General features: G+C 36.3%; 1 protein-coding gene across 12 annotated transcripts; it reads right to left on the bottom strand.

The window, feature by feature from the left end:
- Window positions 1-29,094: 29,094 nt before the first annotated feature.
- On the bottom strand, window positions 29,095-171,022 carry SCEL (sciellin). Of its 12 annotated transcripts, none has more exons than XM_007501474.3 (37): window positions 170,813-171,017; window positions 141,468-141,526; window positions 139,142-139,259; window positions 134,483-134,542; window positions 125,865-125,933; window positions 121,082-121,150; window positions 120,393-120,431; window positions 119,003-119,089; window positions 117,921-117,986; window positions 98,975-99,058; window positions 94,571-94,636; window positions 92,687-92,740; window positions 88,818-88,865; window positions 87,373-87,432; window positions 86,383-86,442; window positions 85,450-85,509; window positions 84,864-84,923; window positions 84,081-84,140; window positions 82,148-82,207; window positions 78,427-78,486; window positions 75,878-75,937; window positions 71,657-71,716; window positions 70,369-70,428; window positions 69,892-69,951; window positions 67,367-67,426; window positions 65,913-65,972; window positions 61,822-61,881; window positions 61,575-61,637; window positions 61,165-61,224; window positions 53,988-54,047; window positions 51,338-51,391; window positions 46,556-46,648; window positions 44,479-44,550; window positions 41,305-41,379; window positions 38,116-38,224; window positions 33,534-33,636; window positions 29,095-30,343 (listed from the first exon to the last, which is right to left on the bottom strand). In XM_007501474.3, the coding sequence occupies exons 2-37, from the start codon at window positions 141,505-141,507 to the stop codon at window positions 30,327-30,329; spliced, it is 2,346 nt and encodes a 781-aa protein (XP_007501536.2). In that variant the 5' UTR covers window positions 141,508-141,526; window positions 170,813-171,017; the 3' UTR covers window positions 29,095-30,326. The 12 variants fall into 12 exon arrangements, with proteins under 12 accessions (XP_007501536.2, XP_056663954.1, XP_056663957.1 ...); XM_056807976.1 differs by having other exon boundaries at window positions 88,818-88,862; window positions 170,813-171,009; XM_056807979.1 differs by lacking the exon at window positions 71,657-71,716 and having other exon boundaries at window positions 170,813-171,022.
- Between the last annotated feature and the right edge of the window lie 42,022 nt (window positions 171,023-213,044).

Here is a 213,044-nt window from a genome sequence, read left to right as displayed (position 1 = left end):
ATCCCAGCTGTTTGTACTCTCCTACCCAAACTATCTTCTATTTAATTACTTTGTGAGTAGTTAAACAGGGTGTCTAAATCATTTATGCTAAACTTAAAGCTTAAATAGCTTTACACTTAAGTAGTTTAAGACTTGATTAGGACTTTTTGGAGGAGGCAGTTGGGTGGCTCAGTGTATAGAGAGCCAGGCCTAGAGATCCTAGGTTCAAATCTGATCTCAGACACTTCTTAGCTGTGTGGCCCTGGGCTGAAGTCACTTAACCCACCTTGCCTGGCCCTTACCACTCTTCTGCCTTGGAATTAAGACATAGTATTGATTCTAACACAAAAGGTATGGGTTTAAAAAAATACTTTTTGGATGCCCTGTGTGTGTGAGGATACACTTTATATTTATGCTGGAATGTATACATATTGTTACTTTGTCACTACCATTAGGATATAATCTTATGAATAGGGATTGTTTCATTCCTATCTCCAGTTAGCACAATGTTCAGTCATCATAGTGGTTGTTCAGTTGTGTCCAACTCTTCATGACCCAATTTGTGGTTTTCTTAGCAAGAAATTAGAGTGATTTGCCATTTCCTCTAGCTCTACTGAGTCAAACAGGGTTAAGTGATTTTGCCACAGCTAGTAAGATCCTGAGACTAGATTTGAACTCGGCCTTCCTGACTCCAAGCCTAATACTCAATCCACTGGACTACTGCCCAAATTGGGTAGCTTGGTAGTTAGTGCTAAATAAATTCTTATTGATTGATTTATAAACTGTAAAAAAAGTGAAAAGGCAGATACATGCAACTGGAAACATTAGTCCTTCAATTAATGAGTCAGAAATCCTTCTATGGGAAAGCATACATTTATTTTGATGTTGTGACTTAGCACTCTGGACCAGTTTATTTTCATATATTTATTATTTGTTTCCACACATGTATGTGGTTGATCAATATCCCAATCCCCATTGCAATGAGTATTGGAAGTGTATTCATAAACACTTCTCAATATGATATAAACAAATGTATGTCCCTGATTTCACATCTGCCCTTGACTGTCCCCATCTCTCTATCTTCACCTTTCTTAGAAACTGAGACTTAACCCTCCACTCCCTTTTGTGAGTTTCAATCTAGCTCCAGTCTCCTCTGGATGTCACTAAAACCCGGAGAAGTGGAATCCTTCAAATGAAAGTCCTAAGTAAAGGGTGTAAGGAAGGATTTTTCGCATGCTCAGTAGCAGATGCGGGTAAGCAGTATTCCTGTTACACAAAGAAGGAAGGAGACAGGCACAATGGGAACAAAGAGCTACCAGGCTCCACATTAGCAAAAGAAATACAGAAAAGGCACATCCTAATGCAAAGAATAAGAGTGATGTGATGAAGAAATGCAGCCATCTTACACCAGAATTAACACTCCAAGGGATAAAATAAAGATGAGTAGGTCCCTCCCCCATTTTTCTGTTTATGGCATATAGGACTCTTCTAAGCAACCAGTAGTCAATATTTTCTATTGTGTCTTCTAAGTACTGGCTTATAGTAATGTACTTGAAAAGGAATAGTTCTGAAATCCTGTGTTATTTTCAAAATATCAATAAAAATAAGGCACTAATCTAAGGCTGAATTCTAAAGTTCTTTCCAGCTCTGAAAAACGTATAGCTTGCAATTAAAACAGGGAAAGTATAGGAAGCAAGTCTGTTCTTAAAATTGGTAGAATTCTGCCTCCATCATCCAACAAAACAATCCCTTGTAGAATTTCTAAAGTGGAAAATGGCAAATTCCTGGAGAATAATTTGATCCTTTTCACTCCTTTGTATTAAAAATATGCACACACACTCACACACTCACACACACACACACACACACACACACACACACACACACACACACACACACACACACACCTCCATACAGAGGCACTCAAAAAATCAGACTAATTTTGAGTTGGTTTTCCCCCCAGGATGTCAGTCTCTTTAACACATATAATTAAAGAGGTTGCTTGTGTCAGGGTTGTAATTAAGCAGTCTTAATTTTGATGCAAATTTGTAAGCTTTTTATTTTGAACAAAATTAACTGTATAGTGGCCTAGTTCTTTACTATATATGATGTTAGTATATTATAATATATATTATATGTAACATATTTTAAAGAGTATGTGTGAGCTAATTTTAATCCATGCAATTTAAGCACATAAAAATGAAAGTTTGATGTATTATATAACCTAGATTCAGAGCTGAAAGGGAACTTAGAAGTCATTTAATTCAACCCCTTTTTTTCAGAAGTGAAGAAGCCAAGGTCCAATAAGCATGAATGACTGGCCTGAAACCATACAGGTAGGAAGTGACAAAGCCAGGATTACATCTAGAGGCCATTTGACTGTTAAATCTAGCACTCTTTATAACGATATAAATTGTGATTTGAATCATCCATTCTTAATGCCCTTTTGTTAATTTGTTCCTTGTGTTTTAGGTCAGTCCTGTTGATTAGGGAAATCTGGTTGTGGAACATACTACATCTATAATTTATAGTCTTACAGAGTTGTCTTGCGGAAAGGAGAGGCAACTAAGAAGTTATATGACTTGCCATTGTCAGACTTTATGTGTCAGAGGCTGGACTTCAAGTCAGACCTTCCTGAATCTAGGGTCAGGCCACTATGCCAGACAACCTGTCATTTAATTCATAAATTCTTTTTTTTAAATGAAAAATTCACCTTTAATTCCCTTTTTGATTTCCAAATATTATAGTTTACCTGTTTAACCTTTGAGTTAAAAGATAAATTATTATTTTAATAATATAGCCTGTATGTTCATGTGACTTTTTAAAGAGAAGTTTAGATGGATCAAATTCATTTAATTACAAATTCAGGACAATCATCCCTTGTAGTTACAAGTATCTTTCCCCAGGGAGATCTTACTGATTGTCTACTATCATCAACCTAGTATTACAGATAAGCTAAATCAAGTTAATCCAATTGCCTAACTCTTGGAAATTTCCATTTGGTCTGACCAGTAGTTTACTTTCAGTCTTGCATTAAGCTCCCTTAAAGTATCAGCAGCACCAGAGTTCAAACTTTTAAATTTATCCTTCCAAGAGAGGCACCAGGATGTGATGGAAGAGCTGAGATCAAGACCTGCCTCTGAAATATGCAAGCTGTGTGAGCCTGGGAAAGTCACAATATAACCTCTCAGTGTTTTAGGCAACCCTAGATGTTTCAGAGAAGGTGTCCTCCTGCACTGGTAAAGGTCACTATGTCACTGACATCTGAGGGACAATCCTGTCTCTGTTTTCTAAAGTTATGCATGTGGCAAACACACCTACAGTTGTCACCATATACATTCAGGTCAGTAGATCTGACCTGGTAATCTCTGCTGGTAAAAAAAATCCCGAAAGTCCCTGGGTTACTGGCTGATTCAGAAGCCTCTATAAATTCAGTTCTTACTCTGATCAGCAGAAATCTTTTTTGTCTCTCAAAACTCATCAATAAATTTGACCAACTTCTTTTAGCAGTCCTTATGTTGCTGGGTTTTAAAAACTATTTCCTATCACATAGCAGAAAAATGATGACAGGCAGGCTTTCTGCAGACAAGATAATGATCATTTGCTTACCTCTAACCACAACCCAGTTGAAAGCTGGTAAAATTCCTTTGGCATTTGATATGATCATGTTAAAAGTAGAGTATAGAAGGCCGTTGGGGGTTTTTGAGAAGTAGCAAAAAGATAAGATGCCAAAGTTGATCTAAATGACCCATGAATCTCTCTGAGTCTAACCCCACCCAAACCTAGTAATCCCAGTCATTCCAACATGCTCTGTAACTATGCTTTCATATAGCTATAATTAGTTATTATAATAACATCTTGCACTTCAATAACATTATACTTTTCAAATTGCTTACACAATCCTTTATTTGGTTTTCACAACAACTCTATGAAGTAAGTAGGGCACGAATCATTCCCCAAAATATTAAAGAGGAAACAGATTTAGAGAGATTAAGTCCTCTACTCAAACTCATAACATAGTTCCAAAGAGATCCCCAATATCTTGACTTTTAATATAGTGCTCTTCCTATTTGATAAGATATGTTTTTATGTCTGTTTTCATATGGGTTCATGAAGGAATGAATGAGCAATTATTAAGTGCTTAATATGTACCAGAAACTGGCTAAAAACCAGTGATACAAATATAAAAAAAATTCTTCATCTCAAGGAGTTTATATTTATAGCAATCTCTGTCCCTTACATGTAGCTTCTATATACCAATACTATATCCATATTAGACAACACATGGAGAGATGTGGTGACCAGGGAAGGGAATATTGGTCTGGGGAGTCATAGAGATTATGATTGTTGAGATGTTGATTGTGACTTCCTTTCCAGAAGCAGTGGTACAATTGATTTGATTACTGGTTACTTGGAAATCAAGGGGAGGGAAAAGGGCCCCGAAGAGCACATTGAAAGATGCCCCAATAGATACTGGTTTCCTGGCTAGCAAGATGCCCCAATAGCTGCTGGTTTCCTGGCCCAGGAGACTAGTTAAGAAAGGTTTGTGAGTATATGTTTTCTCTCTCCCACTAAATTATAAATTCTTCTAGAAGGAATAAATAACTACCCACAATTTACTTTGTACCTCTGAATGTCACAAACTAGACAACCTTCCAAAAAAGGGAATAGCATTGCCAAGCAATGATCAGATTCTCCACCTTAATGAACAAATTCACCATACACCACTAATTAGGTGTCTGGATCTCAGACCTCAAAACAATGTAGCAATGAATGTAGTGGTAGATTCAGGAGAATTCCTGAGGTGCCATATCCTGTTGTCCCTTCTAAATGGCTGAAGTTTCAGGAGAGCACAAGAACATGTGTGCATACACAGCCAGGGGGAAATGCCCCCCTGGGGCCCACAAATCATTATGGCACCTAGGCTGTCTCCAGGGCTTCCTGTACATCTTGATATCTCTTCTTCCACTGGAGTTTGTATTGCCCTGAATATGCAAACTGTAAAGACCCATTTCACCTAGAGTGATTGTGTTACCTCTCTCTTTTGTAACTTTACACCAGTTGCATACAGCCCCAGAGCATTCAGCAATACACAATGCAACACCTTTTCCACTGGTTCCCCACTCCCACAGTTCAAGAAGCCTTATCATTTGTGCTACCACAAAAAAGGGCTTAATACAGTGCTACATTCTCCACACAAAGACAAGCTGGTACATTTTGCTGGCTGATGGATTATACCTTTGTGTATTCCCCACTGTTGGTATCTAGGGACACTGAATTCAGAGTACAATTCATTACTGAATAGACTGCCTGGAACATTTAAGTCACGAGCATGGAGTGTAAAACAATGTTTGCGAAATTATCAAAGTTGCCAGTGCTGGCACAACACTTCCAGAAGCACAATGGCCATTCATTGCCTGCTTATTTATGCACAGAGGACAAAATCAACATAAATGGTCACTGTGTACTTCATGATATGGCTGTTTTTCACTTTCAGTGGCCCGACTCCTTGCAGGGACACCGCCCTGGGAAAAACTAAACAAGATTGTTTTTTAAATATATGGCTGACCCAAACAGACATGAAACTTGAAATCATGTTGTGTCAACTATAAGGCAGAACTTTCTCAAAGTAATTTGACATTTCAAAATTTGGTTTGCTTTTTTTTCTTCAAAAGAAGCTTTCCTGATGCTTCATTAAATTATATATCATGACACCAGGCTCCTTTCTCCTCACCCTTCTGTACTCCCTGATTGAATGACTGTCCTTTGTATTAAATCCCTTTCTTTTAGCAATTGTATACAAAGTTCACAAATGTATGACCAAAAATATTACATTTCGTTTTAAAGAAATGCCACTTGAAAGATGGAGATTTCTACCTTAGGAAAGAAAATGTTCTTCAACATGTGCTTAGCTGAGAAGATAAAAATAGACCTGGAACCACACTACTCTCTCTCATTGGCAATTATTTATTGTTTTGCCACTTCTTCAGAATTTCCAAAGATGTCTGATTTTACGGGATGAGCCTCGCCATACTTACTTTGCTAGTCTTTGGAGAACAGATGTCCACTCTTTCACTGTAGCTATAATCAAAGCCTTTCCAGCATGGCTAATAGCACTGACAATCTTCCTGTTCCTCACACATGACACTTCCTTATGCTTGAAATATTCTGGCTTCTCATTCAGGCTTCCCTGGTTTCAGAATCTGCTCAAATCACATCATCTCCAGGAGGCCTTTCCAGCCCATCTGACTGACTACTGATAGCGTCTACCTGAGATTGCCTCCCATTTACACTATCTGCATCTTGAAAGTACATAGTTGTCTCTCCTATTAAAATGTGACTTTCTTGGGGTTTGGGATCATGGGTTTTTTTTTTTAACTTTTCTTATATTCCGAGCACTTTATCACTTATTGGCAAGTAGTAAGTGCTTAATAAATGTTTGCTGAGGGGCAGCATCAGGCCTGGAGACAAGAGGTCCTGGATTCAAATTTGAATTCAGATACTTCCTACCTATGTGACCCTGGGCAAGTCAACCTCAGTTGCCTAGCCCTCATTGCTCCTCTGCTTTGGAACCCATACTTACTTTGAATTCTAAGACAGAAGCTAAGAGTTTACAATAATAATTAATAAATTCTTGTTGACTGACAAAAATGACTGCTAGAAGGTTCTATAATCCAGGTTCTACTGACATAACCCGCAAGATTCCAATTTTATCTCCACTCAAGAATTAACAACAGAGGTTAACTTTTAGCAAATACATTTTGTACCATTGTCAACACACTTTATTCATTAAATGTCCATTCCATTGACTCTCAACTAGTATGGAGTTGCAATACTTTATTAATCTTTTTTTTAACTTCTTCCTCATTTTTTCCTATGTATTATAAGACATACTAATTTTCTTAATTAAAGAGAGTAGTTGATGTTGTCTTAAAAGCTTTCAAAAGATTTTCATTACAAAGAGCTAAATCAATTGAACAAGAAATCAAGCCATTCTCCAGTTGATAAATAGGGACATGAATAGACAATTTTCAGTTAAAGAAATCAAAACTATTAATAAGCATATAAAAAAGTGCTCCAAATCTCTGATAATCAGAGAGATGCAAATCAAAACAACTCTGAGGTATCACCTCACACCTAGCAGATTGGCTAATATGACAGCTATGCAAAGTAATGAATGCTGGAGGGGATGTGGCAAAGTGGGGACATTAATTCATTGTTGGTGGAGTTGTGAATTGATCCTACCATTCTGGAGGGCAATCTGGAACTATGCCCAAAGGGCGTTAAAAGACTGTCTTCCCTTTGATCCAGCCATAGCACTACTGGGTTTGTACCCCCAAAGAGATAATAAGGAAAATGACCTCTACAAGAATATTCATAGCTGTGTTCTTTGTGGTGGCAAAAAATTGGAAAAGGAGGGGACGCCCTTCAGATTGGGGAATGGCTGAACAAATTGTGGTATATGTTGGTGATGGAATACTATTGTGCTCAAAGGAATAATAAAGTGGAGGAATTCCATGGGGACTGGAACAACCTCCAGTAATTGATGCAGAGCGAAAGGAGCAGAACCAGGAAAACATTGTACACAGAGACTGATACACTGTGGTACAATCGAAGGTGATGGACTTCTCCATTAGTGGCAATGCAGTGATCCAGAACAACTTGGAAGGATCTATGAGAAAAACCGCTATCCACATTCAGAGGAAACACTATGAGAGTAAAAACACCAAAGAAAAACAACTGCTTGATTACATGGGTTGGAGAGATATTGTTGGGGATGTAGACTCTAAATGAACATCCTAGTGTAAACAATATGGAAATAGGTTCTGATCAAGGACACAAGTAATACTCAATGAAATTCTACATCAGCTGTGGGAAGGTAGGTGGAAGGGAGAGAGGGATGTGAGTATTGTAACCAAAAAAATAAAATAAAATAAAAATTAAAAAAAAAGATTTTCATAGCATCTATGGAGATGAATGAAATCAATTAACATGCCACAAACCCAGAGCTTGGAATCATTGGTCTAAATGTTTTTGATCCAAAACAAATTATCCAATAATAAGCAAGCTACAACACTTTGTTCTCCTTCAGGAGACTTAGCTGTAAGAAAAAAAATATTTGGAATGCTAGTAATTGGTAGTGAGAGTTAACTTATCTATAATAGTACAAAGAACATGGCAAAACACAGGATCTGGTGGAATATCAAAGACTGATGTTTAGAAAGCTATTCTAAGTAAATCTTTCCACAAGTTCCCAAAAGTTCAGTTTCAAGAAGAAAAAGAGCAATCTATCTTTTAGTCATATTGGGTGGTTCCACATAATTTGTGGAAATCTTGTCTGAAAGTACAAATTCCTTCTATGGTTTTTTTGTTTTTAAATGACTGAATTTTTGAAAGGTGATATGCATATACTCTTTACTTAAAAAAAAAACTTTATTTAATTAGTCAATTTAGGACATTTTTCCTGGGTTACAAGAATCACATTCTTTCCCTCCCCTCCCCCTACCCTCTCCCATAGCCAAAGCACAATTCCAGTGGGTTTTACATGTGTCCTTGATCAAAACCTATTTCCATGTTGTTGCTATTTGCACTAGGATGATCATTTAGAGTCTATATCCCCAGTCATATCCTCCTGGACCCATGTAATCAAGCAGTTGTTTTTCTTCTGTGTTTCTACTCCCACAGTTTTTCCTCTGGATGTGGATAATATTCTTTCTCATAAATCCCTCCAAGTTGTTCAGAATCACTGCACTGTCACTAATGGAGAAGTCCATTACATTAGATTATACCACAGTGTATCAGTCTCTGTGTACAATGTTTTCCTGGTTCTGCTCCTTTCACTCTGCATCAATTCCTGGAGGTTGTTCCAGTCTCCATGGAATTCCTCCACTTTATTATTCCTTTTAGCACAATAGTATTCCATCACCAACATATACCACAATTTGTTCAGCCATTCCCCAATTGAAGGGCATCCCCTCATTTTCCAATTTTTGGCCACCACAAAGAGCATAGCTATAAATATTCTTGTACATGTCTTTTTCCTTATTATTTCTTTGGGGTACAAACCCAGCATTGCTATGGCTGGATCAAAGGGCAGACAATCTTTTAATGCCCTTTGGGCATAGTTCCAGATTGCCCTCCAGAATGGCAGGATCAATTCACAACTCCACCAACAGTGCATTAATGTCCCAACTTTGCCACATCCCCTCCAGCATTCATTACTTTCCTTTGCTGTCATGTTAGCCAATCTGCTAGGTATGAGGTGATACCTCAGGGTTGTTTTGATTTGCATCTCTCTGATTATATGAGATTTAAAACACTTTTTCATGTGCTTATTAATAGTTTTGATTTCTTTATCTGAAAACTGCCTATTCATCTCTCTTGCCCATTTATCAATTGGGGAATGGCTTGATTTTTTATACAATTGATTTAGCTCTTTATAAAATTAAGTAATTAGACCTTTGTAAGAGGTTTTTTTGTTATGAAGATTTCCCCCCCACCCCCAATATGTTGCTTCCCTTCTGATTTTGGTTGCATTGGTTTTAATTGTACAAAAACTTTTTAATTTAATGTAATCAAAATTATTTATTTTACACTTTGTAATTTTTTGTAACTCTTGCTTGGTCTTAAAATCTTTCTTCTCCCAAAGATCTGACATGTATACTATTCTGTGTGCACTGATACTTATAGTATACTATTTACTTGTAAAGAATTCCTTGAAGAGTTGACTGACTTTAACAAAAAGTTAAAGTTAAGAATTTTTTAGTATTTTCTGAGAGAATCTGCTATGTTAAGGTAATTGATAACTAAAGAATCAGTCATCAGATACAGCCCAGTAGGTGGGCTAGGAGAATGGGTAATGACTAGTAGAAATGTTTTTCACTTGATATCCAGCATAAAGACTCTGTTTTCAGACTTAGTTGATTATACTGCTCATAAGTAATTTTAATTAGTAAATTGAAAGCAGTATCCGAAAGCTTCCAGATGCTACTAAAAAACTGGAGGCACAAACAGCAAATGACAATGAAGCATGATTTTAGAGATTTGGGCTCATTAGGTGATTAGGCCAACAGATGGCAAATATAGTTCAATAGAGAAAAAATGTAAAAATAATTCAGCTGGTAGGAAGTAACTAGTCTGATGGGTACTTACAAATGGGAATGCCATCCAATAAATAGATATCAGAAAGGAAGTCATGGCAGAAGTACACTTTCTCTGAAAAGCACCTCATTTCATGAAAAGATGGATACATAGATCCGGCCAACAGGTATGGAGAGTCAGGAGATTTGTGTGCCCCAGTCAACATTGATAAATTGTAGGGAAAGGTAAGAAAAAGGATAAAATGAGCATCAATGGACTTCTGGCTGCTTGAGTTCTTTGTACCTATTATTTATTATAACCACTGGGTTATTAGCAAAGCAACAATCATCTTCTACTGACAGTCAGTCAATGGGAGTTGTCATCTTAATGGTTCAGGGTGTGGCATATGGTACTTCATAGAAGGTAAATATGGAATCATGGAAAAGCCTAGCAAAAGAAAGTTCTTAGCCAAGCAGAGATGGCCACACTAATGAGATGCACTGCCACCCTGCAATTCCTTATGGAACCCTGTAATTCCAATGAATGAGTATTTGGGGAGGTAAAAACCTCAAAATCTGGGTCAGCTTTTGTTTGTGTCTGCCTCAGACTTACTGAGCTTTGTTTAGAATGAAATTATTTCTCAAAATAGAAGGTCAGTAAAGAATGATGCTAGATTCATAGGGAAATTGCCAATTCCTCTCCTCCCAGTTCTCCATCTGAAGATCATAATATGTGCTTGTTCCTTTAAAAGTCAAATAAACCATATTTTTGATGTGGCACTCATTTTATACTTTGACTTATAAGAGAGGTCAGAAACCAACAACTCCTAAATTAAAGCGATTCTTAGTCAAAATAAATAAAGGAGTGTGGATGCGTGTCAGTATTTTCTATTGTAAAATCTTAATTTGTATAAATATAAAATACATAAACATCTAAACCAATCTAAATTAGGTTGTGTCATGTATCACACACACACAGGACTCTTCAGAAAGTTATATTCTAATAATATAACATAGAAGAGCTCCTCTCCCTTAAGAGATTACTAGTCCCCAACTTAAATGGATCACATGGGTTTTTATGAAAGATGGGAAGAGGAGAGCAGTATTTAGGAATATGGGGTCAGTATTTTCCATGTAATAGAAACATTCTTAATAAACATTTATTGAATGAATGAAAGACTGAGAGCACGGAACTACTAGCCTCACTATTTCCAAAAGTTTCCTATTTTTTACCCTTTCCATTTTTCCATGATTATCGAAGTTTTCTCAGCATTCATATTCTTTAGAATTTGTAAACAAAAAGTTTATAGCATTTTACCAATTTTTCCTTTATCTATTGATAGAATCATGTTCTTGTCATTAATATGCTCTATTCTATTTATAGTTTTCCTAATCTTAACCTAAACCTGCATTTGTGGCATAGTAACTCCAACCTGGACTTAATATATATATATATATAATCTTTTTAAATGTTAATATATTCATTTTGCTATCATTCAATATTTTTGTTTTGTAGGATTTTCTAGCTGAAAAATCACCCATCTAAATTGCTTCTTTCTTACAGCAAAGCCCAAATACCTTTTTTTTTTTTGTGCATAATCATCCAGTCAGTCAGTCAACAAACATTTACTATGTGCCAGGCATAGTACAAAATTTACGCAGTGTATCCTATATGGATATAAGTGGAGGCTAGAGAAGATTTGAGCTTCCTTGGTTGAAAATAAGAAAATATTTGCCAGAGAGCATTTTGGTTCTCAGAGAATAGAAAATTAATAAAAATGAGGCAAGTCTATTTTCAAATATGTTCAAATGGAATGAAAAAATGTTTCCGTTGCAGTTGGAGGTATTGTTTCTAGTATGATACTGACTTATTGAAATATTAATATATTTTAGTAAAAAATATTTTCTACCAAATCTATAAATTTTAGCAATGTGATTTTTAGATATTTCTGTGTGTCTAATATATTTTTGCATCTCTGAAATTATTGCATAAGTCTTTGGGAAAATATAGTTTTATTTTCAAAATGTCACTTACATAAGCTTCTACATGAATATTTCTGTTACTGGATCAAGATATTACTGCATAGTAACATGTTACTATTTTAAACATATCTGTATACAGGATAGTAATTGATGAAAAATTTGAATTGTAAAATGTTTTAAAATAAATGGTTTTACGTTTTTCAAGTGTATATAATAGCAAGGGCAGAGCTATCAACATAGTTCTGAAGTCATTGGGTTATTTGCTAATGGAAGTATTAAGGGAAAGTATTAAATTATAAGGAAAATATAATTAGCTCATCAATAGCTTACATGTACATTCGTTTGTTTCTAAAATATTTTAGGGCATTAAACAGGCTATTCTCATGAGGTGTTTTGTTTTTCAGTATTTTTCTTTAGTCTTACAATCAGGTTGTCATAAGCTTAAGTTATTGTTTAGATTACAAATATGTTGTAAGTGATAGAGATTATTACATTTTAGTTTATCCATCTCCCAGTTTTCTGTCCATGCAACTTCTCCCCCTCCTCAAAAAGTTTTAGTGCCTTCCTATAACACCTCTGCCTGGCATTTAAAACCCTTCAGAAGACTTCAAACTATCTTTCCAGACCACTTCCATATTACTGTGGTTCATACAAGGTTCCAGTCACCTTAGGTTGTTTAATTTTTGTGCCTCAAGACAAGTCTAGAATACTTTTCTTCCTTACCCGGATTGTGCTGATAAATGTTTGGGAGGAGAAGAAGGAAAGGTAGGGTAGAATACACCTTCAAGTTTAATCTGCAATGAATATTTTCTCCATCACTTTCTTAAGTCTAGACAGTCAACAAAACATGGTTATCTTATTGTAACTTATGTTACTTTCCACATAGTATTAATATTCATACTGAGAATTTCACATCTGGATCTTGTGACCAGGTTAGAGCTGGCTCCAGGACACTCTTGCTCCTTACCTCTTACCTAAAATTCCCAGCTAATTTTGAGGCTCAACTCAAACACCATCCCCTACATGATGGCCTTCTGAATTTCCCAGGGTTGATATGGCTCCTATCCTCCCTGAAATTACTTGTATATTTAGAATTTGCTTATCAGTATACATGTTACTTCTGCAGAGAAGAAGGTAATTTAGTTTTGTCTGTATGTGTAATAAACAGTAGAGTTTATACTAAGTACTTAAGTTTATATTAAATACTAAGTACTTAAGAAAATATTCTGTGAATTAAATTAAAATTTAATGTATTGATAAAGTCCAAATATGGAAGTATATTTGTCCAATTTGTGCCATAGGATGTTAAATCAATGAATATAATTTCTTGCTTGCTCATGAACAACCTGGGAAGCTTATTAAAAATGAAACATTGGCTTGACAAAAAACAACATAAAAAATAATGCCACCAACCATAATCCTTGAGTTTCATATGAATTATATGAATTTGAAATCCTGGAGAAATTATAGTCTTTAAAGAAAGAATTCAATATAATATTAATCATGCTTTGCTCTTTTTTGGCAGGTAATAAAAGGGGGAAGAATAAGCTTGAGGTTTACATTTGGGCATATTATTTCTAAAATCAAAAAATCTGTTCTTTTAAAAGTGCTAGCTGCTACTTTATTGTTTGAAAATGGCTATACTAACCATACTCAGATATCACCCAGTACCATAGCATAATCTGGAATTGTTGAAGCTCTCTTGATGACTTTTTTTTTTTTATGGAACTAGACCAAGTCATTGTGAATCATGTCACATTGCACATTGTATGACAGCTTCTTCACAAATGCTTTAGCCTCCTTGTTAATGCACAGCAGAGGTAATAATTACTTACAGATATTCCTGCAAGTCATTTGAATTATAGGGTTGTGAATCTGAGAAGAAAATTCTACCATCTCTTCTGGGCCCCACAATCAGTGATAAATTTCTGATGGGTTATCACACACATTGTAGTCTTTCAGCATTATTTGTTCAAATCTCAGATTTCTGCAAGAACTCCATGAGTTCCCCCTTCATCTGATTTTCCAGTCTTCCATGTTGACTACCTGAGGGAAGATGATCAGGTTCCAGTTTTCACTTTTCAAAGAGGCAGTTTTAGATGGATTACAGAGGGGGTGATGGGACTCAGTTGAGAAAAGGAGAGTCAGTATTTTAATGACAAATCTGCCATACAAATGGTCTAACTTGTATGGAAAGGTACCCTGCTCAGCAAAACAGTCAGTATATTTCTTCTCTCTTTGTGAAGTGGAAAAGGGAATGCCTCATTTCTTTTTTTGGAAACAATCAAATTTAGTAACTATATTTTTATATCTGTTATGAAAAATTAATAAAGTTCTGTACTTATGGGACAACAGTTATTAGATATTCAATCCAATGACCATTTATTATTATTGTATTTTTTATGAGCAGGACACTATGCTGGACACTGAGGTTACAAAGATAAAAATTAAATAGTTCCTGACCCATGGTGTATGTAATAAATGTTTAACAAGGAGTGGGGCATAGGAGGGGCTATATCTGACACACTTTTAAGTTTAATCTTCATTACTAACATACTGATTTCTTAAGACTAGATAATTAACCAGATGATAAGTCAAGTCCTAATCAATAGTTTTTGCCAATTTCCAAGGTGTAAATGTTCAAATACTGGCATGTGGTAGATACTTTATTGACTAACCCTGAAAATGTAACAATCAGTTTTCTATAGCTAGTAGGAATAGATTACAATGCTTCTCCCTTGACCTCAGGAAGGTTACATTCTACTGGAGGAAACAACATATATAAAGATAACAAAATAAATACAAAATAATTTTAGGAGAAGAACTAACAACATGGGAAAACCAAGAAAGGCCTTTTTTTAGGTCACATTTGAGCTAAACCTTAAAGGGAGCTAGGGATTTCAAGATGAAAGAGAAGAGAGGGAATTTTAGTTATGGTCCACAGTTGAAAACAAATTTGATGAAGGAATCATTGTGAAGACATGTAGGGAAATAAAAATACAGCTCTAGCATTCTTATCCTCTTCATCCTTGTCAATCTCAAGGAAGTCTTCCATGTCATAAGTGATCCAGAAGTTGAACCTAACCTGTCAATTCTTCCTTTCTAAGAGCTCTTCCACTTTTCTCTCATTCTTGAGCTATTGCAACAGCCTGCCACTTAGTCTCCTTGACTCAAGCTTTTCCCCATTTCAGTCTTATCTTCCCCTAACTATTAAATTGATCTTTTAAAAGGTTATGTCACCCACTGCTATCTCCCCTTCACCTTATTCAATAGAATCCAGAAATTTCCTATTACCTCCAAGCTTCTTATACTTTATTCTTTTCCTGCCATCCAGTGACATGTTCCTCCTTGCTCTTCCCCAAACAATATACTCCATCTCCTGACTCCCAGCATTTTAACTGGCTGTCCCCCATACCTGGAATGCTTTCCCTTTTCATTTCCATCTCCTGGCTTTTCTTGTTTATTTCAAGTCTCAGCTAAAACTATACTTTCTATAGGAAGACTTTCCTAATTTCCTTTAATTTGGTGTTTTCCCTCACATTATTATTTCCAATTTATCTTGTATATATCTTATTTTTTCACATAATTATTTGCTTATTGTCTCCCCTAGTAGGCTGTGAGCTCCTGGAAAGGAGGGGACAGTCTTTTGTCTTGTGTCCTCAATATTTAGCTCAGTGCTTCGCACATAATAAGTCCATAATAAATTTTTATTAACTTGACTAGATACTACCTGACTCCAAGAATAGCTCTCTAATGCACTACATGACACTTCTTCTCAGGTAGCTATTGTGACAGAAATGACAACATCCAGTATTTCCTCAGTACTTCAAGGATTTATGACCCAATCCATAGTGGCACCCCTTTCACCATTCAGATTCCTTCCATTCTTGTCTTCATTAGTCTTCATGAGCTATTGAAGTTGAAAAAATTTATCACCAGACCAATCAGGTGACAAGATTCTCCAAATTTAGCTAGGTAGGTCCTTGGAAGAACTTGGTAGTCCAGATTTTATCTGAAGACTTGGAAGCACCTGCCAAAGTTTACACAGTTAGTTTAGTTTGTGAGAATCCAAGGTCATCACTAGAAGAGTAGTACTTTAGTGAATTCCAAGCCTTATGCTAGATTGTGGTGACACAAAGGTAAAAATGAAACAGCCCTTGCTATCAAGATGATTACATGGAGGGAGGGGAAGCAATAGTGCCTACAAGATAAGAAATTGATAGATAAGTTGAAGAGAAAATGAGCATTAGCAACTGGAGGATGGGGGGGGGGGGAAGACTTTACAGTAGAAGTGACACATTAGTAGAAAAGAAGCCAAAAAGAAAATCCAATGTATTAACAAAAGATTAAGGAGGCTTTAGGAGTGTGTGTGTGTGTGTGTGTGTGTGTGTGTGTGTGTGTGTGTGTGAGTGCATATAGAGCGAGAGCTATAGATATATTGATATGTATATATAAATGTTTTAATGTTTCTGTTTTGATTTTGTTTTCTCTGTATATATCTTCTTAAATTGTGTCAAGGTCAACTAGAATTTTAAAATAAAAATGTTATCCAAGAGGTCAAAATAGATTTCATTAATGGCTTAAAAATTACCCAGATTATGAAATCTTTGAAAGATAGAAATACTAGATGTTATTTAATTTTTAATAAATATGAATTTGAGCACTTCCTAAAACATAGGTATATTCATGGAGTCTATCTGCTAAGATGCAGTAATGTTTCAATTGCATTAGGCAAGGAAGGTCCCATGCTGATTAAATATGGATCCTTAAAGTATTGAAAAAATATTGTATGTGGTCATTTTTCTCACAAGTCCAGATGACTAATATGAGGTTAACCAGAAAAACTTCGAAGCTTCAGCTCAAAGAATCAAAGCTTAATACTCACAACTAACATGCTAATATGAACATGTATTTGCTAGTTCCTAGATTCTCAATTCTTCTGTCTCAAAATAGTATCTTGTCAGACTCAAATATCAGAACTATGACTAGTTCAGAAAGGCTTCATTCTACTATTGTTCTGAAAGGAATAATGAACTGGAAGGATTCCATGGAGACTGGAACAACCTCCAGGAATTGAAGCAGAATGAAAGGAGCAGAACCAGGAGAACATAATACACAGGGACTGATACACTGTGGTACAATCAAATTAATGGACTTCTGTACTAGCAGTAATGCAATGATCCAGGACAATTCTGAGGGACTAATGAGAAAGAACGCTAACCACATTCAGAGGAAGAACTGTGGGAGCAGAAATGCAGAAGAAAACATATGATTAATCACATGGTTCAATGGGTATATGATTGGGAATGTTGGCTTTAAATGATCACTCTATTGCAAATATTAATAATATGGAAATAGGTTTTGAACAATGATACATGTAAAACCCAGCTCATTGGCTCTAGGAGAAGGGAGGAAGGAGGTGAGGGGGAAAAATGAATCATGTAACCATGGGAAAATATTCTAATTTAAATAAATAAATAAAAATTTGAAAATAGAAAATAAAATAATAGGAAGAAAAGCTTCATTCTCTTAAATACAAGAAGATTGAATCCAACTGATTGGATGGCACCAAATATGGCCACTGCACATGAAACCCAAGGGGTGTATGCTTGAGAAAACATTGAAACCACATGACCACTAGGACAACCTAATAAGGAGTTAATTTCACTAGGGAAAAGACACAATAATTCACCCATAAGGAAAGTTTCCTGGGAAGCCCATAAAATAACTATGCTTTTCCCCAAAACTCTGCAGAATCTAATCTATTTTTTTAAACCCTTACCTTCTGTCTTGGAGTCAATACTATGTATTGTCTCCAAGGCAGAAAAGCAGTAAGGGCTAGGGCTAGGTAATGGGGGTTAAACCCAGGGTCACACAGCTGGAAAGTGTCTATTAGGGCCAGATTTGAACCTAGGACCTCCCATCTCTAGGCCTGATTCTCAATCCACTGAGCCACCCAGCTGCTCCCTCTAACCTACTTTCTGAAGGCCATTGAAAAGATAGAGATACTCCTCAGTAGTGACCAGTTACACACTAATAGGAGGGAAACTGATCCCCTTCTGAATTCCCCTCCCCCTAACAATAATCCCTAATTATTTTCTAGCCTCTAATTAATTTTCAGCTTAGGCTGTAGCAGATTTACAGCTTTTCTTCATAACAAACCCTTTCAAAAACTAAATCTTTCAAAGTCCATTTAAAAAAAATTAATTTATTTAGTCAATTTAGAACATTATTCCTTGGTTACAAGAATCATATTCTTTCCCTCCCTCCCCCCCCCCCTTCTCATAGCTGATGCACAATTTCACTGGGCATTACATGTGTCCTTGATCAGAACCTATTTCCATGTTGTTGGTGTTTGCATTAGGATGTTCATTTAGAGTCTACATCCCCAACCATATCCCCTCCACCCATGTGATCAAGTAGTTGTTTTTCTTCTGTGTTTCTACTCCCACAGTTTTTCCTCTGAATGCAGATAGTGTTCTTTCTCCTAGATCCCTCTGGGTTGTTCAGGATCACTGCATTGCCACTAATGGAGAAGTCCATTACATTCGATTGTACCACAGTGTATCAGTCTCTGTGTACAATGTTTTCCTGGTTTTGCTCCTTTTGCTCTGCATCATTTCCTGGAGGTTGTTCCAGTCTTCATGGAATTCCTCCACTTTATCATTCCTTTGAGCACAATAGTATTCCATCACCAACATATACCACAATTTGTTCAGCCATTCCCCAGTTGAAGGGCATCCCCTCATTTTCCAATTTTTGGCCACCACAAAGAGCGCAGCTATGAATATTCTTGTACAAGTCTTTTTTCCTTATTATCTCTTTGGGGTACAAACCCAGCAGTGCTATGGCTGGATCAAAGGGTAGATATTCTTTTGTCGCCCTTTGGGCATAGTTCCAAATTGCCCTCTAGAATGGTTGGATCAGTTCACAACTCCACCAGCAATGAATTAATGTCCCCACTTTGCCACGTCCCCTCCAGCATTCATTACTTTCCATAGCTGTCATGTTAGCCAGTCTGCTAGGTGTGAGGTGATACCTCAGAGTTGTTTTGATTTGCATCTCCCTGATTATCAGAGATTTAGAACACTTTTTCATGTGCTTATTAATGGTTTTGATTTCTTTGGCTGAAAACTGCCTGTTCATGTCAAAGTCCATTTCAAAAGATCCATGGATCCATAATTCCTTCAGTGTTCTACTTCTGAAGGCTACAGCCCATCTCCCTCCTACTCTCCATGAATTAATGTGGATGGAAAATTTAATTATCTGCTAATAAACCTTCTGGGCAATGAGTCACTTCATACCTTGGGTCTTCAGATGACAGACATAACTCAATTGGTCAGTAGGGCTGAAAAAACTAAAAATTAACTCATATTTTGAAAGAGTTACTTTAGCAAATACAAAGTGAAATTGACAATATAGATTGTATATGGCTCCAAATATGATAAAGTTTAATAAGGATATACAGGATCTTAAATAAGTCATATAAGGGAAAGAAACTACACAAATTCAAGACAAGGCAAAATGATTTTGTGAAAGAACTTCAGAAAATGATATGAGTTCATGAACTTCTTGTAAGCTAAGAATGAGCTAGCCATGTGCCATTGTAATTTTCAAAGTTAACATGACATTAATGCATTAAAATAGAGTCGCATATGCTAACCGTTTGCCTCATGTGTTCAGCCTTGGTTTGGCTTTTACAAGATTTCTATGCTCAGTCTGGAGTTCCACATGTGGAGGGCTGAACTACGAGTCAGGAAGTCAGGAGTCTCATCCCAAAACTTCAACTATTTCACTGTATAACTTGGGTCCAGCCCTTTACCCATTTTGCATCTGGGTTTTCCCATGTTTCAAATAAGGGAGTTAGTCTAGAATGATTTCCTGCATACCTTGTGGCTATGAAATTGTATAATTCTAGGGGACCATATGAAAAGGAACTATATGGGCAGTTTGAAGTGGGGAGGAATAGAATAACAATTTTTTTTCCTCCTTAAGCTAGAAATGATGTTTTACATGCAGCAATAAACAGCAGCATGATAATAGATCAGGATGAACCTGGTTGCATAACATGGACATAAATTAGTAAGAGAGTCTGTAGAATTATTCTCTGTGGATATTTTTTTAAAGGGTAGATGATGATCTTTCCTAAATGTTACCTTGCCTGGAGCTAATATAATGGCCTAGATGACCTTCCATTATTCTAACCAGTGCTCTGACTATTGCAGTCTGTCTCTTGATAAGCAATCTTTACACCCACGAATTCCTTTTGACATAAAAGTCATGTATTAATTTTATTTGGCTCCAGTACAGTCTGTTTCTTTAATGGGGTATCATTAACCTATGTTAATAGGGTGCCTTGCACACAGTAGGGGCTTAAAAGGTGTTTGTTGGATTGAATCACGGGATGAATGTTAACCATTGTGAATCATAAAACGTTGGAGTGAGTTGGAAGAGCTAAGATCCTGTCCAGAAAAATGAAGGTTTGGCTGTCTGTATTGGATGAGCTATCTAAGTCACTAAAAAGTAGAATCATTGAAATGCTTTGAGAACTGAATTAATTATGTATATAAATATATACAGGATTATGTATATATGTATCTACCAATGTAGAGGCAACTGTAGATTGGTGGTTAAGATGACTAGACTGGAGTTGGGAATACTTGAGTTCAAATCCAGCCTCAGACACTTCCTAGTTGTGTAACCCTGGGCAAGTCACTTATCCTCCTATTGCTTAACCAAAAGGATCCACTGAATCCAATGGAGAAGGAAATAGCAAACCACTCCAGTATCTTTTCCAAGAAAACTCCATGCATAGCTGTGGTCCATGGGGTCATGAAGAGTTGGATACAACTGAACAACAGCAATATATTCAAAGCATATGTCTATATATAAAGTCAAAATGATTTAAAGAAACAGCAGGAGTCCATAGCCTGTTTCACTATATACCCAACACATGAATTTTATTTTATTTTTTTGTCTTCTGAATTGAATTATTTTTTTTCCAGGTTACATGCCAATTAATTACATTAATATTTTTTCTGACATTTTGCAATCCATGTTTTCTCCCTCCCTCCAACATTCCCTCAACAAGAAGGCAGGAAATATGATATAGGTTGTACACATATTATCATATATATGTCCCTGTTCAACATGTTGTACAACAAACATGGATTTTATTTTTTAAATATTATTAATGGCTTTTGTTTTCATACCAAAGTCATTTCCCTTTAACACCAGCTCCAGAACTTAATCTCTATTTTTTTTTTGCAATAAAGAAAAGCATTACAGCAAGATCATCAAACACAAGACTATTTTTGACATAATCATGTTCAAAATTCCTAGTCTTCTGGCTCTCTACTGAAAGGATGGTGGTATGTTTCATAGTACATTCTACAGGACCTAATAAGTTCCACAAGACCAAGACTGGTCATTAAAGTTCATCAAAGTTTGCATTTTAGTGTTCTTTTCATTCATATTGTTGTAAACATTCTATCTATTGTACCCTGAGTTTTGCTTAATTTGTTTGGCATCAGTTCATACATACAGTTCAACTTCCCAAATTTCTCTGAATTTTTCACATTCATTCTTTCTTAAGTCACAATAATATTCCATTATATTCACATATCACAATTGGTTCGGTCACATCTCAGTTGATGAGCACCCACTTCGTTGGCAATGTTTCACTACCATGAATAAAAGTTGCTATGAATATCTTGGTATTCATGGGTCTTTTCTTCCTTTCATTGACTTTCTTGGGATATAGTTCCTTTAATGGAATTCCTGGAAATAGTTTATAAATAGTAGTAGTAATTCTTCTCATATAATTCCAGGATAGTTGGACCAATTCACAGATCCACTGACAACATCTAACTACTCATAACCTCTCTAACATTGACTATTTCTGTCTTTTATATATTATTTATATATTATATATATTGCTATTTTATATATATTTTTATATTTTAAAATATATTTTTATTTGATTAAAATAAAAAAATTAAAATAAATATATTTTATATATTATTATATATTATATATATTGCTAATTTGAGGGGCAACACTTATTTTAGCTTGGAAATTTTCTCATGCATATTATATATATATATATGTATGTTAGCCCTCTTTAGAATAAATGTCATATAAAAATAACTTATTCTTATATTTGTTTCTCTATCTATCTCTGCCATATAATTATCATTTTTACTGTTAACATTATCAGCTTGACTATTACTATGATGATCCTCTTAGATAATCCATGCAGAAACTTGGGTTCTTAGGCTCTGGCATTTTCTGGTCCTGAGGCTGCCAAGAAACACTGAGAGCCCAGTCATTGGGTTCCTTCCTTCTGGGGGAAAAGAGTAAAAGACTAGAGACTCATCTTTGACCTTGTACTTGAGTTTTATCTTTATTTTGTTGCTGGCCCTGGTACTCTAGCCTTCTGGGTCTTTGGCAGAAGGAGGTTGGAGATTCATTCTTTTTTCAGAGGCTGAGGATTTGCCTATGCCCCATTGAAGGAAGAATTCTCCAGGCAATTTTGCTGTGTCCTGGATTCCTGACTTTCTATCACTTGAGCTATGTAAGGAGATAGAATCTTTTACTTAAGCCCCTCTTGGGGCCTGTGTTTTTCCTGCCTTCCTTCTTTCCTTTTTTCTTTCCTCCCTCCCTCCCTCCCTTCCTTCCTTCCTTCCCTCCTTCCTTCTTTCCTTCCTTCCTTCCTTCCTTCCTTCCTTCCCTCCTTCCTTCCTTCCTTCCTTCCTTCCTTCCTTCCTTCCTTCCTTCCTTCCTTCCTTCCTTCCTTCCTTCCTTCCTTCCCTCCTTCCTTCCTTCCTTCCTTCCTTCCTTCCTTCCTTCCTTCCTTCCTTCCTTCCTTCCCTCCTTCCTTCCTTCCCTCCTTCCTTCCTTTTTTTTCTAAACTCTTACCCTTTGCCTTGGAATAAATATTATGCATTGGTTCAAAGGCAGAAGAGCAGTAAGGGCCAGACAATGGAAGTTAACTGACTTGCCCAGATTCACACAGATAGGAAATATCAATGGCTAGTTTTGAACCCAGGACCTCCCATCTCTAGACCTAGCTCTCTTTCCACTGAGCCACCTACTTATTGCCTCTTGGGTCTTTAAAATTGAACCTGGGAACAAGAGAGCAAGAAGGAAGGTTCTACCTGCCTGATCCTTTCTTGGCCCTCTGCTCTGTGGAGTTATGTAGGAGAGGCAGAGAACCTGACCTCTAGTCTTTCTTGGGGCCTCTAGGACTATTCCTTGTTGGGGAACGAACTAGATTCTGGGGAGATAGATGTTTCCTGGGACTGAGATTTAGTTCTTGGGCCTGCATATGGAAGCAAGAGATTAGCCTTGGCATCAGTCCCTCCTAGGGCTTTAGACCTGACCCCTATATTCCAAGGGAGTCAGAACCTTTAATTTGATCTTGTTCTTGACCTCCTGGCCTCTAGGTCTTGAGAAATGTATAGATAGGCAAAATCTAGGGACCTAGGTTAATGAACTCTAGGGCTAGTAGAGGTCATGGCCAACACTGGATAAGAAGAATAGGGGAAATAATATGATGGATTCAAACAGGAGAGAATAAGTGACAAGGATTGGGGAACCATTCTCTCTCATCCATGATGATCTCTAAATTAGATCTATCTGTAATGATGAAAATCCTAGAAGATTCCAATTCCTCAATCTTGCCCCAGGTTCTAGGACCATCAGCCCTTTTGCCATTTTTCTATCCATCTACCTCTTGTTCCTTAGGACCTTTATGTGAAAAGTTCAGGGAAGAAATCATAGCATATTTCCTAAAAGGTCTGGGCTTGCTCTTGGGTTCAAAAGGTATAGCCATTGTACCAGCTCTGCTCCTCTCTCCCTATATTTCTCCAGTTTTCCAGTTTTAAAATAAACTAAAGAAGATAACCACCTTCCTTGACCTTACAGCTTGCAAAGACAAAGCCAAACATTTTGTTTTAAAAGAATGCTGCCACAAATTTTACTTATACCCTGGAAGGTACTAGGGGACTGAAGATGAAAAGTGAAATGATCTTGCCCCTCAAGAAACTTCAGTGTGGTAGAGAGCTGTGGAGTGTCCAAGGTACACAAGTGACTATAATACAGGTTAGAAAATAATTAAATGAATAGGAGGGATATGATCTATAAGGAGGTAGGAGAGATCAGAAAGTAACATCTAAGACAGGACTTGAAAGAATTATGAAGTTGGAGGGAATCTATTCCTGTATTAGTAGACATCAGGTGAGTAAATGTGAGAATAAGTTAAGATTTTTTAAAAATTGTATGCAATTAATTTAGCTGGAGAATATTTATCAGGAAGTACCATAAAATAAAGCCTAGAAAACTGGGTTAAAGTCAGATTATGTAATACTGTACTTGGAATGCTATGCTTAGGAGATTTTATTTTATTCAATAGTTAGTGGTGATTCACAGAATTTTTTTAGTAGGACAGCAAATGGCAAACAGAATTAGAAAAAAATCACTTTGAGAGTTTAGGGCAGGAAGATGTAAGAGACTATTACATGATGTTGAGACAAAAGTAATGAGAGTTTGAACTAAGGCGGTAGGGGTGCAAACAGAAGGGTGAGGACCAGAGACATTGCAATGAGACATGGTAACTGATAGAATATGGAGGTTCCAGAAAATGATGGTGATAAGGAAAACTTTGAGTTTTCAAATCTAAGAAACTAGGAGGAGAGGAATTAAAAGAGGAAGAAAGATAATGAATTATGTTTTAGACAGATTGAGATTCAGATGCCAAGGAAGAATCCAAGAGAAGATTTCCAGTAGGAAATTGGAAAAAGAAATTCAGGGTAAAAGTCAATGATAAAGATACAGTCTTGAAAACAATCTGTATAGAGTAGATAATTGAAGCAATGAAGTGGATAAAGTTAAGGGAGAAGGTGTAGTCAAAGAAGAGAAGTACAAAGACAGAATTTGGTCAGGGTGGAAGGGTGAGTAGAGCTTAATGATGGTACTTGAAGGAAGATGAACCAGTGAATAAGATTGGATTGCTCAAAAAGGAAAGAAGATGAAAATAGGGCAGAAAAGTGTCAGAGAGGCCAAAGGGCAGAGCAGTATTAAGTAAAAAGAAATGATTGATGGTAGCAAATGATGCAGTAATTCAAGGAATTTCACAGCTTTGTTTTGCCAACTGGAAGGTGAACTTCCTCTGAGGAAAAAAAAAATGGTGTATAACATTATGACATCCAGAATACAAATATGAACAAATCTTGTAAATATTATGGATACTCTTTCAAAATCAGAAAACAAGAAATAAGCTATTAGAACTGAAAAAGCAACACTCATGGATTCTTTTCTTTTCCCAAGAAAAGAGTTACAGGTAGCATTTAAGGTCCTGTTGATATTTGGTACATAATTCATTTTGTTTCTTGAAAATGACTTAAGGAAATACACATTGAAGCAAAACCAACCCAATCCACGTTTTTAAAATGTTTTCAGACTGTTAAATGCAAAAGAATGCCATTGAATTTTACCTTTAGCTATATGTGTAACAAATAAGACAATGAGAGATTCAGAGTTTTTAAGATCAAAATGGATTGTCTATTCCAACCCTCTATTTTTAAGAAGGAAATTGAGGTGTATGGAAGTTAAGTGATTTCCCTAATGCCAATTGCAGTTACTAATTGCCAGAGTATAAATATTAATATTGGGTCTCTTGAAAACCAAACTTTACTTATTCAAATTCGTTTATCCACATAGCAAAGCAGCTATTTAATTAATGAAAATCAGACTATGTAGACATAATAACCAACAAGATAATTTTTTCGCTGTTAAATCAGTGGTTTTAACAGCATCTTAGATATATCCTGTTATAAGGCAAAGTTAAAGTTAGGGAGGAAAGTGTGTGTCTGCAGAGGGCAGAGGCATGGGATAGCAAAGTAAGAATTCTGGAATTCTGCAAGCAGAGTTAGGCTGTTGCTAAGGAACAGTTGGGGCTTGTGCTAGCTCTGTTCTCTCTAGTTTACCTGCAGGGGACTAGCTGCCTTTATTTTTTGGCTATTTCCTATCTGGGTTTCTCCATCTTCCCTGCTTCCCTGCTGACTGGATTGATATCTACAAAGCTTCCTGGTGTGATCCTGAACTATCTGGGCCATCTGTCCGTGAGACTGAGTCTGGGATCCATTTGGATCCAGGACCTCCTTCTGGGCCCTTTCCTGCCTAACGGCCAAATCCACTACCTCTAAAATCACCAAAAGGGGGGTTGGTTTGGTTAGTAAAGGTCTGCTTGCATTAGGGTCTGGGTCTTTAGACAGTCAGGCAGTTCAGAGTAGTTTGAATCCAAGAAGACTCCTGGTTACGGGACATTAACATATGTAGTTGTCCATAGTTTAGATTTATCCAAATCCCTTTTCCACCTTCCCTTGTTTAATCAATCCAACAATTTGTCCCTGTTATATAGTGGCCTGTGTTTGTTACCGCAGGACAGGCTTTGCCTGGACTGGGTCTGGAAGTCTACAGATAGCCTTCCCAAAGTTTATTCTTCTGATATTGGCCCTACATTTTAACATCTAATCTCATCCCAAACAACTCTATATTACAGCTACCCAAAAGCCATCGGTTTTCTATCATATTAAACACAAGCTAGAATTTTTCCAGAGATGCTAATCAGTAATAGTTGGAAATACTTATTATTAATTTTTACTAATTACTGTTACTAATCCAATTTAATGATATAAATTACTGTGGTCAAATGATTAAGGATGTACATGTTTGATTATTTATTGAGATAATTTCATATATTATTCAACTTAATTAAAGAGGGATAACTTAATAAATTATGTTTTTGAAGTGAATTGCTTTCCTTTGACTTCCTCTTGTTTTTGCGATTATTGTTCAGTTGTTTTGGGTTAGGTCCAACACTTTGTGACCACATTTGGGGTTTTCTTCACAAAGATACTGGAGTAGTTTTTTATTTCCTTCTCCAGCTCTTTTTACAGATGAGGGAACTGAGGCAGAGTTAAATGACTTGCTCAGGGTCACATAGCTAGTAAGTGTCTGAGGCCAGATGTAAACTCAGGAAGATGAGTCTTCCTGACTCCAGGCCAAGCACTCTTTCTTCTGCACCACCTACCTGTCCTCTCCTCTTGCTAGTAAAGGTCAAAGCACCCTGAACTTGGACTCAGAAAACTTGAGGTTGAGTTCTGACTGTGCCACTTACTAGCTCTGTTACTACTAAGGACCAAAATTTGTATATGAAGGAACTAAGATTCAAGATCAGATTTTCTGACTTGGACTCTTCTCACTCTTCTTACTCCTAAATACTTTTACCCCTCTTATCTTCAGTTTTCCCATCTGAAAAATGAGATGTTTGTATTGTATTAGATGGCCTCTGAAATGCCAGCCATCTCTAGAAAACTATAATTCTATGATATAATCCAGTTTAAAGCACTTCCTTTTTTTGGATCCATTGCATATGTTTTATAAATGTGCTGTTAGTTGGAGAAATCAAAATCAGCGGTGTTTAGACTGATTCTGAACAAAGAAGTCGAGCATAGTTATGATATTGTTATTTATTCACAGAAACAGAAGAGTGGTTTTGACAAATTTTTAAAAAATGTTTTGATACAAATAGTCTATTAATGGTATTTGTAGGCTAAGTTGTAATGAAGTGGATTTAGTGAATTCAAATCCTTCTCTCCCTTCCTTTACCCTCAATTTACTCCATTTTCAAAGCATTGTTTTAGTTGTTTTTAATATATTAGTGAAGGAGGATAAGAGGTTCATTTAGCAGCTATGAAAAATATATTTCTGTTTCTCCATACACTAAAGGGAAATAAAATACTTTCTATCAATGATGTAGAAAAAGAATATCAAAAAGATTCGTTTTTGCTTCAAAATTATTTACATGTTAATATGATTTTTTTTTCAAAGCAGGGAAACTGCTACATCCAGACTTTTCTTACATTGAATCTCAAGTCTGACAAAATTATTTCTTTTGATCCATTTGGATACCATATAATAAAAGAACAATAAAACACATGGCTCAATTATTATGGCTTCTTGTGGAGGGTGAATTAATGAACAGAATTATTATGTCTTCTCAAGCTCCTCCAAAGGAAAACTATTAAAGCATTATTATCTTTTGTTAGTCACTTTGGACTTAACTCTTACGGGACCAGTTTCCTGTGTAAAGCAGATGGTAACGATACCTTCCTGTATTCCAGAAGGATTTTTTGAATTAGTCAATCATGGCAATTTTCTAAGTTGCTTTTGAGTTTTTCTAGCTCAGTTCTCCTCAATTAGCTTGCCTTAAAAAAAGAAAAAAACACACGCAAAAAAAACCCTCACCTTCTGTCAGAATCAATATCAATTCCAAGGCAGAAGAGAAGTAAAGGCTAGGCAATTGGGATTAAGTGACTTACCCAGGGTCACACAGCTAGGAAGTGTCTGAGGGAAGATTTGAACCCAGGACCTCTTGTCTCCAGACCTGGCTTTCTCTCCACTGAGTCACCTAGCTGCCCCTATCCTGCTTCTTTCTTTGGAATTAGTTAAAAGTTCAAGTCTTCTCATTTTGAAGAACACTCGTAAGTGTAAAAACAAAACATTAAATCATGTTCCTTTTTTTGGACTTCAATCTGAGAACTTCCAAATTCTCATGGGGAAGCTACATCACAAACTAAAACTAGAATCTTCATACTAGCAGAAACACCAGTAAGTAAAACACTGGTCACATCACATAAGACAAAAATCCTGTTCATCTTAATTCTCTCCTTCTTCACCTCTACTTTCTAGTTTCCCTGGAAGTCACAGCTAAAATCCATCTTCTATAAGAAACCTTTCTTGATCCCCTTTCATGCTCATGCCTCTCCTCTGCTGTTTTTCTCCAATTTATCCTGCATAGACTATGTTGTTTGTGTATTGTTTCCCTTACTAGATGGCGAGCTACTTTGAGAGCAGGAACTATCTTTTGTATTTCTTTGTAACTTCGGAGCTTAACACAGTGCCTGACAGGTTGTAGAAGCCTAATAAATGTTTACTGACTGATTCATTCACAAATCAGTTAATGACTCCACTGGCAAATGAAGCTGATTATCACACTCAACAAAAAGGTTTGTTAACAAGCATTTAAATTTATTTTTATAAGCAGATACAAAGTGCTTTGCAATATGAATATGTGAGGCATACCAAAGAAAGTGCTTCTGTAGACCATAACCATTGTTTGTCATTGAATGCCTTTAACTAGATTCTGAAAAGCATGCAAAGAAAAATTTAACAAAGGTACTACCTACAAAGTATACATTTAATATGATTTTGTCATTCACCCACAAATCTATTCCCTTTGGTTCTTAAAACAGTCTATAAAAATAATATCTTTGATAAAATAAGCTACCAAGATAATGTTTCTTTGGACATTTGAGAAATACAAAATCATAGGTCCTCCTTATCTTTAAAGTAGAAATTTGCCCTTCTGTAGTAAACCTTTTGTTCAGTTGTTTCCAATTCTTTGTGACCCCATTTGGTATTTTCTTAGCAAAGACACTGGAGTGGTTTACTTATTCCTTCTCCAGTTTATTTTTACAGATGAGGAACTGAGGCAAATAAGTTTAAATGACTTGCCCAGGGTCACAGAGCTATTTAGTGTGTCAGGCCAGATTTGAACTCAGGAAAATAAATCTTCTTTACTTTAGGTCCACTACTCTATCCATTGTGCCTTCTAGCTGTTCCATATTAAACCTTGCTACCATGTTCTCAGAAATTAGCTATCAAAATTTTTTTGTAGATGTCATCTGGACATGTGCTAGGCAGATTTGTCTTCATTTCATGAGTGATTTGTTAAAATGTATTTTAATTCACATCAATAATACAAATTAAAAGGATGACACATTCATTGAAGGGCCAAGAAACTAAAGATGGGCAAAAAAAACCCAAAAACCCAAGCAATAAATTAAAATAAAAATGATGACTCACAGGCTGAAATTGAAGTGCCCTCCTTAACTCTGTCAGTGCTCATTGCCATCAGAATCATTGCTGCATTGGCACTGCTTATGATGGGCAAGACTGGAGAAAATGCTTACAGCCAGTTTAAGTTTTGATCTCTAAATCTGCTTTAAATGGAATATTCCCTTCCTGTGGCTAACATTAGCATATGCAATGACTATTTGATTCATAGCAGGATTAGCAATTTTACTTATGATTCTTTCAATCTTCAGTGAGAAAGCTTAAAAATAAATGTTGTTAACTAAAAAGCTTTCTTTAAAAAAAAAACAACCAAACTAAATGTTCCCAATAAATGGCATTCATCTTGGTTTCCATGTGTCAGAATCACAGAATCCACTTGGCTAAAAGTAAAAAGAAAATAACAATTAGATACATTGAATTCATTATAATTTTCTATGTGCCTATAATTAAAAAGGCAAACACATTAATGCATTGTGGGAACAGATCGAGACTAGAAACACATCCCCTACCATATGGTTTTTAATCCTGCCTACAGTCAACCCTCTGAACATATAATTCTGAGGTTGGAAAGGCAAGAAAAGAAAAAAGTGAGCACTTTTGCTCCCACTTTTGCACTTTGAACCCAAGTTCAAGTTTGGCTTCAAATACTTATAGCTTATGCCCATGGCAAGTTACTTAACCTCTGCCTTAGTTTCCCTAACTGAAAAATGGTGATAGTAATAACACATACCTATTATGATTGTTTTGAGGAACAAATGATATGATATTTATAAAACATACAGCACAATTTATGGCACTTAGTACAGATTTAATAAATGCATGTTTTCTTCCTTTGAGGAACTATGGGTTTGGGATCAATAGACATATCAGAGATTTATTAGGTACTTGATATATTTTAGAAGGCAACAAAGGCAGCAGATATTAGGAAGAAAATTAAATATAAGTAGTGGCTGTCTAGGGAAAGCATGTGAAGGAGGACAAAGTATGAGCAAGATGTGCTTGCTTCGTTTTTGAGATTCATATTTGGCCACTTGCTGAATGGTGTTTAACATTTTTTTTTAATTCAAAATCCTGGCCTCATAAGGCCATTGTTGTTCAGTTGTTTTTCAGTTGTGTTTGACTCTTCCTGTTCCTATTTGGGTTTGTTTGTTTTTTTTTTTTTAACAAAGACTCTGAAGTGATTTGCCATTCCTTTCTCTAGTACATTTTACAGGGAAGGAAACTGAGGCAAACAGGGGTAAGTGATTTGCCCAGAATCAGATGGCTAATAAATGTCTAAGGCTAGATTTGAACTTGGAGAGATGAGTCTTCCTGGCTTCAGAACCAGTACTCTATCCACTGGGCCACTTAGCTGCCCCATCATCCTAGGTGTGCATTAGTCTAGATATTAATGTCCTAACTGTTCTGTGACCTATGGTCCTTTTGATAAAGTGAGGTTTCCTGATTTGGATTTTTTGTAGGAATCAAATAAATAACTAATTGGCATGCCATCAGCAAAGAAAGAGAGAAACTCCCCAGGAGAAAATGTCTTTTACACTGCATTGTTAACTGGTTTCCAACTCCACTGTATCTCTCTTTCATTAACTGAATATAAAAATAGAAAGCTGATACTGAATTTTAAAGATGTAGGCTCATCTCATAGAATTTTATTACAATAGTATTTCTGCATAGCAAATGTATTTTTTCCCTTTAAATTCTTGTCTTCCATCCTTAGAAACAATATTAAGCATCAGTTCCAAGAGCAATAAGGGCTAGATAATTGGGGTTAAGTGACTTGCCCATGGTCACACAGCTAATAAATTTCTATCACCATATTTGAATCAGAACCTCTCATCTCCAGGTGGCTCTCTACCTACTGAGTCACCTACCTGTCCCTATAACAAATATTTTTAAAACTAGCTTCCCAACTCTTCATGAATTATTTGGAGAAAAAAAAATAGGGCACTCCTCACATAATTTATGTCAATAAGGATACAGATAGGAATTAGACCTCTGATTACATGAGTACAGGAAACTCACTTGACCAATGTTTCTCAGAACCTTCTTAATAACTTAAAATCTTTCAGAGTTGCCAGGCAGCTAGGTAGCACAGTAGATAGGGTGCCAGGGCTAGATTTAGGAGTACCTGGGTTCCAATCTGGTCTAAGATACTTCTTAGCCATGTGACCCTGGAAAAGTCACTTAACTTTGTTTACCTCAGTCTTCCTATCTAGAAAATGAGCTGGAAAAAGAAATGACAAACCACTACAGTATCATTGTTCTTTCACCCACCTGTTTTGAAGAATTAGATTATTTTGTTTCCAATTAATTTTTAATTTACCTTTCCATGAATCCTTATTGGTTATAATTTTATTGCATTATGATATGAAAAAGTTGCACTTATTATTTCTGCTTTTCTGCATTTGGTTGAGAAGTTTTTATGCCCTAGTACATGACCAATTTTTGTATATGAACCATGTGCTGCTGAAAAGAAGGTATATTCCTTTTTATCTCTCTTCAATTTTCTACAGGTGTCTATTAAATCTAACTTTTCTAAAATTTCATTCAATCCCTTTTTTTAATTTATTTTTTGGTTAAATTTATTTATTTCTGATAAGGGAAAATTCAGGTCACCTGTAGGATCTTTGCCAAGAAAACCCATAGACAGGGTCTCAAAGAGTCTGACATGATTAAAAATGACTGAAAAACAACAATCACAAAGCAATCCACCGGTCCTTTATCTAATGCCTGGGACCAAGTAGAACAAGTATAATTCTTCTTCCAAATGGTAAAGCTTCAAATAACTGAGTATTGAGATAATTTATGAAAAGACAAATATAATAATAATTTAATATTGCATTAACTTCATGATTCTTTTCATAATGTCAAAATCACTTTCTTAATAATTGAACTATGCCTGGAATAATGGTGAATATCTATAATTCTTGTTGATGAGGCTGGCAGATTATTTGAACTCAGGAGTTCTGAGCTAGAGTCCACTAGGACAGTCAGTTCTGGCAGGGATGAATCGGCTCAGGCTGAAACAAGCAAGCCAGATTTCCTGTGTGGATCGCTAGTAAGGTCAGACTCACAAGTGGCCACTGCAGGTCCAGTTTGGGTGAGATAAGGAGAAGTTTTAAACAATCAGCCAATAAATTAACACTGAATCTTTATCAGAATTTCTAGAAATACAAATATCAGAGGCCATTTCCTGCTACTGGTAATGACTATAAGGTCAATGAATGATGCAAAGAGTAGTTGGGGAGCATTTCTATATCTTTCTGTGATAATTAGCTAGTGAAAGAAGTAACTATTTAGGCAATAAATTGCAGACAAAGCTTGATATTGAATTCTATAAGCATTTTAACTTTTCTTTTTTTGCAATACAAGCCAGAGTACTAAAGCAATCTACTTAAGATATGAGATGATCCCTAAAATAATTTTGCCCAAATAGCTTCACTAATAATATTTATCAGAAATTAAAGTGGAATATTATTAAAAATAACTTCATTTACATAATTATATACACCCCCCCCAAGGAGCTATCAATGTTAGCAAAAATGTCAGTATATTACAAAACTTGGCACATACCTACAACTTTGGAGTAGCAAGGTTCACAATGTACAGTATGTTTATAGATCCAAATACTATCACCAGCTTCCAGGTTTTCCAAAGGCTTTTTGCAAATTTCACACTAGAAAAAAAGAAAGAAAATAAAAATGCAAAGGCTCTCACTGAATAAGAAAACCAATTTCTATCTCCCACAAAGTGGGATATCAGAACCTATCTAGCCATTTGGAGTTCTCACTTAGTTCACAGACAGGCAGGTATAAAAGCAGAACTGGGTCACGACTTTATTAGCCATGAAAAATGAAAAAAGTCACTTAAAATTAATGAACTGAATGACAATATATAGTTAATTTACCAAAGCAGTACATTTATTAAGCACCTCCTGTGTGCAAGCCACTGTGCTAGGTCATGAGTATACAGAAACAACAGAAGGCAAACAGTTTTTGTCTTCAAAGATTCTATAATCTAATGAGTGGAATATGAAATGTATGTATACAAGTAGGTATGAGGCAAAAAAAAACTGATGAGATCAAAGGAGAAGTATAAACACTATCTTCTAGGAATATACATGGAGAGAATAATCATTTTTAGCTAGAGGAGAATCAGGGAAAGCTTCATGGGGAAAGTGACACCTAAGTAGGGGCTTAGATCTGCTGAAAGGAATATTTCAACATGGGGAGATGTGGAGAAAATACATTCCAGATCTTCTCCTACTTACATGGGGGAGATGGGAAAATGAGATCGTGAAACAACTAGTAGTATTACTTGGCTGCAATATAGAGTACACAAAGGAAAGGAGTATGAACTAAAGCGAGAAAGATAGGTTGGAACTAGATTGTGGTAAGCCTTAAATGCCAGACTCAAGAGTTGCCACTTGTCTTATAGGCAATTGGAAACCAGGGCAGTGATATGGTGAGACTTAAGGTTTAGGAAGATTATTTGGACAGTTGAGGGAGAATGGAATAGAAAATGGGGGAAGGAAGAATAGTTAAGAAGCTGTTTCAGTTGTCCAAGCAAGTTGATGAAGGCTTGAATTGAGGTGGTAGAGTGAATGGAGATATGAAGACAGATGAAAAAGACAATTATGATCCTGACAGCACAATAGTTGACAACTGATTAGATATAAATGTCAAAAATAACTTCAAGATTTTGAGCCTTGGTGACTGGTAGAATGGTAGTGCTGTCAACAAAAATAAGAAACATGGAAGACAAGTTTGAAGGAGAAAAAATGATGAGTTCATTTAGAATATGTTGAACTTGAAGTACTAACAGAATATCTAGACAAAAAAGGTCCTAATAAGTAGTTGGATAGTTCAGAGGAGATATGGGACTGGATATCTATCCAGCTATATCAATTTATGTATATCATGCCAGATAGGTAGATAGACAGACAGATGGATAGATAGATAGATAGATAGATAGATAGATAGATAGATAGATAAATGAAACCATTGAGGAAGGTGAAATCACTAACACAGAAAGCATAGAGAGAGAAAAGAGTAAAGACCATGTCATAGAAAATATTCACACTTAGTAGACAGGAGAAGGAATACCAACCAGCAAAGAATAAGCAAGAATAGATAGAATATGGAGAAATCAGGAGAAATCAGTGTCCTGGAAGAAAAGGGAGGGAAAAGTATGGAAAAAAAAGGTGGTTACCAACAGTATCAAATGCTATAGAACTGTGTTGGCAAACCTATGGTACACATGCTAGAGGAGGCTGTTCCCCTCCCCTTCTCCACCACATCTGCGGAGGCTGTTCCCCTCCCCATCGCCATTGTGCCTGAGGACATTTTTCATTTTACTCACCCCTCTGCCCAGCAACCCAATGGGAGTGCTTCCTCTCTCCCATATCTGGGGTAAGGGTATGGTTCATATGTGGTGTGAGGGTTGCAGTTTGGGCACTCTGTTTCTAAACGGTCCACCATCACTGCTATAGAAGGTTCAAGGATTGGAACTGAGGAAAGGCTTTGGCAAGTAAGAAGTAATTGGAGATTTGGGAGATTGTTGACTTTTTAAGTTAGAGTGGTAGGGATCAAAGTCAGATTTCTGGAAATTGAGGAGAGAGTGGATATTAAGAAAATGAAGGCAGAAAATGTAGACTCTCATTTTTAGAAATTTAATAGTGAGGTTAAATTTTAAAAGGGGCAGGAGCTTGGGAACTGTCAAGAGAAAGTGTCTGCTTTTTGTAGTAGGGAAAATCCAAGAATATTGGGGAGGAAGAAAAGTGATCAAAGATAAAAAATTGAAAAAGATGAAAAGAGAGAAGAGGAAGAAAGGGAATAAAAAGAGAGACAGAGAAGAGTAGAAATGAGGGAGAGGGGAAAAAAGAAAGGAAAAGAGAAGTAGAGAAAGAAGGGAGGAGGGAGAGAGAAAAGGGGAAGGAGGGAGAAAGAAAGCAAAAGAAGGAGAAAGAAGAAGAGAGGGAAAGAAAATGGAGAAAGAGAAAAGGAAGATGGAAGGAGAGAAGAAAGAATGGGAAAGGAAGAGAGAGAAAAGACAGGGAAGGAAAGAGTGAAAAAAGAGGGAGGAGAGAGGAAGAAAGAAGAGAGAAGTGGGGAAAAAGAGAGAGAAATGAAGCAATATCCTCAAGGAGGCAGAAAGGAATGAGATTATGATGCTAAAAGCAGAGGTTAACCTTGCAACGAGGAAGGTCACTTTGCTTTCTGAGACCGAGAGAAGGTGATATACTCAAGGACATAGAGAGATTCTGAGCTGTTGAAGAGACATAAGAAAGCTCACTAGAGATGGCCTCAGTCCCAATAAAGTAGTAAGTGCGAGGCGAGGCTGGAGTTTGAGGTTGGGGCTGAGGGAAAGAAGGAAAGGTTTGAAACAGCTGCTGTGGGGGCTATGACAGTAGGAATGAGATAATTTGCACATGATCCTTCTGTATGGACAGTTCTAGAGTAAATACTGTACCGCAGGGAGCATTATTCTTTTCAATAAAATGTAGTAATTTTGTGGGGGATTTCACTAATTATACCAACCATATAGTCTTCGCATTCCACTGTAAAACTACCAGAGGGAAGCTCTTCTCTAATGTTAACATAATGTCATGTACATAGAGTATATCAATGTCTTTTCATGTTTGGAAGTGAGGCTAAATACAATACTATCCATTTATATGCATAGATCTCAAAAGACTAATGGAAGACCAGCAGGCCTTTCCCTACTATAAACATGTCAAGATCACCCTTTGATTTGTAGCCCTAGCTACTAAGCTGTTGCTATCCATGGCTGTGTTTCTAAGCCACATGGTCTTCCCAGTGACTTGGCTCCAAGTCAGCATCTCTGTTTCTGCTTATTGCAGGAGAAGAAAGTTATCTCCTAGCCTTTGATTATGGGACATATCCAATCCCAGTACATTAGAAGCTAATTAGGCGCTAGGTCATTGAGGGCCACCCCTGCATGGATGCCTTGAATTGGGCAACTAATTATAACTAATTATGCTGTTAGAATTGGGCTGCTATGAGGATGATCTGTAAAAATCTCAGAAGTTAGGGATTCACTGTCTATCTTTTCAAGTGCTCCAATGACATTTTATGGTCACACTGCAGAATATGAACATGGGAATTTGTATAGATCCTTTTCTTCCTGTGGTTTTGTAATTTTTTAAAAGAACACAATCACTATGATCCCTAAATCATTGAAGTCATTTTTTAAAATTCAACAGATGTACACTGATCCATTTCCACAGATCTGAAAAGAGCCAGGAATCGTCAAATGTCAAATATACATTATTAATTGTTTCTAAGGATATTGCTAAGCCAAATACCTACAAATCATTGAGAGCACTGAAGAGCATATTTAAGCAATGTATTATTAATGAACACAATAGAAGGGGTTTATAAAGCATTACTTTCCTTACATTTGTTCTAAAAAGCAATTATTTTTATGTTATATATTCTACTAGACCAAGCTTTATATTCCATCTAGGCATCTATGTGGGCCATTTTTTTTTTTGTGCCCTGCCACTGCTATGCTTTTTGTCACTTATAATTGTATCCTCTGGACCTGAGTTGGAGAAATTATGTCCCAAGCCCTGGGGCAGTTAATCCTTTCAGCTTTGAAATTCCTGCCCAGGGATAGGATGAGGAATTTCTCCTTAGTGAAATGTTGGTGGGTAAATGTATGCTAGCTAACTCACCAGCTCAACTACATCCAGCTAGCCCTAGCCCACTCTCTTCTTTATATCCCATCCAGGCAACCACCTGGGACATCTTGCCATCTGCCCTACCACTGAAGACCATCCATCTCCTTTCTCCATTTTCAGCCTTTTGTTTGAGGAGCAGCTGTCAAATCAATACCTAACATTGCTTTCTGGAAAAGGCATGTCAACCAGCTGCCCATTGGATCAACGGCTATCCTCGAGACTCCTCAAAGCAAACTCTCTTTCCCTCAGTACCAATTATGTGTTTGTTGTCGCTCTTCACCCACTGACCAGCCATAGAATAGAAGCTCTGTGAAGGCAGGGGTTGTTGGCATTCCCAGTATTCACTTAATATAGTAATCACTTAGTCATTTGCTTTTCCATTCATTTCTTGACTATTCATTGCTATGTAAGCTCATACATAGTCAGCAAAAGAAATTAAGCTCTTCTTACCTTGAAGCAAGTTGAATGACAGCAAATCTGTAGCTCATCCAAGATCATTTTGGTATTTGAGCCCAGGGGCTTTCGACAATAGGTACACATATCCTTTTCAATGACAGACCTGTGCAAACATGAACAATTACAGAAATGTGAGCATCTCCAGCTCATAGATGACAGGCTCATACACTGCTCTGACAATCACCTTTTAAAAAAACATGGTCAGGATATGATGAAATGATAATAGCAGCATTTTGAGAAACTTTGCAGTCCAGAATTGATCAATATGAATACTCCACACCAACTGCCACCATTATATTATCCATTGGCTTGCTAATTACCTAAAGAAGATGGCAATGGAGTAACAGAAGGGATAACCACAATGTAAGGATTCAGGAGTTGTGAGGAGAGCACAGGACAAGAGAGGTTCCCTTTGCATAGTAACACTGGGAGAAATGACTTAAAAGGGGCTAGTTTGGAGCAAACCAAATGACTTTGTGCTGCAGGTAACAACACTGGGGGTCTTGGAACTCTCAAAACGGAGCAAACCAAAAAGAAAAACACATTCAAAAGCATTGAGATTTTTTAAAAGGTTTTAAAAAGGTTGAAAATAGGCTATTAAGAGGAAATCAGGGATATGTGGGAAATTGTTCATTTTGAAGAATATAGCAGGAAGGGAAATAAGCACCTTTCAACATGCTTTCTTTAATGCTACAGATGGAATATTGGAATGGATAACTGTTTTTTCTGAATGAGCATGGAAGGTATTAAGTTTTTATATAGCCAGAGAGGATACAATTCAATTCTGCATTCAGGCCCACAGCCAGAAACTATATTCATTCTGTATGTCTTCTTATGCATTTTTCTGGGCTGATGGATGCAGTCATTCCTTCCTCTGATAAATTACAAGCACTTAAAGGTTATGGAATGTTTGTTATTCTAGGGTAGGTATTTTATATATATGTGTGTGTGTGTGTGTGTGTGTGTGTGTATTTGTATATACACATATATATTTATATGTAAATATTATACATGACATATAGGTATTACATATATAGGTGTAGGTATTATAGGGCAGGCAGGTTTCTCTCTATATAATTATATTATATATATATTACACATGTATATATCATATAGAAATATTTGTGTTTATATATAGGATGGAGATTATATAAATATTATACATAATATACACATATTCTAGGTGTTATAGACATAGGTATAGGTATTACGGGGAGATACTTTTATTTTTCTATATATAATTATATTACATATAATAAATGTATTTATCATATATAAATAGTTATGCTTATGTATTAAATATATAATACATCAATATTATATATAATGTATATACCTATATTATAAATATTACATACATCAGTATAAGTATTCTAGAGGTGACACAGTTATTGTTTTTCTTTATTTAATTACATTATACATGTTACAAATGCATATATCATATAGAAATATGCATTTTTATGCATAGAATATATAATAAATATTACATATATTATAAATATCACATATATAGGTATAGTATTATGAGGAAGACAGGCTTATCATTTCTCTCTATAGAATTATACTATACATACACATTACAAAGGTATATATCCTATAGATAATATGTAAATATATAATGTATATACATATATAGTATAGCTTTTACATATATGGGAATAGGTAGTATAGAGGAGGCAGGTTTATTATTTCTCTCTATATAATGATATATATATACATATTACATATATTATATAGAGATATGTATGTTTATGTATAAAATAACGGCAAAATGTAAATAGTATATATGCCATATGTACATATAAGTAATGGGTATTACATCTATAGGGGTAGGTATTATGGGGTAGGCAGGTTTATTCTTTTTTTTATAATTCTCCACAGGACCTATCACATGTAGTGAAAGAGCACTAATGTTGCCCCACACGGGGCATAGTAAATGAGGGGAATCTTCAAGCACTCTGTAGGATCAAGAGAAAACTACTTAGTCTATTAATAGAAATGCTCTTATGGAAAGAGGTTATGTCTAGCCATGTCCATCATAGACATACCCCTATGGAAAAGACATTAATCTGACAATTTCTCCAATATCAATATCACTCTATAAACCAGGAGTCTTTAACAGTATTTGGAGCATAGTCATTACTTAATAAATGTTTGTTGATTGACTAAATGGTTGCTTCTTCTGTCATGCCAGCAAGGGAGAGGATAAACCTAAGGATAGAACCTGGACCTGGGATTTAATCAGTGTGTTTGTGTGTAGATCCTGGATGAAGGAACTCCCTAAATTAATGCAGATTGGCACCTGATCTACAGTTTGCATTCTTAGATATTTTGCTAGAGCAATGAGAAGTTAAAGGACTTGCCCAGAGTCACATGGTCAGTATGTGCTAAAGGCAGAATTTGAACCCAGGTACTCCTAGAATACAAGCCAGTTTTTTATCTCACATTCCTTCTCCTGAAGAGAGGAGAATGATGTTAATTTGTTCCAAGGGTTCTGCTGCCATAGAAGCAGACTTTTAGCAATAGGGCACTATTAGACTTGCAAAAATAGCAAAGAAGGGGAAATGCAGTTTATAATTTGGGTATTGATTAATTGATAGTCCCAGGGCCATCCTTACCAAAAGTCTCTGACTCCTATATAGACCAAGAATCTCCAGTGAAAAAATTATAATTTGACATTAAAGGCCTTGTACAACCTGCTCCCAGTTTTTTCCCCTAGACTTATTATCTACCCTTCTTCACATATTCTGTGTTCTCTCCAAACTGGACTACTGGCTGTCCATTAGGCGGCCGAATTCCTTGAACAAGGAAGTCTTTTTGTTTGTTTTTCTTTTCTTGGCATTCTCACTGCTTAGCACAGTGCCTGGCACAGAATAGGTTTTGGTTTGTTTGTTTGTTTTTTTTAAAGAAAAAACCTTACTTTTTGTTTTAGTGAAAACTCTTAGATGGAAGAGGAGGGACTAGGCAAACATGGATAAGTGACTTGCCCAGGGTCACACAGCTAGGAAGTGTCTGAGGCCAGATTTGATCCCGGGTCCTCCCAATTCCACGCTTGGCCCCTCTATCCATGGTGCCACATAGCTGCCCTGATAGTAGGCACTTAATAAATGCTAGTTGACTAATTGACTGCTTTTGACTCACCAGGACACCCATGTATACAATGTAGTATAAATACACACTTACCTATCAGAGGTCGAATAAACTGTTTGTATATATTTTCCGGTGATACCTTCTTCATAGCCATCCTTTGGGTATTTGCTATAAACAAACATAACATAGATCTATGACACTGTCCACACTTTAAGGTCTCCTGCAATACTAAAAGGGCATGAAACTCTAGTACTGGTCTGTGCATCTACCCATACTCATGCTAATAGAGGCAGAGTTTGGAGGGAGAGACCCAGAGGCAGGAGAAACAGAGAAATAGAGACACACAGAGACAGAGAGAAAGAGAGAGAAGCACATAGAAGTAAGAATCAATTTGGAGTTCAAAAGCCAAGTCCCCAAATAAACAGTGATGTTTGGAATTTTTTTCCAAGCGCCTGAGAAAAAAATTAAAACAGATACATAACGAAATAATAAACCATGTTTGAAGGCTCTTAATACTTTCAAAAATGTACTGCAGTATCAAGATGATCTTTAGTTATTTGTTTTTCTTTATATCCCCAGTGCTTAGCACAGTGACCATTAATATAAATGTTGTTTGGTGTCCTTTGAACATGCATCTGCATTGCAATTCTGCAAATATTCTGCCCAGTCATATTGTAGTAAGATCACGGGAGCTCTGAGTCAGGATACCTGGGTTCCAATCCCAGCTTTGATATCTGCTAGCTGTGTAACCACGGGCAAATCGCTTAACTTCTGTGTACTTCATTTTTCTCATCCATAAAGTGGGCACATGAATACTGAGGCTACTTACTTTACAGGGTTGTAAAGATTTTTTTTTTTTGTAAACCTTAAACACTATATAAATGTGAATTGTGGTTATAATTACTTTTCAAATATCCAATTTACTCAGGGAGATCAGATTCTGGAAATCTAATGGGTTCATTTTTTTATTCAGCGACACTTTTGTAGTACTTTTTAAAAAAATCAGTGTGGCCCAAAAGTCTTAGTAATATTTGATAATTTCCCCTTTTTTGCTACCACTCAAATCATCAATAGCAAAACTGCTATTAGAAATAGAACTAAACTCATGAGAATTTATCATTACCCTCATCATAGATAACACGGGCCAAAACAAGGAATTCAATATAGTTTTGTTTTGTTTTTTAAACCCTTACCTTTAATCTTAGAATCAATACTGTGTATTGGTTCCAAGGCAGAAGAGTGTAGGTAAGGTAAGAAGGTAAGAAGGTAAGGGCTAGGCAATGAAGGTTAAGTGACTTGCCCAGGGTCACTCAACGAAGAAGTGTCTGAGGCCAGAGTTGAACCTAGGACCTCCTGTCTCTAGACCTGGCTCTCAGTCCACTGAGCCACTAGCTTCCCCCTCAAGATAGTTTTTGATAAATACAAGAGTGACAAATTTATTACACAATACTTAGATCATAGTCCTTTAAAACTAGTTCATTCTCCCTCTTCACTCATCATGTATCTAGTTAGAGGCAAAATTGTTGCTAAAGTGAAATTCTTTATTCCCAGTCTGGTGCTTCTCCCACTGTGCTACATTCTAAAATTGGAAGATTTATGGATTTATGGGACTTTTTTGTTTTTTCATTCTATTTTCTAAATGATTCTTTTTCAGATAGTGATAATTATATTTATAAGATATATAATTCACTATCTTCAATAGGGTCCCCAGGTGCTCTGGCATATTTTTAAAAAAAATCTGTCGTGATCAGTATTTATTGGTCTACTTCTGAATCCTAAATAAAACTTTTCTTTTTAACTCAAACTCAAAATTCTTTGACCTGGAATTTCATAAAAAATGCTTCTAAATCAATATCTCTTCTAGTGTTAAGATTATTGGGATGTAGCTATATGTCCGATTATTATGTGATTAACCAGAAAATGTGTATTTTCATTCTATTTGCTGCTATTTGGCCTTCCGCTTCCTTTTCATGGTTATTTTAGACCTGATTAATTTTTTATTTTGCTCTCTAATTTCTTGCATAGTTAGCCACTTGCTATTTTAAAATTTGCCGGGGAATGTTTTATCCTTTCAGCTAAAGGTAGCTGCAATCATTCAGTTGACCATTCAAACAGTGAACTTGCTTTATATGTATGTGAGATCACATATAATGCCATGTGAAAAAGTATGTTCACTAGAAAAGCTTTCTGTGGCATACTTTGTTGACCTTTAGCCCTCCCAGAGTCACCCTTGATGATCATGTTTCTTGGCGTCCAGAGGCAAGAGCCCAAAAGATGGGATTTCCTCTTTAAATTGGTTCTAAACACCAGGCTGTAATCAATATGTATACTGCATATGTCTCTTCAATGTGTCATCTCGTTACATCACTGTAATCTCTAGAGCTCTAATGGAGAGTGTTAGAAGCAGTTCCTGTGGCACCCAGCACAGTATGCAATTAATAGCATCTGGAAACTCCTAATCTAAGTGTAATTATTCTTAGAAGGCTATTTAGGGACTTCAGAATTTCTGAAGTGTATATACTACAAATAAGCACATGAAAATTATATGAGAACTTTCAAATGTCATCCTTACCCACACATGTATGTATGTGTGTATATATCATGTGTTCAGAAGTGTGCACATACAAGCTATATACACTAACTACTTATTCAAACACATATGTATATGTGGTAGATTTTTGTATTGTTTTCTATTCTGGTTCTATTGTTTCATTGATGTAGAAAGCTTCTTGTGTGGAAAATCCCTCCACCAAAGCAGATCAATAGATCTCTGTAATTTACATAATTTATATATTTAGATTTCTTTTATATATAATTGCACAATTTTAGATAATTGCCAATTTTTGTGATTTACATTTTTATTTTTATTTTATATGATCTATATAATTTTAGACAATTGCCAATTTTTGCAATTGACATAGTTTTAGAGAATTTTAGGTAAACTATCTGTGGTTACACAGTTAATATGTGTCAGAGGTCAACACTGAATCCAGGTCTTCCTGACTCTAAGGTTGGACATTATGTCATGTTGCCTTTATTGTGTGTGTATATATGTGCTGATATTAAAAATTCAACTAGATTAACCTTTCCAAGGATAATTCAATATTGGGAACATCAAATGTAATTATGTACCCAGCATTCAAAACATCAGTACATATTTTTCATGCTAGGAGCATCATACCTGAAGATTACAGCTTCTACTCTTAAACATAGATCATTTCAAAATTATTTTAAAATAGGGAAATATTTGAGATAACTTTCCAATACCTATTCTCCACATATGTCCTTGTGTACACAACAAGGTCCTTTGGACTTGAGTACCTGGTTCGAGCATTATAGCTGAAATACAAACATTTTGAACTTCATTTTTAAATGTCAATTTACAAGAAGAGTTAATAATAGCAAGCTATTGAATAACTAGACTTATACTTAGTAAAATTTAATCCAAAAATGTCATTTATTCTTAGGTACTGCTTCTTCTAAACTACTTTAAATTGAAATTAAAGGTTATATTAATTGACCACTTCTAAAATTCATGAATAGTATTTTCATTCCTTCCACCAGTATGTTCTGTTTCTAAAATATCATTTTTAAAACTGGACATTATTTTCAAGACTCTTTTGTCTACATTTTGAGTATAAACATTAAGAATATGATAAATACATTGACTTTTAAGATCCCTTGTTATTTGTTGTCCTATTCAGATTTCCCAATAAGAGTTCCCACAAATATTTTAAATCTAAAGAAAAATGCTAATTAAACTCTCATGAAAATATGCTATTTAATGGGATTTAATGAATAAATAAAATACTCTTTTTGTCATTTATTAGACTATAAGCTCTCTGAGGACAAGAACCATCATATATTTCTTTGTATCTCTTGTTCACCTATCGCAGTGCCTTGCGTATTGCAAATCAAATGTGAGAATATATGTAAAACACTTTACAAACCTAAAAGAGCCATGTAAGAGCAAGTTACTGTTATTATTGTTATTATGATTATTTTAAGTATTCCATTAAATCTGTTGATTAAATGAATAGATGAAAGTCAAAATCATACTTTATTCAAAATATTAAAATCAGGTCACTAATTATTTTTAAGCACTCTAAGTGACAGGCTTTTCTACCTCAAGAGTTGTTGTGAGAAAAGCACTTTATCAACAGGAACGTTTTACATGGATTTGAGCTATTATTAATTTAGTTTTTTTATAATGAAAGTATTAAGAATGATTACTTTTGTCTTTCTAATTATATCAGAAGATCACACACTGAAGTGCTTAGCTTTTCTCTCTCAGTTTTCCCCCCTCTCTTTTGTGTTTTGTTTTAGTTGGTTTTGGTCTAGACCTATGATTTCAAAAACGTAGAGCGTTCCCTATAAAGAAATTCCTTCCACTAATACAAATGAATCACTATTTGCAACTAATATTCTTAAAGGGTTGTTTGGGGATACATAAAGTTAAGTGAGTTGAATGCTGAGCCTGGAGTCAGGAAGACTCATTTTCATGAGTTCAGATTTAGCTTCAGACATTTACTAGCTGTGTGACCCTGGGCAAGTCACTTAATCCTGCTTGCCTCAGTTTCCTCATCAATAAAAATGAGCTGGAGAAGAAAATGGCAAACCACTTCAGTATTTTTGCCAAGAAACCCCCAAAATGGGGTCACAACATAGACAAGCCTGAAACGTCTGAATTACAATACAGAACCTATATATATCAGAGTCAGGACTTGTAATAGGATTCTCCTGACTCTAAGGCCAGCTCTTTATCTACCATGCTTATATCTTTGTCTTTATACACCATGTTGCTTTTCTTCTTCTGCTTTTTATTATTTCATATTTGACAGAATAATATAAATAAGATATTTATTTTTTTCATTTTTCTATCAACTAATTATGGCTCTTTTATAGCAACACAGAAACTTCCTATTACAAAGCAGACAGTTTTTACCAATTTACTCAGTTTTTGGCTTGAACTCAGAATTTCTTCAGGACAGGGAAATCCCAGTGTGAAATCTCTCTCTATCACTGCAGATCAGAATGACTTGTAACTTGTAATCTTAGCACTGACTAGAACATCAAGAAGTTAAAGTGATTTATTCATGGTCACACAGCTATTCTATGTCAAGAGGTCAATTGCTGTATCATAGAGATAATCAAATTATTCATTCTATAACTTTCCGAAGATTACATATATAAAAACTCCCCACATCTTCCCTTTAGAATTACCAGATAACACAGGGAAGTAATAATGCAAGGGGAAATCTATGTGTAGGGTGGTTTCAAAAATGAGAGGGAAAAAATGTTGCTACTTGCTATTTAATTTACTGACGTAAAATACCTAGTATACCTGGGAGATGTCCTGGTTTCATGAGAATAGGTTGTGCTTATGCTGGATTGGTTATTCCAGGCATTGGTAGATGCATTGGTATGTTCCTCTAGTCTAAAAAAAAAAAAAGCAAATACAAAGACCCATTTAAAAACAAAACATACACGAAGGGCTTTTTTCATCATGCAAAAATAAATATTGTTACTTATATAATGACATTTTGCCTCTGTTAAACACCTTAAAGAAACACCCCCTCTCTCTCTCTCTCTCTCTCTCTCTGTCTCTCTCTCTGTCTCTCTCTCTCTCTGTGTTGTCTGCCTCTGTCTTTGTTTCTCCCCCCCCCTCTCTCTCACTGTCTCTCCCTCTCTCTGTCTCTCTCTCACTGTCTCTCCCTCTCTCTGTCTCTGTCTCTCTTTTTCTGTTGTCTGCCTCTGTCTTTGTTTCTCTCTCCCTCTATCTCTCTCTGTCTCTCTCTCTGTCTCTGTCTCTGTCTCTCTCTCTCTTGTCTGCCTCTGTCTCTGTTTCTCTCCCCCCCCCCATTTTATTAATAAATGATTGTAACTCTAGCCAGAACACCTTTTATTTGTTACAGCTGCTTAATCACAGATAGACACTCCTGGAAACCAAGTACTCCCTCTTTTTGTTCCAGATTACTACACTTGCACATGGCATCTCTTTCTGGGTAAGCTATTCTGAAAGTGTTAACTACATTCCCTAACTCAGTCTTTTATCTAGGAAAGAAAAAGTCTGAAGTTGGTTTTTGTGATCGCTTCACCCCTCACCCAGTCCTGACACTTCAGAAAGCTGCCAGTGAACAGTTCATCAGTTTAGTGAAAACGATCCAAAGATTCCTTTGAGAATCTTCATCTTGCATCTTGTCAGAAATTAAGGTCAACATTTTAGTGCTTGCAGAACTCAGACCTACTTTTTTGCCTCTAAAAATACTAGAAGGCTTAGTGAGGTTTGGGAACGTTTGGTTTGATTCCTGGCTAGCCATGAAAGACTATGAAAAACTATATAACCCGCCTTGCCTAGCCCTTACTGCTCCTCTGATTTGGAATCAATACTGAATATCAATTCTAAGACAGAAGGTAAGGGTTAAAAAAAATTCTATGCTCTAAGAAATGATAAGCAAGATGATTTCAGAAAAAGCTGGAAAGATTTGCAGGAACCAATGCAGAGTGAAATAAGCAGACCTGGGAGAACATTGTATACAATAACAATACTGGACGATCGTTATCTGTGAAAACTTGGTTAATCTGAGCAATGCACTGATCTGGGACAATCCAGAAACACTTATGATAGGGAATACCTCCAGTGAAAAAACTAATGGAGTCATCTTTCATATCGGTGCATCTTTGGGTTTATTTGGGGGTTTTGGTTATGTATGAGTGTGCCCTTGCAACACTGACCAGTAGAAGTATGTTTTGAATGACAAAAACAATAAAAACAATTTTTAAGTCTATGCTAGTCAAAGTGTATATGTGTGTGTGTGTGTGTGTGTGTGTGTTTACATCTACAAGAGGATAACACTTTTTTTTGGCTTCTCTATTCAAACACCCAACATTTTGATTGCATTGGGTACCACAAGTATAATTGAATTATTTCAATTCAATTCAATTTGACAAACATTTATTAAGCCTCTACTATTGGGTATGAAGACAAAAAAAATCAGCACATCCCCTCTCCTCAAGGAGTTTACTTTCTACTTAATGGATACAATATGTATACAAGTGAGTAGATACAATAGAATACAAATCATTTCAAGAGGGAGAGGGTGCTAAGAACTGGGTGGGGGGAAATAGGAATCATGTAACTGATCTGTAAGAATTCTATAAAGCAGAAGGAACATATTTCAGATACTGAAAACTTATTTGTTTTGGTGCTGAGAAGTTGCTTGGAAAACAACCTGCCAATCTGAATGGAGCAGAGAATGTGTGAAGGAATAACAATACAAACTAAGAAGCCTGTAAAAGTAGCTGGGAAATAGATGGCAAAGGGCTTTACATTCCAGGCTGAGGATTTTACATTTTATATTGTAGGAGCCCTGGGGAGACATTGAATATTTTTTTTGGTGTGTATTGTAGTTGGAGAAGAGGTGGTGGTCAAGTCATTGTTTTAGGAATACGGATCTGGCAGTTGTATGGAGAATGGAGAGTGAAGCAGGCAATCTACAAATCATTTATTAATCACCTACTCTGCACTTAGGCACTGTGCTAAACATTGGAGATGTGAAGAAAGGCAAAAGACAGTCCCTGCTCGCAAGGAGCTCACATTCTAAAGGCAGAGACAATATATAAACTATTAATACCAACAAGCCATAAAGAGAATGTATACTGAAGATAAACAAGAGAGGGGAGACACTAACATTAAGAGGGATCAGAAAAGGGCATCAGTTTCTCATTCAGTCCAATTTGTAAATGTTAATAAGAATCTCTACCACTGTAAACTACTGAGGTGATCCAATATCTACTTGAATCCCTCTAGGGAGAACTAGCTCATTCCATTATTGGAAAGTTCTGTTTATTGGAGGTTCAGAGGATCCCAGAGTTTTAGATTTAGATTTAGATTTAGATTTAGAGTTAGAAAGTCTTGGAGGTCATCTAGTTAAACCTACTCTTTTTGCAGATGAGAAAACTGAGGCCCATAGAAGTTAGGTGACTTGCTGAGGTGACCCAGGTAGTAAGTAGCAAAGACAAGATCTGAACTCAAGTTGTAGAATTATAGGATGCTATATCTAAAATTGGGGGGAAAAATTTAGAGGCTCTCTATTCTAATCCCTTAATTTACTGAGGAAGAGCTGAGGTTCAAAGAGGTTAAGAGACTTGGCCAAGGTCAGTCAGGTAATGAGACAGAGTTAGATTAGATCCCACATATCTGACTTCAGAGCAATTCTCCTTTCCCATGCTGTCTTCCTTCTTTGCTTTGCGGAGCTAAAACCTGCTTCTTTATAAATTCCAAATGGTGCTATTTTGATTTCATAAATAGCAATCCTATCTAAATATGGTACCTTAAATCTCCCGAATGCTATTGAATATTAAGCCTTTGAATGCATGTTGTGTGGACAAATCCTGCAGACCTTAGAAAAAGTAAACTCTCTGAAAATTGTAGGGTCAGGCTCTGAAAGAGTTGTCAAAATGATTCCCTTGTCTCCCACTAGCTATATCTGTATCTGTATCTATGTATATAGCTTTACAAAAAGTCAGGGGTTTCCATCATAGTTATACTGCAGTGAAATCCTTATGTGGCTGAATTGGCTTTCCTTAACCTTTAAAACTGATAAAGTCTCCATTGCATATGTCCTTTCTAATCATTCAAAATAGGTCAGCAATCATATAAGTTTAGAACTTTCTTTATTTGTGTACGTGGATTTAAAGCTATTCCTAATGCATTAAATTTGGAAACTGTATATTTTCCAAGCTCTGCCTATCCAGGTCACCTCTTTACTTTTCCAGTCTTCTCCCACATAACTTCCCTTACTCTGATGCAGTAACACTTGTCTCCTTACTGCTCTTCAAAAATAGTGCTCCATCTTCCAATTCGGAAAGGTTTCATTGGCTGCCCCCCACGCCTGAAAAGCTCTCTCACCTCATTTCTGTCTCTGAGTGTCTCTGGCTTCCTACGTGCCTCAGCTAAAGTCTCACCTTTTTCAGGAAGCCTTCCCCAGTTCTCTTCATCTTAATACCCTCTCTGTAAGTACTCACCCCCCCATTTAACCTGTTTATATCCTGTTAGTACATAGTTGCATGATGTTTCCTCTATTAGATGCCCTTTTCTTTTCTCTCCAGCCTTAGAATAGTGCCTTGCACATAGAAGGCACTTAATATATGCTAGTTGACTTACTGAACAGATTCCATAATTATTTGTGATCTAAGAACACTTCATGTGTTTATAGCACTTCTCCAGGTTACAAAACCTTCCCCCATAACAATCGCACATACACATGCATGCAAAATATAGCATGTAGAGCACATGTCACTGTCTCTGTTTTAGAGAGGGGGAAAATTAGACTCAAGGAGGTTGAATGATTCACTCACAGTCCCACAATGAGTAAGAAGCAGGGATTGAGTTGAATTTGGAATCCACTTTCCAATACAACCCCTCGTCTCTTGTAGTATGGCAGAGATTAATTTTCCAGCTTAATAGCCTAGTCAAAGGCAGTTGCTTGATTTATTTTGGTATAGTAGAACCAGAAGACTTGGACTTTAGATCAACCTCTGCTATTATTTAGTCAGTTAAGCCTCAGTTTCCTCATCCTTAAAATGACAATAATTAGCAACCTTACAGGGTTGTTCTGAAGAAAGCACTTTGTAGTCTTGGAGTAAAATAAATGAGAGTTATTATTATTTCATCTAATCAAGGTCTACACTCTGATGACTCACAATGGCATGGCAATAAACATGGAGTATCAAAGAGTGCCAACAGAGCACACACTCTGGTAGATCCTACAAGCTGGAGGAGTTTCAGATATTGGATGGCAATGGACTCTATGAATATGGTTCAAGAAGTAGTCTAGTTGCTTGGTGGCTGGCCATGAAGCAATGGGTTTTTTTTCAAACAGTGACTCATGAAAACCATCTATGAAGGCATGGCGAGATTGGGATCTGCATTGACAGAGATAGTACACATCTATACTAAAATACAAGCAACTTTTCTGAAGAACTGAAGACTTATTCTCTCAGATTATTTCCTGATCAGCCATTTACTAAAAGGAAACCTTCAGCACAAGGTTAGTAGGTTAGCATTCATATCTTTAAAATGCCCCCTTTTGCAGAAAGAATCAAAGACTGTCTTAAAACTTACCGCTTTGCATTGTTGTATATGTTGGGGTTTACATCTATGAGATTGTCAAGGTCTCTGTAAGAATGAGAAATTACTAAATGAGGAACTTTCATGCAAAAGTATTACATTTTTCCCAACCATTTTCTACCTTTCATTTCTTTGACTGTAAAGCTTTGGATGGTGTAGTAGTTAGAACCTCTGGACTTGGAGTCAAAAGCAGCTTCAAGTTCTAGCCCGTCTCTTCTTAAGATTTTCTCTTTGACTTTGGACAAACTTTAGCCTTTTCTCATTTATGAAATATAAATACTAATGCTTCTACTATCTCCCTCAGACATTTATTTAGATCAAATGAATTTGTATATGTAAAATAATTTACAAATTCTAAAGCGTGCTGTATATGTAGGCTATGATTCTTTTTCTTTTTCACAAGGATAGAAATTAACACGGGGGGAAAAGGAGAATGGAAAAAGAGTAAATCTCTGACTTAAGGCTAATTAAGGCTCTACCCCACCATGTTTTAAAATTAATATGTCTTAGACCAAAGTATCTTATTGTCTAGCTTTGATTAGAAATTGAAATCCACAGATTGGCTGTTAATAGCTGAAAAGGGTTCTTGTGTTACCCTCTAGGTATCTGCACTTTAACATGTGAATTTTCAGACTCCAAAGCTTCCTCTAAAGGAAGTAATCACCAATGATGGAATTTCATGCACAAGCAAATAGGAAGCTACAATGGTCTTCCCAGCAACCATTAAAAATGAATAAGATAAGAAGTCACCCTTCTACTATGTATAAAGTTGCCTCCACTCCTGCTCCCTCTACTGAATGCCCAAGACAGAACTTCCTGAAGAAGCACCCATAAAAATATATATTTTTTTCTCTCAAAGCCATAAAAAAGTTCCCATTAGATGAATGTTTTTCCTGAGGGTCTGGGAGAAAAGGAGGAAGGGAATTTTGAAATTAAAAAAAGGAGAGAACATAGAATCATAAATATGGAGCTGGAAGATACCTACAGATGATCAACTACAATTCATTCATTTTACAAATGAGGAAACTTGAGGTCCAGAGTGGTTATGTGACTTGTCCAAGGTCATATAGGGAGTAACTGGAAGAGTCAAGAGATAGATTCAGGTCCTATGACTTCAAGTTCAGTGTTTTTTCTTTTTCTTTTTTTTTTAAACTCCCTGTATTAGGATCACTACTGTGTATTGGTTCCAAGGGAAAGGAACCTTAAGAACTAGGAAATGGAGGTTAAGTGGCTTGCCCAGGGTCTCACACAGCTAGGAAGTGTCTGTGGTCAGAGTTGAACCCAGGACCTTCCCATCTCTAGGCCTGGTTCTCAGACCCCTTAGCCACCCAGCTACCTCCAAGTTCAGTGTTTTTTTCTACTGTACTGTGCCAGTGGTAAGGGCTATTGGGCTCAGGATGATTTTGTAAACTTTATGATAAAAAGGGTTTTGCTCTTTCTTCCATTTTTTGGTTATGTGTACATGTTTCCTAATCTATAAATCCTTTGCCTAAACAAAATTTCACAGACTAGGAAGGGGATGGGGAGGGGAAGGAGATGGAGAAGGCTGTTGGGTTTTTTGTATTTGGGGAGGTTTTTTTGGTACCAGGTGGCACTCACAGTTGCTATGGCACTGACAAGTAATTAATTCCTCCCTAATTTAAACTGTCTGTTAACCTACCAACTGTATAATCTACACTAATCCTTCATGCAGAAGCAAACAAGGTGCAAGAATTTTAAAACAATATTATCCCAGAGGCATAAAGAATGTCTGAAGCTGAGTCTTGTTTTGTGGCCGTTAGGGATTTATGCCATCTACTAGGGTGAGGAATCCAAGAGGTGGATGCTGGAGTGCTTTCTGACACTGCTACAAACCCATCAAGCTGCAGTATGTAAAAATAAACCTTCACAGCCTAAGAGCTTTGTATCCCAAATACACTCGATTTGCATGATGCCTTTTACAGTAAGCAGAAGGGTCCTGAGTCATAAATTCAGCCAAAATTAGTTTTAAGCTATTTCTATAGGCTTTATATATTAACCAGTAAGGCTCCCCCTTCCCCCAAATCTTAGATAAATGATTTATGTTCTGTCTTCTCCAATTAAAGTATGATCTTAATTCTGGCCTCAGACATCTCCTAGCTGTGTGACCCTGGGCAAGTCACTTAACCCCCATTGCCTAGCCCTTACTGCTCTTCTGCCTTGGAAGGAATACACAGTATTGATTCAAAGATAGAAGATAAGGGCTTAAAAAAAAACTTTTTTTAAAGTGTGGTCTCTTTGACAGCAGGAATTACTGGGCTTTTTTTACTTGTATCCCTAGTACTCAGCACATAATAATTTTTTTTTCCATTCCTTCAAGTCCTAATTTGATTGGTCCCTACATAAACACCTGTAGCCCCGTAAAGTTGAAAGATAACTGAATTTGAATTTGGAAGAACCAGGACTCAAATTCCAGCTCTGACACTTATATGTCAAAACTGTGGGACCTTAGGCAAATCACTGTACCTCTCTGAGACCGTTTCAACCTACAAACAAAGTCCCTTCTAACAATAAATCTATGAACCCAGATCAATGGTCTTGAAATGCTTACAAAAAGGTAAGCAATTGATTTAATGTGCTCATCCATGGAATTCAGAAAGATTGGGGGAGATTATACTTGGCCTACCTTTGACTCTCTTTAGATCTATTAGAATGAACTTCAATGTGATTGTCAAGGTCTTGGTCCCTATGGAAATAAAAATAGTTCTATCAGATTGACCTCAGAATTACAAGAAAATGAGCTTTTCAACCAAGGGTCACAGAGGATGTAATTGGCACTTTCTGTTGCTCTAATAATAATAGTAATAAAAACTTCATAAACAGTATTTAGTCTTGGAGTTAGCCTTAAAAGATATTTCACATGAGCACAAACCTCCTCTCAATCTCTCTAATTCTTTCCTCCCCATCCCTTCCTTGGCCCCAGTGCAAAAGTAATTAGACCAACTCTTTTTTTTAAACCCTTACCTTACATCTTGGAATCAGTACTGTGTATTGCTTCCAAGGCAGAAGGGTAAGGGCTAGGCAATGGGGATTGAGTGACTTGCCCAGGGTCACACAGCTAGGAGGCGTCTGAAGCCATATTGGAACCCAGGACCTCCTGTCTCTGGGCCTGACTCTCAAACAATTGAGCCACCCAGCTGCCTCCTAGACCAACTTTTGATGAATGCAGGTATTGGGAATAGCACCCAGACTCTTGTTTTCATTAGTACAAGAATTCCTGGGTGAGAAAACTCCTCTGAGTACTGTTCAGCATCGTCTCTGCAACTTATAGCTTTAGAGAGTTGTCTAGAGTATTGAGAGAATAATTTATTTGCCCAGAGTTTCATCGCCAATATCTGTCAGATGTGGGACATGTAGCCAGCTGTCTATTCACAACACAGCAGTGATCTTTCCACATATGGGTTTAATGGGATGTTGTTGCCTCATAACAAATTATGCATATGAGAAATTCAGAGGAATACGTGAAGACTTGCATGAACCCACTCAGAGTGAACTAAGCAGGTAGGAAAAAATAATGTATGTGATTATTAAAATAATGTAAATAAGATGAATATTAAAAGGAAGTCAAATCCTGAGAAATTATAATGACTAAAGAATCAATAATGCAGCATATCTCCCTCTTCTCTACAGGAAGAAGGAGAACATGGGGACAATATTAGGTATAATGCTACAAATAGTCATGAAATTGGTTGGTTTTGCTTAACTGTTTTCCTTTGTTACAAGGGAAGACTCAATGCAAGGACGGGGTAGATGTGGATTATAATACAAAAGGCAAGAATTACCAATAAAATAAATATCATATATGTTGCCTTTATCTAAACATGAAGCACATCAAACAAAGTAGAATGAACTTCATGATCTTAATCTAAAGAAAAGAAAACAGAACAAAACTACGTCACTATTTAATCTAAGAGCAAGGAAGAAAAGAGAGAAGAAAATAAATCAAGGACATTATTGTTTTTCAGCCTGATTGATGTTATCAACTAGCTTTGACAATCCAATCCAAACAGCACAGACTGCTCATAAACTTCCCAAGTTACTTGGGATGCAAAAATAAATTTTCATTGTCTAATTAAGTCTACATAACTTACATCATACCATTTGCACCAAGGTGTAAGATGAGAAGAGCTGTGATTTAAAGCAGCCAAAATAGAGTTTTAGAAAAGCCCATCCAAATGTTGCCTAGCAAACAAGAGCCTGTGGGTAAAAAGCTGCAAAACAGAAGAAGGATTATAGTGGATCTGATTGTTTCTTATTCTTATAAACATTTGGAATTTATTTCAGTGGTATGGCCACATCTTTGGCCTCCGTAGATCACAAGAAAAACTGGAGAAAATGAGCCCTACATATTTCAGCTAGAAAAGGGAATTTTAAAATCAATTTTCAAAAATAGAGAAAAGAGCTGGGTGGAGTGGTACAAATTTATAATCCCTATTACTAGCGTGCTTCAGCTGTGGAGTTCTGAACAACAGCAGGCAAAGCCAATCAGGGAGCTGCATTAAGTCCAGCACTGGACTAGATTGGAAAAGCAAAACTAGTTAAAACTGTAGTCAATCAGTAATGGGATCAGGTGCCATGACAGGCTGCTGTCACCTGGGTAAAAGAGAGAGGGTGGAAGAAAGAGAGAGACAGGATAGAATAAAGTACTGAGACCTACCTAGCCTTGCGTCCCAGAGAAAGTAAATGACTTTTCCAGGGTCACACAGATAGAAAGAGGAGAGACTAGATTCATACTCAAATAACTGTGTCTACAGCTGATGATTCCATTGTACCAAGTGGCATCTCATATATTTCATCTTTGTTTTCATATATTTGTTTCAACATAACTTACTCTAACTGCTCATTGTTCAACATGGAATACATTTACTAAATTACAGTACGACCATACAAAAGATTTACTGTGCAACCTCATTTATGCCAAAATTAAACTTTGGGCATGAAGCTTTTGATTGAATAAGAGTCTTATTCACCCTGAAAGGAGTTTAGAAACTCTACTGAGGTCATCTGTATAATTCTTTCAACTATGTAGTGAGAAAGGGGCAACATTTATATTTCTTTTTCCAGAGTGCTTTTTTAAAACACGAGAGAATTAAAGCTTTGACATTAAGGAAATTAGTGTTCCATACTGTTTATGGGACCATGAACAGAAGGCATAAAGTTCATCCTGCTTGAGTCCTCATGTTTTATGAATCCTGACTAAGGGGCAAAGAGGATGAAGGTTTTCATCTTTGCTGCTGTTTGCAGGGCCATGAAGAATTGTCCCAGAAATCTAAACTCAAAGCTTCTTTTAGTCACATTTAATTTTGTTTATCCACAGTGCCAGCACTGGATATCAGAGGACCTGGGTTCCAACTCCCACTTCCACCTAATATCTATATAATCTTAAGCAATTTATTTTGGTTCATTGGGTCTCAGTTTCCTCATTTGTAAAATGTGAGGATAGGATTTGATACCCTTTGTGGGGGGGCAGTGTGGTACAGCAGAAAAAGAGCTAAATTTATAGTCATAAGATCTGGATTGGAATCCCAGTTCTTCTACATGTCCTCTGTGTAATCCTGGGCAAGCTTTCTTGAATTCTTAGAGCCTTAGTTTTCTTTTTGGTAAAATGATGGGGTAGGACTAAATGGGTTCTAAGGGCCATTCTACATCTACTTCTAGGAACCCAGACATTCATATTAAGCCTTGCTTTTGCTTTCACAGAATTCTATTTATCAGTATGGCGTAGTAGATAGAGAGTTAGCCTTCCAGCAAAAAGACCTGAGTTCACAATCTCACCTCTGACACATTTTGGCTATTTGACTCTGGGCAAGTGACTAAATTTTTAAGTGCTTTAGGAAACTGTAAATTTCAGAAAAGGTGTTAGTCTACACTAGTAAAGGCTATTTCCTCCTTTGGGAATTCCTTCTATCAATGCAATCAAAGGTCTAGTCCCTATCCCTATATTTTGGTGTCAGTGGATTCAGAGTGAATACATTTCTCTTAGGTGTCTGTATGTTGTGTGTGTTGTCGGGGGAGGGGTTGGGGTAGAGTCAGAAAGGATAGGAGAATATTTCATCAAGGGAAAAGGCAATGAGGACTTTGATGAGAGTGGTGGTTCTGCTAATAAGCCAGAGATCATTTAATGTGGTACAATGGAAAGTTTACTGGATTCCTAAATTGAGGACTCAGTTTCAAATCCTGACTCAGCCACATATTATCATTAGATTAGTCTATACTTCTGTGTTAAAGCAGATATGTAATATTGATTCTAAGACAGAAGTTAAGGCTTTAAAAAAAGAGGGCAGCTAGATGGCTCAATGGATAGAGAGCCAGATCTGGAGAAGGAGGTCCTGGGGTTCAAATTTGGTCTCAGCTACTTCCTAACTGTGTGACTTAGGGCCAGTCACTTAATACCAATTGTCTAGCCCTTATTGCTCTTCTGCCTTGGAAAAAACATTTAGTTTAGATTCTAAGACAGAAGGTAAGGGTTAAAAAAAAGATAAGCCTTATAACCTCCTTGTGCCTCAAGTTCCTTGTTTATAACGTGAAGGGGGTTTAACTGGATCATTTCCATTGTTCCTTTCAGCTCTAAATCAACACTTTTGTGACTCCATTTAACATTTTTTAAAAGACTGAAGTAGTGGGGGATGGGATGGGGTACAGTCTTTAATGACATGCATGATGCTACAACAGGATAAGGACATCATTTTCTATCTTTGATATCTTTTATAATTCTAAGGGTAAAAATGTCAACAGATGAATTTAAGTCTTCATTCAGAATTAACTTCTACAGTCAGGCTAACAATAGCTTATGAGCTACCAGTAATTGACTTTCTCCTTTTAGTATTGGTTCACGGAAATTTGAAAATATGCCTGTTAAGAGTGAAGCATTTTCTCACTGAATAAGTGCAATTTCCCCATAAATATGCATTTGTTCAGGTTGATGAGTTCCTAGAAGGAGAACAAGAATGTCTGCATATAGGCAGAGTGACAACTGGAATTTCATTCAGTCCCTAAGTGAACTACAGCTGAAAATGTCACCAGTTTCCTAACGAGAATTCAGCTTTCCTGCATTTCTTCTTTGAATTTATCAGTCTATGCATCACATTAAGTGAATTGCAAAGGGATGGCACTATTGTCATTATGCTGACTATGACCCTTCCACATGGTCCTCTTCTGAACTTCCACTGAATTCAAGTGGGAAGGAATAATGAGCTAAATAATAATAATAATAATAATAACAATAAAATGGAGAGCCCTCTCTTCCAAATAGAATCACTCTATAATTCATGTTTTTCCCATTTATTCTATGATTACTTATTTAAGAAAGCCATTGGTTTCCATATCAATGTGGCACACTATTGACGGTATTTAGATACGTCAGGTTTAATTTGGGTCATTTTGAAATATAGTGGTAGCTGATCAACTTTTGAATAAACATAACTTAGTTGTGGCATTGAGTGATGTCTGCCAATTATAGTACTGTATTTCATACCCAAAAAGTTTCTTCTTATAAAAATTTTATAAAGCATTACTGAAATCTGCACTATACTAAAAAAGTAATGCATTATGCTTTGCCAAAGAAATTCACCAGGAGAGCTGGGCTTATATCAAGCCGAAGGAAGTTTATCCAAGGAATAGAGTTCTAAAGCACTTCACTAACACAACATTCTAACTGAATACTTTGATCTGGTTAATTTTACAAGCTTCTCCAATAAATAACTCCACCTACGTAGGACTTAACACCTTTGGAAAATTTATCCCAATCCCTCTTTCTGTTATCCAAAATTACCAAACCACAGGAAAATGTTTTCCTTCTTTTATCTTTCGTAGATAACTAGGTAGTGTGGTATATGGGATAGAGTGCTGTATCTGGGTTCAAGAAGACCTGGCTTAAAATTCAGCCTCAAATACCAGCTGTGTGACTCTGGGCAAGTCACTTATTCTGTCTGACTCAATTTCCTCATCTGTAAATGATGATAATGATAGCACCTACCTCCCAGAGTTGTTATGAAGATAAAATGAGATATTTGTAAAGTGCTTTGCTAATCTTAAAATGCTATACGTGAATGTTAGTTATTAATTGTTACTCTCATTGACATCCAATTCAGTTCAACTTCTCCAATTAATATCAATAGTATATAGGTATCTATAGTATATTGTATGCCTTTGGAACCTACGTCCTTTAGTAACCAAATCCCCTAATCCACTTCCATTCCCAAGCTTCAGTTTCTATCTCTTGTACATCTTCTTCCTTCCATACTAACTGAACAGCCTTCCCTGTTCTCTACTATGCTGGCCATTCCTCTAATACACGGAGCAAAGAAGAACTGGCATCCTCCTTTTAACGATCACTTCTATAAGTTTGTTCTGTTCTATCACTCAGTTAGTTATCTTCTCTCCCTTGTTCTTTATGTCACTTGATTACACCACAGTCTCCTGGTTAACTACTGCCATTACATCCAGACCTTGAGGACATTTGCTCACCTTCCTTGATAACTTTTTCACTTTTCAGTCTTCCATTCTATTTCATATCCTGTCTTCGTCCTGGGAGACTCCAAAATTTAAGTTTCATTTCTTTATTTGTAACCCTAGTTTCTAGCACTGCACCTGGCACATAATGGGTATATGTTGACTGATTGATTGATTGATCAATGATCACTCTAATACTCCCTAGTCTCACAATAAAAAAAAGAGTACCAAACTTGAAGAGCAAATCCACAAATTATACTAAAGTTTGGTCTTGCTGCATATTAACTGAGTGACTACAAAGTCCTCATTTCTAATTAAGCAGGTTAGAGTGGTGGTTTCTGAGATTTCTTCCAGCTCTGACATTCCATGACTAGGCAGCATATCTCCGACTCTCCATTTCACCCCTTATTGGGCTCAAAGCCTGGCTTTAGAGATAGATGCTCTGTATTTAAATCCTAGTTCTGCTCCTCCCTACCTCCATCACCTTGGGAAAGTCACCTAACTTCCTTAAATCTCAGCTTCCTTCTCTATAAAAAGAGGGAGTTGTACTGGAAAACCTATAGGGTCTCTTCTTGCCCTAGTTTTATGAACATATGATTCCTCAGTGCTAATTCACTACTCATGAACCAGTTTTGTGTCATGCCTTCATCCTGGGAATGCAATTTCCAGCAAGAGATTTGTAATAACAGCATTTTCCACTAATTCAAAGCAATTTTGAAGTGCTATGGAGTTCATATTAATGTATTCTACTTGTGTTAATAAAGCACTGTGGGGTGAAAGATGCCTCAGAAAAGCCACAAAGGGCAGGCAACTGCATGAAATATGATTTTTGCTTAGATCATTTATTTTAGTAGTACCCTTGGGCGCTGAGTTATCTCATGATTAGATGCAATGTCTTCCCAAAATCTTTTCTTCAGATGTGGTTTAATTAATTTTTCTTTTCAGCCTTGATAACTGCCTCTTATATAGTCCAAGTTTGAAAATGGCTCCCTAGCGGGAAGAACAACAGCTTAGCTGAGCCCATAATGGGACAGCATGTTGTCTTGTTGACAAGGGCAGGAACCTTATATGGTATTAATGAGAAAATGATGCGTGACCATAAAACAACAGCAGCAGCAAACCCTTAATTTTAAAAGGAGAGCTCCATTACAATCCTTAAACATCAAATGCATGCCCTCGTAATTTTTTGTGTTATGACCATATACTGGTTTGAACCTCAAGTAAAACAAAAAAAGACAAAACTCAATGAAGAAGAAAGATAAGAGTGCAATACGAAACTGATAAATATATTAGTAGCTTACTCAGTTCTTTGGAAACAGTTCAGAGAGGATAACAAGATTAAATGTACTTACCTTTTGCTATTTCTGAAAGTTGTTGGATTCACTTTAATGAATCTATCCAGGTCTTGGCTCCTTTAGTAGTAGAATATAAAAAGAATTTGGATCAATGATAAGACTTAAAAAATGTATTAATATTATAAATCTTTTTTTATTCAAGTGTCTGACATTGAGACAAAGAAAAATTATAGTACCATAGATACAAAACAGGAAGAAACTTGAAAGCCCACTTAGTGCAACAAAATATTTTATCACAAGGATAAGGAAATAGAGGCCAAGGGAATTGAAAAGACTTGCCCAAGGCCACATAAGTAGTAAACATTTGATGTGGAACTTGAATCTAGTTCTGTTTCAGAGACAATGCTCTTTTCACTTTATAATACTGCCTTCCACATTGTTGAAATACTGTATTTTTATTCTTTTACCTCTGATTGTTTCTGAGAACTTCAGGAGTCACTTTGATAAATTTATCAAGATCTTCTTGGTTTCTTTAAGTAGAAAAAATAAAAACCAGCATTAATGATATGATTGGCAAGTACACTAATGTTATCTATGGCTCAAATAATTTTTTTTTAAATTTAATTTAAATTTAATTTTAAAATATAATTTAATTTAAAAATCTGTCATATGTCCTCAAAAGAGATGAAAATGAAGAATATTTTTTCCACTTACCTCTGATTGTTTTTGAGAGTTTCAGGATTAACTTTAATGAAGTTGTCAAGATCTTCATTTCTTTAAGTAGGAAAAATTAAGTTTGGATTAGTGAAAGGCGAGGAATTAATGAAAAGAATAGAGTAATATAGAGAATGGGATAGGATCTGGCTATCACTGCCTTATTTTCTTAAGACTTATTTTCTTAATAATTAATTGATAGAAGCCATAGAAACTATTGCTTATCCATGAAGAGTGAGGATTAAATTGTTTTGTTTGAGTATTCTAATTCTAATTCTAATTTTATATATTTTATTTCTGGTATTCCTCTGCTGAGTTTAATGTTTGTCAAATATCTGTGTGTGTGTGTGTGTGTGTGTGTGTGTGTGTGTGTGTTTTAAACTCACCATCTTGGAAGAAATATTGTGTATTAGTTACAAAACAGCAGATTGGTATGAGCTAGGCAAATGGGGCTAAGTTTCTTGTCCAGGGTCACACAGCTAGGAAGTATCTGAGGCCAGATTTGTCTTTCTCAATCCATTGAGTCACCTCTAACTTCCTCCATGTGTATGTGTTTTAAACCACACGGTTGGCTAAATGTGAAGTGGATAGCCAATTATCAATCAATAGACATTTAGTAACTACTTATCATGTACCAAGCACTGTTTTGGCAATGAGAATACAAAGGGAAAAGAAAATGTCTTGCCCTCAAGAACCTCATATTCTAAAGGAGGATGAATTTTCCTCATTATCCACATGTTTTGGCATTCTATAGACATGACATGGCTCTATTATCCCTATCCCAATTTACCATGCCCAGTAAATAAAAGTATCAACTGTAAAAATTGGATCTAGGACTGGGATTATTCTCAATAAGAGCCTTGGTAAACAGATTTAACAGTCCAACCAATTTATGTTAAATAAGAAGTTGCCATTGTTTAGAATACCATTGTGGTTCTGATGTTGCTTCTTTTAAAATTGAATATATGATAACTTGACAAAAAAGTGTATGTTAAACACAGCCATAGAATAATTGGTTATATGTGATCACTGATGGAAGAATTTTATGATAATAGAAAGTTATCAGAGTTTTAATTTATCTTTTTCTTTCAATGAAATTATCATATTCTTTAATTCCTCACTTAGTAGTAGCTTTATTATTAAAAACTTCTGGGTGTAGAGTCAGGAAGATCTGCTTGAATTTGATGGGTAGATACTAGTTGTAGTAACCCTGGGCAAATCACTTAACTTCCATTTACTTCAATTTCCTAAACTATAAAATGGAGATAATCCAGTACAGTGTTTTGTTTTTGTTTTTTGTTTTTTGCCATAAAAAAGTCTTTCTGGGAAAACCTTGATATTTTTCTTACTAATTCAGGCAACATATTGCTTCCTATGAAAATCTGTTGAATTAATGTTACCAAATCACAATTGGAATATTTAGGGAGCCTTACCTCTCTATGGTTTCAGAACTTTAAAATGCTTTGCATAGGTATAGACAGATACTCTATAGATGTTAGTTAAACTTCAAAGCAGCCCCATAAGATATTAGGTCCATTAAGAGGGCCTAGATCTCCTCCTTCCATCCCATGCTACTTCTACCAAGGATAAGGCTTAAAAGACAGATTCGGAATTTACAGTATGTTTTGTAGCTTGTTACATTTATTTGTTATATTGAGCTCTTGATTGATTTAGTTAATACTTTTTCTTCAGTGTGTGTTTTTTTTTTTAATATAAGTAAGGATGCATTCTAAACTCAATGAGCTAAACCAGAATATGCTTCAAGAAATAAGTATTTTAAGTATTTTCTTAAGTGTAAGTTGCTAAATTGATGTGGACTGCCTATTTTCTCAGAATACTAACTTTGTACTTTCAACACTTAATTAGCTTTAATGTATGATAATTGCCAGCTGTTACTAAGAATGAATATGTCTACTGGCTTCTCAGTTTGATGCTCAGAGATTATAATGACACATAAAAAGCAGAATATGTGACGAATGATGTGTTCCTAGCACAGAGTCAGGAGCCTACGAGCTGTGTCACAATTATTCACTGGCTAACTGATACACAAATAAAACTGTAAGATAGAGATCATGGATAAAAGTTTTAGAATTGCATGATTCCAAGATGGATACAGTAAGGATCACAGATCTGCTCCAAATAAACATATCTTCTCACTTTCTAATTCAACTGCACTGTCTAAAGCTGAGAAAACTCAAGATCAACAGACTTCAATCCAACAAACATTTATTAAACAGCTACTGAGGGGCAGCAGTGGACAGAGAAAGCACCAGGACTTGGGTCCAATTCTGGTCTTAAACACTTTCTAGGTGTGTGACTGTTGGCAAATCACTTAACCCCTTTTCCTAGCCCTTGACCTTCTATCTTAGAGAATCACTAGGATGGAAAGTAAAGGTGGAAAAAACAAAAACAAAATACAGAGTGCTAAAGTTTAGATTACTCAGCCTCTACCCAGGTAGAATTTTTAGCCCAGTGGGGAAAAAAAAGACACAAATACATAACTATATGAGTAAATGATAAGTATTTTTTTATTAGATCTAGGAGTTCATCCATATAAGGAATTCATGGTGAGAAAACTCCTACCAGTGCAAATTGGCACCTTGAGGAAACATAGGCTTAGAAGACTGCCCAGGCCACTGAGAGTTTAAGTGACTTGCCTCAAATGGGACATGAATTCAGATCTTCCTGTCTCTGTAGCTGGTTCTTACTATACTATGCTCTGCTGCCTCTAACTATGCTAAAATAGTGTGAATAAAGTATAAAAAAAGAGCCTAAGGCTGATGAAGTACCATAGAAGACTTCATGAAAGATGTGGTCCTTGAAATGAACTTTAAAGGATGGGCATAGATTCAGCAAGTAAAGAAGAGATGAGGATATAATATAAGCATCGATATATACACCTGAAGCTCAATAATATAGGAGAAGTTGTTATTCAATCACTTCAGTTGTATCTGACTCTTTATGACCCCATTTGGGGTTTTCTTGGCAAAGATATTAGAGTGATTTGCCATTTCCTTCTCTGGCCCATTTTACAGATGAAGAAATGGAGGCAAAAAAGGATTAAGAAACTTCCCCAGAATCACTGAGCAAGTGAGCATCTGCGACCAGATTTGAACACAAATGATGAATCTTCCTTAACTCTAAGCCCAACACTCTCTCCATTGTGCCACCCACCTCTCCAATATAGGAGAATGCCCACGATGGAACAATGTCATGAAAACTCAGGGAATAACTACTGATTCTAGCCACAAACATCTCTCATATCCATCTTCTCTCCACTCATGAAATTGCACCCCCCTAGTCCAGACCTTCATTATCTCAAATAGTTTCCTAATTGGCTTCCCATTTAGGGAAGACAAGGAAAGGCTATCCTGCCTCAAGTCTCTTCTATATTCAATCTGTCCTCCATATAGCTTCTAAAGTAATATTCCAAAAGAGCAAGATTGACAATCACTCCCATGATTAATAAGATGTAGGATAAAATATAATCTCCTCCGCTTGGCTTTTAAAGTCCCGTAACCTGGCTCTAGACACATTAATTACACATTATTCTACTTCACAGATATTATATTCCAGCCAAACTGGACTCCTTGATTTTTCCTTCTACTCCACATTCCATTTCCAGGCTCCATGCCTTTATCTCATGCCTTGGATGTCACCTAAACCTAACCACTTAGAAATCCTACAATGCTCAGTTCAAATTTGGCCTCCTTCATAAAGCTTATGCTAATCCCCACATGGCTAGTACCCCCCCCCCAACCTGGATATTAATTCATATTTATTTTGTATTTGCTTAGCTCTATCCCTGTTGTTTACTGCTGAATAGAATATAAACTCCGTTAGGGCAAGTTTTTATCTTTGTATCCCCAGCTCTTAGAATGGTGTCTGACACATATTTGTGTTTGAATTAATGCTTGGTTAATAAATGAATATGATATAAAATAAATGGATGGGATATAAAGATATTTTGCTGAGCAAATGTCCAGTCCATTCAGGCAATTATTGGTTTCTTTTCCCAATTAAGTCAGGCTTATTTGTTATCTAGATATGAGACAATAGAGGGAGGAAAAAGAAATATAACTATCTTTTACCCTGTGGTACTTTTGACAGCTTTGGGGTTCACACTGATAAACTTATCAAGACCTTCTCCCCTAAAAGTACAAAAGAAAATGATCAGTTTAAAGAATCAATCATTCATTCGGTAATATAGAATTCAGTAAATATCCAAATACATTTAGACATGTCTCAGATCTCAAGGCTCACAATCTTAGAAGGGAATTAAAAATAACAATAACATCAACAATATTTTCCACTTTAAAAAATATTTTCATTTCTATTAATTTTATGTTCATGAGAATCCTTTCAGGCAAGAAGAGAGATAAACTATAGTAGTTTCTCTACCATGTTTTTTTTTTTTTTGGTGAAGATTGGATTTAGCTCTCCCCTGATTATTACAATGAAGGTATTTAGCTCTTCCTTGATTGTGAAGATTGAATTGTAATCCCCTGTCTATTTGTTGATTTAATCCCCAGAAATGTAAGCACAGTACTTGAAGTTGAGTGGAAGATCAGCCCATGGTAGATCTGATCACCAAGGGTGTAAATCTCCCACTTAATCATGAGAGGGGAGGTCTGTGACCCACCTGTGGGATAGCGGGTAATGAATTAGAATCGACTAACTGCCTTCTGGGCAGTCCTAGAGCAGAGCATCTGCTGTGATTGGTAGATGTGGAATTAGGGGAAGTAACAAAAGAAAAAAGGTCTTTAAAAGAGAGAGACAAGGGCCTGAAAGGGGTTGGTTTTCCAGGAGTTGTTTGTTGTTGTTGGTTGGTCCTCTGGGAGTCTGAAAGAGACACACTTGGAGTGGATCCTGCTGGAGTTGGGGTTGATACAGAATCTGCTGGTTGAACTGACACGTGGTGAGTGTAAAGACTGACTTCCTTCCTTAGCCTTTCTTAGCCTCTGGGAAGGCCCATCCTCTTGAGACTCCTTTCTCCTGGCTGGGGCCTTAGAATTGCTACCTGGTTCAGAGGAAGCCAGAGCTCTCTCTCTCTCTCCTCCCTTTTCTTCTCTTTCTCTTCCCTCTATTGTAAAATAAACTACCATAAATTCCATTTGACTTTAGTAATTCATTTTTGGGATTTAGAAATTAAATCCCTGGTGACTAATTAATATACTTAGTCCATCCATAAAATTAACATTCTCAAGATAATAATTAATATATCCATTCCCATTCTTCTATTCCCTTTAACATTTCAGGAAGGAGAAAATTACCATAATCTCATGTTCAAATATACTAAGCAGGAACGAGAATGTCATTGGCTTAAAACTTCCATATCAGCTTTCATAAATTGTTTGATGACCAAAGTTCCTTTGGCTTTATTTGGACTCACTGAATGAGTACATTTTTGCTCATTTTACTGTTAGGGCCTGGCTACAATCTGACTATCTAAGTGGATTTGTCATGGAGAAATGACTGTACCCAACTCAGATGATTTTGAACATGTGTTATAAAAAGCTCAATCAGGAAACTGTGCTGATCTTACCCTGGAGCAGGTTTGTTTGCTGTTCGATCCACTTTGATGAGATTATCCAAGTCTTGGTTTCTTAAAATATAAAAACAAAACAAAACAAAAAACAACCACAGATCAATTACACAGGGCATAAATAAACTTCAACTATTGGACACAGAACCTCTACATCATTTGGTTTGATTAAATGCTTGCTGCTAAATATTTTAGTTTTTAATGACACTCTTTAGTCCTGCATATAAGCAGAAGGTTATTAAGATTTTGTTGGCTATTAATAAAATAACAATTGCATTTTAGTCATTGTTGGTTCAGTGAGTCTGACTCTTACCTGCAGAGCAAAAAGTCTCTTCCCATTCTCTATTACCAAATTTACACAAATACTAAGGGAGAAAAAATGCAGCTGGTGTATATTAGGAATTACAGCATGTATCAGTAAAGGTAAAAAAAAATCATTGTGATGTTTAACTTTTTTTTCTCTATTTGAGATTTGCTGTAGAAAGAAAATGATTATGTACTAATCCTTTGTTTTATATGTGCACATATGAATCTATACATACATGTGTTTATGTATATTGTGAAGATGGGATTAACTCTCCAGAATCACCAGAAGCATACTTACCCCCTTATCCTTAAGTGGGGGAGGTCTGTGACCCATGTGTGTGAAAGTGAGTGACAAATCAGAATCCACTGACTGCCCCCTGGGCAGTCCTAAGGAAATCTAGAGACTATAATTGGTCCATGTAAAAGCAGAGGAGGGCACAGGAAGGACTAATTAGCACTGCCTGGGTTGAGCCAGGGGCCAGAGCAAAATACTTAGTATGTTAGGTTAGATATCTTACCCTATCCTCTCTCTGATTTTCTTACTTTCACTCTTTCTCCTTTTATAAATTAATTACCATAAAAAATAATTTGGAATTGAGTAAGTAATTCCTGGCAACCATACTTTGATAAATTTAGATCAACCCTTACAATTTTAACCCCTTACATTCTGGCCCTTACAACATACAAGTGTGTATGTAAATATTCATATGTGATATCTCTATAGAAATGCAAGTAGTGACATCCATATTGTGATAGATGTATATAATATATGCATATGTGTATATGTAAATATTATAAAGTAATGAGACTGAACACAAGCCAAATTAACTTCATTCATTTCTTTACACTCCTATATTATCTATCATAATCCCCTCCTTTCACTTAAAAAGAGAATTTTTATTTTTTTACTGCTTTCTCATTCTTACAAGCAACTTAATATTGGGCAGCCAAAACAAAACAAAATGGCACTTGGTTCTTTCTTTTAATTGACAGACGGTTCTTAATACATGTATCTTGGATACGGATAAGGACTGCAGATAGATGCATGGTATAAGAGTAAGTAGGCTGCAGCACAGTATCAATGGAAAATGGGTAGATGGAATGCATTAAACCATGCAATAAGATAGATATATAATTAGAAACGGAGGTAGGCATAGGAATGACCTATATTGGCCTAAAACTTCCGTATCAGTTTTCATAAATTGTTTGATGACCAAAGTTCCTTTGGTTTTATTTGGACTCACTGAATGACTACATTTTTGCTCATTTTACTATTAGGACCTGGCTACAATCTGACTATCTAAGTGGATTTGTCATGGAGAAATGACTGTACCCAACTCAGATGATTTTGAACATGTATTAAAAAGCTCAATCAGGAAATCAGGAAATAGGAATGACCAATAAAGAACTCATATGCTCCATTGGTATCCACATAATGTCAGAAGGGTTTGAAGAAGGGCCTCAGGAGACTACTGTGGAGGATATAGAAAAAATGCACGGGGTGAGCAAATATGTTATGAGCTGTACCACTAGAGGCAGTAGCCACATTGATGAGGTCACAAGTGCATTACCCTGTGATCCTTGCAATACTAAAGTAATGATGGTTATAGAAGAAGAACTAGATTGAGGAAAAATAATGTATTAAATCTTTTGAACTTTCCCATCAGCTTATGTTATCCTTGTGCCATCTTACTTTGCCATTTTAAATACTTATGACTTTGTTGGAATAGATTTTTCATCCACAAGTATGGATTGAAATCTCTTTATAATTTACTATTCGTGGAATTTTTAAAAAATCCTTACTTCCCACCTTAGAATCAATACTGTGTATACTGTGAATTGAGTCTAAGGCAGAAGAGTAGCGAGGGGTAGGTAATGAGGATTAAGTAACTTGTCCAGGGGTACACAGCTAGGAAGTGTCTGAGGCTATATTTGAATCCAAGATGTCTTGCCTCTAGTTCTAGCTGTTAATCCACTTGGCTATCTGTTCAAGAATTTTTGAAGAAAGAAAGAAAGGAGGGAAAGAGGAAGGAAGTAGGAAAAAATTTAATGTAAGTCTTGAAAAACCAATCATTTACCTATATAATCAAAGGCTAATACCAATGTATTTGTAATAAATTGACTAGAAACTTTCCATTTTCTTTGGATTATAAAATCATTGAATTTTTATACATTTTCACAAAATTTTATAAAATTTAGAAAAGCTCATTAAATCTTACCCCTGATCACTTTTTCCTGTTCTTGGGCTTACTTTGATGAGATGATCAAGGTCTTGGGTCCTTTAAACATTTAGAAAACAAGTTCATGGTAAGTAAAATTATGATGAATGCTTAACATTCATATAATTAATAATTTACATGAAAGTTAAGCTTAGAGGAAATTTATTACTAATATATTATTTTATTATATTCTGTAGTCTAGATCTAATTAGAGAAAACTGTCTAACATAAATTTGAAATACCTATTTGAATTCCTATTTATCCTCAGAAGATAATTTTGTAAAATTCAAGTTTAAATTAAACAAATTCATCGAATGATTTAATATAGTTATAGCCAAACAAAAAGTCTCACTTGACGCCTTCAAATATTCCTTTTTGAGTCAAATTTGAACTTGACACACATTTGGTTATAATGTTATTTTTCATTAGCAGATGGCAATTTTCCATTAGAAAAGAAAGGATTTTCATAAAACTTACCCATGGCTATTTCTGTGGATTGCAGGATTCACTTCAATTAGATTGTCTAGGTTTGAGCCCCTTTAAATATTGAAGAAAATCAGGTCAACTTATCTCAAAAAAATAAAAAGATTTTCTAAAACTGAGAAACAGAATACATACATGTTCATAGGAATAACTCCCAGAGGGCCCAACACTGTCAATGAGTATATATTCACATGCATGTAAGAGTTCTCAATTTACTTGACAGTCAGCTAGAAAGAGGCATCCAATTTCAGAGCCCCAAGCCCAACCATAGACACCACATGAACCTCTTCTTTCCTCATGAGATCTATTTTGTAATACCATAATGCATTGCCACCTATCTTATGCCAACAGGAGGACATTATTGCTACCAAATTGTTGGAAGACAGCAAATGCCTTTAAAGTCAACTTCAAAGAAACTTAAAACATGCAATGAGCCAAGGAGAGCATGTTAATCAATCAAAGATCTCACAGCATAAATATATCACCAATTTCTCTTTAATCTATTCTGCCTCTCATTGTTTTATAATGCTGAACTAAGGCTACAAATTATTGCTCATGTTAGCAAAAACCCAAAAGAATCAACAGTGCTAATGGCTTTAGAAATACGACAAAGGATACCTTTAAAGATTGTATAAATTCTATATCACACACAGCACTGAACACACAACCTTATTTCACTATTTGGCCTTCAGTATACTCCTACTTGCCATCTTGGAGAAAGGCTGTGTTTCTTATTACAACTACATATGTTTGCCACATACTGTAGCATCAGCAACTCCTCCTCTGATGTACTAAGCCACCCAGATGCGGGACATGAGTCCACATGTGAGCCTGCCTTTTATACCCTCTCCTCCGCACACTATGATCCTAGAAAAGAATGAAGTGAAGGTTCTCTGAGGCTATGCTTCCTAAACATCAAACACCCAGATATCTGGAAACCTTCAGGTGTCTGAATGACATTCTATTTTCATATGTGTGCCTAGAATCATGTAACTATATCTTGAAAGTAGAATCGAAACTTTTGGATCTGACATAGAGATAAATGGAACTCTTCTCTCTCAAAGAAACAAAGGAATGACCTAGCAGGTAGGAATGACCACCACATCCATCTATTGAGTTGCTTTGCCAGGTGTATCTCCTGAGCTGGAGTGCTCCATGGAATAAGATTTGTTTTATTTCGAATCCATAGGACTTGAGAGTCCCTTTTCTACTTTCACAGAATTCACTTTCTATTTTTGAGTGTGAATTTTAAAAGGACAGAGCAGGAAACTATAAATCTTACCCTGGGATATTTCTGTTTGCTGAGGGATGCTCTTTGATGTAACTGTCAAGCTCCTGATCCCTTCAAGTGAAAAATGAAGTTCTAATCAGAGCAAGTTTATGTCAAACACAAACCTCATGGCATCGATAAATGAATGAACAATGCAAACTTGAAGAGAATTCCAGGCTGTCCATGCTACGTTTGAAGTTTAGTTCTTAGGGTGCACATTGAAACATATTTTGGACATAGCCAATGTAGGAATCTATTTTGCTTGACAATTTTGGGTTTTGTTTTCTTTTCCCCCAAGGAGATGAGAGAAGTTAGGAGTGCATAAAAGTAGATTTTTTTTGTTCACTGAAAAAAATCTTTAAGAAATTCTTAACCAGACAAGTTGGTCTTTAGAGCAAAACTTCATATGGACAAAATAAACTGCCTTTATCGTTTGTTCTTTTTAAAAAGCCTCCAATGAAATGCCCTCAAATTAACATGAGTAACAGTTCACACTTTGGGGGAAAATGGAAAAAAAAAGATATATGGGGTTCATTTATAGAGCCAAAACAAACAATAGGATAAGTGATATTTGAGTCATTCAAGAAACAGATTCCACCTAAATCACTTGAAAAACAAACGTGTTTCCTTTGGTTACCAGAGTAATTGTGGGACAAGGGCTTTGTGACTCCAGACATAAAAGCCCTTGAAAGTATTTCAATTCGCCAGTGAAATGCGACAGTGGTTACACTACTATTGGTAGGAATAGAGGTTGAAGCTATAACTTCATTGACTTAGGAATCTCCCAGAGGAGGAAATTTCCTCTTCCAATACAGGACAGCACCTAGTCTGCAATGTAGGGCCTTAAAGGGCTGTCTAGAGTATGAGAGAGATTAAGAGATTTGTCTAGAATCAATCAGACAACAAGTGTCAGAAAATAAAACTTGAACACAGGTCTTCTGGCCTCTGAGGACCACTCTCTAAACATATACAACACTGCCTTTCATTGCAAGTAATAGTTAAATAAATTCCTACATTGCCTGGTGGGCTAATGGACTAATGCCAATATTAGCAGCAAGATGACAAATTTAAAAGGGATTATGTTTCTGAGTGTTTTATGCAACTTTATGTGGCGGAAATAAGTTCCAACTGCTTTTAAAAAAAGCAATCTTGAAATGGTAACAATAACTGATGAATACATACATTATACTCAAAGATATGAACAGTTGTAACTGTAGTTCAGTCACTTCAAATTCTTTGTGTCCTCATTTGGAGTTTTCTTGAAAAAGATATTAAAGTAGTTTCCCATTCCTTCTCCAGGTCATTTTACAGATGAGAAAACTGAGGCAACCAGGGTAAAGTGACTTGTCCAGAATTGCACAGTTGGTAAGTGTCTGAAGCCAGATTTGAACCCTGGAAAATGAGTCTTCCTAACTCCAAGTTCAGCATTTTATATACTGAGCCACTTAGCTGCTACATATACATGCATATATATATATATGCATGTATATGTTTGTGTGGATACACAAACATGCATATAGATACATAGCTATGAATTTCCTTTGATCTTTAGACAAAGCCAAGAATTTTGCAAACATCTCAAAGTCCAAATGAGGTAGTCTACATAGCATATTTTGTAAATTTTGGTGCAATACTCTTACTATTATTTTCATTATGCTTATAATACAGAAAAGGTTGCTAAACCTCTGAGGGCTTAAGCAATTGCCTAGCATCAGGCAGTAATAAAATTTCAGAGCTGAGACTCAAACCACAGCTCCAAATCTAATAGTCTCCAGAGAGAAGACTGACAATAAGTCTGATTCCCTTATCCAGCATGGAAAAAAAATCCTCGGGTTAAATTGAGATTTAAAAGGTTGAAACCTTTGAATAACAAACACAGAATTCAGTTTGATTGAAAAAAGCTAAGGTCAAATAAAAACAAGAAAAATAAAATCTCACCTTTATACAGCACTTTTTCTGTATTGTTCCCTGCGGAACCACCTCACAACTACCAGATTGGTCAATATGACAGAAAAGGAAGGTGATAAATGTTGGGGGGAAAGTGGCAAAATTAGGACATTGATGCATTGTTGGGGGAGTTGTGAACTGATCAACCATTCTGTAGGGCAATTTGGAACTATGCCCAAAGGGCTATAAAACTGTTGCACACCCTTTGATACTGATTGAGTCTATATGCCAAAGAGATTTCAGAAAAAAAGGGAAAAGGTCTTATTTGCACAAAAATGTTTATAAGGAGCTCTTTTGGTGGTGGCAAAGAATTAGAAACTGAGGGGATGTCCATCAATTTGGAATGGCTAAACAAAATGTAGTATAGGATGACGATGGAATATTATTGTGCGGTTAACAATGATGAACAGGATGGGATTTCAGAAAAAGCTGGAAAGATGTACATGAACTGATGTAGAATGAAATAAACAGAACCAGATTATATAAAGTAACAGCAATAATGTGGATTGATCAGCTGTGATAAACTTAGTTACTCTCAGCACTATAATGATCCAGTACAATTCTGAAGGACTCATGACAAAAAAAAAATGCTATCTCCCTCCAGAGAAAGAATTATTGGATTTGGAATGCAGATCAAAGCAGATCATTTTCCACTTTAGTTTATTCATGGTTTTATTTGGGGGGTTTGATTTTGTTATTATTCTCTTACAAAAATGAATAATATGGAAATGTTTTGGATGATAATATATGTATAATCAAGTTGCTTACTATTCCCAGGAATGAGGAGGGGAGGAAGGGAGGGAGACAACTTGGATTTTATAACTTCAGGAAATTTATATGGAAAATTATTATATGTAAATGGGAAAATAAAATATCTTTAATAAAATAAAATGCTGATGTGTTGTGTTGTATTGTGTTATATTTCCCCCTCAGTATAATGCAGTGGGATGGGTGGTACAAGTAATGTATAGATCAGAGAACTGAACCTAAACTTAGAGAGTTAGGAAATTGATCAAGATCACTTAGCTTTTTAGTTTTAGAATAAGGACTTGGCTCAGCAGAATATAAACCCCCTGAGAGGAAGGGCTATCTAATTTTAGTGTTTTTTTTTGGGGGGGGGTGTATGTGTGTGTGTATGTGTGTGTGTGTGTGTGTGTGTGTTTTAATTTCCAGTGCTGAGTACAATACCTTGCATAGAGTAAACACTTAATAAAAGTGTTTTAAATATAATCAAACCTTAGGTCTTAAAATCGCAAGGGAAAAATTGGAAAATGAGGGGATGCCCTTCAATTGGGGAATGGCTGAACAAATTGTAGTATATGTTGGTGATAGAATACTATTGTGCTCAAAGGAATAATGAACTGGAGGAATTCCATGGAGACTGGAACAACCTCCAGGAAGTGATGCAGAGCGAAAGGAGCAGAACCAGGAAAACATTGTACACAGAGACTGACACACTGTGGTACAATCGAGCATTAGTGTCAATGCAATGTCCTTGAACAATCTTCAGGGATCTATGAGAAAGAACACTATCCACATTCAGAGGAAACATTGTGAGAGTAGAAACACAGAAGAAAAACAATTGCTTGACTACATGGGTCGAAGGGGATACGATTGGGGATGTAGACTCTGAAGGAACATCCTAGTACAAATACCAACGATATGGAAATGGATTCTGATCAAAGACACATGTAATACCCAGTGGAATTGTGTACCAGCTACGGGAGGAGATAGGAGGGGCCAGGGGAGGGAGGAATAGAAAATCATTTTTGTAACCAGGAAATAATGTTCGAAATTGACCAAATAAAAATATATATATTTTTTAAATCATTGGCAAGGACATACACAAATTGTTGATTATGAAATGACCCCCACATCAGTATCTAGTTATTTCCTGATTGTTACACTCAATTTAATTTTTCTGTTTTTTATTCTGTTATTTACTCCTTATCATTTCCAATATCTCCTGATTTACTTTTTAAATAAAATATTCATGTAGCATAGATATTTAAAAAAAATCACAAGGGCAGGCATCTTACCACTCTACAACTTGTATCTCTCAAATACCATACCAGACAGCCATAAGCTACACCAAAGCACAAAATGCTATTTCAATTTATCAATCACATTCAGCTTTTCAATATGTTTTCATTTTGAAAAGCAAGTACTCAATTTGAACGTGAGCTTCCAGACTTCTATTTCAATCTTCTCAGAGTAAACAGCTAAATTCTAATGCACTTATATATCCCAGGCATAAGAAAGAATAAAAAGTTCCACATATCTTACCTCTGAGTATTTTTACTTCTTTCAGTGTTCACTTTGATGACACTATCAAGGTCTTGTTTTCTGTAAACAAGAAAAGTAGTTCTAGTTACTGATGGTGAGCTGGAATACTAATAAAAAGTAGGAACAATAGTGATAGTTGGGTGGCTCAGTGGATAGAAAGCCAGACCTGGAGACTGGAGTTCCTGGGTTCAAATATGACACTATATAGCTGTGTGACACTGGGCAAGTCACTTAACCTCAATTTTCTAGCCCTCACCTTTCTTCTGTCCTGGAACCTAAATGTGGTATTTCTTATGACAGAAAGTAAAGTTTAAAAAAATATGAACACTGCCTTGATATAAGAAATAATAGATACATTCTCTAAAACAATATACAAATTTAGAAATATTGAGTGCCAGGGAATATCATACTAGAACATCTGAAACTGGATTCTAGTTAAAATAAACTGTCTCAGGGCAGCTAGGTGGTTTAGTGGAGCCAGTTCTGAAGATGGGAAGTCCTGCATTCAAATGTAGTCTCAGACACTTCCTAGTTCAATGACCGTGGGCAAGTCACTTAATGCCAATTGCCTAACCCTTATCACTCCTCTTGGAACTGATACTTAGTATCTATTCTAAGACACAAGGTAAAGATTAAAAATAATAATAATAAAATGGGGGTAGCTGGATAGCTCAGTGGATTGAGAACCAGGCCTAGAGGTGGGAGGTCCTAGGTTCAAATCTGACCTCAGACACTTCCCAGCTGTGTGACTCTGGGCAAGTTACTTAACCCCCATTGCCTAGCCCTTACCACTCTTCTGCCTTGGAACCAATACACAGTATTGACTCCAATGTGGAAGGTAGGGGTTTAATTAAAAAAATTTTTTTTAATAAAATAAAAAATAAAATGAAACAAAATAAACTGTCTCATAAGAAAAATGAATAATATGATTTCCCCCTTTAACCTCAGAACAAATAATTACAATTATTATTTATTAATTTATTGTATAACAATGTATTTAAGCAATTAAAAAAATTCTTACTCAACAAAAATCTTATCCAAAGATAAATGTCTTCTGTTGAGCTCAAAATGGGCATTGTGAAAATAACCATTATTTGCTCTATGGAGTTAGAGAAAATTACTATTCAACAAAGTAGATACAATTAATTATTCCATTTTAAAAATAATGAGGATGTTATTTTAAGATGATTAGCTTTATTATACTCCTCACTCTCACTCAATTCCATTCACCACAGGATAAGCCAAGTCTTTATTATAATAATAAAGGAGGGAAAAGGAGAATTTACATTGCACTCTTTTACCCTCCCATCATCTGCCCCGCCTGCCTCTCAGGATCATAAGACCATGCTCTAGATTAAGTCTGTTGGAAGACTTAACCCTGTTATCTCTGGAATTTCTGGTCTGCTCTGTCTTCCCCATATTATCTTGATTGAAAAGTGGTGCATGGTTCATTATATCTAGCCAGTCCCAGCCATGAACAATGCTCCCCAACAAGATATCTTCTTGCTACCTGCCTTTTCTAGTTCCAGGACCTTAATCAAATTACCATTGCCATTACTACTGGAAAAGGTGTGTCAATAAATCCTGGGATTCTACTCAGCATTCCACCATCATCATGGTTTCTAAATCAAAACATACCTCCCTTGATATCACACACACACACACACACACATATATTATCCTCCTTCATTAAAAGGTACCTCTTTCAACTTTTGTGTTTCTTTTTCCAGAATTTAGCATAGTATCTGGCCCAAAGTAAACCAATATGGTAAATTATTTCATTTGTCACTGAAGGTAGAAGAATTAATTTGCCTCATGTATTAGGAAGTCATGGAATTTCATGCATAGCAGTATTATTTAATTCCATAAGGAATGTGATTGAGGAATAAATAGAGGAAGCAGCAGAGGTTATATAGGTTGAGTGATTATCCAATATAATTGCCTCATTCTTGCTCCCTAGGGGGAAAAAAAAAGCTTTTCCTTAACTAAAAAGGTCATTGTCATCCCTAAAAGAACATCAAATATCTAACCTCTAGTCTTCTAGAGAAGACCAAATCAGCCCCCAATCTGAGCTATGCCATTTATTTATTACATGTCACTATATTATTATATGACATATAATAATAAACATTTATATACTTTAATATTCATGAAATACTTTGCAAATATTACCTTACCTGATTCTATGACTCCTAGAGTTACTCCATCTTAGACAAATCAGTTTTTTTGTTTTAGTTTTAGTTTTTTTTTTTTCAGTTTTTTTTTTTCAGTTTTACCCAACCACTTATCATCTGATTTAGGATTTTCTTAGCAAAGATACTGGAGTGTTTGGCCATTTCCTTCTCCAGTTCATTTTATAGATGAGTAATTGAGGCTAACAAAGTTAAGTGACTCCAGGCTTGGCACTCTATCCACTGCACTACCTAGCTGCCCCCAGGTATAGATATTCAGCTAATATTATTTATGAGTACAAACAAGGCTTTTAAGTTTAGAAATAGCCTTTAAAAGGCCAATTTGGTTTTTTCTTTGATCATGTCAGCTGGTCTTACCTAGGCATATTTTCATTCTGATTGGGTTTTACTTTGATGAGATTATCAAGGTCTTGATCCCTTAAAGAAAAAAAGAGCATAGTTTAGTTAAGTAACTCAGGACTCAAAGGGTAGTTTGTTTGTTTGTTTAAGAGATCCCTTTTATAAAAGGTGCCATCCTGGGATTCAGAATCACAGAATCTCCAAGTTGGAATGTATTTCAGAAGTCATCCATGTCTTGTGAAGTCTATAGTAAAGCTATTACCTCTTGGAGCAGTCTTCTACACTGTAGATGGTCCCAATTGTTAGGGAATTGTTCATTACCAAGAGTCTACATTTTCCTCTTTGTAACACCCTCCACCCCACCCTTGTTTCAAGTTTTGTCTTCTGGAACCAAGCAGTAGATATTAAAATTCATCATTGCTCTCACCAAAAAATGGTACCTGGGCCTGAACAGGATCATTTAGAGATGGTCTAACTAGAGCTAAGTAGAATGGGAGTATTACCTCTCCAGTCATTGATAGTACCCCTCTCTTAATGAATCCTAAGGTTGAATTAGTTTTCTTGTCAAATTTATCACATCATTGACATAGAGAGAGCTTATATTACACTAAAATCTTTACATTTTTAAAAATCAACTAACTACCCATGCTTTTCTTATATTTGTGAAGCTATTTTTTAAAAATTCACATTTAAGGCTATATATTTATCCCTAATATATTTTAATCATATTTGACTCAGTCTAATGTTCTATAGCCTGTTAAGATCTTTCTGGGAGAAGGGAAGAAAATAAGCATACATATAGCACCTCCTATGTGCCAGGCACTGTGCTAAGTGCTTTATAAATATTATCTCATTGTATCCTGACAACAGCCTGGTAGGTAGGTGCTTTTATTATCTTTATTTTATAATTGAGGAAATTGAAGAAAGAAGAGCCTAAGTGATTTGCCCATGGTCATGCACATAAGTATCTGAGGTCAGATGGAACTCAATTCTTCCTGACTCCATTCAAATTGTTCTATCCACTACCACACCAACTACCCTTCTGGAGCTTGACTTTGTAATCCAATTTATTAGCTATCCCACTTAGCTTTGTGTCCTGTGAAGGCACAGAGGCTAAAGATTTTGCTAGCCACTGAGGCTTTGCCACTCACCTGCAAGTTCTCTTGTTACTTCGAGTCAGGTGACTTGACTTCATAAAGGGAAATTAGGGGCTATCTGCATATCTTTTTATTAATCTTGGAAATTAACTTCTTCATTTCTGTTCTATTTTTTACAGTCCAATCATCATTCATTTTTGGTAGATAAAACAGGAGAAAAAGTAAGAGCTGAGTCATATTCTCCATTTGCCTTCTCTCCATTATCAACTGTAATCAAACTCAAATATTGGCCTTAACCCTTCTTCAATCCTCTTTTCCTTAGCATACAGGTTCTCATTTTACATGAACACAACACACACCAATGTGCTTGGCAAAATTAAGTAAAATTGAGATTAAGAAAATTTGAAAAAAATAAATAAAATAAACAATTTCAATTATGCACTTAATCTATGCTGTTTTCTCAAGCATTATAGTCTCACAACAGTTTGCCCAATTACGCTCATTCTTGTTCTGAGAAGCATTAGTACAAGTCTTCATGTTGCTTTTTGCCAAACATTGCTCTTGGTCTTTGTCTGGAGTTCTCACATGTAAAAAGTCATATCCAGGTCAGAGTAGGACTTCCCTTCATTTCATTAACACTATTTAGTTATTAATAATGGCCCCAAATTATGAGGAGCAATGCTAGTAGCTCTGATGAGTCTAAAAGAAATCATAAAGTGTCTAGATATGTTCATATAATAAGTGCTGATTAAATAATGAGATTCACTATCGTGCTTGATTTTTAATTTACACCAGGGGTCTTGGAATGCATTGGTCATGTAAAATGAGGACCTACTATAGCCTGAAGCATTTTCTTTTGTTATTCCTAGCTTTTTCTTGGCTATTCTCATATCATTCTATGGTTTCTTTTTTGTTCACTAACCCCCCACCCCCACCAGACCAACCCACCAGACATTTTTCAAATGCAAACTCAAAAATCTGGATTCGAATTCTAGATCCTTTCTGAACTAGCAGTATGACATTGACAAATCACAACTTCTATGGGCTTTAGTTTCATAATGGGCAAAACAAGGGGATTGGAATTGATGGTTTGAGGAATCTTTTTTAGTCAGTCAATAGGCATTTATTAAGTAGTTACTATGTGCCAAGGATGGGGCTAACTAAGCAATAAAGATACAAAGGAAATGATCTCTCTACTCAAAGAGCTCACATTCAAATGGGACAAAACACATGAAAATAACTGTATGGATAAGATACATGCAGTGCAAATGGAAAGTAAACTCAAGAACGAGCAATGTTGTGGGGTAGAGATGGGACAGGGAAAGACCTCCTGCAAAAGGCAAAACGTTAGTTCTGAAGGAACCTGGAGAAAGCAGAAGGCAAAATTGAGGAGGGGAAGCAATTCAGGCATGAAAGAGAGAAAGAAAGAGTCGGTAAAGAAACAAAGGAAGGAGACAGAGTTTTGTACAGCAAGAAGACCAGTGCCCCCTGGATCACAGAACTCTCATGGAGGGGAGTAAAGTAGAAGAAGACTGAAAAGAGAGGGAGGACCAAGGTTTGAAAGACTTTAAAAGTAAACAGTACATTGTATATTTTGAACAATAGAATATTATTTTTTAAACTGGAATTTGTTGAACGTATGGAGGGTGTGTGTGTGTGCATAGGCGTGACATGGTCAGGCTCAGGCTTTGGAGAAGTCACTTTGGCAGTTGAATGAAGGCTAAATTGGGGAGGAGAGAAGCTTGAGCAAGGAGGCTGAGGACACTATTATAACAGACCAGGTGAGAGGTGATAAAGGTCTGTACTGGGAGAGTGGCTATATTAGTGGAGAGAAAGGGGCATATTTAAGAAATGGTGTGGAAGTAGAAAATTTTGGCACCAGATTGTATGTGTACAGTAAGTGCAAATGAGATGTCTAAGATAAAGATAATAATTATAGCAATAATAATTCTCACTTTAATAAGAGTTAGCATTTATACAACTTTTACTATATGCCAGGTCTTTTGCCAAGAATTTTAGAAATATGACCTCCCAGAAGACCTGGGTGATTGGGAGAATGGTGGTATCCTCTGAGATTGACAGGGAATTTTGAGAAAAGGGAAGATTTGGGGGAGAAAGCTTTGTGTTGATTATATTTTGCCATAAATCCCATGGTATGAGAAATTTTAGAGAGAAAAAGAATGCAAATTTTACAAGGTTGGTCATGGAGCTGAATAGTCAGTTGTTAAATATGTTGTGCTTATGTCTATCACAATTTATATCTTCCACCATTTTAACTCACTACAGTTTATGGGCTTCACTATTTTAAATCCCACAGCTTTATATTGAACATTTTGAATTGGAGCTACCTTTAGAACATCAAGTTGGAGATGCCCAAAGGCATTTGTAATGAAATACTAGAGTTCAGGAGAGAGGTTAGAACTGGATATTAGAGATGATAAGTGAGCCTATGAGAATTGATGCTTGTCTAGCAAAGAGCTTGGTGTGCATAAACTGACCATAGAATACTATAGAAATTAAAGTGAGGATAAAAGGAATATGATATGGAAATCCAAAGTCCTTTAAAAGATCAATTCTGGCAGTATCACATATAAATATTGGGGAAATTACCCTGGGTTGAGGTATATCTCAATAGATCTTACCCTTTGCCATTTTTATCTGTCCTAGCATTCACTTTGATGATGCTGTCCAAGTCTTGGCTTCTTGAATATATTTAAAAAAAAAAAAGGTGGTAATGTGACATACAGTTATCTTTTAGATCAATATTAATTTTAATATTCATCTAGGTGATCCTAGATGCTTCTAAGACTAAAATCATCAGCAAAGGCTTTTGGTTTGAGGATGTTAATCTATTTTTGTTGATAAAGATGTCAAGTTAAAGTCTTTATTTGACATAGGTCTCAGTCTGAAATTAATACTCATCAATATTCATTTTAAAAATAAAAATTTCCAGACTCATGTTTCATCATTATTACTATTTCGAGAATTCATCCTAATGAAACTACTAAGGTCTTAGATCTTTATAGAGCTTAAAATAGTTTTAAAAATTTCAAGAATCATATCTTCTTTACTATCTTTAAATCACAGCAATAATAATAATAATTTGTTGGTGTTTAGTGGTTTCAGCTTCATTTGAGTCTTTGTGATTTTATTTGTGGTTTTCTGGGCAAAGACACTGGAGTGATTTGCCATGATCTTCTCCAGCTCATTTACCAATGAGGAACTGAGGCAAATGGGTTAAGGGACTTGCCCAAGGTCACATAGCTATAAGTGTCAGAGGCTAGACTTGAACTCAGGTTTTCTTGACTCCAGGCCTGGCACTCTATCTACCTCACTACCAAGCTGACCAATAATAATACTTGCATTTATATAGCACTTATAACACAGTGCCAGGCCTGTGTTAAGTGCTTAACAAATATTATCTCATTTGATCTTCACAACAACCCTGGGGTAGCTTTATTGTCATCTCTATTTTACAGATGAGGAAATGGAGGCAAACAGACTAAGTGACTTGCTCAAGATCACACAACTATTAAGTGACAGGCCAGTTTTAAAGTCTCATCTTCCTAACTCCAAGGCAAGCACTCTATCTGCTGCACCTCCAATCTGCATAGATTGTTGTTATGTGACTTTATTTAATAATGTACATTAGGTGTACAATACCTGTCATGACTATCTAGTTATATGTAACAGAAGAAAGCATAATCACAGCTAAGAAAAACAGTAACATTGAGAATTCCTTGTTTAGTAAAGCCTCTCTACCAGTGTAAGTTAGTACTTTATCTGCAACATTTTATCTGCAACTCTTTTGAGTCTTAAAATTTGCCTGAGATCCTTTAGGGTCAAATAATTAACCTAGAGTCCCACAATTAATTTGTGGTAGGACTTGAAACCAAATCTTCCTGTCTCTGAAGCTGCTTCTCCCTCCCCCTCCCACTATAGTTCTTCTTTATATTAGTAAAAGTGGTAACTCACATAAACTTCTTTTCCCCCTCCTAGTTTTCTAATCTTACATCTTATTCCTTACCAGACACTCTCTGATCTAGTGACACCAGCTTCCTTGCTGTTCTATGAATAAGATGCTCCATCTCTCAGCTCTGGGCTTTTTTTTTTTCAACTGTCCCTCCTACCTAAAGTGTTATCCCTCCTCATTTATGCCCATTGGCTTCCCTGACTTCTTTGAAGCTCCAACTAAAATCCTATCTTCCACAGGAACCTTTCCCCAACCTCTCTTAATTCTAGTGCCATTTCTCTCTTAATTGTTTCCTAATTATCCCCAAACAACTTATCCATAAATATTTGTTTGCTTCTTGTCTCTCTGGTTAGATTTTGAGCTCCTTGATGTATGATCTTCCTTCCTTTTGTAACCCCAGTCCTTAGCACAATGCCCAGCACACAGTAGGCACTCAATAAAATGTTTATTGATATAGTGCTTTTAGGCATAAGCATTTTCCTCATTACAACTCTGTGAGTTAGTTTTTCAGTTGAGGAAACCGAGACCCAAAAAGATGATATGAAATGAAGAAAGTATAGAAGTTGACATTGGAAATAATCCCAACAAATTAGGAGTCTTACTTTTTTCCATTTTGGTCTGTTGTGTGATTCACTTTAATTAGATTTTCAAGCCCTTGTTTTCTTTAAAGAGATAAAGGGAAAAAAAAGACAGTATTCTTATTACATCAATTTTCTTTTGTCAGTAGTAGCTCAGGATAGCCTCTTGACCCATTAAGTGATCAGATATTTTCAGTCATGATTAGGCTGAAGTCATTGGGAGTGTTGAGATTTAGAGGATGCTGGAAGCAACTTGTACCCCTTTAGCTGATAGAAACTACTGAATTGAGCATCAGATTAGGAAGGTTAATTTGTACAAGCAGGAAGCTACCAGATGACATGCTTACTCATCATTACTATAGGTAATGAGATCTGTATCCTATGTGATCCCTGACTTAATCTTGCCCTAAAGGGACCTCCGTAGCACAGGACTTCCATGTTCGCCAGAGACACTGATCCCCGAGACAGTGTCCTGTCCAGAAGTTTCTGTCTTCCTCCAGCTTTAATTTTCTCACTACTCTTCCCATCCCCAATTGAACTCCCTTAAGATATTTTGCAGTGTAGTTCTGGTTATCAGAAAAGTATCAGGTAACACCTTTGAGTGCTCCCCAAACCAAAAAAAAAAAAATAATTATCATCCTTTGAAAGACAAATCATTGAATTGTCTTTGCTGTTCAGTGTGTAGAACTAGCAACAGGCAAAGGCTTCAATCTAAGTGTGCTGTGCTGAAAACCTCCTTGAGCAACTAATATCCAGCAATTCAAATGGATCAATTTAGAAAGGAATTTCCCAGCAAGCTTTACTTACCCTTTGTCATCTTTGTCCTTAGGAACGGTCACTCTGATGAGTTTGTCAAGGTTTTGGTTTCTTTAAGTATGAAAATAAGTCAAATCAGTGATGCCATATGAAAAGATTTATGATTTTATAACAATGTTTTCAATAATTCAGATAAAGGTATTTTTTGCTAATAGTTCAAGTATAGCTATATTAAGTGGCTAAGTAGAAACTAAAATTTTTATGTTCATTATAAGGGATAAAACTTCATATTTCTCCATTACACAAGCAAGTGAATTTTTATGCCAAATGACAGAATCTTCATATGCTTAATGTTTAAAGACATATCCAATATGAAAGATAATCTCACCAGGGGGCAGCTAGGTGGCTCAGTGGATAGACAGCCAGGCCTAGCAATAGGAGGTCTTGGGTTCAAATGTGGCCTCAAATACTTCCAAGATGTGTGCCCCTGGGCAAATCACTTAACCCCCATTGCTTAGCCCTTACCACTCTTCTGCTTTCAAACTAATACACAGTATCAACTCTAAGACAGGATAAGGGTCTAAAAAATAAAAATAAAAAATAATTCCATTAAATCCCATTATTGACTCATTCTTACCCTTTGCCATTTTCATCAGTCCTGGGCTTCACTTTAATTATATTGTCAAGATTTTCATTTCTTTAAATATAAAAAACAAAAGTGATTTCATTCATTCAACAAACATTTATTAAGCATTAACTACACAATGAGAATTTAACTAGTGAATAGATAATGCATTCAATTTTCTATTAGTTCTCTCTTGTCACTTTGTCCATTTCATATTTTATTCTTCTGAGTTTATAGTATCTTTCATTACCAAGGTGAAGCTTATCTTAAGTAACTAATTCCTAATTTAAATTCTACTAAATATAATGTCATTCCAGCCTGCCTCACTTTCCTCATCTCTCCCTATTACCAAGTCTATTAAGCCAAAATTTATATATATATATATATATTTTTCCCACATGCCTGTTCTATTCTTACCATATCCCTGCAATTTCCATCCTCTTGAAACTCACCAAATACTTTCCCTTACCTCATTCAAACTTAAAACCTGGCCCCTCCTTAAACTTTGCTGAACTATTACTAGAAGAGAGGATGATTTTCAACTGACCATGTCCCATCTGAAAATCTACTAGACAAAATTTATCTTTAACCTCGTTTTTACTTTCATTTAACATAATCATGATAAATATATTTAACACTTGCTCAAGTGTTCTTATTCATGTTTGTGTGGGTTTTGTGTTGTTGCTTTGTCATTATCTCCATCCTCATTAAGGACTTGAATTCCTAGAGATGGAGATAAGCTATGTCTGTTGTGGTCAATTTGAACACAAACAGCATTTTAATGGGCACAGGTCAGCACTTAAGAGGAAATTTTTAAAAGATAGTTTAACAGCAACAATGATGATGGTAAAATTACCCTGTGTTTAGTGACTAATAAAAGTGCAAGTAAATAGTCAATATGAAAGATGTTATGAACTAATTCATAGAAAACACATCCATTCTTACCCTTTGCCATTTTTGTCAGTCCTGTGGTTCACTTTAATGAGATTATCAAGCTCTTGATTTCTTTAAACATGAAAAAGTTAATAAAAATTATTCTATTGGTCACTTTCCATCACGTCAGTTAACAGTCTAAGAATATTAATTATTTCAGATTATGTGATAACCTTTTACTCCCTATTTTATTCAAAGATCTTGTGGGGCTAGCAGGGGATAAGAAATAATAAGGGTTACTTGAGTAATAAATAAACAAAAGATCTGGGATATGAACCCAGGACTTCAGGCTCCAAATGTAGTGCTCTTCCCATTGCCTCTCTTTCTTTACCCTTAAGGAGCTTAGAGACATAGCTGAGAAATTAAAAGATACCCATGTGAATGACAAGACTAATTACAAAGTCAATCAATCACTCAACATTTGTTAAGCACCTACTATGTGCTAGGCACTGTGCTAAATGCTGGAGATAAAAAAGAGAGAAAAGACAGTTGTAATATAATGACCAAAAGATGATACACAAAGATCCAGATACGAGAATAAATAATTCATTGAATAGGATATAGAATAAAGGAATGATCAATAGTAGAGTTGCTCCAAATAGATCTCCCAACAATTGGGTGCTCCCAACAAAACTGCTCAACAGTCTCCTAATTGCATTTGTTTATAAATTGATCCATTGGTTTTCATTAAATGTAACAAATACCTAATTTGCTTGGAGTTTTCAGTCTAGGGGGATCAGATGTTGGCTTAGGTAGCTATAATATACGCTATGACATGAGAGGGTCAAAGAAGAAAGTACAATATGAAATCTGAGGGAAATATCTCTAAAGAAACATGATTTCCTATGTAAGTCACACTCAAATAAATCATTCTTTTGGATCTATGCTATTTTAGAATTTCCATGCTAGAAAACACAATTCCCCTTTAATTAGAAACTAAAAGACTAAACTAAGCTGTCTGGACAATAGTATATCCAAATTAAGAGACAAATCAAGTCTTACTTTTTATCAGTTTGTTCTGTCTTTGCATTTGTTCTGAAAATGCCATCCAAGCCTTGGTTCCTTTAAACATAAACACACACATGCGCACAGAATGGTAAATGAATGGTAGTATAATCCCTTACTTAAGGCCAATAGCATTAAATTCAAATGACTGGAGAGTAAAACCAGTTTTCAATAAAGGGCAAGCCTGGCAATTCCCAAAGACTAGGGTACTCCAGTCCTTGAATGTACTGAGTTTCAGACTGAAGCCCAGGGAGATTGTTACTTGCTCCAGATCCCACAGTTAATTAGTAGCAGAATTGGGACTTGAATCCAAATCTACTAATTAATTGCTAATCCCTGGCCCAAAGCTTTAATTATTTGTTTGTTTGTGTTACTTTTACGTTTTAAAAATTTTTACTCTGTTTTGGTTAACGTATTTTAAGTTTACTTTGCATTTTTTATTCATCCATACTAATTCTGAAGGCTCAAAGTTAACATTGAAAGTAACTTCAATTATTCACTATCGCCTCTTATCAGATATTAGCATTTAGTGGAAGAGATGCAGAACCTGAAAACAATGCCCAAAATGGTTTCAATAATACAACTAAAAACACTAAAAGGCAACTGAACTCAGATTAATTGCAGTAACCACTCAATACTGGAGGGCAGGTGAGCAGACACATTTCCCTCCTCTCAGAAGGGAAATTAATTGGTCTCTGATTATAAATTTAGAGCTGGAAGGTCTTTTACATCCTCTGACTCAATTTCTCATCTAAGAGATGAAGAAAAAGTGAAATGGCTTGCCTGGAATCATGTAAGGAATAAATGTCAGAATTGGGTGCAAGTCTATTGGTATGGAACATTACATATGCTATCCCAGCTGGAGTTTTTAGTCCATTTTTCTTAATTATTTTTGTTTCAAGTGATGATTCCACAGGTGTAACACATAATAAGCAATTGCGTGGCATAAGAAGCAAAAGGCCTCAACTGAATTTTAATTAAAATTAAAAAACAAAAAAGAAGATGCTCAGTGAAATAAATGATATTTTGTCAGAGTCTGATGTATGGTAGCAATAATGCCCAGTCACCACATCAAGACAGACATATATGTTAATGAGAAGAGATTTTTCAGTCATTAACTTCAACTTTTCATAGTTTGGCTAGAACAAAGTCATGTGTCTCTTCCTACAAACATTTTGTTATCTAACAATAATGAACTAAAACAATAATGGAACAAAAAAATCTATTTTTATTTAGTAATCTCTGATTTTATAAAAGTCAAATATGCTTTGGATATTCACAATGAAAAGCACTTTCGGATTTCCACATATATGGCTTCCATTCAAAGATTTGTGGGTTGCTTTTCTCAGAGCCTGTGTATTTCCCATTATACTGACACATGAATCTCACACAGAAAGCTACAAAGATTTGCATTTTACAGAACAAGCTCTTTAAAATCTTACCTATTAATGTTTTTGTTCATTTTGATGAGATTATCCAAGTCTTGACTTCTTGGAAAAAAAGAGATCTGCCATCAGTGAAAGTCCACCCAACAACAAACTAATTTACTAGTGAATTCACTTTGTAGGAACTATTTGATCAATTTGTAATCCATAAAGGGAAAATTCCAACAAAGGACATAATGCTTTGGATTTCCCAGATGACCCTTTGAAAATATAATTACAACAGCAATTCACTCTCTTGTCTAAATTCTCTTTCAATGGATATGAGAAGTTTTCATAATAAGATAATAGCAGTGAATAATTATTTTATATTCACTCATTCCCCACTCAGGATTTTCCATGAAGGTAGACAAGCAGAAAGAAAGTTGACATTTTAGCTTCTTTAGTTGGGAGAGAATCTTATTACTTAGCCCTTTACAAAAATAACTACAAAAGTCTCTAAAAGTAGTTGGAAAATTCTGCCCTGAGGAGACTAAATAACTGTCCCCAATTTTAGAATTGACTTTGGCTTCTGAAGATTCAATTGAAATTCACAGATTCAATTTCAGGTGACAAAGTCTAATCAGAAACAAGCAAACTCCTGGCAGGAAACACTAAGTTGATCTTAAAGGCACCTGGTCCAAGGACATAAGTTCTTTTTGGAAAAAATATTTTTATGGTTTGACAACTTGACAAATAGTAAACAAAATGGTCACTTTCATAGACATAGCAGAAAAGGAGACTTATTCATGGAACCGTAGGCCTCATAGGCAAATTTGGGTTTCTATTTAAGAGTATAAATTCAACCCGTACTTTTCAAAGCTGTCTTACTTGCCTGGACTTCTTTCTAGCTTTCCTTCTTTTTTTTCCTCTGCATTAAAAAGGAAATTATTTCAATGACTCTTTACTTTCCCTTTCATATTTTACTAGTCTATCCTCCCTAAATCCTCCTTCCAATGAGGGAGGGAGGGAGGGAGGGAGGGAGGGAGGAAGGAAGGAAGGAAGGAAGGAAGGAAGGAAGGAAGGAAGGAAGGAAGGAAGGAAGGAAGGAAGGAAGGAAGGAAGGAAGGAAGGAAGGAAGGAAGGAAGGAAGGAAGGAAGGAAGGAAGGAAGGAAGGAAGGAGCAGTTGTGTGTTGGATTCAGTTTTAACTAGCTTGCAAGAACCAATTGTCAAATCATCAATGCAAGTATTAATACCTCAGAAATTGACAAATAATATAAATCATGTCTTGATTTGTTGTTCTATTGATCATCTAGACTTTAGAAAGTGATGAAAATGTTAATAATGCATACTTAAAGTGTTATGTGAACATTTTAGGGGGAAGGAAAGAATTAGTTGTTAAATTGCCAACAATCTCAGGCTTCCCTCCTGGCCTACTTCAGGTACCTTAAATTCTGCTTCTGAGCAATCCGTTCTCATAGAAAATAACATGCTTTCTGATTGTTTTTCTAAAGATAAATCTTGAATAAAGGCTGAAGCTGCTTTCTCCTTGACCTGGAATGAATAGCTCTATTCTTTGCAGGATCCCAAATTCAGAATCTTTTGAACTAGTCTCCTTTCACTAGATACCCAGAGTAGGTTAAAAATCTATAAACCCTTGTTCTTTTCCTATTCCAACATTTTATTAACATCTCATCCTCTCTAGCTCTTTGTACCTCTTTCCCTCACCCATCTCATTTATTATCCTCTCACCTTGATTCATAGTTGATTCCCCAGAGTTTTATCAAACCATGTTTTCTCTCATATTTTTTATCTTATTTTTTTATCCATCCTAATCCCAAGTGATCATTTACTTAACAAAAAAATCTATTTATTAAATAATTTTCATCCATCATAAGTCTTTCTTTCAGAGCAAGGGACTGCCACTTTGGCACATGCAAATGTAATGGAGGAACTAGATTTCATCATAGCTGCTTCCTTGAGTTGACCTTGGTTAGGGGATATCCAGGGGTCCCTTGAGCCCCTTCACCTCTATGTTTGCTCAATTGTTCTTGCATTCCGAAGGTGCCTGGCACAGTAGTATAAGCAGTCTAAGCAAGATCCTTTCATGCCTTTGACAATATGGTAATTTAGGAGCTGCCACAGAATTGAAGCTTTTAAAGTGTATTATTTGTTCAATGGTGGGATTGATGACAGAGAATAAACAAAAGAAGAGCCAAAGTTGCTGTCCCTGTCATCAATTTGATTGCCATTGCAGGCTTGTTCAGGACAAATGATATCCATTCCCTCAACACACTACTCCATTGTTATTTTTCCTTACTTTAAATTCTACTAGCTAACCTCTAAATTGTTGAATCTTTCTGTGTCAGCTGGGTAAAGATGAAACATAGAGGCTCTATAAATCTTATTCTGTGTCCTTTAGGACTATGCTATGATACATTCTGACAAGATTGCCAAGGATCTTTTTTTCTTCCCTCCCTCCCTCCCTTCCTTTCTTTCTTTCTTCCTTCCTTCCTTCCTTTTCATATATATATATATATGTATATATATATATGTATATATATACATATATTCTACATACATATATTATAGAATCATGTTGAAAGATTAATTAAGCATAATGATAATTATACTCTGAATAAAGAAATAGAAAATAATAAAGAGCATGTAGCAGAGTAACCAGACCTAAGGCCTAAATGGCCAATTGGGGCCAGAAAACAGAATCATAGATTTAGAGACCAGAAAGACCAGTCCTCTCATTTTACAAATGAGGAAACTGAAACATAGAGAAGTTGGGTAATTTGCCCCAGTTCACATAGCTAATAAGTGTCTGAGACAGGATTTGCAAAGAAACCTTCCTTATTCCAAGTCCAGTGCCCTGTCTGATGGGAGGTTTTTGAAAACTTGGCCAAGAAATCTAAACTTTTATTCCCATAGTCAATGGGGGCCTTAGGACGATTCTAAGAAGATTAATGATATGATTGGGACAGCTAGGTGACACAGTGGACAGAGCACTGGTGTTGGAATCAGAAAGATTCCCAGCTATATGACCCTGGGCAAGTCACATCACCCTGTTATGAGCTGAAGAAGGAAATGGCAAACCACTCCAGTATCTTTGCCAACAAAACCCCTAAATGGGTCATGAAGAGTCAAACATGACTAAAACAACTGAACAATGACATGATTAAAGTTTTGTGTTAGGGAAAGTAATCTGGTATATAGAATGGAGGCTAGACAAGAGACAATGAGAGGTTTGAACAGTGGACTGAAGGGGAGTAAACATAGAAAAAAATTCTTACTCTAGCTTTTCTTTTTACTAGTTTCCTTGCAGATCACCCACCACCCTTCTATTAAGACAAAATTATCAGGGGGGTGGGGGGGATGTGATAAAATTTAACAGTTTGCACCTTTCAAAATTATTTACACTTCAGTTTACATTCATAAAGTGGGTTTTGGGAGTCACCCAAGTCTCATGAATAAGCCATTCATATATTGTGTCTCAGCTGGCCATTTCATTTATTTTATTTCAGTTCTATTTTAGTGGCCAATCTTGTTTCCAGATCCTGTACTCTTTGGAATTTGATTCAGAGACAGCATGCTGAAGTCAGGTCTAGAGACGTAGGTTTCTGCTAAGATATAAAGCTGTAGGGTTGTCATTCAAAAACAAAATGAAAGGAAAATTGTTGAAGCCATGGAAATGTTTCAAGTCACAAATGGGGAATGTTTAAAGACAGTAACACAAGCATAATTAACATCTCTTTAAGGTCAAATGCTTATTTCATCAGATATGGAATCCATATTGAGAGACGAAAGCTTTCCTTCAGAATAATTTTGCACTGAGCAGCATTGAGATTTTGATAATAATAGAAACTCTTAAAGTAACAGGTTAAATATGCTTTCACTAAATATCAAGGTAAGGGGAAAAACTAGTGAGGTATAAGATCTTACCCTTTGTCATTTTTATCAGCATCCACTCTGATGATGTCATCTAGATCTTGACTTCTTTAAAAATGTAAAATCAGAATAGATCAGTGATAGGTAAGTCACCATATGATTAAGCTAAAATTATTAATTTGTTTTAAAAAATTAAAATGGCTTTATTCAGGAATGATTCTGCTGAGTAGGAAAAAAACAAGTGCTTATATTGCAAGTAATTTCAATTCTCAGGGTCCTAGATCTCTAATCTGTATGACAAGGGGGTTGGGTTGTCTCTAAAGTTCCTTTTAAGCTTAACATTCTATGACCACATCAATTCTATACTTCCAAAGAAGGTCTGGTGCTTTTAGGTGGTCCAACAAGGACCATTAGCTTCTAAAAAACACCACCAACAAAGTTAAATTCTGATAAGTGATATCATGGAGGAAAGACTTCATCTGAAGTAGAGAGAAGCCATAATGGACATTTAGAGTTCCTACTAAAAGACTTGAATTTTGTTAACCTCATATACATATTTTCAGTCAATTGGGGTGTTTTGGGCCACAGCAATTCATAAAATCATCTATTTTTGCACCACAGCAATGGATTCCTAAATAGATGAGATCCATTTGAATATGTATATGTAGAGGCATGAAGAGTTGCAATTTGTGCCATTTGAAGGAATGTCACTGATAAAGTCATAGCTCTTTTGAAATATTTAAAATATCGAATTATGAATTTTATATCACACCATAGTAGCAGTTATACCTAGATTTTAGAACTGCCATCTAGTGCTCACTGAAATAACACCACTATTCCCAAAACATACATGAAAAAACATGGTATCAAAACAGATTTCATGTCCATGTAAATATAGAGTTGTAGACCCGGGATTTTATAGGGTAGCTAAGGAACATTTAATTTCATAGGTAAACACTTGTCCTGTTTGCTTTTTTGGATCTCCAAATGGGAAAAGAGGAACCTAAATTCAATCTTCAATCAGTAAATACTATAGAACCCAATTAAATAAAACATTGACACTGAAGCATACTAATGTAGGGGAAAGAGTGCTAGATTTAGAATCAGGAAGACTTGGGTGTAACTCTGCCTCTGAAACATACTAATCATGTGCCCCTCAGCACAAGACTTGAAGCCTCTAAGAAACTCAGTTCCCTCTTCTGTAAAATATAGATCATAGTATCTGCAATATAAGTATCTGTATCTCTATAAATCTCTGTAAGACTCTTACAAGGTTAAGCGAGGCTCAAATGATAAAATGTATATAAAACACATTGGAAGTATCAAATCACTACATTAATGTAAGCTATTGTTAATCTACTAAATAGGATTACCATACTGCATTTGGAAAATGTACAAGCAGAATGTGATTCTCTACTAGATGCAGAACTGTTTGTGACCTTTATCATGATCATGAAGAAGGAAATGGACAGAGTGTGATATCCTCAATCAGGGCAAGCCCTGGGCAAACTTTTTGAAATAACTCATTTGTCTTTAGAAGACAAGATAAATTGAAGCAACGTTTTCATCCAGGCTTTCATGGCTATTGTTTTCTTTTCATGAATATATTTTGTTTGTATTTTTAATTTAATTCAAATGACAGAATAATAAAAAGAAATATTCTATAATTACATTTAAAAGATTTATAACTTACTTCTTCCAGGGATAGGGAAAAAATTTATAGAAGCAATGATAAAGAAAAACGATGATGTGACTATCTCTTGGTAGGGAATGATGGTAAGGAAAAATGATGCCATAACAATTGATAGGGGGCGATGGTAATGAAAAATAATTCCATAATTATTTATCTATTGGTAGGGGATAATAATAATTGTTATTAAAGAGAATAGATATTTTAAAAACTTGTTCTTTCAAATTGTTTCTTTATGCAGGACCTACCTTGTTTTTTTCTCAGCAGGTCTGTTGTCTTCTAAACGTATACCTGGTTTAGGAGGACATATCTGCCTATTTTTGAAAAGTTAGAAATAATGATTTTAAAATAACCATCACTAAATGTAGGGAACACACAATTATTTAATGAATTTAAACTTATAGAATAATATATATCAACAATAAGAAAGTAGAATTATATTTCAGTTAATACCATAACTCAGAGGTAGAGTGTATCCCTTCCACTCTTTGTGATATTAAATGCTTAATATACCATTATGGAATTTAGAAGATTGCTTCCAATATCTTCAATATTTGTTACTGAGCAAATAGTTGAATTCATGTCAATTTTGCCCTTAACAGACATAAACTATATTTTCATTCTCCATACAAAAGTATAATCACATGCTCTTTTCAGCAGATGAAATCTTGTTTGTGAATGATAATTTTTAAAATAACATTTTTCCTGTTTGAAGAGAAATTCTTCATCCAACCATTCCGGAGGGCAATTTTGAACAATGCCCACAGGGCTATAAAACTGTGCAAACGCTTTGATCTTATTTTTTTTATGAACCCTTACCTTTCTTCTTGGAATCAGTACTGTGTATTGGTTCCAAGACAGAAGAGTGGTAAGGGCTAAGCAATGGGGGTCAAGTGACTTGCCCAGGGTCACACAGCCAGGAAGTGTCTGAGGCCAGATTTGAACCCAGGACTTCCCATCTCTAGGCCTGACTCTCAATCCACTGAGCTAACCAGCTGCTCCCCCTCCCCTTGATTTTATAATAGGTAATATCACTACTGGGTCTGTATCCCAAAGAGATAATAACAAAGTGAAAAGTATTACTGGTAAAAAAATATTTCTAGAAGCTCTTTTTGTAGTAGCAAAGAATTGGAAATTGAGGGGATGTTCATCAATTAGGGAATGACTGAACAAATTGTGGTACACATTGGTGATGGAATACTATTGTGCTATAAGAAGTAATAAGCAAGATGATTTCAGAAAAAAGCTGGAAAGATCTGCATGAACTGATGCTGAACAAAATAAACAGAACTGGGGGAACATTGTACACAGTAACAGCAATATTGTATGATGATCATCTGTGAAAACTTGGCTATTCTCAGCAATGCAATGATCTGGAACAGTCCTAAACGACTTATGATAGGGAATGCTATCTACCTCCAGAGAAAGAACTGTTGGAGTCGTCTTTCACATCAGTGTATTTATGATTTTATTTTAGGATTTTGGTTATGTATGACTTTGCTCGTACAACAATGTCCAATATGGAAGTATGTTTTGTATGACAACAACAAGAAAATTAAAAAATAAAGAAAAAGAAGAGAAGTTCTGAGCTTCTGCACTGATTTCAGAAAATCACTAAGAAAAGCTTTGCTTTAGTCAAAATGGGTTTGTATTTCAAGTACAGTCACTAAATTAATCATGGAATGGGAATCGGCAAAGTTAAAACATAGATTTCTGGATTATTGTAACACTTCGTGATCAAAGATTATCTTTGGTCTTTTTTAATGTGTCTCCCTGAAGAAACCATCTTCAACTATTATTTTTACCCCAGAGAGTATCTCTGAATTACAAAGGAAACATGCTCTTTCATTTAAATTATCTAGCTGTGATTAAAGCAGTTTCAAATGTGCAAGTTGCTCTAATTTCATTTTAAGGTCACTGGTGAAGGAATGGGTATCTTAAAATAGTCAGTGAACTTAGAATGAGTCATATGAAATATAGTTCCTTCCATTCGAAAACAAATTCACTGATTCATGGATATGGTAGATTACCCCCTACAAAACAGACTGGGCAAATTCCCAGGATGCCTGACCACTAAGCAGGGTTTCTAGGGCAGCAGAGCAGCTAACAGAATATGCTCTTGTGGTAAATGAGTGGATACTTTCACTAGACACCACAGTCTAGTTTGAATGTAGCTCTGTAGTATTTAGTAGTTAGCATGGTATCCCTATCGGGCTCAAAACAAGAGTGCTGAATTTGAATCCTACGTCCACTACTCACAGGGACCTTAAATGAGCATTTAGAAACCCCACTAAGAGATTTTCATGTTCTAACCCAGTATGGTTATTTTAGCCTACTAAGAAATATAGTTTCCAAAACAATCAGCCAAAAAAACATGATTTAATTAACTCTATTTTTACCTTTAAAAATTGTATTTGATGCTATGATATTTTAAACTCAAACCCTGATTTTATCTGGTATCGAAAGTTAATTTTTTTCTTATAAAAATTCAGCAAAGAGGAAACCTCAAATTTCTGCATAGTCATTATACATTGATTATAAACTCTATAATCATGTATAAAGCTATAAAATATAAAAATTTGGTTTTAAAGTTGATATACTGTGAATGAGAACTCAAAACATCCTAAATCATCCTAACCGTCCTGCTCTATCAGCATTTTCTAGCAGAAGTTTCCCTCCTTCTTTAGGAGACTAAGCTCTATAATTGTGCTTCCTATACTGTCAAAGCAAATCAACCTCAAAAAATTAAGTACAAAGGAATCATAAGCAGACAATGGAGCACATCCAATGTTCTCAGTTTGGCAAAACACTTAAGTTCTTCAATGTCACACTAATTACAGAAGTAATTGGGGTGTGAAAATACCCAATGCACATACCCAAAACACTAACAACAAAATAAGTTAACCAAATCCATCAAACTAACAATTCAAAGATATTAAGATTTTCACCAAACATGCAATGGCCTTCAATCATTTGAGATTTTTTTTTGTTCCTTCCCTTTTCTTTTTTCTTTTAACATCCAGGAAAGAATGATAATGGTCTAATAATATCAGTGATGTACACTGAAGCAGGTAGGAGGAGGACAGAGGAATAAGTGGTAAGTCTTGGGTCAGGAAGACTTCAATTCAAATCCAGCCTCAAACACTTAACTAGCTGTGTGACCTTGAACAAGTCACTTGACTTCTATTTTACTCAGTTTCCTCATGAGTAAAATGGGAATAACAATAGCACCTCTCTCTCAGGGTTGTGAAAATCAAAGAAAATAATTTTAAAGTACTTGGCATAGTGCCTGGTAAGTAGGAGGTGTTATATAAATGTTAGCTACTACTATTAATATTAAACAGGGAAGTCCCAAATAAGAAAACTCCCTCCACTGATGGAATTGCCATCTTCTCTGCAATTTAGTCTAAGAGACTTACCTAAGGTCACACAACTTGTCAGACTTGAACCCTTAGTGCCTTACTCATGCCGAAGACACCCTCTATCTTTATTACTCATGAAGCTTCTATATTTACATTTATTTGCCTAGTTAAAATAATCATTTATCCATCAAGAGAAGCTATGTGGCACAGTAAATAGAGTACTGGCCCTAGAGTCACTCATCTTCATGAATTCTAATCCAGCTTCAGATTTACTAGTTGGATGACTCTAGACAAGTTATTTAACCCTTTTTGCTTCACTTTGCTCATCTGTAAAATGAGCTGGAGAAGGAAATGACAAGCCATTCTAATATCTTTGCCAAGAAAACTCCAAATGGGGTCAGGAAGAGTAGGACACAACTGAAATAACTGAATGGAATCAACCAATAAATATTAGAAAGTGCCTACTATATTCTAGGTCCTGTGCTAAGTGCTGGGAATACAAAAAGAGGCAAAAGATATCCTCCACTCAAGGAGCTCTCAATCTAGTAGACTGGAGGGTTTCTCAAGAATTTAGCCATAGAGATGTATAAAATTAATGAGGATAGGAGTTATGATATAAAATCCAAGAAATACTTCTTTGAGGAAAATACAATTAATTTAAAATTAAAATTTTGAGTTTTAAATTTAAAGTTAATTTAAAATAAAAATGTAAAATCAAGCAGGATTAAATATAAACTCAAATGTTCACAAGAAAGAAACTTTACTAAAACTTTTTTCTGATTATTTTTGGAGGGATACAAATCTGAATCTATGATTTCATTATTAAAGACAATTCCTAATGAGGTCATTTCTTTACCAATATAGATCAGAACTATTTTTGCAACTTATAGTCTTAAAGAGTTTTCTGGAATATAGAGAGGTTAAGAACCTTGGTTAAGGTCATATAGCCAGCATATGGCCAGAAGCAGGACTTGAATCTAGGACTTCATGACTCTGAGGACAGCTCTTCATTTTAATGTCTCAGTATAGGCATTAGCCATCAGTATCAGAAGGCAAGAATAGATGCGTAAACACAGAAGAATTTCAGAAAAGCAACCTGAGTGCTAAAGTTATAAATATTTGCCAAAAGAAAATATATTTGCCTATAGAAAATAAATATTTCTCTATAGAAGTTTCTGTGAAGCCAAAAATCTTTTAAGCACTTTCATGTATTCTATAGTTAACTCAGTAGCATTTGCTTTACTTATCCTATTCTCTTCATCCAAAGAATTTTGCAATATCATGACTTACCTAATATTATCCTTTTGTGACTGCGGAGGTGATGGAACTGGAGAATAGGGCCTTGGAAGTATTGAGGGCAGAGAATTTGGTTCCCTTTAAAACAAAAAAAAAATTCATTATGCAAAAATGATAATTTTCTAAGGCCATGAACTGCACAATTTAGCCACAATCCAATGATGCTCACCAGCACATGTAAATACCACACCATTACATTGTGTAAGAGGAAACAGGTGAGACTCCATAATGGACAGAACTTGGAAGAAATGAGGTTTTAAAATTATGGGAGTTAAAATAAATTCAGTTTGATGAAGTGATGAAGCCACTTCAACTCCATACTGAGGTATGACACATCCTTTAAATAGATGAACACTTTACAAGGACACTTTGCTAAAGCCTTGACATGCCAACCTGCTAGCCCATGAGCATAATAAGCACTTCTGGAGTCAATAATATATAAACTTCATTGGGCAATGGGTCAGTTTTCCCAGGCTGCTAGGAAAATAGCACCAAATGTTTTCAGTTCATTGGCTCTCAAGGTAAAGATGAGCCAATTTTTGCCTAAACACTAGATACAGATAAATATTGTGGAACTTTTCCACAAAGGTTTCACAAGTGGAACCTTTCCACAAAGAATTAGAATATTATTGAGATTTATGGTGCTACACCTAGCAGAATGGTCAATATGACAAGAAAGGGAAATAATAAGTGTTGGCAGGGATGTGGCAAAGTTGGGACACTAATGCATGGCTGGTGGAGTTGTGAATTAATCTGACCATTCTGGAGGGCAATTTGGAATCATGTCCAAGGGGCTTTAACAGAATGCATTCCTTTGATCCAGCAATGCCACTTCTAGGTTTATATACCAAATAGATGTAAAAAACTGGGAAAGGGCCTGTTTGTACAAAAATATTTATAGCTGTGCTCTTTGTGGTATCAAAAAATTGGAAAATGAGGGGATATCCCTCAACTGGAGAATGACTGAACAAATTGTGGTATATGACGGTGATGGAATACTATTGTGCTATAAGGAATGATGAATTGATGTATTTCAATAAGTACTGGAAAGACCTCCATGAACTGATGCACAGTGAAATAAGCAGAACCAGGAGAACATTGTACACAGAGACTGTAATCTTGTGGGACGATTAAATACGATTGACTTTTCTACGAAAAGCAACACAATGATCCAGGACAATTCTGAGGGACTTATGATAAAAAACCCTATCCACATCCAGAGAAAGAACTGTGGGAGTAGCAGTCCAGAAGAAAATTTATCCCTTGTTTATATGGGTATGTGATTTACGGTTTGGGTTTTAAAGGATTACCCTTTTACAAAAATGAATAATATGAAAATGGGTTCAAGTGATAATATATATGTATAACCCACCCCCACCAAAATAATAAATAATATCTTTCAATGACAACAAAAAAGATTTTCATGGTGCAGGGGCTAAAAATGCTAGACTTAGAATCAGGAAAAATAATTGAATTTGAAGCCTCCCTTGGATACATATTAACTCTGTGACCTTGGACAAGTCATCTAATTTCTGTGTTATCAGTTTCTTCCTCCGTAATAAACTCTCTGTCATAACATCTCTTTCATGGGGCTTTTGTGAGGATGAAATGAGATAAAGTGTAAAGCTTTATATGTTAGCTATTGTTATTATTATCTGAAGCTGCACCATATAATTACATGACTACAGAATATAGTCATGGACATATTTTATATCTGATTGGAGCCAGGGTTATATTCAGGGGATTTGAATATATATGATAGGCAAGGGCACAGAAATTAGTCTAAAGACTAGAAGCTTTTGAAACATTTACAGATAAGTTTGGTTTTACCCATTGGTCAATTATATAGTATTTAAATATTTAGAGAATGATTTGAGGAGCACCAAGGTCTTCTTGCCCCTACGTATTGCCATTCCCAACAGGCATGGTAAGAATATTTGAACTTCTACCATTAAACATTTATTTCTTTGGGTTAGGACTTTGTTTTCTTTTAAAAATGGAAGTACTTGCTGGGTTTATACCCCAAAGAGATCATAAGGAAAAAGACTTGTACAAGAATATTCATAGCTGCTCTCTTTGTGGTGGCCAAAAACTGGAAAATGAGGGGATGCCCGTCAATTGGGGAATGGCTGAACACATTGTGGTATGTTGGTGATGGAATACTATTGTGCTAAAAGGAATAATAAAGTGGAGGAATTCCATGTGAACTGGAACAACCTACAGTAATTGATGCAAAGTGAATGTAATGGACTTCTCTACTAGTGGCAATGCAGTGATCCAGGACAATTCAGAGGGACTTATAATGCTATACACATCCAGAGAAAAGGACGGTGGGAGTAGAAATACAGAAGTAAAATAGCTGCTTGATCGTATGGGTCGATGGGGATAGGATTGGGGATGTAAACTCTAAACGATCACCCTAGCGCAAATATCAGAAATATGGAAATAGGTCTTGACCAATGATACATGTAAAACCCAGTGGAATTGCATGTTGGCTATGGGAGGGGAGGGGGAAAGAGGGGAAAGAAAGAATATGAATCATTTAACAATGGAAAATATTCTAAATTAATTAATTAAATAAAAATGTTCAATTAAAAAATTAAAAATAAATAAAAATAAAAATGCAAGTGCTCCTGAGAGTGATGTTTACTTAAAAAGCCATTCTTTTGATGTGAATTCAACAGTTTCCTATATGCCTGGCCCATGGAACCATATTGATTGATTGAATTAATTTTATCAATAAATCTTAAGAGTTATAAGAGGTGTAGAGGGTGGGTAGCAAATGGGAGGTAATCTGGGAAGCAGCTTGGGTCACATATATCTAAACAGAGATGAGCAAAGACCTAACTAAGATGGTAAGAAGATTTCAGAAAGGCAAAATAGTAAGTAACCTACTTTGCCTATTTCACACTTTAAGGATTGATTCCAAGTTTTCATGTACTAAATTTTCAGGATTTTAAATAGGTTACAGTCTCTGCAAGATGCTCTAAACACTGATGGTAGGTGTAGGAAGAGAGAAAACTCCAAGGAAAGGATAATATGGAGTGGCACTTAGGAAAATGGTCCTGGGATGGGTCCAAGAATGCCCAGGATATAAACAATGAGTGTATAGAGTTGAGAAGGGGAAAAAGGAAGGTTGATGGAGAAGGGAAATTTTATGTAGCACCAGGATGCATTTTCACTCCTACTGGGACAGAGGCCAGTCAATGCCAGGTTTATTTCAACCCACCTCAAAGGGGCCTTCATTTCCATCTATGTGCTGACAACCACAGATGACAAAACTGAGGAAGTCCAGAGCCAACTGCGAGGGCTCATTTATGCCCTGCCAAGAGCACCACATGCTGCCAAGCATGGGTGATTTAAATGCAAAAACAAAGGAGGAGGCTGCTGCTTTGAATGTTTTCAAGAAACAGGAAGAGAGAGGTACTCATGTAGAATGTTCTTTGCTGATGAATACTTTGAGAATCCTCCTTTCTTTGTGAATATCAACTTCCCCAACAAGATAACCCCAAGGAGTTCTCTAGAATTTGAATTTTCTGATTAGAATTATACTGCAAACCAGGTAAAGAGAACTGGTCTAACTGAGCTTTTTACATCCAGAAATAGAGATGTGCTTGATTCTCAAATAAGACAGATGTGAACTCCAAAGTCATGACTTCAAAAATTATTATTTTGATGAAAACTTTTCCTGTTCATTTATCTTAAGCTGTTGAAAGCTCTTGACTTGCCTGGATGATTTCTTTGACCATGGCACCAAGAGGAGTTTAGCTATAAAATTCCTGATTTGACAAAGGAAATTCTTTTGTTTATTTACAACAGCAGGGGGCAGGGTTAAGCAAGACACAACTGGTTTTCTATTAATGATTTTCTCCTTCCGTTGTTAAGTTTGGATCATATTTATCTCTTATATTCCACAAGAAGAAGGCATTTTGTTTCCATCAGATTAATATGCTTTCAAAGATTTGCCTATCTATCCATAAGGTACCCAGCACTTTTTATTTGAGCAGTGAGCCTTTTCAAGCTAAATTTTTAAAAATCTGTTTCATTGATAACAATAAAGTCTATATTCAACATAGCATCTACTATTGAAGCATTATCTCAAGCACTATGGTATATGTGGAAGAAATAAAAAGCATAGTCTTGGCTTTTAAGAAGTTTATAAAATGAGGTTGAAGAGACAAAAACATTATCATGTACAAGAAATAATTACAAACTATAATAAGCCCCAGTTAGCTAAGCACCAATGCCATATAAATGCCACAGAAGTCAAAGGAATGACTGATGTGTGTTGACCATTCTCTCCTGGACACCCCCCCTTTCTCTGAGTTTTTGTGACAGTGTCCTCTCTTGATTTTCATCCTACCTGTTTATGTTCCTTGGTCCCTTTTGTTAGAGCATCATCTATGTCAGGGTAACAAGGTGGCACAGTAGATAGAGCATTCAGCCTGGAGTCAAGAAGATTTGAATTCATGTCCAGTCTCTGACACTCGTGAGTGACTTAACCCTGCCTCAGTTTCCTCATTGGGAAAATTAGCTAAAGAAGGAAATGGAGGGGGCAACTAGGTGGTTCTGTGGATTGAGTGTCAGGCCTAGAGATGGGAGGTCCCCAGTTTAAATATGGCCTCAGACACTTCCTAATGTGTGACCCTGGGCAAGTCACTTGACCCCCATTGCCTAGCCCTTACCACTCTTCTGCCTTGGAACCAATACACAGTACTGATTCTAAGACAGAAGATTAGGTTTTGGTTTTTTTTTTTAAAAAAGGAAAATCACTACATTATCTTTGCCATGAAGATGGAGGCAGCACCAAGTGGTATCTGCTTATACCTACATGGTCCCCCTACCCTTCCTCAATCACCCAAATCTGCCCCATTAATGGAAGGGAATGTTAAGGCACTAGAAAAAAGCAACAATTCTCCTATAGTTGAAGAGAAGAGCCAATGATTATCCATTCAAACTCTTAGTAGCTTCATGACAGGAGGCAAGTTACAACATCATTAGCACTGACATAGACAGGACCTTAGAGGTCTGGTTCAATCCACTCCTGTAACAGGGAAGATAGCTGAGACCCAAAGAAGTTGCCCAAGGTCATGAAGGTGGTAAATGGTAGGACTGAGATTCAAATCTGAACCAAACCTCAAACTCCAAATCCTTTCTACCACCCCAATCCATTCTCTGAAATTGTTTCCTCATCTGTAAAATGGAGGTGATAAATACTTTTCGAGAAAAGTACTTTGTGAATTTTAAAGCATCTTCTAAATATAATCCATGGCTTTTATGGAAGATTTTTTTTTTTTTGCCAACCAGCATTATCATCTCACAATATGATTTGATTCTCATAGAAATAGTGTTCTCTATAATATTGTTTCACCTGGCATCATGGTTTTGAGGAATCACTTAATGACATTAATAGGAAATGCCTTTATAGTAAATATTAAGAACCTCCAACTTCCATGATGGATTATTTGGGGCTTTTCAGATTAGAAAAATTATAATTGGCTGCTAAATTATTTTAAGCCTTTCTGACAAGTTGGCTAAAAATGTCATGTTATTCAACAATCTCACACTTGTAAGCCCTTTTGGAAACCTAACAGGCAGGATCACTTGTCATAACAGGCAGAGTTTCTTTTTTTAATAATAAAATTATTTTAAGAATTTTCTCAATATTCAGATCAACTGTTATTTTTGCCTTGTTCATGTAGAAGGAAGAGAAATTCAGCTCTTTCCATCTGTCTGAGTTCTTCTCAGAAAGGCCAATAAACTTAAGTTCAAAAATATCAGAGGCAGAAGTTGTTCATTAATGTTAAAGAGATGAGGACAAAAGCCCATGCCCTCAGTTGAACACGTAAGCTCCATATATCTCTAGGCTGATGTAGATAGCTTTTGTACAAAAGTGAAGGAAGGAGCAGTTGAGTCATAGCATCAGTTGCAATAAAAGAAAACAAAGATATATACCAGATTTTTTTTTTAAAGAATCGGAGCATGGTATAGTTAAATAAAAATAGTGCTGATAGTCAATTTAAACTTAGCTATTTAACTAATTTGCTTTCTGATTTCTCTTATTTTCTCAGTTTCCTCACCTAAAAATGGAGTGGTTGATCCCTAAATTACTTTCCAACTGTTAAATTCAGTGATTTGTTTGTAAGCTGGAAACTGCATTTATTATGCATATAAAGAACAAAAGAGAGATGTTCTTAATGCCATTATGTGTTAGCATATAAATATAGTGATTCTGGATCATATTCCATGAATAAAATTCTTTCCAAAATGTAAATCCAAAACACTCATATATTTGTAAACACTAAAATAATTATTGCAAAAGTTAATGAATAATTGATGAATATGGTAAAAACCTGAATATAAGATTCACTATTACAATCTCCAATTTTATTAAGAGGTTTTATCTCAGAACCTTTTTATCTGTAAAACATTTAAAATTAATGCAAAACAGATTTCAGTTGAACTCCAAATGAAATATGTGTTTTTACTTATTATATTATTAAACTTGTAAATGGACTGGCACTAAAATGGTTAACACTGTCCAAGTAATATGGAAATGGTAGTTGGTTCTTGGTGGGGTGTTTTAAAGCATCATTTATGGTTTACAGTCAAAAAATAGCTGCAGAGCAAGCAAGGTTGTCATGGCAACCCATAAATCGATCAAGCATTTTTCTCTTAATTGTCCACCAATCAGCTAACTGGAAAGGAAAGGAGGAGGAGAAGAATAGATATGAAACAAGTGAGGAAAAGGTCTTGAAGATAGTGTATAGAAATAATTCTGATTAAGGAAATATTGTAATTTTGTTGCCAGATACTTGGGACATTAGGATGAAAATGATTATCAGAAACATTTTTTTTAATCCTTACCTTCCATGTTAGAATCAATACTGTGTATTGGTTCCAAGGCAGAAGAGTGGTAAGAGCTAGGCAATGGGGTTTAAGTGACTTGCCCAAGGTCACACAACTGGGAAGTGTCTAAGGTCAAATTTGAACCCAGGACCTCTTGTCTCTAGATCTGACTCTCAATTTCCTGAGCTACCCGGCTGCTCCCAGAACCATTTTCTTCTTTACATTTTGACTGTCATTCCAGAAATCAGTTTCCCCAACTGACTTGAGTAGATAATTTGTGGGGAATGTAATGTTAAACAAATGCTTTATATTCCTCTCTTAGTAAATTTCTAAAAGGAACTTTGGTTATCTATCAGTCATCCATCTTTAGTCAGATGTCTGAATAATATGCCTTATTTTGATTTAATGGGACAGAATGGGGTGAGAGAAAGGTTGCATAACATTTTTTGTGCTAAGGACTTTGAGAAAATATAGGAGAGTGGGTCAAGGTCAAAACCGATTATTTCAATAATATAGAGAACTTTTAATAAAAATTGGCCATTATAGTTTTAAAGAGTTCCTGGGGGGGGAACCTCTCCAGGTTGCACCCCTGATTTTCCTCTCAGATTTTCTCTACAATTCTTCATAAACCTCTCCTACCTGAAACCACACAACATTGGATTTTATACATTGAAAGAACTTTTCTCCCTATCCCCACTGGCTGGTTCCTCCAAAAACCTCTAAGGAAGACACATTCCTTTCCAGCTATACTTCTGATTCACTTCTAGGATTTTCTCTACAATAATCCCCGTGCCTCATACATTCATTCCCTCCTTTATGTGTCATCAAGAATGTAAGCTCTTTGAGGGCAAGAAGTGTCTTTCTTTTGGACTATATTTGTATTTCTGGCACTTCAGAAAGTGGCTGGCACATAAGAGAGTAGGACATTTGCCCAGAGCCACACAGTTCCTACTGTAAGAGGCAGGACCTAACCCAAGTTTTTTCATATAAAAGGCCAGGTCCTTATCCATTATGCTATGCTGACTTCATGCTATGTTCTGACATTAAAAAAGACTTCTTAACTAAACTACAACTATTAACTAAGCCATCTAAACTAATTATTAACTAACAAAATTGTTAACCAATTAATTATTGACTAAACTAAATGATTATTACTAACCAAACTAAAAGAAAGTGACTATATTTAATTTTTTTCCTGAACTTTTTAGACCCAAGAAAAGGACTTCTGGGAGCTATAAGTTACTTTCTTTTCCCCTTTCGTGCTATATGTTTGAACCCATTTTTTTCCTGGACCTTTATGTACTTGTGAGGAAAGTATGACAGGGACAACATTTTGTTCCAATTGTTTTCCTATACCATACTAGTAATACTTATTTCTAAAAACTTAAAAACAAAAACCTTTTCCATGTATTTGAGACCCATTTCATAGTTTTTTTTTAGTTTGGGACAAGTGAATGTTATTAATCTTCCAAAATGATTCTAAGTTCCAAAATAGATGAATAACATGAAAAACAAAGATGTATACTAGTTATTATTGACAGTTAATTTCCTATGTAGAGGAAGTTAGGGAGCACAGTGGACAGAGAGCTAAGCCTAGAGTCAAGAAGACTCATCTTCATTAATTCAGTCTGAGATACTAGCTGTGTGATCCTGGGCAAGTTGCTTAACCCCGTTTACCTCAGTTTCCTCACAAAATGAGTGGAGAAAGATATAGCAAACCACTTCAGTACCTTTTCCAAGAAAACCTAAAAAAAGAGTCATGAAGAGTTGAATATGGCTGAACAACAACAATTTTCTTGGGAGGGAGGGGAAATTTATTGATATGTATAAAAAGGTAGAAATAGATTTAACAGTGAAAGTAGAGAAAATAAAGGAAATATTTTCTAATTGTAAATTTCAACAATATCCAATAATTTTTATTATTCCCCAAATTTATATTTCTCTTACATACTATATTTCTTTCTCATATACACACCAACCACATTCTCGCCAGCTGACCTGTTGTTGCATCTTCCAGCCTTGAGATCAGAGAACAGAGACCAGAGACCAAGCTCTTGGGGGGCTTACTTAATCCTTTTAGCTCTAAAACTCCCGAACTGGAGCTGCATTGTCCTGGTTGGTAAGTGCCTTTTCTGTCTGGTTGTTTTGAGCTTAACCCAGAATACTTCACTTTATACTCTAACTACCTCTTTCCATTACCCACCCACCTCCTCCACCGCTGCTCCCACTCACTACTTTCTAGATCTGGAACCATAATAAAATCAATACTATTATCATTACTAGTAGAAAAGGTCTATGTATCAATCTACTCCTCTATCACTTCTCATATCATCTCATCCTTTTTTTCAAATGAAAACACTATCATTCTCATATGTCATTCCCTATATATACATATTATATATAAGAGCTTGGACAAGATCACTTTTTGTGATTTGTATTTGTATTCCCTACAGTCACTGGAACATAGTAAGTGCAGGGGATATAATAATGAAAAATTCTTTTTCATTCATGAATTCACATTAGTGATTCAATTTATTGATTCATTTATAGTTCTAAATGTCAATAATCAAGTATCTGAGATTGTCATAGATTGAAGTGTGTCTATGACTTAGGAGATAACAGAGAATTGACTGAAGCTCAGAAAAGTGAATGACTTGATCATATGACTAATGAGTATCAGAAGTCAGAATTGAACACAAATATTCCTGATTCTGATTCCAGTACTCTTATTCACCATTAAAATGAGAACCAGAACTTTTCTGATAGGATATTTAAATCTATCATACTTAGATTATCTGGAAAATATATTGCAATAAATAATTTTAGCATTCGTAGTACTAGGATTGAAAGAAAAACTCTCAAAATGACAAATGTTGGAGTAGATGTGAAAAAACAGGACACTAATGTACTGTTGGTAGAGTTGTGAATTGATCCAGCCATTTTGGAGAGCAATTTGGAATTATACTGAGAGTTATAAAATTGTGTATACTCAGTGATATTGCTGGGTCTGTTTCCCAAGAAGATTGGGGAAATAGGAAAAGAAGCCATATATTCCAAAATATTTATAGAAGCCCTCTGTGGTGGCAAAGAATTGGAAACTGAGGAGCTTCTCATCAATTGGGGAATGGCTAAACAAATTATGGCATATGATTGTGTTGAAATACTAATGTACCATAAGAATGAAGAACAAATTGATCTTTTAAAAAATTGGGAAAGAACTCCACAAGATAATGAACAATGAAAAGAACAGAATCAGGAGACATTATACATAGCCACAGAACTATACTAGAAGAATATACTGAGAATGTTGTCTCCAGGAAGGGAACAGAAAGATAAAACATGAAAGACTTAGTTTATATGAACATGTTGACTTCCTTGACAATGTCCTATGTGGGGAGGGGTTGGGATACTAGTGGATGGGGTTTATTATGTAGATATGAAGAAAAGTACGTTAAATATATAGGATATTTTTATCTCATTTGTGTAATATCTTTTTCTTTATATGTAAAAATTATTATTTTCTTTGGACTTCTAAACATTTGGAATAATAATTTTTAAAGAGCCAATTTCCATGGTTCTGTTGACAATAACAAATGTTAGATGAACACCAGCAAACCATACCAAAGAATAGTAGATTGAAATGAAGTAAGCATTTAAAAAGTTCTGAATCAATAATCATAAATCATATCTTAAGTACGCAGCCCAAAGAATAATTATAAATAGACTAAAGATAGGATATATATATATATTTTTTCCACAGGAAAATTAGTTGCCAAATACATGTTAAATATAATAAGCACTATACACTTAGGAAAGAAAGACCACAATTTGCTGGGAAAGCTATGGTAGAGGAAAGTGAAATTCAAGCCAAAGCTTTGGATGGGTAGTATTTGGATAGATGGGAAAGAAAGAAGAAAGCATAGCTAAGGAGGGGGGAAAGAATCCAATCACCTAAGTAGATTAGTTGCACTACATTAGAATCAGGGGTGTATTGGAGCCAGCTAATAATGATTCTTGTTATTGACAATTGATATTGATAATGATAAAAATAATAAAAAATATTGATAATAATGATAATTGTTAAATTTTTAGCATAAGCATTTATATCTTAGAAATATTTAACACCAAAAATCAGGGCGTTATTTACTGTTTTGTTGATTTCCAGAATTAAGAAAGTGAAGGAGAAAATGTTAAAAAAGCAGATTAAACTTAAAAGTGTCATGCAAATTCTTCCCTCACCCCAGTCAATTGTTAAATATTTACCATTCAACCATTTGGGATCTCAAGCACCAGGGTGCAGAGTCTGAACTCAGATAACTCCTATAGGCATTGAAGGCCTGTGAATAGCAGATTAACATGATGCATGATGTAATTTTTAGGAAGATTAATCTGGCCACAGTTTGTAAAGTGGATTTGATTAGGAGTGACCATAAGCAATAGCAATTGGGAGACCACTGCAGTAGTTGGAGGCATAAAAATGATAAAAATCCTACCTAGACAGAAATAAAAAGGAAAGAACAAATGAGAAGAAATAGAAGTAGAAGATGTAGATTACTTATTAAAGAATTAATATAAAAAAGAGTGGAAATGAAGTCATAGTGAGAAAAGGTCAGAGGGCTAAATGACAGTATCAGCTTTGGCATTTTGTTTGTTGTTTGTGTTTTTAAAGATTATGGAATTCTGTTCATGGATGAAATCAGAGAAGATACAAATTTTAAGTGAATCAAAAAGTTAATTTTAAAAATCTGACTCCTTTAAAAATTTGATTAATAATTTCTACTGTAGCTCAAATTTCATAAAGTCTTTTTGAAGGCAAAGATCTTCTTCAGCACTTTCTTCCCATTTTCAAGGTTTACTAAAAAGCTATTTCTTAACCGTCAGTGTAAAAAGAAGCATTAAAAAGGAAGAGAAATTGTCTTTTCAAGTTTCTCAAAGGAAAAGCACTTTAAAAATCAAGAGTTTTATTATTGTATCAGTATGATTCTTTCCTTTTCAGCCTGTAAAACTGTAGTAATGTTGCTATCCCTGATAGAGAAATATTTTAGAATACCTACTAAATGTATCATCCATGACTCTAAAAAAGGAATGAATTTTTAAATTGATCAATCTGCTCTGGTACCTTTTGTCCTTAATTCTGGTGTTATAGATGCCAGCCAGTGTGTGGAAAAAAGATTACAATTCATCTCCTTTCTCCAGTTGAATCATGACCAACAAACTATAAATTGTCAAGGCAAACAGCCAAATGATGTCTGTTTTCTGCAGGCATATCTCAACTAGCTCAACTGAAGTGGGAACATGAGAAGTTAGCTCATGAATAGTCCTTCGGTTCCATATGCAGTCAGTAGTTTATAATAATGATTTGGATTAATAGATTAATAATGAATAGAGAGCTAAAATAAGAAGTGATTTTGCAAAGATATGGTCAACATTCTGAATAGTGTTGTCAACTATTTCTATCAGATTAAGACTTGGTGGATATAGAAATACACAGGAAAAAAGTTGAACCTTAGAATTCCTTGGTTAAATCTTTCCATATTTATTTTTCCACTTAAGAAAGAACCCACCAAAACTTCAAGCAAAACATATTACAAAACAGAAATCATTCTTTCCTATCCAGCTCCAATCTATTCCTCCTTCCAACCTCCTTATTTCTTTTGAGAGTACCATTATCCTTCCATTCATGTAGGTTTGCAATATAAGAATATCCTTGTCTTTTCCTTCTCCTTTGTCCTTCCCGTATCCAACCATGTACCAAATCTTGCCAGTTCTGCCATTAAAATATCTCTCATTCATCCACTTCTCTATACTTATTACATGGCTTACCACCAGTTCCGACCCTTATCACCTCTTAATTTAGATGACTTTAACAGTTTCCTAATTAGATTCGCTAATTCTATCCTCTCTGCTCATCAACCTGTCCTCCACACAATTGTGAAAATAGTTTTTCTAAAGCAGAGCCCTAACTAGGTGACTAACCTATTTAAGAAAAGTTCTCTACTGACTTTAGGATGAAATGCAAACTCCTCAGGTGGGCACTACCAGCCTTCATAATCTAGCTACATCCTATGTTTCTAGATTTATTTACACATTATTCCATTCACAAACACTTTATATTCTAGCCAAACTAATCTACTTACTATCACCAAGCCTTAGCATCCCATGTTTCACCTCTTTGTACACATCTGGAATGTACACCTTCCTCACATCTGTCTCTTAGAATCCCCAGAATCCTTCAAGGTTCAGCTTATGTTACCATATAATACAGGATAGATTTTGCTTAGCTCTCTAGTTAGAGTTCTCTCTCTCTCCATCTCTCTGTCTCTGTCTCTGTCTCTGTCTCTGCTTCTCTTTCCCTCTCTCTGTCTCTATCTCTATCTCTCTGTCTCTGTCTCTGTCTCTCTCTGAATTACGTAAAACTCTGAGAGATTGAAACACTTGTTTAGAGTCATATGGCCAGTATGTGTCAGAAATAGGACTCACTCCTGACCTGGAGCTTAATAAATACTTTTAGCCCAAAAAAGGTGAGATTTTTTGGAAAATGCCCTCCCCAACAAAACACTGCACGTAATTCTGTATGTAGTAAGGGCAATTTCAAACTAGAAAGTTCATGATAAATGTAAAAGAGGGGTTAGATCAAAACATTTGTGTTTCCTGATGACTACTTGTTAGTTTTTCAATAAGATTTTTATTGACAACTTCTGTTTTTTACACCATCATAGTTATTCTAAGTATTCTGTCCCTACCCTTCTCAGTAAGACATCTATATAACAAAGGGCAACTTGGGGAGGGGGTTGAGGGGTTGAGGTTGAGGGGGAAAAATCAACATAACAACTCCACAAAGGGTTGGGGGAGTCCTAATATTTCTTCATTTAAGCTTTATTTGATCTTTGCAATTTTGCAATACTCACTTTTAAAAAAAATTGGTGTATAGTTCTTTACATTTATAGATTATTATTTGCTTATAATTAAATGTAATAAACTGAAAATATAATGGCAGATATTAATTTACTTAGGAATCATTCCAGTTATATCAAGCTGGGAATTGTTAAGCTATCAATCAGATGTTTAAACTAGAATATAGTTTACTTATATTTGTTTACACTCCCATCTTTTCCAAAAGCATAACATTAGCAAATAGTCCCACAGAGTGAGTAGCTCAGAGCATTAGGGGGAAGGTTTATCTCATCTCATCCACTAAAGCTTTGTGTAGTTAATAATTGATATAGGAATTCTCACTGTGGCCATTGAATACCCCAGCCACCTGCTGCTACTGGCTCCAAGAACATTTCAAAAGGGAAGGATATATGAGATGAGAAAAAAATGGTATCTGTGTTGTCAAGGACAACAAGGATGGATGCCAAGTAAATTTGACTGCTTTTTTGAGCAGATAAAGGAACAAATAGGAAGGAGAAACATGGAAAGATTTACATGAACTGATACCAAGTGAATTAAGGAGAGCTAGGCAAATATTATATACAATAAATACAATGAGGAAAATGAAAAGAACCACAAAATAAATATTGAAAAATCACAAAGAATAAAGATGGTCTCATGGCTGTCTTCTCCCTCTTAGATTTCTAGCAATCAAAGGAGGGACTTTCTCTCTCCCCTCTACTCCCTAGTGTCTGTGGTACTTCATGGAAGTGTGGATCCTGACTTAATAATTGGAACATGTGCTTGCCTAGTTGGACCTGAGTCTGCTCCTCAAGTCCTTGGTTACTTCTTCAATTTTATGTTGTTGTTTTTTCCCCTTGAGTCTAGGTCCTGAAATAGTAATTCTGAGAGAGAGATATTTTCAGTGTTAGCAGCTACATGGTGTAAAAATTAAATTAGTATCTAGTAATAAAAATATTATATTTTTGAGGTTTATTGAGGATTATTAGAAATCAAGGAATAAAGAAGATATAAAATAAAAACCACGTGCCCATGGCTGATTAGCCAATTCAGAACCCTGAGTTTAGTTTACTTGCTACATCATTGCAATGGCAGAGAGAGAGCTTGGTAGACATTACTGCCAGTTAAATACCAATTGCGATCTCACCTATGTGGAGACTTGGGTGAGATTATAGGGAATTCTGGGAAATACCAAGGACTTCTGGCGATTGAAGTCTAGGGTTCAAAATCTCCATTTATACAATGGTAAGACCAAGAGCTTGCTAGTTTTCCTGAGTCAGCACTGTAGCTACTAGAAGTTCTACCACTTTTGTGGGAGAAGTTGACCACCACAAAGCTGGTACTGTAGGGGAAGTTAGGTGGCTCAGTGGATTAAGAGTCAGGCCTAGATATATGGGAGGTCCTGGTTCAAATCTGACCTCAGACACTTCCTAATTGGGTGACTCTAGGCAAGTTACTTAATCCAAAGTGCCTAGCCCTTACTGCTCTTTTGCCTTGGAACCAATATTTGGTATTGATTTCAAGATGGAAGGGAAGAGTTTTTAAAAAATGGCACTGCAATTGAAGATTCTGAAAATCCAAGCCATTCCCTGCCTGTTCAATAGCTCTGAGCTTTGTCAGTTACTCAGATATTACAAATATAATGGGAATCTTTAACTGTTCAGCAGTCCCAAAAAATCATCTTTACCTTTCAATAGATATAATAAGGATGATGGATCATTTTATGTTTTAACTATGTTAGCATACATTTTTAGTCTTGTTTTAAGCATTTTTGTGGCAGGAGAAATAAATAGCTTTCCTGTAAATATTTTGCATATTAAATACTTTTCCAGAAGTATACTAGAATACTTCGCTAGGGGGTTAGCTGGGTGGCTCAGTGGATTGAGAGCCAGGCCTAGAGATGGGAGGTCCTAGGTTCAAAACTGACCTCAGACACTTCCGAGCTGTGTGACCCTGGGCAAGTCACTTGACCCCCATTGCCTAGCCCTTACCACTCTTCTGCCTTGGAGCCAATACACAGTATTGACTCCAAGATGGAAGGTAAGGGTTTAAAAAAAAAAAGAATACTTCTCTAGACTTCTCAGAAGTTACTCTGTTAGTAACTACTGAGGAAACCTTAGATGCTAATCATATCTAAGATTTGTTGTAAAACTTCTCCCTGATCTTTGGAGTGGGGACTTAACAAGCCTGAAATAGAAAACTGCCTGGTCCCCTCTAATGGCTGATCCTGTCTCCCTCAGGACTGAAGACAGTTCACATGAAAGATGAAGCTTCTTTGTGGGAAACCTAAAATCCAGCCAACTCTCTTCCCACCTAGGTCCTGGTTAACACAAAGATTTCAAAGAAGAAGCTAACTTGATTGAACATTTTGGGTATTATGCGATTCATTCTTCATTTATTGGAATTAACTTGAATTTGAAATTAAGTAATATCCCCAAAGTACCATACAGGATAATAATGATCATAGCCCTTAAAATAAGAATACTGAGAACTGGTATAATTAAAACAGTTAAGGACCACTTTATCCAAATGCAAGTCAATTTGATCATGAAAACTACCTACTTTTATTCATGGTTATGGCTAAATAAATTATTAGCATTTATTGCTAGTTAGTACACTGAATTTGATATCATAAATTTTCTTGTTTCTTAGGAAGAAATGACTCTGATGACTTCATTTCAGTGCTCAAAACTCTTTAATGTCTCCCTAGGGCTTAGTTAATAAAGTCTAGACTTCTTAGATTGGTATTCAAGGTCCTTCTCAGTCTGTCTTCAAACTGCCTTTTCAAGTCTTATGTCTCAGTACTCTTCCTTATATAGGTTATACGTCATTTAAATTGTAAGCCTCTAAATTTGTCCACTATTTTCCTACCACTTTGCCTTTGCTGATACCTGAAAAGGTCTACTCTTCAAATCATCACTGCTGAAATTTTGATACATCCTTCAAGGTCTAGCTTAGTTGCAATATTCTCCATGAAGCCATGCCTGATTTTCCCAACCAGAAGTAAGCTCATCTTCATAAAACTTTCATAGCATCTGTTCATAGATCAGTAACACACTTTTCCTATTTGATTGGGTATATGTCTGTTTCTCCAGTCATATTGTAAACTCTTTGAAAGTAGTGTCTTCTTTGTCTTTATATCACCCCATTGTCCAATACAGTATGTTAAGGAGAGTAATTTAACACATAGTCTTGAGGATGATATATAACAAATGCTTGTTGAATGGATGTTGAAGTGATTGTCATGGAAATGCCAGAATAAAAGTGACATCTATGTAGTCTATATTCAAAATTGTTATATATTATCCAAGCTGTTTTACTCATTGTATGACAGAAGCAATTATTTACCATAAACTTTTGATGCATCTAACCACTGCCTAGTGTAGAACTCTATTTTCTGCTTTTACCATCTGCTCCCAGTGTTTTTATTTCTTTTTTTTTTAATTCTTATTTTCTGTCTTAGGATCATACTTTATATTAGTTCTAAGACAGAAGAATAATAAGAGCTAAGCAATTGGGGCTAAATGACTTGCAAAAATATGCAGAACTATGTAAAAAAGATCCTAACATCACTGACACCATGCTGGCTTGGTTACTGACCTAGAGCCAAACATCCTACAGAATAAAGTAAAAGTGGGCCTTGGAAGCATTGCTAATAATCAGGCTGGTGGAGAGGACAAAATTCCAGTTGAGCTCTTTAAAGTCCTGAAAGATGATGCTTCTAAAGTGCTGCACTCAATAGGCCAGCAAATTTAGAAAACTAAACAGTGGCCACTGGGTTGGAAAAGGCCAGTTTATGTCCCAATCCTAAAGGAGAGCATTGTCCAAAATTGTTCAAATTACTGAACAATTGCATTCACTTCACTTTCCAGGAAGGTTATGCTTAAAATTTTGTGAGGGTGACTTCAGCAACATGTGAACCAAGAATGACCAGAAGTTTTCAAAGAAGCAGAGGAACTTGAGACCAGATTGTCAACATTCTCTAGATTGTGGAGAAAGCAATGGAGTTCCAGAAAAATCGTCACTTCTGTTTCATTGAATACACTAAAGCTTTTAACTATGTGGATCACAGCAAAATGTGGCAAGCCCTCAAAAGGATGCGAGCGCCAGATTATCTTGTCTCCTGAGGAACCTGTATGTAGCTCAGGAAGCAAGAGTTAAAACTGAACGTGAAACAACTGATTGGTTTAAGATTGGAAAAGGTGTACGACAGGTTATATATTGTCTCTTTATTTAGTATATGTGCAGAGTATATCATGCAAAATGCTGAACCAAAAACTAGAATTAAGATTGCCGAAAGAAATATCAACAGTCTCAGATATGTAGAAGACATCACTTTGATAGCAGAAAGTGAAGAAGAATTAGGAATTCTCTTGATAAGGGTGAAAGAGGAGAGCATAAAAGCTTACTTGAAGTTTAACATGGAAAAATAAAAAAGAGGTCATTGCAACTGATTCCACTGACTTCCAGCAAATAGAGGAAGAAGAATGGAAACAGTGTCAGGTTTTCTATTCTTGGGCTCAAAGATCACTGCAGGCAGCGACTGAAGCTATGAAATGAAAAGATAGTTGTTTTGGGAAGGAAAGCTATGGCAAATCTGGGCAGTATGACTAAAAATCAAAGCTATCACCTTGCCAATAACGGTTTGTGCAGTCAACGCTATGATTTTTCCAGTAGCAGTCATATAGCTCTGAGGATTGGATTATAAGGAAAGCAGAGTACCACAGAATCTGTACTTTCCAATTGTGGTACTGGGGGAGATATTTGAAAGTCTCTTGGATAGCTAGGAGATCAAATCAGTCAATACTTTAAGAAATTAATGAAGACTTCTTTGGAAGGACAAATATTGAAGCTGAATTTAAATACTTTGGCCACAAAACAAAAAGATAAGACTTGTTTTTAAAAGACCCTGATGCTGGGGAAGATTGAAAGAAAAATAAGAAGGGGATAGCAGAGGATGAGAGGGATAGATAGGATCATGGAAGCAACAAGCATGAGTTTGGATAGAATTTGGGACATAGTGGAGGACAGAAGGGACTAGCTTACTATAGTCCTTGAGGTCACAAAGAGTCAGACATGACTGAACTACTGGACAACAACAATATTCCAAAGTATCTCAAATAACAAAGTTAAAAAAAAATAGAACCAATTCTCCTATAAAATCACTCGGCAAATGTGTTTGGTCTTTCTTCCTTACCTTCTGTTTCCTGCTGCATTCTGGATAGTGTTATAACCTGGAGGTGGTGGTGGAAACCAAGATTGTCTGTTAAAAAATAACACATGTTACAAACAGAATGTTCAGAAGGCCTAAGCTCAAAGCCATATCTGTTTAGGATCAACTTAAGACATTTAGCAGTCAAAAAGACAACTTATTTAATGTTGTGTTATTTTTTTTCTAACTACCAACTCTTGAAAATAGAATGGAAGAGCTCCTCTGTAATAGAATGAAAAATAACTATGTTACATTCCATGTTACATATTCTTCACATTGAAACCAACTTTCTGTTGTTGTTTTTTTAATTTTAGGTTTCCTTTGGACACTAGATAATAAAACATTGCAGTGATGATAGTGTTGAAGAAAATAATGACATAAGGAATCAAACTTGGACACTTAAGTAGTGTCATCTTTAGTGCATAAAGCCTTTTGCCACTGAAAAACAAACCAACCTTCATTTACTCGTCCTTAGGATTGACAGGAGTATCTGAGAGCTCTTAGCAAAAAGATTAAAGGGTAAATCAATAAAGGCTGTCGAAAGGATGATGGACAAGAAAATGAGGGGTCTGAACAATGCACTATATGTAGAACAATTGCAAGGACTAAGGATGTTTAACCTGGAGGAAAAGAATTGCACAACCATTATAGCTATCTTCAAATATTTGAGAGACTGCTGTGGTAGGAGATGTATTCTTTATCACAACAAAGGAGGGAATTAGGGCAAATGCAAATGGGTGAAAAGTTATAGTGATTTGAATTCCAACTTAATATTTTGACATTTTAAATATTTGAAGGGTTCAGTAATGCTGTCCCAGTCATTAATGATATTCTGAACTGGAAGCGGGGTCAAGCAATAGCTGGGGCATACCTGGGAATGGGTGAGCATTTGAGAGACATGGAAGACCAGAAAAATAGAGAAATTGGGAATAAAGAAGGAAGAAAAGAAGACACGAAAAGATAAATTTTAAACTTCTACCCCAGAAAAGCCCAATTTACATAGTCAGGTAGAGAAGGTACAACTCAGTTATATAGAAGATATTTTCCTCAAAATAAATAATGAATACCTCTTTTTCTTCACAGGAGTTGTGATCGGAGTGGCAGCAGCAGTGGCTCCTGTAGTGGTGCTAGTGTTGAAAGAAACTCCAGATGGTCTATATTTAAAGATAAAAAAGTGATTTGTTGTAATCATAGTCATAGTTTTTTTGGGGGAATTCAAACTTTGTCATCAAAGTCAGCAAGAGGAAAAGGTCATAGTTGATGGTAAAAATTGGGTTAAAGTGAGGAAGCCAAGATAAAGCAAAATATCCTAGTTTCCTGACTTTCAGCCAATAGCTTTCTCTCTCAGTCACTGCCTAGAAATACTAGCTATTTCCCTTAGAATCTTCAACTAAGACATGAGAAATACTGGTTTAACATTAAACATGAATAGAAATCACCAAATGGGTAGGTTTTTAGAGGGAGGAAGAGAAAGATATTGAATAGTAATAAAAATGGCCCCTAAAAGAGCCTCAACAACAAAATTAATGCACAAAACAATAACAAGTAGACAAGGGAATAGACAAATAACCTTAATAGTTTACTAATTTTTATATATTAATTATAAAAAATTTTAAATTAAAGTACAAAATTTTCTTATACAATTTTTATACATTGAAAGTTTTGCTGTAAATAATTATTATGGGCACAATAAAAAAATTTTTAAAGGAAAGAAGGAAAAAAATTACTACTGAGGATTAAAAGTTAGCCTGAAAAAGACATTTACATATTTTCCATTCATACATTCTGGGCAAGAGACCCATAATTTTGGAGTCCCCTTCCTATTGATAAAAGAACTGTAGGGAAGGGAAGCCAGGCAACATGGGTAAGGTGGTGATGGTGGTGGTAGATAGGAACACCTTGCAGCTAGAAAGCATTAACAATCAATGATCAGAAGAAAAGGTTAAAGAAGAAGAGGGAAGGGGTTATCCATAGGTTCATAGATTTAGAGTTGGTAGGGACCTCAGAGAACATCAAATCTAACCTTTTATCTTGTAGATAAAGAAACTGAAGTTTCAAGGAGGTTGTTAAAATGCTCAAGGTCATGAAGATAGTTAAGTATTAGAGCTAGGATATGAATGGGAAAAGAGAAGGACAGGAGAGGAAGGAGAAAAGTAGAAATTAGGGAGGAGAGTAAAAAGAGAAGACAGAGGAGGGGAAGATAAGAAAGAGGAGAGAGGAAGAGTAGATAGGGAGAGAAGGAAAGAGGGGAGGAGAGAGAGGGAGAGAGAGAAAACAACTAGGGAGAAAGAGAACCCAGATTTCATTCCTAAAAATGTTTATTTAAATGTATATAAAAAATGATACTGTGAGTCTGAAGTTAATGTAGAAGGTGAGGATAGGTAGTACCTTGAATATACATACAAAGAAACAAAGATATTTTTCTCTAAAATCTAGTTTCAGTAGAAATGTACATACGGTTTTGTTGCTTCTGATGCTCTGAAAGGGGACATGTCTCTGATGGAGGAAAAATGTCAAAGTTTGAGAAATAAACAAATGGCAAAACAATGTAATTAATACCATCTGTATTATTATCATTCACATTTTTATCATACAATGTAATGACAGATTAGAAATTGTTTGAGTAGAGGAATGAGGGAAGCATAGGTATTTTGATAAACACCAAGACATGGCCTCCCTCTCTTGGATGTATCTTGTGAGAATCTCCAAAGAAGTCTTTTTTTTTCCTGCCCCCCTAAAAAGCTGCTTCTGTTTTTACCAAATGGCTTTATTTGCTGTGCAGCTGTGTTCAATCATTTTCCTTGGTGATGAGAATGTAAAATCTGCATTTACATGATTTTTTGTCATACTCTTGTTGCCAGAATCTTTTCTAAAGTAATAGACATGTGGTAAATGTAATGAGCTCCAGAGCTGGGCTCAGGTGATTTCCCAAGACCCCCATAAAGTTTTCCTTTTTCTCTTGGCATGGACCAGAAGTAGAGGTCATCAGTTCCTCAGCCTTCATTTATCTTTTTACTACCAGAAACATGTATTATAAAAGATATTATGGAATATGTTTAGTGAGAATGGAGCTTTGCAAATTGATGGGTAAGTGTGAGAAGTGTCATGTAATTGAACCTTTTCCCAAAGTTAGTAAATACTTGTACCTATTAGTTAGTCGGTTATCCAAGGTATTGGCCTTATGAGCTTTAGCAGCATCATTTCTTTCTGAAATCCTTTATAAAGAAACATAAGACAAAAGTCTTGATAAGCATTCAGTTTTTAGTGCTCCTTTCAAATTCTCTTTTAAGCTAGAATAATTTAAAAACATAATACTTCCCCAAGAAGAATCATTTTAAAAAATTTAGCCTCTGTCCCTTTCTCTTTATGGCTCCTCATCCAATCAGTTACACGCCTTGTCAATTTTATCTCAGATGATTCCCTTACCTCCCTCTCCCTTCTGCTTTTACAGTTATCTGAGTTACAGCTCAGATCTTCATTATCTCTAGACCAGTTTAATAACTTGGGACTCTGCTCTATAGGAACTGGGCTAAGCTGTGAACTCAATCTCCCCAGAATATGAGATGGTGCAAAGGGGGAACCCTTAGTTAGTTGGTTAGTTATTAACTTGGCTTTTCGTAATTATGTCTCACTATTCCCCTTCATGCACTCTATGGTCCAGCCAAGCTAAATTAATTATTGTTGAATGAACACTTTCCATACTTTTCAATCTTTACGGATGAATACACAAATACCCTCCTCCTCCTCCTCCTCTCTTCACATGTTGAAATCCTTATGTTTTCTAAGATCCAATTCACTTGTGTTACCATGCCACATCCTGGAAACAGCATGAAAGCATAAGTGTCCTGAAAATCACATTTCACCACTGAATAAAGTTCTGGTATAAAGATGGTAGTGGTAGGAAGAATGGGTAGAAAAATAGCTCCATGGGAGTGCTGATGGGACCATTCCTATCCTTCTGATCACATACTTACCCAATATACCCTGAATATCGTATGAATATATATTTCAGTAATAGAGAATTCTAAACCCAAACTCTACCCAAGACCAAAACAGGATTAAAAATCTCTAGACCCAGAAAAAAATTATTTAAAGTCAGTCTGTAATTTCTGAACCAGTATCTGGTAGACAGAATCTGTAATGTTACCAACAAAAAGTGGGTTTCTCTTCCACTCCCAAAGTAAAATTTTCTTGGCCTTGAAGAAGATACTCAGTTGCTCTACAATAACTTTTAATGCAGTTAATTAACTTGAGGAAGTAGGAAAGAAACAAATGTTCCTAAGGGCATGCTAAAACACAAAGAAATGTGGAAGAACAAAGGACATTTCTAATATATTACTATCATAAGAAAATAACAAAGAATGATAATATCTATGTATTCTGGAGTTTGAAAAAGCAAAACAAAACATAAAGCTGAACAATATAGGTGGGTGTGCCTTTTTTCTCCCATAAGCACTCTATCTCTCCTTTTTTGGAGAGTCTAGATCTGGAAGGAACTTCAGAGAACCATTTTGTCTAACCCCTTCATCTTACAGGTAAAGAAACTGAAGTTTCAAGGAGGTTAAATATCTTGCCCAAGGTCATATAAGTAGTTAAGTATTGGAGTAGGATTGGAATGAGAGGAGAAGGAAAGAGAGAAGGGGATTCCTTCCCTTCTTCCTTCTTCCCTCCTCTCCTTTAGGGAGGAAAAATTGTGAAATTCGGAGCACACCAGTTCTGATTTTCTAAATTCAGAATTTCAGGTTGACTCAGCAGGGCTCATTCTCTTTGAGTTTATCATGGAAATTACAATAACAACAGACATTTATTTAGTGATTTGGAGTTTGCAAACCACTTCAACATACTCTTTAATTTAAACTTCAAAATAATGCTGTGAGGAAGAGATCACAGGCATTAATTTCCCTATTTTAAAGATTGGGAAACTATGGAAGTCATCAATGAGCAAGGCTCAGCACTTCTCTCTACCAGTTCTACCAATCTACCAATATTTTCCAGGTATGTAGTTTCTCTAGAGCTGGTAACCTGAATTCCTAGCTGCCTACTCATCTTATGTTTTAAACTCTTATGGGCCATTTTTCCCCCAGCTTAAAGTGTACCATCCTGAGGAAAGAAAACAGAAACAAAAGAAAAGCTGAGTAGTTCTCCCTTCTTTTTGTCATCTGTTATCTTTCTCCCAGGCTTCCCTGTCCCAGAATGTAGTTTTGCTCTTTCTTTGAAACTGTCCTATATATTTAAAAAAAAAAAACACAATAATCTTTTTGTTGTTTTTATAATCTTAAAGCAGCTTTTCCTCATTCTGACACTATTCTTATAGGACAATGACTTATTCCTCTTCCATTACCTGTTCTTGTTTCTACTTTTTATACATATCTTCTTTACATATTTTTATTTTCATTTTTCATTTTTTACCAATTACATGTAAAAACAAATTTCTTATATAAGTTTTCCTAAATTATATGATAGAACTTATCTCCTTCCTTCCCTTCCTTTCCCTGTCCTGGTGCTGGCAGGTGATTTGATCTGGGTTATACTTATATTATCATGTAAAACATTTCCATATTGTTCATATATATATATATATAACTTTTTAAAAAATTGAAGTTGGTCTATGAATTCTTGAATAACGATATGCAATATTTTAGACAACTGTTTCTCATCATAATTAGTTTATTCATATCTTCAGAATTTCGTCCTGAATTTATTTATTAGTTGTATGATCCTGGGTTAGTCATTTAACTTTTGTTTGTCTCAGTTTTCTCATCTATAAAATAGAGATAAAGATAGCACCTACTTCACAGGGTTGTTGTGAGAATCAAATGAGTTAATAATTGCACAGCATTTAGCATAATGCTTATATATATAGTAATTTCTATATAAACATTAATTTTTATTATTATTAAGAACTTTCCAACCGTCAAGTGCTTAAGATTAATAGGGCAGAATCAGTTTTTCTTGGAATTTGAACTGAAATAGTGTTGAACAGGAGTTACAAGGAATAATCGTTCCAAGTAACCTGTATATGTGCTCTTGACTTTTCTCTTTGCCCCAAGACTCCCAAATGAGGCCACATTAAGAGCAAGAACTGCTTGTGCTTCCTCTGCAGAACACGAGGGGTTTCCATTCCCTGTGTTACAGTGACTGAACTTCAAATCTGGGTGGCCCTGATGTGTATTGCTCTTTATTCCTATTTATTTACCTGGAGTAAAGAGAGTGAGAAAACATCCCAATGGGAGTCAGAAATCCCTGGGTTCTAAGACTGAGCGTGACCTTTCCCGCCAGTGTAAACCTAGGCTCACACTCATCCTTTAGGTCCCAGTTTTTCCTATGAATTGCTGGGGTTGGAGTAGGTGATGGCTGGTGCAGCTCCAAATGGATGATTCTAGGATTCCATTTTGTTGAAATGGTAGAAGAATCTCACTCCTAAACATTTGCAGAAAGGCTCAAATGCTACAAATGCTTAGATGGGAGCAATAGAATGGTGTACTACTTCAAGGATGAGCCTCTTGATGAAAGAATGGACCATCTGGGTTCCCATCCTGCCTTTAACTTGACCTTCCAATACCAGGATCAACTCTCTACAACCATAAATAGATGAACAATTGCCACTCTGCTTTGGTAGAGAAGGTTTACTCGTTGGGAGTTCTTTATGCCAATGAAAATACATTTCCTGCCTCACTCCCCACTCTTCTGCCTCTGCCCACCCCAGCCAAAAAACAAAGACAACAACAATGGAAATTGGAAAGTCAGCAATGCCTGGGGGATCATAAGTGAAAACACAGGGTCGATCACCAGCCCAACTTCTATTTTTCACTAGGTCTAGTAGCGGTAGAATTTGGGTGATTTTTTTTCTCCTCCAGGACACAATCGCTTTCTAATCTTTCTCTCTAATCCTTTCACATTTAGTCCCAGACCTATTTTGCCCTTATCTAGAAATAGGTTGTCACCTTTGGTTTCACAAGGAGGACTGGTAGTAAATAAAGGCAAATAGAATATAATAATGGAAAAAGCACAAGTCCATGAGCCAAGAGGGCTGGGTTTTAGTCCCAGCTCTGCCACTTACACGCTGACTGATCCTGGACAAATCACAACGCCCAGCAAAAGGAACCGAAATGAATTGACCTGTCTGAACCTCAAAGTCCTCATTCATGAGAATAAGTGAGTTGGTCTACCCTCTCCTAAATCAGACCTACTATAAGAAACTTTCTATGGGAGAAGGAGTTCTAATGCTTTTTCTACTGTCATTTCAATTATATTTTGTCTTCCATATGTTTAATCACACCAGATATTACTGGCAAAAGTGAGATGACTAATGGACAATTAAAGTGTATCTCCTCTTGCAATGTTAGTAGAGTATATGGAAACTGTCAGCATATGGGGGGAAACTTCTTGTGTCAGACTTTTGGGAGAACATGGAAAAGAATCTTCTAGAAAGGACTGGCACAGATTAACTACAATTCACATCGCTGGAGGGAATTCCAGATTATTAAGATCACATATTCATCCGAATGTTTGAGTTATTTTGAATAAGCAATTGAGGCAGCACTCACAGTGACTTCAAAATATAGAAATACAGTAGCAGTAGCCACCTCTATGCCCTCTTTGGTAATTTGCCTGAAAAAATGAAGTCATCTGGCCCCAGAATCCAATGGACACCTCCAAAATAGATGAGACCTGATTAAAATCTGATGAGTGCCAACTCGGTCTGTAGTCAGTAGCAGGGTCTAACATGACAAAACTTGGTAAGCACTATTTTATCCTCAATTTACAGATTAGGAAGCTGTGATTGAGAGAGAACTTAAGTGATTTCACAGGATCCCACAGCTAGAAAGTATCTGAAGGAAAATTTAAGTTCAGATCTTCCTGACTTGAAGTCCAGAATTAGAATGTACTGTATTCAAAAACATTGTACGTGGTTATAAAGCAACTTACCTGTCTAAGGTGTCATCAGATCTGTATCGAGTAATTTTGACTTTTTGCTCATTCTTTTCATTTTTGCTCCTATGAACAAAAAAAGACATCAAAAATTAATAAAACAACACAAATGATTGAAAAAGCATCATACATTTGGAGAAAAACAGATATATTAAGGTAGATAAAAGATAAACATTATCATAAATTAGATTTAGAAAAAGCACTATAGGAAACACAGGCCTACTTAGATGTTAACAAAGATCCATTAGGTTGTAAACCACTTTGTACTCATCCTTTTCATTATCATATGCTGATCTCAAGGATATTCAATTTTTTTTCACTAATTTTAGCATTTGGCACCAGTTGTCTTGCTGTTTCCTATTCTTCATGACCCCATTTGAGATTTACTTGGCAAAGATACTGGATGGATTGTCCATTTCCTTTGTCAACTCATTTTACAGAGGAGGAAACTGAGGCAACAGGGTGAAGTGACTTGTCTAGGGTAGTGACTGAGCCAGAAACTGTCTAAGGCCAGATTTGAGATCACAAAGATGGGTCTTCCTGACTCCAGGACTGGCATTCTATCCACTGTGCCACCTAGCTGCCCACATTTAGCTTTTAGTCTTTGTCTTCAGTTCTCATGCCATCATTCTTCCTTCCTCAGGAATTGAAAAATATTTATTTATTTATTTATTTACATTTTGGCAATTCTCCTGACACTTAAGCTCCAAGGACTTCCATTTCAAAACCCATTTACACCAACCATCAACAAATAATGACAATAATAGCTCATGGTATTCCTCTCATTAAACCTGATTTCTTTTCTTCAACATTCTACCCACTGGGGCAGCTACATGGTTCAGTGAATAGAGAACTAGGCCTAGAGACAAAAGATTCTGTCTTCAAATTTGACTTTAGACACTTCATAGCTGTGTGGCCCTTGGCAAGTAACTCAACCCAATTGCCTAGCTCTTATCACACTTCTACCTTGGAATCAATGTTTAGTATTGACAATGTTTAATAACAATATTATATTTAATTATAATTAATATAGTAATAATAATTTAATAATAAATCAATGTTTTGTATTGATTTAGTATTAACTAAGACAGCAGGTAAGAGTTTAAAAAAAAAGAAATTTGTACCCATTGTTCCTAGATCTGCCCTCTACAATCAAACAAAATAAACTTAAGCCCTCTTTCAAATTCTTTTTTTATTTTTTAAATTTTATTTAGTCAATTTAAAACATTATTCCTTAGTTATAAGAATCACATTATTTCTCTCCCTCCCCTCCGCCTCCCCTTCCCACAGCCGACATGCAATTCCACTGGGTATTACATGTGTCCTTGATCAGAGCCTATTTCCAAGTTGTTGATGTTTGTACTAGGATATTTATTTAGAGTTTACATCCCCAACCATATCCCCCTCGACCCATGTGATCAAGCAGTTGTTTTTCTTCTGTGTTTCTACTCCCACAGTGTTTCCTCTGGATGGGATAGTGGTTTTTCTTGTAGATCACTACAAGTTATTCAGGATCATTGCATTGCCACTAATGGAGAATTCCATTACGTTCTCTTGTACCACAGTGTATCAGTCTTTGTGTACAATGTTCTCCTGGTTCTGCTCCTCTCACTCTGCATCAATTCCTGGAGGTCGTTCCAGTCTCCATGGAATTCCTCCACTTTATTATTCCTTTTAGCACAATAATATTACATCACCAACATATACCACAATTTGTTCAGCCATTCCCCAATTGACAGGCATCCCCTCATTTTCCAATTTTTGGCCACCACAAAGAGTGCAGCTATGAATATTCTTGTACAAGTCTTTTTACTTATTGTCTCTTTGGGGTACAAACCCAGCAGTGCTATGGCTGGATCAAAGGGTAGATATTCTTTTGTCGCCCTTTGGGCGTAGTTCCAAATTGCCCTCCAGAATGGTTGGATCAATTCACAACTCCACCAGCAATGCATTAATGTCCCCACTTTGCCACATCCCCTCCAGCATTCATTACTTTCCTTTGCTGTTATGTTAGCCAATCTGCTAGGTGTGAGGTGATACCTCAGAGTTGTTTTGATTTGCATCTCTCTGATTATAAGAGATGTAGAACACTTTTTCATGTGCTTATTAATAGTTTTGATTTCTTTGGCTGAGAACTGCCTGTCATGTCCCTTGCCCATTTATCAATTGGAGAATGGCTTGATTTTTTTTGTACAATTGATTTAGCTTTTTATAAATTTGAGTAATTAGACCTTTGTCAGAGTTTTTTGTTATGAAAATTTTTCCCCAATTTGTTATAGATATTATGTATTGGTTTCAAGGTAAAAGAGTGGTAAGGGCTAGGCAGGGGGATTAAGTGACTTGGCCAGGGTCACACAGCTAGGATGCATCTGTGGCCAAATTCAAGACATTTTAAAAGAGGGTATAAAGAATGTCATAAAATAAATGGATAAGCAAAAAACTAGGAGCATTACTGGTAGTCAGTTCACATTGCACTGGTATCCTTACAATGTCAAGAAGTTAGGAAGATGTCCAGAATTTTGTGTCAGCCTCTTCTGTTGGACTTTTGAGAGGACCAGAACAATAGTAGAATAGGATGGGAAGACAAAGAGATTTCTATCTGCATTGCTGGAGGGAATACCCACATCAGTGAGATAACAAATCCATTTGATTATTTGAGAATAGGAAAAATTGACAGCCAACCTTATTATCTCTGCTAATAGAAGAATTCTTTCTGTACCCAGTTATTCAAACCACAATGTGACACGTGCACATTGGGAATAAGAATATGCAAATCATATAGCATAATATGTAAATTGTACAACAGCAAATACATACTGTTGTCAATGTTGTTGATTATGGTGTAATAAAAAGCTTTCTCCCTAGTAATCAACTATCTTGTACAGGCACATTTAGCTACATCACAATTCAGTGCTATTGGCAAAATAACTGCTTCTTTGGGCTGTATTTGGTACCCCAGAAAAATCTAAATGGCAATAATATGTGGTCGAGTATTAATTCATTGTTTTTAACTAGTGATCTTAGTGGGTAACTGGAAAGAGACATGGTGGATATAAATAGGCTGAAGCATTTTCCCATCGACTCTGTGCAAGAGAAGTGGCATAAAAGATATCATCCAGGCTGTGTATGACCAGAAAGGAGATGGATGGGTCAGTCCTCTAGTGAGAATGACAGACAATAAATGGATACTGCAAGTATGATCTACCAGGTGGTAAAAGTACTCAAAGTCAGTCCTCGACCACATTGGAAACATGGATCCTCTATGGAGAATTTAAAGGAGGACGTGACAGAAAAAAATGAACTTTTATTCACTTAAGAAGCATTGAGAAGCAAATAGTACCTGCTATTTGCAAATCTGAGAGGCAAGTTGATGGAAAGCTGACCTTGAAGCCAGGAGTACCCAAATTCAATTCCTGTCTCTGACACGGATTGAATTTTTGATTCTGAGCAGGTGATTTAAACTCTCTCAGACAAGTTGCAGGAAAGGTGCTGATTTGCCTTGGTAGAAGGGGTTACATCACATGGGAGTTCCCTGTACAAATGAGAACAGGGATCTAATTCTTCTCACTATTTTTTTGCCAAGCCACTGTGCTATGTGCTGAGGTCACAAAGACAAAACCAAGCCAGTCCCTGCCCTTAGGGAGCTTACATTCTCCTAGGAGGCTAGGAATGTATGGAGGCGTTGCCCTTTGCACTTGTAGAGGGTGCACCCACACAGATGAGATCATAGCTCCATCTAATAAAGGGATAATTAAGAGTAACAGAAAAGAAAGCCATATAGGAAATTATTTCCAAACGTAATCAGCTTGTTTTTCAGATTACCTTTGGAAGAAGCTAAAGCATATCAGCTCAAGATGTCTTAAACCTTTAATTAATATGGATTATGCGCCAACTAGCTAAGGGTTTTTAAATAATTGAGAATAAAATCGTGAACCGATAGCAAAAACTATGTAACTTTTCATTACAAATGGTCACTCCAATCACTGCACGGACCTCCTGTGGGAAAGACTAAAAACAATTCTGGCACTAGGAATTCTTGTGTGTGTAGGAGCAAGCATATACTAGGTTTTTGGAGAATATTGTGTTCAGCCCAGTTTAAGGACATTAAAATGCTGAGGAATAAAATATTTGTAGCAGTTCTTTTTGTGGTGGCAAAGAAGTGGAAACTAAGGGGGTGTCTATCAGTTGGGGAATGGCTGAACAAAGTGTGGCATATATTGGTGACAATACTGTTATGATATCAGAAATGATGAGCAAGATGATTCCAGAAAAAGCTGGAAAGACCTGCATGAACTGATGAAGAGCAAGATAAGTAGAACTGGGAGAACATGGTACACAGTAACAGCAAAATTGTAAGATGATCAACTGGGAAAGACTTGGCTCCACCCTGCAATGCAATGATCTGGGATAGTTCTGAAGGACTTATGACAACGAATGCCATCCACCTCCAGAGAAATAATGTTGGAGTCAGATGCAGATCTAAGCATATTAGCTTCCACAGTTTTTAAATTTCTAGTCTTATTTCGGAGTATTTTATAGGAGTATTCTCTTATAACAATGACCAATATGGAAATATGTTTTCCATGGAAATCCATAATCCAGATCAAATTACTTACCATGGGGTGGGGGAGAGAAGGGAGGGAGACAATTCAGATCTTATAATTTCAGGAAACATGTAGAAAGTTGTTATTGCATGTAATTGGGAAAATGAAATCTCTTTGAATTAAAAATAAAATAAAATGTTGAGGAATAACTGGTTAGGCAATTGGGTGGTGACATGGGGAAAGTGTAGGACTTGGAGTCAGGAAGACTTCAGTTTGAATCCAGCCACAAATGCTTAATAGCTGTGTGACGGCACAAATCACTTACTTTGTTTCCTCTCTCAGCCTCAGTTTCCTTTCCTAATAGCATCTGCCTTCCAAGGTTATTGTGAAGATCCAATGAGTTAACATATGTAAGCCCTTTGAAAACCTATAAATGCTAGCTGTTGTCATTACTGCTGTTGTTCCTGTTTGCTATATAGAAAGGAGGGCAAGCAGGATGGTAAAGGGCCTTTAATTAGTGATATATACGGATTAATGAAAAGAAATGGATGTGTTTAATTTAGAGAAAAGAATCAGGGTGGGCATAATGGCTCTGCTGAAATATCTGAAATCATGTAGAGGTGGAATTAGACTTGTTCTGTTTAGCTACCAAAGCCAGAGACAAGAATAAGGTGAGTGGAAATTGCTATGAAGACAATTTAGGCTTGATTTCAGGAAAAAGCTTCTTCCCAATCAGGGCTGTCCAAAAGTCAAATGCTTTGTCTTGGAAGAGTGATACACATTTCCTCCTTGTAGGTCTTCAGATGAAAGATAACTGTGCTGGCTTTGGCAGCACATACACAAATAAAAGAAGACTGACCACTTGTCTCTATTATGGAAGGGATTCTCACAAGTTGAACTAGATTTTCTTTGAGATCTCTTCCAGCTCACCAGTTCTATGCTACTGTGAGAGAAATTTTCATTTTTAAAATCCCATACAAAGGTTGTTTAAAAAATGCCAGGCAGGCAAAGAATAGCATGGAATATTATTTCATGGAGAATTGAATAAATCCAGGAAACAAGGATTAAATGTGCACGGGGGAGAGAACAAGAGGGAGAGGAATAAAAGCATTAACATCAGGGTGTCTCAATCTTATAGGATGTTTTCTAAATGATTTGGAAGAGGAAGTCCACAATAAATACTTAAGCTTTGAGGACGTGGTTGAATTATTTTGGATAGGGAAATGTCAAGTTAAAACTAAGCTGCTAGAAAATCTCTAAAGCCTGCTTGAGTGGGAAGAAAAGTGACAATTGAGATTTCATGTGGGTGAGCGTGAAGTGATCTCAACTGTTCAGAGGATTTCAGCTTCTGGGCTATTAGGTATCACTCAGGAATCTAGATTAGACCAGATGGCCACTAAAGGCCCTTCTTACTCTCAACTTCCATGATTTTCTGGAAAAGGTTTCGACCTAGAAATCATTATAAACTATTCCCAGAAGATTCAAAATGACTGAGGAACACAATGCAGAGAAACCATGGACCTGAAGTGAACTATCACACTAGCTTGCAACCTGCTGTCCCTGTACCCCTCTCCATCCATGGTTTATAGCTAGTTTCACAAATTTCTTTGGACAAAAATCAATTCATCACCTGTTGACCAACTGCTGCTAAAGAGTTCTCCAGTATGATCAAGGCTGTTCCTGGAGAACAACTACCCGATCCTTTGCCAGGCCCATCCTTACAGTCTTCCCAGCTTGGTAGTGTTTTCCAAAGCCTATACAGTACAGGTATAGTTCTTATCACCAGTCCTTAGACCTCAGCCTTCTTGACCTCTCTGTTGCATTGGATACCCATAATGTCGTAAAGTCTGTGAATATAGTGAAAATTGAATTGTTTTCAAATCCTAGAAGAGTAGATCTGCCATAGTCATTGGTGTTTGAAGAGGTGGTTTGGGGACAAACATAAAAGAAATGCCAAGGGAGAGCCATCAGAAGGATGACCCAAGGCAAAAATAGCAAACTTCCAAGGTTGTGTTTAAAGTACCTCTTTAACCTTTTGGGCAGATATCGTGAAAGAAAAACATCTACTCCTACTCAACACATCTTTTTGGCACTGGCAGACAAAGAATAATGGGCTAGTTGCTGTCAGAGGCTGCTCTGGATATAGCTACAGCAGATTAAACAGGAAGAGAAAGGAAGAAGGTATCCACTTTAGGGGACATGTGGGAAAGCTTTGTCTCTGGTAGCTGGGATTCCATAGATGGCTCCTGCCTGATCTGAACCCTTTCAATCTGACTGGTTTCCCTAGAATTAGAAGCCTGTGTCTTTCTGGGTCATTTGTCTTGTACTTGCCCTTTACAGCTTTGGGGATCCTGTGGTCCTCTTCCCTAACTGCATCTATCTGTTGACTGTCCCAATAGTTTTCTGTTCAGCTTTCTAGGCTAGAGTTTTCTTGTCTCTCTCTGTCTCTGTCTCTGCCCGTCTCTGTCTGTCTGTCTGTCTGTCTGTCTTTGTCTCTCTTCCTCTCTGTGTAATAAGGAACCTGCTTAGCCTCTTCTCAGGTCCCCCCCCTTTTTTTTTCTTACACCATGCTTTAGAACTTCAGCTACTTCATTTTCCATAATGCAGAGAATCTGACATTTTCATGGGGTCCCTTCCAGGACTGGCCCCATCCACTAAGGCCTCTGATAGAAAACTCTGACAAAATAAACTTTCTAATTATTATATTGTTCCAATGGATATGTTCTGATGATTATATTCTTCTTATAGACTTTGAGAATTTCCAAACAAACAAACAAACAAACCTGGATCTGAATTCCAAATCTGACATTTCTCCCTCTGTAACACTTACTAGCTCTTGTCCAGATCCCCAGACTTCTCTAAAACAATTGCTTCATCTATAAATTAGAAATAATATTTTCACTTCCCATTTTACAGAGTTATTGTCAGGCAAACTTTTTAAGAGTGGAAGAATTTTGAAAGTATAGCTTATTGTTTATTTAATATAGAAAACATTTCTATAAACAGGATTGGAGTCGTGTTAGCACTGAAGTTTCTGTGTTCCTTCTGAGTTTACCTATCATTTAACATTTACAAGACATTTATTTGCTTTGAAGTTCCATATAACTTTTTTAATACTTTCTGTCTTAGAACTGATGCTAAGTAATCAGCCCTGAGATGTGGAAGGGAAACCTATAACTTACAACAGCCTCTAAAGTAAATATTTCAGAGGGTAAAAATTCCTAAGATTTTCAAGTATATGTATTATGAATTTAGAACCAAAAGTGGTATTACAGGCCATCTAGTTCAACCTCCTTAAATTATAGATAAAGAAATTGAAACTAACGAAGGTTAAATGACTTCCCGAAGATCATACTGGTAGAAAGTGGTAAAGCTGGGAACTGAACCCAGGCTCCCAGACACTAAATCCAAGAATGGTCCCTTTCATATTCTACAGGTCCTTTCTCTGAGGCTGAAGGATCTCTTTATAGAAGAGATAAAAAACACAAATAACTCATAGTTAATTTTCTTCTTTTAATTTTTAGAGCCATACTTCTAAAAATTTTCATTTACTCCCACCAAGTAATCCATTCCAAACTAGTGGTCAGGTAATAAATACATCATGTTACTCAGTAAAATGAGAGCCAGGCCAAGAGACAGGAGCTTCTGGGTTCAAATCTGGCCTCAGACACTTCCTGGCTATGGTACCCTGGGCAAGTCACTTAAAACCAATTGCTCAGTTCTTTCCACTCTTCTGCCTTGGAGCCAATGCACAATATTGATTCTAGATTAGAAGATAAGGATTTTTAAAAATACGTCATGCTATTTACTCATTACTTTTTTTTTCCAAAGTGTTCTGGGTAATTACAATTGGAAAGAATATTACAGGAACTCTCTTCCTCTTTCCAAACTCATAATTTTGTTGCAGGACTCTCTTAAAACCTCATGTACTCAAAGAGTTAAGGAAGTCCTTATATTTGCCACAGATAATCAGTGGTTAAATGAGCAATTCTAGGCAAGTCAGCACCTTTCCCTTGGTTTCCCATTATTCAAAATTTCTGCTAAAACATTCATATACGTTGAGATACACACCTGTCTAAAGCCTCATGGGAAGCATGTCGATTGAGCACCACTCTGCCATAGTTTTCATCTCTGCAGATTTAAAAAAAACAGTTCATAGAAATAGTTACTACAGCATTTGGTAAATACAAAACAAAGGAGAGGGGGAAGAAAGATCTCACAATTCTCTGGCAAAGATGCTTTCATTTCACTGCAGGCAAAAGAAAACAAGCATCTATTTATTTTAACCAGTCACCACTTGACTGCTTATGAGGACATGAAAATAGTCTGTCAGTACAAAAGGCAATTTTTCTAATGTGCCCCATGAAAATTCCATGAAGTTCAACAACTGCGTCAATTTCTCATCAGGTGGTGGGAACATGGGACCACCTACTTTTCTATGTATTTCTTAAAGCAGAAAGGCAAATGCATAAGCCTTTCCTAACCCAGACTGACAGTTGAACTTGTATGAGGGTTATTAGCATGTGCTTGTTTGGAAAACTTGGTAGATTTCACTTCAGATAACCAGACATTTCATTTTGAAATTATAGAATCATGAGTTCATAGATCTAGATTTGGAAAGGACCTCAAAGGCTTCCAATTAAATCCCTTTAATTTGCAGATGAAGAAACTGAGGCCCAGAGAAGATAAATAATATGCCTGACATTCTTTCCCACAGTTAAAAAAAAAAGGCTTAGGAAAAATAAACAATGCAGGTATTAGGGAAAACTAATCACTCAAAAGAGAAAGTCTGTTTTAAGCTCTTAAACTATAGTTTCTCTAGTTACAATATACCCTCATGTTTGATACCCAAAAGGCATAATATTTGCTTTACTTTGTACAATAATTTGAAAAGGGAACTTAGACACTTGGGCAATTTTAGGAAATGTCAAAACATGTAGTACAGTCCATGGACAGGAGCCAAGGTAGGAAGTTCATATGAAGAGCTGCATCATATCAACCCAACCTGAAATACCACATTTTTCCCCCCTAGCTTTGCTCCACTAAAGATCCCGAGGACTATACATCTACATAGAATGAATGTAGCAAAAAGAATTTAGTGGTAGGTTTAAAATAATATGAATGGCTACTCTAGAGATCTAGGGCCTTTGTCCCCTTGGAATCTTCCCTATTGGTGATTTACTCATCTTTCATGCCATGCCTTGAGGTGGAGAGAGAATGGCAGAAAGAAGGAAAGGCTCTCATCTTTAGAAGAAGAATCCCAACAAGCTGACCAGAAGCTGGTCAACTGGAATAAAAGAAAGGCATTGCCAGAATCAATCTTCCCCTTGTTCTGAAGTGGCCCACATCTGTCTGCTGTCCTGTACCTTGTTAAGGAAACATGGCGGTAGAAAACAAACCATTCATTCTCTTCTGTGTTGCCTTGGAATAAAGTTCCTTAATATCATTGGGATATGAGTGGGTATACATATGTATATATACATACATATATATATATATATATATAATGGATAAATTCCACTCTCAGAACATTAAAAATTTCATATTGGATCACATTGATGGTCTATATAACCGCAGAGTTTGCTTTTATAGTACCATCCTGGGCTATGTTCAGTTGGATATTGTTATTCCACCTTCCTGCCTCCCCCATGACAACAATCTTAACAGGATAGAAGTATTCCATAATTACCACTAACTTCCTTTAACCAATAAGAAAGGCATTATGATGTAGTACAAAGAGAGCTGGGTTTAGAGTCAAGGACCTCAGTTGAGATCTTGGTGCTGTCACTTATCATTTGGGTAAGTCATTTAATTTCTAAGCCTTAACTCTTCATATGTAAAATGACAGATGAGACTAGATAACTTCTAAAGCCCTTTCTAGATACTGATGATTTATGAGCCTAAAATTTAATGATAAATATGAAGGTACAATTGTATTAATAAATACCAAGCAACGTATATAGCATATAAAGTAAATTTTGAACCAGTAAGTAATTGAGGATAATAAAGTTGTGACACTGAGTGACTAGAAGCTCCAAGGTGTGTAATTTGAATCTGTTACCCTAAAAACTACAATTCCCAGCAAAACCAAAATTCCCAGCACCCTATTCACTTCCTGTCCTTGCGTGCTAATGTAATTGGGTGGAGTTCTGTGTCTAGCTCTCTTTCCTTCCTGTTGAGGCTTTGGTGAAGTGGGGATTTTTGAGCATGTAGAAAAACTTGGTCATGTAGTTTATTTTGTCAGATAATAACTTTTATAAAAATAATACTTGAAGTATTGCACATTAATTTAAATCTTACAAGGAGGGATCTCATCATAAAGGGATGAAAGAAAATGGGTTCTGTTTTGTACTTGTTGAGCTGAGATGCCAACAAGGAATCAAATTCAACATATCCAATAGTCAGAGAATTGGAGCTCAGGAGAAAGATGATAAAGGTATGAAAAGAGATAAGAAAATGATCCACAAGATGATAGTTAAACTCATGGAGGTTAATGATGTCACTAAATAGAAGCAAGAAGAGAGCCCAAAACAAAAGTTGTAGATTTGGGTTATGAACAAGTCAAGGAACATGAAAAGGGATAGTCCAAGATAGGGAGGAGAACCAAGAAAAGGCAGCCTCGTGACAACCCAGAAAGGAGAGAATATGTATCTAGAAGATAGATGTATCTAGTCCAAGATAGGGAGGGTAATCAACAACATAAAATGTTGCAGAGAGGTCAAGAAGGATGACAATTGGGGAAAAAAAAAAGCTGTTGGAATTATCAATTAAGAGATCATGAGAAACCTTAAAGAGACAAGTTTTAGGTGAATGAAGAGTCAAGGAAAACAAAGAGATTGAAAACCTGGGACATTAGAAGCTGGATGTACCCTCCGTAAATGGAAATTGGAAAACCAAGAAGAAAAGCAGGATTTTTTTGAGGGAAAAAGTATAATTCTGATCCATCCATGCCTGTTCATTCTATGTTACACATTCTTTCCCACTGAAAAATGAAGAGGGCTGGGTGAGGGGGGAGTATATTCACTAGTATACTCACTAACCACTACCTGGGGAGAAAGCACTACCTACCATTCATGGGCATCTGAAGCAGCCATGTGGTAATGAGGACTTGTAGAGTACAGGAGCTGAGATTACTTGGGGAAGGGAAATGGAAGGCAATAAGCGTTTATGTAGCATCTGCTATATACTAAGTGCTTTTTACAAATATTATCTCATTTGATCCTTACAACAACCCTGGAGGTAGTTGCTATTATGATCCCTATTTTACAGTTGAAGAAACTGAGGCAAACAGAGGTTTAAGAGCCTTGTTCAGGGTCACACTGTAGTAAGAATCTAAGACCAACTTTCAACTATCTTCCTTATTATAGGTGCAGCATTCGACCCTCTGTGTCAACCATCTATCTAAGTTGCCTGACTTGCTTACTCACTTATTTGGTGGGAAGGGCACGCAATTTTACCTGCGTAGCTCCTCTATGGCTATCTGGGTCAGGTTAGTCCTAAGTGGCTCACTTCTGGGGCATATCCAAGAGAGATCTGGCAGAGTAGAGCCCACTATAATGAGTCAGATCTCCTAGCAGTTCCATGAAGGTATAAGGACTCCTCACCCTACTAGCACATCTGTAGCAGGTAAGCTTACAGATCCATCAAAGATTGAGAGTTCAAAAAAGTACAGAGCCCTAAGGTCTTCCCAGTTTCTAGAAGACACTATACAGTTATTCTGGGGCAGAGTGCACAATAGCAATGTTCTTTTATCATCAATTCAAATTGAATATGTAACAGTATTAGGTAAATTATTATGTTATTATCCTAATTAATTAAATACATAACCCTTATAGTGACAGGATGTAGTTCATTTGTTACTGATCAGGTCAAATCATAAAGTACCTATTTAGTTTCCACTATGTGCCAAGCACTGTCTTAGTTTGAATAACAAGCTACTTATTTGAAATCTGGAAAATCATGAGTTTTAAAATTTCATTTTAGTGAGGAATACATAAATTCTTTGGTAGACAACAATAGAACCTTGCTATTTCTGATTAATGATTCACATACAACTACGGATTCTTCACCTTCAAAATTATTTGCTTTGAAAATGGGATTCACTTGATGTGCCTGAAAATGTATGTATATAAATAATATATATGTAAAAATATCCATACATACATAGAGACAGACACATATATCAAAACTCTACCAAAGCTTAGATTATACAACAAAAGAATGACAAAGAAATTGCTCATTTTTCTAGACACACAATCAGTGCAGTTCATGAAAAGGAAAAAGGAATTGTAATTAGACAATGAATTTGTAACCTGACTTACTCCTTGTGTGACCTTGGAAAAGTCTCTTAATATATGTAGGTTTTTAATTTACTCATCTGTAAAATGTAGGTTTCTTCTTGTTTAGTCATATCCAACTCTTTGTGATCCCATTTGGGGTTTTCATGGCAAAGATACTAGACTGGTTTGTCATTTTCACGAACAACTCATTTTATAGATGAGAAACAAAAGCAAATAGGGTGAAGTGACTTGGCTAGGATCACTAGCTAGTAAGTGTCTCAGGTCAGATTTGAACTCAGGAAGATGAATCTTCCTGACTGACTTTGTGTCCATTACTTTACTACACCATGTAGATATCCTTAAGATGTAGGTATTGGACTAGGGAATCTGTAAGGCTTGAAACTCTATGATTCTTCCCTTACCCCCATCTTTCCCATTTCATCTCCCTTACTTTTCTTCTTCAGGGCGCTTCTTTATCCAGCTGCTATCTTGTAAGAAAGTCCTTCGCTTGTTCACTTCATGAAAACCTTGTTGCCTCAGTGCAGTCCCCAGAGGAGTACTCTTCACATCTGGTAATTTAAACATAAACATTTGTTTTACAAGTCAATAGATTGAAATTGAGTTCTTCAAACATGGAAAAATTTTCAGTGATGCATTAGATTGCCCAGGACTAAATATCCAGACTGGCAAGCTCAAGAATATTCCAACCTTGAGACATGCTGACATGAAAGAACAAATCCCACACCTCCATCATCAAAGATAACACAATAATATTGCGTAGATACCAATTAAAACTATAGATGCAGATCACCAGGCAGAGTCCCAATGATGGGAATAAAGAGAATGAATCTGGAACCAACTGCCTTCCTCCCCGCAATGGAGAAGTGATTTTCAAGTCTATAAAAGGAATCATAAAATTTTGACCTAGAAGAGATCTAACAATGATGTGGGCGATCTCCTTTATTTTGTAGACCAAGAAACTTATATTAAGATTGGTGAAGGGACTATCATATAACTAATTAGTAGCAGAACTGAGACCAGAGCTAGGAGTGGTCTGGTAGATGTTTAGCAACCAAATCTCTAAACAAAAATGGATGCATGATACACTTTAAAAAGCAATCTGGATTATTAACATTTTCCCAGCACTTTCTTAGTTTACTTAGCAACCCACAAAACAGTAAATCAAGCTTTGATTTGTAGTGTTTACTGATTTCAGAGGTGTCAATGATCACACTTTCCAATTTAACAATGAGGTCTCACAAGCCAGTTTGAGCTAGTTCCAACATACCTCTGGCTCCTATACAATCAATTTCTCTGAGAATCTAGAGGCAGCTAGGAGGATAGAGTGCTAGACCTGGAATCAGGAAGACAGGGGTTCAAATTTGGTCTCTGATACTAGTTGTATAAGCCTAGGAAAGTCGCTTAACCTCTGTTTGTCTCAGTATCCTCAACTGTAAGATGAGGATTAAAAAAAACAAAAACCTTTTACCTTTTAGGGTTGATGTGAGGATCAAGTGAGATAATAATTACAAAGTACTTGGCACTATATAAATGCTTCTCTCCCTCCTCATTTGCAGCATCGACGAGCATTTCCTTAATAGGAAAGTTCCTAATTCTTGAGGACACAGTTTCATTTTTGTTTTTGTATCTCTAGTGAGCAAGCCATATCTGGCACATTGTAGGAATTTTTTTAATGCTTTTTGAATTTACTTTAACTGAATAATTAGGGTACAATAACATAAATTTCTTTTTCTCTCATTACATTTTCCTGCTTCATCTATTAAGTAAAAGTTATTACCTGGAAGGAAATATCTATAGATTTATTTTTTAAAATACTTTATAATAACTAGCATGTATATAGTGCTTTAAGGTTTGTAAAATGATCTCATGTTTCCCTAATGACAATTCTGTAAAATAAGTGTTATCATCCTCATTTTGCAGGTGAGGAAAATGAGATCCTACCATACAGCACCTAAGTTTCTGAGGCAGAATTTGAACTCAGGTCTTTCTGATTCTAAGACCAGCACTTTATCCACTATATTTCTTGATATAAGAAATTTTTGTTTTTTTTGAAATAGCTGAAATCCTCAGTCTCCATAGTAGTCAGAGTTTGAATCAATTTAGATATTTTATTTTTTGATATCTACTAAAATGTGGGAGGATGGGGATAGCTAGATGGCTCAATGGACAGAGAACCAAGGCTGACCTAAGATACTTCCTAGCTATGTGATCCTGGGCAAGTCCCTTCACCCCAATGCCTAGTCCTTACCACTCTTCTGCCTTGCAACTAATGCATGGTATTGATTTTAAGACAGAAAGTAAGGGTTAAAAATGCATGTATGTTTGAAAAAATGTAAATGTAACTCAAAAGTAGGAGCACTATTCTTTCTACTGTAATGTTTTTCATTTGTTTATTTCTGGTTGAGATTAGATTATCTTTGGGTATGATTTCTATGTAACTTCTATAACTGTTTCATTATATTATCTACTCTAGAGAGACTATATCTAGAGTATTTTGTTCATTTCTGGCTACCACTTTTTATGAGTGAAATAAACAAACAGGAGCATGGGAACCCAAAACTATGTCATCCAAGGATCTAAAGAAAGAACAAAGGACAAAATGTTCTTCCTCCAGAAAATATCAACTCAAGAGTAGGAATTGTTTTATTTTTTGTATTTGTATTCATACACCTAGTATAGTATACGGCTCAATAGACACCTGATATGTGCTTATTAATGTATAAATATGCAATAATGAAGATAATCCTTTCTATTACCATTTCCAGGAGATGGTTTTCTCAAGGCAATATTTGACATACTGGCTTCCAGTCAGGATCTGAAAGAAAATGGTAAAACAAAAATGATAAACCTATGAATTTATTTTAGAGATTGTTTTAGTGTTTCCTCAAACCCTTGTGTTTATGTCAATGAAAACAGCTTAAGTCAAATACACACTTTGTAGTCTACTGGAAAAAATGCCTTAATAAGTTTAGCTTCAGAGACTATAAGAACGAAGAGGTACCTTGGAGTCCACCTAAGTCTAATGCCTTGATTTTACAGATGAGGAAAAGTTTAGAGAGAGGAGAATCTTTGCATTTCTCTCTTTCCCCATTGTCTCTAAGATGAAATACAAAATCGTTAACATGATATTTGACATCATTTATCAACTTGACCTAATCAATCATATTTTCTTTCCTTTACTCCCCTAAATAATTTTTATTCTGGCTGAACTAGACTACAAGCTCTTCCCCAAACTCACCTTGCAAACACATCCTCAACAATATTCATGGTTCATGCCTGGAAAGCACTTATTTACTTCTGACTTGATGAATCCTTAACTCCCTTCTTTTAGATTCAGTTCCAGTGCCACCTCTGCCATAAGACCTCTTCCCTCCTCTGCCCAGAGCAAATTCTTTTCCTCATCAAATATTTCTAGGTTTGGGTCTCTTCTTTGCCCTCATAATTCTCTACATGGTTTTGGAATGGGATTGATCTTTTTGAAGGCAAAGATCACGTTCCAAAAGAAGGAAGACAAGCAGGAGAGGCAGTATGGTGAAATGGATAAAGATCCATTCTTTCAACCAGGAAGACCTAGGTTCAAGTACCAATTCTGACTTCCCAGCCATCTAGTTCATCTCTTTTCTAAAGCACGAATAACATCATGGTGGCTGTTGAATGTTGATCAAGTCACACAATTTCTATTGCTCTGGGCAAGTTTTCAAGACTTTTAATTGCAAAATAGGTAGCATTCTTTGGTAAAGTGAGTTTTTTCATTAGCTAGTTCCCTTTACCAATGAAATTAAAGTCTGGGTATTCTCTTAAAAAAAAAAAGACTGTATTCAAAATCTTAACTTTTTAAAATAGACAAGGTCTAAGAAAAATTTGAAAGCTAATACTTATACCTAAGAATATTAAAATATATTTTGGCTTCCTTTTTATCTGGTATTAAAGAACACAGTTGATGGTAGATAATTGCCTTCTAATCAAGATTGTGCATACATATCTTGACTCCTTGACTCTCTTCCTAAGCATTCCCATTGACCCTTGAATATTCCCTCACAGTGTATGCTGTACATGCCAATGTGACTAATAAAAAGATGCCTATCAACCTGGATTGTCTACCCAGAGAAGTAGTTTTGAAGGAATCACACAGTTATCAAATGTATACTTTCTTTACTAGATTAGACAAGAGGAAGATTTCTCCCTCAGGAAAGTAAGTAGACAGGCAGGAAATCATTTGCAACATAAGAGAACAATGTAGAATGGCAAGCTTTATTACATTTCATGATCAAACAATACAAGATGGTGAACCTCTGTTGTAAACATTGACATCTACACCCTTCAGCATCCACTTCTGAAATTAAGCTCCCAAAGAGTCAGAGCACTTGTTAGAAGTAACCAATAGCAAGGTCCAAATATCTTTGCTAATTAGTGCAACAGAATTGGACTCAGGATATGGTGGCTAAAGGTTAGAGGTCTTTATATTTGCTAAGTGACTTTTCTACACCAGTCCCTGTTTCCCAAACTCACACCCATGTAGCACTAAAAGATTTCAAGATATTTTTCTCACTGCAGCCCTGAGATGGATAGTAATTGGGTAAGCCAATTAACATTTCCTGGGCTTCAGTTTCTTTATCTGTAGAATGAACAAGTTCACCATGGTCTCTGAAGTATTTGTTTTGTATAATTGAAAATCTGTTACCCTAAAAAAGAACTACATTTCCCGGGAGTCCACTGACTTCTTGTCATTATGTACTTCCTGTAGACAGGTAATAAATTGAGTGGGCAGGCCTCCTCTCTTCCTCTTTTGGGCATGATGACAGTGAGCTTGGTGGCAGTAAGGTGGGAGTTTTGAACTGGCTGATCAGCCACGGGCAGGTGGTTTTTATTTTGTTAACTTTTTATTCCTTTATTTCTAATTATCATTAATAAATCTGCTAAAATATAATTTTTTATTATTGAGATTTAATTTTATCTTTTACATTGATGGCAACTACTAGTTGGAGAACTCAATTTTTTTTTTAAGATAGCCTAGATAAATTCTTTTAAGTCACATTTCTCCTGCCATGGCTTTTCAACCCCGTTCCCCCACACCCCCCTTCCCCCACACCCCTCTTGAGCTCCGAGAGAATTCTGAACTATCTACCAGAGCTGCTGCCCTGCTCCTGCCAGTTTGTTTGTTTTTTTCTTCTTTCCCTATTTTTTGCCTGGTCGCCCTCCCTAGGGGCCAGGCTGTTTTTAGTTTGAGACTCTTGGTAGAGAAAAGATAAGCCGCTTCTCTTATTCATCTGCCCAAGCCAGCATTCCTCTCTACTACCTTTGGTATTACTGTTGCTGATACTACCTGCTCCTACTCCTGCTCCTGCCCCTGGACCCAGGCTCCCAGAAATCCTCCTCCTGATCTCGGGCCCCACTCTTACTCCTGAATAGTCCTCTGCCCTAACCACTGTTGCTGATCCTTCTGGGCTGCTGATTGCTGCCATGGAGAAGCTAGGAGTTCTTGGAATCACTCTCTTGGTAGCTGGTAAAAAAACAGGGTATATTTTCCTTAGGCAATAATTAGCCTCCTAACTCCCTCTCCACATGGCAGGGGAAACAAACTGCTCCCTAGCATTTGTACCTCAGGGGGGAAGGGAAAAGAGCTACTCTTCCAAACAGGAAGTAAAAATTACAAGCATGGCATACTCTATGACAGAGCAGTACCTTGCCTATTTCAAAGAGCTTCCAGTTTTAGGATGTTTTTTGTTTCTGCCATTCATGTGTGCACTGGTCCTTTCAATTATCTTGCCTGAGATTCAGGGGAGAAATTCATCTCCCTACAACCCTTTGCCATTTGAGCCTTCCCAGTCTCTAAGATTTCTCAAAACCATATTCTCCCTCGCTATGGGAGATCCCAGAGCTCTGACAAAAGGAATATGAACAGATAGAGAAAGGAACTTTAAAGAGTCTGGAGGTGAAATATTAAGCCATTTCAGACTTCAATGTTTTATAAAAGTCTCTGTATTTCATTGTATTATGCTGATTGTTTTGTTGGGTTTGGTTGGGTTTAAGTTAATATATTAATCTAATCAATACTATTCTATTACACTGAATCAGTTTAATCTACTGTATTTTAATTATTAGATATATTATGTTACCTTTCCCCTATAATTATACTGAACAAAATATTGTAAAGCCCATATATGGCTTTTCCTTCCATTTTGTATTTGTTAAGTGTCATATAGATGATGGATGGACTCAATCTGGCTAACAATCTTTGAAGAAGTTAATGAACTAAGAATTTAATTGTAATTTTAAGGGGTCTTCAGAAATAATTTTAGATAACTAGTGATTTCTGGATGGATGATACTTTCTGCTTCTATTTATAATATAAAGAATGTTGTATTAAAGGTAGAGATCCAAAGAAATATTCCTACCAAGGTTTTTATATGAAGCAGGAAGCTGAAAAAAGAGCTCCTGCAAAACTCTTCAGTTGAATTTACTTCCTCCAAAACAATCTAGATTTCTTGATGATGTTCTAGACCCAAATAAGTTTTGCTTTATTTAAAAATATATTTGCCAAATTTAAAAATATGTTTGAAAGTTTTGCTACATCTGTAAAAAATTGTGATAATTATCCATCAGTTCATAGGTTTTTTTTGTGTCATACAGCAACTTATATGAAATATGATTGTGGGTTTGTTTGCAATTATAATTAACTGGGCTATTGTGAACTTTGGGGACTTTGGTACTTCTTTGAATGTGCATTACATGCTGTACTATTGTTCTTTATAAAAACTGTTATTTTGTAAACACTGGATCATGGCCAAGTTTTTGGTGAGAAACCTTTGTATTCTACCTCTCCTTGGCTGACACAGTGTGTCACTGATTGCAAGCTATATATTTTTGATTTTTAAAACTCTTTTTTAATTATTGTTTTTCCTTGCATGTTCAGTATAGTATCTGAGTTTTATTTTTTCTCTCCTTTTTGTATTAGAACATGTCAACAGTATTGAGAAGATTGTTCTTTAATTTTTTTATTTTACAATAATATAAGTTTAAAATATATTTGTTCTAATATTAATGCATACCCAAAAAGTTTTAGACTATAAAAATAATGCCATTAATTGTTTAAAAAAATTATGGGACTTTGCTTAATGATTTTGTTTGATTCCAGGAGAAGGGAATACCAAAAAAACCATTGCATAGTGCCAATCGAGCACAAGGTCAAAGAGACCAACCAGTTCCAATGGGATTGATGAAATTTTGAACCAAGACAAGAGGACTTGAACTTCTTTGGGGTTTGAGGTTGTGGCTGTTTTGACATATGTCAAAGGCAGGTCTTCCTTGTCCCACATTCTACCAAGTATCTCAAATTTGGCTCCTACCTGGTTCCTATAATCTAGTCCCTATTCTATCTTTCATTGTGTGGCAAAACTTCCTGTAGTCCTGGCTGCTGATTGGGAAAGCACATAATTATAGAAATCACTTTAAATTGGGCCCTGATTCAAAGACCTGTTATAGTTTATTTTCCTTTACTTGGAATTTTTATACATAAGACTTTGATAGTCTATATTTCATCAAGAAGTTATCTTTATTCTTTTATTTGGATTTTTTTTGATGTTTTTGATTTCTCTTGCCAATTGATTCATATACCTCATAACTCAGCCATGCATTCCTAAGTGATCCCTGGGTTTTTCAACACCCTTTTCAGGGGGGAATGTATTATTATTATTCTAAATTGCAAAGTTTAAATTCTTTTTGAGAGTAATTTTAGGATAAGAAACATGCAACCTCTTTGAATCCAGAAAGTGGATTGGAGAAGGCACCATTAAGATGCCTGCACAGACCACATGCTGCACTAGAAGATCCAGAGTGAACTTTGGGATGTGGTGATTAGAACTGTCTGGGGGTAAATGCATTTGTTTTTGTATGTATACTTTTATGCTGAAGGGGACTGCCCATTAAATGACTTTTTGTCAATGTGCCTAGAAATCATTGGTTTTGTTCTTTTCCCTTTTATCACCAAATTATTGCAATTTAAAAGTTGATTATGTTTATAAGTTCCATTGGAGAGACCAGTCTTCCACCGTATCTCAGGGGGGTATGTATAATTGAAAATCTGTTACCCTAAAAAAGAACTATATTTCCTGGGAGCCCATTGACTTCCTATCATTACGTACTTCCTGTAGACAGGGAATAAATTGAGTGGACAGGCCTCCTCTCTCCCTCTTTTGGGCAGGATAACAGCAAGCTTGGTGGCAGTAAGGCAGGCATTTTGAACTGGATGATCAGCCATGGGCAAGTGGTTTTTATTTTGTTAACTTTTTATTCCTTTATTTCTAACGATCATTAATAAATCTCCTAAAATATAATATTTTTTTTATTGAGATTTAATTTTAAATTTTACAGTTTTCTAACTTTACCTTCATTATCCTATGAGCCTATGATTATTAGTCTCATTTTGTAGATGAGAAAACCAAAGTTCAGAGAGGTAAAAATAGAAGGGATATCACAAGGATGTGCTGGAACCACCTTAAAGCCAAATGTTAAATTTACAGTGTGAGTATTTACATCTCAGAAATAAAAAAAATGTTACAAATCAAAGTTTGGTTTATTGTTTTATCAATTATGCAGATTTAATAAAGGTGGTATAAAATGTTAATCATGCTTTTTTTTTTATTTTTGGAGAATCATTTGCTAAACATCTACCAGCATGCTCGTGAATATGTGACACACTGAACAATAGAATAAGTATTCCAAAACACCTCAGTAGTCTAGGATAATGGGTCATATCTATTAAGATCAAATTTCGTAGATAAAAATTTAAAAGTTCATAGAAATATAGAATTAGAAGAAACTTTACCAGTCCTCTAGTCTAACACCTTTCTGAAGCATGAATGATATTACCAACAAGAAGTCATAAATACTGAGTTTGCATAGTCTCGGAGATAATGAGCGACCTAAGAAGATATTGCATTATAAATTTGGGAAAAGCTCTAATAATTGGGAAGTGCTTACTTACTCTTATTAGGAAAGTATCTTCCTATAACTTCCATCCATTCATCCTGCTTCTACCATTTGGGAACAAGCAGATTAATCAAATTTCTCTTCCATGTTCATCCTTCACATATTTGAAGTGATTGTGTAATGCATGTCAGCTCTTCTCCAAACTAAATAGCCTCAGTTCTTTTTACTATTCCTTTTATGAAATACTTAAAAGCTAAATACTTAAAAAATACTAAATACTAAATAAATACTTTAAAAATACTAAAAAAACTAAAATACTAAAAATCCCTCTGGTTGCTCACTAGTTTGTCAATGTAACCTTCTAAAATGCAGAAATGTATGAAATATTCTAGCTATAGTCTGACAAAGGAAAAAGTACAAGAGTCTGACCTGAGAACCATTCTTATTCTGGACATTCTATTTCTACTATTACAGCTAGATAATCTAAATTTTGTTACAATACACACTATTACCACATATTCAACTTACAGTTAAAAAAATAAAACTCCAGAGCCAAAAATAACAGGTTTTCTCTATGTAAACTTCTATGTGGTTATTTCTTTCTCATTCGGTACAGTTCTATAGTTGAGTTAAAAAACATGTGGGGGCAGCTGGGTAGCTCAGTGGATTGAGAGTCAGCCTAAAGATGGGAGGTCCTAGGTTCAAATCTGGTCTCAGATACTTCCCAGCTGTGTGACCCTGGGCAAGTCACTTGACCCCCATTGCCTAGCCCTTACCACTCTTCTGCCTTGGAGCCAATATACAGTATTGACTCCAAGATGGAAGGTAAGGGTTTAAAAAAAAAATTCAATGTGTAAGACAGAATGCAGATTCTGTGGCTAGATAGTAGTTCAAATGAAAGAGGTCTGGGTTGAAGGTTCACTATAAGTCAACAGTGTGATATGATAACCAAATAGTCTAATATAATCTAAGGTTCTGTTGACAGGATAATATCAAAAAAGGCAAAAATATGATACATCATTTCTTTGTTCTCTGCCTGGTCAGTTCTCATCTAGAGTAATATGTTCAATTTTTTAATGTTCAATTTTCATTTTTAAGAAGGCCATTCACAAAGTAGATAGTGTCTAGAGAAAGTTGACCAGCATGATACAGAGACCAAAGAACATTATTTGAAGATTGCTTGAAAGAACAGAAGATGTTAAGCCTGAATATTATATTCACCTTCAAAGAATATGAAGAACTGACAAAAAGAAGAGGGAATATATCTCCTTTAAACTTTCATCCTAACTTTAGGCTATAGAAACCAGACCTTGGAGCACTGGTCAGATGTTGAAAAGAGACAAATTATTTTTTTTAAACTCATATCTTCTTCCTTAAGACCAATACTAAGTATGAGTTTCAAGGCAGAAGAATGGTAAGGGTTAGCCAATTAGGGTTAAGTGACTTGCCTAGGGTCACACAGCAAGGAAGTGTCTGAGGTCAAATTTGAACCCAGAATCTCTCCTTTGCAGACATGGCTCTCCACTGAGCCTCCTAGCTACTGCTTCAATTACTTTTGATGTAAGGAAAAACTTCCTGACAATTAGAAGTATTATAGGATCATAGACGAAGAACTGGAAGGACCTTGCAGATTATCAAATACACCTCTCTCATTTTACAGATGAGAAAATTGAGGTCCAGAGAAACTAAGTTAAGGATTTCCCAGGATTAAATAACTAGTAAAATCTCAGATCTTTCTGACCCCCTATTCCAGTATTCTGGAATGGGTTGCCTTGGATGGCAATTGGTTCCCCATAACTAGGATAGGGAACTAAGAATATTTTACAATAGATGGACATAAGACCACAGAGATCACTTTAAATCCAAGGTCTTGTCAAATTTCTTTGTAATAGGACAAGTAATGGAGTTGAGATCCTTTGTCTCTTGGCTTCAAGTTCAGCACTTTCCCCACTATACCAAGGTTGGCTATATCTTCTCTTCTAATCCTTAATTCCCCTCCTTGTTTCACTGCACCAATTTCTCTACTCACTCTGCAATTTGATCTTTTCTGCATTATACTCTCCTTGTATTGTCGGTGTTTCCTGTTTATTTGTATTTTCCTAAGTATGTTGCATTCCTTTCCTCAAGCTTGTTTGTTTCACTCTGAAGGAAGTGAGTCAGAGAAAACATGACCATCTGAAGAGTGATAAGAAGTGATTAGTTGTTTGCTTTTTAAAGGCCAGAAGGCATGTAAACACTACACTTTGAAAACTATAGCAATTTTAGACATCTATCTCCTAAGGAAATAGGCAAGGGTAACTATAGAACCAAATATGTCTAACTTTATAGAGTACTTATATCCTTGGGAGAGAATCAATAACAAATAATGGACAGTAAGTAATAAAACATCTACCCAATGACTAGATACTAAGTCCCACTCTCAGACCTTGACAGTCCACAAATAATACATAAATTGCTCCAAACTTGGGAATTCTTGGGAAAACACGCTTTAGCTCCTCACCAAATTACTCTTGTTAACAGGCAAAGGAGTATAGACAACACTTTCCATTTGAATGTTTGACTTGTACTTTTAGTAAAAATAGTCCATATATGAAGAAACATGACCTCTGCACCCAGAATTCCTAACGATTCCACTAATATAAAGTCATAGCATCAAGAACCAGTAGACTTGAGAAAATAACAGAACTTCTCATGGTTAGGAATATTTTGTCACAAACTGTTCTGTTGCTGATAGAGACTTTCAAACTCTTTTTGCCCAAACTAGCTAAATGACAAAAAAGAAGTCTTACAAATCCTGGCATCTCCCTGACCTTGCTGCCAAGTTTCGCTCATTTCCCTCTTTCTATGGAAGCTTACTCCTTTCCTTATCTTCCAATCAGCAGCTGAACTTGGCTTCTCCCTCTGCCTCATGTGAATGGGAAGGGAAGATAGTACAAGGTAGATGGCAACGTATAAGATGCTAAATGATATCTTCAGAAAAAATATAAAAAATTGATTTTAAAATGGCAGCCTGGGTGTTAAAAATGAGCTGCCATTTCTGGCACTTGAGAATCTCCAAGCAGCTTCTTATTCTTATCCAGATCACAAGCAGAAGATCCAAAAAGTCAAGTAGAGAAGAAATCAGAATTATGATCAACAAATTAAGACCATGATAGAGTATTCTATCAAGTGAATAAGACAATACATATATACATAGAATACTGAATATTGAAAGGTTACCTGGCAATCCAAAAGTAGGAAGAAATTTTCTCATGCTAGAAGAAATTATGTCATCTAATAAAGAACATGCTTTCTATCATTTGAATAGCATTCCTCATTTGCTAATGAATGACTATGTTTACAATTATAAATTCAAACCACTCATGACATAGAGGAAAGAATACTTAATACTGAATAAAAAAGGTATGTGTTGGGGGTAAAGTCAAGATGGCAGAGTAGAGGAAGCACCCAGCTGAGCTCTTTCAACATTCTCCTCCAAACAACTTCAAAATAATACCTCAACTAGAATTCTGTAGTAGTAGAACCATGAGACATCAAGAAGCAAAACAAAATTTAAAAAATGAAAATGAATTCTACCAAATATTTAATCTCAGTAATAGAAGCTATTTGAAAAATAGGTAGAGAAATCCTACAAAATACCTTTCATGACACAAATATGGTTTTGATTTATAAACCAGGGAGAGAAAAAATAGGGAAAGGAAACAAAAGCCGATTTTATTTAATGAATACCAATATAAAAATTTGAAAGAAAATATTATCAAGGAGATTATAGCAATACATCACAAAGACCGTACACTATGACCTGGCAGAATTTATCATAAGAATGCAAGGTTGGATCAATATTAGAAAAACTATCAGCATAATTGGCCATATCAATAACAAAAAATCATATTATTATCTCAAGAAATGCAGGCAAAGCCTTTGACAAAATACAACAGCCATTCCTATTAAAAACACTATTAAGTATAGTAATAAATAGAACTTTTCTTAAAATGATAAATAGTATCTATCTAAAATCATCATCAAGCATTATCTGCAAAGGGGATATACTTGAAGCCTTCCCAATAAGATCAGGAGTGAAGAAAGAATATCCATTATCACCACTATTAGTCAATATTGTATTAGAAATCTAGCTATAGAAACAAGGTAAGTAAAAAATTGAAATAATAAAAATGGGCAAAAAGGAAGCAAACTACCACTCTATCCAGATGATAAGATAGTATAGTTAGATATCCCTAAACAATCAACCAAAAATTTTATGGAAACAATGAAAACCTTAGTAAAACTGCAGAATGTAAAACACATCATCAGCATTTCTACATATTACCAACAAAATCCATTGGGAAGAGATAGAAAAAGAAATTCAATTTAAAATAATTACAAATAGTATAAAATACTTGGGAGTCTACATGCCAAGACAAATCTAGGGATTATATGAAGACAAGTACAAAACACTTTCTACACTAATACAAATCTAAACAATTGGAGCAATATTAATTGCTTACATATTAGCGAAGCCAATACAATCAAAATGATGATTCTACCCAAGTTAATTTACTTATTCATTGCCAAACCAAACTGCCAAGAAAACATTTTAAAAAGCTAAAAAAGGTGATAAATTTCATCTGGAAAAACAAAAAGTCAAGAATATCAAGGTAATCAACGAAAAAAATGAGAAGGAAAGCAGCCTAGTAGTTCCTGATTTCAAACTATATAATGGAGCAGTCATCATCAAAACAATTTGGTACTAGCTAAGATTTAGAGTTCTGGATCACTGAAATAAACTAGGAACATAATATACAGTATTAAATGACCATAATAACCTAGTGTTTGATAAAGCCAAAGAGCTAAGCTTTTTAGGGTAAGAACTCAATGTCTGACAAAAATTGCTCAGAAAACTGAAAAGTAGTTTGGTGGAAATTAGACATAGAACAATATCTCAAATCACGTACCAAAATAAGATCAAAATGGGTAAATGACTTAGACATAAAGAGTGATATTATAAATGAATTAAAGGAAGATGGGGAAATTTAACTGTCAGATATTTTAAAAAGGGGAGAGTTTATAACCAAACCAGAGATAGAAAATATCACAGGAAGTAAGATGGTTAATTTTGATTACATGAAATTAAAAGGTTTTGCACAAACAAAACGAATACAGCCAAAATCAGAAAGAATGTGAGTAATTGGAGAAAAAAATTGCAGCAAATTTTACTTATAAAGATCTCAGTTATCAAAAATATAAGAAAATGAGCAAAAATTATTTTAAAAGATTAGAATCTTTTCTTAATAGGTCAATGATCAAAGGAAATGAACAGGCAGTTTTCAAAAGAAGAAATCAAGCATATTAATAGTCACCTGAAAAAATGCTCTAAATTGCTATTGATTAGAAAATTGCAAGTTGAAGCATCTCTTGGATTCTACCTCACAACTGTCAGATTGACTAACATGACAGAAAAGGAAAGTGATAAATGCCTGTGGGGATGAGGAAAAATTGGGACACTGGAGCACTGTTGGTGATGTTGTGAAATAGTCCAACCATTCTGGAGAACAATTTGGAACTATGCCTTAATGGACCATAAAACTGTAATTCTTTGACCCACCAATACCACTATTTAGTCTATATTCCAAAGAGATCAAAGCAAAGAGAAAAGGACATGTATTTATAAAAATAGTTATAGCAGCTCTTTTGTGGTGACCAAAAATTGGAAACCATCAAATGGGGAATGGCTGAGCAAGTTGAGGTATATGATTGTGATGGAATACTAATGTACTATCAAAAATGACAAGCAGGATCAGAAGACATATGAATTCAGGCAAAATGAAGTGAACAGAACTATGAGAACCTTGCACATAGTAATAGTAATATTGTAAGGATGATCAAATGTAAAAGACTTAGCTACTTTTCACATGAAAAAGTGTTCTAAATCTCTTATAATCAGAAAAATGCAAATCAAAACAACTCTGAGGTATCACCTCACACCTAGCAGATTGGCTAACATGACAGCAAAGAAAAGTAATGAATGCTGGAGGGGATATGGCAAAGTCAGGACATTAATTCATTGCTGGTGGAGTTGTGAACTGATCCAACCATTCTGGAGGGCAATTTGGAACTGCCCAAAGGGCAATAAAAGACTGTCTGCCCTTTGATCCAGTCATAGCACTACTGGGTTTGTACCCCAAAGAGATAATAAGGAAAAACACTTGTACAAGAATATTCATAGCTGCGCTCTTTGTGGTGGCAAAAAATTGGAAAATGAGGGGATGCCCTTCAATTGGGGAATGGCTGAACAAATTGTGGTGATGGAATACTATTGTGCTCAAAGGAATAATTAAATGGAGGAATTCCATGGAGACTGGAACAACCTCCAGAGAGTGAAGCAGAGCAAGAGGAGCAGAACCAGGAGAACATTGTACACAAGAGACTGATACACTGTGGTACAATCGAATGTAATGGATTTCTCCATTAGTGGCAATGCAGTGATCCTCAACAACTTGGAGAAATCTATGAGAAAAACCACTATCCATATTCAGAGGAAAAACTGTGGGAGTAGAAATACAGAAGAAAAACAACTGCTTGAATACATGGGTCGAGGGGGATATGATTGGGGATGTAAACTCTGAATGAACATCCTAGTGCAAATACCAACAATATGGAAATGGATTCTGATCAAGGACACATGTAATATCCAATGAAATTACACATCAGCTATGGGAAGGGTGGGTGGAGGGGAGGAAGGGAAAGAATATGATTCTTTTATCCAAGGAATAATGTTCTAAATTGAGTAAATAAATTAATTCTTTAAAAAAAACCTTAGCTACTCTGATTAAGATAATGATCTAAGACAATTCCAATTCCAATTCCAAAAAATTAAAAAATCCTATCCTTTTCCAGAGAGAGAACTAGTAAACTCTGACTGCTGATTGAAGCATATTTTCACACTTCATTTTTATGGTTCTATTTTGTTGGTGTTTTCTATTGCAACATGGCTAATATGGAAATATGTTTGGCATGACTTCACGTATATAATAAAAATCAAAGTGTTTCCTTTATCAAAGATGGGAGAAGGGTAAGACAGAGGGAGAGAATTTTCAATTCAAAAAAATTTTAAATTATTATTTAAATTATTTTACATATAATTAGGAAATATTTAATGTAATGACTAAAATATTTTTTAAAAAAGAACACCATCTTTAGTACTTACTGAATTATCATCTCTGATGATAAAGAAAATTGTAGACACAATCTGCTGGAGTTGAGGTGGGGTACATGGGGTTAGTTCCTTAAATAAGTTAGGAATCAGTGGTTGGGACAGGTTACATAAAGATGTTCTCCAGTCCTGGCAGAAGAGCAGACAGACCCTGGGGAGCTTCTTCCCTTCCTTCCCAACTGCTTCCCAATTAAATATCTGGACTTTTATGGCCCCTTCAGCATGGCAACAGTCTTATATCAGTTTATCTTTATAAGATATGAAAATAAAACCAACTTGTGTCATTTTTCTTTTTTTTTCCAAGTTGAACAATTTAAACAGATGGTGTGGGAGCTGCTATAATTACAAATCTCTTTATTTTTTATTTTATTTTCATGCTTCTTTTGATCTTTGCTCTAAACAATTGATTTGATTGGATGCACACAAGTGATTCCAAAATGACTATGTCTCTTAGAACCTGTTTCTTCCTGTCATTTGAGTTAGATGAAAAATTTGTCCTTCAATTTCATTTTTCTGATTTCATTTGATTCTTGACACATTTATTACATTTAATATGTTTGCCACATATCTCTTCTTGGAGAGGATTCACAATTGGCATGCTTGAGATGTCTAACCACCTACAAGCCTTTCGCTTCTTTTCTTTCTTTCCCATGAACCATACTTTTTTTTTTTAATTTAGAATTTTTTTTTAAGATTACACGATTCATGTTCTCTCCCTCCCTTCTTCCCTACCCCCTCCCGGTGCTGACAAGCCATTCCACAACCTATTTCCATGTTATTCATATTTGCAGTAGAGTGATCTTTTAATCATATCCCCCTCAAACTACATGATGGATCATGTTTTTCTTTTGCATTTCTTAAATAATACTTTCTAACAATTTTCATCAACCTGTCCTGAGTCTGCTTTCATGTGGAAATTATAAACCTTCAGGATAATGGCTACTGGAGTTTTCAGTAAATGGGTGAATGGCTATTTGTCAGGGCTGTGGGGGAAGTAATTATTGTACACATGCTCTGCAGTCCCTTCCTCCTCAGGGATCCTGTAATTCTGATAATTTAATGACTCTTACTGAGTTCTTCATCAATTATTTTTTCTATTCCTTTATCCTATACCAAGGATTATGGTGCATACATGACAGAAACCTTCATAATGACCCACTTAACTTGTTTATTCCTATAGTGAATAGTATAAGCAAGGAGACCAATTTCCTGATGAAATATTGACTCTGAAAGCGGGATGAAAACACCTTTGCCAACTCTCAGGATCGCCACTCCCAGAACTTACAAACTAGCCATCCTTTTAGATATGACTCCTCTTGTCTTCTGGTTCAATACGTACAAGTTATATGAATTGGGTTTTGGGGGGAGGGAGGAGTAAGGGGAAATTCTGATTCGGATGTTCAATGTGTTTTCTATTCGTCAGTCTTTTTGTCTATGTCTTCAAGTAGCTTTTTTTAAATGAGGGTTTTGTATTGAAATGAGGGAGTCTGTATCAATGATCTTTGAATGATGGGAGGTGAAGTCTGGGGGGGGGGCGCATTGCCACAGGACTAGAGACACATAGATATGCCCCTATTATTTTTTTAAAGGCAAGAGAATAGAATCTATAAATTTTAAGCTGGGGAGCTTGGCTTTAATTCCTAGGAAGATTCTATAATATATTACTAAAGGGATGATATGCTAACATTTAAAAAGAAAAATGTTGACTACTAAAAGCCAAAACAAATTTACTAAGGATAAGCCTTGCTGATTTAGGCCCATTTACTCTCATGATGAGGTAACTAGGTTCACAGAAGGAGGAAATGCTATATGTAGAGTATATCTAGGTTTTGGAAAGGCATTGGATACTTTAAAAACTAAGTTTTTCTGATGTCTCTCTCTCTCTCTCTTTTTAAAAATTAAACCTTACCTTCCATCTTGAAATCAATACTGTGTATTGGCTCCAAGGCAGAAGAGTGGTAAGGGTTAGGCAATGGGGGTCAAGTGACTTGCCCAGGGTCACACAGCTGGGAAGTGTCTGAGACCAGATTTGAACCAGGATCTCCCGTCTCTAGGCCTGACTCTCAATCCACTGAGCTACCCAGCTGCCCCCTCTGATGTCTCTTTTGATTGTTGTTCACTCATTTTCAGTCATGTCCAACTCTTTGTGACTTCATTTGGAATTTTCTTGGCAAAGATACTGGAGTGATAGAATACTTCAAGATCAATAAATATCAACAGTAAGACATAGCAGACAAATAATTGCACAAAAACATATGTAATGTGATCTTGGGTTACATTATGAGGGAATTATATTGTGAACAAGCAATAGCCCCACTATACTCTGTTCTGGACAAATTATCTAAAATATGACATTGATTTCTGGACATCACATTTTAGGGAAGATATTACAAGGTAGAACGTATCCAGGCATGATGATTGACCATGATAGTGAAGGGAAACCATTCTGGCTAAAGGACCTAGGAGTGTTTAGCCTGGAGAAAAAAGGACTGAAGTAGGAGATGATAGCTGCCTTCAAGTATTTGAAGGGCCATCATAAATAAAAAGAATTTGGCTTATTTTATTTGGTCCCATGAAGAAAAACTCAGAGCAAAACGAAGAAATTGCAGAAGGCGGATCTAGGATTATTGTAAGGAAATTTTTCTAACAATTTGAATTCTCCAGAAGTGAAATGGTACTGAAAAGGTAAGGTTCTGGGGATAACTACTTGGCTAAGTGGATTGAGAGCCAGGAGGAATGAGAGGTCCTGGGTTCAAGTTTGACCTCAGATACTTCCTAGCTGTGTGGCCCTGGGCAAGTCACTTAACCCCATTGCCTAGCCCTTACCACTCTTCTGCCTTAGACCAATAACTGGTATTGATTCCAAGATGGAAGGTAAGGGATTAGAAAATGAAACAAGGGCTGAAGTTCTTCACTAAAAGTGTTCAAGTGAAAATCACTTCGGGGGTAAAGTTTTTAATTCTTTCCTATTTATATATCAGCTGAAGCCAATGACCTCAAAGGATAGTTCAGTTCTAAATCTATTATCTTATGATATCTTCAACTCAGAGATTCTGTGATTACATAAGTAGGAAGAATATCAATATAGACATGGCTCAGTTCCTCAGGTAGTATGTCAATATGGGCAATGATTGTATGATAATAGTCTGAACAATTAAATTAGTGTTTGTAGATGATCTAATAAATGAATGATCCTCAGCATTCCTGCCCATTTTTGTCCTTTTTTGCCATCCTTTTACCCTGTCTTCTAACAGGACTAAGCATCATTTTATAGTCTTTCTTGTAGGATACTATGGCCAAAAAAATAATTAATTATTGGTCAACTTTCTGGTGATGGTTTTCTTCTTTATAGCTAGCTAGGAGTCAGGAGGAACTGAGTTCAAATCCTACATCTGAACCTTCCAAGCATCATGACCTAGAAAATGTAGGGACCTCTCAACCTATTTCCTCATCTTTAAAATGGGCTCTAATAACAACACTTACCTCACAGATTTTTTTGTATTAAATTAAATAGCATAAGTAAAATGCTAAAGAAATACCTATTGTTACTTAGTTTTTCTAACTGGGCTGGTCCTCAGAGCTTTATCAGCTTGGTAGAACCTATCAGAATTTGGGCTACCCTTGCAGAGTTTCAAAACTAGGATATGACATCAATGTAAAATGTTTTGTTTTGTTTTTTGATTTTTTTAAATTTTCTTTTGTGGATGAAATTTTCTTTATCTAGATAAAAAATTATTTTCACATAAGAATTTTGGTTTCCTAAATTCAAACAGTTGTCATTTTTAATTCTAAAATTTCCACACTAAGTCTATAGCTTTTTTTTTTTATGAAATCTAGATTTGGGGGGGAAAAAGAAACATAACAATCTTGGCTTTAATATTCCTCAGAAACTTAAGAAATAATAATGATAACAGATTTTGCTATTTAATTGCTTCAATCTTGTCCAATTCTTCATGACCACATTTCACATTTTCTTGACAAAGATACTGGAGTGGTTTTGCCTTGCCTTCTCTAGCTCATTTTACAGATGAGGAACTGAGGCAAATAGGCTTCAGTGACTTGCCCAGGATCACACAGCTAATAACTGTCTGAGGTCAGATTTGAACTCAGGAAGAGGAGTCATTATGACTCCAAGGGCCACTGTGCCACCCAGTTGCCCATGATAATTGGTATATGGTAGTTTAACATTTGCACCACACAATATACATCATCTTCTCTGAACATCAGTTTCCTTATCTGCTGCTAAATGAGAATTTGGAACTGGAAAGTGTTCTGAGCTTCACAATACTATGGTTTGGGACTACATAAGTTATGGTTAGTGACTACAGATAGTATCCTTTTTTTTTTTTAACAAATAAGAGAAATGAGGGCCAGTGAGGTTGGTGGCTTGCTGTTGGACACACAGCTAATTAACTGTCAGAGTCTAGAACTAAAGGACTAAGTGCCTAAAAAAATAGCTGCCAACACCTTTCTTTTCAGCATGACATTCTAGAGCCAAAACAGAACTAAAACTGGACCTTCCACCTTTGAAAGCCTGAGGGCATCAGGGTGAAAACTGAGAGATAATATTACAACTTCACAACCAGGAGTCTGTAAAGCTAGGAGGGGGGGGGGGGGAAATTACCCACCCAATTACTGTCATTCCTGGACAAACCCCTCAAACAGGTAATCTCCACCCACAACCTACATTATCATACTCCCACACCCTAGTGAGCCCTCTGGAATCTAACTTTTGTCTTTAATTCTCCACTGAAACTATTCTTTAACATTACCATTAACCTCCTTCCTTTAGATATAATCTCTCTTCTCAAAACTTTCAGTTGCATTTGACACTATCAACTACCTCCATCTTGAAATTCTCTCTGATTTTGGCATCCATGGATGAGTCCTCTTCAGCTTCTCAGAGCAAGGGATTTTTTCAGTGACTCCTCTGCTTGAACTGTGGGTGGGTCCTTCTCTAGGGAGCACTCTAACAAATGCTCATTGTTTTATTCGCCTCTTAACCAAGCCTTAGCTCCTGCTCCTTTTGGTATAGTCCCAAGGACACCTGGTTTCTCCTTGGGCCACCTACTGCTAAGCCCCAACATTCAAACACTTTATTCGTCTCTTCTCACAAGGCATAAAACCTTCCTACTTTTTTTTTTTATTAAGCTGGGCCATAGTAGCCTCCACCTCTCCCTCCCACCATCACTCTTTCCCCACCCTCTTTTGGCAAAAGTATAGATTAGGTAAGGGAGGGCACTGACAGGATGGAAAGATGGAGATAGGAGAGGAGACAAAGAAAAGGAGAAAGAAGTGGGTGTGGAGGAGAAAGTGGAGTAGTAATGGAGGGTAGGGGAAAAAAGATTAAAGAAAAAGATTGGAAAAGTTTGAAAAAACCTAACTTTGATGCGAGGATGGGAAGTACATAGGATTAACCAACCAGAATAGGATACATTTATTACAGAACCAAAGGCTACAATATCTCTAAAAGAGCTCAGCCATGGAAAAGTAGATGAAGTCAAGAAAAATGGATAAGGAAAATACAGGGAAGACTGTAGCTTTTAGGAGTATGAACACTGTATAAACTTAATATCTAGGAGACCATCAGATCCTAGAAGTTTTATGTCATAGGAGTCACAGAGACTATGTATCTTAATTTGCCAGGGTGAATTTTAGATTTACTCCACTCTGCTTAGTCTTTAGAATTCTAGCAACCAGGAATGTATACACCACTTAAGGATTAAGTGTGGGGGGAAGATGGTCTATGACTCGTATATGCTAGCAAGTGACAAATCAGAAACAACTGACTGACCTCCTGAGCTGTCCAAAACCAAGTTTAAGCCACCATTGGTACATGTGAGACACCGGAAGTGATGTAAAGAACTGCTTTTATATTTTGTGTCAATTCCTGTGAGAGGGGCTTGGCAGTGGTAGTTGACTTGGAGGAGCTCAGTGTGGGACCTCAGACTGCTTTCCTTAGACTGCCACGTGGTGAGTGGTAAGGCTGACTCCCCTTTCCCTTGACCTTTCTGAAGACACCAGCCTCCAAGGAGGCCCCTTGTCTTGGAGGAGGCTTCATGACTAGAAGCCGAGCTAGATTTAATCTTCTGGGAAGGCCCCTTGGCTGAGGCCTGGGAACTCCCCCTAGCTCAGACCAGGCCAGAGCCAATCTTATTCCCTTCCTTCTCTCTCTCTCTCTTATTCCTAATTTCTTCCTTCCATTGTACATAAACCACCATGAAATTCCATCCTGACAAGTATTTCATTGGGATTTAGAATTTAAATCCCTGGCAACCACTGAAAAATTATTCAGTCTTAACCTAAAATTTTACCCTTAACATCAGCATGGCAGGTGAGATTCCAAGTCAGCAGAAGTCAAGGGATATGATGTGTAGTGGCTGAAGTGAAACCCTGGCCAATTGATAGCTAATAGGGGAAGGTTTATTCTGAGCTTGAAATGCTCAGTGAATGGGTTCTTTTGATGGCACTTTTTTTTTGACTTGTGAAAAGAGCTCTATCCAAGCCTTCCTGAGGTTTATCTTTGTGAGCCACCTCTGGCAAGCAGCAGCCACCCTGTTAGGGACCATACCAGGTTGGGAAGCTGGGAATTTGGTCTCCTGGGTTCCAGTTCCTTCCTAAACTCAAATCCATTCATTGGCTAGTGTTAATTTGTCTAGCCCAACCATGTCATTAACTGAACCCATTGGGAATCAAGGAGAAGACAAGGAAGAAGTAACTCAGCTGGGGACATTGAGTTAGATAGGCTGGAAACCTTATTTCTCTCTTTCTTTCTCTTTACTACTAAAAACTTATAAATTTAATATAAAGTCTCCAAGATTAATTTTTCTTCATAACAACACAGATACTAGTGTGCCTTTTTTTAAAGTTTTAGACAGAACTTTACATTAACTAGCTAACTAAAAATGATATTTAAATCTGAAAATTAAATAAGCTGCCAAAGAATAGACAAAAATGATCATGCTATATATGTTTTTCAGCTAATATACTAGCTAGCTAGTGTTAAATTAGTTTCTTTGTTAGCTGGGAACCAAAGTGAAAAGACATGTTCTGAATGCTAGCCAAAATGCTAATTACTATTCACAACTGGCTGATGTAAACATCAGTCAGTGGAAAACATAACTGCTGATTTCAGTTGGGTATTAGCCAGTAAGGCTAATGTCTGTCTTTGGGAAGAAGATTTTACATTTCCTTGATAGAAATAGATCAGGAAGGCCAAGGAAATATAATTTCTGCTGATTGTGAAGAAGAATGGAACTAAATACTTGAAGCTTTTTTAGAATAAGTAATGCTTTTTTTTGGGGGGGGGGAGGCAGACCTCTGATATAATCAATATGGAGAACTCTCTGGTATAGAAATCTTATCAGCAGTTCATCTCTAATTTATAGGCTTAGCGAATTGCCTGAGGACATTGAGAGGTTAGATACCTTGCCACCAGTCCTTCAGTTAGTATCATCAGAGGCAGGTCTTGAACCTTAAGCATCTTAACTCTTAGACTAGTCTCCTATCTTCTGTTTCCCATGAGTTTTGATTGTCATCATTGTGTGATGACATCTCATAGTGATGAGCTAGAAAAATGAATCTATGATCACTTGACTGTATCACATAAGTGCAAAGAGCATGGGAAATAAACAAAAGAATCTAGAAGACTTAATAATTTAGAATTATATTTATAACTTCAAAGGAATAAAAATAGAGTCAATAGAGCAACACTCATGCTTGGAGTGCCAATATAAAAGGCTAAGAAAAATGGTCCCCAAAAGTTAAAAAAAATGTAGTGGGGATAGGAAAGGTATTGTTACCTTTTTTGATAGGAGCAATATCCCAAGTCACAGAAAAGGCTGGTTTTCCTTAAAAGCTATTAGTTCAGGGAACTAAAGATTCAGGTCATATACATAGCTTTTCCATGGTGTAAAAACAAAAAAGCAAGGCATGAAGAATTACTAGCTTCTCCCTCTGGCTTCTGATCTATAAACCAACTGCTTTAAGGCTGTATCTTCACTGAATATCCTTCCCCTGATCTGAATAGTCTTCCCCAGCCAAGGATTAAGCAACTTTGCTGTTGACCATCAGATGATCTAGGAATACCTCCTTTAGTTCCATTCTTAAATCTCCAGTATCAGGCTGGTGTGAATCAGGCTTAACTTAAATTTGTTTTATGTCATTGTCAACATCAATATCAATAAATATTTTGTGGACCATTTATGGGTAAGGCACTGTGTTAAATCATGCTTAGAAGGCCAAGAATCTTAAGGCCAAAGGGTAGGAAGTACCCATCTTAAAATGAAATATAAAAGATAACTGCCATTTATAGAAGGAGATCTTGAAACATAAAAGAAAGTTACTTGCATAAGGTTGTTTTTTTTTGTTTTTGTTTTTTTTTGTAAACTCAATAAAGCATTTTCACGTTAGGGTAGTGACTCAAAAGAGAAATGGACATACTTTTAATATCTCCTTTACTTGTGTTTTAATGGAAAAGATGAACTGTGAATATTGATGATTAATGTAAGATGCTTAGGGAAATGACAAACTAGAATATTATTATAATGTATAGCCCCATCTCATTCTGTAATAGATCTGTAGTGTTGAAACATATATAAAAGAACAATTAAATATGAAAACAAAAAGGTAAAAAGAGCAAAGAAATATATGATGAGAGCAGCACTGTCATCACTTTAGAGTCATCTTTTACTCTTCTTTCTCCCTCATTTTCCTCTAGCCCACAACCAATCAATTGTCAGGTCCTTTTTTGTCTGACCACAATATCTCTTGAATCCTTCATCATCTCTCCACTCATATGCATGTCCACCATCACCTCTTTCCTGGACTAATATAATAGCATAGAAAGGATAAGTGTGCTCAGTTTTAGCCCAAAAAAAAAAAAAAAAGAGAGAGTCTTAGTCATTATTAATAAACTGCAAATAACTTATCCATCCTTGTCATTGTGTCTCAAGATAGCTGAGGTGTCATATCTCATAAAGTCTATTCTGTTCCTGATATGAAAGTGTTCTATCCATATTCAAATTTTCCCAAAGAATTTTTCTCAGTCCTTATTCTACTTTACTTCTCTTTTGACATTTTCTTTTCCCTGGTCTCCATGACCTTCCATTCTTATGGTTCACCTTCTAACTATCTACTATACTCTATCTGGTCTGTGTTGCTGGATCACCATCCTTCTATTAATGTTTTGTATGTATATATATATATATGTATATATATGTACTTAGTGATCATATCAACTTCTATACATTCAATATTCATCTCTATGCAAATGATTCTGAAATTTAAAGATCCCACCCTAATTTTACTCCTGAACCATCTTCCTCTGAATATCTTTTGATGACCCTTAAATATCTAAACTTTAAAATGTCTGATATTTCCCCCAATCCTATCACTTCTCCAAACTTTTTAATTTATATTGAGGATACCACCATTCTTCTGGCCACATAGGCTTGCCACCTTAGAGTGACCTTCTATTTTTTTATTTTCCTTACCCTCCATGTTCAGTCATTGCCAAAAAGTGTCAGTTACACTTACATGAAATCTCTCTGAACTGTCCCATTCTCTCTACTTGCGCATCTAATACCCTTGTTTTAGGCTCTTATTACCTCCTCAACTGGTCTATGTCAAAAGCCTCCTAATTAGTCTCTAGCTCTAATTTCCCCCCCCTCCAATCTCTCTTCCCCACAGCTACCAAATCAATATCCCTAGAACATGGAACTGTTCATGACACTGTCCCAACTCAAAAAACTTCAGCAGCTTCTTATGATCTCTAGAATCAAATTTTTAAATCCTCAGCCTGGAATTTATGACCTTTCAGCTATCTTTCCAATCTTTTTACTTATGTTATTCTTCTTCATGTACTCTTTATTCCAGTAACACTAGACTGCAAGTTAACCTTCCTATACAGGGTTCCCTCTTTCACTTCCATGTCTATGTTCAAGGAATTCATCATGTCTGGAATGTGCTTCCCCTCCTCTTACAACCTCTAGTTTTTTTAGAAGTATAATGTAGCTCAAATGCCACTTTCTCCTTCATCCTTCAACCCTATTATGAATGTACTTTTCACTTGAAATCACCTTGTTTATCCTTAGCATTTACTGGCTATATTCTCACAGTGTGATGGGAGTTCCCTGAGGTTAAGGAAGTGCTTTTGTCTTTGTTTTGGCCTCACCAACACCTAGGATAGAGTCCTCCATCCTTATTCAGTCTTTTCAGTCATGTCCAACTCTTCATGATCCCATTTGGGATTTCTCTTTGCAGAGATACTGGAGTGGTTTGCCACTTTCTTCTCCAGGTCATTTTATAGATGAGGAAACTGAGGCAGACAGAATTAAGGGACATGTCCCGTGTCACATACCAGATGCTAGATTTGAACTCATAATGATAAATCTGCCTGACTCTAGGTCTGACCCTCTGTCTACTGTGCCACCTCTATACAGAAAGTTGAGTTAAATTGAATAAACATCTCCTTTGTCTTCATCACACTCTATCATGTGTTTTATTGATCCCTTCTCTTTTTCCTAGAAGAAAACAAACTATTTGAAGAGAGACTGTGTGGTACAAACAACATTCCATGAACTTCTCTCACATAGGCTAAAAGTTATTAAAACCAAACTCAAAGGGGGCAGCTGGATAGCTCAGTGGATTGAGAGCCAGTCCTAGAGATGGGAGGTCCTAGGTTCAAATCTGGCCTCAGACACTTCCCAGCTGTGTGACCCTGGGCAAGTCACTTGACCCCCATTGCCTAGCCCTTACCACTCTTCTGCCTTGGAGCCAATACACAGTACTGACTCCAAGACAGAAGGTAAGGGTTTAAAAAAAAAACAAACCAAACTCAAAGCTTACTTAGCTCAAGAAAGGGGTAAGGGAAGGGAATAAGTATTTATTAAGAATCTACTGTGTGCCAAGTACTGAGCTAAGTGCTTTCTATTTTCTTATTTAATAATATTTAGTATTTATTTAAATCTAATTATTTAAATAATATTTAACAATGCTATTTAAATAATTCATTCTATGTCCCATGTACTAACATATACACTTTAAAATTATCTCATTTAATAATAAAAATAATAATAGTTAATATTTATGTAACACATACTATGTGCCAGGCACTATGCCATGTACTTTATAAATATTCTATCATTTAATCTTTACAACAACCCTAGGAAGTAGGTGTTATTATCAACCCTAGTTTACAAATGAGGAAGTTGAGGCAGTTATGTGACTTGTCCAAGGATACACAGTTGAACAAAATGTCTGAGGTGAGATTTGAATTTAGGTCTTTCTGACTCCAGACCCAAATCATTTGATCCTTATAACTTCCCTAATGCAATGGATTCCATTATCCCTATTTTACAATGAAGAACCTGAGCCAGAGAATAATGATTGGCTCAAAGCCATATAACTTAGTCTGAGACCAGGTTTGAATTGAGGTCTTCCTGATCCCAGGCTCAGTGGTTTTTCTTTCCACTGGACCACTTGGTTACAACAAGAGAATAAAGGCCATTGCTACAGCTTCTTCCTGGCCAAGGCACAATCATCCAGAGAACAAGAAGTCCCCTGAACTATCCCTAATATTTCCAATCAACAGACCAATGCAGGTACAGGGATTTCATATCCAATTGAATCAATACTGTATCATCATTAGATATTCTCTACTTCAACTTAGTAAGTCTCCTTATGTTTCCTGTCAAATGTTCTATGAACATTCCATTTCATTCCAGTCTCAAACTTTAGCTACTTGTCAGGCCTGAGTCAGAACATATCTTGTTGGTTTTTTTTTTTAATCATGTATTTATCAGTGCCTTTCACATAATGGATACAATAAACGGTTTTGAATTTGTTTTGTTAAATCCATGAAAAATAATAATTCAGTCACTTATCTGCCCCATGGAAAATATTATATATAATCTAGAAAATAATGTAAATCATCACAGGACTTTGGGAAAAGTAAATGATCTAGACCAATTTAATTTCTTTCTAATATTATTGAGTATATCATGGTAGTCTCTCGGTGACCGAGAATGACAATTGTCTTTGTGCATTTTCATCTACGGTGAACCCTCATGTATATATACACACATATATATATAACATGTGTATCTGTGTATACATACATATGCATGTATTCAAAGGAAATAATTCCAAAAATCACCAGTCTACAAAATGAGCTATTTTAATATTCTATTTCCAAATAATAATAATTTAAACTGACATACTGCTTTGATTTTCAAAAAGCTATTTCCTCACAATAACTTTGTGAGGTAGATACTACAAATATTATTTTTCCCATTTCACAGATAAGGAAAGTAAAGTTCAAAGGCAGACTACTCGACCAAGATCACATGTTGAGAAGGGACTTAAACTCAGTTGTATTAACAAATAACCAGGTCACCTGACTCATTCGTTCACCTGGCTTCTGACATTAGACAGTCTATTGCATTTTCCAACTTCTCAAAAATCTTTTGAAACTTGCCCAACATGCTCTAAGAATAGTGCCTGAGCCAAGTGTGCCCTTTACAAGTCCTCTTTCCCTGTTGTCCTTTAGGAATTCAAGATGACCCCACCCTTTGTTTCTGACCAGCAACACCAAGCTTTGGTATGAAAAGAATTCTATTTTTTCAGATTAACAGCTTGACTCATTTAGCAGAAGATAAAATCTCTATGTTCAGCAATACAATAAAGCATCATTTCCTCAATACCATCTCAAAGAGATTTAAGATGAAAGTGATTCTTTTTCTGAACTCCAGAAGTTTAGATCCAGGCAAATTTAATGTATTAGCCGGAGTCACCTGGTCATAGAATCTAGAGGTACAAAGGATAGTGAAATAGATGGATAGTCTAGTAGACTATATACATATTATATGTACACAATGGTAGAGATTCTCTTCTAGGCCCTTCATTTTATAGATAAGTTCTCAGTGAAGATGGGATTCTTGGACCCAATAGTCAGTAATGCATATTTCATCTGATGGATATTCACCAAAAATACCTTCCAAATCAATGGCAATATTTACACACATGCATACATATATGACCATATGTGCACATGAATACATGTGTTCTTTATAAGGCTGGTTGGCAAATAACAACAACAAAATATAATAATAGTGCAGCATCTCCACCCTGAGGAGCTAATTAACTACTTAGAGAAACCAGCATGACGTTTGGGCTTTTACAATTCAACTCCAAAGTGACAAGATAGAACCTGTAAGTCACATATTGAAAGTTAATTTCATGTTTTATGTTATTGCACATGTAAAATCCATATCTGATTGCTTGCCATCTCAGGGAGCAGGCAGAAAGGTGAGAATTCAGCTTGAAATTTTTTTAAAGAATGTTAAAAATTGTTTTTATGTGTAATTGGAGAAAAATAAAATATATTAGAAAGAAAGCTAATTTCATCTATCCATAACCTTGCTTCATATAGAATAGTAATGCATAAAGATAACACAGGCTAAGGAACTTCCCATTTTAATCTGACTTACAATTCTTTTCTAGTGGTAGAATTTTGTTCATTTAGAATTATAGAATCACAGAATGTTAGATCTAGAAGGGACTTTAGAGGGAGCCCTAATCCAAATCCTTCAATTTATATATTAAAATCTGAAGCTATGGGGAGAAGTGGGGCTAGCACCCAGGTCTCCTGACTTTAAGTCCAATGCCTTTCTTATTACATCACATTTTTGATACTAGATATTTTTAGTCACCATGAGCAAATAACACTGAGAAGGTCTGGGTCTAGATCATAGGAATCAAATCAGTCTAAGAAAATAGACTAAGATGGGAGTCAGGAAACCTGGGTCCCCACTCTGCCACTTACTCATGTATGTCCTTGGGGAAATCATTTTATCTCTCTAATCTTGAAGTTCTATAAAATGAGAGGGTTCGATAAGAGCATGACTAAGAACTCCTTCAACTCTAACATTTTATGATTCTATCTTTTAACTTACATGAAATCAAAGAATACAGTCGAAATGGAAAAATAGACAAAAACCTGGCTGATTTGTCTATGTGACAAAGCATCCAGAAATTTGGACATATCTACATGTTTTTTCTCTCCTCAAATGGAAGTTCAAAGAAAAATTCTCAATGTCATTTAGATTTTTAAAAAATAGTTGAAGCAATATAGTATAAATCAACCTAAGAAAGACAACAAAAATATTTTTAAAAAATAAAGAAAAAAACTGGAAAACCAGGGTATGTCCATCAATTGGGGAGTGGCTGAGCAAATTGTGGTATCTGTTGGTGATGGAATACTATTGTGCTAAAAGGAATAATAAAGTGGAGGAGTTCCATGGAGACTGGAACAACCTCCAGAAAGTGATGCAGAGCGAGAGGAGCAGAACCAGGAGAACATTGTACACAGAGACTAATACACTGTGGTATAATCGAACGTAATGGACTTCTCCATTAGTGGCGGTGTAATGTCCCTGAACAATTTGCAGGGAGAAAAAAAAAACACTATTCATAAGCAAAGGATAAACTATGGGAGTAGAAACACTGAGGAAAAGCAACTGCATGACTACAGCGGTTGAGGGGACATGACAGAGGAGAGACTCTAAATGAACACTCTAATGCAAATATTATCAACATAGCAATGGGTTCAAATCAAGAAAACATGTAATGCCCAGTGGATTTATGCGTCGGCTATGGGGGGTGGGGGGAAGGAAAAGAAAATGATCTATGTCTTTAATGAATAATGCTTGGAAATGATCAAATAAAATATTTTTTAAAAAATAAAAAATAAAGAAAAACAAAACTAATTTTGATTGCTAATTCTTCAAAGTCAATAAAAACACTTGACTCTATAAAATTCCAGCCATAAAAGTCTATCTCTTAAGTTTGGGGGCCATTGCAAATGTTTCAAATTCATTCAAGCACAGATTATCATATTCTTTAACAAAACATTGTGAATTGAGCACATATATCTAGAGATTTCTCCATGGACTCCCACAAACACCACAAAATCTCCATCCCTGGAGGTTGTAAAGTTAGTGTACACTACAGATCCAGAATATCCCCCTTAGAGACCACTTTCCTGCTACTCAAACACCAATAAGGGCACTCTGGGCTTGTTTCCTACAACTCTACATCATAAATATCCATGATAGACAAAACCAGGCAGAAGGAAGGAAAGCAAGCTAAACTACCAAATTAAAAAAAAAAGTTGTTAAAAATAATTTGCCTATTCATATCAAAGAGCTTTTAAAACTGGTTTTTCAGGACTTGGGTGGGGATATGTCTGTTTTGAAAGAAGAAATAGAAATGAAATATTGTGCTCTCCCCCCCAAGTTAATCACCCGTTTGGTTAGAACCCCAGATTGTATGTGAAGCAGTTGGCACTCCACAGAGAAATATCTGGAGGGAAAGCAAAGAAAAAAAAAGAAAACACATTCTTTAAACCACCGCATCCTCACCACTTGGTCTAACCTAGCAGAAAGACTGGCAGTGTACTATTTTTTTTTTTTTTGGCAGATTCCTATGACATCTGGATGAGCATGAAATTGCTTAGATCAAGAATTACAAAACTACCAGTCACCAAGCAATACCTGTTTAAATAATTTTGCTCGAGTTATCATCTATCAAAACAGAGATTGTGTGTTTAACTATTAAGTCTTCCTAGTTGAGAAATAAGCTAGTGAGAGCTCTTCTAGCCCCTCCTTTTAAAAGACATATGATCCATATTTGCTCAGGACTCCCCAGATGAAATCTCTCACAAGAAAAAAAATGACTAAACTATCGTGATACCTAACAGCATCTAAAGGTGCCAAGAAACTAGAAATAACATGATCTAAGAACCGTAAGAACTACCAACGGAAAAGAGTAAAGACTGGCTGAATAAGCCAGTGAAAATGGAACTGAATGCAAAAGGTCACACAGTAAGTTCCAGTTTAAGAGCAGGATAAAGGAACGTCCGAAATCTATCTCAGATATTTGCTTTGGTAGAATCAAGCTTACCTCCCTTTAGCAGAGAGCCTGGCTTTCGTCCGTAGATGATCTAAAGTGGTTCTCCGACCTGAAACTGAGGTGTAGCTAAAGATGACTGGAAGTAGAATCAACCTCTATCTCACTGTTTTAATGAATAGTTTAGAGGCTTCTCCCTCAGCGGCTGAGTCACTCAGGGAGGAGGAGGTGAGTAGTGTGAAATAGGGTGCCACCTAAAACAAATAGCAATTCAATTAAAAGCAGCAGACAGAGCCTCTGAAACTTGTGAGCTGGTTGAATTCTTTTGCAATTTATGGCCTTATTGTGCCAAAAATTATACTACAAACATACTTTCATGGATGCCAATGAAGTAGCCCAATTGTTCCACTATGTAATTGGGAGAGTATCCAACCATGTGGTATTTGTTATTAAAAGAAAAGAAGAAGAAGCCGAGTTTGGAAAGACTGTCCACCTTGAAAGCTAATGCATAGGTACAAGCAAGCATCCAGGCACCGTGAAGGAAAAATGCTCCTTTAGAAGACAAAAGTCTCAAGAGTGTAGCTATTCAGGGGACTGTCCAGAGCAATGTGTTATGCAATTATTTACACATGGAATATTTTGTTATTTAGTATCAGGCACAAAGATACCACCTGAGCAAAACTTGTTCTCCTGGATAGGAGGAAGGGGAAGAGAAAATATGAGAATGTGAAGCCTTCTTCTATTGCACGTGTGAATAAAGAATGCACAGATGGAAATTATTTCAGCTGTTTTTCTATGTTTGAACTTAAATATTCCTTTATTCTCTTCTCAGAATATACCTTCATAGACGATAATGAACAACTCAGAGCAACTCTCCTTTTGGGTGGGGCTTACCATAAAATATTCTCAAGTGAACACAGTTTATAATAACCAACATATTTTCTGTCACCCAAGAAGCTTTCCAAATGCTCAACTTTAATCAAAGAAGTCAGTTCTTTAGAGATTCTGATGACACTGAACCAGTGAATTTTAGAGCTAGAAGGGACTTTCAAGATCATTTAGTCATCTTTTTTCATGTCACACAATTAGCCAAGTCCTACCAGTTAAGCAACTCAGCTACACAGCACAATTCGGCTGAGACTTCATCAATGATTGTAATAATAATCAAGAAGGTTGAACGCTACAGAACGTAATCATTAGCTATATTCAGCCACTATTATGGGAGCCATCCCACCTGTTCTTCTGAATCTAAGGAAAAGGTATTTTATACACTAAAATTTAAAAAGTCCTCAGAATTCTCTTATTCAGTATTTCTACGCCATCTGATATATACAAAACATTTTACAAACATCTTTATTGGTTATTTATCACAACAATGCCACCATGTTAGGTCAAGAACATCACAGAGGAGGAAACTGAAAAAGGAGGAAACTGAGTCCCAGAATTTGAAAGCAAATTTGGAGGAAGCATTGGATTAGAATTCCCAAATTGCATGCCACTGAAATTTGCTTTACTTTATAGGAACGAGCAAAAACTGAAACTAAAGGACGTTTAAAGGCAAACTTCATCTGTCATAAAAATATTTTCATACATATGTGACATATTTATGTGCATTTTATAAAGGCAACAAAGCCAAGTGGGCAGAGGGAACAAGGAAAGACTGTGTTCAGATAATAATTCTAGAGCAGACCCTGAAGGAAACCAGGGGATGTCGTGCATCAAAAAAGTATAAAACAAGATGAAGAACCTCCATTTTTTTTTTTGCAGGCTCAGAAAGGGCAAGAGACCAAGATGCTAAATTCTAGATCTGCATAGGTGGAGAGAGTTCTTTGATATATACGTGAAAATATTAATGCCAGAGGCATTAATCACCTTGAAAGGTGAATACATATATGCATATGTACAGATACATATATATATATATATATATATATATATATATATATATATATATATAGAGAGAGAGAGAGAGAGAGAGAGAGAGAGAGAGAAAACCAATTTTGGCTATGGCTTTGGTGACTAGAGGCTTATTTCTGGATGGAAATGAAAATTGCCTTATTTAGATTTAACATGTCTTTGATACCATTGCTTGCCTTCTTAGGGAGTGAGTGAGGAGCTGAAGGGAGAGAGAGAAACTCAAAATTTTAAAAGAAAAGAATATTTAAAAATAATTTTTAAGAAAGAAAAAAATCTAACATGTCAGCATTCCTTTATTCCACCTCTTGATTTCTCTCTCTAAGCTCCAAAGCTACGAAAACACGTCAGTTCCAAGTATGTAGCTGAAATTTGTATATCCTATCACTAAAGAGGATGTTAAAAAAAACATAAAACAGGTTCCACACCATTCAAGGCCCAGGTTAAGGAAGTTTGATCAGCCCACAATTAAGTAGACAGACTAGACTTACTTAGACTTCACTCGGGTCTTGAGGACTGCAGTCTTCTAAGTGATTTCAAACTCAAATAGAAACAGATCCCTGTAGCCACATATTAACTTAGAAAACTTCAAATTAATATTCTCTAGGTTGTATTATATTTTTAGTCCATTCTCCAAATGCATTTTAATCTGGTTCTGGCTGAACTTGAGAATTTTGCAGGCCCTTCTGCTGTGCCATGAGCTGTGGTTTTCATTCTCCAGAGACCCTCTTCCCCATTCTAAGATTAGAACAATATAATGGGATTATTTGAGGGTATCATCTTTGGAATGTCACAGGGATCTCTCTTTTTGTATCTCTATGTGTTTCTCTGTGTCTGTCTGTCTTTCTGTTGACCTCTCTTTTTTGAGGGAGAAGAGAGGGAAGATTTTGTCAGCATATCTAACAAAGCAGACCAGCACCTTCTCTGTAATTGATAATCTTATGGAATTGTGCTGGGAATTAAGTGACTGTCCTAAGGTCAATAACTTCTATTTGTAAAAGGGATGAGAACTGAACCGAGGTCTTCCTGACTTCAAACCCAACTGTCTATTTGCTATATTATATTGCTTCTGAAAATGAATGGCAACTATTACCAACAAGGCAAGGATCCAAGACAACTCCAAGGGATTTATGAGGGAAAAAAAAGATATTCGTCACTTTAGAAGGAACAGATAGAGTCTGAGGACAGAATGGAATGTGCCATTCTTCCCTTTATTTCATCCATGAATTTTTAATATTTCTGTTTCACAACATGACAAACAGGGAAATGCATTATATAATAATATATGTATAACATATATCATATCTTCTTTTGGGGGGATGAGAGAGGTAAGGAGGGAAGAATGAGAAATTTTTGGACATAACTATTTTCAGAATGTGTTTCTCTTGGATATGCATATTTATTATAATTTGTGATTATATTATATTGCAAATTATGTTATATACATATATGCAAATGGTTAAAAAAGAATATCATAAGGACTACAAATGATACATAAGAGCTGGAAAAGACTATAGAGGTAATCTAGCCTCCACTACTTCCTCCAATTTTATAGGTAAGGAAACTGAGGACCAAGGAGAAAAAATGAATTGCTCAAGGTCAGAACTGTAAAGATTAAAAATTTGGGGGAAACTGAGGCAGGTAGAAATTAGTTTCTCTCTGCAAGGAGCATTATATTTTTGTGAGGTTTATTAAAGGTTAAGGATTAAAGAAAATACAGAATAAGAAAGCACATGTGCTAGGGAGGCCAAGAAGCCCAATTCAATTTCACTTACATCATGAGAGATGCGTCTGCTCCTAAGCGAAAGTAGGAAAAAAAAAAGACCCTCAGTAGGCGGACAACTCCTTTAAATAATAATTCATGTTCTCACCCAGGTGAGAATTCAGTGTGATTACAAAGCATTCTGGGAAGTGAGCAAGGACTTCTGGGTACTGGAGTTCTGGATTCAAGTCTCCATTTTTACAGAAGAAGACCCAAGATTCAAATCCAGGTCCTCTAATACTAAATCCTAAATTTGTACTAGTTCTTAAGAGGGAGAATCTGTCTCTTTTACTATGAAGCATACAGTGAAATTCACTTAATATTAATTATTTGTAAGTCACTATCCCTTCAATAATCCCCAATAGACCCATAAAACTTTCACTGAAAACTGCAACTAAGCTAGTTAGGTACATGTCTTGCTACATTCTAATCTACTACATTGTAGAATCTTAAGGGCTATTATTTAGAGGTAGAGGCTTCCATCTGCCTCCCTTTCCAGTGGAGAAAATAAATGTTACGTGCATGTAAAAACAAAAGAGATATCATTAGGGTGATAATTGCAAAGCAAATTTTTCTTTGCATATAGATGCATGCCAGAATTAATGAAATAACAGCCAGGGTGCATGTGTTGGCTTCATTGCTTAATCTGTTTTAATCAAGCTAAAATCATGTGGTTTCATGTGGAGCCCACTGAAGAAGCAGCCAGAGACCTAGTGTGTTCTATTAGCAACTCCAGCACTGACTCATTAATGATTCTATATGAATCACTTAACCTCTCTGGGCCTGTGTATGTTGGTAAAGAGAAGATAATGATGCCTACTGTCTCCTTCCCAACTCTGAAGGGCACAATAAAAGCAGTGTAGTTTCCATAGCCCATTCTTTCCCCTTCCCACCCCATCTCAGAAGAGTACAAGATAGGAAGGATGAAGAAAGGTCTAAAAAGATATCTGGGTTCCATTTTCTACCAATTACAGGTATGTTTGTCCAAACCAAAAAAAAAAAAAAAAAAAATATATATATATATATATATATATATATATATATATATACACAACAACAACAAGTTGAAAAGTCCTGGTTAGAAATAAAAGTTTCAAGTTAGAAGAAGGTAAACTAGCTCTTGGTCTATAAAGATTATAAATGGGCACTATAAAGTGCCCATTTACCTACAGGCAACACCTTTTAGACTTTAAAGAAGAGATCCCCTCCAATTCTCTTCTGTAACTCTTGAACCCAACCCTCTTAGTGCCCTTAGGAACAACAGAAGTTCCCTTGTTTATCCCCTAGTCCTTTGGTTTTAATTCTACTCTGGTTTTTCTCACAATTTAATTTTCTAACCCAGAACCCCAAGTTTCCCTTGCATGCTTCACTTTTGTAAAAGTTAAATTAGTTTCTAGTAATAGAAATATTATATTTTATGAGGTTTATTAAAGATTATTAGAAATCAGGGATACAAAATAATAAACCATGTGCCTAGGGCTGATTTACTTACTTACTACATGTTGCAATGTCCAAGTAGAGGAAGAGCAGGCTCTTGGGAGGCAGAGAGTCCGTTAAATACTAAATTGTGATCTCGCCCAGGTGGAGACTCAGGTGAGATTATAGGAAATTCTGGGAAGTACCAAGGACATCTGGGGATTGAAGTCTGGGGTTCAAATCTCCATTTTTACACTTTCCACAATCAAAATCACTAACTCAAAATGATATAGTCTTCAGTGCAGCCCTTTGGCTAGGAAGCAGGCAGCTATATGGATCAGTGGAGAGAGAGTCAGGTCTAGAAACAGGAGGTCCTGAGTTCAAGTGTGACCTCAGATACTTCTTAAATGGTGATCCTTGGCAAGTCACTTAACTTCAGTTGCTTAGCTCTTACTGCTCTTCTGCCTTGGAACCAATACTTAGTATTGATTCTAAGATAGGAGGTAAAAAATTGAACCTAGGATAATATCAATTCAGAGCTCCAGTTTTGGATATTGTTATATTCTAGTCTGTGGTGGGTACATGAGGGAACTATATATATATATATGTGTGTGTGTGTGTGTGTGTGTGTGTGTGTGTGCATATATATATATATATTTATTTGTGTTGTCCATCTTGATAGTAAAGTCTTCGAAAGTAGAACTTATGGCTTAATACCATCTTCACAATGATTAAATCTTAGAATTTCAGTGCTGGAAGAGACCTCATTGGTCATCTATCCCAATTCTTACCTAAAAAAAAATCCTTTACCTATTCTGAAGAGTGTTCATTCCGACTTTACTTAAAAGACTAAGTGAAAGAGAACCTGCCATATCCTGAAGAAACTCATTCTACTTTTGCATAATTTTAATTACTAGGAACTCCTTCTTTGTATCAAACTTAAATGTGCTTATTGGCAGCTTCTACTTATTGTTCCTAGTTCTGACCTCTGGGGCAAGGAGAACAAGTTTATAGCCTCTTCTAAGGGACAGTCCCTTAAATACTTGAAGGGAACTATGAGCATCCCCTCCTCAAGTCTCCCTTTTCTAAGCGATCACCTCTGATTCCTGAAACTGATCCTCAAATAGAATACTTGAGGCTCTTCACCAGTCTGGTTGCTTTCTTTTGGATTCTCATCAGTTTATCAACCTTCTCCCAGAAGTATGGTTCTCAGAGTTGAGCAAAACCGTATAAAAACCCATCAGATTTTACTAATTGGGAAATTCCAATCCACAATGTCCAGTTCTTTCTAGGGGCTTGTGGGATGCCCATTTCCACCCAGGGCCCCTCAGGCCTGTTTCCTTCATTCTTCCTGACAACCCTTCATCTTGTGAATATTTTTTTCTCAATAAAATTGGCTTGCTTTTCTGTCTTGATGTAAGCTTCATCTTTCCCTGTACCAGTTTGTTGGTATTTTGAACTTTCTGAAGTCTGTGTTAGGATGTCTCTTAATGCAACCAAAGATCATATTCACTTAAAAAAAAAAAAAACCATCCTTATCTTCTGTCTTAGAATCAATACTAAGTGTTGGTTCCCAGGCAGAAGAGTAGGAAGTGGTAGGCAATAGGGATTAAGTGACTTGGCCAGAATCATAGAGCTAGGAAGTGTCTGAGGTCACATTTGAACTACTCTGTCAAGGTGATCAATTTCACACACTCTTCAGCCTGGCACTTTTCTCATGTGCCAGCCTCTGTCACACCAGGACTGGCTTTCTATCAACTAAGCTACATAGCTGCTTCCACAATCAGTTTTTAGACTTCTATAAGTGATTGTCACAGAGTCATTTCTATAGTAGGATCTCAATAAGTTTTATGACTGATTGAAATGATTACTGATTATAAATATACTCATGGGATTCCAGGTAGTGGTTTATTCAAAAGAGCCCCATATTTGCTGTCAGAAGGCCTATATGGAAGTTTATCTATGAGACTGTAAAACTCTTTAAACTTTAGTTTCCTTATCTTCAAAATAGTTATATTAATATATTTAGGGATAGGTAGGTGGCACAATGAGAAAAACCCTGGGCTTAGAGTTAGGAAGACTTGAATTCAAATCTAAACTTAGCCACTAAGTCATAACCTCTGTGCACCTTAGTTTTCTCATCTATAAAATGGGGATAATAATAACACCTACCTCTCAAGGCTGTTTGAAAGAAATGAAGTAATAATTGTAAAGCACTTAGCACAATGCATTATACTATCTACTTAAAGTAACTTTAAGTATTAAAAATGCAATAACATAATTATTTGCAACCCTAAGATCTTATGAAAAAATACAATCTATTACACGTGCAATCATTTGTGCCCTAAGACACAGAGGCAAAGATCTTTTCAGACTGAGTGTGTATTTTTATTTCTAAGCATCTTGTGAAATAATCAATAGACTTCTGCTGTACAAAAAAAAAAAAAAAAGCCTATAACTATGTTCATTAAATCCCTTTAGAATAACCAAGGATTTCCTACCATTTCACTGGTTTGATAGCAAAATAAAATAATTTTGAAACAATGATAATAACCTTCCTTGCTTTCTTACCTAATCACCACTGTTACATTTTTTCAAAGGGATTGAATTGGCATACACCTCTCTGTCTATCTGCTTGCCTGCCTGTTTGTCTGTCAGTCTCTCTCTCTCTCACACACAGATAGGATTTGACTGTTGTTGAGTTGTTTGTTTGTTTTTGGTTTTTGGTGTATTCAGGTTAATTATATAATCTGCCATAATGGAGAAAATGTGTAGCCATAGTCTGCCAAGACCATGGTTTCCAACTATTAACTCCCTTACTAGGAACTCCGAGAAAGATACCAGGAAAATGGTCCCTCACTTCTCCATCTCCGTCCCCCCTTCCCTAACTCTCTTTCCAACTCTGTTAGTAAGGAAAGGGAGGAGAGTATTCCATAGAAGGCATATGAAGTGCAAGGCAAGCTGGTATAGAAACTTCTTCCAGGTAGGAGCAATGGGTCTCCATTAAGCTAAGAAGTTGATCCTTTTTAGAAAACACAATATTGCATTGAAATGGTGGGGGTTGCAAGGAGGGGAGGTGGGAAACAAAGAGCTGTCTATGGAAGATAAGTAGATAGACAGGCAGATAGATAGATAGATAGATAGATAGATAGATAGATAGATAGATAGATAGATGGATAGACATAAATGAGAGAGATAAACATACAGATATATAACTGTGTATAGCTACTTTACATATATATGTGCATTGACCAGGCTTAAGATTTTACAAATAGGTTATTTCCAGTGCAGAAATGCCTTCTACCAATACGAACTGATTTATGCTGTATAATTTATAGTCTTTGATAGTGTCTGAGATATAAATAAATTTAATGAATTGTTCAAGACCAAATATCTAGTACTTATCAGAGATAGGAAAGGAACAAGAACTTCCCAACTCTGAAGCCACTTCTCTGTATATGAATCATTGTGGTATAATATATGCACAAATAATGTATAATATTAAAATTAAATTTCTCTCCAGAATTTAGAGACAGTTTCACATTCCCTCTTGATATTACTTATGATGACATAGTGTATTGAGAAGCCATAAGTGATTATTGCTGATATAAAGTATTTGCTCATCATTTCCTTATTTTTTATAGCTTAAAAAAAATCAAACCCATCTACGCTTAAATGGAACTGATAGGAGTTGCTCTATGGTTTCTCCTATGGTGGAAGCGATATCCTAATCCCTGCTCCCACACATGTGGAGTCAATTTTTTCCTTTAAAAAGTATTGGAATCATCTTTGAGATTTGGTTGGCTCAGAAGACAAAAAGCTGACTGCTGACATCACTACCTGGTCACCTAAGTAAAAAGCAGATGAGGAATTCCAGGCATCCACTCTGATGCTAGTGGACAACGGGCAACTTATATAGGCAAGGTTTACTCAGCTAAATCAACTCTGAGTATCCTAAAAGCACAACCTTATTCAACATTCTCCTGCTGTGCTATGACTAAATCAATCTTTTGTTAATGCTGAATGACCTACAAAATTTCTCTTTTTATTCCATTATCAAAGTATCTCAAATCAGACTCAGCCCAGAATACTTCCTAGAGGTATTTGCATTTTTATGGGCACCAAACCCTAAAAGTAAAATAAAGAATGATATTTATTTTCAGATTCTCCTTTATCTAGCATTTAGCTTTGTCTGTGTAATGGAAAAGAAGTACTACAAAAGAATAAAAAAAAGAAAAAAATCACCTCTTGCTAGAGATGATGAACTTAATGTGCAGATAAAGACATACATTTTCAAACTTGGCTAATGTGCCAATTTGTTTTGCCAAATTATATAACTATATATTGTTATCTGAATTTTCTTAAATTTGTTCAATGCAGTAGAGTAGTGATAGAAAGAGGAACAAATTAAATTTTTTAAATGCTTGTCAGTTGGAAAAAAAATTCTTAAAAGAAAGAGGAATTGGGAATCAAATGACTTCCTGTGCTATATAAATGTCATTTATCGATTAAACAAAAAGAAAACGACATATTTGAACATTTACAAGGCTGCACCCACACAGAAAATACCTGTACTTACTTGATAGAGAGGTTGGGCAAAGGAAGTGAAATGAGCTGATCCAGTTTTGAATATGACCTACATAGGAATGTCAAGGTTTCTACAAAATGACAAATATACACAATGATTCAAAACAATAACATCTATTTCTACAGCTCTTTATCAAGGGATAATAGCTGATATTTGTACAGTTCTTAATCAGGTATCACAATAGTCCTGAGAGGTAAGTAGAGCAAGTATTATTGATCTCCCCATTTGACTCTGAGGAAATGAGTCTCATACAGGGCAGGTGACTTTCTCAAAGTTGCAAAGACAGTTTGCAGAATCAGGCTTAGAACCCTGGTCAATGGAGTCCACTGCTCTACTAAACCATGTTGTCTCCCAAAATAAATAACATTGATCTGCTGGTTATTTGTCTTTAACAGACAAAAATCTGTATACATTGTTTGTAGGACTGTCATCTTTTGGGTTCACACTGCTCATGCAACAAATCAAAAGTGGCAATTCCAGTCTTTAGGCAAAGGGTGGAGTTGGAGACTGTGGAGATAGGCAAATAGCAGAGATAAATGAATGGTAGCTTTCACTGTTCCACAAAACTGAGTAACTTCAAGTCTAACCCTGGGTTTAGCTCTTTAACCTATGCAAATCAACCCTGTTATAGAAATGTCTTTAGCTTCACAGCTCCACCCTGGAGAGGTGTGGAATCCCAGGGGAGAGAGAAGAGTCCTGGCACTTAGTATCAGAGAATTTCAGACCTTAGAGATATCTAGTTCATTTTAATGAAAGCCTAGGAAAGTTGAAGGACTTGTTGAGTGACTTGCCCAGAGTCTCCCAGTTTGTTAGTGGCAGAACTGGAAAGAAAACCCATCATTCCTCTTTGCTTTTCATTCTTGTATGTCATCCTATTGAACAACAACTTCTTTTTCCTCTCCTGATATTTATTTTCCACACCTATACAGGAACACATTGAAGACAACTTAGGAAGACCCTCCCAGCTCTGAGGCTTAATCCAAAGAGAAATTTCTGATTGGAATATTTGGATTTCTTCCCTATGAAGGAGGCATGCATGCTGACCTGTCTCTGCAATATGTTGGGCTTTGTTTTTGTTTTTGTTTTGCAAATAGGCATTGGCTTTATAAAACCATCTCAAGCTGAAATCAGAAGACCTTATGAGTGCCTACGAAAGTCCCATTGCTCAACAAAGACACAGCCGTAGTAACAGAGCATAAGTCAGTACCGTTCTTTTGCTTTTCATAGGATTATAGATGGCCTGAGTATGGATCCATTATCTGCCACTTGCGCTAATTCTGACTTGACAACCAACACCAAAAATGCAGAGCTTCTCCACCAGCCAGTGTGACACCATTCGTTCATGGAAACATCCGTTACAGCAAAGGGAGAAATTTTGAATGCTGTGGAGACGTTTACTTAACTTGGCAGGAGACCTTTCGGTGATGTACATAAAGATGATGACACACACATTGCCAGAGCTAGCTCAGTGTTTGGGAGGCTTAGAAGGAAAAGTGTAGGAGAGAAAGAGGTATTGGCTGCCTTCCGAACCGAAGGTCTACAGAGCCACTGTGATAGTCATAGGCCTGCTAGACAGCATACTAATGCCACGCCAGAACACTGAATCGCTTCTCTTCAATTGTTTAGGAAGATTCTAAAAATCACTTGGCAAGATAAGGTACAAGACACTGAGGTCCTTGCTCAAGCTAAACTGCCAAGCTTCCAATTCTACTACAGAGAATAATTCTGATGAAATGGCTACATCGTGTAATGGCAAACCTGTTTGTCTAAAAAGATACAATATTTACTTAGGGGAGAACTTGCCAGATCTAAGAATAAGAGAAGAATTTATAAACAAAAAAAACCAAACCCATAAAGAAAGTTACTTGTAAAATAGATAATTTTGACCATGCTAAAATTTTTAAAAATTGCACAAACAAAACCAATGAACCCAAGATTCGAAGGGAACCAACAAACTGGGGGAAATGGAGGAATTTATAGCAAGAGTCTCTGACAAAAGCCTCATTTCACAAATATGTGAAGAACGGAGTTAAATTTATAAGAATACAATTCATTCTCCAATTGATAAATAGTCAAAGGATATGAAGCCTCAATTCTCAGATAAAGAATTTAGAACTATCTTTAGCCATATGAAGAAATGCTCCAAATCACTACCAATTAGAGAAATGCAAATTAAAACAACTCCAAGGTACTAGCTCTCACCTATCAGACTGACTTATATGACAAAAAAAAAAAGAAAAATGATAAATGTTGGAGAAGATGTGGGAAAATTAGAACACTAACACACTATTGGTTGAGTTGTGAACTGATAAAACTATTCTAGAGAGCAATTTGGAACCATGTCAAAAGGGCCAAAAAACTATACATGTCCTTTGACCCAACAACACCACTACTAGGTCTATCCCAAAGAGATAAAGATAAGGGAAAAGGACCTGCAAGTACAAAAATATTTATAGTAGCTCTTTTTGTGGTGACAAAAAATTAGTAAGTGAAGGGATGTCCATCAGTTGGGGAGTGGCTGAATAGATTGTGGCAAATTATTGTAATTTGCCATAGGAAAATCATTAAAAAACAAAACCTAGAAAGATTTGAAACAAATTGAAATGTGTAAAACCAAGAGAACATGTACACAGTAACAGCAAATACGTATACTAATCAACATTGCCTACTCTCTCAGGGAGGGGGGAGAGGAGGGAGGAAAGAAGAAAACATGAATTGCAAAATGTCAGAAAATAATGTATCTAAGGGTAGCTAGGCTCTCAGTGGAGAGCCAGGCCTGGAGACAGGAGGTCCTGGGCTCAAATCTAGCCTCAGATACTTCCTAGCTGTGTGACCCTGGGCAAGTCACCTAATTTCAATTGCCTAACTCTTACTGCTCTTCTGCCTTGTAACTGAGAGAGCTCCAAGGCAGGGGCCAGAAGAAGTGATACAAGGACACTCAAAAAGTCATTTTGAGGAATTTTCTCTCAATTATGAAATATGGGAACTACTGGCAGTGGACCATCCAGCATGGTATGCCCATATCAAAGAAGGCACTATGCTGTATAAGCAAAGCAAAAGTATAATAGCTCAAAAGAAACATTTGAAAATGTAGACATCTCCCACCCAAATTTTCATACAGGCTATTTGTGCCCAACCTGCGGTAAAACCTTATGAGCTCACATTGGTTTGATAAGCCACAGCTGGACATACTGATCATTGACCCTAATGTTGTGATGTCATTTGGGTTCTCTTCAAGTACAAAAGACAACCAGACTCCTTGATATCAGGGACTGTGTTACTTTTAGTTAGGTTTTGCTTTGTTTGCATCACCTGAAATATAGCATAGTGCCTTGCCCTAAGTAGAAGTCTAACAAATATCCTTAGGATCCAAGATTTATAGTTCAGTGGCACATTGGAAGTCATTTTGTTCAACCCCTTAACTTTCTAGAAGAGGGCACTGAGATGCTAAAAAAATTGACACTCCACATTACAAAAATTTTAAGTGACAGAGCTGTGATTTGAACTGTAAAGGATGGCAATGAGACCCTACATAGCATCCTGCTGTTTGATGGATAGCTAGCTGGGTAGCAGTTGAGAGTCAGCAGAGGATTCTGGGAGAGAACTGTGAGCTGAGGAGAATTCTGACCAGCTCAGCACTTCCAGCTATGGAAAGAAACTGGAGAGGAGACCCCAAGAGGGAAAGAACCTGACTTTCTTACTTGTTTGTGTACCTGCTTCCATCTGGAAATCCTTCATCAACCCCTCCTTCACTTGGCAACAACTATTCAAGACTCAGAAGGAGTTTGGTTGGACTCTATCGTCTAAGTCAATCTGCCCTATTCCCTTTTGGGTCTCTCTCTTGCCTTTCCTTGAAGTTATTATAGAGATTTAGTTTGAGTTATAGTATTATAGAGATTATAAGAAGCAGTCAGTTGGGGAAAGGGATGGGGCACAGAAGCCTCAAACCTGGACCCTTGAAATCCAACTGCTGTGGAATAGTTTTACAGGGCATCCTCTCCCACCAACCTTTTCCCTTATTCCTCCAGCCTTATCATACCCCTTCCTTTCAATAAATTCCTTAGTATAATTCAGATCTGAGTTTGGGCCTATCTTTGTAATAAGGGAAAGGATTAGACAAATTAGAGACAGGATTCAAAGCTGAATCCTGTCCATGTCTGTGGCAAACCAGACCTGGGTTGTCACACTATCCACAGAAAAGGGTTTAATTATAAACCCCTTTGTTCAGAACTGCTGGCAAGGAAACCTTACATCTTTCCTTCTAGTTTGTGCCAATACAGTGATCAAGGGAAACTGTCAGTTAAATTATCCTTTGGGAAAAGTCTTGGAGAAGTCCTTCCTCTCTCTTTAGGATTGCCTCAAGACCTGGTGTCAACTAGCCTCAGAGATAGAGAGAGAGAGATCCTGCAATCTTTTCCTCAACCCTTCTGCTTCATCCATATCCCCTTCTCCACATTTCCCTTCAACCTCTCACAGTTCACATCCTTCTGTATAATTGAAAATGTTACCCTAAAAAAAGAACTACATTTCCCAGGAGCCCACAGACTTCCTGTCATTATGGACTTCCTGTCATTATGGACTTCTTGTAGATAGGGGATATTGGGTAGGGACGTAGAAGGTCCCAGGTCTTTACTTCCTGTCCCAAGCTTGGTGGTGGTAAGGCAAGTGTTTGAACTGGCTGATCAGCCATGGGCACATGGTCTTTATTTGGTATATTCCTTATTCCTTAATTTTTAATGAACATCAATAAATCTCTTAAAATATAATATTTTTATTAGAGATTTAATTTTTACAGTTGGTGACCAAAAGGGACAAGAAACTCTTTGTGTTTTTCTTTTCCTACTTTTTGCCTGTTTTCTTGCTCTAACTACTGGCCAGGCTATTTTTAGCTGGGGGACTTTTGGCAAAGAAGAGATAAACTGCTTCTCTCGCCCAACTGCTTGAGTCCTTCATTCCTTGTTCCTCCTTTGTTCCTTTCTGCTGATAGGGCTTCCTCCAATCCCTGACCCCAATTGCTCATCTGGCCCCCATTCCCAGGCCCCCAGTGGCTGTCTCCTAAAATCAGCCTCCGACTGGACCCTGACCCCTACTGCTGTTGCTGATTGCTGCCACCAAGAAGCTAGGAGTCAGGGCAGATGGTAAAACAACTGGGGTGTTCTTTCCTTAGTCAACAATTAGCCTACAGGTGGCAGTGTACCTGGAGGGGGAGAGGAGACAGGAGAAGGAAGAGACTTTTCCAAACAGGAAGTTGATTACAAGCATGGCGTATTCTATTAGAGAGCAGTACATTGCCTATTTCAAACAGCTTCCAGCTTTAGGATGTTTTTTTCATGAATGCACTGATCCTTTTACTTATCTTGCCTGAGATTAAGGGGAGAATCAACCCTTTGCCATTCTGGCCTGCCCAGTCTCTAAGATTCATTCAAGTTGGGATTCCTTCACACTATGCTCAGCAAGGAGTTCTCCCTCACTACAGGAGACCCAAGAGCACTGATAATAGGAATATGAATGGATAGAAAAAGGAACTTTAAAGAGACTGGAGGTTATATTTTTAAGACTTTTCAGACTCCAATGTTTTATAAAAGCCTCTATATTTTATTGTATTTTGCTGATTGTTTTGTTTTAATTTTAATTTTGTTGTTTTAAGTTCACATATTAATGTATTCGATACTGTTCTGTTACACTGAATCATTTTAATCTACGATGTTTTAACTATTAGATATATTCTGTTACCTTTCCCCTATGGCTACTGAACAAAATATTGTAAAAGTAATAAAGAGGGTTTTTTTCTTCCATTTTTCTTTATTTTGTATCTTCTTTATTCCTTGATTTCTAATGATCATTAATAAATCTCTTAGAATATAATATTTTTATTAGATTTAATTTTTACACTACCAGTGGGACAAACCCTCTTCACCCCTCTCCATATAAAAGAGAAGAAAAAAGTCTCTCCCCTTTTTTCTCTTTTACAGAACTAAGAATTAGTGATTCCAAATCTAGCACATATTACATTCTATTACACTAATGTTTGAAGTAGATTACATTGGATTCATTGGTTAGCAAACTACTTAGGGCCCTGGGCCAAATTTGGACAGCCCCCAGCTTTTCTAAAGCCCAGGAACTGAGAATGCCATTTACATTTACTTAGCCAGTGGTTCATACAAAAGCAGAGAAGGGTTTGGCCTACAGGCTTTAGGGAAGCTATATGGATTAATCTATAGTCTCTAACTCAAAGACAGGAAAAGGCCAGCCCTAGGCAAAAATGAGAAGAAAAAGTTTGGTGAGTTTAATCTTCTATGCCCTTTCTTCCTTTAAAGGCACTGCTCTAGATACTTCTAATACCTTTCTAATAAGCCCCTTCCCATCTGTCCCCATTCAACAATTATAAGAAGGAAAGGATCTGATAAACTGGGAAATACACAGAGAAGACCTTTCCATTCCAATGACCTTTTTAGTCACCATCCCTAGGAAAGGATGTAACCAGATTTTTCCCTTTCATTGCCTCCCAGTGCTTCTGTCTAAGGATATAATTAATTCTCATCTTAATTCATACCTAGCTTGGCTCAAGTTTACCTCCATCCAACAAGATATTAATTATATTTCTTCCTCATCATCTGCATGACCCAGTAATATTATTTAATTGACATATACATTAAATGCATTTACTGAAGTAAATTAGAAGCGACAAAATATAGCTAAGGACATTTGGAAGCAGCAAAAGTAGCACCAGCTGGTCTTCCCTCACCCCTTCACTGTGTTCTGACTCTTAGTATTGTGGGTACATGGCTGAATTACTCTTGCGTATTTATCTTGGTTTTGAAGGTCAAAGGATCAATCTATCAAGGGTGAGAGGGTCAAGGTGGACTTTTTGACAAACCACCTTTTGCCCCACTTTCTAATGTTCCCTGGAGGATCTCCTCAAACTCTTAGGAGGTAAAAGTGATGCTTGATGTCTTCATTGACTGGTAAGTGTCCTTTTCACTGTCCATTAGGCAGTGCCCTACACTAATTGCCAAATGAAATACCAAATCCATTACAGGAAGCTATCGCAGGAAGTGTTAGAAATGGAAATTATAATGATGATTAACAGCTCCATGGCACACTGGATTGAATGCCAGGCCTAGAGTCAGGGAGACTCATTTTCCTGAGTTCGAATATTGTCTCAAAGCCAGGGCAAGTCACTTAACCCTGTTTGCCTTAGTTTCCTCATCTGTAAAATGAGCTGGAAAAGGCAAAGGTAAACCATTCCAGTATCTTTGCCAAGAAAACCCCAACTGCAGTCACAAAGAGTCAGACACGACTCAAAAATGACTAAACAATAAGAATAACAATAATGATGATGATATAATTGTAGTCTTCTCATGGAACACTGGACATATACTTATTTCTAAAAGGCTTGGTGCTTTAGGATGATGAAGCAAATCCTGGGTTATCCTGCAGTAGCACTGAAGGGAAAATGGAAGGCAGATTTTACTAAAACTGATGAGAGAGGATTTGCCACTGAAAATGGAAGTTACCTACTTAATCTATTTTATTTTAATTAATTTTATCTATTTTTATTCTATTTATTTTATTTTTTTAATTAATGTTACCCTCTCCTTACTAGGGGGAATAACCCTTATAACACATATGTATAGTGTAAAGATTAAATTATCTCTCCCCTGCCCAATTTTAGATTTAATCACTAGAAAAGTATATACCCCACTCACACTTGAGTGGGGCAGGTTTGTGACCCACTTGAGTGATAGTGGGTGATGAATCAGAATTGACTGACTGCCCCCTGGACAGTCCTAAGCAAAGCTTTAGCTGTAATTGGTACATGTAAAATGGAAGAAAGTCACAGGAAGTGATGAAAAGGAATTATCTTTAAAAATGCCAAGAACTTCCTATGAGGGTTCTCTTTGGTCTTTCATCTTTGACTTGACGTTGAAGGAGATCTGACTGAGGATCTCGGACTGCTTCTACTTTCCTTACACCTACCACATGGGCTAAGTGAAAAAGGCTGACTCCTTTCCTGGATTTTCTGAAGGGACCAGCCTCAGGAGAGACCTACCAGCTCCAGAGAGGCTTCCTGCATCCCCAGGTCCTTGGCTCAAGGCTGAGGCCCCTCCAGCTAAGGGCTAACTAGTCCTGCCTGGATTGAGCCAGGGGATCAAAGCAAATACTTAGTGTGTAGGCTATAAAAATATGTATACTTAATTGCATTTAAAAATAATGATTTTATCCTTTATTTCTCTCTTCCTTCCCCTCTCCAAAATATAGGGTATGTTATGTTTTCTCTGGTATTTCCCATGGGTTCAAGAGGTCAGGGGCTCCTGAAGTCCTCAGTAAATGTCCACAAAAGCTACTATAGTGCTTCTTGGAGAAGATGACCAACTATAGGAAGACAAGGCCAACCCCAAATATTGCCTGCCAGAAAAATATGAGGGAGAACTAAGCATAAAATGATAATTTGGAAATCCTAAAAAATGTTTCATACTGTAAATTGATGGTGTATAAAAATAGTTTTAAGTAACTGATTCATGATGAAATATTTTTGTCAATGTATACTTGTCAGTGTGTGTTTTTTAAGATTTAGGATGAAGGAAATAATAGCTATCCCTTATCCAAAATACATTGTACATTGAGTATTGTTCTAATACTCTTTTAGAAACATCTAGGCTTTGGGCAAATCTAAGCTTTAAGTAATTCTCTCTAGGTTAGTGATGGCGAACCTATGCATGGGTGTACCAGAGAGGGCACACAGAGCATTCTCTATGGGCACGCATGCCATCATCTTCCACACCAGAGTTCATTACTAGAAAGACAGAGGGACTCGGTGGAATGGAGCTGCTCCCTTTCCCTTCTCCACCATGCCTGGTAACATTTTTTCACATCACCCATCCCTCTGCCCAGCAGCCCAGTCACTTAACCAGGATGGCTTAGATCCCTGCCCTTCTGTCTTAAGACAGAAAGTAAGGGTTAAAAAAAAGCGTCATGATTCCCCCCCCCCCCCCAGATAATTTCACATACTACTCATAATATTCATAAGCATTTATTTACTGCTTAAGGCACCATTAAAGAAATTTTAGTACAAGAACTTTGTGTCTTAATTCCCTCCTAGACCTAAAGCCAGTCAATGAGTCTCCTTAAAGCTTGTGTCCCCTCTTCCCCTCCCCAGGCAGTGCTTAATACCCCCTGGTTGTAAAGAATGTTTGTTGAATAGTATCACCTGGTATTACACTCACTCAGTGAAGTCCATTGGCCCAAGATTGCCCTTTCTTCTTTCTCTTTCCACAGTGCTCCAAAACACTTCAATGTGCCACAATAGGCAAAGTAATCGGGCAAAAAAAGGTTTAAATTGTGGTAGAATTGATGCCATTTTCTTAAACCAAATCAAATTAATAAACGAACCCTTTAAAATGGACTGACTACCAGAGGAAGTCACCTGGGCAGTTCAGTGGCCCCAGGCAAATTCCTGACCCTTGTAAACAGCGAATCCTGATGTTTAATCTTGGACTGCTACTACTGGTGCTGGGGCAGGTTCTGGGTCTCCCTGGGAAGGTATGCAGCCCGACCCTGGGGCCCGCCCTTCTGAGCCAAAACTGACAACACGGAACAAACACCCTAGTTAAAGGCCAAGGAATTCTCGAGTGACTATGCCAGGTATTTGGCAGCCAGCTGCTCCCCTTGGGGTGTGGCTCCCTGAATGAGTTCCTCTGCTAGAGGCTGGCCACGGAGTCCAAGGGAGAAGCATTGTTTTACTGCAGTTGTTAGGAACCCACATTCCCACGTACATGTGACTTTTTCCTGTTGGAGCCATCCTTTAAACACTGCCAGGATAACTTCCATTTGGGGGCAGGTTGTCCCCTCAAACTAAGTAGTATCCTTGGATGAAGGGCTTTTTGGCTTGCTCTCTTTCAGGGCTGAAAAGAAAATATATTCAAATAGTTCCTCACCATTTGGAGTATCATTCTCTGTTTGGGGACTCTGTTGAGGTAGACCCCAGGACACAGTGGAAAGATTGTTGGATTTATAATTATAAACACCTGAATTCAAATCCTGCTGCAGAAATTAATGAAAATAGTTGGCATTTGCTTATATTATCTTTACAGATAGAATCTACTTAGATAATATCAAAGATGCTATTGCCCAATTTCAAATAAGAAAAATAGGAAATTGACAGGGAATTTGAAGTTAACTGTTTTTCCTTTATCCTCTATGCCAGTTTGTGTCTTTGAGTCAATTAACCTTTCTGAGCCCCAGTCTTGACCTTTCTAAAGCTAGAATGATAAATGTTATTAGTCAAGTAAACATAAAGTACTTTGAAATTCTCCTGTGCTATATTATGGTAGCTATCATTAATCTGAATTTCCTGGATTCAACTGAACAGTAGGCTCCAGATTTATAGCTGCTTTCTAGGGTTCAAATTCTGCTTTTGAAACCCTTTGGAAAATCAATTAATCTCTCCGAGCCTCAGTTTCTCCAATTATAAAAAGAGAGGATTAAACTAGAGGGCTTCTGAGGTCCTTCTCAGTTTTTGATCTATGATCCCTTTACACTTGAAAATGTTATATTATAATCATTAAAAATATGGCCAGAGAACATCAAGAGACAATTCCAATATTAGATATAGAGTTACCCTACCAATTTTATTTTAAACTATTTTCTTTATTCTTTTTTAAACACTTATCTTCCATTTTAGAATCAATACTGTGTATTGACTTGCTTCCAGGAGAGAAGAGTGATAAGGACTAGGCAATGGAGGTTACATGCCTTGGCCAGGGTCACACAGCTAGGATGTGTCTGGGGTTAGATTTGAACCCCAAATCTCCATTCTCTAGGACTGATTCTCAATCCACTGAACCACCTGCTGCCCTTCCATTTTTAAATTATTGATGTACATAATTTGATTTAAATTGGAGGAGGATTAATGATAAAAGATGTTGGGACAGGTCTTTGGAGCATCTATCATTCATGTAGTACTTTATGATTTACAAAACATTTTTCTCTCAACAAGCTTAGATAATTTCTTTTTTTTTTTTAACCCTTACTTTCTGTCTTAGAATCAATACTAAGTACTGGTTCCAAGGCAGAAGAGTGGTAAAAGTTAGGCAATTGGGGTTAAGTGACTTGCCCAGGGTCATCTATCTAGGAAGTATCTGAGGCCAAATTTGAACCCAGAACCTTCTGACTCAATGCCTGACTCTCTATCTACTGAATCACCTAATTGTCCCAAGCTTAGATGATTTCTAATGCTTCTATAACTCTTACTTCCATAATTAGATAATCCCTCAAAACAGGTAATTTCCACAAAATAAAACAATTAACTTGAAATCAGGAAATCTGGGTTTTAAATTTTGATTTTAACATACTTGAGCAGGTCACTGAATTTGACAAATTCAACAAATATGTGGTTTCTAGTTTCTACTAAGCATCCTAGGCACCAGGAACATAAAAAAGAAAATTGCCAGGCTCTCCCCTCAAAAATTTGGAGTTTTGTAGGGGAAATATGCTTGTGCATAAATAAACAAACTATATGGTACTAAAGGTAGGAAGAAAATAATCTAGAAAAATTTGTGGAACATAGGACCATTTTTTGGTTGGAAGACATTGTCAGGGATGTCTGCATAGAAGAGGTAGTTGATGCTTGAACTGGAGAAAGAAGGGAATTATTTTTGTAGATGGAGAGAGGGAGGGAACATGCTATTGAGATTCCTGGGTGAAACTAATGGGGAATCACAGAAGAAGCAAATAATCTGATGAAAGCAATGGACAAAGTGTTTAATGAAAAGTCACTTGGAATGTGGCTTAGATGGAATGTCAAAAGAAGAAACAGGGGCAACAAGAGAAAACTAGTAGAGTACAACTCACTTCCCAAATTAGGAAAATGGCCATTGCCTTCCAAATAGGAAAGTCCACAGAGACCCTCAACTGAGATTCCTCCAATGCAGAACTAGAATCAGGAATGGAACACAGCTCTTTTTTTTTTTTAAACCCTTACCTTCCATCTTGGACTCAATACTGTGTATTAGTTCCAAGGCAGAAGAGGAGTAAGGGCTAGGCTAAGTGACTTTCTCTGGGTTACACAGCTAGGAAGTATCTGAGTCCAGATTTGAACCCAGGAACCCCTCCAACTTCAGACCTAGAACACTACTATGTCCCAGGACCCAGTTCTTTGATTGTGTTGGTGAACAGAGCCCTGGGGATTTGTGGAAGAAAGGAATTATAAGGCATGCAAAAGGACAAGAAGCAAGACAAGAAGCTGGAGATTGATCAGCTGTCAATCAAAGGAAGATTCCATTTGGAATGTGACCGGGAAACAGTTGAAGAGGCAAGAGTCAACTGCTGACTGATTTTCTGGGCTTTTGGCTAATGGTGGTGACTTTGAAGGAAGAAGCTGGATTTATCTCTGAGACTTGGGATAATCAAGTTGGAGGTGGCCTGATTGATTTGAAGGCAGAAGAAGAAGGACAATAGTCCATATATCTCTCGGACTTCCTCTGCTTCATGGTAGTGACTGAATTGCCATTTCTCTCAATATCCTCCAACCTAAGACTCACTGTAGATAATAGGGAAACCTCCAACCCTCTAACTTTTATCCTCTATCTTTTCCTGTTTTCCCCAATAAACTTCTACTTGAGATAAAGAAGAGAAAAGAGTATTTCTTCTGAAACATCATAGCTCACCCTGAGTGACTTAGAAGGATGTTGATGAAGAAGGGGAAGGGGAAACTTAAGGGAAGAAGAGGGGAAGAAGGGAGATTGGAAGAGGGAGAAAGGGAGATATAGAGAGAGGAGGGTAGGCAAAAGAAGATAACTACCTGATCCATTAGTTATCATTTATCCATAAAATATACCCCCTCCAATATTATCTATTACAGACTGGAGTCTTCAAGCTAAGGCAGGAGGAGGGTATCTACAATGGTCTTTTAATATTCTATTACACCAAGCTCTCCCCTGAATGCCTAAATCCAACTTTACAGAATTTACAGAACTTTACAGAAAAGTTCAGAGAAATCAAAGTGGTAGGTCAGGGGCCAGTTCAGGCTTGACTTCATTGGGTTTCCCATTCAGATGAGACACTAAAAAGCTAGAAAAAAAGTTTCTAGCCAATGGGTTTTCATGTATGGAAGATAGTAGATGCAGGGGTTTCCAGAAAAGCAAAAGGTCAAGAAGGAGGTTATACCAGGTAGAAGGAGAGAGTGTAGCCAGGATATAGATAACTTGTTGGAAGGATGAAGAAAGATTAAGCCCAGTATGTTGTTTCTTTTTCTAAAATACAACAGTTACAAGAAGAGATATAGCCTGCACAGAGGATGGAAACAGTCAAAGGAGATTAGGAGTGAAACAGAAACTTAAACTGAGGGGAAACTATCACTTATTGAAATAGAGAAGGTAAACTGAGGGGAACTGTTTCTTTTGTTACAATGACTACTCTCTGGCTGGCTGTGACTAGAGAGAGCTGCTATGGGAACCTGAGGCTGCTTATTTGTAATGGAGGTAGAAAAGAGAAATGCTGGGGGATGCTACCACACAGGGATGCTGATACACAGGGGAACTACTACACAAGGGAACTATTCTGGGGTTTACTTACTGATCCCTATTGATGACTGATGGATCAGTATATCCTTTTAATCTCTTCCCCTCCCCCTCACTCCCTCCCTTCTCCAACCCTCTCCTCCCAGTTCTTCTTGAAGCTTTTGGCTTCTTTGGCTTCTTCCACACCCCCCCCCCCAAGTGAACTATAAAGATACTCTTTTCTTTTCCTTTTCAAGTCAGGGGGTTTATTGGGATAACACGATAGGAAACTTAGGTAAGAGGGATGGGGATGTCCCTAATTTAAAATGAGGGTTTGAGAAAGTAGTCCAGTTACAAGCTGTGACTCTAAGATATTTAGGGAGATGGAGGACATCAGCTGTTCAAAAATCTTCTTTCTTCTTCCTTACAAAATCAGCAAGGTCTCTCAGCTTAATTTCCCCAAAGTCCCCCACCCCCCAGGGTCTTTCAGTCTGAGATAACTCCTCAAGAGAGAAAACAAAGTCCAAAATCTCTCCTTCAGCCTGGCTTGTCTCCTTTCTCAGCTTCAACCCCAGAGAGAAACAAAGTTCAAAGTCTCTCAGTTTCTCCTGGTCAGCTCAACTCTTAAATAGACCACCAACTCAAAGCCAAGTTTCTTCTTCTTGTCAGCTTCAACTGTCCAAAGCCAGAGAACCCCCAAACCAAGTCAGCCCCACCAGGGTCTTTCAGCCAGGTTCAACCTTCAGAGAGAGTGACCCAAGTCAAGTCCCCTCCCCCTGGTCAGTTCAACTGCCAACTCCTGGGAACATTCCATTTGGAACCCTGGTTCTTGCATCTTGGCCTGCAAGTCCTTTCTCTCTCTACCATAGGAGGTAGCTAATTCCAGCATAGAACAACAAACCAAGAACTCATTTTGAAGTCAAGGGATCTAGATTTGAATTTTTGCTCTATCTTTTAGTATCTGGTGATGCTGGGTACGTTACCTTAATTTCTTTTCCATAAAAGGAGGGAGTTCTACTTCAAGATCTCTAAAGTTGCTTCAAGCTGTAGATTATGTGGCCAAAAAAGAGTCATTCAAGATTTTTGTGCAGGGAAGTAATCTGATCAGACCTGTGTAGGAGAGTTGGATTAGAAATGGAAGGGGCTAGAGTTGGAGAGACTTGTTTGACTTCAGTTCTTGAGAGGAAAAAAATTATATAATAAAACACAATACATAATAATATTTCATATGATCTATGTCAAAATAACAAATTTATCTTATAATACTTGAGAAGACGGATTTGCCAAAGATGCAAGAAATGTATAGGAACAGGGCAAAGCAGAGAAAAAAGCATGGCATGTTTAATGACAGGAGGATTCTAAAGGCCCATGGAACTCTGGGAGGGACCCTTGGAGAGCATTTTCCCTGAGCAAAGGTGATCTTTTGGAAAAGATCTTTGATACTCCTGTGTCTGTTCCCGGAAGTCCAAATACCTACAACTGTGTGGACTCAGTGAAACAGCAGGCTGCCTGGAAGGGTTCGCCAGCAGTGAAATCTCTCAACTTTGAACTACTAACATCCTAGAGACCTATTGATTAATCAGCCTAGGGTCAGCCAACAAATAAATAAATAAATAAATACCATCTAGTTCAGGGAGGAGTTTCAAGGATTGCTCTCAGCTGGGCTGAGGGCAAGAAGACTGTCAGCCATTGGGGAATAGATAGGGATTCCTATTACCCTCTTTCCTGAACATCAGCCCTTGTTCCCTTTTAATAAACATCTTCAAATTTTAGGCAAACAGATAATTTACAAAAGATCACAGGGAGATTGGTGGGTGAAGGGGTTATTCAGAGGGAGAGCTTTATAAGACCCAGGTTAAGCCGAACCCGGGGCCCAAAGTTACTGTTCAGAAAGGAGGTCACCAAAGGAAAGCTAGGTTAAGGAAAACATCCTAGCCAAACGTCTATTCCTTCCTTCCTGATACAGACTGCAGCATCTTCCCACCATTCTGATCTGGCCAGGAATAGAGAGCAGCCATTTGCTCTCTGTCTAAAGGGGGGGAAACACCCTGACAGGCAGGTTACCCAATCCAAGTGACCACTCATTTACAACAACAACCCAGGGGTTTCCTACCCTTTTAGAGTTGGTTTGCTGTTGTTAACTTGAAAACCCCTTCCGCAGTAAAATTTGTCTTATGTCTACACCTTTAAGAATTACCCACCCACCCCTCAGAAGGAGGGAAATATTTTGATTGGGTGTTTAGTTGCTAGGCAGAGCAGTACTGACTGAGAGACTGTTGCAAGATGGCTACCTTCTACTCCCACACTGGCTTTTCTCCTGTGAGTAGGCCTCAACCTCTTTGTCACTACCCACTGACTTCTTGCCCCCCAAACTTGTTAACTAGGTAGATTTGAAAACCTAGCTGGCTCTGAGCAGCTACCCTCAAGGAGAACCCCTTCAGGAAGCCTGCCGTTTCACTGAGTCCACACAGTTGTACGTATTTGGGCTTCTGGGAACAGACACAGGAGTTTCAAAGTTCTTTTCCAAAAGATCACTATTGTTCAGGGAAAATGCTGAAAAGGTCCGGGAGGAAAGGTTCAGAGCTCCCTCCTCTCCCAGAGTTTACAACCTGAACCCTCTCCTCTCCAAGGGTCCCTCCCAGAATTCTGTGGGCCTTTAGAATCCTCCTGTCATTCAACATGCCATGCTTTTTCCTCCTTCTTTGCACTGTTCCTGTACATTTCTTGCACGTTTTGGCAAATCCATCTTCTCATACATTATCTCATAGTATAATAGTGCATATTACATATGATACATATATTCATATATTATATTATTTATATTATCAATTATTTTTAATCAATGATGTATTATTAATATATTTTACATATGATAAAATATATTCTATATCACCAGTCATCCTTACTTTTGTCTTGCCAGTAGACTTTGATGACTGGAAGAGAGAGTGAAGGCAATGATTGGTGTAACTCTGCCTCACTTAAATCCAGTTCACATTTGAGTCAAGATATCCTCTTGTGATATTCTTGGTTCTCCTCAAAATGAAGGATAAACACTCTCTCTGTCTCTCTTTCTTTCTCTAAATAGAGATATATACAAAATATGGTATAATATGTTATATTGTTGGTATTTATATATACAATATATTAATAATATCACACATATATAGTAAAAGGGATGGTTTCTGAGTATTTAGAAAGGAAAGCAAGGAGCACCTAGAGAAAGCATGGCTTTATCAAGAAACAAGTCATGCCATACTGATCACATTTTCTTTATTGTGTAACAATTAAAATTGGCTTTGCCAATAGATGTAGGGGCAAAAATGGGTTTGACAAATATTAGAGTTAAAAGAGATAAGATTGTGGTCATCATTTATGAAATAATTAACCCTTAAGTCAGAATAGCTGTTAGTAGCATGAGAAGAGAAATGTAGGAAAGAATTAGAAAATATTGCCTAGCTAGATACCCTATAATTGCTGTCAGAAGAAGTTCAGCTCACCACCTAGCAAGGGCTTCCTCAAGTCTCGACCTCCACCTGGAGTCACAGTAGCCTATTTAGCCAGAAGTCCCAGTGATGTCTTCAGCAAGGGTTCCACCAATGTAAGCCTCTTCCATCAGCTCCCAGCAAGACTCTCCAGCTCTGCAATCTCCAACCCAGAACAAACCCATGAGAAAAAGGTCTCTTTCAAAAAGCCCAGGAATCCATCCACAAGAAAGTTCTCTCTGAAAAGACCAGAAATCTATCCATCTTCTTTTGGGTCTCATCTTTTATACCCAGTTTTCCATGTCATTTCCTCTCTCTCCCCCTCTTCACAGGAACCAGTCACAGCCTTTCAATTTGTCTAGCACTGCCCAGCAATGCTTGTTGCCTTTGGGGTTGAGAACTTTTTCTGTTAGTGATTTACTCAGTGTTACGTTCTTGATTAACTCGAAATAGACAAAGAGAATTTTAATTTTCTCTTAACAATTGATAATATTACTAGACTTATAGACATAGAAAGTTCAACATAGCAGATCAGTTAATTGTCAATATTATTAAAAATCTACCTTGGAATCCAACAAGTCCTCTCAGAACTTATTCTTTGGTGACATCTGAGGTTTGCTTCAGAGTGTTTTTGTTTCATTTTAAAACATCTGTAGATAGTTGGAAAGATGTGGGATAGATGGCAAATAGAGTTAAGTAGATTTTGGAATCAGTTGAATGGCTGTATCCAAAATAATAGTCATTAATGAGTCAATATCAACCTTGAGGGTGGTTTCTAACAAATACCCAGTGATCTGCACTTGGTCTTAGGCCATTTAACATTATTATTAAATGACTTGGATGAAGGGTATTGATGGAATGTTTATCTAATTTACAGATAATACAAAGCTGTGGGGATCTGTGGGGTGTAGGATAGCTAATATGTTAGATGACAGATCCTATAAAGATCTCAACAGGAAGAACAATAAGATATAATGTAATTAAATGAAATATTATAGGAATAAAATAGCAAATACTATATTTGGTTTCAAAAACAAAACTTCATAAGGGCAGGTGTATCTAGAAAACAACTCATGTGAAAAAGGTCTAAAGATTTGGGGGTCATATAAACTCAATATAAGTGGACAAGTATGAATCAGTAGGCAAAAAGGTTACTGTGGTCTTAAGTTATATTAAGAGAGGTTCAAGACTAGGGAAATACTATTGCCTTCTCTTTTGAATTTACCTCCCATTTATTCTAAATATATTTTCTACATACCTGGTTATTTACATGTTGTCTTCCCCATTAGAATGTAAGTTTCTTGAGGGACTGCTTATATGCTTTTTTTGTTTCCTAGGTATTTAAAATAGTGTCTGATATATAATAAATATTTTAAAAATGTGTTTAATTGGTTAGTAGATTGCTTTTTTGCCAGACTTTTCTCAATCATCATTCTTTTCTTCAACCTTTGAAACTTGCCTTTTTCTCAAAAATTTTCCTCTCCTCTCTAGATTTTTATAGTATTACTTTCTCATAGATTTTCTCCCACATCTCTGACTACTCTTCTCAGTCTCCTTTGCTAAATATTTATCAAGGTCATGACTTTTAACCATGGGTTTCCCTCTAGCCTCTGCCCTAAGTCTTCTCTCTATATATAATATTTCCCTTGGTAATCTCATCAGTTCCTATGGATTCAGTCATCATCTTTAGACTGATAATTAACTACTAATCTTTCCCTAACCTCCCTTCTAACCTCTGCTACTATATCTCCAATAGCTTCTTAGGTATTTTCAACTTGGTGTGCCAGAGACATCTTAAAATTCAACATGTCCAAAGCAAAACTCACCATCTTTCCCTAAAAGATCTTCTCCTCTTCTGAGCTTCCCTTGCACTATCTATAGTGCTTTTATCACCCAGACTTACCATATTGGTGTCATCCTAGACTCCTCACTCATACTCACCTCAAATATCCAATCAGTTGACAAAATTTGTCATTTCTACCTTCACAACATCTGTCATCTAGACTTCTTACCCCCCATACAGTCATCTTTCAGGTACAGGCCCTCAATACCTCAACTCTAAGCCATTTTAATAGCCTTCTAATTTATTTCCCTGCCTCAAATTTCTATCCACTCCAATTTATCTTCCAGTAGATTGTAAGAATTATTTTTTCTCAAGTGCGTATTATAAAAATGGAGATTTGAACCCCAGACTTCAATTCCCAGAAGTCCTTGGTAGTTCCCAGAATTCCCTAAAATCTCACCAGAGATATCCACCTGGGCGGAGAACAAAATGGGTATTTAAACTGACTCTACCGCCTACTTGGTCTCTCTGCTTCCGCTGCTAAGCACGTGTGTGTCTCTCAAGATATAGTAAGTGAAATTGAATGGGCTATTCAGCCCTCCAAGACATGTGCTTTTCTTATTTTGTATTTTCTTTATTTCTTAATTCTAATAATCCTTAATAAACTTCATAAAATATAGTATTTTTAGTAGAGAAATTAAATTTAAATTTAACAATATCTATTCCTGTCCACACACCACTCTGCCCTTACTCTATGAACTTCACTGGTATTCTAGTAGCAATAGAATCAAATATAAAATCCTTGGTTTTACTTTTAAAGTCCTTCCCAACTTGGCCCCTTGTGATTTTTCCAGTCTTCCTCCCCTCCCTATGATGCAATAACACTGTCCTATTTTCTATTTCCAATATACAACACTCTTATCTCTTGATTCTATGCCTTTTCTCTGGATATCTGTAATACTTTGAATGCTTTCACTTCTCCTTCAACTTCTTTCAAGACATGTTAAATTCTGCCTTCAAGAAAAGACCTTTACTATCCTTTCCTATCCCCTGCTTGGGCTTTGCTTCTGCCATATTTATGCCATATAGATCTTGTATGTACAGTTATTTTTATGTTAGAATGTAGCAGGGACTATGTTTATTGCCTTTCTTGGTGCCTTGGTACCTAGGAAGCATTTCATAAATGCATATTGATTGACAGACTTATTGGTAGTCCCACCATCTAAACTCATCAGACTACTTTTAGAGAATGGGGGTCAATACATTATATTATATGGGAGGACATTGACATACTGAATCATATATAAAGGAAAGCAAACAAGATATTTGAGAACTGGACGCTATTCTGTATGAGGAGAAATTGAAGGAACTGGGTGCTTTTAGCCAGGAGTGGACAAGACATAGCAAACATGATAACTGCCTTCAAGTATGTGAAGGATGTTTTTGGGAAAATAGGATTAACTTTCTGCTGATTGATCCCAAAGGACAGACCTAGAAGCAGGGTATGGAAGTTTCATTGAGGTAAATTTCAGGTCAATGTAAGAGAAAATCTCCTTAAACTTAGAATTAGATGCCTTGGGAGGTAAGTGAATTACTCTTTATTAAATACTAATTTTTTTTAACCTTCTGTCATAGAACCAATAAAAGTATTGGTTCCAAGGCAGAAGAGTGATAAGGTCTAAGCAAATGGGGTTAAGTGATTTGTCCAGGGTCACACAGCTAGGAAATGTCTAAGACTAGATTTGAACCCAAATCCTCCCTGATTCACCTAGCTGCCCTTCATTAGATACTTTCAAATAGAGGCTAGATGACCAATTTTCAGGAAGTTGTAAAAGTCAAGCTTCTTGAGCCTAATAAAAAGAAATCCCAGAGGAATGCTGGTAAATGTTTAACAACCAGCTTTCCAGAAGGAAAAAAAAAAGAATGCCTGATGTACTTTTATGTTTGATCTGCATTATTAACATTTTCTCCATTATTTTCTTAAGTGTAGACAATCAATAAAACAATAAATCAAGCCCTGACTGGCTGCTAATTTCTGAAATGTAAATGTTTATACCTCAAATTTTACAATCTGTTCTCATGCGTCAGTTGGAGCACACCTCTAGCACACCCATGATTCCCCTCCAGGGAAATAATAGCTTGTACAGCCCTTTAAAGTTTACAAGGTGCTTCGCAAATATTATCACATTTTGGTCCTTACAATAACCCTGGGAGATAGATATTCTTATTATTTCCACTTTATAGATGAGGAAATTATCCTGGATATTGAAAGAACTTAACGATGTGGTAAATACACCACTGAGCACTCTTTAAAAAATTGTGGCAAGGAAGAAAGATGCTGTGAGATGCCTTGATTTTTTAAAAGGCAATAAAAAATAAATTCTATAACTATATAGAAGTGATCTTGATTTCGTTTCTCTGCAAAATCTCAAAATGAATTGCCCAAGCAATGGTTTGAGAAGACCACGAACAGGAAATAGTTGAAATTATAATCTCATTTGATCATCACAACAATCCTATGCAGTAGTTAGTGTAAGAATAAAATTTCTTAATTTTACGAAGGAAGAAACTGAGATTCAGTTTAAGTGATTTGATTCAGGTTAGAAAGCTAGTAAATATCAATTTTTAAAAATTTGAATCCTGTGTTTTGATATTGAATCCTCTGTTTTTTCCATGTCCTCAATGAGTCTTTGTATATGGAGCCCAAGGATCTTTGTAGCTAGAATTTTCAGGTGGCCAGCTCCTCGTTTTGAAGTGCCCAGAAATGTGAGACTGCTTATTTGAGACCAAGACATATTCATCCAAGAGCCTCCTATAGAGTCTTCAAAAGCCATTTCATCTCTAAAGAACAGAGAAAAATATGTTGGGCTTTTCCCCCCAGAAGTTCCCTTGTATACAGAAAAAAAAAAATTATCTACAGAGCTTTTGTAGTGTTCAGTTATTTTAAGCTATGTCTGACTCTTTGTAACCCCCTTCAGGGTTTTCCAGGTAAAGAGATTGGAGGATTTGTAATTTTCTTCTCCAGCTCATTTTACAGAGGAGGAAACTGAGGCAAATAGGGTGAAATGACTTGTCTAGGATCAAAAAGCTTGTTACAGTCTGAAGTCTGATTTGAATTCAGGAAGATGAAGATTCCTAACTGTAGGTCTGACACTCTATCTACACTATTCCACTTACCTTCTTCATCTACATTTCTTATTCTTTTTTTAAAGAGAGGAAATGCTTCAAATACATCTTTATCATAAGTCCAACTTCACAGTGTTATAAATGGTACCTTTATGGTATGACTAGTTGCTGTGCCAAATCCCCAAATTACTGAGGCATTCTGTGTCAAGCTGGAAACTAGAATGAAAAGAACAAGGGCCTGGTTCCTGGCCCTTCAGGAACCACAGTATCATCCAATTGACAGCCATCACTATCAGGACAGTCTTTGATAATTGTACTAGGTCTAGCAGTCACAAATCTTAAATTGTATTATAAGGCAGTGGTAGTCAAAACTATCTAGTCCTGCCTATGAAGTAGAAAGATGGATCAATGGAACAAAGTTGACATACTCCACAGAGTAGTAAGTGATTATTAATAACCTCATATTTAACAAATAGAAAGAGTTATGTATTTGGGAAAGAATTTACTATTTAGTAAAAATGACTGGGAAAACTGGAAAGCAGTCTAGCAGAAACTCGCTAAAGACAAATATCTTATGCCATTTATCAAGATAGGGTCAAAATGGAGACATAACCTAGACATAAAGTAAGATATAATAATCAAATTAGAACATGGAATATACCTGTCAGATTTAGATGTGAGAGAATTTATGAATAAACAAGAAATAGAGAGCACTATGAGGTACAAAATGGATATTTTTCTTTACATTAAAATAAGGAGTTGTATAAATAAAACCAATATAACCAAAAGGAAAGGAAAATTAAAAGGAAAGAAGATAATTAGGGAAAATATTTATGGGTACTTTCTTGGAAAAGGTCTCATTTTTCAAATATACAGAGAACTTTCTCAATTTTACATGAATATGAGTCATTCCACAATTTATAAATGACCGAAAGATATGAACAAATGGTTTTTAAGTAAAGAAATCAAAGCACAAATCATATGAAAAAATGCTCTAAAACTTTATTAATTAGAGAAATGCAAGTCAAAACAATTCTATGATATCACAAGTATCAAATTGACTAAAATAATAGAAGGGGGGAAATCACAAGCGTTAGAGGGGATGTAGAAAAATGAGGATTCTGATACATTAATGGTAGAACGGTGTACTGATCCACCAATTTGCAGAGCAGTCTGGAATTATGCCAAAGAAATATAATACTATGCATACCTTTTGACCCAGCAATAACACAATTAGATCTATTTCCCAAATGAATAAGGAAAAAAGGGAAAGAGCCGATATGTTCCAAAGTATTTATAGAAGCTCTCTTTATGGTGGCAAAGAATTGGGAATTGAGGGTATGCTCATCATTTGGGGAATGAATAAACAATTTGGGGTATATGATTGTGTTGGAATACTACTGTGCCATGAGAAATGATGAACAGATTGATTTTAGAAAAAAACATAGAAAGATTTGCACAAAATAATGAACAGTAAAATGAACAAAATTTAAAAAGAACTATATACAGTAATAAAACAATTATTTGAAGAACAACTGTGAAGACTACTTCCAAAGAAGGAACTGATAAAAGGAAGTATACAGAATATTGTTTTACATGTATTTGTATACACATATATATGTATGTTTTATTATATATCTTTATCAAATGATGCCTTCTCTAGTACAGGATATGGTGGGAGAGAGGGAAACAGCTCATCAGAATTTGACATTTAAGCCCCCAAAAATTTTTATTAAAGAATTTGCAATAGGGTCCAGATTCTGCCTCCTCCACTAGGCAGAGCCCAATAATTCTTATTGGCTTTCCAGCTCTATTAGGCTTGCATGATACCATAGAAAGAAAATAGATCAAGACAATGGGATTTGCCTTCACCACATTGTGAGAATAAAAGCTAACCACCATGAAATTGTTTCTCTTGGGTTCATTTAAGGCTTGCTCAATGGATATATCATGGAAATAAAGTAAAATGCATCTATTTTTACTTCGTAGGGTATAGACCGATACCTTTTCCTTTTCACTTTGTCAAAATTTTTCAGCTTTTTAGATGGCAACTTAATTATGACATACCTGGGTGTGTAAGTGAAATATTCCCAGCCTCTGTCTTTCTGCAGAAGTGTTTTTCTGGATTTGCAACTTGCTATTTTTTTTCTGGGAGTGGTAGAAACAGGAAATGGGTGAACCTAGAAAGGATGATTACCAAAAAATACATTCTTAATGTAATCCCAAAATGTAAAAACAGAGGATTTTAGAGTTGGAAGGGACTTTAGTGATTATCCAGTCCAACCTCCCAAATAGAGGAATTGTTTCAACAACATCCTTGATGAGTGGACCTCCCTACAGTCACTTCGTCATATTTTTAGCAAAGGAAAACTTGTTACATTCCAAGGGAACTCAGTCCATTTTTCTAACAGCTTTTATTTTTAGAAGATTCTTCCTTACAGTAAATGAAATCTGTCCCTTTTATTTCCGCTCATGATTCTTAATGTTTTGCCCTCTGAATCCATACAGAATAAAACTATTCTCTCTTCCTCATGATACCCCTTCAACTAACTGAAGACAATTACTTGAGAAATGGTCTCCCATAATCCTAATTTATTACTTTCCTCACCCCAGAAATCTCAGTAGTATCAGGGGTGAGGTGGTAGGGTGAAGGGGTGGAGGAATTGTACTTCTTATGTTTTTGTAACGTACGATATTTATATAATTATTTTTTCCTTTGAAGTAAATATTTCTTTGTAAAATCAATGATGCATAGACTCATATATATTATGGGCATGAAATATAGGAAACAGTGTTAGAGTTGTAGTCAGATATCCTAATTCAAATTCTGTCTCTACTTATTTTCTCTGTGATACTGGGAAGATCACATAATCTATCTGGGCCTCAGTTGACTCATTTATAAAGTGAAGATGTGAGCTAAGATCCCTTCTAGTGCTATTTTTTCACCAGCTTTAAGTATTTCTCATGGCCTTTTAAAAAGAAGAGAATCAGATTATTCTCCCTCGGTCTCATTGGTTCTTTTTTCCTACTATTGTCTCTCAGTTCTAAGGGCCAAAGGACAACATGATTCATTAAACTTCACAATACATTGAGAATCAGTAGACATTATTATCCGTGTTTATCTTTTATCAATAAGAAAAAGGACCACGGAGCATTTGAGGAGTGACCTACTCACTAGCAGATAGCCTAACAGGGCAGAGAGTTAGAAGTCCTGAGTCCTATTTCATCTTTTTAAATCATAGTTTCTAAATGGCCCCCAGGGAAGACTAAAGACTAAGGCTCTTATTATGTTATTATTGGATTCAAAATGAGCCCTAATGTGGTAAGCAAAGTACCTTAAATTATAGGTAGTTAAGGATCTTGATAGGTGACATGATAAGCTCATTAGAACTACTGATTTGATATATATATTCATGTTTATCTTACCTCGACAATTAACTTCAAGAGTAAGCTCCAACAGCATATAAAGAATCATAAATCTGGGAATTAAATACTCTGAAATGATGCCATCTTTAAGTTGGGATATTTAGTCAACATCATTCATTCATTGATTCATTCAGCAATTACTTTAAGAGAACCTATCAGAGGCCAAGGGGGGAGCCAGGTAGTGCAATGGATAGAGCACTGAGCTTGGAATCAGGAAGACTAATTTTGATGAGCTCAAATCCAGCCTCAGACACAGACTAGTTGTGTGATGCTGGACAAGTCACTTAATCTTGTTTGCATCAGTTCGTCATCTGCAAAAGAGCTAAAGAAAGAAATGACAAACCACTCCAATACCTTTGCCAAGGAAAACCCAAATTGGGGATGGGATCCTACAAAGAGTCAGACTCAACACCAATATGCTCAGAACAACAAGAACATGAGCAAAGGCAATGTTTTGAGGACTAGAGATAAAAAAACCAACAGTGAGTCAATCCCTGTTCTCCAGGAGTGTACATCCTACAGGATAGTTTCTAAAAGTGATACCTGTTCTGCTTGGCATGATACTATAGCATGGCAAAATGAAATATGTGGTAGAGTATGTGGTAAGTGACTGAAGGATAAAGTATTTGGTGCTGTCAGTAAGTAAAAGGTTCACTGATTGAGACTTTTGGTCTCATTTTGCCAAGTATACTTCCCTAACCTCTGTCAAAATGAGTCACCAAAAGCTCTACATATTTTGGATTGAATCACAGAACCTCAGAGCTAGAAAGAACTTTAGGGATCAAAGGAGCATAAGATTGTGACCTGGAAGGGACCTTGGAGAGTATACAAATGAGAAAACTGAGATCTAGAGAGATAAAACAAAAAGGGGCTCACCCAGACTAGGTGCCACTTCATTTCCTCATCCTCTCAACTCCCATATCTAAATTGTTAAGTGCTGTCAACTCTACCTTTGCAAAGAGCTCCTCTGCTATAGGACTCTTCCACTCTTATTTGGTTGCTGTGGTGTTTCAATTGTCTGTCACTTCATGACCCCATTTGGGGTTTTCTTGGCAAGGATGCTGGAGTGGTTTGCCATTTCCTTCTCCAGATTATTTTACAAATGAGAAAATTGAGACAAACAGGATTAAATGACGTGCCCAGGTTCACACAATAGGTGTTTGAGTCTGGATTTGAACTCGGGAAGAAGAGTCTTCCTGACTCCAGGTCCAATGCTTTATGCTTCCCTCTTTCTCACTTTTAATATCTCCAATTCATCTAGCATATATCTTGTTTGTATATAGTAATTTACATGTCATCTCCCCCATTAATTTGTGAACTTCCTGAGACCTGAGACTTTTTTGTTTTTCACTGTATCCTTAGAACTTAGCACAGTATATATATATATATATCACAGAGTGATACCTTAGTAAATGGATGATGATCGCCTGACTCAAAGACATATATAGTCCATAATGCGCAGCACTGGTATTTGAAACCAGGACCCAAGACTCTAAATCCATTGCTATACAGCTGGAGGCTTTCTCTAAATACTCATTTTCAAAAGCTGAAACAATCATCTAAATGTTATTTCTTCTTGACACCCAAAATACAAGTTGACTACTTTTCTAAAGACTTATTTTACAGCACCCATCCTGAGGAGCTGGCAATGTTAGGAGGAAATATTGCTCAAAACGAAAGGTAGGGCACAAAGGAATAAAATAGGAGCAATGCCAAAGTAGATACACACAGATCTTCTTTTGAAGGTTAGCGCCAAATAGCTTTGAAAAAAAAGTGCCAAGAAAAACTTCTCACTACCTTTTCTTTTACTTTTTTTTTTAACATTATTTGATTTGGTCATTTCCAAACATTATTCATTGGAAACAAAGATCATTTTCTTTACCCCCCCCCCCACCACCACCACCTCTCCCATAGCCGACACCGTGATTCCACTGGGTATCACATGTGTTCTTGACTAGAACCCATTTCCCTGTTGTTGGTATTTGCATTAGAGTGTTCATTTAGAGTCTCTCCTCAGTCATATCCCCTCCACTCCTGTAGTCAAGCAGTTGTTTTTCCTCAGTGTTTTTACTCCCACAGTTTATACTCTGTTTGTGGATAGTGTTTTTTAGATCCCTGCAGATTGTTCAGGATCACTGCATTACCACTAATGGAGAAGTCCATCACCTTTGATTGTACCACAATGTATCAGTCTCTGTGTATAATGATTTCCTGGTTCTGCTCCTTTCGCTCTGCATCACTTCCTGGAGGTTGTTCCAGTCTCCATGGAATTCCTCCACTTTATTGTTCCTTTTTCCATCACCAACATATACCACAATTTGTTCAGCCATTCCCCAATCTGAAGGGCATCCCCTCATTTTCCAATTTTTGGCCACCACAAAGAGTGCACTCACTACCTTTTCTAATCTTGACCAGTTCTGTTCCTAAGCACCCAAGAAAAAGCTTCCTATAATCCCTGGAATGGTCATTTGAACTCTACAAAAGTTATTGGGACCAGATCACCCTGGTCAGTTAACCTAAATCAAAAGTTACCTCAGAAAATGTTACTGCGCTATGGTAGCTGCCTAATGGTCTAGTGATAGTTTACTAGGTACAACCAGCAGCAAGAACTTAGTGATTTTGAAGTATATTCCTCCAGGGCTCCTAAGGGCCTGAAAATGAAGAATCTGAAAATAGATTTTCATTCTAAAAATATCCCCAGGCTGAACTGAACTGGAGGAAAACCAGGCAATTGGCTCCTACTCTGTCTAGTAACCTGTACCTCTAAGGAAGAAAGAGGTGTAATAATTGACCTGCCACATCAGAGACTGTGACAAGTAACTTCCATGATGGGAGTTTGTCCAGTACGTACTGAGGAGGTCCAAGAATTGCAGAAGGTTCAAGGTCTACTGCAGCCAGGGCTGGAGCCAGCTCTAGCTGGTTTACAAGAGTTGACTATTAAATTTTACACCTTAGAAATCAGCAAATGCTACAAATCTGGCTGTGATTTATGGTATACTGTCTAGACTTAAGTGAGAGAGAAAATATTAAATTTATAAGTGGGTCGTGATATGTAGTTCTCCCACATATATACATCCAGAGTGCTGGTGGTTAAATATTTACCAGCCCACCCCAGCTACAGCCCACCTTTGTTTAGCATAGTCTGAGGTAAAGTATTAACTTAAAAACAAGTGAAAAGGTGGAATGCTTTAGGTTATCAATAAGGGGAAATATACCTTTTATTTTCCACAAAGCCCCAAGTTTACCACATATACTTTATTCTCAAAAAATTACTTCAGTTTTTTCATTCCCAAGATGACTGAGTATATTCCCAAGTGTACTCTCTCAAATCCTCTACTCCAAGCCTTCAAACGTTCTTGTTAACTTCTAGCTTCTCCTTTCTGCCTATCTCAAACAATTGTCTGGGGCTAATATTCAACCTCATCAGTATATAACACTGATTGCATATTTTCTTTTCTTTTTAATTTTTAAGATTTTCAGATATTTTTCCATGTTTACATGATTCATTTTCTTTCCCTCTCCTTTTCCCTTCCCCCTCCCGGAATCAATAAGCCCGTCCACTGGGTTATACAAATGTTATCACTTATACCTATTTCCATATTATTCATTTTTGCAATAAAGCCCGTATTTTCAATCATTTCAGTCATGTCTGACTGATAGTGGCTGCATTCAGAATTTTCTTAGCAAAGATCCTGCAGTAGTTTGCCATTTCCTTCTCCAGCTCATTTTATAGATGAGAAAACTGAGGCAAAGAAGGTTGTGATTTACTCATACAGCTTGTAGGGGCTGTTTAATAGTCATTTTTACATTTATTTTTTCTTTGTACAGTCAACTACCAAAATGGTAAAAGCTTGCCAGTGAAGCAATAAATTGAGTACCGTCACAGAAGTTCCCCCTACAATCAGCCACTGTCACTCCAATGGACATCACTGAAACACCATTGGGGGAATGAAAAGACCAGCATTGCAAGCACATATTTCCATATTTTTTGAAACTCACAAAGGCACCTGCTTAAAGAAAAGAAACACAAAAGAGAGGTAACCAATGTAGGATATGTGCTCCCTGGATGGGAAATAGGGAACCTGCCCTTCTCCAACCCTATTCCCAAGAACAGTGTATTTACCCTTTGAAGATGGGAAAGATTGAGAGAGGGACAGGTCACGCCTTCTGAATTTTGGTTCAGCATCATTTCAGGAATTCTTATTATATCTGGTAACCCCCTAAGTGAAGAATGACTAGATGGCTAGAATTTGATTCCTTCTAAGCATCTACACTACACAATTACTCGAAAAAAGGAATGGCAGTGACTGGGCATATTCCATTGTGTATGGGGAGAAGGGAGAGTTAATTATGCACTATTCTTCTATAATTGGAATGTTCTCCACTTGTTCCTAATTAAAACTCCTTTCAATCATTCACCATTCAATGCCCAGCTCAAATGCCATTTATCCCTCCATGGTCCTATGATGTCATTGGTCCTCTTCAAAAGGGAAAGGCAAACCACAACCACAAACAACAAGTGTTTTGATCCATCAGTCCTTTGACCTCTCATAGTACTCTATATTTGTCTTTAGTACCTTCTTGCTTGGTATATGAATTCATCTTTGTGTCTCCTGCAGAAACTAGCATATTTAGCCAAAGCCCAGCAAGTGGTTGTTGATTGAAGTGTGGACACCCACCTGGGTTATGCAGAAATAGCAAAAATAAACAAAAATAGATCTGTCATGGTCTGCTGTTCAGAAATGCAACAAGCAATCCCTTAAGACATAAAATGATTTTTCTCTCTTTTTCTGTCATCTATTCACTTATCAAATATTTATTAATCACCTACTTTGTGTAACATACTGAGCCAGATACTGAAAGAGACACAAAACTTAATAAAATATGGTTCTTGCCCTCAACCAATCTATAATATTGGTTGTCCTATGACTAATAGGTGGGGGCAGCTAGGTAGCACAATGGATGGAGCCCTGTCTAGGATAAGGAAGACTCATCTTCCTGAGTTCAAATCTAGCCACAGACACCTACTAGCTGTGTGACTCTGGACAAATCACTTAACCCTGTTTGCCTCAGTTTCCTCATCTGTAAAAGGAGCTGGGGAAGAAAATGGCAAACCACCCCTATATCTTTAAAAACCACAATGTGGTCAAGGACAATTGGGCGCAATTGAACAACAACAACCAAAAGGGAGAGGAGATAAGCTATGAACCCATATAACTATAATTCAAATTAGAATAAGATAAAGGCTTTAAAGGAACCTAAGATTCTATATGACCTGTAGATAATGTTGTGATTTACAAAAGAATTTGCCTCACAATACCTCCTGAGGAAGAAATCCAAAGGAAAACTCATTTATGTTTGAGGAAAATGAGGCTAGGTCAACTTTCTCAAGTATGCCTGCCTGGTTACATAATAAAAAGCACCTCTGTGAAGTGACTGCATTTAGAACATTAAATCTTAAAATAAAAATTGTGCCTTTCCCATCAGCTGGAGCGGTCGGAGTGGAGTGGTCGGAGTACCTGGGTAAAGTGTGTAATGGGTCATCTTCTTTGTCTCAGAAGCTTTGGGGTAAGTAGTCTACAATGTGGCCCCAAAGCTTCAAGAATGACAAAACCAAGAAACATAGCCAGAACCCAGACTTAAATTCTGAAAACTCATCATTTGGACGAAGGCTAGGAATGGCAGTACAGGACAATGGGAGGTGGATTTGGAATACAGGTCTTTGGTCTGAATGGAGGCTCTGCTGCTTGCTTCTTGGGTTGTTGTTTTTCATTTGTGCCCAACTCTTCATGACCCACCTTAGGATTTCCTTGGTAAAGATTCTAGTGGTTTGCTATGTCTTCCAGTTCATTTTAGAGATAAGAAAACTGAGGGAAACAGGGTTGAGTGACTTGCCTAGGGTCACAAAACCAGTAAGTGTCTGAGGTCAGATTTGAACTTGGAATAATGAGTCCTTCTGATTCCACTTAGTTACTCATGTGACTTTGGGTAAATTATTTCCCCTTTTTGGGACTCAGGTTTCTCATTTATAAAATGCTGAGATTAGACTAGTAAAAGCCTACTAAACCTAAGGTTGTTTTTGTGGCATATGAACTTAAAATAAATAAAAGTAAAATTAAATATATATATATGACCTTTTCCTTCCATCAGAATCAATACTGTGTATTAATTCCAAGGCAGAAGTGCTGGAAGGGCTAGGCAATGGGGATTAAGTACTTGCCCAGAGTCATACAGCTAGGAAGTGTCTGAGGCAACATTTGAACCCAGAACCTACCATCTCTAGGCCTAGCTTTCAATTCCCTAAGTTACCTACCTGCCTTTCACATAAACTTTTTAAAAATAGGCTTCTAAATCAAAAGTTACATTTTTCAAAGAAATGCACTAGGTTCATGCAGTTTTCACTTTTGAGCACTAGAGGGAAACAAAGTTAGAAATAAGATAAAAATCAGTATAAAAAGCTATTCGTTTGTTGGAGTTTTTTTCTATACAGCTAATATTATCATCTCACTAGAGATAAAAAAGTTTCTGAACAATGGCATGATTTTGAAACAAAGCACTTCGATCCCACTTTCTCAGCACAAAATGACTCTTGAAATAATTTCTTTTAGAAAGGATACTCCTTTAGAAAGTCAGGCTTAGACAGAATCTGAATTAGACAAGTCTAGTATTGAGGACCTTTTAAGTTCATTCTAAGGTATTTCAATCCCTCTCACACAGAGGAGTTCATTTGTAACTGTCATTGTGAGCAGGAGACAGTGGACCATTTCTGATTTTAGACCATTTTCCAGTTGTTGTTGCTACCCAGTCATTTTAATCATATCTGGCTTTCCATGACCTCATTTGGAGTTTTCTTGGCAAATGTCATACCAGAGAGGTTTGCCATTTCTTTCTCTAGTTTACTTAGGGAAGATTTAAAAAGTAAATCATTTACACATGTAAAATCCAGTGGAACTATACATTGGGCTACAGGAGGGGGTGGGAGGAGGGAAGGGAAAGAACATGAATCTTGTAACCATAGAACGATGTTCTCAATTAATTAATTGATTTAATAAAAATTTTCCAAATACAAAAAAAGAGTCATTTAATTCATGATCAGAGTTGCTAAGTCTTACCCAGCTGATCATCATCACAATATATTTTTTAAACACTTACCTTCCATCTTAGAATCAATGCTGTGTATCAGTTCCAAGGCAGAAGAGTTGTAAGGGCTAGGCAATGAGGGTTAAGTAACTCGCCCAAGGTCACACAGCTAGGAAGTATCTGAGGTCAGATTTGAACCCAGGACTTGCA

This window comes from Monodelphis domestica, chromosome 8 (genome assembly GCF_027887165.1).
Source record: "Monodelphis domestica isolate mMonDom1 chromosome 8, mMonDom1.pri, whole genome shotgun sequence".
Classification (NCBI taxonomy): domain Eukaryota; kingdom Metazoa; phylum Chordata; class Mammalia; order Didelphimorphia; family Didelphidae; genus Monodelphis; species Monodelphis domestica.
Note: the sequence above shows the minus strand (reverse complement) of the source record. Positions and strands in the feature narration are given on the sequence as shown.

Bases quoted from the DNA above. Each gene is read 5' to 3' on its own strand.
- SCEL (XM_007501474.3), bottom strand. From the start codon at position 141,507: ATGTCAAATATTGCCTTGAGAAAACCATCTCCTGGAAATG. The intron at 134,543-139,141 runs GTAAGGGAGATG...TTAAATCTGCAG, and splicing joins AAGCGCCCTGAAGAAGAAAA to AGATGAAAACTATGGCAGAG. The intron at 84,924-85,449 runs GTAAGAATGAGT...TCATACTTAAAG, and splicing joins ACTGATGAAAATGGCAAAGG to AAACCAAAACCTTGACAAAC.